The sequence below is a fragment of the Hyla sarda genome, chromosome 8 (assembly GCF_029499605.1).
Source record: "Hyla sarda isolate aHylSar1 chromosome 8, aHylSar1.hap1, whole genome shotgun sequence".
NCBI classification, from domain to species: domain Eukaryota; kingdom Metazoa; phylum Chordata; class Amphibia; order Anura; family Hylidae; genus Hyla; species Hyla sarda.
In genome coordinates this window covers 81,413,767-81,651,650 of record NC_079196.1, presented here as the reverse complement: position 1 = coordinate 81,651,650, position 237,884 = coordinate 81,413,767, and the positions used below count along the sequence as shown (strand labels likewise).

General features: G+C 45.4%; 2 protein-coding genes across 11 annotated transcripts; both read right to left on the bottom strand.

The window, feature by feature from the left end:
* Nucleotides 1–6,606: 6,606 nt before the first annotated feature.
* Nucleotides 6,607–19,502, bottom strand: PRLH (prolactin releasing hormone). The gene is made up of 4 exons (XM_056534638.1): nucleotides 19,357–19,502; nucleotides 19,002–19,157; nucleotides 14,079–14,120; nucleotides 6,607–7,627 (listed from the first exon to the last, which is right to left on the bottom strand). The coding sequence occupies exons 2-4, from the start codon at nucleotides 19,147–19,149 to the stop codon at nucleotides 7,461–7,463; spliced, it is 357 nt and encodes a 118-aa protein (XP_056390613.1). The 5' UTR covers nucleotides 19,150–19,157; nucleotides 19,357–19,502; the 3' UTR covers nucleotides 6,607–7,460.
* Nucleotides 19,503–25,097: 5,595 nt separating this feature from the next.
* Nucleotides 25,098–215,113, bottom strand: MLPH (melanophilin). 10 transcript variants are annotated; one of them, XM_056534921.1, is made up of 19 exons: nucleotides 215,065–215,113; nucleotides 210,121–210,230; nucleotides 102,399–102,550; nucleotides 76,796–77,017; nucleotides 70,187–70,323; nucleotides 69,101–69,139; nucleotides 66,084–66,172; nucleotides 61,459–61,584; nucleotides 61,059–61,260; nucleotides 59,097–59,323; nucleotides 56,517–56,600; nucleotides 56,258–56,437; nucleotides 44,571–44,747; nucleotides 43,148–43,303; nucleotides 42,982–43,074; nucleotides 41,290–41,382; nucleotides 32,755–32,812; nucleotides 27,821–27,912; nucleotides 25,098–27,490 (listed from the first exon to the last, which is right to left on the bottom strand). In XM_056534921.1, the coding sequence occupies exons 3-19, from the start codon at nucleotides 102,506–102,508 to the stop codon at nucleotides 27,467–27,469; spliced, it is 2,109 nt and encodes a 702-aa protein (XP_056390896.1). In that variant the 5' UTR covers nucleotides 102,509–102,550; nucleotides 210,121–210,230; nucleotides 215,065–215,113; the 3' UTR covers nucleotides 25,098–27,466. The 10 variants fall into 10 exon arrangements, with proteins under 10 accessions (XP_056390896.1, XP_056390895.1, XP_056390897.1 ...); XM_056534920.1 differs by lacking the exons at nucleotides 210,121–210,230; nucleotides 215,065–215,113 and adding an exon at nucleotides 122,291–122,426; XM_056534922.1 differs by lacking the exons at nucleotides 210,121–210,230; nucleotides 215,065–215,113 and adding an exon at nucleotides 122,291–122,426 and having other exon boundaries at nucleotides 43,196–43,303.
* Nucleotides 215,114–237,884: the final 22,771 nt, after the last annotated feature.

The following is a 237,884-nucleotide window of genomic DNA, read 5'->3' as shown; positions in this document are numbered from 1 at the left end:
TATACTGCACCTAATGTGGGGGAACTATACTGCACCCAATGTGGGGGAACTATACTGCACCTAATGTGGGGGAACTATACTGCACCTAAAGTGGGGGAACTATACTGCCCACCTAATGTGGAGGAACTATACTGTACCTAATGTGGGGGAACTATACTGCACCTAAAGTGGGGGAACTATACTGCCCACCTAATGTGGAGGAACTATACTGCACCTAAAGTGGGGGAACTATACTGCCCACCTAATGTGGAGGAACTATACTGCCAACCTAATGTTTGGGAACTATACTGCCAACCTAATGTGGGTGGACTTATACTGCCAGCCTAATGTGGGGGAACTATACTGCCAACCTAATGTCAAGTACCTCTTGAGAAAGGGAAACCGAAATGATCGTAGGGGTCGGGGCTCTGCTTCTTATGATGGGTAAGGTAACTCTCTTTATCTGATTGAACCTTCGGTGCACTTGCAGTCTGCATGTATCCATGGACAGTGTCTGAGTACCATTATATATATATTTAACATTGTGTAGTAATATTGTGATAATTATCACTAGTTCATACACATATGCACTTTTGGTATTTTCTGTATACTCGGGCATTTTATTTAATGTATACTGCACTACTGGCACCTTGGTAGGAGTAATTTATGGCATGGAGTGCCGCCTTCAAAAGGAACTGAGAGCACACATCTATTACTTGACCTCAATTCCACTTCCAATTGGGGACTATATTGCACCTAATGTGGGGAACTATACTGCAACTTAAGTGGGGGAACTATACTGCCAACCTAATGTGGGGGAACTATACTGCCAACCTAATGTGGGGGAACTATACTGCCAACCTAATGTGGGGGGACTTATACTGCCAGCCTAATGTGGGGGAACTATACTGCCAACCTAATGTGGGGGGACCTATACTGCCAACCTAATGTGGCGAACTACAACCTAATGTGGGGGAACTACACTGCAACTTAAGTGGGGGAACTATACTGCCAACCTAATGTGGGGAAACTATACTGCCAGCCTAATGTGGGGGAACTATACTGCCAACCTAATGTGGGGGAACTATACTGCCAGCCTAATGTGGGAGAACTATACTGCCAACCTAATGTGGGGGGACCTATGCTGCCAACCTAATGTGGCGAACTACAACCTAATGTGGGGGAACTACACTGCCAACTGAATGTGGGGGAACTACAACCTAATGTGGGTGGACTTATACTGCCAGCCTAATGTGGGGGAACTGTGCTGCCAATCTAATGTGGGGGAACTACAACCTAATGTGGGGGACTATACTGCCAGCTTAATGTGGGGGAACTACAACCTAATGTGGGGGAACTACAGCCTGGGAACAATACTGCCAACCTAATGTGGGGGGAATTATACTGCCAACCTAATGTGGGGGGAACTATACTGCCAACCTAATGTGGGGGAACTATACTGTCAACCTAATGTGGAGGGACCTATACTGCCAGCCTAATGTGGGGGAACTATACTAACAACCTAATGTAGGGGAACTATACTGCCAACCTAATGTGGGGGATGTATACTGCCAACCAAATGTGGGCGAACTACAACCTAATGTGGGGGAACTATACTGCCTACCTAATGTGGGGGAACTATACTGCCAACCTAATGTGGGGGAACTACAACCTAATGTGGGGGAACTATACTGCCTACCTAATGTGGGGGAACTATACTGCCAGCCTAATGTGGGGGAACTATACAAAAATATAAAATTGTACTATTCTGATCCCTATAACGCTTTTATTTTTCTGTATATGGGGATGTATGAGGGTCATTTTTTGCGCTGTTATTTGTAGTTTTTATCGGTACCATTTTTGTTTTGATGGGACTTTTCAATTGCTTTTTAGAATTTTTTTAATGGTATTTGAAGTGACCAAAAATGTGCAAATCTGGTTAGTGCACTATTACAATTTTCGATTTTGACGACTTTTGATTTTGCCCAGGACCACGCTAAGCCTAAACCTAAACCTGCCCTGAAAGAGGAATCATGTTTTTTTAATTGGGTGACTAAAATAATAGATGGCGGAGGGGCAGTAGACATTGCATATCTAGATTTTAGTAAGGCTTTTGATACTTTCCCACAAAGACTTATCAATAAACTGCAGTCATTGAGCTTGGACTCCCATATTGTTGAGTGGATTAGGCTGTGGCTGAGTGACAGACAACAGAGGGTTGTAGTCAATGGAGTATATTCAGAGCAAGTTCTTGTTACCAGTGGGACGTCAGGGACCAATTTTGTTTAACCCCTTAAGGACCGGAGGTTTTTCCGTTTTTGCATTTTCGTTTTTTGCTCCTTGCCTTTAAAAAATCATAACTCTTTCAAATTTACACCTAAAAATCCATATGATGGCTTATTTTTTGCGCCACAAATTCTACTTTGTAATGACGTCAGTCATTTTGCCCAAAAATCTATGGTGAAGCGGGAAAAAAAATCATTGTGCAACAAAATTGAAAAAAAAACGCTGTTTTGTAACTTTTGGGGGCTTCCGTTTCTACGTAGTAAATTTTTCGGTAAAAATGACACCTGATATGTATTCTGTAGGTCCATACGATTAAAATGATACCCTACTTATATAGGTTTGATTTTGTCGGACTTCTGGAAAAAATCACAACTACATGCAGGAAAATTAATACGTTTAAAATTGTCATCTTCTGACGCCTATAACTTTTTTATTTTTCCGTGTATGGGGCGGTATGAGGGCTCATTTTTTGCGCCGTGATCTGAAGTTTTTAACGGTACCATTTTTGCATTGATAGGACTTATTGATCACTTTTTATTCATTTTTAAATGATATAAAAAGTGACCAAAAATGCACTATTTTGGACTTTGGAATTTTTTTGCGCGCACGCCATTGACCGAGCGGTTTAATTAATGATATATTTTTATAATTCGGACATTTCCGCACGCGGTGATACCACATATGTTTATTTTTATTTTTATTTACACTGTGTTTTTTTTTTTATTGGAAAAGGGGGGTGATTCAAACTTTTAATAGGGGAGGAGTTAAATGATCTTTATTCACTTTTTTTTTTCACTTTTTTTTTGCAGTGTTATAGCTCCCATAGGGACCTATAACACTGCACACACTGATCTTCTATGCTGATCACTGGTTTCTCATAAGAAACCAGTGATCAACGATTCTGCCGGATGACTGCTCATGCCTGGATCTCAGGCACTGAGCAGTCATTCGGCGATCGGACAGCGAGGAGGCAGGTAGGGGCCCTCCCGCTGTCCTGTCAGCTGTTCGGGATGCCGCGATTAGCCGCGGCTATCCCGAACAGCTCGACTGAGCTAGCCGGGAACTTTCACTTTCACTTTTAGCCGCGCGGCTCAGCTTTGAGCGCGCGGCTATTAGAGGCGGGTCCCGGCTTCACTATGACGCCGGGCCCGCCATGATATGACGCGGGGTTACTGTGTAACCCCGCGTTATATCGGAAGAGCAGGATCAAGGACGTACCGGTACGTCCTTGGTCCTTAAGGGGTTAATATCTTCATTATTGATATTACAGAAGGTCTCAATGGTAAGGTATGTCTTTTTGCTGATAATGCAAAGATTTGCAACAGGTTTGAAGTTTCTGGAGGGATATGCCAAATGGAAAAGGATTTAGGTAAACTAGAAGAATGGCCAGAACTCTGAACACTGACATTTTATGTGGATGAGAGCAAGATAATGCACCTGGGGCGTAAAAACCCTTGGGCAGAATATAGAATATTTGACACAGTCCTGACCTCTGAGGAAAGGGATTTAGGAGTAATTATTTCAGAAGACTTAGGCTAGGTTCAGACTACGGAATCTCCGGGCAGAAAATTTCCGCCCGGAGATTCTGAGTTCCGCCTGCGTCGACTGAATAAGTCGGCGCTAGGACCGCGCGGACACTGCAGTCTCCCATAGACTGCAATGTGTTCCGCGAGGAATTCCGCCTGAAGAAAGAGCACCGCCTTTCTTCAGGCGGAAATTTCTAAGCGGATTTACTAAGCGGATTTTGCGCTTCACAAATTCCGAAGTATGAATTTGTGAACGGAAAACCATTCACTACACTAGACATTTTAGTAAGCGGAATTTCTGACGGAAATTTTACGACTGAATTTCTGTTGGAAATTCCGTAGTCTGAACCTAGCCTTAAAGGTAGGAAGACAATGTAATAGAGCAGCAGGAAAGGCTAGCAGAATGCTTGGATGTATAGGGAGAGGTATAAGCAGTAGAAAGAGAGAAGTGCTCATGCCGCTGTACAGAAGACTGGTGAGGCCTCACTTGGAGTGTCGTGCACAGTACCGGAGGCCGTATCTCCAGAAGGATATAGATACTCTAGAGAGAGTTCAGAGAAGATACTAAACTAGTACATGGATTGCAGAATAAAACTTACCAGGAAAGGTTAAAGGACCTTAACATGTATAGAAGAAAGAAGAGACAGAGGGGATATGATAGAGACTTTTAAATACATAAAGGGAATAAACACGGTAAAGGAGGAGACCATATTTAAAAGAAGAAAAACTACCACAAGAGGACATAGTTTTATATTAGAGGGGCAAAGGTTTCTGCAGTGATATGAGGAAGTATTACTTTACTGAGAGAGTAGTGGATGCATGGAATAGCCTTCCTGCAGAAGTGGTTGTTACGCCGAGCGCTCCTCCCCGGAGCGCTCGCAGCGTTCTCTCATTCGCAGCGCCCCGGTCAGACCTGCTGACCGGGTGCGCTGCGATATTACTCCCAGCCGGGATGCGATTCGCGATGCGCATCTCGGCTCCCGTACCTGACCCGTTCCCCGTCTGTGTTGTCCCGGCGCGCGCGGCCCCGCTCCTTAGGGCGCGTGTGCGCCGGGTCTCTGCCATTTGAAGGGCCGCTGCGCCACTGATTGGCGCAGCAGGCCTAATCAGTATTCTCACCTGTGCACTCCCTATTTATACCTCATTGTGCCAGTGAAAGCGTTTCCTTGTGTGTGTTCCTAGCCTGTGTTCCAGACCTCCTGCCGTTGCCCCTGACTACGATCCTTGCTGCCTGCCCTGACCTTCTGCTACGTCCGACCTTGCTCTTGTCTACTCCCTTGTACCGCGCCTATCTTCAGCAGTCAGAGAGGTTGAGCCGTTGCTGGTGGATACGACCTGGTTGCTAACGCCGCTGCAAGACCATCCCGCTTTGCGGCGGGCTCTGGTGAATACCAGTAGCAACTTAGAACCGGTCCACCAGCACGGTCCACGCCAATCCCTCTCTGGCACAGAGGATCCACCTCCAGCCAGCCGAATCGTGACAGTGGTAGCTACAAATAAAGTTGTTTAGTTCTTTTCAGTCTGACCACAGTGCTCTCTGTTGACACCTCTCTCCGTGTCAGGAACTGTCCAGAGTAGAAGCAAATCCCATAGCAAACCTCTCCTGCTCTGGACAGATCCTGACATGGACAGAGGTGTCAGCAGAGAGCACTGTGGTCAGACAGAAAAGAACAACTCAACTTCCTCTAGAGCATACAGCAGCTGATAAGTACTAGAAGGCTTAAGATTTTTTTTATAGAAATAATTTACAAATCTGATTTAAAAAATTAATATTTTTCCACCAGAGTACCCCATTAAATAGACCTATAATGTGCATCTGAAACCAAAACATGGAACTGCAAACCTATAATAAATTTGTACAATGTCAAAGGTGAAATAGCAGCAACCTGAGAGTGAAATAGTACCTTTGCTGTAGGACATAGCAGTAGTAAAGTAGAAACATATTGTTAAATAAAATACATTACTAAAATAAAGTTAAACCAAATAAAGTTGGCAGAATATAGCATCTACTGTCTGGGGAATAGTAGATTAATCTGTAATGTAGGGACTGGGGCCACACAACATTCACAAACATTAACAGAGATCCCAGATTTCCATAAAAACATGACTTTTAAAGCAATGTGCTTTTATTTAGGTTGGTATAAAATATTCCATTTTGAAAGGAGGAAAAAACAGTGCATTTATTTTTACAGTTTTTGAGGAAACTAGAAAATGAATGAAAATGCTTAAGGTGCATCCATATTGATCAATCTAAGAGATCATACCTCTTGATGACAAGTATAGCATAGTCAATTGTATCTGTCAGAATTCATGGAAATGTATTTAAAATTACATCATCATGCATTCCATGGATTCCCTAAAGGGAATTGTACATCAATGGCCTATCCTTAGCTTAAAGGGGTACTCCAGTGGATCATTTTTTTTTTTTAAATCAACTGGTTCCAGAAAGCTAAACAGATTTGTAAATTACTTCTATTTAAAAATCTTAATCCTTCCTGTACTTCAGCTGCTTTATACTCCACAGGAAGTTCTTTTCTTTTTGAATTTCTTTTCTGTCTGACCACAGTGCTCTCTGCTGACACCTCTGTCCATTTCAGGAACTGTCCAGAGCAGGAGAAAATCCCCAGGGCAAACCGCAACTGCTCGTGACAGTTCCTGAAATGGACAGAGGTGGCAGCAGAGAGCACTGTGGTCAGATAGATAGGAAATTCTAAAAGAAAATAACTTCCTCTGTAGTATACAACAGCTAATAATTACTGAAAGGATTAAAGATTTTTAAATAGAAGTAATTTACAAATTTGTTTAACTTTCTGGCTCCAGTTGATTTAAAAAAAAAAAAAATTCCACTGGAGTACCCCTTTAACCCATCAATAGGTTATAAGTGGGGGTCTGACCCCCATAACCCCCTGCTGATTGAAGAGGCCCCTGGTCCTTTGGGTTTTCTCCAGGTACTTCAGGGTATACCATTCTCATATAAAAAATTGGCCCTCAAATGGGGAGTATACTTGAGACAGATATAAGATTATGAGCTTCATAGGAGGCAGTGACCAATGTGGATGCATTCTTTGTACAGGTCTACAGTGTCAGTGATATTGAAGATAATTCATTAATAAATAAAAAATAAATACATATTGTATACATGAGTGGCTAATAAAAAGATTAAAAAAAACAGAATATGAATATAGCATATAATTTCAATTTGTAACGTAGATGTCTCTGACAGAGACTTCTCACTAGTGATTGAACAATTTAAAGGGGTATTCAGACCATAGATATCTTATCCCCTATCCAAAGTCTTCAGTCTCGGAAACCTGTGTTTCCGGGACTGGAGATGTCACACCATGCCACGCCCCCTTTATTCATGTCTATGGGAGGGGGCGTGCCCCCTCCCATAGACATGAATGGAGGGGGCATGGCGTGACATCATGTCTCCAGTCCCAGAGGCACAGAGGTTTCCAAGACTGGAGCAGCAGCCCGGCATAGGATGTGGGTGCTACACAGAGATCGCAGGGGGGCCCAGCGGCAGACCTCCAGCAATCAAACATCTTATCCCCTATCCTTTGGATAGGGGATAAGATGTCCATGGCCGGAATACCCCTTCAAAGGCCATGGTTATCTCCTAAATATATACATAGGCAAAAATGACTTAACACCAGGACACATGAGGTTTTAGATATCGTCATTCAGCTCGGCGCTGTCTTCTATTGGCACACATGTCTGCCTCAGTGGCCTGTACATCGAATTCCGAGTGTCTTCCCAGGTAGTGCCTCTCCTACCAAACCGGCCCACAGGACGGATTCCGCGGCCAGTGTACCATGATGGGTCAATATCAGGATCTGCGGCAAGAAAATAAGGAAAACATATTTATATTTCAAATAATGAATTCTGTAAGTTTTATACTAAGTGAAGTTTGGGGAATAATAGGAAATGTAGAAACAGAGGGACAAAAGAAAATTCCTTGTTCAAAGATAATAACAAACATCAGGATTTTGTAGAGAGAGTTTACATCATGCACAGTGATATAGATGGATGCTCAGACACATGCACTTGCCAGGTCTTTTTCATGGCCACATTGTGAGTGTGAGCAGGAATGATCCCACATCAGTGTCAGCCATATTACTATCTATGCTTAAAGGGGTACTACAGTGGTAAACTTTTTTTTTTTTAAATCAACTGGTGCCAGAAAGTTAAACAGATTTGTAAATCACTGTCCTGACCACAGTGCTCTCTGCTGACCTCTGCTGTCCATTTTAGGAACTGGAGAAAATCCCCATAGCAAACATATGCTTCTCTGGACAGTTCCTAAAATGGACAGCAGAGGTCAGCAGAGAGCACTGTGGACAGGACATCACAGGAAATGCATTTCTTTTTGGATTTCTCTTTAGTATACAGCCCCTAAAAAGTACTGGAAGGATTGAGATGTTTTAATAGAAGTGATTTACAAATCTGTTTAACTTTCTGGCACCAGTTGATTTAAAAAAAAAAAGTTTTCCATGGTAGTACCCCTTTAAGGAGGACACACCTTCTCTGTTAGAGAGGAAATAAGGAGGCCAATTTACAGGCTAGGGACACCTTTTGATTGTTGATTTGGTTCCTGGATGGTAAATAAATCAGCATTCTAAATAGTCTTCTTTAAAATTTCTCTTCCTTTAGCTCCTACTAGAGAAAGATAAATCTGTCAGATGGACTTCCTGCTCCCTTTGTGTTAGAGATAGCAGCAAGGTGGGGGTTACACACCTGCTCACATTGTTGGCGGGGGGAGAAACCTTGGAGGACAGCTCACATAGTCTGTTTATAGTGAGGAGGAAAGCAGATACCAGGCAGTCTCCAGGAAAAACCATAAAGGCTGTGTACATGCATAGAGACAGTGCCCCAAAAAGGGCAAGACAGCTTTATGTACTGCATACAGTGTACCCAAATAGTGCTAAACCTTTCCAGAGAAACGATTTATTATAGTGCAGACATATGTAGGTATTAATGTGTTAAATTTAGTGTCACCAACAATTTAGCCCGAAGGGCTAACAAAAGGCCTTATATTTCATGTGTTAACAAACTAAAATGTAACTTTTATTTTATAATATAAACTTATTTCTACAATGACCAATTAGAAAAGGCCAACTAGATAGATAGTTACACTACTCTACACATCACTAGTCAGACCACACATAGAATACTGAGTACAGTACTGGGCACCAGTGTTCAAGAAAGATATAGTGGAGCTGGAGAGGGTTCAAAGATGGGCAACCAGAGTAATACCGGGAACGGGAGGACTACAGTACCCAGAAAGATTATCAGAATTAGGTTTATATACTTTAGAAAAAAAAAAAAAAGGCTTAGGGGACGACCAAATAACTATGTATAAATATATCAAAGGGCAGTAGAGGCATATTACCAGGGGCGGACATACCATATGTGCAGCCTGTTCAGCTGCACAGGGGCCCAGGAGCCCAGGGGGGCCCAGCCGGAACTGAAACTGTTAGCGAGTCAGTGAGTGACAGTCACTCACTGACCACTGGGGCCAGGCCCGTCTTTAACGTGGGGCAAAATGGGCGGCTGCCCCGGGCCCTCTCATTCCTGGGGGCCCAAAAGCAGCTAGCCCCTTTTCCCCCACGCGGGGCCCTGGTCATGACATCCCAGGCTTGGAAACAGGCGGGCCAGGCGTCAAAATTTTAGACTGAGGGAGGGAGGGAGGGGGCCCACAACCGCCGCCGCCCGCTACCTTTTTTGGGAGGGGGCCTTTCTCTAATTCATTGCCACCGCCTCCGCCGTCAATCTTCCACAGGCAGCCACTATCCCAGGACCGCTGTGGCTGCCTGGGAAATAGTCACGCCCGCTGACGTGACGTGCGACGTCACGGCGGGCCGCGGACATCATAGAGATGAGAGGAGCGGAACAGAGAGGAGTCCTCCGCTCCTCTCTATCAGTGATTTACAGCCCCCACACACGGCCTCCAGGCTGCAGCATCACTCACCGCCAGATGGACCGGTATATCTTCCGGATTACAAGTGAGTTGAGGGGTAGGGGTTGTTTGGCAGGGGGGTGGGGTGAGGATTGGAGGGAGGGGGGGGGGCAGGGTTGGGATTGTGTGTGTGTGTGTGTGAGGGGGGGGGGGGGGGAGAAATTATGCATGTGATTGGAGGATAATAATGATTATTATAACCCTCCCCTCACATGTATGTATCATCTCCCCCTGTATAGTCTAATAACCCCCTCACATATAATCTTATTAGGAGATTATACTTGTGAGGGGACCATAAATGTGAGGAGGGGATTATCAGACTATACATGTAAGGGGGAGATAATACATATATGTGAGGGGAGGATTATAATAATCCCCTCCTCACCTGTATAATCCCCTCACATATAATCTGATTATGATATTATATATGTGAGGGGATTATCAATGTGAGGAGGGGATTATCAGATTATACATGTGAGGGAGATATGATAAATATATGTGAGGGGAGGATTATAATAAACCTCTAACGTGTATAATCCCCTCCTGACATGTATAATCCCCTCCTGACATGTATAATCCCCTCCTGACATGTATAATCCCCTCCTGACATGTATAATCCCCTCCTCACATGTATAATCCCCTCCTCACATGTATAATTCCCTCCTGACATGTATAATCCCCTCCTGACATGTATAATCCCACCCTCACATGTATAATCCCCTCCTGACATGTATAATCCCCTCCTCACATGTATAATCTGATTTTGCGATTATAAATGTGAGGAGGAGATTATTAGATTATACATGTGATGGAGAGATGTTACATATATGTGAGTGGAGGATTATAATAATCCCCTGCTCACATGTGTAATCCCCTTCTCACATGTGTAATCCCCTTCTCACATGTATAAGGCTTGGTTCACATTGATGAATCTCCAGAAGCGATCCCTTTGGGCGGCGCTAGGACCGTGCAGATCTTTTTGCAGATCCGCTCAGAAATGCATTGCTGTCTGAAGATTTTTCAGTGTGAACCTAGTAATTATAATAGTTATATCCTGTATTATATTCCAGAGCTGTACTCACTATTCTGCTGGTGAGGTCATTGTGTACATACATTACATTACTTATCCTGTACTGATCCTGAGTTGCATCCTGTATTATATTCCAGAGCTGTACTCACTATTCTGCTGGTGAGGTCACTGTGTACATACATTACATTACTTATCCTGTATTGATCCTAAGTTATATCCTGTATTATACTCCAGAACTGTACTCACTATTCTGCTGGTGAGGTCACTGTGTACATACTTTACATTACTTATCCTGTACTGATCCTGAGTTATATCCTGTATTATACTCCAGAGCTGTACTCACTATTCTACTGGTGAGGTCACTGTGTACATACATTACATTACTTATCCTGTACTGATCCTGAGTTATATCCTGTATTATACTCCAGAGCTGTACTCACTATTCTGCTGGTGAGGTCACTGTGTACATACATTACATTACTTATCCTGTACTGATCCTGAGTTATATCCTGTATTATACCCCAGAGCTGTACTCACTATTCTGCTGGTGAGGTCACTGTGTACATACATTACATTACTTATCCTGTACTGATCCTGAGTTATATCCTGTATTATACTCCAGAGCTGTACTCACTATTCTGCTGGTGAGGTCACTGAGTACATACATTACATTACTTTTCCTGTACTGATCCTGAGTTATATCCTGCATTATACTCCAGAGCTGTACTCACTATTCTGCTGGTGAGGTCACTGAGTACATACATTACATTACTTATCCTGTACTGATCCTGAGTTATATCCTGGATTATACTCCAGAGCTGTACTCACTATTCTGCTGGTGAGGTCACTGAGTACATACATTACATTACTTTTCCTGTACTGATCCTGAGTTATATCCTGTATTATACTCCAGAGCCGCCATTCATATAACAGAACCTGAGGAGCCTCACAACAGTCAAATCTAAAAGTTTCCTTAGGAGACGAGGTGAGTGACCTGCTGCTTCCACCATAAGTAATGTAAAGTGAGCCTTCATTTATCGCAATAGTTAGATTTTGCACAATGGGTGCCACCCGTTGTATAAGATGTCACGTTGTATAGGGTCACTTTACATTACTTATGTACTGAGTTATATCCTGTATTATACTCCAGAGCTGTACTCACTATTCACTAGACTGTCCGGGAATGCTGGGAGTTGTAGTTTTGGACCACCTGGAGAGACACTGTTTTGAAAACACCTCCTTAGTCAGTATTTTCCAACCTGGGCTCCTCCAGCTGTTGCAAAACTACAACTCCTAGCATTCCCCCAGACAGTCTTTAGCTGTCCAGGCATGCTGGGAGTTTTAGTTCTGCAACAGCTGGAGGCACTCAGGTTTGGTAGGTAGGTCCTTAGTCCATTGTTTCCCAACCTGGGTTCCTTCAGCTGTTGCAAAACTACAACTCCCAGCATGCCCAAACAGTCAAAGCCTGTTTGGAAAACACTGGACAAAGGGCCTACCTACCAAATGTTACATGGCTACCCACCTACCAACCAAACTTATACCTGCCTACCTACCTACCTAGCACCAAACATTTTACCTGCCTTCCTACCAACTGAACTTACTAACTGCCTAAATATCTTGCAAATGTACTACTTGTCTACCTACTTAGAAAATGTTCTACCTACCTATCTAGCAAATTTACTACTTGCAAACGTACTACCCGCTTACCTAGAAAACATATTACCTGGGGGGGGGGGGGGGGGTAGGCATATTCTTTGCACAGGGGCCCTCTGCTGTCTTTGTCCGCCCCTGCATATTACCTATGATCTATTTATACCCAGGACTGTATCTATAACAAGGGGGCATCCTCTACGTCTAGAGAAAAGAAGGTTTCTACACCAGCACAGATGGGGGTTCTGGATGCATTTCTGGAGAGTAATAGCATTACTGGTTATGGATACTAGATCTATAGGGACCGAACGTCGATCCAGGTATTTATTCTTATTGTCATATATGGAGTCGGGATGGGATTTCCCCCCCCTGGTATTGGGCAATTGGCATCAGCCGCATAAGGCTTTTTTGCCTTCCTCTGGATCAACACAGTAGGGACACAATAGAGATATAGGTTGAGCTTGATGGACTTGATTGTCTTTTTTCAACCTTATGAACTGTGTAGCTAAGTGGGATATTAGAACACATTGCTGGTTTATATCCTTAAACGTAATTGGTACTAGAAAGTTAGAAGAAAGGGTAATTCATTGTGTCTGTTTGATAAGGCAAAAACTACGGACTATGGAATTAAAATATGCATTTGGGTTTAAGTGAGCTGTGTATGAGAAAAAACTGATAAAGTTCTACTCAGTCTCAAGTATTCTATAAAAGGAACCACTGCAGGAGTATATGCCATATATAGTCTTTATTTTGTCCTGTAGCAATATAAGTATATGAAAACTGTTACTTAATGTGTTCAGGGAAATCTGGGTAAAACTAATCTTTGACTATACTATGAAAATTGAATCACAGATTACATTTTTCCATATTTTTACTGATTCCTAATATACATTCAAAGGGCATACCTACCATAGAGACAGACCATGCAGCTGCTATGGGGCCCTTGGAAAGAAGGGGCCCAGGAATGGTTGGTTCTATTCCTTTTGCTACTGATAGGAAAGCATGCAGTACTTCTTCCCCCACGGATTTGCATTGTCAGCAAATAAATAGATTAGTGTTTTTAATTAAAGGGGTACTCCGTTGCTCAGCATTTGGAACAAACAGTTCCGAACGCTGGAGCCGGCGCCGCAAGTTTGTGATGTCATAGCCCCACCCCCTCATGACATCACACCCTGCCCCCTCAATTCAAGTCTATGAGAGGGGGCGTGACAGATGTCACGCCCCCTATCATAGACTTGCATTGAAGGGGCGGGGTGTGACATAACGAGGTGTGGGGGATTTGACGTCACAAGTTCCCAGCGCCGGCTCCAGCATTTGGAACAGTTAGTTCCAAACGCTGAGCAACGGGGTACCCCTTTAAGGATCATGGAAAGCAAGGGTACATAAACCAGACATTTCTGTCTCGGGAGGCCCACTTTGATCTGTCTAATGGGGCCCCTTTTCTTCTATGTACGCCACTGTGTAGAAGTTCATATTAATCTGCAATATTTGGGAACCCAGTGTGTTGAGATGGTTGAGCACATGTAGTACAACTAAGAATTTACATAGATATAAAGAGCAGTTTTTTATGAACATGTGAAATGCAGACATTGTAAATATACATACACAGATGTCACAAACACATAACTATATACATGGACAGGCATACCACTTCTCCTGTGTGCAGCTGTTGTCATTTTAGGGAATAGACCTAGGTAAGGTCAAAACATATTTAGTTAGATACGATGGAATAAAAGCCTCTTGACACAAACCTTATGCTGCTGTCTCCTACTACCACAGACATCTGTGCTCCCATCTTATGGTTCTTAAAAGGGTATTCCAGGAATTTTTTTATTTGACTATGCTACAGGGGCTGTAAAGTTAGTGTAGTTCATAATATAGTGTCTGTACCTGTGTGTGACGGTTTTCTCACAATTCTTATGTGATTTTCACCCCAATATTTATTTTTAACAGCACACAAAATGACTGCTGTCTTGAATTTTTCCCAGCTTGCAATGCGGTCGAGACCTGACTCACTACACAGCTAATGACAGGGAGCCTGTCTGCTTCAATGGGTGGAGGGATCAATCTGCAAGTAATGCAACCGCTGTAGGCACCCTGATTGAAAACCACAGGTCTGCAGCTCATTTATGTTTCAATGGATGGGGTAGCTGATGTGTGGGAGGGAGGAAAATGGTATCATGGGATTTGTAGGCAAACAAGAAAACTGAAAACAGGAAATACAAGTTCACAGAAAGCTAGCCACAGTGTTATGGTAATCTCACAACATAGCCATTTAGCAAAGACAAGCGCAGATCCTTCCTAAGCATGTCCATTACTGTCTGCCAGGTACGTACTAAAATCACCTTATGCTGGATAACCCCTTTAACTGTTCATCTGTCAGCATTAAACTAGCACCATATAAATGAGACAGTTAACAGTACATTAAATATTTTGATATGTTATAAATCAGGCGAAAAGCTAGTGAAATCAAACGTAACCCTGCAGCCCTTATGGTTAGACCTATGTATATATTGGTTCATTTAACAACATGCTTTAATTACAATAAATACAGGATGAGGCTTCCATGGTCCAACAAGTTCTGCCCATGCAATAGGGAAGCCTTCTTTCTCTTTGAGGCTACAACATGTCTATGGAGCATGGAGGTATGTTTACTGGGTACTATGCCCTTTCTTTGGTGAGGAAGAAGAGGCCTACTTTTTGTGGCTTCTCTTCTGTAGTGTGGGAGAGAAGGGGGCTAATTTTTTGCTGGTAGCTGCTGATCTGGTCACTGTCAAGACTTCAAGTGGTGCTTGTGGTGAGGGCATGAATGGAGTGTACCACCAGCACTTTAATTCTCTATGGCATCTGATTAATCTATGACACTATGCACAGCAATTTTCTGTCCGTACATCCATGGCGCACTCCATTTATTCTGCGGGGGGCGGGGGTTAGTTTTTCATGACTGGTGGGGTCTCAATGTATGATCCTCACTGATCAGCTTGTTATCCCTTATCCTGTGAATAGGAGTTATCTTTTTGAGTTAGAAATACCCTTTTAAAGGGGTACTCCCGTGGAAAACTTTTTTTTAAATCAACTGGTGCCAGAAAGTTAAACAGATTTGTAAATCACTTCTATTAAAAAATCTTAATTCTTCCAATACATTTTACGGGCTGTATACTACAGAGGAAATGCCTATCTTATTGGATTTCTCTGATGTCAAGACCACAGTGCTCTCTGCTGACCTCTGCTGTCCATTTTAGGAACTGTCCAGAGCAGCATATGTTTGCTATGGGGATTTTCTCCTGCTCTGGACAGTTGCAAAAATGGACAGATATGTCAGCAGAGAGCACTGTGGTCGTGACATCAGAGAAATGTAAAAAGAAAATAATTTCTTCTGTAGTATATAGCCCCTAAAAATTACTGGAAGGATTAAGACTTTTTAATAGAAGTAATTTACAAATCCGTTTAACTTTCTGGCACCAGTTGATTTAAAAAAAAAAGTTTTCCATGGTAGTAACCCTTTAAAGGAAATCTGCAGTGTACAACACTTATAAGGTTTAAATGTCTGTAAGGGGTTCGAACGCTGGGACCCCCGCGATCTCCCGTACGGGGACCCAGCATTGCTGTGGCTGTGCACAGCTAATGCGCGTGTTGCCAACCTCACTGAGATTGACGGCAGAGCCCCCCATACAGCTCTATGGAAGAAGCAGGAATGCTGCATCTCCGCCTCTTCCATAGAGATACATGAGGGGGCATGTCGGCCGCACCATCATGCTGCGGCCGACACGCCTTCTACACGGGAGAGCCCCGGCCCCATACAGGAGATCGCGGATTTGCGGGGGGTCCCAGGGTTCAGCCTCCCCCCTGATCAGACACTTAGGGGATAAGTGTTATACACTGCAGATTTCCTTTAACCATTTGGCGCTATTTGCAATTGCATGCTAAATTTTCTATCCCAACTAAAACTACTGTCAGCTAGAATAATGTAACCAGTCTATGTAAGCTTCTGCTCATACATAGTTAATATATACTGATTTCCTCACAATAAAACATAACATACAATCTGCATACTGACACATATATCGGCAATGATCAACCTCAACATTGAACCACTTTACATGAGGTATTGGGGAGGTTTATTAAAACCGGTGAAGAGGAGGAGTGGTGCAGTTTATTTTTTAAAAAAGCCTCTGAAAAATAAAAGGAGCAATCTGATTGGTTGCTATGGGCAACTGCACCACTCTTCCACTATTCAGGTTTTGATAAATCTTCCCCATTCTTTTTTTGTAGATGTCAATGACATGCAGTAATGGAGAATGGAAGAAAATGAAAGTATTTTGTTAGTTTTTCTAAAAAGATACACCATTCATATAAACCTTATAACCAACACATTGGGGGAGATTTATAAAAACCTGTCCAGAGGAAAAGTTGCTGAGTTGCCATAATAACCAATCAGATTGCTTCTTTCATTTTTCAGAGGCCTTTTCAAAAATGAAAGAAGCGATCTGATTGGTTGCTATGGGCAACTCAGCAACTTTTCTTCTAGACAGGTTTTGATAAATCTCCCCCATTAACTCTCATAACTGTGGCTCAATCAGCATCTCCTATTCTGGTCAAGGTGAACTAGATGGCAGAATTTAAACTTGAATTATAGGGGAGATTTATCAAAACCTGTGCAGAGGAAAAGTGAAGCAGTTGCCCATATCAACCAATCAGATCGCTTCTTTTATTTTAAAAAAGTCCTCTAAAAAAGAAAGACGCTATCTGAGTAGTTGCTATGGGCAACTGTACCACTCTTATTCCGCACAGGTTTCGAGAAATCTTCCCCTTATCTGGATAATCCTGCCTTTACAATAGATATTGTGGTGTATGCATACCTATAGAATTACCTATAGAATCTTTTATTATTTATATATAAAAAGAAAGAAACCTACTGATGTATCAGAAATGTATTGTTAGCAGACACAAGTGTTATCTTGTCTAAAGTAAATGGAGCAAATTACTTTGACACTCCTGTATCTTGGGAAGAAATCTCCATGCTACTTCATTGAAGAAGAACCAAGGTGCCTCCAGCTGTTGCAGAACTACAGCTCCCAGCATGCCCGGAAAGCCGTTGACTGTCCAGGCATGCGGGGTGTTGTAGTTCTGCAACAGCTGGAGGCACCCTGGTTGGAAACACTGACTTAGAGGGAACCTGTCCCCGTGAAAATGCTATCTAATCTATTAGCATCATGTTATAGAGCAGTAGGAGCCGAGCAGATTGATATATATAGTGTTATAGAAAAAGACTCAGTATAACTTATACCTTATTGATTGAAATCCTTGATCTTAGAAGTCCAGTGGGCAGTGTCGCTCAATGATAAGACCGCCCACTGGACTCCTCAGCATGGAAGACCAGAAGTGACATGCATCCTGCATCATTTCCCACAAAGATATATCTCAATCTGTTTAGCTCGCCCTGCTCTATAACATGATAGGACTTTCATGGTGACAGCTCCATTTTAAGCAATATAAAAGAGGAAGAACACAATAAAATATATAATTGGCATGCCATTGAGAAACTTTTAGGTCATAATACAGGGCGCTTTTTTACGTGTTTCAGCACTGAAATGGGTCCTGTATTATGACCTGAGAAGAATAAACACTAACTTTATTGCAATCATCTTGGTGAGTGCTGGGATCTTCTTTATATAATTTTATTGGATTTGATTCTACCATGTGCACCATTGCCATTGCAAGTGCTGACACTTATTCACTACGATTAAAAAACTTTAAAGGGGTTTGTAATTTACTTCTATTAAAAAATCTTAATCCTTCCAGTACATATCAGCTGCCATAAAGTTAGTTTGCCACTATATAAGTTTTCTCAGAATACCTCTTGTCTAATTTCGGTTTTGGGGCTTTAAAGGGGTACTCTGGTGGAAAACAATTTTCGTCAAATCAGCTGGTACCAGAAAGTTAAACAGATTTGTAAATTACTTCTATTTAAAAATCTTAATCCTTCCAGAACTTATCAGCTGCTGTATGCTCCACTGGAAGTTCTTTTCTTTTTGAATTTATTTTCTGTCTGACCACAATGCTCTCTGGGGCCATCTATGTCCATGTCAGGAACTGTCCAGAGAAGGATAGGTTTTCTATGGGGATTTTCTCCTGCTCTTGACTGTTCCTGATTTGGACGAGGTGTCAGCAGAGAGCACTGTGGTCAGACAGAAAAGAAATTCAAAAAGAAAAGAACTTCCTGTGGAGCATACAGCAGCTGATAAATATTGCAAGGATTAAGATTTTTAAATTGAAGTCATTTACAAATCTGTTTAACTTTCTGGCACCAGCTGATTTGACAACATTTTTTTCCACCTGAGTAACCCTTTAAAGCTCCAAAACCCAAATTAGACAAGAGGCATTCTGGGAAAACATCAATTATATAGTGGCAAAGTAACTTTATGGTCCACAGAGAGTGAACTCATCAGAGTGGACGAACAGTAAAAACCCCAGCATATTCAGAAAAAGAAACTTTTCAGGAATAGAAGCCAATCAACTAGTATACAACAAGCAAGGGGTTAATACAGATCATCCTATTGGGAATACTCACTTCTGATGTCTATGGATGGCTGCAGTACTCGGCTTTTAGTCTCAGGTATGACCAAGCACAGCAGCAACAAGCAGGATAGAAAGGCGCACCCCAGTTTCATTCTACGATTCTTTAACCCACTGACAGCTGGTGAAGAGCAGCAGGGCATGTGGAAGACTGCGAGGGGAACACAATGACACATCACATACATGCCTTTCTTCTGCATTTTAGTAGATACCTTTTTAGAAGATTTATCATTGCATTTAGAAGTTTTTTTTTTTGCTGACTCCAGGTGCATAAAATGTCGCACGTGCGCCTAAGCACTTTTTATTATGGGGACTTTTGTGGGTACAAATAAAGTAGCAAACAGCCTTACCTAAGCAACTTTATGATGTGTGAATGTCGCAAAAAGGCATCAAAAAGTCATAAACCCCTCCAAAATGTTGCAAGTCAAAGCCAGGTCAAACCTGGCTTACAAAAATGTTGATGGTGGGTACTTTTAAGTCTCACAAAAAGTCACAACTGCAAGGAAAGGAAATAGAAATACAAAATGGTGTTAGAAAGGGAGTTATTGTTTTTTGCTCATGTGCACCAAATTTATCAACTCCTCCTCTCGATAGTATGATAAACGTGTCACACATAAGCAAAACTAAAGCAAAAAAAAAAGGGGTACTCCAGTGAATTTTTTTTTTTAAATCAACTGGTGCCAGAAAATTTAACAGATTTGCAAATTACTTCTATTTAAAAATCTTAATCCTTCCAGTATTTATCAGCTGTTATATGCTCCACAGGAAGTTATTTTCTTTTTGAATTTCTATTCTGTCTGACCACAGTGCTCTCTGCTGACACCTCTGTCTGTGTCAGGAACTGTCCAGAACAGGAGAAAATCCCCATAGCAAACCTATCCTGCTCTGGACAGTTCCTGAGACAGACAAAGGTGACAGCAGAGAGCACTGTGGTAAGACTGAAAAGAAATTCAAAAAGAAAAGAACTTCCTCTGTAGTATACAGCAGCTAATAAGTACAGGAAGGATTATGATTTTTAAATAGAAGTAATTTACAAATATGTTAAACTTTCTGGCACCAGTTGATTTAAACAAAAATTGTTTTCCACTGGAATACCCCTTTAAATCCAAAGGCAACAAACAATGATAAATGTCCCCCTATATATTAAAATAAGTTCTTCCTATATGTGTAGATGCCATGTCTTAATAATATTTGCAATGAAAGGAGATACAGATGCTGGCACTGGTGAAATGTTGTTAGTGGTGAATAGAGATGAGTGAATTTACAGTAAATTCGATTCGTCACGAACTTCTCAGCTCGGCGGTTGCTGACTTTTCCTGCATAAATTAGTTCAGCTTTCCGGTGCTCCGGTGGGCTGGAAAAGGTGGATACAGTCCTAGGAAAGAGTCTCCAAGGACTGTATCCACCTTTTCCAGCCCACAGGAGCACCGGAAAGCTGAACTAATTTATGCAGGAAAAGTCATCAACTGCCGAGCCGAATTTTCTGTAAGTTCGCTCATCTCTAGTGGTGAACAAAAGGTGCTTGACTGGTGCAGCAATAGGACAGCAACTCCTGCAAAGTTAGACTTCACCTGGTGCGCAACCCATATATAGAGAAAAGGCAATCTCAACGAAGCAAAAAGAAGAAAGCACGGGGGCACTCACGGTACTTCGGTCAAAGCAGGCTTCTTTATTCAGGTAGCGGCTGAACACCTGTTCTGGCGGGGCGCCAGGAGCGAGCGTGTGGGACTTAATAATATTTGCGGTTGGATATTATTCCAAATGGAGTAAACATTACTGACTACTGGTCTCAACCATATTTTCAGCCATTTATTCCCTCTGTACATTTTGCGCATACAGTTCTGGAGAGCTGAGAGCTGCATGCACCTGAATGATTGATATCACTTGCATAATAATGTACACGAGTACAACCTTTCCATCACCACAGTGCTAAAAATGTGTACTTATACCTAAACATACAACCAAAAATCCTACTGAGAGGTGAAATTAGACTGTGAGCCCCAAGGGGGCAGGCACTGATTTTAGTGATGTAAATGCCCTGCATAATATGTTGGTGCTACATAAATAAACAATTACTGTATTGTTATTATTATTATTATTATTATACATTTGGGCAGTGGTGCCTCACAAGATCTTAGCATGAGGAAGACATTTCTAAGTAACTGTGCAATAAAAAGTCTTAGCACTTTCAATGCCAAGCCCATTGGGGATCATCCATTAGAATAAACACTATGGGGGAGATTTATCAAAACCTGTGCAGAGGAAGAGTGGTGCAGTTGCCCATAGCAACCAATCAGATTGCTTCTTTCATTTTCCACAGGCCTCTAAAGAGGCCTGTGGAAAATGAAAGAAGCAATCTGATTGGTTGCTATGGGCAACTACACCACTCTTCCTCTGCACAGGTTTTGATAAATCTCCCCATAGGACTCTCTCACATCACCTTACCCAGTCTAGATCATGGACTCTTACTTATCACACACTGTAAAGAATTGGCTCAGTGGTTGAAAATATTAGTAAGAAATCTTATTTCTAGGGGTTAATACCAATGCTGGTAATTCAAATGAGTATATATATATATGTATATATATATATATATATATATATATATATATATATATATATATATATATATATATATATAGCTGTTAGTGTATTACAATGGTAAATATTGGCATAAGCAAAAATGAATACAAAATAATAGACATTGGTCAACCATCATACTCACAGTTTTTCGTGGCAGGGGAACCTCTCCCCAGCTGTCCTCTTGTGCCTGTTCCCCTCACCATCTGGTTATATTAGCTGTGTGTGGTTTGACGTCAGTAGCAGTCCCTTGCCCCTCTATCAGCACTCGAATCCTCCCCTCATCTACCTAGCCCCTGAAATCCATTATGTTAATTTCTTTTTAGCCAACTCAAGCAGTGGCTTTTAATGATTCACATGTGACTCTTATCTTTTCAAGTTCCATTTAGTTCTTAATAAAGAGAGAAAAGGGCCAGGTCTTTTCTCATCTCATGGTATTAATGAGCATTTAAGTTGTACGTTACACCTCCTTATGAGTTCATCTGCACCTAAGTGCACATATTGTCTTCCTGTATATCCTTCCAATAGCGCTGTCTTCTGCAATACACTTGAAGGTTTACGAAGTAATGGAAGAAAATTATTTAAAAAGTCTTCAAAAATAATAAAGTGAAAAATTACCCTTGAGAAGTCACTTGCAATACAAGTATAAATTTCACCAGTCATTTCAAATTGTGCAGCATTGACATTATACCAATCTGATGAAGGGGGACTAAACCCCCGAAATGTGTTACTGACTGTAAATTGTGTATCTCAATAAAGTCCATTGGCTTAACCCCCTAAGGACCCGGGCTATTTCCATTTTTTCATTTTCAATTTTTCCTCCTTAACTTAAAAAAATCATAACTCTTTAAAATTTTCACCTAAAATTCTATGTGATGGCTTATTTTTTGCGTCACTAATTCTACTTTGTAATGACATTAGTCATTTTACCCAAAAATCGACGGTGAAACGGGAAAAAAAATCAATGTGCGACAAAATTGATGAAAAAACACTATTTTGTAAGTTTTGGGGGCTTCCGTTTTTACGCAGTACATTTTTCAGTACAAATGACACCTTATCTTTATTCTGTAGGTCCATACAGTTAAAATGATACCCTACTTGTATAGGTTCGATTTTGTATCACTTCAGAAAAAAATCATGAATACATGCAGGAAAATTTAAACATTTAAAATTGTCATATTCTGACCCCTATAACTTTTTTATTTTTCTGTGTTCAGGACGGTATGAGGGCTCATTTTTTGTGCCGTCATCTGAAGTTTTTGTCGGTGCCATTTTTGTTCTGATCAGACTTTTTGATCACTTTTTATTCACTTTTTTGTGGTATAAAAAGTGGTCAAAAATGCCCTATTTTGGACTTTGGGATTTTTTTTGCGCGTACGCCATTGAACATGCGGTTTAAAAAGCGGTATATCTTTATAATTCGGACATTTCCACACGTGGCGATACCACATATGTTTATTTTTATTTACACTGTGGTTTTTTTATTCTTGGAAAAGCCGGGTGATTCAAACTTTTATTAGGGGAAGGGATAATTGAAAGGGTTAATGATTTTTTTTACACTTTTCTTATGCAATATTATAGCTCCTACAGGGCGGGCTAGAACATTGCATTAACTGATCTTTTACACTGATTGATCCATCTCCATAGGAATGGATCAATCAGTGTTTTTGGCGATTGGATGCTCAAGTCTGGATCTCAGGCTTGAAGCATTCAATTGGTGATCGGACAGCGCAGGAGAAGGTAAGAGACCTTCCTCCTGTGCTACAGCTGTTCGGGATGCCGCGATTATACCGCGGCGATCCCGAACAGCTCCCTGAGCTAACCAGCTTTAAAGGGTTAATAGCTATTAGAGGCGGGTCCCGCCTTCATTATGACGCCGGGCCCACCGCGATATGATGCGGGGTCACCGTGTGACCTCGCGTTATATCGCAGGATCGGGACCCAGGACATACCCATACGTCCTGGGTCCTTAAGAGGTTAAAAAACGACACAGTGGAGCTGGAGAGTGTTCAAAGATGGGCACCAAAAGAAATAAATTGAATGGGAGGACTACAGCAGCACAAACAGGGGTTCTTTACTGTAAGAGAAATCGAACTCTGTGCCAGAGGAAGGGATTATGGTGAACACGATAAAATGGTTCAAAAGAGGTCTGGATGCATTTTGGTGAGTAATAAGGATTCTTTCTAATTGCCATATTTGGCATCGGAAATGAATTTTCCCCCTGGTATGAGACAACTAGCATCAGCCTTATAAGGTTTTTTTTTATGGACTTTTTTCAACCCCATGAACTATGTAACTAAGTAACTATGCTTGATGTAAGCCAACGATTGCTGAACCTTCTTTGTGGAATCGCAGCAACTGTTATCAAGACGTTCTTTTTGCTTTCATTGATGCTACTGTCTGTGATTGGGCAGAGAGCTTCACCATTATTGCATTGACAAGTGGTCTTCTATGGTGGTCTTCTCAGAGAAAATGTGGTCTGAAAAAGGGGTTATCTTATCAAAGAGATGGTGTTTTTCAGACTGTGTATAACTTCTGAGTTAATTCTATCACTTTAAGGCTAAGTTTCCACTAGGTTTTTTTTATGGCAGTTTTTGAAATACTGCCACTGTAGTTTTGGAGCCAAAGCCAGAAGTGTATTCAAAAGGAATAGGATATATAAAGGAAGGACTTATACTTTCCCTCCCTTATGGATACACTTCTGACTTTGGCTCAAAAACTACAGTGGCAGTTTTCTAAAAACTGCTAGAAAAAAAACCAAGTGGAAATGTAGCCTAAAAAGGATGGCTGCTTTAGTCTGACATACACATCCTCATCAATTCTCTTGAAAATCTTCTTCTGTATCTGTGTGAAGCAAAGCAGTCATATATGCTTTGTGTCAATGTGTAGCATGGATCAGGTATAGGAACTAACACCATATTTGACATTTCATGTTTTTCTTTTTTATTTTGAAATTAAAGATACAAACATTGTTCCAGTGTTTATCTGTCTTACACATTGTTCTTAAAGGAGAACTCCAAAATATAAAAATTGTTCCCCATACTGCCAGCAGTAAAAAAAATAAAGATGTACATACCTTCCTCCGCTCCCCTGGGGCCTCCGGTAACCGTCTCCTGTCTCCGCCGTGATCCTCTTCCTGGTTGCCGGTGGTCGGAGAGTCATACTGCGCTCAGCCAATCACCAGCTGCAGCAAAGTCCCGACTCAGCCGGCGATAGGCTGAGCAGCAGTGTGATGTTTTCGGCTCCGGCAGCAGGTGCCGGTGTAGTGAAGAGTTTTGTGTCCTGAAGCGTTCTCACACTGCCGCTCAGCCTATCCCCGGCCGAGTCGGACTTCGCTGTGGCTGGTGATTGGCTGAGCGCAGTATGATTCTCCGACCACCGGCAACCAGGAAGTGGATCGCGGTGGAGACCGGAGCCACTTACCAGAGGCCCCGGGGGAGCGGAGGAAGGTATGTACATCTTTATTTTTTTACTGCCGGCAGTATGGGCAACAATTTTTATATTATGGAGTTCTCCTTTAAATGTCATACCTATTTGTAGATACACTACACATATAAACAGATACGGTACATATTAACAAATCTTGGAGGAGCTCTGCATCCAGATGTCAGTAAGTACTGAGTGAATTTGGCAGTTTTATGTAGACTCTTTAGAGCAGCATTATTTGCATACTGCATATTATTTGTGAACTATATGGTGCTATTATGTAGGCTGTATTATGGTGGTATAGTAGTGTTATGTAGGTAAAATTATGAGAAAGCTTTATTAATCTGGACCTCTTTTTATTCTTATTTTATAATACCGCCTTGTATGGATGAGTATATATTTCTCCATTGTTTTGAAAGACCTTGGTAAACACAAAATAACTTTTGGAAATAAAAACTGATATCCCTGGGGCAAGAGTATACATATAGACAGACATTTATCAACCGATTTAACGGAGTTTTTTCGCATAAAATTGTCACAAAAAATCGCAATTGCGCAACTGTCTTTTTCCGTGCGACAATCTGCCATGAGAGTGAGAAAAGCATTTTTTCCAAATCGGCGTACATAAGCGTTTTTACAATTTTGACTTGCCATAGTCAGAAATGTATTAACTGCGACATTCGCAAACAAGTCGCTAAGACTTTAAAAACCTACTAAATATACTCCAGCCGAACCTTGGCTTGACTAACAGAAACTGACTATTGTTTTCGCTTAGGTGAGAAAAAACTCTCGCTTTTGCTTACCTGCGAAAAATGTATTAACGCCGTGCAACAATATAGTAAATTTGTGGCACTTAAGCAGAATGAAAGTGAAAAACGAAAACAAACTAAAAAATAGCATACCTAAGCAAATTTTCATAAATGCCCCTCATAGAGGCTACAAAGACACAATACAAATATAAACAATAAACAAATTCCACAATAGATATAATGTAACAAAACTGTTTTTGGCTCTACTTGCTTAAGAGACCAGTTGTAAAGAACAGTCAATAGCCCTGAAATAAACGTTGTGCTAAAGGACATTTTCTAAAGGATAATATTTTTTTGTTGCTATTATTAAAAGTAAAAGAATAATGATTCAAACATACATCTTTCTGTTGACTACCAATTTTGAATGACACTGGAGACCATTTTATCTACATACATTTATGTACATTCATCTAATTTCTGTTGCCTTTCCATTAAAGGGAATCTGTCTGCTCTATGTCATGCTCAGAGCTGCAGACATGGGCAGATAGCTGATAGAGAGAAATGAAAAAATAATAATAATACCTATGTGATGTACTAATGTCTATTTGCAAAGTTATAAAATCATGTTTTACTTACAAGCTCATCTGGCACACTTTCTTCCTACCTCCCCCACTCCTCTCTGTTCTACATGATTGATGTACAGTGTTTGGCTTCCAGCACTGAACCTTGTACATCAATAATACACGAGGGAGGAGCATGGCATGGTATCTATTACACTTGAGCTTGGAAGGAAAACATGTTTTTATAACTTTGCAAACTTCTGTCAGTTAGGAGAATGGTATCATTTGCTTTATCTCCCTAACAATTGTGCGCCCATGACTGCAGCTCAAAGCATGATATATAGGGGGAATTTATCAAGCTGTTTAGACAGCTTTTTTCATTAAAATTTGTTGCAGGAAAAGGCTGGTCCTGTGCGACTTTTCTTGGAACATTTCATTTAGACTGTTTAATTTTTATTACCACAAAGTTATCTGATTTAGATTACTTTGTGCAGTGGCCACTAATTTATCATGTGTAACTTTTCTGCGAAAATTCGCGAACAGTCGCACAAACCAGATTTAGAAGAAATCACAAGGCAATTCTACCCTGCCCTATATCACTTTATGTGACAATTGTATTAAGGTCTGTGTGACTTTTAATACAATTGTCGCACGGCCCGCCACTGCTTTGCAACATTTAAACAGAGCAGTTCAGTGGGCATTCATATTTGATAAATATGGCGCACAGACGCCACTTTGCCCGCAACTCTTTTTATCTAAAGTGAACACAAACCAAGTTCACTTTTGATAAATGCCCCTCATAGAGCTGACAGATTCTCTTTGATTCTATTACCGCTTCTTAATACACAAATATATATCCTTCACTTCACAATAACATTTACAACATACTTTAGGATTTAGTGACACAAGTAAATATATGATAGTAGTAAAACTGTAGAATACTGCAATAACAGACATGATCACTTCTTCCTATAAGACCATTATAATAACAATTATAAGAAGGCCTTGAATATCCTAGCTCCAGGCACCGATAGCCTCTATGACTACATAAAGTTTGCTGCTGTAAGCTGGGACTGTATCCTCTCGTTGTTCAGTAAATCAAGCAGAAGAAGCTATTGTGTTTGAAGACGGCTTTGATCCTTGTTTCATCTTTGGCTGAGAACAGGTTTCTGCAAGATAAGTACATTGTAATGACACAAGTGCTATATAATGACTCTTATTCTCTGTATTACATAACCTATCACTCAACCTTCATGTATCTCCAGAGTTCATAAGTTCATTTCCTCACATGGGTTCAATACTCCATTCATTAACAAAGAATGATTAGTGATGGGAGCGATGCCCATTATGATGTGTCCTTCATATGGACATATACGAGTAGTATTATGCACACTACAGGGTACACTTAACTTTTTTGTTTTTCATTATTAAAGTTTTTTCTTCAGTATGCCACTTTCATACCACCCCCCCCCCCCCCATGATTAATATTTGATTCTTACAGCAAAGATGCGGTCCAGCTTTTTATTCTTCCCATTTGGATTGCGCTGAGTCAAAGAGCCACGATAAAGTGCATTACGCTCAAATGAACCATCTGTAAAACAAGGTCAGCAACAGGTAATACGTTTTTTTTTTTAATAAAGTTTTGAGTTTAGTTAGTTTAAAATTTGGTTTTGGTAATGTAAATTTTTTTTAAACAACATATATAACTATACTATTTGTACCCATTTAAGGACACAGCCCATTTTGCCCTCAGGACATACTGTTTACTATACAGAATCATTAACATGATATATTAATAGCCTTGACATTTACGTACATGGTGATACCAAATATGTTTATACATTTTTTTTAGCTTTTATCTGGTAAAATGAGAAAAAGAGGCATAGCACTGATCAGTAATATTGGCGATCTACTTGTATAGTCTACTTCTGTGGGCAGACTATACAAGAAGATCCCTGGAGTGGCGTGGATCAGGTTAGCATTTTTCACTCTTTGGACCCCCATGATCTTGCCGCCGGTGGTCTGATGAGTGAATACAAGCACTTCAACTGCTTTAGATGTCGTGATCAGTATCGACCACGGCATCTGAAGAGTTAATGGTGGGCATCGTCGTGGTCGCTGTTGTCTGCCATTAACGCTGAGGCCCCGGCTGCTGATAGCAGCTGGGATCTGCTGTGTATGAAGCTCCTACCCTTACTTCCTAGTCAGAATGCCCCTAAGAATGTAAATGTATGTCCTGGTGTATTAAGCAGCAGTGTAACAGAACGTACATTTACATCCAGTGTCGATAAGGTGATAAAAAGGGCAAAGCTCAAAAGATGTTCCTGTACATGGGGACATGTCAGAAGTTTTGATTGATTGGGGTCTGATTGTATGCATTCAGCGCTGGTGCAAGGATTTTTGCCACTCTAGGCGAAAGCTAATATTGCCTCCCCCTTGACGCCGTCCATTGTGACATGCCCCACCTTACTACTGGGGTAACACACTGTAACAAACTCCCACCCCATGTAATCACCTTACTACTAGGGTGACACACTGTAACAAACTCCCTCCCCATGTAATCACCTTACTAATAGGGTGACACACTGTAACAAACTCCCTCCCCATGTAATCACCTTACTACTAGGGTGACACACTGTAACAAACTCCCACCCCATGTAATCACCTTACTACTAGGGTGACACACTGTAACAAACTCCCTCCCCATGTAATCACCTTACTACTGGGGTAACACACTGTAACAAACTCCCACCCCATGTAATCACCTTACTACTAGGGTGACACACTGTAACAAACTCCCTCCCCATGTAATCACCTTACTACTAGGGTGACACACTGTAACAAACTCCCTCCCCATGTAATCACCTTACTACTAGGGTGACACACTGTAACAAACTCCCTCCCCATGTAATCACCTTACTACTAGGGTGACACACTGTAACAAACTCCCTCCCCATGTAATCACCTTACTACTAGGGTGACACACTGTAACAAACTCCCTCCCCATGTAATCACCTTACTACTAGGGTGACACACTGTAACAAACTCCCTCCCCATGTAATCACCTTACTACTAGGGTGACACACTGTAACAGCCCCCCTCCCCATGTAATCTCCTTACTCTTAGGGTGACACACTGGGGGTGGGGGGTGTATTGATTGAGCGCTGTTAGGATGCTGGACAAACCTGACCTGGGTGATCGCGCCTGTGTGCTTCAGACAGGAGAAGTGCAGATTCCTCTAACAAACGGAAGAATGCTAGTTATTATGGTACAGGGGGGTGGAGAGCGTCAGTGAGAGTACTGCTGGCTGGCTCAGTTTCTTGCGGCAGTAAAAGCAGCGCCCCCCTCAATAGGCTGCCTATTTTGCCTATAGGCAGAGCCGGCCCTGTATGCTTTGCAAAATGCTGCAATTTGGCATTGTGATCATTTGTAGCTTTGTTTTAACATGTGAAACACACAGTTGGAACGCTTCACCAGTTAAATGCACTGTTAGTAGCCACATTACAAAAAAACACAGTGGTTTGCTGTAAAACCTCATACGTTTTCATACGATCACATACGACTTTCAAGACCCGATAAATGCACCACCTCTCCCAGCCTTAGGCTATGTTCACATGACGGAATGTCTGCATGGAGAATCTCTGTGCAGAGGCGCAGGCATAATATGCCGGCGCTAGGACAACACATGCAATCCGTGCGGTATCCGCAGAAAGAATGAACACGATCATTCTTTGTGTAGACATGGAAAATGGAATTTCCGCACCGGAAACATCTGGCACGGAAATTCCGCCGTGTGCACATTGCAACAGAATCCCATTGACTGCAACAGGACTCTGCTGCAGCGAAGTCTCCATGCCGGATTCCAAGATGGAATCCAGCACGCAAATTGTGCCGCATGAACATGGTCTTAATGTTCCCAGCTGCTGCTATCTAACGCCTTTGCTTTGAGAAAGAAAGGTACATTATTCTATGACACTATGACAGATGGCCTCATGGAAATACAGGTGGAAGACGTAAGATATAATTGTATAGCTATATGTGAAGGTATTGTGGACCTTGTGTTATAATGTAGTTGCACCGATTCTGACTAGCATTTGTCATAAAGAAATAAAAGAGAATAATTCAGATGACCACAGTAGTCACATAGAGATAAGCTGCTATAAAAAGAGAACATTATAAGGAGGTTAATTGAAGCCTTTCAGGTCATCCTATCCAGTTAGTTTATTACTAAAATTGAACATCATAGTGAAAACCCTGGGTCAGGAAGCTTCTTTATCTGTGACTACAAAGAGATATTCAATGAATGTCAATTTATAGAATGGAACATGTAATGTTCTGCAGCCATTAACCCCTTAAGGACCGGAGGTTTTTCCGTTTTTGCATTTTCGTTTTTTGTTCCTTGCTTATTTTTTGCGCCACCAATTCTACTTTGTAATGACATCAGTCATTTTGCCCAAAAATCTACGGTGAAACAGAAAAATAAATCATTGTGCGACAAAATTGAAAAACCCCCCCACCGTTTTGTAATTTTGGGGGCTTCAGTTTCTACGTAGTACATTTTTCGGTAAAAATGACACCTTATCTTTATTCTGTAGGTCCATACGATTAAAATGATACCCTACTTATATAGGTTTGATTATGTTGTACTTCTGGAAAAAATCATAACTACATGCAGGAAAATTAATTCGTTTAAAATTGTCATCTTCTGACCCCTATAACTTTTTTATTTTTGCGTGTATGGGGCGGTATGAGGGCTAATTTTTTGCGCCGTGTTCTGAAGTTTTTAACGGTACCATTTTTGCATTGATAGGACTTATTGATCGTTATTGATTCATTTTTAAATGATATAAAAAGTGACCAAAAATGCACTATTTTGGACTTTGGAATTTTTTTGCGCGTACGCCATTGACCGAGCAGTTTAATTAACGATATATTTTTATAATTCGGACATTTCTGCACGCGGTGATATCATATATTTTTATTTACACTGTGTTTTTTTTTTTTTTATGGGAAAAGGGGGGTGATTCAAACTTTTAATAAGGAAGGGGTTAAATGATCTTCATTTTTTTTTCACTTTTTTTTGCAGTGTTATAGCTCCCATAGGGACCTATAACACTGCACACACTGATCTTCATCATTGATCACTGGTTTCTCATAAGAAACCAGTGATCGATGATTCTGCCGCTTGACTGCTCATGCCTGGATCTCAGGCACTGAGCAGTCATTCGGCGATCGGACAGCGAGGAGGCAGGTAGGGGCCCTCCCGCTGTCCTGTAAGCTGTTCGAGATGCCGCGATTTCGCCGCGGCTATCCCCAACAGCCCGACTGAGTTAACCGGCACTTTTTACTTTCGCTTTTAGCCGCGCGGCTCAGTTCTGAGCGCGCGGCTAAAGGGTTAATAGCGCGCGGCGCCGCGATCGGCGCTGCGCGCTATTAGCGGCGGGTCCCGGCTTCACTATGACGCCGGGCCCGCCGTGATATGATGCGGGGTTACTGTGTAACCCTGCGTTATATCACGGGAGCAGGACCAAGGATGTACCGGTACGTCCTTGGTCCTTAAAGGAGTAGTCCAGTGGTGATTCAGTGGTGAGCAACTTATCCCCTATCCTAAGGATAGGGGATAAGTTGCAGATCGCGGGGGGTCCGACCCCTGGGGCCCCCCGCGATCTCCTGTACGGAGCCCCGACAGCCCGCTGGAAGGGGGCGTGTCGACCTCCGCACGAGGCGGCGGCCGACACGCCCCCTCAATACAACTCTATGGCAGAGCCGAAGCGCTGCCTTCGGCAATCTCCGGCTCTGCCATAGAGATGTATTGAGGGGGCATGTCGGCCGCCGCCTCGTGCGGGGGTCGACACCCGCTATCTCGGCGGAGAGCCGAGGCCCCGTACAGAGAGATCGCAGGGGGCCCCAGCGGTCGGACCCCCCGCGATCTCAAACTTATCCCCTATCCTTAGGATAGGGGATAAGTTTTTCACCACTGGACTACCCCTTTAAGGGGTATTCCAGGGAAAAACTTTTTTTTTATATATCACCTGGCTCCAGAAAGTTAAACAGATTTGTAAATTACTTCTATTAAAAAATCTTAATCCTATAAGTTGAGTTCTTCTTTTCTGTCTGGTAACAGTTCTCTCTGCTGACATCTCTGCTTGTCTCGGGAACTGCACAGAGCAGAAGAGGTTTGCTGTGGGGATTTGCTTCTACTCTGGACAGTTCCCGAGACAGATCTCATCAGAGAGCACTTAGACAGAAAAGAACAGCTCCACTTCAGCAGCTCATAAGTTCTGAAAGGATTAAGATTTTTTAATAGAAGTAATTTACAAATCTGTTTAACTTTCTGGAGCCAGGTGATATCCAGGATGATCCAGGATATGCAAATTCTAAAGGTGAAGCCTGGTTCTGAAGTCTAGTGTCCTTTCACTGTTGATACACCTACCTGCCATGTCTGGATCAATATTAAACTTCTTTCTTAGAGCTTGCTGCATTGCCAAAATCTGAAAGAAGAGAACAGATAAACAGAAGTGCTAAAGAAAATGTAAAATATCTACAACATTGTATCCAGTGCAAAAAAAGTTATTATTTTTTTTCCACAATAAAGTCAGAGGGAGGCAAGATCAATGAATACATACTTTTATTTGTTGCGTCCTTATTTTTTATCTGTCATACAACTTTTGATATTTCTTGAAATATAACATTATATAATTGAGAATCTGCTGAATCTACAATCTATATATACAAAACTCAATTTGTGTGTATGTGTGTATGTTCCAGCATCACGTCCAAACGGCTGAAGATATTAACATGAAACTTGGCACACATGTTACCTATATGTCAACAACAAACAAAGGATAGGTGATTTAACCCTTACTCATCCCCATTTGCCAGGGTCAGGGTTTTTGTTTAAAGTCCCATACAAGTCTATGGGAAATATATGTTCCAGCATAACTTCCAAACAGCTGGAGATATTTCATAATACTTGGTCACATGTTACTTATATGTCCACTTAAAATATAGGATAGTTAATTTAACTCTTAACTACCCCCATTTGTAAGGGTCGGGGTTTTTGTTTAAAGTCCCATGCAAATCAATGGGAAATGTTTGTTCCCATATAACTTCCATACGGCTGAAGATATTTCAATAATACCTGAAATATTTGATAATTAAATTAACCTCTACCTACACCCTTACATAAAAGATGGATTTTTGTTTCAAGTCCCATGCGAGTGTAGGGGACCTCCAGTACCTTACTCCACAAGAGGATGGGATATGAGGTCTGGATATGAGGACGGGATATGAGGTCAAGATAGGAGGATGGGATAGGAGGTCAGGATATGAGGACTGGATATAAGGTCAGCATAGGAGGTCGAGATAGGAGGTCGAGATATGAGGTCAGGATATGAGGATGGGATATGAGGTTGAGATAGGAGGATGGGATAGGAGGTCGGGATATAAAGTCGGGATATGAGGTTGGGATATGAGGGCGGGATATGAGGATGAGGTATGAGGACGGGGATGGGATATGAGGATGGGATATGAGGTTGAGATATGAGGACGGGATATGAGGTTGAGATATGCGGACGTAATAGGAGGACGGGATAGGAGGATGGGATAGGAGGTCAGGATAGGAGGTCAGGATAGGAGGTCAGGCTATGAGGACGGCATATGAGAACGGGATATGAGGTTGAGATATGCAGACGTAATAGGAGGAGGTAATAGGAGGAAGGAATAGGAGGACGGGATAGGAGGTCGGGATAGGAGGTCGGGATAGGAGGTCAGGATATGAGGTTGGGATATGAGGACGGCATATGAGGACGGGATAGGAGGTCGAGATATGAGGTCGAGATAAGAGGACGGGATATTGAGGTCGAGATATGAGGTCAGGATATGAGGACAGGATATGAGGATGGGATATGAGGACGGGATAGGAGGTCGGGATATGAAGTCGGGATATTGAGGTCGGCATATGAGGTCAGGATATGAGGATGGGATATGAGGTCAAGATATGAGGATGGGATATGAGGACGGGATAGGAGGTCGAGATATGAGGACGGGATATGAGGTCGATATATGAGGACGGGATAGGAGGTCAAAATATGAGGTCGGGATATGAGGACGGGATATGAGGATGGGATATGAGGTTGGGATATGAGGACGGGATATGGGGATGGGATATGGGGACGTAATAGGAGGACGGGATAGGAGGATGGGATAGGAGGTCAGGATAGGAGGTCAGGATATGAGGACGGCATATGAGGACGGGATATGAGGTTGAGATATGCAGACGTAATAGGAGGAGGTAATAGGAGGAAGGGATAGGAGGACGGGATAGGAGGTCGGGATAGGAGGTCAGGATATGAGGTTGGGATATGAGGACGGCATATGAGGACGGGATAGGAGGTCGAGATATGAAGTCGAGATAAGAGGACGGGATATTGAGGTCGAGATATGAGGTCAGGATATGAGGACAGGATATGAGGATGGGATATGAGGACGGGATAGGAGGTCGGGATATGAAGTCGGGATATTGAGGTCGGCATATGAGGTCAGGATATGAGGATGGGATATGAGGTCAAGATATGAGGATGGGATATGAGGACGGGATAGGAGGTCGAGATATGAGGACGGGATATGAGGTCGATATATGAGGACGGGATAGGAGGTCAAAATATGAGGTCGGGATATGAGGACGGGATATGAGGATGGGATATGAGGTTGGGATATGAGGACGGGATATGGGGATGGGATATGGGGTTGGGATATGACAACAATATATGAGGACAGGATATGAAGTCAAAAGCTTCCTCCTTTGTTGATTTTACTCCCCAACAAGGATGAGGAAGGAAAAACCGGGGAACGCCGGGTACTCGGCAAGTAGAAATATAAAGATAGGTGTTGTGAGAAGGTGAAAGGTATCGTGGTTGATGGGCAATATGTGTCACCAAGGCTCTTGGCCTTGGTGAAGTAAGAGCTGGTATTTATTCAGTGTCTGTGCTGCAATGCAGACTGACACTGTGGCCGCAGTATGGCTGGAAGGCCAATCCGGGACGGCTCTTACTGGGAATGGTCAAGTGCTGGGTGGGGGCCATTCCCCACAATCCAGGCCACTTTTTGTTGACCTTAAAGGCAGCTTGCTTCACCAGCTGAGGGGGATTTGCTAGTTGCAGCTCACACTGCCAGAGCTGAATGTGGAGTTCTTCCCTGTGTTTGCTCCAAGGTTGGAAGCTGGTGAACAGTCTGCCTGGAGGCCTTGAAAAGACTTGCTTGATGCCGCATTGCATGGACTCAGGTGTGAACAAACACCTAAGGAATACAGGTGGACTTTTGTTACGTTTTCCTTTGTTTTGCATTTAAAGACTGTTTTCTGTGTGCAAAGTGTGAATAAAACACATAACTTTGATTTGAAAAGTACTGTTTCCTTGCCTCTATACTGCAACCGCACCTATCTGCAAGAGTGGGTCATCACAGTGTCTACATACAAATGGGTTATTTGTCCTTGACTCTGCTTTGGCTAGTATGAGAGAGTTTTTGTTTACCTTCTCGAGGAGGATAAATCTACATAAATAATTCCTACCCATTACATAATAATAAAAATAATAATAATCATAATTTTATTCATGAAGTGCCAAAAGATTCTGCAGTACTTTACAATTTTGGAGTACAAATATAGACAAGTATACAGAAGGAGTGAGGGTCCTGCACACTAGAGCTTACAGACTATGAGGAATGGGGCTGAGACAGAAGGTATAAAGGCTGACATTTATCATTGCCTTTAGACTGTTTTTTGTGTCTACAAAAGGCACAAAAAAGGCACAAGCAGGGTTTATCTGCACCTTTTTTGCGCCTTTTGGTTTACACATTTCTACTGATTTTGAGTTGCAATCCACTGATATATTGGCATTACACATGATATGGAAGGGTTTTAAGAACTGCGCCTTTTTGTGAAAAGGCGCAAAAAAGGAGCAAAGCCACTGAAAAGTCTCTAAAACTACACCAGCCCAGACTTAGCTTAGCTTTTTGGTGTATGTGAAGAGAGACATTTTAGAAAATGTGAATTTATCAAATGCTCTGCGACCATTTCATGAATTTGGTGCTCCTACACATTACCAGCACACACAAAAAAGGTGTACAAAAATGCTTCACTTACACCTACAATGATAAATGCTTCACTTACACCTACAATGATAAATGCTTCACTTACACCTACAATGATAAATGCCGGCCAAAGTGCTTTATTGATTCAATGGTCCAGCAATATTTTATAAATATGAAAGATTACATACAGGAGAGTGAACCAGTCACTAGCTAATTTCTGAGTGTCTAAAGTGCATAGAGAGTAGTGGGGACACTGTCAGATATGAAGCTTTTGATATCTCCAAGACCCAGAGGTTTCAAAAGGGGAAAAGTGGTAGTAATGGAAGACAATTAGGGAATGTTATAGGCCTGCTTAAAGAAATGTGTCTGAAGGACACTTTTAACCCCTTAAGGACCCAGGACGTACTAGAACGTCCTGGCACCCTGGGCTTTAAGGACCCAGGACGTACTAGTACGTCCTGGTGTTTCTCCGGTCTCTGCCGCGCCCCGGGCAGAGATCGGAAGCGGATGCCTGCTGAAATGCTTCAGCAGGCATCCAGGGCAAACGCCGAGGGGGGCCATGTAGGCCCCCCATGTCGGCGATCGCCGCAAATCGCAAGGGAAATCGCCCTTGCGATCTGCGGCGATACCGGGCTGATCGGGTCTCTGGGACCCGACCGCCCGGTAATTTCGCATGATCCCGGCTGTCACAGACAGCCAGGACCATGCTAATGTATAGGAGCGAGGTGGCAAGCCGGCCACCTCCTCCTACACCCTGCGATCTGTCGGTTAACTAACCGACCAATCGCAGGAGGGGGGGCGGTTACTTCCTCCCGTCCTGCCCGGCCCCTGAAAGTCCGGAGAGGACGGGAGGAAGACCTGAGGACGCGGCGGGGGACGGGGGAGTGCTGGGGACCAGCCCCGGTACTTACCTCGTCCCTGAAGACCCGGATCCCGGCGAGGAAGAAGGCGGCGGCGGCGACAGGTGAGTAGATCTTCAGCCGCGGTCGGGCCCTTTACAGCAATGCACGTCGCCGTAAAGGGACATGCATTGCTGTAATGGGACCCTGTATACTACAACTCCCAGCATGCCCAGACAGCCCTTGGCGTCTGGGCATGCTGGGAGTTGCAGTTTTGCAACATCTGGAGGTCCACAGTTTGGAGACCACTGTGCCCTTCCAGATGTTGCAAAACTACACATCCTCAGCATGCCCCTTACTGTCCAGGCATGCTGGGAGTTGTAGTGCTGTAACATCTGGCCCTTCAGATGTTGCAGAACTACAACTCCCAGCATGCCTGGACAGTTTGGGCATACTGGGGGTTGTAGTTTTGCAACATCTGGAGGGCTGCAGCTTGGACACCACTACACAGTGGTCCCCAAACTGTTCTTCTCCAGCTGTTACGTAACCACTACTCCCAATATGCCCTTCGGCTGCCTGGGCATGCTGGGAGTTGTGGTTTTGCAACAACTGGAGGCACACTGGTTGGGAAACATTGTCTGTTTCCTAACTCAGTGTTTCCCAACCCGTGTGCCTCCAGCTGTTGCAAAACTATAACTGCCAGCATGCACTGATAGACTGTGCATGCTGGGAGTTGTAGTTTTGCACCAGCTGGAGGTCCCCCCCCCCCCCTGTGAATGTACAGGGTACATTCACATGGGCAGGGGCTTACAGTGAGTATCAGGCTGCAAGTTTGTGATGCAGCAAATTTTTCGCGGCAGCTCAAACTCGTAGCGGGAAACTCGCTGTAACCCCCTGCCCGCGTCACTGTCCCCTAAAAACACTACACTACACTACACTAACACACAATAAAATAAAAGTAAAAAACGCTACATATACACATACCCCTACACAGCCCCCTCCCCTCCCCAATAAAAATGAAAAACGTCTGGTACGCCACTGTTTCCAAAATGGAGCCTCCAGCTGTTGCAAAACAACAACTCCCAGTATTGCCGGACAGCCGTTGACTGTCCAAGCATGCTGGGAGTTTTGCAACAGCTGGAGGCACCCTGTTTGGGAATCACTGGCGTAGAATACCCCTATGTCCACCCCTATGCAAATCCCTAATTCAGGCCTCAAATGCGCATGGCGCTCTCACTTCGGAGCCCTGTCGTATTTCAAGGAAACAGTTTAGGGTCACATATGGGGTATCGCCGTACTCGGGAGAAATTGCCTAACAAATTTTGGGGGGCTTTTTCTCCTTTCACCCCTTATGAAAAGGGGAAGTTGGGGTCTACACCAGCATGTTGGTGTAAAAAAAAAAAATTTTTTACACTAACATGCTGGTGTTGCCCTATACTTTTCATTTTGACAAGAGGTAAAGGGGAAAAAAGCCCCCCAAAATTTGTAATGCAGTTTCTCCTGACTATGGAGATACCCCATATGTGGGCGCAAAGTGCTCTGGGGGCGCACAACAAGGCTCAGAAGGGAGAGTGCGCCATGTACATTTGAGGTGATTTGCACAGGGGTGGCTGATTGTTACAGCGGTTTTGACAAACGCAAAAAAGAAAAAAAAAACACATGTGACCCCATTTCGGAAACTACACCCCTCACAGAATGTAATGAGGGGTGCAGTGAGAATTTACACCCCACTGGTGTCTGACGGATGTTTGGAACAATGGGCTGTGCAAATAAAAAATTTTGTACAGCCCACTGTTCCAAAGATCTGACAGACACCAGTGGGGGGTAAATGCTCACTGTACCCCTTGTTACATTCCTCAAGGGGTCAAAATTTGCTCTCAAAAAGCCAAATATGACTCCTTCTCTTCTGAGCATTGTAGTTCGCCCGTAATGCACTTCATGCCAACTTATCGGGTACCTTCATACTCAGAAGAGATGGGGTTACAGATTTTGGGGGGTATTTTCTGCTATTAACCCTTGCAAAAATTTGAAATTTGGGGGGAAACACACATTTTAGTGAAAATTTATTTTTATTTTTTTACATATGCAAAAGTCGTGAAACACCTGTGGGGTATTAAGGCTCACTTAATTCCTTGTTACGTTCCTCATGGGGTCTAGTTTCCAAAATGGTATGCCATGTGTTTTTTTTTTTGCTGTTCTGGCACCATAGGGGCTTCCTAAATGCAACATGCCCCCCAAAAACCATTTCTGAAAAACGTACTCTCCAAAATCCCCTTGTCGCTCCTTCGCTTCTGAGCCCTCTACTGCGCCCGCCGAACACTTTTCATGGACATTTGAGGTATGTCCTTACTCGAGAGAAATTGGGCTACAAATACAAGTATAAATTTTCTCCTTTTACCCCTTGTAAAAATTAAAAAATTGGGTCTACAAGAAAATGCAAGTGTAAAAAATGAAGATTGTGAATTTTCTCCTTCACTTTGCTGCTATTCCTGTGAAACACCTAAAGGGTTAAAACGCTGACTGAATGTCATTTTGAATACTTTGGGGGGTGCGGTTTTTATAATGGGGTCATTTGTGGGGTATTTCTAATATGAAGACCCTTCAAATCCACTTCAAACCTGAACTGGTCCCTGAAAAATAGTGAGTTTGAAAATTTTGTGAAAAATTGGAAAATTGCTGCTGAACTTTGAAGCCCTCTGGTGTCTTCCAAAAGTAAAAACACGTCAATTTTATGATGCAAACATAAAGTAGACATATTATATATGTGAATAAAATAAAATAAATATTTGGAATATCCATTTTCCTTACAAGCAGAAAGCTTCAAAGTTAGAAAAATGCTAAATTTTCAAATTTTTCATCAAATTTTGGGATTTTTCACCAAGAAAGGACGCAAGTTACCACAAAATTTTACCACTATGTTAAAGTAGAATATGTCACGAAAAAACAATCTCGGAATCAGAATGATAACTAAAAGCATTCCAGAGTTATTAATGTTTAAAGTGACAGTGGTCAGATGTTCAAAAAATGGCCGGGTCCTAAGGTGTAAAATGGCTGGGTCCTTAAGGGGTTAAAACTGTGGATGTTGCGGTTGAGTGTGAGCGTTCGAGGTATCACATGTGCATATATCTCCTATGCAGACCTAAGCACACATTCCATGGCTACAGATTCCAACCAAAACCGTGTGTAGTCTGATGTGGCAGTTACACATTACTCCCTGGTTTCTTGTTCACATACTATAGAGTTCTGAAGATGCATATAAAGTCAAAACAAATTATTGGTATTCACACACAGCAAATTGTACGACATGTGCATTAGCAGACTCCTGCGATGGTAATATAAAAAAGGCTGTAAAAAAAAAAAGGCAGAAGAAGTTGGGGTGGCACCACTGTGGCAAAAGGCAAAGAAGGGAAATAATGTATGCAAAATGTAGAGAAAGAGCAAAGGGTTTGTCACAATGGCCCAGGGGTGCTTTGGCTATGCAATAGACTTGTAAGGAGAGAGAGAGAGGGGGAGAGAGATATGCCCGGCAGGACAAGCACCAGCTCTGCTCGGGGCCCTGGGCCCGCTCGGGGCCCCAAGCAATTGCTTGGTTTGCCTGTCCTGCAGCGACGGGCCTGCTCCTAGACACGGAGTGGGGAGAGGATTATGCATCATCTGTCGAGGTCTGAACACTCTGACCTTGACTGATGAAAGCTTTTGACATGTCCCTAGGACATGTTAAAATGTTTTGTTTTTGTTTCACAGGTTCACTTTAAGGTGGACTGCTAACAACTAAAGTCCCCTACGCTGCAGTTACTAAAATAGAAATGCTGTACCAAGATGGTGTTTAGACTGTTTGAAAGATTATTTCCCTATGTAAACAATAGTCATTCCAGAGGAAGTCTATTCACTCACTATAGGTTAAATGGAGCCTTGTTTTCACCTCATAGTTCTATAAGCACAGATTATTTTTACAACCATTTAAAACAAAATAAAATAAATTTATTAGTGATGTTGGCTATAATATTTCATATAAGAGATAATAATATTTCCTATATTACCTTCGTTTCATTAGGTGTTGAAGTAAGGTTCTGTAGTTCTGGTGATGGAGGCTGAAATGGCTCTGTACTTCTGGATATAGCAGAAAAAGTTGCCTGGTAGATGATATGGAAAACTTTTTTTTAGCATAACACAGAATACAGGTTCTACAGATAACCTTGTAAGACGAAAACACCATAAAGGTTCCCATACACACACAAAAAAAATAAAAAATCCAGACCAATCCGCTGATTTTGGCTGGCTAGGTCTACCATGTGTGGTAGCAGGGTGTAATGAGGGCAGATGTTGTTAACCTAGGGGCAGATGGCATTAACCCCTTGTATTCGTGATGCCAGGGCGTGGTTTAGCCTATAACCACCCGAAGGTATTCCGCTTGATCCTGGGCTAGGCACGGGGGCAATTTAGACTACGAAGCCAAGTTATGGAAAACAGTAGCTTTACTGAGGGTAGACAGTTGGTAAAGTCTATACAGTTCAGCCAGGGCCCAAGGAGGTGACCAGTGACACAGAGACCTTAAGAGCTTGCTGGGACTTGTAGTAAGAATAGACAAAATTGAATGCAGACCACGCTGAGTTGACAGATGACAAGGACTGACTTGACATGACTCAGAAAGCTGTGACTTTAGCTTACTTGACTTGATGGTGGCTTCAGGACTTGACTTTGAGGTCTCCAACACTCTGGACACACACACTAGGCGACTGCACTGGACCTCAGCAAAGAATTGTAAGGAAAGAGAGAGAGCTAGCTCCACCCAGGGATTATATGGGGAGACTAGCAGGGAGCCCATAGGTCACTCTTATGATCACCTGATCACTGGTACCTCCTGGGTAACAATCACATGACATAACTCTTAAAGATACAACACATTTTATAATACAATACACTGCAGAACATATGTACAGGGGGGGAAACAGGTGCAAGGGGCCCTGGGGACACTGAAGGAGGCTGCCTGACAGGGCAGCAAGGGTACAGGGTAACATCTCCCATACTGGGCTACCACAAATGCAAAGAACAAAATAGGTTTGGGCATCCCACATCAAAACCCCATTCACATGTATTTTACTGTCATTTTCTAAAGATTATCAGTACATAATCTAGTATAAAAATCTGCAACAAAACTGCCTAAACCTTCCCCTTGTTTTACACAGGAATTGTTTCAGACCTTTAAAGGCTTTTGAAAAGTAATTGCACGATTACTCATTTCTTTTTTGATTTCATGTTAAAGGGCTTTATGGCCAAAATCGATGGCCTATTCTCAGAATAAGCCATCAAAAGCTGAAAGGTAGGGTGCCGACACCCAGCCTCCCAACTGTTCTGTGAATGCCACCAGAAGCATGTGGCTCCATTCACTGCATAGTGGCCATGCTTGGTTACTGCAGCTCAGCCCCCATTCACTTCAAAGAGAGCTAAGCTGCAGTAACCAGTCACAGTTGTTACTCTGTGAATGGACTGTCCCTGTTCAAAGCACAAATCTGTAATTTATAGCCTATAGTATTTATTTTCTATTTTTTATAATTCTTAATAATAGTTATGTGTTATGGGATATCTCAAACTAGGGAAGATAACACTCAAGGGTTCTTTGGAGATCTAAGTTTAGGTTCAGTAAAGCCACAAAGAGTCAGGTCTTGTTACCGCTGTAAACCCATCTTAAGTGGAGTTTTATGTAGCGTAAGACATATCCTGTGTTATCTTACCTGAGAGCTGGACTTCTTCTTGGCCTTGTCTGAAGGGGACACAGTGAGTCCTGCTGCACTCAGAGCAGCTATCCTGGTTTCAATATCTGACACCTAAACACGACAAAAATGAGATGGAGGAAAAGAGAAAGGCATCAAAAATGGAAGGAGGGGAACGCTATCTCACCTCACTTTCTGCCTGCTGCACTTGGGCCATAGCAGATGCCACGCTGACCTCTAATTCTGAAAGCTCAGAATCTGTTGTTCCGCTCTGACGTGCTCTCTCTTCCAGATCCTGGAGGTTCTTTTCGAGTCCATATGTCTTGTCTGCTACCATGTACACCTAAAATACATAAGATACAGGTTTGACCAGTTATGGAAGGTGCATATTGAAATTTCTAGTAGAGATGACATATTGATGTAACTAAATGAGTATAACTTGCTCTCTAAAGCTGCGTTCAAACTTACTCAAAACTGGAATGTCGACCTATACTATCACACACTTTAGCAGACCCCATTCACTTTAATAGCCCTAACATAGCTATTGACTATGGGCCGCTTCTCTTGTATATGTTTATTTTTCTGGACTCAATAGCATGGTCTGTAGCAATAATAAGTCCAGCAGTGGTGTCCCAGTACCAATGGCTGTCCTGCTTTGGCCAGCTTTACAGCACAAGGGGTTGGGCCCACCAAAGGACTTATTGTTCTATCAATTATGTTTGCACTTTATTGAGAAGTAATATATTTTTCTAACAAATTCTATTGTTCTTATCTGTATATATGTTACTGTACCCTTAAGAGAGGGCAGTGTACACCTCATGTGAACCTGTCTGCCAATGGGAACCACCAAATTCTCACCCTTATAATGTAGTGGGGAAGGAGTTGCCCCAGTTCATACCCAGTTACTTCTGAGCCACAGTGAGGTTCAGGTGTTTTAAGCTGTGCTGTGTGCTCTGAGGGAAGGCCCAGCTCAAATCTATTTCATCTGGTCATTCTGCAAGGATCACCCGTACGGTGGAAGTTCATGACCTGGCAGAGAAGGCGTCAATACCTTGACAGAACCCTACCTACCAGGATTCATCTACCCGTCTTACAAGTCAGTATTAATTATATTGGTGAAAGCACCAGCAAGGCAACAGGGCTCCCAAGGGGTTACATTGCATCCTCTCACCCAATACCAACTGTCTTTGTGATCCCATCTGCACCCAGCTCAGTAAAGACAGTTATCCGTAACCTTATGTCGCTGTGTTTATTTACTCTCTGTGTCTGTCACAGGAGAAGCTGTTTGCAACCTCAGACCGTGCATAGGATAATGGTGCCCTGGCGTTACGAAGTGATAAGGTATTACTTTTAACACCCTGTGGCTACCACACGTATACGAGTGACAAGTGGCCAGAATGTAGTCAACAGCTGACTACATTGAGGCCTTTACGGTGAAGGGGGCCCACTGCAGTACGTCAAAATATACATAGTTATCCCTGTATGTTATTAATGCAAAGTAAACCCAGCGTAAGCCTGAGGTCTATTATGACTGCTGACATGATACATTACACAAACTTGCATGACCAAACTACCACTGTTCATAACATCCACTACATCCTATTCCTTACATTTTCCTCTAACTCCTGGAACTCAGCCTGCGCCGTGCTGCTGCCTCCTGGTTTGGTGTAGGGAGTGATGGGCTGTTGGCTCTCACCACCAAAGGCTTCTTCTATGGCTCTCTCAGTGGCATTTATGGTCCTCAATGTTTTTGCCGTGATATCACAGAGAGCCTGAGCTGCTGTCCTCTGTAGATGGGAGAAGTTACTGTCCATTCAGAAATTTAACATGCACCCAAATAATAAAGGGTATGGGTTTGTTTAAAGGTAACCTGTCTTGTTAAAAAAGCAGTCTGACCTGTCAACAGCATGTTATAGAATCAGGAGTAGCTGAGCAGATTGATGTATAGGCCCTGATTTACTATTGTAAACCTGACATGTCTTGCCGGGCTGTGTGCCATTACTGGCGCATTGCGCTAGAAATTCTGTCTGTGCAAGAATTTGCGACAGAATTGAAAAAAAAAAAATGACCATTTTACTGAGAAAACCCGAAAATGGGGCGTGGACGGTGGGAAAATGAGGCGTGGCTACCGAAAAGGGGGCATGTCCCTGACATTTTTTCCAATAAATAACATATTTACTAAGGTTTCCACAGAAAATGTGGTGGATTTGAGCTGAGGAAAACCCTACAGGTCAGAGCATGTGTGTAAAAAAAAATTAAAATAAAAAATGTAGGGAAAAGTGCAAAATGTAGGGAAACCTTAGGAAATACCGAGGAATAAAAATTGTAGTGAATTAAAACCCACAAAGAAAACTACACAACACTCTTAGTAAATCAGGGCCATATGTTTGAGGAAGAAAAATAATTATAACTTGTACTTTGTTATCTTAATTTTTGCTTATGCTGCTTAGGAGTCTGATGGGTGGTCCTGATCATTGACACAAACCTATATATGAATCTGCTCAGCTGCTTTATGACTAGATGTTGGTAGATTGGACTTTGGTGTGCAGTAGTATTATCCTTCTCTCCAATATAAATGTAACTATTCCAGCTACCAACAAAGAAAGTTAAGAGCGGAAATTAGCTGTAATGACATATATGTTTCTAAGATGTAGCAGAAACGTAAGATGTTAGTAATAAACACGGGGCAGTAAGTATAGCAAACATTTGTTTTTGTATTTTGAGTATATATGTATGTTATGTGAATCCATTTTTTTTTTTTTTACAATGACTGAATAACCACTCCACGCACTTCATATTTCACCTTCCTTTTTAGTAACAGTTAAATAGATCCATTAGATGGAAAGAGATGTTGCTATTCCTAACACTCAAGATGCAACTTCCTACTAACGTGTTATACTAAATGGATGAAAAGGGGGTTGAATTAGGTAGGGCACAAAGGGCAGATGGTGTGCTAATTGTCCACGTTGGCACAGCTCCTTAAGAGCTCTCCGTTCCAGCCTTGGAACTCTTCTCAAGAGGCACTTTGATCTTCATGATGCATCTATTACTGTACTGAACATACTAGAAGGGACAGAGAGCTCCCATTAGCAGATCCTTATTGCAAGAGGATAGAGGCATGGGAAGCCTGGTTATTCTTTACACTTCTCTTTCTACTCAAACTCCTTCAGAAAAATAAACTGAATCTTAAGTTTAACCATTAAACATCCACTAAGACCATTTATATATGATAACCCAATGGAAACACTGTTATTACAAGGAGCTGATATACTTCAAAGGTTAAATAACTAATACCCGGTGTTGACACAGAGATTATAGTCTATATAATGACACTATGGGGGAGATTTACTATCATTATCTATTCTCTGCAGTACTTTAGATGAGAAAAGTATCTGAGCATGGGTCTATTGTCCGTGAAATTTATGAAACATCGCACTGCGTTTAGTAAATTTTGCGAATGGTCTTTGGTGTCTATTCTCCGCAGCACTTTAGACCAGAAAAGTCTCTCAAAAGTCGCACAGCCTGAGACAATTATCAAAAAAGTTGCAAGTTTCCTGCCCACAAAACTCTAATATCCATTTTATAATTAGCCTTCCAAACTAACTCACTTTGCCCTCTTTATCATCATTTTGCCTTTTCTTCCATGCCCCCCCTTAGCCTCAATATTCTACCTTTTCCTCAGCCTCCATGCCCTCACAAGCCTTAGCCCTTCTCATTTGTTCAAATTAATGTTTTGGTAAAATTTTGACTTTACAAATGCACAGACAAAAGAAGGCTGTCATGGCATGCTGGGAGTTGTAGTGTAACAACAGTTTGGAGACAGTAGTTGAGAAACATTGCTCTATGCTGTCAACTCTGTTAGTCTAAGTTCAAAAGGAGGAACATCTGTGTGGTTATTAGGCCAGAATCATAAGCTCGGATCACACAATGGAAATTCAATTCCGGATAGAAAATGGGCATGGAGATTCCGCTGCAGCAGAGTCACGTTTAATTCAACGTGACTCTGCTGCTCAGTGCACACGGTGGAATTTCCATGCCAGATCTTTCCTGAACGGAAATTCCTTTGTCCATGTCCACACAGAATGAACACGGTCATTCTTTGTGCAGAAGCCTCACGGAATGCATAACTGTCTATGAGACAGCGAATTCCTGTGCGGTCCTAGCATCGGAATATTCTGCCAGCGCACGCACTGTACGGAATGTGCGCTTCGAGATTCTCCGAGTGGAGACATTCCATTGTGAGAACGTAGCCTTAGGCACAGTCATTATTCAGCAGCATAGAGTCGTGAAATTCAAAAGGGGGAGATTGATAGAAACATAGAATGTGTCGGCAGATAAGAACCATTTGGCCCATCTAGTCTGCCCAATAATCTGAATACTATGAATAGTCCCGGGCCCTATCTTATATGAAGGATAGCCTTATGCTTATCCCATGCATGTTTAAACTCCTTCACTGTATTTGCAGCGACCACTTCTGCAGGAAGGCTATTCCATGCATCCACTACTCTCTCAGTAAAGTAATACTGCCTGATATTACTTTTAAACCTTTGCCCCTCTAATTTAAGACTATGTTCTCTTGTGGTAGTTTTTCTTCTTTTAAATATGCTCTTCTCCTTTACCGTGTTGATTCCCTTTATGTATTTAAAAGTCTCTATCATATACCCTCTGTCTCTTCTTTCTTCCAAGCTATACATGTTAAGGTCCTTTAACCTTTCCTGGTACGTTTTATCCTGCAATCCATGTACTAGTTTAGTAGCTCTTCTTTGAACTCTCTCTAGAGTATCTATATCCTTCTGGAGATACGGCCTCCAGTACTGCACACAATACTCCAATTGAGGTCTCACCAGTGTTCTGTACAGCGGCATGAGCACTTCTCTCTTTCTACTGCTTATACCTCTCCCTATACATCCAAGCATTCTGCTAGCATTTCCTGCTGCTCTATTAAATTGTCTTCCTACCTTTAAGTCTTCTGAAATAATTACTCCTAAATCCCTCTCCTCAGATACTGAGGTCAGGGCTGTGTCGAATAATCTATATTCTGCCTGAGGGTTTTTACGCCCCAGGTGCATTATCTTGCACTTATTCACATTAAATTTCAGTTGCCAGAGTTCTGACCATTCTTCTAGTTTGCCTAAATCCTTTTCCATTTGGCGGATCCCTCCAGGAACATCAACCCTGTTACATGTCTTTGTGTCATCAGCAAAAAGACATACCTTACCATCGAGACCTTCTGTAATATCGCTAATGAAGATATTAAACAATATTGGTCCCAGTACAGATCCCTGAGGTATCCCACTGGTGACAAGACCTTGCTCTGAATATTCTCCATTGACTACAACCCTCTGTTGTCTGGTACTCAGCCACTGCCTAATCCACTCAACAATATTGGAGTCCAAACTCAATGACTGTAGTTTATTGATAAGTCTTCTATGTGGGACAGTGTCAAAAGCCTTACTAAAATCTAGATATGCGATGTCTACTGCCCCTCCACCATCTATTATTTTAGTCGCCCAGTCAAAAAAATCAATAAGATGTGTTTGACATGATCTCTGTTACGCCTAGCGCTCCGGGTCCCCGCTCCTCCCCGGAGCGCTCACGGCGTCTTTCTCCCTGCAGCTCCCCGGTCAGTCCCGCTGACCGGGAGCGCTGCTCTGTCATGGCCGTTGGGGATGCGATTCGCACAGCGGGACGCGCCCGCTCGCGAATCGCATCCCAGGTCACTTACCCGTTCCCGTCTCCTGCTGTCATATGCTGGCGCGCGCGGCTCCGCTCTCTAGGGCGCGCGCGCGCCAGCTCCCTGAGACTTAAAGGGCCAGTGCACCAATGATTGGTGCCTGGCCCAATTAGCTTAATTGGCTTCCACCTGCTCCCTGGCTATATCTGGTTTCCTCCCTTGCACTCCCTTGCCGGATCTTGTTGCCCTTGTGCCTAGTGAAAGCGTTTTGTGTGTCTAAAGCCTGTGTACCAGTACTTCTGCTATCCACCCTGACTACGAACCTTGCCGCCTGCCCCCGACCTTCTGCTACGTCCGACCTTGCTTCTGTCTACTCCCTTGTACCGCGCCTATCTTCAGCAGTCAGAGAGGTTGAGCCGTTGCTAGTGGATACGACCTGGTCACTACCGCCGCAGCAAGACCATCCCGCTTTGCGGCGGGCTCTGGTGAAAACCAGTAGTGACTTAGAACCGGTCCACTAGCACGGTCCACGCCAATCCCTCTCTGGCACAGAGGATCCACCTCCTGCCAGCCGGCATCGTGACAGTAGATCCGGCCATGGATCCCGCTGAGGTTCCCCTGCCAGTTGTCTCTGACCTCCCTACGCTGGTCGCCCAGCAAGCCCGTCAGATCGCCCAACAAGATCACCAGCTGTCGTACTTGACCACCATGACACAGCAACTCCAGTCACAACTACAGCAAGTTCAGTCACAGCTACAGCAGCAACAACCATCTCCTCCGCCAGCTCCTGCACCCCTTCCGCAGCGAGTGGCCACTCCTAGCCTCCGCCTGTCCTTGCCGGACAAATTTAATGGGGACTCTAAGTTTTGCCGTGGCTTTCTTTTGCAATGTTCCCTGCACTTGGAGATGATGTCGGACCAGTTTCCTACTGAAAGGTCTAAGGTGGCTTTCGTAGTCAGCCTTCTGTCTGGAAAAGCCCTGTCATGGGCCACACCGCTCTGGGACCGCAATGACCCCGTCACTGCCTCTGTACACTCCTTCTTCTCGGAAATTCGAAGTGTCTTTGAGGAACCTGCCCGAGCCTCTTCTGCTGAGACTGCCCTGCTGAACCTGGTCCAGGGTAATTCCTCCGTTGGCGAGTACGCCATACAATTCCGTACTCTTGCCTCTGAACTATCCTGGAATAATGAGGCTCTCTGCGCGACCTTTAAAAAAGGCCTATCCAGCAACATTAAAGATGTTCTGGCCGCACGAGAGACTCCTGCTAACCTGCATGAACTCATTCATCTAGCCACTCGCATTGACATGCGTTTTTCTGAGAGGCATCAAGAGCTCCGCCAGGAAAAAGACCTAGATCTCTGGACACCTCTCCCACAGTCTCCATTGCAATCTGCGCCTAGGCCTCCCGCCGAGGAGGCCATGCAAGTGGATCGGTCTCGCCTGACCCTGGAAGAGAGGAATCGCCGTAAGGAAGAGAATCTTTGTCTGTACTGTGCCAGTACCGAACATTTTTTGGTGGATTGTCCTGTCCGTCCTCCACGTCTGGGAAACGCACGCTCACACCCAGCTCTCGTGGGTGTGGCGTCTCTTGATGCTAAGTCGGCTTCTCCACGTCTCACGGTGCCTGTACGGGTTTCTACTTCAGCCAGCTCTTCCCTCTTAGCCGTGGCCTGCCTGGACTCTGGTGCCTCTGGGAATTTTATTCGGGAGTCCTTGGTGAATAAATTCTGCATTCCGGTGACCCGTCTGTTCAAGCCACTCCACATTTCCGCGGTCAACGGAGCCAGGTTGGATTGCACCGTGCGTTACCGCACGGTGTCCCTCCTAATGTGCATCGGACCTCATCACGAGAAAGTTGAATTTTTGGTCCTCCCCAATTGCACTTCCGAAATTCTCCTTGGACTACCCTGGCTTCAACACCATTCCCCAACCCTGGATTGGTCCACTGGGGAGATCAAGAGTTGGGGTCCCTCTTGTTCCAAGGACTGCCTTCAACCGGTTCCCAGTACTCCCTGCCGTGACCCTGTGGTTTCTCCTGTATCCGGTCCCCCTAAGGTCGTTAAGGACTCTGCCTGCCACAGGAAATGCCTCTCCTCCCCTCCCAGTCCCATCAGGCAAGCCTCTGTGTCCCCTCATGGCTCCCGTCCTTGTGTCTTCCTGCCCCGTGCCAAGCTTCACCCTCTGCCCTCCCTCCCCATTCCTACTCCTGCTGTACTGCCTGCCATTGAGGAAACCATCCATTCCTTCCCGGTGTCCTCATCCCAGGGGAGGCAGTCACCGGACAAAAAAAAGGGGAGACCTAAGGGGGGGGGTACTGTTACGCCTAGCGCTCCGGGTCCCCGCTCCTCCCCGGAGCGCTCACGGCGTCTTTCTCCCTGCAGCTCCCCGGTCAGTCCCGCTGACCGGGAGCGCTGCTCTGTCATGGCCGTTGGGGATGCGATTCGCACAGCGGGACGCGCCCGCTCGCGAATCGCATCCCAGGTCACTTACCCGTTCCCGTCTCCTGCTGTCATATGCTGGCGCGCGCGGCTCCGCTCTCTAGGGCGCGCGCGCGCCAGCTCCCTGAGACTTAAAGGGCCAGTGCACCAATGATTGGTGCCTGGCCCAATTAGCTTAATTGGCTTCCACCTGCTCCCTGGCTATATCTGGTTTCCTCCCTTGCACTCCCTTGCCGGATCTTGTTGCCCTTGTGCCTAGTGAAAGCGTTTTGTGTGTCTAAAGCCTGTGTACCAGTACTTCTGCTATCCACCCTGACTACGAACCTTGCCGCCTGCCCCCGACCTTCTGCTACGTCCGACCTTGCTTCTGTCTACTCCCTTGTACCGCGCCTATCTTCAGCAGTCAGAGAGGTTGAGCCGTTGCTAGTGGATACGACCTGGTCACTACCGCCGCAGCAAGACCATCCCGCTTTGCGGCGGGCTCTGGTGAAAACCAGTAGTGACTTAGAACCGGTCCACTAGCACGGTCCACGCCAATCCCTCTCTGGCACAGAGGATCCACCTCCTGCCAGCCGGCATCGTGACAATCTCCCTGAAGTAAACCCATGTTGTTTTTCATCTTGCAATCCATGGTATTTCAGATGTTCCACAATCCTATACTTTAGTAGGGTTTCCATTAATTTCCCCACTATTGATGTCAGACTTACTGGCCTATAGTTGCTTGATTCCTCCTTACTACCTTTCTTGTGAATGGGCACAACATTTGCTAATTTCCAATCTTCCGGGACGGCTCCTGTTACCATTGATTGGTTAAATAAATCTGCTAATGGTTTTGCTAGCTCACCACTAAACTCTTTTAATAATTTTGGGTGTATCCCATCAGGCCCCTGTGATTTATTTGTCTTCACTTTAGAAAGCAAACGTAGAACCTCTTCCTCTGTAAAGACACATGCATCAAACGATTCCTTAGTTTTTCTCTCTAATGGAGGTCCTTTTCCTTCTTTTTCTTCTGTAAAAACTGAACATAAGTATTCATTAAGGCAGTCGGCTAGCCCCTTATTCTCTTCTACATATCTTCCTTCCTTTGTTTTTAATTTAGTTATTCCTTGTTTTGATTTCCTTTTGTCATTTATATGTCTGAAGAATGTCTTATCCCCTTTTTTCACAGACTGAGCTAGTTTTTCTTCTGCCTGTGATTTAGACATTCTTATAACTTGCTTGGCCTCTTTCTGCCTAGTCTTGTAGATTTCCCTATCTTCATTGCTCTGGGTTGTTTTATAATTACTAAATGCTACTTTTTTGTTTTTTATGATTTTGGCCACTTCTGCTGAGTTCCACAGTGGACTCTTCCTTTTTCTGCTTTTACTGACAAGTCTTGTGCAATTTTCTGTTGCCTTCAATGAAGCGTCTTTTAAGTAGTCCCATTTCTCCTGAACTCCATGTAATTTGTTCCAGTCTGATAGGGACTCATTTATGACTAATCTCCTTTTTGAAAAGTCTGTTTTTCTAAAATCTAAAACTTTTGTTTTTGTGTGGTGTGACTCCTTCACTGTTCTTATATTAAACCACACTGATTGGTGATCACAAGATCCCAAGCTTTCGCCAACAATAACATCATATACCAAATCCCCATTTGTGAATACCAAATCCAAAATGGCCTCCTTCCACTTTGGCTCCTCAACCACTTGTTGTAGAGATAATCCCAGTAGGGAATTTAGAATATCTGTACTCCTGGCAGAACTTGCTATTTTGGTTTTCCAGTTTATATCCGGAAGATTGAAGTCTCCCATAATGATAACTTCTCCTTTCATTGTCATTTTAGATATTTCTTCAACTAGTAGATCATCTACTTCTTTAACTTGGCCAGGTGGTCTGTATATCACACCTACACGAGTTACTGCATGATTACCAAACTGCAACGTAACCCAAACTGACTCTGTGGTTGCCTCACTAACTTGTTTTTAGTTAGATTTTATGCTATCTTTCACATATATGGCCCCTCCTCCTCCTTTCTTGCCTTCTCTGTCTCTTCTGTATAAAGAGTACCCTGGTATGGATATGTCCCAGTCATTCCTTTCATTAAACCATGTCTCAGTAGCAGCCACTAAATCTACATTCTCAGATGCCATTATTGACCCAAGTTCATTGATTTTATTACCTAGACTGCGGGCATTTGTAGACAGGACTCTGAGCTTGTCATTTCTTAACTTCTGGGCTACTGACATGTTCTGGCATTGTTTCGGGGGGGGGGGGGGGGGGCAATTGGACTCATGGATTTTCACTCTTTTGCCCCCACCCTTCCTAGTTTAAATACACCTTAGCAAATTCTTGGAATTGTTCACTGAGCACATTTGTTCCTTTGTTGATGGCAACATGTGTAGAGGAAGAGTGGTGCAGTTGACCATAGCAACCAATCAGATTGCTTTTTCATTTTTTTGCAGGTCGCAACATAATTTAAATAATAAAAGAAGGAATCTGATTGGTTGCCATGGGAAACTGCACCATGCTTCCACTACACATGTTTTGAGAAATCTCCAAAGAGACTAAATTGCACCATGTGCATGTAAATTCATATGCTTTCTTTGAATCAGCTGCAAAAGTGAAATTGGAGCACTAAAATATAGAAAACCAAAACAAAAAATTAGCATCAGACATCTACAAAAATAACAAAAATGACCCAAAATTTTTACAATTTGTGATCATTGGGATTTAATTGTATTATTTTAGAATTTTATATATTATTAGATTAGATTACCCTTCAGATTAAAGCTAAAATGTCATTTGAAATTTAAACTGCCCTGTGCCCCCTTGTACGTCCAAAAAAATTGCTAAAAGGCTTCCTAAAAACTATTTAAATTGGATAGTCACTGGGTCTGACATGGTCCAACATTTTTGAGTAGTTTCTGTTGACGCAACTTTTTTGAGACATTCTAATAAAAGTCAATTCCTGACCACTGTGGAGTAGGGCTCTAAAGCAAAAGTCACCTAAAAGTCTCAACTAAAAAGACTGAGACAATTTATGATAGACAAATATAGACTGTCGAACCTGGTCTTGACAGTTTGATAAATGCCCCCCTATGTTTTTTTTTTTTAACTGTGTAGGACAAAGGCACACCCAGGGTTGTATTTGCCATTTGGCATCTGTGGGCCTGTGCCTAGAGCAGCAGAGGGGGCAGCAATTCAGTGAGTAAAAAAATAATTTTGACGTAGCTGCTGTTGCCATGGTGTGGCCTAGAGACAAAAAACATTACTCTTTGTTTGGGTGAGAGAATTTTACCTGCAGATTTACAGCTGCAGGATACTGACTATGTTGTGGATTTGTGATTAAGTTCCCCACTTTCTGTGTATAGTAGTGAGAACCACCATAAATCTTCAAGAGAATCCATATGTATCACGTTGTTTTTGCTTAACATTTTTGACAGATCTGCATGAAAAAATTGCAACACGTGGAATCATTCTATTGGGGTGTATTCAGTCCAAGTGTCTAGGGCAGCTCAAACTCTAAAGATGGCCTTCTGTACATGTGGTGGCCCGGCACAGGAGTTGCACCCCTGTACCCTTGCTGCCCTGTCAGGCAGCCTCCATACAGTGTCCCCTGCCACCCCCCCCCCTGCACCTGTTCCATTGTCTATTCATTTATATGCCTGTTATACAGTATAATGTATTATACCTGTGTTATGCATTTAAGACCTGTTGTCATGTGATTAACCTGTTGTCATGTGATTGTAACCCAGTGAGGTATCAGTAACCATGCGACCTATGGGACCCCTCCTAGTCTTCCCCATAAAAGCCCTGGGTGGAGCTAGCTCACTCTCTTAGTCTCTTAGTTCCTGCTTAGCTGAGTTCAGCAAGGTCATGTCCCAGGTGTGTGTCTGGAGCCCAGAGGAGGCCTAAAGTCAGTCAAGCAGCCACGGATTCTAAAGTCCATTGCCCAACATGTCAAGTCAAAGGCTGGTAAGCTACAGAAGGGGTGAAGTCAGTCATAGTCTGTCATAGTCAAGTCAGTCCAAGTCATCCTGTCTCAAGTCAGCATGGCCTGCATCCAAATTGTCCAAGTCCACTATAAGTCCCAGCAAGCCCTAAGGTCTCTGAAGTCACTGGTCACCTCCGTAGGCATAGCCAAGCTGTATAGACTGTTACACTTGTCTGACTCAGTAAAGCTGCCGTTGTTCTGTAACTTGGCGTCTGAGTCATTATTTGCCCCTGCGCCTAGCCCCGGATCCAACAGTATTCCTTCGGGTGGTGTAAAGGATAAACACTGCCCTGGCATCACGAACACAAGGGGATAATGCCATCTGCCCCTAGGGTAATTCCAACTGACCTTCATCATATCCTCACCACATACACTTCCACAAAATTAATGGACACAAGGAGGACATGTAATAGCCATGTAGATAGCATGGTTGCTAAGGAGGTTTTGATCTCAGCAAAAACCAGCAGGAAATTCCATAGTCCCAAAAACCTGCTATACTGAACGATAAATGAAATTCATATGTTTGGTCCTCTGGTTCTAGAACAATTTAAAAAAAATACATGGAGGGCAAAATGTGCCCCAAAAAAATGTATAGGAAAGCAGGCATGACTTCAGAGAGATATATCATGTACAAAAATGCATTCCTTATTCGCAGGACCCCCCAGGATCTCCTGTATGAGGCCCCAGCTCTCTCAGGGAATGGGGCGTGTCAACCCCTGCACAAAGCAGCATTCAACATGCCCCCTCCATATATCTTCGGCTTCCCCATCTGTATGAGTGGGGCATGTTGGGCTCCGTTTCGTGCATGGGTCGACACGCTCTGTTCCTGGGGAGCACCGGGGCCCCATACAGGAGATCACAGTGATTTTAGTTAAGTTGAGCATGGCTTAAATGCACCAATGTGTGCCAAAAAAAGGCAACTAATTTGGAAAATGGTAAAAACTTAGAAAGTTAAACATTTTTCAAAGCGCCTGAACCACTTTTAAACATCTAACATGGTTTACACTGTCTAAGAACTAGACAATTTTTATTTAACACCCTTAATGTCTTAATTGTAAATGGAAGAACCACATTTGTGGTCACTTTTAGGATGACAAACAGAATTAGATTAACTTCCTTCCCAGAGACTCCCCAATAATAATTCTATATTAAATGCATCCAAAAACACCAGATGACAAGACAGATATTCTTGATATCTTATAATGTTTTTACCTTCTGGTTCTTATTAGTCGCATCCTCAATGGAACTTTTCAATGTTGACTTGAGTTTCGGTCCTTTTTCCTCATCAGAGGAGCCTCCTTTGTCACTCATGTTACTGGCAAGTTCTCCTAACTTTCGTTTAAGCGTTTCTTCCTCCAAGTCCGCATCGGTCTGCCCTGCATGGCTTGTGGACTAAGAGATTAGACAGTGTCAGGCTTTCAATGGATAGTTGTCTTCTGTACTGAGCACATCAGTAAAGAGTTGGGATTACCTCATCGGATTGCACAGAGATTCTCTCCTCTAGGCGGTTTAGCATGCGTTCAATAGCGGACATGCGCTTATTAAGATCAGATATCTGTGAAAGAGGGAAAAGTAGCTCATAGGACAGATCCCTTCACCAAGAGAGATAATTCCTGCCACCCATTGACCTGATTTTAAGGGTAGAATCAATATCAGAAAATTGTAGCATAAGAATAGGTTGGACATGTCCACAAAAGCAGGATGAATAATCTCCGGCACCAAGAAAAGAACAACCAGGCACCCACAATGCTGTGTCGGTCAGCAATATCACTATGGCAGAGCATTAAAATGTGTGTGTACATCTTGAGTTCTGGACACACAAGGAAATGCCTGCTAAGCCATTAAGTGGGCATGGTGGTAACCCTACTCGGCCTGTGATTGGCCTTTGCATCGAGATGAAAGTATAGAGTTCAGATAAGCATGGACCAGGCAGTATTGGAACAGAAGCCGCAGCATGGGATTAGGTAAGTGAGGACAGCTTTTTAAAACATTTTTATAACCCACTTTCAAAAAAAATAGAATAAAAGACTAAATGCCAGTAGACCACATTAATGTTAGTTCTCAAGATATTATACACTTTGAGAAAATACTCTTCATAGAGATTACAAAAATTAGAGATATGATAGTTTATATTTTCTAGCAACACTTTTTAAGATGTATGTTATTACTATCAATGTTGTGTTTTCTGTCTCTAGACCTGTTCATTACATGTATCTCTTCTTGGTAAGTACAGCGCACCCTTTCAGGTAATGGTGAGAGAACTGTCTGACACTGTGATGTTGTCTGCTGGATTACTAGAAACTTTTACTATGCACCATTTCAGCCCAGCAGACTTCGTCCCATGCAGAGTATAAAGAAGGTAAGTTTTGCGCTGATCAGGACACTGTGGCTTACTGGGGGTACTTAGCCTACGATGAGCACTATACCCCTGTAAGCACTGTTTGCTACTGGGGGGGGGGGGGTATGTCAGACAATTAAGAAAGATCTGAAGAAACTATGGCTGGCAATTGGGGGCAGATCTACAATTTACCAGAAACAAGAATCGGAGTAGAGATCCCGTCTGTAAATTGTAAAAATAATAATAATAATTATTGTTTTATTTAACTGCAAAGGTGGTCAGACAAGAAAATTCAACTTTCAAGAAATTAAAGAAGTTACCTAAACTTTATGCTTGTTGGCCCATATTCTGCTGGTTTTCAGATATGGTTAGGATCTACACTGTGAGCCCCCACCAATCTGACTTGCAGAGGTATGACTTGAAACTCCAATGCAAAACCTGTAATGGGCCCACCTATCATGTACCATCTTATAATAATCAAGTCTTATATCATGTATACAATTTATTTCTATGTGATGGTACTATATACTTCTTTGTGAAGCACATGTAAATATTATATATCACACGATACTGCTAATATTCAATGAACATACGTTAATTGGCTAGAGTCTTTGGATATGTTATAACGGAAGCAGATCCTGATATTATAGAGACAATATGGAAGATCTGTACTATCATTATGTCCTATTTCTTTCCAAGCTTGCGGGGTTTGGTGTTAAATAGTAATTTGTTCAGGTTTTAATATGTAAATATTTGTGTGTTTTTCAGGTAGGTATAAATCGCAACTCCAGTGAACCTGAGACTTGCACCATACTACTGCGTTTAATCTATGGATTTGAGAAAGTCCCATTGACTTGTTTTGGACAAAATCTGTAGATTGAACACCACTGGATTAAAGCTTTAACACAGTTTGCTGTGCTGACATTTTACAGAACTTAAATAAAACATTGAAGTTTTACCAATGGAGCTGGAAGAGCTTGGTGTTTGCTACTCATTAGGAAGGATGGCTCGATAGCTGGAGGCTCCCTTTTATGCTGCCGTCATTTTTATGTGAATGGATAAAGATTGCAAGTGTGCAGTTCTACTTGTTTATCTCTAGATCACTACTATATTAAAGCTTTCCTACACTAATGTGGGTGGTCTTACTTATTGGGAAATTCCTTGTCATCCCTTCTAAGCAACACTCTTCTAGAAAGAATAGCAGTAAATCCTACTGTAAGTACAGTGAAACCTTTCCAGAAGACCACCCCTTGAGAATATCACTTCCTTTTGTGTGACAGCATGACAGATTTTCAGTCAACCCTCTTTGAGAAGACTACCCCCACAGAAAGTTGTTAGAAAGAAGGGTTAATAAAGAGCTGTATGTCTTTTTTGCACCTCCAGTGCCCATCAAACGCCTCATCTAATGTTCAACAACCATAAAAATGATTTTTTTTTCTTTCTGAGAGGCACTCACTCTAAGAATAAGGCACCGAAAAATATAATTAACCAAACCACACAAAGAGGTGAAGAGCTTACGAGGGAAGTAAAAAATAAAGATCATTTACATCAAACGTGAATGTGATCCATAATAGAAATGAATGAGTAAGCGCTGAGTATAAGGGTCTAATGAAATCTTCTGCAAACACATCAGGCCGGGACGCCATAGTCTTTATTACATCCCATTCCATACCAGATGATTGCAAACAGGATCAACGGTTATATAGGTGTTACCTGTGGGCCTGAATGGTGGATGTTTTCCTGAGATGATGCACGGCTTCGGCGCCTGGGGGGCACTTTGGCTATGGCCCCCCTTTCTTCATCCGAGGTGTCCATGTCACCAGCGTACTGCGATTCCTTGGGTGCAAGGAAAGGGCTGCCTTTAGGGAGATAGCGGGTGCGAGTTAGTTGGGAATCAGGGAGGGAAAATTTTGTTTGGGATTCTGTTAAACAAGGAAGGTCTGAAGGATCAGATGAGGGTAAAAGAGGGGAAACAGTGTTATTAAAGGCAGTTGCAATGGAAAATATATTACGATTTGGGTTCTGATGTTTATGGGTATATAAATCCAAATAATCCAACCAGTGGCCCAGTTAGAATTACCAGCAATGAAAATCAGGTGACAGATCTTTATTCTAGACATGTTAATGTCCACAACATCTATGGCACTATGAACTTCTATGGGCTATCATGTCATACTTATAGAAAACATAAAAATTATCAAATCTATGTATAATTGTTTAAACCACATTCCACAGCTATTGACCTCAATGCCAAAAAGAAGAATAAAAAAAGCACAGGAGGTGTCTCACGAAACATTATTTCTGCAGTTGGATATACTGATGTTGTGAGAAGGTGCAGAATTGTACTGCAGTGGTGCCGAAAGACACCTTGATGTGCTCATTGTATTGCAGCTGCATGATGGTGCCCATAGTGACTCTCTAGTTAATGTGAATAACAGTAGTGATGGTGCACCACAGAAGAACAAAAAGCAATGCAAGTTGTACTCTTTTATAATGTAGATTTGACAAGTTTGGTCTCATCTGACAGTGAGGAGACACATACGATCAGTTATAGTTTGACACTATTAACATTTTTATGAATCCTCAGGATAGGTGATCAATGTTGGATTGACTTTGGGCTTATTGCCTGGAACCAACTCTCACTAATTGCTAGAACAAGGAACCCTGGTCCCATGTACCTCCTCCTTAAATTATCTATTATGAACAAGTAGTATTGTGTGATGTGAAAGCATGTGTGTGGTTTATGAGTGATACTGGTAGAGCTGAGCACACTCACTGGACAATCATATAAGGGTCAATCTATGGTTGCTATTGACCATTTTAGCAACCTGGTCCTCTGTACATATGTTGTACATGCATGAAAAAAAAAGATATTGGGTTTGACTTCAGTTAAAGGGGTACTCCTCCCCTAGACATCTTATTCATTATCCAAAGGATAGGGGATAAGATGTCTGATTGCGGGGGTCCCACTGCGATCTCCCTGCTCCGGGTGCAGCGCCGGAGGCTTGTGACATCACGGCATTGCCCTGCTTGTGACATCATAGTCACACCCTCTCAATGCAAGTCTATGGGAGGGGGCGTGATGGCCATCACGTCCCCTCCCATGGACTTGCATTGAGTGGGCGTTGCAGTGACATCACGAGCGTGGTGTGACTGTGACGTCACGAGCCTCCATCCCGAATTGCCAGTCATCCGCAGCTGAGATCGTGGGGCTCGTGATGTCACAGTCACACCACGCTCGTGATGTCACGGCCATGCCCCTCAATGCAAGTCTATGGGAGGGGGCGTGATGGCCATCACGCCCCCTCCCATAGACTTGCATTGAGGGGGTGTGGCCATGGCATCACGAGCAGGGCAATGCCGTGATGTCACAAGCCTCCGGCGCTGCACCCGATGCTCTAAAGGAATGACAGGTGCATCAGGGAGATCACGGGGGTCCCCAGCGATGGGACCCACGCAATCAAACATCTTATCCCCTATCCTTTGGGTAGCGGATAAGATGTCTAGGAACAGAGTACCCCTTTAAACCTGATTTTTTAGATTGAAGGTACATATAGACTTTCCTTATAGTCATTCCTCTAGCACTGGGGTTCTGAATGTGCACATATTAAGAGGTGGGCACCTCCATCACTCTACTGATAATATTGCTAACAGAAGCAAGGTGCTGGTACTTACTAGATCTCCTGATGTTTTCCAGACTACGGCGTCGAGAATTCAATGTCAAACGAACTTCAGTGCTGAACTCCTGCTCTGGGTTGATGACATTTTGGCCTTGTTCCTGGAGTAGCTGGTGGAACACTGAAGCCAGCTCAGCTTCAGCAATGAGTGACTCTTTTCGAGTGCCATCTTTGCCAGAGGTGGTATACTCGGAAAAAGACTGTAAAACAAAGGTGTCATAAAAAAATATTATAGTTTAGTTTTCTGATAAACTATTTCCGATACTTGTGGACAAAACACAGAGGAAGCTTTGTATGTTCACCATCCTACACCACCCAACCACCATGTGAATCAAGTTGGAAAAAAATGAAATAGCGTATTACAGAAAATAGTGAAAGCCCCTAAACCCCAAAGATACCTGAAAAACATCTTGATCTAGAGTTGGAGAAAGCTGCACTGACTGTCTGCGTGACTGAGCTGAATACTCAGAATCATTGTCAAAGTCATACGGATGAACAGACAGCAGACGCTTGGTCTTGCGCATCTTTAGGAGAGAAAATCATTCAGTAGTAAAGTAAAATGAAAAAGCAGAAAAATTAGGTTTGTACAATAGTGCATACACAAATCTATGATTTCATGATTCCAAGATTAAAGTACAGCAATAGTTGGGTTTCCATCATGATCTAAACCACCATGTGATGACAATGTTTTTTTAAAGGCTGCAGCTCAATGTATATATGATACAAAATAATATCCCTAAATCTCAAGATGCTACAATTAAACTTGCAATATAATTTTGTTTTTTAATGCACATAATATATTCTTACAATGTATCTTATAAAAGTACCGGTATATATTTTACAGTGGTTGGAGCTTAGTTTTCCTGACCAGAAGTTGTTGCCTAGATTAGTTTTTTGTTTTCTTAACTGAAATGCGTTTCTTTTTCTAAATTGTGATTTTATTTAAATTATGGGGCCAGACTAGAGCTGACCCATTGACTTCTATGGAAGAGTCTTTTAGGCATACTCTGTGATCTGTAGATAGGTAATTATGCGGGGAGGTGGTAAACTGTGACCATAACCTATTGTAAATAGCCTGATCTTGTCTTATCTTATGTACCTATGTACACAACAGGAAGTGTCAAGTTATTATAAGACTTAGTGGACAGAATGAAAACTGCTAATTTTCAGGATTGATTTGTAATGTAGATAGTAAAATCGAAAATTAGAAAAAACTAAAAACACTAAATCTTCACAGAAATAATAGCTAATTTTCTGATACACTCTGATTGTACTTGGAAAGCTTATTAGCTGTTGCTAGCGAGCCATTTGTGTCTTGTGAGCCCTCAGGGTGTTGCTAGACACAAGCTGAAGTCTAGCAGACTCTCTGTCCCATGCTGCTTACAATGGAAGGTCAAAAAAACAGGAAAGGTCTGGTGGAGCATTGGCAGGAGACATAGGACCTGGGGGGGGGGGGGGGGGGGCAGTGTGACAAGTGAGTGTTGTATTTTCCATGTTTTTACATAAGGAGGCAGTGTGGGGGACTTTGCAACTATATGGGGCAGTTTGGGGCTCATACTACTACATGGCCAGTGTGGGAGCCTTATGACTATATTGGGCCATGTGTGGGACTTTATTATTATACAGGGCAGTGTGGGAGACCATACTACTATATAAGGCAGTTTGGCAAACCTTACTATTCTATGGGGACAGTGTGGGAAATGGGGAACCTAACTACTATATGTGGCCACTGTGGGAGAACTACCTACTACATGGGGGCAGTATGGGAAACCTATCTACTATTTGAGGTAGTGGGGGGATCTTATGGGGGTAGAGGAGTAAGTAACCTTACTACAATATGGGGCACATATAAGTGATGTCAGGGGTACCTGTCACCCCATTGGCACCCCCGTAACATGATTGTGGATGCTAATTTGATTCCCTTACAAAATATTTTTGTTCCTGTTTTTTTTTTTTATCAGTTATATGGCATCTACAATATCACGTTGAATGGGGCTCATGGAGGGGCAGGCTGTGCTTAGTTAGCCTGCCCCCTGACTGATGAGCCGGGAGTGAGGGTTCCCCTTAAGTTAGGCTCCTCTCCCATGTTTTTCTCCTACCCTCCTTTTCTGTTGTTTTTTTCCTGGGAGGGGGTGGGTTATTAAGGGAACCTTTCCAATCCCCAGTGGGCTTATTTTCCCGGGCTATTAGCCCCTCCCCAGGTACCTTATAGCAGCCCTGGTGCCTTTTTCCTGCAGTCTCCCCTCATGGATCCCGGAGGTTGTCCCGCCGTCCCTCCCTGTTGTATAACATGTGTGTTGTTTTATGTGTTTTCTTTTATTTGCAGTTGTTGGTGAATTTATCTGAAGTCACAGCAGGCACTTAGAGAAGGCAAAGATGTGGTCAGTCTGGTGGGTGACCTGCACATCTGAGTTGGTGAGGCAGTACCAAACTGATTTTCCTGGAGAATTTGTGTGCCTTATGGCTGGTTTGATATGCTAATTTAATTGCAAAATTTAATGCTAAATTAATTAAAGGTTTAGATAACCTCTACACACTTAAAAGTGCAAACTGGTGTCCTGCCTCTCTATTTCGGGAGGGGGGTTAGGTACATTAGGAGCTGGCAGGGTCTCAGCAGTCTTACCATCTGTCAGTACCAGGGGTCAAGTCCTGGGAAAAAAAAGGGTGGGAACTCACCCAAGATTTCCAGTCAAGTTGTGGTCCTGCAGAACTCCTGCTAATGGGAACAGTGTTCCTGCTGTGGAAAAAGTGCAGGAACTCAGTTCCCACATGTTCCTGCAGGACTTAAGCCCTAGTCAGTACTAAAGTGGCTCTTGAGGAATAAAAATGTTGGGGACCACTGTGTTACACATTACAACTGATATAGATGACCCAGTCATATAGTAAAAGGAATGGTTTCCTTTCTCCATTAATTGTAATTTTTATTCTCACTGTATATATCATTAAATTGTACTATACATATTCCTTAGCATTCCTTTTTTTGTTGTTTATTCTTCTTTTTAAGCTGTCTACAAATTTAAGCTGTCTACAAATGTATTCTTCTTTTTAAGCTGTCTAAACTGTCAAAATATTGCCTTACCACCGGTTTAAATAAATTAAGTGCATATTGAGCTCTTATTTATTGGAATTAACCAGGCTTTAAAAGTTGCAGGCATATCCTCAGGAAATGCCATCAATATTAAATTTACAGTGGTCCGGGTCCCAATATCCCACCAATTACCTTACTGAAGAAGCTGCAACCCTTTCAGTGTTTACCAGTTTGTGCTATTCGGCAATTAAGGTGTCATAACTAAAGCTTCCGCGCACTAGTCCTGTGTGCATAGTGAAGTTTGGAGGCAGAGCCAGCGCACCAACATGACTGTAGCACGCTGGTCCGCCTCCAAACCTCACTGCGCACACAGGGCTATTGCTGGGTAGCCCTGTGTTTTGGCTTACTGAAGAATATGAAGCGTATTTCCCACTGCAAAGCCGATTATGCACAGCATGAAATACACTGCGTATATACAATGTGTGACCCTACCCAATAAAGGGGTGCTCCGGTGGAAAACTATTTCTTTAAAATCAACTGTTGCCAGAAAGTTTTACAGATTTGTAAATTACTTCTATAAAAAAAAAATCTTAATCCTTCCAGTACTTATCAGCTGCTGTATGCTCCACAGGAAGTTGAGTTGTTCATATCTGTCTAACCACAGTGCTCTCTGCTGACACCTCTGCCCATTTCAGGAACTGTCCAGAGCAGGATAGGTTTGCTATGGGAATTTGCTCCTACTCTGGACAGTTCCTGACACAGACAGAGGTGTCAGCAGAGAGCACTGTGGTCAGACAGAAAACTCAACTTCCTGTAGAGCATGCAGCAGCTGATAAGTACTGGGATTTTTTTTATAGAACTAATTTACAGATCTAATAAATTATATTAACCACACCTCAAGGACTTCACCAAACCAAATGGTACAGAATGATGATAATTGAAGACAGTGTGAGACAGATGTATAAGATTTATTAAACAATCACAAAACAATCAATAATGAATAAAATGTGCAAAGGAAAAAAATACAAATAAAAATGAAATAAAATGGTTAGAATATTGCACCACTTGACTGTATATTTGCCATTGGGCCCTAATGGTAAAAATAAAACACTGCTAATAATGGTTAAAGCGCTTTTGCAATGATAGTATTATCTATTAATCCGGCAATTCTGATTTTCAGACACTTTACTCAAGTAAATTTGAATAGTTCAGCACATGATGTTGAGCAATGAATATTGATTGGATATCAGACAGTCTCTCAGATGGCTACAATAGGCCACCTACAGTGTATTTACGTTGTAATATCTCACCGGGTCTCCGGCCGCTGGTCCTGTGCTGCGACGGACCAAAAATGTTTTATTTTTACCATTAGGTTTATTTTTACCATTAGGGCCCAATGGTAAATATACAGTCAAGTAGTGCAATACTCTAACCATTTATTCCATTTTTTTTTCTCTCCTATGCACATTTTATTCATTATTGATTGTTTTATGATTGTTTACTAAATCTTATACATCTGTCTCCAATTATCATCATTGTGTACCATTTGGTTTGGTGAAGTCCTTGAGGTGTGGTTAATATAATTTATTATATTTTTCCTATACTTGGTCGGTGGGGATCAACCCTTTTAACCACATATACCTTGGACTTTTTGGTTTTGAGCTGCACACATAACTTTCTAATTTACAGATCTATGTCTTTCTGGAACAAGTTGATTTGAAAAAAATAAAATAAAAATGTTTTCCTCCGGAGTACCCCTTTAAGCCATAAATATGAGTAGAAAAATGGCAGGTATGGGACCTTGCCTAAATATTCTTGTCTTAACCAGGCCTAAAGCATGTGATACTTCATACATCCAGTGCTGCCTAAAGGCAATGAACTTGGAGGCTTCAGTGAACTATGGTGGTAATCAATGATTGAGAAACCCATGTCAAGGTATTAGATAGAAGCAGAGTGCCCAAGTGATGAGATCGCTCACTGTATGCAGGTGCCTACCATACTATAGCGCTGAGCCTCTGCACTGTCCAGGACATCCTCATCCTCATCAGCAAACATCCCAGCCCTAGCCTGGCGCAGATATTCTCCTGGTGGCAGAATGAAGTTTTAATAGAACTATTCATTTTGCACATTAATAATGTATAATAGATGCACTTAGTAATAACATCATACTGTCTGGAAAATATGTTCCATATAATACCGTATATACTCGAGTATAAGCCGACCCGAATATAAGCCGAGGCCCCTAATTTTACCCCAAAAACCCAGGAAAAGTTATTGACTTGACTATAAGCCTAGGATGGGAAATACATCATCCCCCCATGTAATCATCCAGGCCCCCGTCATCATCCCCCCACCTTCATCATCGCCGCCTGTTATTCCCTTCATCAGTGGTCTTCAACCTGCGGACCTCCAGGTGTTGCAAAACTACAACTCCCAGCATGCCCGGACAGCCATCGGTTGAAGACCACTGCCGCCTTCGTCATCATCCCCCCCCCTTCATCATCACCGCCTGTCAATCCCTTCATCAGTGGTCTTTAACCTGCAGACCTTCAGATGTTGCAAAACTACAACTCCCAGCATGCCCAGACGTTGCGTCCCTGTGCGTCGTCGTCAAGGCAATGTCACTACTCCGGGACCGGGGCCGAAGCGCGGAGAAGAGGCCCCCCCTGTTAAAATGGACAGCCTGCAACGACTAACCATCCCCACCAGACGGTCCCCGCAGCATAGATGGCCCGGACCAGCTCACCCTAACTTCCCGCCGAGGGGAGGTGAGTACAAAACAAAAGGGGGGGGGGGGGGCTGGATGATGACGAAGGCTGCAGTGGTCTTTAACCTGCGGACCTCCAGAGGTTTCAAAACTACAACACCCAGCATGCCCGGACAGCCGATGGCTGTCCGGGCTTGCTGGGAGTTGTAGTTTTGCAACATTTGGAGGTCCGCAGGTTGAAGACCACTGATGAAGGGATTGACAGGCGGAGAGTTCACTCGAGTATAAGCCGAGGGGGGCGTTTTCAGCACGAAAAATCGTGCTGAAAAAACTCGGCTTATACTCGAGTATATACGGTACTAGTACACCCAGTCAGAGAAAAAAGCCCATAATAGTACTATATCTGATCTAAAATAAAGCTGCACTTGAGAGTTCTGCCGTTCTATTAGGAAACTGTATCTTATGCATAAGAGAATTCAGTAAAAGAGCAAAAGAGCAGCCGGCTCCATTGGACTATACTCTTTGGATAATTTTTTTTTTAAATTGTGTACAAACACACACACACACGCTGGAGTGTTTTAAACATGGATAAATTATAGGTGTTAATTTTGAAGGGGTAAAACATTTTTTTTTAATTAACTGGTGCCAGAAAGTTAAACAGATTTGTAAATGAATTCAACTTCAGAGGAAGTTCTTTTCTGTTTGAATTTCTTTTCTGTCTGACCACAGTGCTCTCTCCTGACACCTCTTTCTATGTCAGGAACTGTCCGAAGCAGGAGAGGTTTGCTATGGGGATTTGCTCCTACTCTGGACAGTTCCTGACATGAACAGAGGTGTCAGCAGAGAGCAATTGGTCAGACTGAAAAGAAATTCAAACAAAAAAGAGCTTCCTCTGTATTGTACAGCAGCTGCTAAGTACTGGAAGGATTAAAAAATTTTAATAGAAGTAATTTACAAATCTGTTTAACTTTCTGGCATCAGTTGATTTAAAAAAATAAAATAAAAATGTTTTCCACCGGAGTACCCCTTTAACTGAGGCTATCTATTGTGAAGTGCTGGACCTTCCAGGTATGGGGATCTTTCCTTTCTTGGTAATGTAAATATTGCACAAGTACAGGATCTGCTGCAGGTTAGATATCAATTATTTAGTTACAATGATATCTGCAAATTGAAACATCTGCAACATTCTGCATGTGTGAATGTATGCTAAGGGGGCATTTACAGGTGGCAGATTTGATGCATCTGTGGTGTCTGGGGTGTTGCAATGATATAACAGGGTCTGTTGGTATTAACCCTTACTTGTCGTGATGCCAGGGGGCGGTTTGCTTAGTACTGGAGGTTCTGCCGCCAACTGGCCCACAAACGGCAGGGATAATAAACGGAATGTCCACAGCAGATTTTATGAGATAGCTGGAACTTTTACTGAACTTCTTATGCAAACAGTCTCTACAATTAAACAGTTTCTCTTGAGGTAACCGGGATGCAGGTGCCTCACGGGCTTTGCTGGGACTTGTAGCTTTTAGCTTTAAGCAGGCCACTGTGCTACTAATTATAAGATTTGAGTAGAATAGTAGTCTCACACATGAGTTGCAGGTTGAGCTTTATAACTCCCGGTTTTAGTGGCTGCTGGTTCTTAGGCTTTCAAAGACGAATACAATAGGGATTTAGAGAAGTATTCCCACGATGCCAAATCTCCAGGTAAGAAAAAATCACTGTTGTCAAATTATGGTTTTTTATTGAATACACACAACGCGTTTCAAGGCTGAGTTAGCCTTTTCTTAGGCTGTGGCCTAGATGAATTGAGATTGAAGAAATGCTGATTGTGCTTGCTTGATAGTCTGGAACTAAGAGAGAGAATTTACAGACTACAGCCCTTTATATACCAGGGGGGCTGGACTAATCCCATTGGTTGCAAAGCCTGTAAGTCCTGAACCCAGAGAACTCTGGGTACATCACATACATCATCACATGACCCAGGAAGGTCCTAAACATCTATACAACCATTATCATATATCATGTGACCTGGGTAGGTCCTATACATTTGTACACTATATAAAATACATTTACATGAGGCGACCAAGGGGCAAGCCCTGCAGGAGAGCCCTGAGGAATGGAGAGACCCCAGCACCGGGACACCACACAACTTTCTGCAACTGTTTTATTCATCTGACATGTTCTTATTCAAGTAAATGGATCTGCTGGAACTGGTCATAGACATTTTTGCAACAAATCTGCCATGTGTGAATTCACCCTAAGACCGCTTTATTTGCCTACTTAGTAAAATTAAGATGAGCAATGTACTTACGATTAATATCAGGCAGGCTCTGTACTCTGTCCTGAAGCCCTGTCCAGAAATATACAAATGTACAGGTAAATTATCAGCTATACATTCCAAATAATTCTGTTTCAGATCGGACAGAAGGTTTGGTGCTGCCATCTATAGGTAGATTTCAGTATTACAGTAATAATTGAGAACTAGTGTGACAAAGCTATTTATTTATATTCCAGAGGATATAAGTGTGTCTCCAGCACCAGGTACACTGCTTGGAAAACACTGTTATAGAGAGTACAGTAAAAAGACCAGCTAAGGCTAAGTTTCTACTTGGTTTTTGGAATACTGCCATTGCAGTTTTTGAGCCAAAGCCAGAAGTGTATTCAAAAGGAATGGACAATATAAAGGAAGGACTTATACGTCTCCTCCCTTATGGATCCACTTCTGACTTTGGCTCAAAAACTGCAGTGGCAGTATTCCAAAATCTGCTAGAGAAAAAACCAAAATCTTGAAATAAACTGGTGCAAGAAAATTATACAGATTTTTTTTTTTATCACTTCTATTTGAATTCTTAATTCTTTCAGTACTTATCAGCTGCTGTATGCTCCAGAGGAAGTTGTGTAGTTCTTTCCAGTCTGATCACAGTGCTCTCTGCTGCCACCTCTGTCTGTGTCAGGAACTGTCCAGAGTAGGAGATGTTTGCTATGAGAATTCACTCATGCTCTGGACAGTTCCTGAAAGAGACAGAGGTGGCAGCAGAGAGCACTGTGTTAAGACTGAAAAGAACTATACAACTTCCTCTGGAGCATACAGTAGCTGGAAGAAGTAATTTACAAAACTGTATAGCTTTCTGGCACCAGTTGATTTGAAAACATTATTTTCCTCCAGAGTACCCCTTTAGGAAAACAAGTATATGCTTAGTAGGCTTTGTTCACATCTACGTTGCATCCATCACACAAAGAGCACCACTGCCGTGATGGACCCCACTTCCTTACAGTATCCACAGTAGTGTCCATCTGTTGTACTATTCACATCTACTAATTCTATTAAACTGGATGCGTTTAGATTGAAAACACATTTCCCCTTTGACAATCTAAAGTTAGCTTAGTCTAGATATACCTGTCATGTTATATCCTCCTCTACCATCAGACCGCTGCCTCAGGTACAGAGAGCGCATAACTTTGGCGCTACCAAACCGCTTGAATCTAGAACGTACATGGTCATGATACCATTCATGGGAGCCAATCTTCACCATTCTGTGGAAGATACAGGAATATTAAAAAGCAAACATTACAATGTAATACACCAATGGGAATCCATCAGAATGACTGAATCTGAAATCTTAACCCTTACAGTATTTATCAGCTGCTGTATGCTCTAGAGAAAGTTGTATAGTTCTTTTCTGTCTGACTACAGTGCTCTCTGCTGAAACCTCTGTCTTTGTCAGGAACTGTCCAGAGTAGGAGCAAATCCCCATAGCAAACCTCTCCTGCTCTGGACTGTTCCTGACATGGACAGAGGTGGCAGCAAATAGCCCTTGGGTCAGACAGAAAAGAACAACTTCCTGTGGAGCATACAGCAGCTAATAAGTACTGGAAGGATTAAGATTTTTTTTAATAGAAGTAAATTACAAATCTGTATAACTTCCTGGCACAAGTTGAAATTTTTTTTTCTTCCAAAGTACACCTTTAAAATACTGAAATTCACACACTGTGAAATAAAATATGCAGGACTCAGTTCACCAATAATTATCATTTGTTGTCTGCAGTATGCCATAACCTCATGGATCAAGACACTGCTTTTAAAAAGTTATTTTACTTTGCACTGTATAGCATTCACTCGTTTAAATGATTTAATAAAATGTTGTAGTTTTAAGTAGGGATCGACCGATATCGGTTTTTTAGGGCCGATACCGATAATCGGTGGAGGTCAGGGCCAATAGCCGATAACTTATACCGATATTCCGGTATAAGTTATTGGCTATTTATCCCCCCCTGCGGGCGCTTTAAATCAATGCACTGCAGTGGCTTTTGCGGTGCCATAGGCTGCCGCTGCCACCTGCTTATCTCCCCCTACCTGTCAGGGTGGTCCGGGCCATCCATCCTTCCTGTAGTGTCCGGCGGCATTCCGGGTGGAGGGGGAACCGGTCCGGGCTGTACTTCTTCTCCGGGGGTCCTCTTCTCCACTCCGGGCAGGTTCCGGCCTAGTAATGCAGCATAGACGCTGCTGCGCAGTGACGCCCGTGCGCAGCGACGCACCTGACGTCACGGCGTAGCGGCGTCTATGCAGCATACTAGGCCGGAGCCTGCCCGGAGTGGAGAAGAGGACTCTCGGAGAAGAAGTACAGCCCGGACCGGTTCACCCTCCACCCGGAATGCCGCCGGACACTACACGAAGGATGGATGGCCCGGACCACCCCCATTACGGGTAAATTATTTTTTTTTTATTGACTCGGAGGGTGGGAGAGGGGCCCGACCGATATAGCGATATGGGCAAAAATCCATACCGTGGGAGAAAAAAAAACCGGTATCCGGTTCATACCGGTATACCGCCCAGCACTACGGTGGGGGGGGGGGGGGTGCGACACGGTGGGTCGGGGGGGGGGGCGGTCGCGGTGCGGTGCAGTGGGTCGGGGGGGGGGGCGCTCGTGGTGCGGTGGGGGCGGTGCGAGAGCGGGGCATTATCGGCTTAATGGCAAGGTAATTGCCGATACCGATAATGCCCAAAATCGAGATTATCGGCCGATAATATCGGCCATACCGATAATCGGTCGATCCCTAGTTTTAAGAAAGAAAACAAAAAATGATATAAAGTATAGGGGAGGGAGGGCGTTACCCAGTGGTCCCCCATCCCCGTCTAGGGCACTTTTTGCTATTCAGTCATTTTATGCAGCACAGTACACCTTATAGTCAGTCGCAGTATGTGCCTACACAGTACTGTATAGTATTACCTTTACTGGCAAACATTTTCTCATTATATGTCCCCATTGTAAATTTTGCTTATTCAAGATCTGGAAGAACTGGAATTTTACTAAAGGAACATACAAGTCATAATGCCGGAAGTAAATTCTACACAATCACAGAACAGCCCAGATTGGATTACATTCCTAAAATGAACTGGAGCAGAGATTTCTCATGTGGAATGACTATTTTAGTATTCACAAAATGAGCTCTTATACTAGTTCCAAACCTTTTCATCTATACCAGTGCACATATCCCATTATGAAAGGTCACCAGGGCTAAAACGCCAGACACTTATTAATGAGAACATCTTAAAAAGAAAATACACTCATTGACAAAACATTATGCACCAAGAGGATGTTGATGTTTTCAAATGAAAGCTTATTCGTGTGAAAATATTGATAATATATTGAGGGGATTACAATATTTGCGCAAAAGGATAAGATTATTGGAAAAAACTGTGTGACCAAATGTAGCCCAGATACAAAATGAGATACGGTTGGGCATAGGGGCATACAGGTTCCATATGGCCTCCTGCAGTACCTTTACCCGCAGATGTTGCAGCTGGACCTGTAGATCCTGCACACTTGTAGGTTGCTGAACCTGGAGTCCTAGCTGTGTCCATAAATGCCCAACTGGTTATAAATCTGGTGACTGGGCAGGCCGAGGGAGTGCAACATTTTTGGGAAACCCTTTCTGTGTGTAGGCAAGCATTATCCGCTATAAAATGCCCACTGGAAGCCAAAATAGGCAACACATGTGGCCACATGATGTCCTGCACATATCGCTGAGCTGTAAGTGTCTCTCATATCATTATTAGGGGTGGCCATCGTATCATCACACAGCAGTTGGGTCATTGTGTCGCTCTATGGCAAAGACAGGATTCATGCGCTCACCACAAGGCCTTCATACCTAAACCTGACTGTGGTTGGATGCCAAACAGAACCTAGATGTATTGCTAAAGACGTAACAGTTCCAGTCAATGACAGGACATGTAATAGGTGCAGTGATACCAAATTTCCTTCTGCTAAGCACCTGGAAAAGGTCTGGGCAGAGAGAGGGGTGAATAATTAAGGTGCTGCCTGCATGAAAAAGAAAAGAGCGTGGGAGCTGCTCGTGCTTGATGGCGGATCAAAGGATCCTCTATACTGGTGGTCTGTCTGGGCATATGACTGCCATGTGTGGGTGCCCTCACGTAAACCACTGCTTCCAACACCTACCAACAGCTTAGTCAGAACAGCTTAAATGATAGGACATTTATCAAAATGACCATACTGTTTAAGTCCAATGATGCACCCAATGATGTCTGTTGAATGTTCCTGTAGATGCATGTTCCACTTCTGGGACCCCACCTATCTTAAGATCGACGGCTCCTTGGCCCACTCCGGCTGCCAAAAAGATGCCTTAGCATAACTACCTGTGACATTAAAAGGAAGTTGTGCAACCAGTGAAGCCCAACGAGCTTTACTGTTTATGTAAGTCTGGGAGTTTAAAGGGGGTATTCCAGGAAAAAACTTTTTTTTTATATATCAACTGGCTCCAGAAAGTTAAACAGATTTGTAAATTACTTCTATTAAAAAATCTTAATCCTTTCAGTACATATGAGCTTCTGAAGTTAAGTGTCTCGGGAAACGCCCAGTTTAGAAGAGGTTTGCTATGGGGATTTGCTTCCAAACTGGGCGTTTCCCGAGACAGGTGTCATCAGAGAGCACTTTAGAAGCTCATAAGTACTGAAAGGATTAAGATTTTTTAATAGAAGTCATTTACAAATCTGTTTAACTTTCTGGAGCCAGTTGATATATAAAAAAAAGTTTTTTTCCTGGATAACCCCTTTAAGCTTATCAACTACCTCCACAAACAGGCCAGACATGGGAACACTCCTTGTAGTCTGTTATTATGAGAGCTGCTTGTACAGAGCAGATTTAATTATTTCTCATGATGACTGGGAGACACACTTTTATAATGTATGTGTGTTCTGGTAGGACATATGGAAAAGTTTTATCTTCATTACATAGCCCCTTTAATAAATATGCATGCGACCTCCACTTGGGGAAGCTATTTTCTAAATGTTGTGCCACTCATACCAGTTCTCTGAACAGTAAGTGAGGCTTAGTGTAAGGGTGTGGACCCCCACAACATGACAAAGTTACTCCAATTTAATAGATCTTGGTTCAAGGGCACACCAACAGCCAAAGATTTTCAGAATGTATTAAGAGGCATGCCACATAGGCCATCACGTGCCCTTCCATAGACATGAATGGAGGGGGCGTGATGTCACGAGGGGGCTTAGTATGACATCATGTCGCCAGTACCAGAAACCCAGTGTTCGTGCCGGGTGCTGCATGAAGATTGCGGCGGTCCAAACGCCGTGACCACCCGCTATGAGACATCTTATCCCGTGCAGAATATCCCTTTAATGGGAGCCTGTCTCATTGAACATGCAGTCGGATCTGTCTGCAGCATGTTGTAGAGCAGGAGGAGCTGAGCAGATTGAGATGAGATTGAGAGCTCCCCTTAGTGGTAGTAGAAGATGGCCACTGTGATCATGGCAAATAGGTACAGCAATTCAATGTAAGCCTGTCTGCTACAATGAGCCACAATGTAGTGACAAGCTATACTGATCCTAATGAGCTTTTTACAAAACTCAAGAATTCAAGTTACCATTCATCAAATGATATGAAAATTGAATAGTAATCTGGATTTTCTATCATTAGGTAATTACATAAATTTCTATTGTAGCTTTACAGACCCCAAACTGTCCCAATTTGGGCCCCACGCCTGTCGTCTCGCTTCTGGCTGCCGCTGTCCTTCTGCCGGCTGCATTATTTGACAGTAATCAAGAAGCTGCTCTCTTTGACTATGCTCTGGCACAAAAGTGATGTCATGCTCCAGAGTGTGAGAAATGGAAGGAGAGAAGAGGAGCAGCCATGTCCTGGACTACGCAGGACCCAACAACCAGGTGAGTATGATTTTTTGTGTTTTCTTCTTATTAATCTTGGGGGGCTGCTATCTACAGTGGGGAATTATCTATTACTATCGGGGCCTACAACTTACAGTGAGGGAAATATCTATTACAATAGGGGCCTACAACCTACATTGGGGCAAATATCTATAAGGGGCTGCTACCTACAGTGGGGGGAATATTATAGGGGGCTGCTTCCAACAGTGGGAGTCATATCTATAGGGGGCTGCTACCTACATGGGGAAATTTATTTAAGGAGGCTACCTACCGGGGGCAACTATTTCCAGGGGGGTCTACCTACAGGGTGCAGCTATCTTGTGAGGAGTCTACATACAGGGAGCAGCTATCTAGGGTAGGGGGTGGGGGGATGTGACAACCTATTTGGGCACCTACGTAATGGTGAAAACTACCGAAAGGGACCTGTCTTCCTACTGGAGCGATCTAACTACATAATGGGAAGAAATGTACCTAATCTTTGCCAACCCACTTACCTACTCACTCTACTGTGTTTGACACCAAGGGGGGCATTATTACTGTGTGGGGCACTATCGGTCTTGGAAAAGTGCAGAGCCCGAAATGTTTTTTTTTGTCAGGTTGGACAGAGATGAGTCACAGCTGCAAAAAATCTTTATGACAATCTGAGCTGGATTGCAAAAAGGGAAAGTGACCGACTCTGATCAGAAAAGACGTCACTTGAGAGTCATCAGAAGTAACTTGTAATCAATGATATGGTCTGTAGTGGTAATGATGGTGGTTATTGTCAGTCTGTCTCCTGTGTATAGGAGGTCGTCCTAAACTCAGGTGACAGGCTGACAACATTATTGCCGTTAAAGAGAAAGTTCCCATTTCACATGTGTGGGCGTAGTTATGACGTGACCAAGGGCATGTTTGGGGTCCCAGCACCAGAAGCTGTCCCGTGGCTTTGGACTGTCTCGGGCAGCTCGGCAGCACAAGGTGTTGGGCCCACTGGAGTTCAGCTGTTGAATTAATTATGTATGTAATATAGTATCAAATAATATATTTGCTTAAATTTATTTTATTATTCTTCTATGCATATGTGTTTTATATGTTGTTGTGCCTTTAAGAGTGCAACCCATGAGACTGTGCAGTGTACCCCATGTCAATGAGAACCTTAAAAGTCTCCCCTGTATAGTAAGGTGCAGGGGAGGAGTTAGTCAGTCCACCGTTAGTTCACCCTAGTGTGGTTCCTGAGCATCAGCTAGCTCAGGTGTGCTGTGTGTTGTGTGTTCTGAGGAGAGGCCTGCTTCAAGTCTAATCCCTCAACTGGTCATCCTGCAAAGATTACTCACAATGAGGATATTCATGCCCCTGCGGACAAGTCTTCAGTGCCTTGACAGGACCCTAGAAACCATGATTTAATCTTCAGTCTCAAGTTATTATAATTCTGTCCGGTGAAAGCACCACTAGTCTCAGCAAGACAACAGGGCTCCCAAGGGGTTATGCTCCACTCTCATATCAAAGGCCAGCTGTATGTGTAATACCATCTGCACCCATCCAGTAAAGACAGTTATCCGTAACCTGACGACTGTGTGTTCATTCACTCCCCGTGTCTGGCCCAGGAGAAGCTGTCTCCAAACCTCGGACTGTGTATAGGATAATGGTGCCCTGTAATCACAAAATGATCAGGTATTCTTACTAACACCCCGTGTCACCACAAAACTTGGTCATCACGAGCAGGATAGTTGCTGTTCATTAGCCGATGCCAACCACGTGTGGTGAGAGTGTGGCTTGTCCATCTTTGCTCTCATTAGAAGTTGGGAGGTAGGTAACACTACAGTCTCCTACCTGGAGGCTCTGCATGTATCGCACACCCAGCCCTGTTCTTTCTTGTTGTAGCGGCTGCAGTTCTTGCAGACATTTAGCTGGCAGTCTTTACACTGGCGTTTGCTGTTGATCAGGAACTGGAAGGGCTGCAGGCAATGTATGCAATGACTGCTGTTCAGATGGCTCTGACTGCACAGGATCTCCCTCTTACTGCTCTCTTTTTTCAGTTTTACTTTTATCTCACTGAAAAAGAAAAAAAATATAAGATAATGAAGATGAATACATAGAGACATACGAATATACCAGCTACAACACAGTTACAGATTTTTACTAATATCATATATGTATGACATCAAAAAACACACAATGCATTCAATGGCCATAAACAGTGTTTTTTTTTTACATGATTCAATAGGCCAGAAAATAGGCAGCAAATGGGGATTAACTATAATCAGCACATAAGGGTACATCTAAATACCTGGCCCAATAGCCTGACTGCCATATAACAGGGCCTCAAAGTACTACACCTGGTACACAATAAAACTAAGCTGCTCTATTTAAAGTGTTACTTTAAAAAAAAAAAACTTCTGACATGTCACATAGACTTGTCAAACGTTTAGACTCCCCACCGATCGCTAGAATTATTCGGTATACGTGCGTGACCGAGGCCTTCACTCCTTGGTTTACTACCCTACCTGTCTTGCTGCAGGATTTGGATTCTATAGTAAGTCAATGGAGCTAGTTTCCTACAGCAAGAAAGATAAAGCGGTGAGCCGGGGAGGGAAGCCCTTAGCCACATACTTGTCCTAGCGATCGATAGGGGTCTGAATACCGAGACCCTGCAGATCAAAACTTTTGATGTGTCTGTGTGACATAATAAAAGATTTTTAAAGTTACAGTAATGTTAAAGGGGTTCTCCACCATAAGGTGATTTTAGTACGTACCTGTCAGGCAGTAATGGACATGTTTGGAAGGATCTGCGCTTGTCTTGGGGCTAAATGGCTATGTTGTGAGATTACCAAAACACTGTGGCTAGCTTTATTGTGAACTTCTATTTCCTGTTTGACTTTTCTTTTTTTGACTACAAATCCCACAATTCCATTTTCCTCCCTCCCACACATCAGCCACCCCACCCATTGAAACAAAAGACCTGTGGTTTTCAATCATGGTGCCTACATCTGCTGCATTAGTTGCAGATTGATCCCTTCCCACCAAGCGATCGCTCCCATTGAAGCAGACAGGCTCCCTGTCATCAGCTGACTAGTGAGTTAGGTCTCGGCCGCATTGCAACCTGGGAAAAATCTGAGACAACAGTAATTTTGTACGCTGTTAAAAAGAAATAGTGGGGTGAAAATCACAGAAGAATTGTGATAAAACCGTCACACACAGGTACAGACACTATATTATGAACTACACTAACTTTCCAGCCCCTGTAGCATAGTCAAATAAAAAAATTCTTGGAATACCAATTAAAACAAATATTGTGCTGTTTGGCTAATATACTAAGCATACAAGGGAAATATAAGAGGAGCACTTCTCCCTCCAAGGACTAAAGGCTGCTGCATGCAGATACATGGCAGTTCATCAATCACTGGTGAAGGGGTTATAGAAAGCATCGGTGGTGGGGGATGCATGCTTATTATAGATTTATTGTACCCATAACCATAATACAACAGCGTAACCGTGTCTATTCAATATTGCCCACCATGCTCATTTTTTTTGGTGTTTTCTCCTATCATTGCTCTTTTATTTAATATGAGTACTCTTGCTTGTTTGCTCAGTTAAAGAGGCAACTTTTTGTCTACATACATCTGTCCATATGGATTTATCTATGGATACAGTATATAGGTACGGTATATAAACCTATATGACTGTTTAGTCAGATGAAACAAAAGAACCCCTTTAATACCTGAAAGTTCTGTGTAGCTTTTTGTGCTTATAATCTTACATCCAGTGGATGTAGGTAATGAGGATCCTTGTTGCATTATATTAATACTATGAGTGCAGCAGTTTAGTGCCCACACTGTTTACTAGCGCGGGATGAATCACTGACTTCTACCTGCACATACCAGGAGCTGTTTGTTTTTGGGGTTTGATCAGGGTGGAGCAGGCATAATGTTTGGCTTGTAAGATGAGATTAATGGCAAGAGAATTCTTAGATATTTACTTTCTTCCACTAAGTTAATTGCATGTATTTCTTGTGCTTGATTATAAACCTGACAGCTAGAAAAAAGTCCTCAAATATGGTGTTTTAGTAGTTTATAGTAATATAAACTTACAATAAATGTACATACATGTTACAATTAGAGATGAGCTAATTTTTGAAAAATTCGATTTGGCCGATTCGCCGAATTTTTATTCTTTCCTTTATTTCGGTCCAAAATTATTTGTGGCGAATGGCTACTAAAAATGGCTATTTCTGGCCTATAGAGAGCCTCAAAAGGCGTGTAGAACACTTTGCCTTGCTGTAACACACATTGGGTGTGTGCTGAGTTAGTGAAATAATACTGTCATTCAGTATGACATGGAGATCAGAGGCATCGCTATTAGAATCACTGCCGCAGAGCGGCATAATGACAGAGCCTGGAGGTGGCATCAGTATGAGGACACCATATAGTGGCTGAAAGACACAGCGTGGAGGTGGCGGCAGCATGAGGAGACCATATAGTGGCTGAATGACACTGCGGGGAGGTGTTGGCAGCATGAGGAGACCATATAGTGGCTGAATGACACAGCGTGGAGGTGACAGCAGCATGAGGAGACCATATAGTAGCTCAATGACACAGCCTGGAGTTGGCAGCAACATGAGACGACCATATAGTGGCTGAATGACACAGCCTGGAGTTGGCGGCAGCATGAGGAGACCATATAGTGGCTGAATGACCAAGCATGGATGTGGTGGCAGAAGCATGAGGAGACCATATAGTGCCTGAATGACCCAGAGTGGAGGTGGCGGCAGCATGAGGAGACCATATAGTGGCTGAATAAGCCAGTAAGCCAGCATGGAGAAGGCAGCAGCATGAGGAGACCATATAGTGGCTGAATGACACAGCCTGGAGTTGGTGGCAGCATGAGGAGACATATAGTGGCTGAATGACACAGCGTGGAGGTGGCAGCAGCATGAGGAGACCATATAGTGCCTGAATGACACAACGGGGAGGTGGCGGCAGCATGAGGAGACCATATAGTGGGTGAATGTCACAGCGTGAAGTTGGCAGCAGCATATAGTGGCTTAATGACACAGCCTGGAGATGGCAGCAGCATGAGGAGACCATATAGTGGCTGAATGACACAGCCTGTAGGTGGCAGAAGCATGAGGAGACCATACAGTGGCTGAATGACAAAGTCTGGAGTTGGCGGCAGCATGAGGAGACTATATAGTGGCTGAATGACCCAGCGTGGAGGTGGCGGCAGCATTAGGAGACCATATAGTGGCTGAATGACAAAGCGTGGAGGTGGCAGCAGCATGAGTAGACCATATAGTGCCTGAATGACACAGAGTGGAGTTGGCGGCAGCATCTAGTGGCTGAATAACACAGCCTGGAGTTGGTGGCAGCATGAGGAGACCATATAGTGGATGAACGACACAGCCTGGAGCTGGCATCAGCACGAGGAGAATATATGGTGGCAGAATGAGACAGCCTGGAGGTGGACGCAGCAGCATCAGGAGTCCTGAAAGTGACTCGGGGATGTGGTGGGAGAGTGGTGTGGTGGGTGGCAATACCAGTACTGTACCCGGTGATGAAGGTGGGAGAAAAAAGGAAAACTTGGCATCAGATGTGTGACATCAGGCGGGTGGCAGGATCAGAATAGTAGCTGAGGCAGGTAGGCAGAAGAAAACGGTCTCTTTTGTAAAAGTGTTAGTGTGCTCAAGTAAGTATTGAGGATAAAACTTAACTTTTAATAATATGCTTAGGATAAAATATATGGACCAAAAATGTTAAATCAAACAAAAGGAAAGGTGTGCAAAAAACACCATGTGCTACCTACACCACCAAGTATTGATGTGATGCAAAGACCTCTAACAGGAGGAAGGGAACAACATATGGTCCATTGTAATTGGTGGTGGTGGGGTAAAAACTTCCTATGTAAGTCCCTACTCTCGCATTATTAATTCCCTCCTTGGCAAATGTTAATCGCCCTAAAAAGGGGGCGGCCCCACACAGGAACATCTCCCTATTTCCACCTACAAACACTGCCAGTTCCCTGGGTTTTAGGAGGAAATAGGGATTGGTTCCTGTGTGGGGCTGCACTTTTTAAGACAAGTAACACTTTCCTCGAAAAGGTGGAAGGGAACAACGTATTGTTCATTGTAGCAGGTGGGGGTAAAAACTTCCCCTGTAAGGCCCTACTCTTGCCCTATTAATTTGCTTCTTGGCAAGTGTTACTCACCCTAAAAAGGGCGGCCCCACAAAGGAAACTTTCTCTATTTGCACCTAAAAACCCTGGAAAGTGTCAATGTTTGTAGGGGGAAATAGGGAGAATTTCCTGTGTGGGGCCGCCCATTTTAGGGTGAGTAACACTTGCCAAGAAGGGAATTAATAAAGCGAGAGTAGGGCCTAACATGGGAAGTTTTTACCCCCACTTGTTACAATGGACCATATGTTGTTCCCTTCCACCTTTTAGAGTTCTTTGCATCACATCAATACTTGGTGGTGTAGGTGGCACATGGTGTTTTTTGCACACTTTTCCTTTTGTTTGATTTCCAAAATTTTTTGGGTACATATATTTTATCCTAAGAAAAGCTAAGTTTTAGCTAATGCATATCCTCAATACTTACTTGTGGTCTGATGCCGAGGAATGTCTGTAATTGGGGAGCAGGGCCTTAAATATGTTTAGCACTCTCCATATTAGTGAAGTGTTGGTGTGACACCATGGTCAATTTACTCTGATGCATCAGGCATTAGTGGGTGGAAATCCTGGCTGATCCATGCCTGATTCATCTTCACAAAAGTCTCTCCACATTTTTTGTGGACAGACGAGTTTTCCTTGGGGTTACTATGGCCCCTGCCGCACTAAACACACGCTCGGATGGCACATTACTGGCCAGGCAGGACAGCTTTTCCAGAACAAACTCTGCAAGTTGCGGCAGCAAATCAAGTTTGGCTGCCCAGAATTCTAGCGGATCTTCGAGGTGTGTCGGCCTGGTCAAGGTATGCCACCACCTGCTGGTTCAGGTCCTGCTCCATGTCTACCTGCTGCTGATGAGTTGCTTCACTATGCTGGTGAAGAAAGCTGCTCTTCAGCAACTGAAGACTCAGGCTGCTGCTGATGGAGCTGGTACTGCTCCTGCCACCCTACCCCTCCCCAGCAGCCATGGCAGTGGGAGGTGAGCGCAGAGGGCCCCTCGAGTCAGACCTGTGAGAGGATGGATGATGGCGCAGATAGGCATCGGCCAACTGACTACGTAGGATGTCTCTGTAGTAGGTCAGTTTGTCCTCCCTCTCAGTGGGTGTAAAAAAGGCCCCAATTTTGTGCCGGTAGAGGGGGTCCAATAAGGTGGAGAGAAGTCCTCCCGATGCCGAATGGTGACAACTGGGCGGTCACTACGCAAGCAACTGTGCATGCATCGTGCCATTTGTGCAAGTGACTCGGAGGGACTCCCTGTCTCCATCTCCACTGCATACTGCCATGGTGTGTCTGGGTCCTCTGTCTCGCCTTCCTCATAACCCTCTAGCTCCTCTAGCTGCTCCTGCTCCTCCTCTCCTGTAGGATGACTAGAAAAACCACCCATCTAGTGAAACCTAAACTGTGCTCCACTGTGCCCCTCCCCCTCCTCCAGTTCAGTCTCCACAGGGCTCATGTGGCCATGAGATGTAGGCGCCTGGTCTCCAGTGCCCTGACCGCCATTGTTTCCAACACATGTTGTTGTAGATGAAGCAGTGGAATGATGTTGTTCATCCCGTAATCCTGGCGACTGACTAATAATGGGGCCTGAGCAAACGGCAAGTGTCACATATGAGCTGCCACTGGTTGACATTGAAGTTACTCAGAGTCCCCCTATGCTCTTGGATCATCAAGAAAACGTTGATGGCTTTTCTCTGTTCGTATAGTTGGTCCAACATGGAGGGTGGAATTCCAACGTGTGGAAACATCACAAATCAGTCTATGTTGTGGGATAACATTCTGACGCTGCAGCTCAAGGAGGGTGTGCTTTGCGGTGTACGAGTGGCTGAAGTGAATGCAAAGTTTCCTTCCCATTGTTAGGATGTCTTGAAAATGGGGGAACACTTCAGGAACTGCTTGAGAACCAGATTGAACACATGTGCCATGCAGGGCACATGGCTCAGGCTTCCTTGTTTCAGCACCGACAAGACACCGTTGTCGGTCAACATGGTTCCTATTTCCAGATTTCGTGGAGTAAGCCATGATTTGATTTCTAGCCATGATTCGATTTGACTTTTAGCAGTTCCTCCCCTGTGTGACTCAGTTCGCCAAGGCAAACCATTTAAAGAACAGCGTGACACCGCCATGCCTTGCAAACATGGTATGCTGGAGGGGCACTGCAGTGGAGGCTGAGGACACGGTGGAGGATGAGGAGGCGAAGTTGCACACTGTCACAGGACCAACGGCCTGAGAGCATGGAGGCGGAAGCGGCATGACCTGTCCAAGTTGCTGTTGTGGCTGTGCAAGAACCATATTCACCCAGTGGGCCGTAAAGGTCATGTTGTCACTGACTGTAGTTACAGCTCTACACGTAGGCACTGCCCTGCACTTTGGTACATACTGACAGGTTCAAGGACTGGTCCACAAAATTATGCAGGGCTGGTACTGCCTTCTTTGCAAAGAAATGACAGCTTGGGACTCTCCACCTCAGCTCGGCACAAGCAATCAGTTCTCTAAAAGGTGCAGAGTCCACCACTTGAAAAGGGAGGGACTGCAGCACCAGCAACTTGGACAGGAGCACATTCAGCTTCTGCGCCATTGGATGAGTGGCGCATACTGTTGTCTCTTGGACATGGCTTCACCGATGGATTGCTGGCAGAATGACTCACTCGATGTAGGAGAAGCAGGAGCATCTGGAGCGACAGAAGATGGGTATGACACACAGCGTCACACAGCTCCCTTCGGCTAAGGTGGTGGAGCTTTGGCTGACTGAAACAGTGACCGGCGTGCCACTGGGTGATGCAGCAGGCTGGACCTCAACTTTGGAGCTACGGTTCTCCTTGCCGCTTTATGGTGATGCTGCATATGTTGACACAGGGCCGTGGTTCCAACATTGGGACTCTGGCAACACTTCACATTCTGCTGACACATCTTGCATGTGGCCAGGTTAACATCCTCCGGATGCTTGATGAAAAACTGCCACACCTTGAGGAGCTGATTTTCCCACCAACAGTCCGCACTGATTGACTGCTACTGCCGCCGTCTACAGGAACCCCTGTTCCACTACCTCCCAGGAAGGTAGCCTGCTGCAAAGCAGGTGGTCTACCCCAAGCAAGTTTGGCTCCAGACTTTCCACTTCCGCCACCACGCTGACTGTCAACCATGCTACCACCTTGCAGGCTCAGCTGCTGCCTCACGGGAAACCTGCAACCCTCTTCTCCTGATGATGAGGAAGCCCCTTCTGCACCCGGCTCCCAAGTGCGATTGTCTTCATCATCATTGAGTTGTGTCTGCACATCACTGATGTCCTTCTCAGGTTCCTTAAAAGTGTCTGCTTCAGGAGCCTGAACGCTCGCAACACCACCTCCCATGCCACTCTCCTCATCACTACTTGCCCGCCTAACGGAGAAAGTGACGGATGTCTCCTCCACTTCTTGGCTGGGCAGTAGCTGCTGACTGTCCTCTAGTAGATCGTCCTCACTAAATAGTGGAGCTGAACGCACAGCATAAGATACTTCTGTGGAGGAGGGAACAGCATAGGACCAAGGCAATGGGAGGACAGGGACTGCTCTCGGGCCATGCCAACTGAGGGTTGTGTCTGAGGAACCCACCGACTGTTGACTGGGGGTGTCAGATGTAACGTGTGATGAAGTGGATGACAGTGTTAACCAATCGATGACTGCAGATGGGTTGCTGGTCGAGACATAACTGCTAGCTGATACCGGGACTCAGGCCTCTCGCTGCGACTCCTGTTGCCACTCGTCCCTAGTCTGCTGCGACCTCTGCCTGATGAATTTAGGCCTCTGCCACTCCTCTGGCACTTCTCTGCCTGACATACTTAGTGCGTATATATGAGGGGAGTGCAATACGCTTCACTACGCTTAAAACAGTTTGTCTACAAACTTTGTCTACAACACCAGCAGGTGTGTACTTTTGGCTGGCCTGTGACAGTATCTGGGCCCTTAAGACTTTAACAGGAACAAAATGGTACACCATTTAGATGTAAGTTTGTGGTATGCACTTATGGGGGGAGGACAATGCGCTCCAGTAAGCTTAAAACAGTATTTGTCTACAATACCAGCCGGTGTGCACTTTTGCCTGGCCTTTCACAGTATCTAGGCCCTTAAGACTTTAACAGGAACAAAATAGTACACCACTTAGATGTTCGCACAGGTTACACTTAATAGAGGACGATATGCTTTTAGTGCTCTGCTCATCCTAACTGGCTGGCTACTATAAGTTTTTCAGTTGTTGTACACACCAGTGCTGCAGCACACAGTTGCTGTGTACTACACCCAAAATTGCACTCTCTCTCTAAATCTCACTCCCTTCCCTATCATTGCTTCAAAGCTAGATTTGGGCTCGAGGTGAGTCGTTGCTGTAAAAAAGCTTTTCTGTGCAGCACACTGCTCTCTGTCCCTCTCTGCAATAGAATGCTGATGTGACAGGGAGGTAAATCGCTGCTGTAAAAATGCTTTTCTGTGCAACACACTGGCTGTCCCTCTCTCTGTAATAGAATGCTGATGTGACTGGCCGCAATATGGCTGCCGATTATATAGGGCTGTGACATCACAGGGGTGACTGGCTGCTGATAGGCTGAATGCGGCATGTGATTCAGGGTCATCCCGCCGACCCTTGTTCCCACCTTCCCAGGATTCCTTGCCCCATGTCCTCACATGTGAATCTGCCATTATAGATTCCCTGGAGCCTGGACCGCACTAAATGTTGTTTAATGAAGCGGCGATATTCACATTCGTTGCGAATCAAATTATTCCTGAAATTCATAAGGGATTCGAATTTGTCTGATTCGATTCCCTCATCTCTAGTTACAATATCATATGCCAGTTATCAGCACCAATATTATACTAAGAGGATGAAATAGGCTGTGTTCAAACACCGAATTTTCCTTTATTATTTTTAACCAAAACCAGGAGTAGGACCAACCCAGAGAAAAACTATAATGGAAATATTTACACCTTTTCTGTGTGATGGGTCAACTCTTTTGGTTTAAAATACTGAGAAAGATACTGACCAAAATACTATGGGGGGGATTTATCAAAACCTGTCCAGAGGAAAAGTTGCTGAGTTTCCCATAGCAACTAATCAGATCACTTCTTTTATTTTTCAGAGGCCTTTTTAAAAAAATTAAAGAAGAAATCTGATTGGTTGCTATGGGCAACTGGTCAACTCTTTCTCTTATTACTGATAAATCTCCCCCTATGTGTACGGTATGTGTGAACATAGTGATGCATAGTTTATGACTGTGGGGTCTGAATTCTGGGACCCACCCCAATTGTGAGAACACCCATTTGGATTTTTCTGTACACTGAGGACAAGCAGGGCTCTGTGCAATGATGACAAGCAGGGCTCTGTGCACTGTGGACAAGCAGGGCTCTGTACACTGAGGACAAGCAGGGCTCTGTACACTGAAGACAAGCAGAGCTCTGTACACTGAGGACAATCAGGGCTCTGTGCACTGAGGACAAGCAGGGTTCTTTACACTGAGGACAAGAAGGGCTCTGTGCACTGAGGACAAGCAGGGCTCTGTACACTGAGGACAAGCAGGGCTCTGTGCACTGTGGACAAGCAGGGCTCTGTACACTGAAGACAAGCAGGGCTCTGTACACTGATGACAAGCAGGGCTCTGTACACTGAGGACAAGCAGGGCTCTGTACACTGAGGACAAGCAGGGCTCTGTACACTGAGGACAAGCAGGGCTCTGTACACTGAGGACAAGAAGGGCTCTGTGCACTGAGGACAAGCCGGGATCTTTACACTGAGGACAAGCAGGGCTCTGTACACTGAGGACAAGAAGGGCTCTGTGCACTGAGGACAAGCCGGGCTCTGTGCACTGAGGACATGCAGGGCTCTGTGCACTGAGGACAAGCAGGGCTCTATACACTGAGGACAAGCAGGGCTCTGTACACTGAGGACAAGCAGGGTTCTGTACACTAAGGACATGCAGGGTTCTGTACACTGAGGACAAGTAGGGTTTTGTGCACTGTGGACAAGCTGGGTTCTGTACACTGAGGACAAGCTGGGTTCTGTACACTGAGGACAAGCAGGGCTCTGTACACTGAGGACAAGAAGGGCTGTCACGATGCCGGCTGGCAGGTAGTGGATCCTCTGTGCCAGAGAGGGATGGCGAGGGCCGCGCTAGTGGACCGGTTCTAAGCCACTACTGGTTTTCACCAGAGCCCGCCGCAAGGCGGGATGGTCTTGCTGCGGCGGTAGTGACCAGGTCGTATCCACTAGCAACGGCTCACCTCTCTGACTGCTGAAGATAGGCGAGGTACAAGGGAGTAGGCAGAAGCAAAGTCGGACGTAGCAGAAGGTCGGGGGCAGGCGGCAAGGTTCGTAGTCAGGGGAGATAGCAGAAGTTCTGGTACACAGGCTTTAAACACACAAAACGCTTTCACTAGGCACAAGGGCAACAAGATCCGGCAAGGAAGTGCATGGGAGGAGGATAGATATAGTCAGGGACCAGGTGGAAGCCAATTAAGCTAATTGGGCCAGGCACCAATCATTGGTGCACTGGCCCTTTAAGTCTCAGGGAGCTGGCGCGCGCGCGCCCTAGAGAGCGGAGCCGCGCGCGCCAGCACATGACAGCAGGGGACGGGAACGGGTAAGTGACCTGGGATGCGATTCGCGAGCGGGCGCGTCCCGCTGTGCGAATCGCATCCCCAACGGCCATGACAGAGCAGCGCTCCCGGTCAGCGGGACTGACCGGGGAGCTGCAGGGAGAAAGACGCCGTGAGCGCTCCGGGGAGGAGCGGGGGCCCGGAGCGCTAGGCGTAACAGTACCCCCCCCCTTAGGTCTCCCCTTCTCTTTATCCGGTAACTGCCTCCCCTGGGATGAGGACACCGGGAAAGGATGGAGGGATTCCTCAACGGCAGGCAGAACAGCAGGAGTAGGAATGGGGAGAGAGGGCAGAGGGCGAGACCTGGCACTGGGCAGTGTGACACCAGGACGAGGGCCATGAGGGGACACAGGGGCTTGCCTGATGGGACTGGGAGGGGGGGAGAGGCATTTCCTGTGGCAGGCAGAGTCCTTAATGACCTTAGGGGGACCGGATACAGGAGGAACCACAGGGTCACGGCAGGGAGTACTGGGAACCGGTTGAAGGCAGTCCTTGGAACAAGAGGGACCCCAACTCTTGATCTCCCCAGTGGACCAATCCAGGGTTGGGGAATGGTGTTGAAGCCAGGGTAGTCCAAGGAGAACTTCAGAAGTGCAATTAGGAAGGACAAAAAATACAATTTCCTCGTGATGAGGTCCGATGCACATTAGGAGGGGCTCCGTGCGGAAACGCACGGTGCAATCCAACCTGGCTCCGTTGACCGCGGAAATGTGGAGTGGCTTGACAAGACGGGTCACCGGAATGCGGAATTTATTCACTAAGGACTCCCGAATAAAATTCCCAGAAGCTCCAGAGTCCAGGCAGGCCACGGCTGAGAGGGAAGAGCTGGCTGAAGTAGAAATCCGAACAGGCACCGTGAGACGTGGAGAAGCCGACTTAGCATCAAGAGACGCCACACCCACGAGAGCTGGGTGCGAGCGTGCGTTTCCCAGACGTGGAGGACGGATTGGGCAATCCACCAAAAAATGTTCAGTACTGGCACAGTACAGACAAAGATTCTCTTCCTTACGGCGATTCCTCTCTTCCAGGGTCAGGCGAGACCGATCCACTTGCATGGCCTCCTCGGCGGGAGGCCTAGGCGCAGATTGCAGTGGAGACTGTGGGAGAGGTGTCCAGAGATCTAAGTCTTTTTCCTGGCGGAGCTCTTGATGCCTCTCAGAAAAACGCATGTCAATGCGAGTGGCTAGATGAATGAGTTCATGCAGGTTAGCAGGAGTCTCTCGTGCGGCCAGAACATCTTTAATGTTGCTGGATAGGCCTTTTTTAAAGGTCGCGCAGAGAGCCTCATTATTCCAGGATAGTTCAGAAGCAAGAGTACGGAATTGTATGGCGTACTCGCCAACGGAGGAATTACCCTGGACCAGGTTCAGCAGGGCAGTCTCAGCAGAAGAGGCTCGGGCAGGTTCCTCAAAGACACTTCGAATTTCCGAGAAGAAGGAGTGTACAGAGGCAGTGACGGGGTCATTGCGGTCCCAGAGCGGTGTGGCCCATGACAGAGCTTTTCCAGACAGAAGGCTGACTACGAAAGCCACCTTAGACCTTTCAGTAGGAAACTGGTCCGACATCATCTCCAAGTGCAGGGAACATTGCGAAAGAAAGCCACGGCAAAACTTAGAGTCCCCATTAAATTTGTCCGGCAAGGACAGGCGGAGGCTAGGAGTGGCCACTCGCTGCGGAAGGGGTGCAGGAGCTGGCGGAGGAGATGGTTGTTGCTGCTGTAGCTGTGACTGTACTTGCTGTAGTTGTGACTGGAGTTGCTGTGTCATGGTGGTCAAGTACGACAGCTGGTGATCTTGTTGGGCGATCTGACGAGCTTGCTGGGCGACCAGCGTAGGGAGGTCAGCGACAACTGGCAGAGGAACTTCAGCGGGATCCATGGCCGGATCTACTGTCACGATGCCGGCTGGCAGGTAGTGGATCCTCTGTGCCAGAGAGGGATGGCGAGGGCCGCGCTAGTGGACCGGTTCTAAGCCACTACTGGTTTTCACCAGAGCCCGCCGCAAGGCGGGATGGTCTTGCTGCGGCGGTAGTGACCAGGTCGTATCCACTAGCAACGGCTCACCTCTCTGACTGCTGAAGATAGGCGAGGTACAAGGGAGTAGGCAGAAGCAAAGTCGGACGTAGCAGAAGGTTGGGGGCAGGCGGCAAGGCTCGTAGTCAGGGGAGATAGCAGAAGTTCTGGTACACAGGCTTTAAACACACAAAACGCTTTCACTGGCACAAGGGCAACAAGATCCGGCAAGGAAGTGCATGGGAGGAGGATAGATATAGTCAGGGACCAGGTGGAAGCCAATTAAGCTAATTGGGCCAGGCACCAATCATTGGTGCACTGGCCCTTTAAGTCTCAGGGAGCTGGCGCGCGCGCGCCCTAGAGAGCGGAGCCGCGCGCGCCAGCACATGACAGCAGGGGACGGGAACGGGTAAGTGACCTGGGATGCGATTCGCGAGCGGGCGCGTCCCGCTGTGCGAATCGCATCCCCAACGGCCATGACAGAGCAGCGCTCCCGGTCAGCGGGACTGACCGGGGAGCTGCAGGGAGAAAGACGCCGTGAGCGCTCCGGGGAGGAGCGGGGGCCCGGAGCGCTAGGCGTAACAAGGGCTATGTACACTGAGGACAAGCAGGGTTCTGTGCACTAAGGACATGCAGGGTTCTGTACACTGAAGACAAGCAGGGTTCTGTACACTGAGGACAAGCAGGGTTCTGTGCACTGTGAACAAGCAGGGTTCTGTGCACTGTGGACAAGCAGGGTTCTGTACACTGAGGACAAGCAGGGTTCTGTACACTGAGGACAAGCAGGGCTCTGTACACTGAGGACAAGAAGGGCTCTGTACACTGAGGACAAGCAGGGCTCTGTGCAATGAGGAAAAGCAGGGCTCTGTGCAATGAGGACAAGCAGGGTTCTGTGCACTGTGGACAAGCAGGGTTCTGTGCACTGTGGACAAGCAGGGTTCTGTACACTGAGGACAAGCAGGGTTCTGTACACTGAGGACAAGCAGGGCTCTGTACACTGAGGACAAGCAGGGCTCTGTACACTGAGGACAAGCAGGGTTCTGTACACTGAGGACAAGAAGGGCTCTGTACACTGAGGACAAGCAGGGCTCTGTACACTGAGGACAAGAAGGGCTCTGTGAACTGAGGACAAGCAGGGCTCTGTACACTGAGGACAAGCAGGGCTCTGTGCAATGAGGAAAAGCAGGGCTCTGTGCACTGAGGACAAGAAGGGCTCTGTGCACTGTGGACAAGCAGGGCTCTGTACACTGATGACAAGCAGGGCTCTGTGCACTGAGGACAAGCAGGGTTCTGTGCACTAAGGACATGCAGGGTTCTGTACACTGAGGACAAGCAGGGTTCTGTGCACTGTGGACAAGAAGGGTTCTGTACACTGAGGACAAGCAGGGCTCTGTACACTGAGGACAAGCAGGGCTCTGTACACTGAGGACAATCAGGGTTCTGTGCACTAAGGACATGCAGGGTTCTGTACACTGAGGACAAGCAGGGTTCTGTACACTGAGGACAAGCAGGGCTCTGTACACTGAGGACAAGCAGGGCTCTTTGCACTGAGGACAAGCAGGGCTCTGTACACTGAGGACAAGCAGAGCTTTGTGCACTGAGGACAAGCAGGGCTCTGAACACTGAGGACAAGAAGGGCTCTGTACACTGAGGACAAGCAGGGCTCTGTGCAATGAGGAAAAGCAGGGCTCTGTGCAATGAGGACAAGCAGGGTTCTGTGCACTGTGGACAAGCAGGGTTCTGTGCACTGTGGACAAGCAGGGTTCTGTACACTGAGGACAAGCAGGGTTCTGTACACTGAGGACAAGCAGGGCTCTGTACACTGAGGACAAGCAGGGCTCTGTACACTGAGGACAAGCAGGGTTCTGTACACTGAGGACAAGCAGGGCTCTGTACACTGAGGACAAGCAGGGCTCTGTACACTGAGGACAAGAAGGGCTCTGTGAACTGAGGACAAGTAGGGCTCTGTACACTGAGGACAAGCAGGGCTCTGTGCAATGAGGAAAAGCAGGGTTCTGTGCACTGTGGACAAGAAGGGTTCTGTACACTGAGGACAAGCAGGGCTCTGTACACTGAGGACAAGCAGGGCTCTGTACACTGAGGACAATCAGGGTTATGTGCACTAAGGACATGCAGGGTTCTGTACACTGAGGACAAGCAGGGCTCTGTACACTGAGGACAAGCAGGGCTCTGTACACTGAGGACAAGCAGGGTTCTGTACACTGAGGACAAGCAGGGCTCTGTACACTGAGGACAAGCAGGGCTCTGTACACTGAGGACAAGGAGGGCTCTGTGAACTGAGGACAAGCAGGGCTCTGTACACTGAGGACAAGCAGGGCTCTGTGCAATGAGGAAAAGCAGGGCTCTGTGCACTGAGGACAAGAAGGGCTCTGTGCACTGTGGACAAGCAGGGCTCTGTACACTGATGACAAGCAGGGATCTGTGCACTGAGGACAAGCAGGGTTCTGTGCACTAAGGACATGCAGGGTTCTGTACACTGAGGACAAGCAGTTTTCTGTGCACTGTGGACAAGAAGGGTTCTGTACATTGAGGACAAGCAGGGCTCTGTACACTGAGGACAAGCAGGGCTCTGTACACTGAGGACAATCAGGGTTCTGTGCACTGAGGACATGCAGGGTTCTGTACACTGAGGACAAGCAGGGTTCTGTACACTGAGGACAAGCAGGGCTCTGTACACTGAGGACAAGCAGGGCTCTTTGCACTGAGGACAAGCAGGGCTCTGTACACTGAGGACAAGCAGAGCTTTGTGCACTGAGGACAAGCAGGGCTCTGAACACTGATAACAAGCAGGGCTCTGTGCACTGAGGACAAGCAGGGCTCTGTGCACTGAGGACAAGCAGGGCTCTGTACACTGAGGACAAGCAGGGCTCTGTGCACTGTGGACAAGCAGGGCTCTGTACACTGAAGACAAGCAGGGCTCTGTACGCTGATGACAAGCAGGGCTCTGTACGCTGAGGACAAGCAGGGCTCTGTACACTGAGGACAAGCAGGGCTCTGTACACTGAGGACAAGCAGGGCTCTGTACACTGAGGACAAGAAGGGATCTGTGCACTGAGGACAAGCAGGGCTCTTTACACTGAGGACAAGAAGGGCTCTGTGCACTGAGGACAAGTAGGGCTATCTGCAATGAGGAAAAGCAGGGCTCTGTGCACTGAGGACAAGCAGGGCTCTGTGCACTGAGGACAAGCAGGGCTCTATACACTGAGGACAAGCAGGGCTCTGTACACTGAGGACAAGCAGGGTTCTGTACACTAAGGACATGCAGGGTTCTGTACACTGAGGACAAGCAGTGTTTTGTGCACTGTGGACAAGCTGGGTTCTGTACACTGAGGACAAGCTGGGTTCTGTACACTGAGGACAAGCAGGGCTCTGTACACTGAGGACAAGAAGGGCTATGTACACTGAGGACAAGCAGGGTTCTGTGCACTAAGGACATGCAGGGTTCTGTACACTGAGGACAAGCAGGGTTCTGTACACTGAGGACATGCAGGGTTCTGTGCACTGTGGACAAGCAGGGTTCTGTGCACTGTGGACAAGCAGGGTTCTGTACACTGAGGACAAGCAGGGTTCTGTACACTGAGGACAAGCAGGGCTCTGTACACTGAGGACAAGAAGGGCTCTGTACACTGAGGACAAGCAGGGCTCTGTGCAATGAGGAAAAGCAGGGCTCTGTGCAATGAGGACAAGCAGGGTTCTGTGCACTGTGGACAAGCAGGGTTCTGTGCACTGTGGACAAGCAGGGTTCTGTACACTGAGGACAAGCAGGGCTCTGTGCAATGAGGAAAAGCAGGGCTCTGTGCAATGAGGACAAGCAGGGTTCTGTGCACTGTGGACAAGCAGGGTTCTGTGCACTGTGGACAAGCAGGGTTCTGTACACTGAGGACAAGCAGGGTTCTGTACACTGAGGACAAGCAGGGGTCTGTACACTGAGGACAAGAAGGGCTCTGTACACTGAGGACAAGCAGGGCTCTGTACACTGAGGACAAGCAGGGCTCTGTGCAATGAGGAAAAGCGGGGCTCTGTGCACTGAGGACAAGCAGGGCTCTGTGCACTGTGGAAAAGCAGGGCTCTGTGCACTGTGGACAAGCAGGGTTCTGTACACTGAAGACAAGCAGGGCTCTGTACACTGAGGACAAGCAGGGCTCTGTACACTGAGGACAAGCAGGGTTCTGTACACTGAGGACAAGCAGGGCTCTGTACACTGAGGACAAGAAGGGCTCTGTGAACTGAGGACAAGCAGGGCTCTGTACACTGAGGACAAGCAGGGCTCTGTGCAATGAGGAAAAGCAGGGCTCTGTGCACTGAGGACAAGAAGGGCTCTGTGCACTGTGGAAAAGCAGGGCTCTGTACACTGAGGACAAGCAGGGGTCTGTACACTGAGGACAAGAAGGGCTCTGTACACTGAGGACAAGCAGGGCTCTGTGCAATGAGGAAAAGCGGGGCTCTGTGCACTGAGGACAAGCAGGGCTCTGTGCACTGTGGACAAGAAGGGCTCTGTGCACTGTGGAAAAGCAGGGCTCTGTACACTGAGGACAAGAAGGGCTCTGTGCACTGTGGAAAAGCAGGGCTCTGTACACTGAGGACAAGCAGGGGTCTGTACACTGAGGACAAGCAGGGCTCTGTACACTGAGGAACAGCAGGGCTCTGTGCACTGAGGACAAGAAGGGCTCTGTGCACTGTGGAAAAGCAGGGCTCTGTACACTGAGGACAAGCAGGGGTCTGTACACTGAGGACAAGCAGGGCTCTGTACACTGAGGACAAGCAGGGCTCTGTACACTGAGGACAAGCAGGGCTCTGTGCAATGAGGAAAAGCGGGGCTCTGTGCACTGAGGACAAGCAGGGCTCTGTGCACTGTGGAATAGCAGGGCTCTGTGCACTGTGGACAAGCAGGGTTCTGTACACTGAGGACAAGCAGGGCTCTGTACACTGAGGACAAGCAGGGCTCTGTACACTGAGGACAAGCAGGGTTCTGTACACTGAGGACAAGCAGGGCTCTGTACACTGAGGACAAGAAGGGCTCTGTGAACTGAGGACAAGCAGGGCTCTGTACACTGAGGACAAGCAGGGCTCTGTGCACTGAGGACAAGCAGGGTTCTGTGCACTGAGGACAAGAAGGGCTCTGTGCACTGTGGAAAAGCAGGGCTCTGTACACTGATGACAAGCAGGGCTCTGTGCACTGAGGACAAGCAGGGTTCTGTGCACTAAGGACATGCAGGGTTCTGTACACTGAGGACAAGCAGGGTTCTGTGCACTGTGGACAAGTAGGGTTCTGTACACTGAGGACAAGCAGGGCTCTGTACACTGAGGACAAGCAGGGCTCTGTACACTGAGGACAATCAGGGTTCTGTGCACTAAGGACATGCAGGGTTCTGTACACTGAGGACAAGCAGGGTTCTGTACACTGAGGACAAGCAGGGCTCTGTGCACTGAGTACAAGCAGGGCTCTTTGCACTGAGGACAAGCAGGGCTCTGTACACTGAGGACAAGCAGAGCTTTGTGCACTGAGGACAAGCAGGGCTCTGAACACTGATAACAAGCAGGGCTCTGTGCACTGAGGACAAGCAGGGCTCTGTGCACTGAGGACAAGCAGGGCTCTATGCACTGAGAATAAGCAGGGCTCTGTGCACTGAGGACAAGCAGGGATCTGTGCACTGAGGACAAGCGGGGCTCTTTACCAGGAGGACAAGCGGAGCTTTGTGCACTGAGGACAAGCAGGGCTCTGTACACTGAGGACAAGCAGGGCTATGTACACTGAGGACAAGCAGGGTTCTGTGCACTAAGGACATGCAGGGTTCTGTACACTGAGGACAAGCAGGGCTCTGTACACTGAGGACAAGCAGGGCTCTGTACACTGAGGACAAGCAGGGATCTGAACACTGAGGACAATCAAGGCTCTGTGTGCTGATGAGGACAAGCAGGGCTCTTTGACATGCTGTACTGTACTGAGGCTCTGTGACAAGCTCAGGGCTCACACAGCGGGCTGATTGACAAGCCAGGAGCCTGCACAGAGCCCTGCTTGTCCTGCCCTCACTTCCCGTATTGTGTCTCTGCACAGAGACACACAGGCAATAGCTTCAGGCACAGGACACCATTTTCTACCCAAAAATATAAACATTTTCTAACCAATGTATATTACAAATAATGTTATCATCTACATTATATAAAAAAGTTTTTGCAAATGACAGGTACGCTTTACATTTTTACTGTACACTGTATAAATAGAACATACATCATGGTGTGAGAACACATGCCCTGTATCTAGTGGGGGCTTATCTTAAAGGGGTATTCTGTCCCTATACATCTTATCCCCTATCCAAAGGATAGGGGATAAGATGTCTAATCGCGGGGGTCCCGCCCCTGGGCACCCCTTGAATTTTATCCAGAAAATGAAGTATTTCTCACAGTAAAGAATTGCAGTAACACATGTTTTGCAGTAACTTAATATTTGGTTGCACACGCTTTGGAAAAAATTACTGAAATCAGTCGCTTCATACAACCATCAATAACCTTCTTAAACCTCTCAGCCGGAATGTTCGACCACTCTTCCTTTGCTAACTGCTCCAGGTCTCTCTTATTGGAAGGCGCCTTTTCCCAACAGCAATTTTAAGATCTCTCCACAGGTGTTCAATGGGATTTAGATCTGGACTCATTGCTGCCACTTCAGAACTTTCCAGCACTTTGTTGCCATCCATTTCTGGATGGTTTTTGACGTATGTTTGGGGTCATTGTCCTGCTGAAAGACCCAAGATCTCGGACGCAAACCCAGCTTTCTGACACTGGGCTTTACAGTGCAACCCAAAATCCGTTGGTAATCCTCAGATTTCATGATGCCTTGCACACATTCAAGGCACCCAGTGCACTGTGGACAAGCAGGGCTCTGTACACTGATGACAAGCAGGGCTCTGTGCACTGAGGACAAGCAGGGTTCTGTGCATTAAGGACATGCAGGGTTCTGTACACTGAGGACAAGCAGGGTTCTGTGCACTGTGGACAAGAAGGGTTCTGTACACTGAGGACAAGCAGGGCTCTGTACACTGAGGACAAGCAGGGCTCTGTACACTGAGGACAATCAGGGTTCTGTGCACTAAGGACATTCAGGGTTCTGTACACTGAGGACAAGCAGGGTTCTGTACACTGAGGACAAGCAGGGCTCTTTGCACTGAGGACAAGCAGGGCTCTGTACACTGAGGACAAGCAGAGCTTTGTGCACTGAGGGCAAGCAGGGCTCTGAACACTGATAACAAGCAGGGCTCTTTGCACTGAGGACAAGCAGGGCTCTGTGCACTGAGGACAAGCAGGGCTCTGTACACTGAGGACAAGCAGGGCTCTGTGCACTGTGGACAAGCAGGGCTCTGTACACTGAAGACAAGCAGGGCTCTGTACACTGATGACAAGCAGGGCTCTGTACGCTGAGGACAAGCAGGGCTCTGTACACTGAGGACAAGCAGGGCTCTGTACACTGAGGACAAGCAGGGCTCTGTACACTGAGGACAAGAAGGGATCTGTGCACTGAGGACAAGCAGGGCTCTTTACACTGAGGACAAGAAGGGCTCTGTGCACTGAGGACAAGTAGGGCTATCTGCAATGAGGAAAAGCAGGGCTCTGTGCACTGAGGACAAGCAGGGCTCTGTGCACTGAGGACAAGCAGGGCTCTGTACACTGAGGACAAGCACGGCTCTGTACACTGAGGACAAGCAGGGTTCTGTACACTAAGGACATGCAGGGTTCTGTACACTGAGGACAAGCAGTGTTTTGTGCACTGTGGACAAGCTGGGTTCTGTACACTGAGGACAAGCTGGGTTCTGTACACTGAGGACAAGCAGGGCTCTGTACACTGAGGACAAGAAGGGCTATGTACACTGAGGACAAGCAGGGTTCTGTGCACTAAGGACATGCAGGGTTCTGTACACTTAGGACAAGCAGGGTTCTGTACACTGAGGACATGCAGGGTTCTGTGCACTGTGGACAAGCAGGGTTCTGTGCACTGTGGACAAGCAGGGTTCTGTACACTGAGGACAAGCAGGGTTCTGTACACTGAGGACAAGCAGGGCTCTGTACACTGAGGACAAGCAGGGCTCTGTACACTGAGGACAAGAAGGGCTCTGTACACTGAGGACAAGCAGGGCTCTGTGCAATGAGGAAAAGCAGGGCTCTGTGCAATGAGGACAAGCAGGGTTCTGTGCACTGTGGACAAGCAGGGTTCTGTGCACTGTGGACAAGCAGGGTTCTGTACACTGAGGACAAGCAGGGCTCTGTGCAATGAGGAAAAGCAGGGCTCTGTGCAATGAGGACAAGCAGGGTTCTGTGCACTGTGGACAAGCAGGGTTCTGTGCACTGTGGACAAGCAGGGTTCTGTACACTGAGGACAAGCAGGGTTCTGTACACTGAGGACAAGCAGGGGTCTGTACACTGAGGACAAGAAGGGCTCTGTACACTGAGGACAAGCAGGGCTCTGTACACTGAGGACAAGCAGGGCTCTGTGCAATGAGGAAAAGCGGGGCTCTGTGCACTGAGGACAAGCAGGGCTCTGTGCACTGTGGAAAAGCAGGGCTCTGTGCACTGTGGACAAGCAGGGTTCTGTACACTGAAGACAAGCAGGGCTCTGTACACTGAGGACAAGCAGGGCTCTGTACACTGAGGACAAGCAGGGTTCTGTACACTGAGGACAAGCAGGGCTCTGTACACTGAGGACAAGAAGGGCTCTGTGAACTGAGGACAAGCAGGGCTCTGTACACTGAGGACAAGCAGGGCTCTGTGCAATGAGGAAAAGCAGGGCTCTGTGCACTGAGGACAAGAAGGGCTCTGTGCACTGTGGAAAAGCAGGGCTCTGTACACTGAGGACAAGCAGGGGTCTGTACACTGAGGACAAGAAGGGCTCTGTACACTGAGGACAAGCAGGGCTCTGTGCAATGAGGAAAAGCGGGGCTCTGTGCACTGAGGACAAGCAGGGCTCTGTGCACTGTGGACAAGAAGGGCTCTGTGCACTGTGGAAAAGCAGGGCTCTGTACACTGAGGACAAGAAGGGCTCTGTGCACTGTGGAAAAGCAGGGCTCTGTACACTGAGGACAAGCAGGGGTCTGTACACTGAGGACAAGCAGGGCTCTGTACACTGAGGAAAAGCAGGGCTCTGTGCACTGAGGACAAGAAGGGCTCTGTGCACTGTGGAAAAGCAGGGCTCTGTACACTGAGGACAAGCAGGGGTCTGTACACTGAGGACAAGCAGGGCTCTGTACACTGAGGACAAGCAGGGCTCTGTGCAATGAGGAAAAGCGGGGCTCTGTGCACTGAGGACAAGCAGGGCTCTGTGCACTGTGGAATAGCAGGGCTCTGTGCACTGTGGACAAGCAGGGTTCTGTACACTGAGGACAAACAGGGCTCTGTACACTGAGGACAAGCAGGGCTCTGTACACTGAGGACAAGCAGGGTTCTGTACACTGAGGACAAGCAGGGCTCTGTACACTGAGGACAAGAAGGGCTCTGTGAACTGAGGACAAGCAGGGCTCTGTACACTGAGGACAAGCAGGGCTCTGTGCACTGAGGACAAGCAGGGTTCTGTGCATTGAGGACAAGAAGGGCTCTGTGCACTGTGGAAAAGCAGGGCTCTGTACACTGATGACAAGCAGGGCTCTGTGCACTGAGGACAAGCAGGGTTCTGTGCACTAAGGACATGCAGGGTTCTGTACACTGAGGACAAGCAGGGTTCTGTGCACTGTGGACAAGAAGGGTTCTGTACACTGAGGACATGCAGGGTTCTGTACACTGAGGACAAGCAGGGTTCTGTACACTGAGGACAAGCAGGGCTCTGTGCACTGAGTACAAGCAGGGATCTTTGCACTGAGGACAAGCAGGGCTCTGTACACTGAGGACAAGCAGAGCTTTGTGCACTGAGGACAAGCAGGGCTCTGAACACTGATAACAAGCAGGGCTCTGTGCACTGAGGACAAGCAGGGCTCTGTGCACTGAGGACAAGCAGGGCTCTATGCACTGAGAATAAGCAGGGCTCTGTGCACTGAGGACAAGCAGGGATCTGTGCACTGAGGACAAGCGGGGCTCTTTACCAGGAGGACAAGCGGAGCTTTGTGCACTGAGGACAAGCAGGGCTCTGTACACTGAGGACAAGCAGGGCTATGTACACTGAGGACAAGCAGGGTTCTGTGCACTAAGGACATGCAGGGTTCTGTACACTGAGGACAAGCAGGGCTCTGTACACTGAGGACAAGCAGGGCTCTGTACACTGAGGACAAGCAGGGATCTGAACACTGAGGACAATCAAGGCTCTGTGTGCTGATGAGGACAAGCAGGGCTCTTTGACATGCTGTACTGTACTGAGGCTCTGTGACAAGCTCAGGGCTCACACAGCGGGCTGATTGACAAGCCAGGAGCCTGCACAGAGCCCTGCTTGTCCTGCCCTCACTTCCCGTATTGTGTCTCTGCACAGAGACACACAGGCAATAGCTTCAGGCACAGGACACCATTTTCTACCCAAAAATATAAACATTTTCTAACCAATGTATATTACAAATAATGTTATCATCTACATTATATAAAAAAGTTTTTGCAAATGACAGGTACGCTTTACATTTTTACTGTACACTGTATAAATAGAACATACATCATGGTGTGAGAACACATGCCCTGTATCTAGTGGGGGCTTATCTTAAAGGGGTATTCTGTCCCTATACATCTTATCCCCTATCCAAAGGATAGGGGATAAGATGTCTAATCGCGGGGGTCCCGCCCCTGGGCACCCCTGAATTTTTTCCAGAAAATGAAGTATTTCTCACAGAAAAGAATTGCAGTAACACATGTTTTGCAGTAACTTAATATTTGGTTGCACACGCTTTGGAAAAAATTACTGAAATCAGTCGCTTCATACAACCATCAATAACCTTCTTAAACCTCTCAGCCGGAATGTTGGACCACTCTTCCTTTGCTAACTGCTCCAGGTCTCTCTTATTGGAAGGCGCCTTTTCCCAACAGCAATTTTAAGATCTCTCCACAGGTGTTCAATGGGATTTAGATCTGGGCTCATTGCTGCCACTTCAGAACTTTCCAGCACTTTGTTGCTATCCATTTCTGGATGGTTTTTGACGTATGTTTGGGGTCATTGTCCTGCTGAAAGACCCAAGATCTCGGACGCAAACCCAGCTTTCTGACACTGGGCTTTACAGTGCAACCCAAAATCCGTTGGTAATCCTCAGATTTCATGATGCCTTGCACACATTCAAGGCACCCAGTGCCAGAGGCAGCAAAACAACCCCAAAACATCATTGAACCTCCACCATATTTCACTGTAGGTACTGTGTTCTTTTCTTTGTAGACCTCATTCTGTTTTCGGTAAACAGTAGAATGATGTGCTTTACCAAAAAGCTCTATCTTGGTCTCATCTGTCCACAAGACATTTTTCCAGAAGGATTTTATCTTACTCAAGTTCATTTTGGCAAAATGTAGTCTTGCTTTTTTATGTCTCTGTGTCAGCAGTGGGGTCCTCCTGGGTCTCCTGTCATAGTGTTTCATTTCATTTAAATTTCAATGGATAGTTTGTGCTGACATTGATGCTCTTGGAGCCTGCAGGGCAGCTTTAATATCTTTGGAACTTGTTTGGGGCTGCTTATCCACGATCCGGACTATTCTGCATTGACACCTTTCATCAATTTTTCTCTTCCGTCCACGCCCAGGGAGATTAGCTACAGTGCCATGGGTTGCAAACTTCTTGATAATGTTGCGCCCTGTGGACAAAAGCAAATCTAGATCTCTGGAGATGGACTTGTAACCTTGATATTGTTGATATGCTTGAAACAATCTTATTTTCCCCCAATTTTGAAAGGGTGCCAATAATTTTGTCCAGTCTATTTTTGGAGTTTGGTGTAACATTATGTCCAATTTGCTTTTTTTCCTCCCTTTTTTTTTTTTTGTTTAGTTCCAATACACACAAAGGAATAAACATGTGTATAGCAATCCTTTTCTGTGAGAAAATTTTCAGGGGTGCCAACACTTACGGCCATGACTGTATGCAGAAGCAGGAGACCGCTGTTTACACAGTGGTCTTCTGCTTCTATGCTCAGGCTGCTGCAGGGGATACTTGCTGTACCCCCCTGACGACGGCCGTGGGATGGGGGGCTAGTGGCAGTGCAGCTCGTGCTGCCCCTAAAAAGTGGCGCCATGGACCATGGCCCCACTGGGACCCATGGTATGGCCGGCCCTGATATTACTGATCTGTGTGGTATGAACCTGTATATGATGTCCATATTACTGCAGAATTATATTTTTCACAGATTCTATATTCTGCTTTATTTCATGCTATATTAAGAGAGCTTACTGGTTTGTCGTATTAGTTCTGTAGGGTCTCTGTGCTACGTATGGTTCAAGGTCCTTGGAGTTGAGGCCTTAAACACATGGGGGGAGATTTATCAAAACCTGTCCAGAAGAAAAGTTGCTGAGTTGTCCATAGCAACCAATCAGATGGCTTCTTTCATTTTTGAAAAGGCCTCTGAAAAATGACAGAAGTGATCTGATTGGTTGCTATGGACAATTCAGCAACTTTTCCTCTGGACAGGTTTTGATAATTGTCCCCCACGATGTCCAGCATTTCTATGATGTTCTGGATTATTTATGGTGTACTTACTCCAGCCTCTGCTCTTCGGTCTTGCGGAGGTTCATGTCTCTTTCAATGACTTCCCATACATGTTTGGCTTCATCATCAGACAGCTTGGACAAGTCCAGTTTCTTCCCCATGGCGGTGGGCGCAATGTTCAGTGGGCACAACAGCTGTAAGATCTAGGAGATATGATGCAGCCTGTTATCTGGGTGTCACATGAAGCTCTCACAGATCAGCATTGTATAGCTGGCAGAAACTGACCTAGATTGTGTATATAAAACCCACATGATTCCTCTTATCTGAAGATGGCTTATGATAAAATAACTACTGGCAAAGTGAAAACAGGAAATGAATTAATAAAGTCAGTGCAGAGAATAAAGCATGCAATATTGAATAATGCGGCATCATGAAAGCATGACATTGTATACTGTAGAAGCATAGCTGGCAGCGGAGCCACATTGTGCTAAAATAAAATGAAAAAGGTTAAAGGTTAAAATGCATATATAAACTTTTTTTTCCCTAAGAACTGTGATTCTGGCGTTAACTTCCCAGCAGGAATAGTTTACTAATTTCCCATAATAAGCATGAGATGGTTCACAGAAAAGTCTGTGCCCAAGGCAGTCAGCTGACGGTCATACCACAAGGGGCTGACATCTGTAGATAGCATGTGCCTCTGACCACCCCACTGACTTCAATAGTCTTATTGTCAGCTTCAATTACATGTATTAAAAACACTCTGCTTTTCATGTACTGCCCTCTCACACACATCTTGAGGCCTAATGCATGAAAAATTGGTCGCATTGAGTTTGATTTTAACCTTTTATCTCCCTGAAGACAGTGCTATAGAAAACTACAGAATCAGGAAAGTGAAAATAGAACCAATATGCCAAACTATAGGGGTGAACTTTATGACTTCCCTGTGGGTATCAAACCAGCAGTGGGTCGAAAACATGGTTTTGGCTAAAATACAGGAATTTCTAGGAATAGAAATGAAGAACTAATTTATTCCAAAAACAGCATCACTCCTGTCCTCAGGTTGTGTGTGTGGTATTACTACTGGTCTTTATTCAGTTCAATGGAACCAGGCTGCAATACCACACACAACCTGAGGACAGGAGTGGTGCTGTTCTGTTTTTTTGATTCTGGATAACCCCTTTAAAGCAATACAGTTTTACTTTTGACATGTTACACAAATAGGTTACAGATGAGGGAGAAGCTGAAGAGATATATAGAAGAACATGCTAGACATGATAACCCCTATACGGGGGTCTGGACTTGTCCTGATTTAGGCTGCTGCACAACAGGATCTCCCCTAATGGCTTTCCAGTTGCCTCTGGCCTGTTTGTGGCCACTGGAGAAATCTGAAAACAGCCGAAACAGGCGAGTTACACAATGGAAATTTTGCAAATGGCACAGGCCTGTGAACAATGTAAACATACACATTCAGCTCTTTACTATACATACACACAGACACACACAACTCTGCACTGTACACACACACGTTTACTGTACACACAAACATAGCTATACTCTGTACACACACTCACAGTTCTGCACTGTACTGTACACACATATGGCTCTGCACTATATGCACACTCACAGCTCTAAAAACACACTCAGCTACACATACACACAGATATACACATTTTTTCCACTGTATTCATATACGCAGCTATGCAACGTATGCACACACTCACATCTCTGCACTGTACACACACACACACACACAGACTCACATCTCTGCACTGTACACACACACACACACACTCACATCGCTGCACTGTACACACACACCCAGTTTTGTACTGTACACACACAGCTCTGCACTGTACACACACTCACAGCTCGGCACTGTACAAACACACACACATTTCTTCACTGTACACATACACACAAGGTTTTGTACTGTACACACACACACTGACAGCTCTGCACTATACACACACACACAGCTCTGCACTGTATGCAGTGCATCACTCTATACACCACCCTGACTCTTTGTTTTTAACATTCGCAGATTTGGATTTTATGTACACTGCTCAAAAAAATAAAGGGAACACTTAAACAACACAATGTAACTCCAAGTCAATCACACTTCTGTGAAATCACACTGTCCACTCAGGAAGCAACACTGATTGACAATCAGTTTCACATGCTGTTGTGCAAACGGAACAGACAACAGGTGGAAATTATAGGCAATTAGCAAGACACCCCCCAATAAAGGAGTGGTTCTGCAGATGGTTACCACAGACCACTTCTCAGTTTCTATGCTTCCTGGCTGATATTTTGGTCCCTTTTGAATGCTGGCGGTGCTTTCACTCTAGCGCTACCAGGAGACGTGGAGGAGGCTGTAGGAGGGCAACAACCCAGCAGCAGGACCTCTACCTTCGCCTTTGTGCAAGGGGGAGCAGGAGGAGCACTGCCAAAGCCCTGCAAAATGACCTCCAGCGGGCCACAAATGTGCATGTGTCCACTCAGTGCATGTGTCAGAAACAGACTCCATGAGGGTGGTATGAAGGCCCAACGTCCACAGGTGGGAGTTGTGCTTACAGCCCAACACCATGCAGGACTTTTGGCATTTGCCAGAGAACACCAAGATTGGCAAATTCGCCACTGGCGCCCTGTGCTCTTCACAAATGAAAGCAGGTTCACACTGAGCACATGTGACAGAGTCTGGAGACGCCGTGGAGAACATTCTGCTGCCTGCAACATCCTCCAGCATGACCGGTTTGGGGATGGGTCAGTAATGGTGTGGGGTGGCATTTCTTTGGGGGGCCGCACAGCTCTCCATGTGATTGCCAGAGATGAGATCCTCGGACCCCTTGTGAGACCATATGCTGGTGCGGTTGCCCTGGGTTCCTCCTAATGCAAGACAATGCTAAACCTCTGGAGTGTGTCAGCAGTTCCTGGAAGAGGAAGGCATTGATGCAGCGGTGTAGCTGTAGTGGTCGCAAGGGTCGCAATCGCGACTGGGCCCGCGTGGCCCCCCTGCCACTTCACTATACTATGCTATGCTATGCTACAGCAACAGGTCCCGGGCCGCTGCCAGCAAGTCGCCCGGGCCCGCTGCTGCAAGCCGCTCTGCCTCCGGCTTTCATTCATTGTGCCGACCTGGCGTCCTCACATGAAATACCTTTCACTGCTGCGCTGAGGCTCCTCCCCCAGCTTACGAGTGGTGCGCGGCCGTACAGAGACGGTGGCTGCGTAATGACGTTCTAAGCTCTATGTCATTACGCGGCCGCCGTTTCTGTATGGCCGCGCACCGCTCGTCATCAGGTGGAGCTGCGCGGTGTCTTTTGCCTCCGACTCCTACAGCAGCAGCATCGTCGATGAAATGTGGTGCACTGCTGGATGCAGCCACCTGGTAAGTGAAGGGGACTGTCTACTGCAGTGTTTCCCAACCAGGGTGCCTCCAGCTGTTGCTAAACTACAACTCCCAGCATGCCAACGGCTGTCTGGGCATGCTGGGCGTTGTATTTTTGCAACAGCTGGAGGCACCCTGGTTGGGAAACAACGGTCTACTGGAGGGGAGGGGGGGGGCGTCCTAGCATAAAAATCTGAGGAGAATACCTGACTACTGGGGGGGGGGGGGGGGTGATATGAGATATGGGGTCCAGATGAGGGGGGGGAGGGATGATATGAGATATGGGGTCCAGAGGAGGGGGGGGAGGGATGATATGACATATGGGGTCCAGAGGAGGGGGGGGAGGGATGATATGAGATATGGGGTCCAGAGCAGGGGGGGGGGGGTGATATGAGATATGGGGTCCAGAGGAGGAGGGGGGGGGGGGTGATATGAGATATGGGGTCCAGAGGAGGGGGGGGGGTGATATGAGATATGGGGTCCAGAGGAGGGGGGGTGATGTGAGTTATGGGGTCCAGAGGAGGGGGGGGGGTGATATGAGATATGGGGTCCAGAGGAGGGGGGGGTGATATGAGATATGGGGTCCAGAGGAGGGGGGGGGGGGGAGGAATGATATGAGATATGGGGTCCAGAGGAGGGGGGGAGGGGAGGGATGATATGAGATTTGGGGTACAGAGGAGGGGGGGGATTTGGGGTCTGGAGGCAGCGTGTGTATGAATGATGTGTGTGTATATACTGTATTTATGTTGTATGAATGATAAATGTTGTGTGTAAGCTAGAAGGATATATGTATGATGTGTGGACATGTATTTTGTTGGGGGATCTGGAGGCGACAGGTGTATGTATATGTATGATGTGTATGTATTATGCATGTGTGGGGGGTCCAGAGGCGGCGTGTGTATGAATGATGTATGTGTACTGTATGTATAATGTGTGTGTATAAATGATAGATGTGTGTAAGCAAGATATATATGTATGATGTGTGGACATGTATTATGTTGGGGGGATCTGGAGGCATATGTATGTATTATGTATGTGTGGGGGGTCCAGAGACAGCGTGTGTATAAATTATGTATGTGTATGTACTGTATGTATGATGTATGAATGATGTGTGTGTATAAATGATAGATGTGTGTAAGCAAGATGTATATGTATGATGTGTGGAGATGTGTGGTAGCTAGAAGGATGTATGTATGATGTGTGGAGATGAATTATGCAGAGGGATCTGCAGGCATGTGTATGTATGATGTATGTGTATGTAAGATGTGTGTGTATGTATGTATTATGCATATGTTGGGGGGGGGGGTTCGGAGGTGGCATGTGTATGAATGATGCGTTTATGTACTGTATGTATGATGTGTGTATGAATGATGTGTGTGTATGAAAGATAGATGTGTGCAAGCAAGATATATGTATGTATGTATGATGTGTGGGAGGGTACAGTGTAAAGCATGGTTATTTTTGAGAGTTTATATTCAGGGGCACAGTGTGTGGCAGTATTATATTCAAGGGCAGAGTGTGTGGGCGTATTATATTCAGGGGCACGATGCGGGGCAGTATTATATTCAGGGGTACAGTGTGTGGCAGGATTATATTCAGGGGTACAGTGTGTGGCAGGATTATATTCAGGGGAATAGTGTGTGGCAGGATTATATTCAGGGGTACAGTGTGTGGCCGGATTATATTCATGGGCTCAGTGTGTGGCAGAATTATATTCAGGGGGGACGGTAGGGGGCAGTATTATATTTGGGGTACAGTAGGTGGCAGTATTATATTCAGGGGGTGCAGTGGGTGGCAGTATTATATTCAAGGGGTACAGTGGATGGTAATTTTATATTCAGGGGATACAGTGGGTGGCAATATTATATTCAGGGGGTACAGAAGGAGGCAGTATTATATTCAGGGGGTACAGTAGATGGCAGTATTATATTCAGGGGTACAGTAGATGGCAGTATTATATTCAAGGGTACAGTAGATGGCAGTATTATATTCAGGGGGTACATTGGATGGTAATTTTATATTCAGAGGATACAGTGGGTGGCAGTATTATATTCAGGGCAGTAGGTGGCAGTATTATATTCAGGGGATACAGTGGATGGCAGTATTATATTCAGGGGATACAGTGTGTGGCAGTATTATATTCAGGGGATACAGTGTGTGGCAGAATTAAATTCAGGGGGTACAGTATTTAGCAGAATAATAATGATTACTGTCTTCATACAGAGGATGAAGATCTACTGACAAAGTGTGAACCTATGATGTCCGGGTGTCAGACTCTGCAGAGAAGATGGAGCTGGAAGACGTCCTGACGTCTGGACCAGATGGAGAAGGAAAGAAAAGACAACAGAGAAGACGTCACTCAGGTCAGTGATATCATTGTGTTTTCTCCTGACCGTCCCATCAGAGCTGGAGTCACTTGTAAGTTCTGCAGGGATGATGGGTGATGCTGTACCCTAATCTATGGCTCTCCAGCTGTTGAAAAACTACAACTCCTATAATGCCTGAGGCTCTCTAGACATGATGGGAGTTATAGCTTTACAACAGCTGATTGGTGATTGGTGGGGGTCCCAGCAGTTGGACCCCCACCAGAAAAATGGGCGTATTATTCTTCAATGCCTGTTTTGTCTGCCTGGCCCTGCCTGTTAGTCACTTAGTCAGGAGAATACACAACTATATAAGTGACTAACAGATAGGGCCAAAGGGACAAAGATATCAGTGAATACAGCACTGATGGGACACAGTCAGGAGAATACACAACTATATGTGTCTCATCAGTGCTGTAGTCACTGATATCTTTGTGCAGCCGAGTAAGGGGTCGTTCGGGATTGGGGAAGAGGGTCGTCAGGTGGTAGGGGGGCCCAGGGCAATTTTTCGCACCGGGGCCCCGTGGTTTCTAGCTACGCCCCTGCATTGATGCTATGGAGTGGCCCGTCCGTTCCCTAGACCTGAATCCAATTGAGCACATCCGGGACATCATCTCTCGCTCCATCCACCAATGCCACGTTGCACCACAGACTGTCCAGGAGTTGTCGGATGCTTTAGTCCAGGCCTTGGAGGACATCCCTCAGGAGACCATCTGCCACCTCATCAGGAGCATGCCCAGGCGTTCTAGGGAGGTCATATGGTCACGTGGAGGCCACACACACTACTGAGCCTCATTTTGACTTGTTTTAAGGACATTACATCAAGGTTGGATCCGCCTGTAGTGTGGTTTTCCACTTTGATTTTGAGTGTGACTCCATATCCCGACCTCCATGGGTTGATAAATTTGATTTCCATTGATAATTTTTGTGTGATTTTGTTGTCAGCACATTCAACTATGTAAAGACGAAATTATTTCATATGATTAGTTCATTCAGATCTAGGATGTGTTATCTTTAGTGTTCCCTTTTTGAGCAGTGTATAAGGCAGGCTTTAGGGTGCGTTCATATGCTATTTGTTCTTGCGGGTTTTCCGCTGCGGAAAATCCGCCGCAGTTCCTACTGACTTCAATGGGGCTTGCGGCGGATTTTCCGCAGCATAAATTCCTCTGTGGAAAGTCTGCTGCGGACAGCCGAGAAGAGCCCGCCCCCTTTCAAATACGCAGCGGGAAACCCGCAAAAACAAATAGAGTGTGAACGCACCCTTAAACAGCGTTATAGCTGTATTTCTCAGGTATACGTCAGTGTCCCATCAAAAAAGGGATGCCGACATATATCGAGAGATACATAGTGACATCATGCTGTACCCCCATATGTCTCCCCCCCAATTAAATTCCTATAGAGGTCTCCTTGCTTGCCATTCCAGTATATACAGTTATAGCTGCACCAATGGGTTACACAGACCAGTGTTGTCTGGAGCAAAATGTGAGGAGGACAGGAGGGTAGGGCAATCACTGCCTCCTGCACTTCCTCTGTAAACAGAGAGGAAGAGAGGTACATAAGAGGAAAAGCCTGAGTGCTCCTTCCCCTCCTCCTTACTGTCCCTCATGTCCCCAATATAATGACTCTCATATGTTGTCCCTCATGCCGCTCATATATTGCCTCTCATGCCCCCATAATGTCCCTCATGCTTCCCATATAACGTTCCTCATGCCACCCATATATTGTCCCTCTTCCCCCACTATATTGTGCCTTATGCTTTACATATACTGTCCCTCATGCCTTTCATATATTGTACCTCATGACCCCCATATACTGCCCTTCATGTCTCTTATATATTGTCCCTTATGCTTCCTATACACTTTCCCTCATGCCTCTCATATATTGACCCTAACAGAGGCGTCCTTAGGACATGCGTACAATTAAAATATCCATGGCCAGTGGTGTATAGGAGGACCAGGCTTCCGGTACCACCACTCAGCACTCCCTCCAGTCTGCTGACACCTTTCTCTGTCACAGGAATTGTCCAGTGCAGGAGAGGTTTGCTGTGGGGATTTGCTGCTACTCTGTACAGTTCCTGAGACAGACAGCAGAGAGCACTGTTGTCAGACAGAAAAGAACAACTGAACTTCAGCAGCTGATAAGTACTGGTAGGATTAAGATTTTTTTATAGACATCATTTACAAATCTGTTTAACTTTCTGGAACCAGTTGATTTGAAAAAAAAAAAATGCTTTTTCATGGAATACCCCTTTAATAAAAAAAAGATAACTCCATCCCTTTTTTGGATTGCTGAAGTCCAAAAAAAGAATAAAAATAGCCTGCAAAAATGCCAAAGCAAAAACCCACATAGCTTTTTTCTTTGGGTTTTTTCACTCCCCATAAACTTCTATGGGAGAAAAACGGCAAGATTTTCCTGAAAAAAACGCCAAAGTCTCAACAAGAGGTTGTTTTTCAAAAACTGCCAGGGAGCACAAAATAGCTGAAAAATGCCAGAAGGATAAAAAAAAAAAAAAAAAACGCCAAACGGAAAAACGCCAGTGGATATGGCATTTTGGAGTTCCCTATTGACTTGTAGCTAACATCTGGCCGCATGTGGCAGAGTGGGCTTTTTTGGGGTAAAAACAGTAGTGGAATAGCAGCCTTATTTTGTTAATTGAAATCTCTTCTCATTGTATTATAGTAATCCAGTGGGTGGTCCTAAGCAGTAACTGACATTTACTTCTGTAGAGTAGAACCACCCACTGGACTCCCATGCCCAGAATGACAGGGATTTCAGTCAATAATCTATAAATTCTGCTGAATAATTTTACACAAATCTATATATCTATCTTCTTAGCTCCTTCAGCTCTATAACATTCTGTTGAATCTTCTTAGCTCCTTCTGCTCTACAACATTCTGTTGAATCTTCTTAGCTCCTTCTGCTCTACAACATTCTGTTGATAGACTGGGCAGCATTTATATGGAGATAGGTTCCCTTAAAATATTTGATACTTGGAGTATAGTGTCAGTGTTAAGGTTAAAATAACAGTAGCTCACATAATGTACCAGTAAAAGCCACAACTGCATAACTTCCAGTATGTTCCAGCTTTAGGGTTCTCTGTTATGCAGACTATTTACCCTTGTACCGTTCCAGTTTGTTTGTATAGCTAAGTGGTGGCTAATAGCGCAGCTAAATCTTTTTACAGCTCTCAGGTAGTTATACTGCTGTACAAACGCAGGCAGATCCTGAAAACATCCTGCTCTTGTAGGGTGATATCTTTCCTGTGAAGTAGTAGATAATACATTAAGTCCATAAGATAGGTGAAAATTGTCTGAGCATTGTGGGTCCAACTGCTGAGACCCAAACCGATGATGAGAATAGGCTTTGGATGAAGTAGCAGTATGTATAATTGGCAGCTACTGAATTCAAACAGAGGAGTAAGAATCCGCTGTTCTGGCTGTCATTGAAGGTTCCACTGATCAGACACTAAGGCTATGTTCACACTTCCCATAGAGGGCTACGAATTCCGTGGGGAGTCGGCAGAAAGAATGAACAGGTTCATTCTTTCTGTGGACATGAAAAACAGAATTTCCATGGCAGAAACATCTGGCGGTGAAATTCTGCCATGAACACAATGGGAAATTCCGGAAGTGTGAACATGGCCTTATGGGGTCAATTACTAAACAATGGCAGCTTTACACATGGTAATGGCATGGAAATGGTGATTTTTCTAAAAAAAAATGAACAAAAAAAATAAGCTACATTTGAGCATGTGCGCTGCTCGAAAGGGGCTTGGCTTCACATGTGACTTCAGGGCCAAAAGTCCCCGAAATCTACGCTAGCTCCAACCTGGCTTAGATTTCGGCACCAGGTGCAAGGGCTGCCAAAGAGTTGCTGGTTTTAGTAAGAGACGTGCACCTCTTAATAAATCCAGTGGTCAAAAAATTGGCAAAGCTTTTTACAAAATGCCACACATAGTAAATGTATACCCCTACACCATGAAGTTTTTTTTTTGTATTTTTGCTGTGCTGTTTATATACCAGAACAAGGTGTGGGTAAAATAGATATTGATAATATACTGAGAAGATGCTCTTCTTTTTAGCCATTTTTAATCCATTCCACACTAGAAAAAAATTCATAGAGGCCACATCTGTTCCAGTAGCATAGGTATGCCACTGCTTTAGGGCCCTGGGAACCTCTGTCCTGGGGAAAACAGTGATATCACTTGTCATCGCTGCCTGCACCAGCACGGGGGAGAAAGGAGGTGGCCCGGCTGTTCTATGCCGGAGATTAGGTAAGCATGATTATTTATTATTATTTTAGCAGGTAGGTGGGGGTGTTACGCCGAGCGCTCCGGGTCCCTGCTCCTCCCCGGAGCGCTCACGGCGTCTCTCTCCCTGCAGCGCCCCAGTCAGACACGCTGACCGGGAGCGCTGCACTGACTTTGCCGGCGGGGATGCGATTCGCATAGCGGGACGCGCCCGCTCGCGAATCGCATCCCAAATCACTTACCCGTCCCGGTCCCCGGCTGTCATCTGCTGGCGCGCGCGGCTCCGCTCTCTAGGGCGCGCGCGCGCCAGCTCTCTGAGACTTAAAGGGCCAGTGCACCAATGATTGGAGCCTGGCCCAATTAGCTTAATTGGCTTCCACCTGCTCCCTGGCTATATCACATCACTTCCCCTGCACTCCCTGGCCGGATCTTGTTGCCTTGTGCCAGTGAAAGCGTTTAGTGTTGTCCAAGCCTGTGTTACCTGATCTCCTGCTATCCATATTGACTACGAACCTTGCCGCCTGCCCCGACCTTCTGCTACGTCTGACCTTGCCTCTGCCTAGTCCTTCTGTCCCACGCCTTCTCAGCAGTCAGCGAGGTTGAGCCGTTGCTAGTGGATACGACCTGGTTGCTACTGCCGCAGAAAGACCATCCCGCTTTGCGGGGGCTCTGGTGAACACCAGTAGCCTCTTAGAACCGGTCCACCAGCACGGTCCACGCCAATCCCTCGCTGACACAGTGGATCCACAACCTGTAAGCCGAATCGTGACAGTAGATCCGGCCATGGATCCCGCTGAGGTGCCGCTGCCAAGTCTCGCTGACCTTCCCACGGTGGTCGCTCAGCAATCGCAGCAGATTGCCCAACAAGGACAGCAGCTGTCGCAGTTGACCGCCATGTTACAGCAACTTCTGCCTCTGCTACAGCAGCAACCATCTCCTCCGCCAGCTCCTGCACCTCCTCCGCAGCGAGTGGCCGCTCCTAGCCTCCGCTTGTCCCTGCCGGACAAATTTGATGGGGACTCTAGACTCAGCCGTGGATTTTTGTCTCAATGTTCCCTGCATATGGAGATGTTGTCGGACTTGTTTCCTACAGAACGGTCTAAGGTGGCGTTCGTAGTGAGCCTTCTTTCAGGAAAGGCCTTGTCTTGGGCCACACCTCTCTGGGACCGCAATGATCCTGCCACAGCCACAGTCCAGTCCTTCTTCGCTGAAGTCCGTAGTGTCTTCGAGGAACCAGCCCGAGCTTCCAAATTATCATGGAATAACGAGGCTCTCTGCGCGACCTTTAAAAAAGGTCTATCCTGTAGCATCAAGGATGTGCTGGCCGCACGAGAGATTCCTGCCAACCTGCAAGAACTTATCCATTTGGCCACACGCATTGACATGCGTTTTTCTGAGAGACATCAGGAGCTCCGCCAGGAAAAAGACTTAGATCTCTGGGCACCTCTCCCACAGTATCCGTTGCAATCTACGCCTGGGCCTCCCGCCGAGGAGGCCATGCAAGTGGATCGGTCTCGCCTGACCCAGGAAGAGAGGAATCGCCGTAGGGAAGAAAATCTTTGTCTGTACTGTGCCAGTACCGAGCATTTCTTGGTGGATTGCCCTATTCGTCCTCCACGTCTGGGAAACGCACGCACGCACCCAGCTCACGTGGGTGTGGCGTCTCTTGGTTCAAAGTCTGCTTCTCCACGTCTCACGTTGCCCGTGCGGATTTCTCCTTCAGCCAACTCCTCCCTCTCAGCCGTGGCCTGCTTGGACTCTGGTGCCTCTGGGAATTTTATTCTGGATTCTTTTGTGAATGAATTCTGCATCCCGGTGACCCATCTCGTCAAGCCGCTCTACATTTCCGCGGTCAACGGAGTTAGATTGGATTGCACCGTGCGTTACCGCACTAAACCCCTCTTAATGTGCATTGGACCCCATCACGAATTGATTGAATTTTTTGTCCTTCCTAACTGCACCTCTGAGGTCCTCCTCGGTCTGCCATGGCTCCGGCTTCATTCCCCCACCCTTGACTGGACCACCGGGGAGATCAAGAACTGGGACTCTGCTTGCCATAAAAAATGCCTCTCCCCCCCTCCCAGTCCCGTCAGGCAAGCCTCAGTGCCTCCTCATGGCCCCCGTCCTGGTGACACACTGCCCCGTGCCAAGCTTCACCCTCTGCCCTCCCTCCCCATTCCCACTCCTGCTGTACTGCCTGCCTTTGAGGAAACCCTCCATTCACCTCCGGTGTCCTCGTCCCAGGTAAAGCAGTTGTCGGACAAAAAAAGGGGGAGACCTAAGGGGGGGGGGGTACTGTTACGCCGAGCGCTCCGGGTCCCTGCTCCTCCCCGGAGCGCTCACGGCGTCTCTCTCCCTGCAGCGCCCCGGTCAGACCCGCTGACCGGGAGCGCTGCACTGACTTTGCCGGCGGGGATGCGATTCACATAGCGGGACGCGCCCGCTCGCGAATCACATCCCAAATCACTTACCCGTCCCGGTCTCCGGCTGTCATCTGCTGGCGCGCGCGGCTCCGCTCTCTGAGACTTAAAGGGCCAGTGCACCAATGATTGGTGCCTGGCCCAATTAGCTTAATTGGCTTCCACCTGCTCCCTGGCTATATCACATCACTTCCCCTGCACTCCCTGGCCGGATCTTGTTGCCTTGTGCCAGTGAAAGCGTTTAGTGTTGTCCAAGCCTGTGTTACCTGATCTCCTGCTATCCATATTGACTACGAACCTTGCCGCCTGCCCCGACCTTCTGCTACGTCTGACCTTGCCTCTGCCTAGTCCTTCTGTCCCACGCCTTCTCAGCAGTCAGCGAGGTTGAGCCGTTGCTAGTGGATACGACCTGGTTGCTACTGCCACAGCAAGACCATCCCGCTTTGCGGCGGGCTCTGGTGAACACCAGTAGCCTCTTAGAACCGGTCCACCAGCACGGTCCACGCCAATCCCTCGCTGACACAGTGGATCCACAACCTGTAAGCCGAATCGTGACAGGGGGCAGTAGATGTTGCAAAGATCTCTTGCATTATCCATTTATACCCAGGACTGTAACAAGGGGGTATCCTTTACACCTACAGGAAAAATGGTTTCTACACCAGCAAAGACAGGTATTCTTTACTGTTAGAGCAGTAAGATTATGGAACTCTCTTCCAGAGAAAGTGGCCATGGTGAACTCAGTTTAAAGAGTTCAAAAGGGGCCTGGACAGGTTTCTGGAAAGTAATGACATACTACATAATAATGGATACTAAATTTACAAGGACGGAAGGTTGATCCAGGGATTTATTTTGATTGCCAGATTGTAGTCGGGAAGGAATGGAGCAATTGGCATAAGTCTCATATGCAGCAAATTTTGCTTGATAAAGTTGTGAATTGAGCCAGATGAAAATGAAAAAAAAAATGACTCTAATTATAGAAGATGTCACTTGTAAGTCACTGGATGTAACTGAAGATACCAGACCTGGTGCCACAGGATGACAATAAGCAAAGATGTTCTGCCGCTGGTACTGTTTCATTGGCTAGCTAAGTCTCTCAGACACAGTGCACACCGCACGACTGATGACTCTGGATCTGCCTCCTATGCAGTCCACGTGCAATTGGGTCCCAGTTCGAAATTTTTGCTATGGGGTCCCATAAATTCTTTTTACACCCCTAGTCTATTCTTTGTATCATGAAATTCATTATGATCCACATCTGGGTTTGGCTTTAAAACTGCATCAGGAAATTTGAAAATGAAAACTGCAGCAAAACTGCAGAACACCCTCAGGCTACGTTTCTACCTGTTTTTTTGTCCTGCGTTTTTTTGTGTGAAAAAAAAACGCCTGAAAAAAAGCCAGTGCAATTTCCTGCGTCTGGCGTTTTTTCATCTGTGTGGAAATTGCATTTTTGGCTCCTTTGGGGTTTTCTCAAAATTTGTCGGGTACCAAAAAAAAAAAAAAAAAAAGGATGCACAGTAGTGATGGAAAAACATTTATTCAACGAAATTTATATTTTTTATGATGACATTTTTATACATTTTTAAACAGGGATTAATTTATGTGGGCAGGCAGGGCACAAAAAATGTAGCCGACAATAATAGAATTGTAGTGTGTGTGTATTTTTCACTTTTATTTTATTTTTCTATGTTTTTTTAGATAGCACACTGTTCTATGATTGGAGTAGTAGTTCCTGTACTAATGGACAGATCGCCCCGGGTGTCACTCCTGACAACCGATGCGATCGTCCATAATATAGCAAAGATGCAAAGCGGCTCTATACAGCACTCGCATTGCACTATACTCCGGGCCGGCCAGTCATGTGAATAGAAATTCAAATCACTCATTCATATTTTCCGCTCAGAGTGGGGATTGGTCAGATGGTGGCAGCCAATCACCGCACTCAACGGGAAATATGAATAAGTGAGTGGCCGGCCGGAGTACAGACCAGAGATGCGAGCGCAGGAGAAAGTCGCTCCGCATCTCAGGGAGGAAGGATGAAGGACGATTGCAGCGGGTGTCAGGAGTGACATCTGCTGTAATCTGTCCTTAAATGCAGGTACTACTGCTCCCAGCATGGAGCAGAGTGTGCTCCATGTTGGGAGAAGTAGTACCTGCAGTTAAGGACAGATCACAGCAGATGTCACACCTGACACCCGTTGCGATCCTCCTGTATAATGTATAGATGCGGGCGGCCTCTCTTCTATGGTCCCCTGCACTGCCATGTATATATATATACCTATTCATATTTCCCACAGAGAGTTGTGATTGGCTGGAACCATCCGGCCAACCACAGCTCTCTGCGGGAAATATGCGTAGGTGTATATATATGTCAGTGCAGGGGACCACAGAAGAGCGGCCGGCTGCATCTATACATTATACAGGAGGATCTCAACGGGTGTCAAAAGTACAGGTACTACTACTCCCATCATGGAACAGTGTGTTCCATGCTGAGAGTAATAGTCCTACCTAAAAAAAAATTTTTTTTTAAAGTGAAAAACACACACGCACTACATTTTTATTATTGTCTGCTACATTTTTAGGGCCCTGCCCACACACATAAATTGATCCCTGTTTTAAAAATGTATATAAATGTTATAAAAAAGCTGAATTTCGTTAGATACAATTTTTTCCATCACTACTGTATCTTTTTATTTTTTAATGGTACCCTATGAAATGTTATTAAAAAAGGTATCTCCATCACTTTTTTAAATCGGTAAAGTCCAAAAAAGAATAAAAACCGCCTGGAAAAATGCCACAGTTAAAACCCACATGGCGTTTTTCTGGGTGGTTTTTTTTTTTTACTCCCATAGACTTATATGGGAGAAAAATGCGACGATTTCAGGGGAAAAAAAATGCCAGAGGGATTTTGTCCCTCTCTTCTTTACAGTTACTCTCCATGTCATTAAGGTTTTGATGCTGACATTTTACAACTTGAACCTTCCGAGTTGAGTCGGTGCCAAAGAGCTAGATTTTGGTTTACATAACTGATTTGACCACATCACTTTCACACAGTTCTCCACTAAATGATTCACATGTTCATTGCAAGCTTTAGATGGGCCTGCATATATACTTTCTTGAGAAGGGGAACTATTGTCCCAGCTGCCTTGAGATAATTGAAAAGATCCTCCCATGTAGCTATGGGCTGATTCTTTACTGTTCTCATGATTATTGTAGCTCCACGAAGTGAGACCTTTGCATGGAGCTCCCGACCGATGGAGATTGGCAGTTATTTGGCGTTTCTTCCTTTTGTGAATAATCGCACCAACTGTTGTAAACTTCTCACTAAGCTGCTTGGCGATGGTCTTGTAGCCCATTATAGCCTTGTGTAGGTCTACAATCTTGTCCCTGACATTCTTGGACAGCTCTCTGGTCTTTTAGTCTTGGCCATCATGGAGAGTTTAGAATCTGATTGATTGCTTCTGTGCAAAGGTGTCTTTTATACAGGTAAAAAGATGAGATTTGGAGCACTCCCTTCAAAAGAGTTCTCCTAATCTTAGCTCATTATCTGTATAAAAGCTATCTGGGACCCAGAAATCTAGATAGGGGATTAAATACTTATTTCACTGAGTAAAAAAATTAAAATCAATTATTACTTATTTGAAATACATTTGTCTGGACCTTTTTGTTGTTATTCTGCTTCTCACTGTTCAAATAGACATAGACAGCGGAGGTCCCCCATACAATTACAATCTTTGAGTCACTAACTCTCAAGTAACTCAGCATAGAGCACCCACAATCCACCAGTAATATTCGGCCATAAAATTGTTTAGCACTGTACATTACATGCAATATAATAGACAGTAGAAATCTGCTTTTAGTGTCTATTCACATATACAGTATCCTGCTGCACATATTTGATGTGCAGGATTTGAAGCTGCAGATTTTATCCTGCAGATTTCATAGTAAACTAAGTGACTGAATACAGCTTCTAATCTGCAGTTTCAAATCCTGCGCATCACAGATGGGCAGGTCAGCATACTGTACATGTGAATTGACCCTTAAGGTGTCAGTCAGTCTCTTTCCTACTGGGCCCCTGTAAAACTGCATAGTTTGCACATTCTGTATGGTATATTGTGCTTGAAACAATGACAGAATGACCAATAACAGTTGTGAGTGACATTTCTAAAAATCCTCTTTTTTGATACCTCGTTGACTAAAGCAACCAAACTGTAACACTTGCATGTATTAGTGAACACTTTAGTTACACAATCCATTTGGTCAAAATTGCTCTGTAGCCCTAGCCTTAGAGCTCATGGCATGGACTATTGTGACTCTCTACATTTCGATACTTGCAAGGATCTGTAATATTGCACCTGTATTTGTGTATGGGCCCGTATTGTACCTATGCAGGCCTCAGATTCAGAGGCGTAACTTATAGCTTCTGGGCCCTGATGTAAAATTTGCAACAGCGTCACATGTGCCAATTATAATACTAATCTCTTATGGGGCAGATGTGCTTTGGGGCTCCCTTAGGCACCTGGGCCCTGGTGCAACTACTACATCTGCATCCCCTATAGCTACACCCCTTCTCAGATTTTATACAGGAGTCAGACAGGATTTTTTTCTGTCAAATTTTGTACAAATCTGTTCAGAACCTATATGTACAAAGATATTCTTCTAAAAAAAACATTGTTTCTGGAGACAAATTTCCACCTAATAAACATTGCATGGCATCACACTCATCCTGTGTGACTCTAACTTATGTGCACAGCCATACAAACCTTTAAAGTGTCTCTGTCACTTTAAAAAAATGTTTAACATGCCCTATAGACCTGTCAAAGGTTTTGATTGGTTGGGGTCTTCAGTCATAAGTGATAGCTGGGGGAAGCATGCAGCAGTATGCTTCATTCCCCAACTTGGCGCTCAGACTGTCTGATTGGAGGAGACAGGCACCATAGACTATAATGGAGCCCATCTTCTGTAATCAGTGAGACCGATCGATAGATAAAGCCAGGAAAAGTGCTCTGCTCAGCACTTCTCTCCTCAGCTGACTGCGCTCTCCATCTCACTCCATAGACTTACAATAAAGATTGTCTTCTGCAGCAAGATGGAAAAGGTTACTGCTTCTCCTGGCTCTGTGTATCGATCAGGTGGGGTCTCAGCATTGAGACCCTGACTGATCAAAACTTTTTACATTTCCCTAGGACATGTCAAAACTTTTTAAAAGTTACATATTTAAAAAGAGTTATACGGTGGAATTTTGTTTAATTTTAGTGCTATCTGCAGTCTGCCTACTAAAGTAAAAAGCTTCCTCAGGTCCCTTGTAGTTCCGGGATCTGGATGTTCTGTCTTATGCTGGTCTCTCCTGAAAGTCAGCAGTCGGCCGGAGCTGTAGACGTGCCGTCACAGTGCTGCTCAGCCAATTACTGCCCGTAGTGGTGTCCCGGCTCAGCCAGTGAATGAAGAGCGGCACTCTCAGTTCCCCTGGCTGTAGACGCTACCCTCTGCAGCTCGGGGTAGATCAGTGTCCAGCAGCCATGCATGGGTCACCCCGATACCTGAGACTATGAGGGAGCTAAGGAAGATGTGTTCAAGTTTTTATTATATTATTAGGCAGGCTGGGGACAGTACTTGAAGAAAAATTTCCACTGGTCAACCCCTTTAAAGTGTTCAGTACATTATTGCTTTATATCACATTGGAAGCATATGTCTGACTATATGTCTATTACCCGAATCATTCTCATAGAAAGAAGAGAGATTCTGGTAAAAGCAGGAATGGATAAAGAAGATTCAAAGCCCTGCTGCTCAGAGGCGTAACTAGTAGCTTCAGGGCCCCAATACAATATACAATCAATATGTAATAGGGCCCCGTGTCTACTATGCCCCATTCATAATACTGGTGTTTTCTTATGGGGCAGAAAGGCTTTTGGACCCCCTTGGGCACCAGGACCCCAATGCGACTGCTACCTCAGCACTTCCTATAGTTGCACCCCTACTGTGGCTACTTTTTCTGTTGCTTTAGGGTAGGGTCACCCGTGTCATATTTTGCTGCATTTATACAGCTGATTTTGCTACCTGTTGACTTCAAAGGGTAGGAAAAAACGCAGCAGTAAATACGCTATAAAATACGGCACGTGTGACCCTTCCCTTAAAGGGGTACTCCGGTGGAAAACATTTTTTTAATCATTGCACACAGGCACTTCAACCCAACGTACACTGAAATCTGAATGCAGCAGGAAAAGCGGCAGCAAGAACCTGCATACGGGGTGCATATTCAAGATAAGTTCAGATAAATCCAATAGGAAAGAAGAGAAATCGCACTCACCGCTCCGGTATGGACAAAAGCCGGCTTTTGTCCATACCAGAGCGGTGAGTGCGATTTCTTTTCTTTCCTATTGGATTTTTTTTTAATCAACTCGTGCAAAAAAGTTAAACAGATTTGTAAATTACTTCTATTAAAAAATATTTATCCTTCCAGTACTTATTAGCTGCTATATACTACAGAGAAAGTTATTTTCTTTTTGGATTTCTTCGTTTTTTTCTGTCCACAGTGCTCTCTGCGGACACCTCTGTCCATTTCAGAAACTGTCCAAAGCAGGAGCAAATCCCCATAGCAAACCTATCCTATTCTGGACAGTTCCTGATACAGACAGAGGTGTCAGCAGTGAGCACTGTGGACAGAAAAAAAAAATCCAAAAAGAAAAGAACTTTCTCTCTAGTAGAAAGCAGCTAATAAGTACTGGAAAGATAAAGATTTTTAAATAAGTAATTTTCAAATCTGTTTAACTTTTTTTGGCACCAGTTGACTAAAAATATATATGTTTTCCACCAGAGTACCCCTTTAAGCAGAATTCAGATGTTTTACACTATATTACAGCTCCTCTTTTAGTTCTATTGAACTGACTTTACAAGTAGTAAAGAATATGCACAATGTGTGGTCACAATATGTCACAGTGCTGTAATGCACAATATTGTCACTAATATTAACCTTACGGGGATATAGACTTTTACATAATTTTTATTATGCCCACTAGATTTGTAAAGTTCTATATTACTCTTATTAATTCAACAAAACAGTGTTTCCAAATTAGCATGCCTCCAGCTGTTGCAATACTACAACTCCCAGCATGCCCGGACAGCCAAAGGTTGTTCGGGCATGCTGGGAGTTGTAATTTTGCAACAGCAGGAGGCACAATGGTTGGGAAACACTGCAATAAAGTATCACTATACTGCTATATAAAGGGGACTAAGATCAAATTGCTTTTGACATATGTCAGATCCCAGATGCCAACACTATTGGAGATGCTTTTATGAAACAAACAATGGGAAAGTCTTTCCCCTTTTAGAGATAAACTTGAACCCTCTTATTCCAGTGTCACCAGCTGCTGACCTAATCCACATTACATCTTATAAATCAAAATACCATACCAGAGTCAATAGAATATCAGACAGGTTTCAGTAAAGTATCGAGACAGATGTCCTCCTATATAGTAAGTAAGAAGTAATGTGAATAAGAGACAAGAGGGGTTACAAGGGGCTGTTACCTGTTCACCGGCTGCAGCTGGAACGTCTCAGCTGGATTCCCTGTAAGACCAGATCCTGTGTATTTGTGAAGGGGGGGACGCCCCACCCTGCCTGTCACATACTGCCCTCCTTCACTGTCACCTCCCATAGCCTCAGGCTGCAGCATTGTCCTTATCACGAGTACAGGGCTGGGCACACTGTGGGTACTGAGTTTAGATCAGGTCGCAAAAGAATATAGAGAAAAAATAATTAGTTAAACCACTTTCTTTATTGCATACACTAGCTGAAGACCCGACGTTGCCCGGTTTTTCCTTCCTAATCCTTGTTGGGGAGGGAAATCAACAAAGGAGGAACTTTTGACTTCATATCCCATCCTCATATATTGTTGTCATATCCCAACCCCATATCCTGTCCTCATATCCCGTCCTTATACCCTGACCTCATATCTCGACCTCCTATCCCGTTCTCATATCCCGACCTCATATCCCGACCTCATATCCCGACCTCATATCTCGACTTCCTATCCCGTCCTCATATCCCAACCTCATATCCTGACCTCCTATCCCGACCTCCTATCCCGTCCTCATATCCCATCCTCATATCCCGACCTCATATCTCGACCTCCTATCTCGTCCTCCTATCCAGTCCTCCTATCCAGTCCTCATATCTCGACCTCATATCCCAACCTCCTATCCCGTATTCCTATCCAGTCCTCCTATCCTGTCCTCATATCTCAACCTCATATCCCGACCTCATATCCCATCCTCATATCCAGACATCATATCCCGACCTTAAATCCCGACCTCCTATCCTATCCTCCTATTTCAACCTCATATCCTATCCTCATATCCTGACCTTTTATCCCGACCTCCTATCCCGTCCTCATATCCTGACCTCCTATCCCGTCCTCCCATCTTGACCTCATATGCCGTCCTCATATCCCATCCTCACATCTCGACCTCCTATCCCAACTTCCTCTCTTTGTGAGATGGGGTGTGGCTTGCAAGCCGGACTGACACATTTACCAGGAGATGCAGAGCGGAGCATGTGGAGTAAGGTACTGGAAGTCCCATATACTCGCATGGGACTTGAAACAAAAACCCTTATTTTATGTAAGGGTGTAGGTAAGGGTTAATTTAACTATCATATCTTTTTATTTGACATATAAGTAATATGTGTACCAGGTATTATTGAAATATCTCCAGCCGTACGGAAGTTATGTGGGAACATACATTTCCCATTGATTTGCATGGGACAAAAACCCTGACCCTCACAAATGGGGGTAGTTAAGGGTTAAATTAACTATCCTATATTTTAAGTGGACATTTAAGTAACATGTGACGAAGTATTATCGAAATATCTCCGGCCGTTTGGAAGTTATGCAGTAACATATATTTCTCATAGACTTGTATGGGACTTTAAACAAAAACCCTGACCCTGGCAAATAGGGGTGAGTAAGGGTTAAATCACCTATCCTATGTTTGTTGTTGACATATAAGTAACATGTGTGCCAAGATTCATGTTCATTTCTTCGACGTGATGCTGACACACACATACACACACACATTGGGCCTCATTTACTAACATGATTCCGACTCTTTTTGTCGGGTTTTGCGCCTAAATTCTGACGCAGGGACCATGCAACAGAATGGGCCTCATTTACTAAGAGTTTCGAGTTTTTACTAGTGGGAAAAGTTGCTTCAGACTTGCAGGATTCCTCTCTATTTACATTTTCTGGCCAGCTTTTTCTAGGTCGATATTTCCAGCCATTTACCCACAGGATTTTCTGTGAATTGAATAGTAAATCGGTCGGGTTGTGAAACCACGCCCCTTTTTGGACTGACCACGCCCCCTTTGTGACAGACCCCTTTTCGGATTTTCACAGTGCAATGTCGGGTTTGTTGGATTATTCAGGCGCACACTGTCGCAAACTGGCGCAGACATGTCTCAGACACTCTGCGCCAAAATAACCAGACAAAAACCAGTCGGTTTCAGCTTAGTAAATGAGGCCCAATGTGCGACAGAAAAAACCCGACAGAATCTCAATCACTCTGAGTGAAAAAAAAACCCTACAAAATGGGCGTTTTTTTCGGGAAAAGGGGAGTGTTCCCTACATTTCATCCAAAACCACTCATCTTTTCTGAAAATCACTCCGAAAATCATGTGAATTTTCTGGGAAGAAACCCCAACACTTTAAAGCAAGTATAACGTTTCAGAAAATAGAGTAAATTCTCTGGCTGTTTGGTCCTTTTCCTGCCTTGTCTTTTTGAAGCGATTCTTACTTGTAATTTATAATTTTTTTTGCACAATTAAATTATTAAGCAACGTTTTATCTTTGGGGAGTCTTTTCAACACTTTTTTTTGGGACTTTAGCGATCCAAAAAAGTGTTGGAGATACCTTCTTGATTAAAATTTCATAGGGTACCATTAAAAAAACTAAAAAAAAAATAAAAATACAGTAGTGATGGAAAAGATTGTATTTAACGAAATTTCTCTTTTTAATAACAAATTTTTTATTAATTTTTAAACAGGAATCAATTTATGTGTTCGGGCAGAGCAATAAAAATGTAGCCGACAATAATAAAAATGTAGTGTGTGTGTGTGTGTGTGTGTTTTTCACTTTTTTTTCTAAATTTTTAGGTAGTACTACTACTCCCAGCATGAAACACACTGTTCCATGATGGAAGTAGTAGTACCAGTACTAATAGACAGATCGCCCGTTGCAATCCTCCTGTATAAGTTATAGATGCGTCCGGCTGCTCTTCTACGGTCCCCTGCACTACCGTATATATACACCTATTCATATTTCTCGCAGAGAGCTGTGATTGGCCAGATGGTTCCAGCCAATCACAACTCTGTGGGATATATGAATATGTGTATATATACGGCAGGGCAGGGGGCCATAGGAGAGCGGCCGGCCGCATCTACACGTTATACAGGACGATCACAGCGGGTGTCAAGAGTGACATCCGCTGGGATCTTTCCTTAACTGCAAGTACTACTACTCCCAACATGGAGCACACTCTGTTGTATGCTGGGAGCTATAGTACCTGCATTAATAGACAGATCGCAGTGGGTGTCAGAAGTTACACTCGCTGCAATCTGTCTATTAATGCAGGTACTACAGCTCCCAGCATGGATCAGAGTGTAATCCATGTCGGGAGTAGTAGTACTTGCAGCTAAGGAAAGATCCCAGTGGGTATCACTACTGACACCCACTGCGATCATCCTGTCTATAGCTGAGATGGAGCAGCTGTAAACAGCGCTCGCATCTCTGCACTATACTCCGACGGCCACTCACTCATTCATATTTCCCTCAGAGTGGGGATTGGCTGCAACCATCCAGCCAATCACAGCTCTGGGTGGAAAATATGAATGAGTCATGTGAATTTGTTGTATGGGGATGCTTCGGTCTTTTGCAGCGCTGAAGACCCTCTAGTTCTAGCCCACCTTGCTGCGCATGGTATCTCATTCATGTTTCAAACGGTTAGTTATGTGGATCGCAATGGTATATTATAGAGAGTCGATTATTTATATCTCCCATGCTTTTATTTATATTTTTATGCAGTGCTGGAGACCTGGAGTTCAAGCCCACTTTATGAGTTCCCCCTAGTTTTCTTTGGAGAGGGGGCCGTTGTGTAGTGGGAAAAAGGAGTTATTCGGCAGAGTTATAATATAGGTCGAGGGTAGGGTTAATTGGTGCGGGTGACATTATATCGACTGTATGATGTTGAGGTATTACGAACAGATATATTTGAGAGTGAGGTATAGTGGTGTGGTTGTTGGTTTATACATATGTGTGTATATATATATATATATATATATATATATACACACACACACACACACCAACAACCACACCATTATACCTCACTCTCAAATATATCTGTTCGTAATACCTCAACATCATACAGTCGATATAATGTCACCCGCACCAATTAACCCTACCCTCGACCTATATTATAACTCTGCCGAATAACTCCTTTTTCCCACTACACAACGGCCCCCACTCCAAAGAAAACTAGGGGGAACTCATAAAGTGAGCTTGAACTCCAGGTCTCCAGTACTACCGTATATACTCGAGTATAAGCCGACCCGAATATAAGCCGAGGCCCCTAATTTCACCTCAAAAACCAAGGAAAAGTTATTGACTCGACTGCCTAGGGTGGGAAATACATCATCCCCCCCATGTCATCATCCAGACCCCCGTCATTAACATCCTCATCATCATCACCCTGTCATCATCCCCCCTTCATCAATACCGCCTGTCATAATCCCCCCTTCATCATTACCCTGTCATCATTCCCCCCACAGCCATTGGTTGTCCGGGCATGCTGGGAGTTGTAGTTTTGAAATATCTGGAGGTCCGCAGGTTGAAGACCACTGCAGCCTTCGACATCATCCAGACCCCCCCCCCCTCCCTCACCCCCTTTAGCTTTGTACTCAGCTCCGCTTGGCGGGACGTTAGGGTGCGCAGTGCTGCAGGGACCATCCGGTGGGGAGGCATAGTCGTTCCAGGCTGTCCATCTTCACTGGGGGGGCCTCTTCTCCGCTCTTCGGGCCCGAAATAGAGATGTTGCCTTGACGACGACGCACAGGAACGTTGCTCATGAACGTCCCTGTGCGTCGTCGTCAAGGCAACGTGACTATTCCAGGGCCGGGCCCGAAGCACGGAGAAGAGGCCCCCCCCCGGTCAAGATGGACAGCCCGGAACGACTATCCCTCCCCACCGGATGGTCCCTGCAGCACAGATGGCCCGGACCAGCGCACCCTAACGTCCCGCCGAGCGGAGGTGTGTAGAAAACTAAAGGGGGGTCTGGATGATGTCGAAGGCCGCAGTGGTCTTCAACCTGCCGACCTCCACATTGTCACGATGCCGGCTGGCAGGTAGTGGACCCTCTGTGCCAGAGAGGGATTGGCGTGGACCGTGCTAGTGGACCGGTTCTAAGCCACTACTGGTTTTCACCAGAGCCCGCCGCAAAGCGGGATGGTCTTGCTGCGGCGGTAGTGACCAGGTCGTATCCACTAGCAACGGCTCACCTCTCTGGCTGCTGAAGATAGGCGCGGTACAAGGGAGTAGGCAGAAGCAAGGTCGGACGTAGCAGAAGGTCGGGGCAGGCAGCAAGGATCGTAGTCAGGGGCAACGGCAGAAGGTCTGGAAACACAGGCAAGGAACACACAAGGAACGCTTTCACTGGCACTAAGGCAACAAGATCCGGCAAGGGAGTGCAAGGGAAGTGAGGTAATATAGGGAAGTGCACAGGTGAAAACCCTAATTGGAACCACTGCGCCAATCAGCGGCGCAGTGGCCCTTTAAGTCGCAGAGACCCGGCGCGCGCGCGCCCTAGGGAGCGGGGCCGCGCGCGCCGGGACAGAACAGACGGGGAGCGAGTCAGGTAGGGGAGCCGGGGTGCGCATCGCGAGCGGGCGCTACCCGCATCGCGAATCGCATCCCGGCTGGCATCGGGATCGCAGCGCCCCGGGTCAGAGGACGTGACCGGAGCGCTGCAGCGGAGGGAGTGAAGCGAGCGCTCCGGGGAGGAGCGGGGACCCGGAGCGCTCGGCGTAACAGTACCCCCCCCCTTGGGTCTCCCCCTCTTCTTGGAGCCTGAGAACCTGAGGAGCAGACTTTTGTCAAGGATGTTGTCCTCAGGTTCCCAGGATCTCTCTTCAGGACCACAACCCTCCCAGTCTACTAAAAAAAAATTTTTCCCTCTGACCTTTTTGGCAGCCAAAATTTCCTTGACCGAGAAGACGTCCGAGGAGCCGGAAACAGGAGTGGGAGGAACAGATTTGGGAGAAAAACGGTTGAGGATGAGTGGTTTGAGAAGAGAGACGTGAAAGGCATTAGGGATACGAAGAGAAGGAGGAAGAAGAAGTTTATAAGAGACAGGATTAATTTGACACAAAATTTTGAAAGGACCAAGATAGCGTGGTCCCAACTTGTAGCTAGGGACACGGAAGCGGACATATTTAGCGGAGAGCCATACCTTGTCTCCAGGGGAAAAAACGGGGGGAGCTCTTCTTTTCTTATCCGCGAACCTCTTCATGCGTGAAGAAGCCTGTAAGAGAGAATTTTGGGTCTCTCTCCATATAATGGAAAGGTCACGAGAAATTTCATCCACAGCGGGCAGACCAGAGGGCAAGGGGGTAGGGAGGGGGGGAAGAGGGTGACGGCCGTACACCACGAAAAATGGGGATTTGGAGGAAGATTCAGAGACCCTGAAGTTATACGAGAATTCGGCCCATGGAAGGAGATCTGCCCAGTCATCCTGGCGGGAGGAAACAAAATGTCGCAAATAATCACCCAGGATCTGGTTAATTCTTTCTACTTGTCCATTGGACTGGGGATGATATGCAGAGGAAAAATTTAATTTAATCTTGAGTTGTTTACAGAGAGCCCTCCAGAATTTAGACACGAATTGGACCCCTCTATCCGAGACAATCTGCGTAGGCAACCCGTGAAGACGAAAAATGTGTACAAAAAATTGTTTAGCCAACTGAGGCGCAGAAGGAAGACCAGGAAGAGGGATGAAATGTGCCATTTTGGAGAATCGATCAACGACCACCCAAATAACGGTGTTGCCACGGGAAGGGGGTAAATCAGTAATAAAATCCATACCAATCAGAGACCAAGGCTGTTCGGGGACGGGCAGAGGATGAAGAAAACCAGCGGGCTTCTGGCGAGGAGTCTTATCCCGGGCACAGATAGTGCAGGCTCGCACAAAGTCCCCAACATCCGTCTCCAGAGTCGGCCACCAATAGAAGCGGGAGATGAGTTGCACAGATTTCTTGATGCCCGCATGACCTGCGAGATGGGAGGAGTGACCCCATTTGAGGATTCCGAGGCGTTGGCGTGGAGAAACAAAGGTCTTTCCTGGAGGAGTCTGCCTGATGGAGGCAGGAGAAGTGGAGATCAGGCAGTCAGGTGGAATGATGTGTTGCGGAGGGAGATCAACTTCTGAGGCATCCGAGGAACGAGAGAGAGCATCGGCCCTAATGTTCTTATCGGCAGGACGAAAGTGAATCTCAAAATTAAATCGGGCAAAGAACAGAGACCACCGGGCCTGGCGAGGATTCAGCCGTTGGGCAGACTGGAGGTAGGAGAGGTTCTTGTGGTCGGTGTAGATAATAACAGGAAATCTTGATCCCTCCAGCAGATGCCTCCATTCCTCAAGTGCTAATTTAATGGCTAGAAGCTCTCGATCCCCGATGGAGTAGTTCCTCTCCGCTGGAGAGAAGGTCCTAGAGAAAAAACCACAAGTGACAGCATGCCCGGAAGAATTTTTTTGTAGAAGAACAGCTCCAGCTCCCACTGAGGAGGCATCAACCTCCAATAGGAAGGGTTTGGAAGGGTCAGGTCTGGAGAGCACGGGAGCCGAAGAAAAGGCAGACTTGAGTCGTTTAAAGGAGTCTTCTGCTTGAGGAGGCCAGGACTTGGGATCAGCATTTTTTTTGGTTAAAGCCACGATAGGAGCCACAATGGTAGAAAAATGTGGAATAAATTGCCTGTAATAATTGGCGAACCCCAAAAAGCGTTGGATAGCACGGAGTCCGGAGGGGCGTGGCCACTCTAAGACGGCAGAGAGTTTGTCTGGATCCATCTGTAGTCCCTGGCCAGAGACCAAATATCCTAGAAAAGGAAGAGATTGGCATTCAAACAGACATTTCTCAATTTTGGCATAGAGTTGGTTGTCACGAAGTCTCTGAAGAACCATACGGACATGCTGGCGGTGTTCTTCTAGATTGGCAGAAAAAATTAGGATATCGTCCAGATATACAACAACACAGGAGTATAACAGATCACGAAAAATTTCATTGACAAAGTCTTGGAAGACGGCAGGGGCATTGCACAGTCCAAAGGGCATGACCAGATACTCAAAGTGTCCATCTCTGGTGTTAAATGCCGTTTTCCACTCGTCCCCCTCTCTGATGCGGATGAGGTTATAGGCGCCTCTTAAGTCTAATTTAGTGAAGATGTGGGCACCTTGGAGGCGATCAAAGAGTTCAGAGATGAGGGGTAAGGGGTAGCGGTTCTTAACCGTGATTTTATTAAGACCGCGGTAGTCAATGCAAGGACGTAGGGAGCCATCTTTTTTGGACACAAAGAAAAATCCGGCTCCGGCAGGAGAGGAGGATTTACGGATAAAGCCCTTTTTTAGATTCTCCTGGACGTATTCGGACATGGCAAGAGTCTCTGGGGCAGAGAGAGGATAAATTCTGCCCCGGGGTGGAGTAGTACCCGGGAGGAGGTCGATAGGGCAATCATAAGGCCTGTGAGGAGGTAGAGTCTCAGCTTGTTTTTTGCAGAAAACATCCGCGAAGTCCATATAGGCCTTAGGGAGACCGGTTACTGGAGGAACCACAGAGTTACGGCAAGGGTTACTGGGAACCGGTTTTAGACAGTTCTTGGAACAAGAGGACCCCCAACTCTTGATCTCCCCAGTGGACCAATCCAGGGTTGGGGAATGAAGTTGAAGCCAGGGAAGTCCAAGGAGAATCTCCGAGGTGCAATTGGGGAGGACCAAAAGTTCAATCCTCTCATGATGAGATCCGATGCTCATAAGAAGGGGCTCCGTGCGGAAACGTATGGTACAGTCCAATCTTTCATTATTTACACAATTGATGTAGAGGGGTCTGGCGAGACTGGTCACCGGGATGTTGAACCTGTTGACGAGAGAGGCCAAAATAAAATTTCCTGCAGATCCAGAGTCCAAGAAGGCCACTGTAGAGAAGGAGAAGGCAGAGGCAGACATCCGCACAGGCACAGTAAGACGTGGAGAAGCAGAGTAGACATCAAGGACTGTCTCACCTTTGTGCGGAGTCAGCGTACGTCTTTCCAGGCGGGGAGGACGGATAGGACAATCCCTCAGGAAGTGTTCGGTACTAGCACAGTACAGGCAGAGGTTCTCCATACGGCGTCGTGTCCTCTCTTGAGGTGTCAGGCGAGACCGGTCGACCTGCATAGCCTCCACGGCGGGAGGCACAGGAACAGATTGCAGGGGACCAGAGGAGAGAGGAGCCGAGGAGACGAAACGCCTCGTGCGAACAGAGTCCATATTGTTACGCCTAGCGCTCCGGGTCCCCGCTCCTCCCCGGAGCGCTCACGGCGTCCTTCTCCCTGCAGCTCCCCGGTCAGCGCTGACCGGGAGCGCTGCTCTGCCATGGCCGTTGGGGATGCGATTCGCACAGCGGGACGCGCCCGCTTGCGAGTCGCATCCCAGGTCACTTACCCGTTCCCGTCTCCTGCGGTCATGTGCTGGCGCGCGCGGCTCCGCTCTCTAGGGCGCGCGCGCGCCAGCTCCCTGAGACTTAAAGGGCCAGTGCACCAATGATTGGTGCCTGGCCCAATTAGCTTAATTGGTTCCCACCTGTTCCCTGGCTATATCTAGTCTCCTCCCTTGCACTCCCTTGCCGGATCTTGTTGCCTTAGTGCCAGTGAAAGCGTTCCTTGTGTGTTCAATAGCCTGTGTACCAGTACCTTGCTATCTCCCCTGACTACGAACCTTGCCGCCTGCCCCCGACCTTCTGCTACGTCCGACCTTGCTACTGCCTACTCCCTTGTACCTCGCCTATCTTCAGTATCTTCAGCAGCCAGAGAGGTGAGCCGTTGCTAGTGGATACGACCTGGTCACTACCGCCGCAGCAAGACCATCCCGCTTTGCGGCGGGCTCTGGTGAAAACCAGTAGTGGCTTAGAACCGGTCCACTAGCACGGTCCACGCCAATCCCTCTCTGGCACAGAGGATCCACTACCTGCCAGCCGGCATCGTGACAGTAGATCCGGCCATGGATCCCGCTGAAGTTCCTCTGCCAGCCGCCGCCGACCTCCCTACATTGGTCGCCCGACAAGAGCACCAGCTGTCGTACTTGACCACCATGACACAGCAACTCCAGTCGCAGCTACAGCAGGTCCAGTCACAGCAACAGCAGCAACAGTCGCTGCTACAGCAAGTTCAGTCTCAGCTACAGCAGCAACAACCATCTCCTCCGCCAGCTCCTGCACCCCTTCCGCAGCGAGTGGCCACTCCTAGCCTCCGCCTGTCTTTGCCGGACAAATTTAATGGGGACTCTAAGTTTTGCCGTGGCTTTCTTTCCCAATGTTCCCTGCATCTGGAGATGATGTCGGACCTGTTTCCCACTGAAAGGTCTAAGGTGGCTTTCGTAGTCAGCCTTCTGTCCGGAAAAGCCCTGTCATGGGCCACACCGCTCTGGGACCGCAATGACCCCGTCACTGCCTCTGTACACTCCTTCTTCTCGGAAATCCGAAGTGTCTTTGAGGAACCTGCCCGAGCCTCTTCTGCTGAGACTGCCCTGTTGAACCTGGTCCAGGGTAATTCTTCCGTTGGCGAGTATGCCGTACAATTCCGTACTCTTGCTTCAGAATTGTCCTGGAATAATGAGGCCCTCTGCGCGACCTTCAAAAAAGGCCTATCCAGCAACATTAAAGATGTTCTGGCCGCACGAGAGACTCCTGCTTACCTGCATGAACTCATTCATCTAGCCACTCGCATTGACATGCGTTTTTCTGAGAGGCATCAAGAGCTCCGCCAGGAAAAAGACTTAGATCTCTGGCCACCTCTCCCACAGTCTCCACTGCAATCTGCGCCTAGGCCTCCCGCCGAGGAGGCCATGCAAGTGGATCGGTCTCGCCTGACCCTGGAAGAGAGGAATCGCCGTAAGGAAGAGAATCTCTGTCTGTACTGTGCCAGTACTGAACATTTTTTGGTGGATTGCCCAATCCGTCCTCCACGTCTGGGAAACGCACGCTCGCACTCAGCTCTCGTGGGTGTGGCGTCTCTTGATGCCAAGTCGGTTTCTCCACGTCTCACGGTACCTGTTCGGATTTCCACTTCAGCCAGCTCTCCCCTCTCAGCCGTGGCCTGCCTGGACTCTGGAGCTTCTGGGAATTTTGTTCGGGAGTCCTTTGTGAATAAGTTCCGTATTCCGGTGACCCGTCTTGTCAAGCCACTCCACATTTCCGCGGTCAACGGAGCCAGGTTGGACTGTACCATACGTTTCCGCACGGAGCCCCTTCTTATGAGCATCGGATCTCATCACGAGAGGATTGAACTTTTGGTCCTCCCCAATTGCACCTCGGAAATTCTCCTTGGACTTCCCTGGCTTCAACTTCATTCCCCAATCCTGGATTGGTCCACTGGGGAGATCAAGAGTTGGGGGTCCTCTTGTGCCAAGAATTGTCTAAAACCGGTTCCCAGTAACCCTTGCCGTAACTCTGTGGTTCCTCCTGTATTCGGTCCCCCTAAGGTCTTTAAGGACTCTGCCTGCCACAGGAAATGCCCCTCCCCCCCTCCCAGTTCCATCAGGCAAGCTTCTGTGTCCCCTCATGGCCCTCGTCCTGGTGTCACACTGCCCCGTGCCAGGTCTCGCCCTCTGCCCTCTCTCCCCATTCCTACTCCTGCGGTTCTGCCTGCCGTTGAGGAATCCCTCCATCCTTTCCCGGTGTCCTCATCCCAGGGGAGGCAGTTACCCGATAAAGAGAAGGGGAGACCTAAGGGGGGGGGTACTGTTACGCCTAGCGCTCCGGGTCCCCGCTCCTCCCCGGAGCGCTCACGGCGTCCTTCTCCCTGCAGCTCCCCGGTCAGCGCTGACCGGGAGCGCTGCTCTGCCATGGCCGTTGGGGATGCGATTCGCACAGCGGGACGCGCCCGCTTGCGAGTCGCATCCCAGGTCACTTACCCGTTCCCGTCTCCTGCGGTCATGTGCTGGCGCGCGCGGCTCCGCTCTCTAGGGCGCGCGCGCGCCAGCTCCCTGAGACTTAAAGGGCCAGTGCACCAATGATTGGTGCCTGGCCCAATTAGCTTAATTGGTTCCCACCTGTTCCCTGGCTATATCTAGTCTCCTCCCTTGCACTCCCTTGCCGGATCTTGTTGCCTTAGTGCCAGTGAAAGCGTTCCTTGTGTGTTCAATAGCCTGTGTACCAGTACCTTGCTATCTCCCCTGACTACGAACCTTGCCGCCTGCCCCCGACCTTCTGCTACGTCCGACCTTGCTACTGCCTACTCCCTTGTACCTCGCCTATCTTCAGTATCTTCAGCAGCCAGAGAGGTGAGCCGTTGCTAGTGGATACGACCTGGTCACTACCGCCGCAGCAAGACCATCCCGCTTTGCGGCGGGCTCTGGTGAAAACCAGTAGTGGCTTAGAACCGGTCCACTAGCACGGTCCACGCCAATCCCTCTCTGGCACAGAGGATCCACTACCTGCCAGCCGGCATCGTGACACATATCTTGGCGGAGTTCCTGACGCCTTTCAGAAAAACGCATGTCAATGCGAGTGGCTAGGTGAATAAGTTCATGTAGATTAGCAGGAATTTCTCGTGCGGCCAGAACATCTTTAATGTTGCTGGATAGGCCTTTTTTGAAGGTCGCGCAGAGGGCCTCATTATTCCAGGACAATTCTGAAGCAAGTGTACGGAATTGTACGGCATACTCGCCAACGGAAGAATTACCCTGGACCAGGTTCAACAGGGCAGTCTCAGCAGAAGAGGCTCGGGCAGGTTCCTCAAAGACACTTCGGATTTCCGAGAAGAAGGAGTGTACAGAGGCAGTGACGGGGTCATTGCGGTCCCAGAGCGGTGTGGCCCATGACAGGGCTTTTCCGGACAGAAGACTGACTACGAAAGCCACCTTAGACCTTTCAGTGGGAAACAGGTCCGACATCATCTCCAGATGCAGGGAACATTGGGAAAGAAAGCCACGGCAAAACTTAGAGTCCCCATCAAATTTATCCGGCAAGGATAAGCGTATCCCAGGAGCGGCCACTCGCTGCGGAGGAGGTGCAGGAGCTGGCGGAGGAGATGACTGCTGAAGCTGTGGTAGCAACTGTTGTAGCATAACGGTCAGTTGAGACAGCTGTTGGCCTTGTTGCGCTATCTGTTGTGACTGCTGGGCGACCACCGTGGTGAGGTCAGCGACAACTGGCAGAGGAACTTCAGCGGGATCCATGGCCGGATCTACTGTCACGATGCCGGCTGGCAGGTAGTGGACCCTCTGTGCCAGAGAGGGATTGGCGTGGACCGTGCTAGTGGACCGGTTCTAAGCCACTACTGGTTTTCACCAGAGCCCGCCGCAAAGCGGGATGGTCTTGCTGCGGCGGTAGTGACCAGGTCGTATCCACTAGCAACGGCTCACCTCTCTGGCTGCTGAAGATAGGCGCGGTACAAGGGAGTAGGCAGAAGCAAGGTCGGACGTAGCAGAAGGTCGGGGCAGGCAGCAAGGATCGTAGTCAGGGGCAACGGCAGAAGGTCTGGAAACACAGGCAAGGAACACACAAGGAACGCTTTCACTGGCACTAAGGCAACAAGATCCGGCAAGGGAGTGCAAGGGAAGTGAGGTAATATAGGGAAGTGCACAGGTGAAAACCCTAATTGGAACCACTGCGCCAATCAGCGGCGCAGTGGCCCTTTAAATCGCAGAGACCCGGCGCGCGCGCGCCCTAGGGAGCGGGGCCGCGCGCGCCGGGACAGAACAGACGGGGAGCGAGTCAGGTAGGGGAGCCGGGGTGCGCATCGCGAGCGGGCGCTACCCGCATCGCGAATCGCATCCCGGCTGGCATCGGGATCGCAGCGCCCCGGGTCAGAGGACGTGACCGGAGCGCTGCAGCGGAGGGAGTGAAGCGAGCGCTCCGGGGAGGAGCGGGGACCCGGAGCGCTCGGCGTAACACACATGTTTCAAAACTACAACTTCCAGCATGCCTGGACAGCCGATGGCTGCCCGGGATTGCTGAGAGTTGTAGTTTTGAAACATCTGGAGGTCCGCAGGTTGAAGACCACTGAGGGCGGAGAGTTCACTCGAGTATAAGCCGAGGGGGGTGTTTTCAGCACTAAAAATCGTGCTGAAAAACTCGGCTTATACTCGAGTATATGCGGTACATAAAAATATAAATAAAAACATGGGAGATATAAATAATCGACTCTCTATAATATACCATTGCGATCCACGTAACTAACTGTGTGAATCATGAATGAGATACCATGCGCAGCAAGGTGGGCCAGAACTAGAGGGTCTCCAGCGCTACAAAATGCAAAGACTCCGGCAGACAAGAATCAACATGACACCTGCCGATTCCAAATCAGGCAAACAGCAATATTCAAGCTAACCTGTAAGGTTTCCTCATATACCTTCACCATAATCCAGGAAGACCCCATCGGAATGTTTTTGAACCGATGTTGTCTTCTCTTTGTTCAGACTTTAAGAGATCGCGATCCCCATTGTGCACAAATGTATCTGCAAACAGCTTGTTACAATGAAACAAAACTCCAGCACTTCTCTCACTAAATATAGATCAGGTACAGCAGAGTGGGCTCCAGAAGGAAGTACTCAAGCGCTGCAAAAGACCCCATACAACAAATTCACATGACTTATTCATATTTTGGGGTCCTGAGGTTTCGATGGTGTCTCGGCATTTGTTGGTTTAGAAGTCCCGAACGGGGTTGTCTCCCAGACCGTTCAGGACTTCTAAACCAACAAACGCCGAGACACCATCGAAACCTCAGGGCACCCCGGGACCCCTCATAAGGTACTCTTCCCTATAGCGTGCTTAGTACGTTCTTTCACTTTTATTTTTTCTGTTTTATTCACACTAAAACTAGGAATACAACATTAATTTCCTTTTTCTCATATATTATATACAGATCAGACCTATCTGCTTCACAGGTCTATATTATATCACCTTCGCTCCATAATCAACTTGTCCACTAGGAACATCTTTTGAATTCCCTCAGAAACATTGTCATCATAGGGTACGTGAAAACTTGTTAGCATTTAACCCGTACAGGACCTAGGGCGTATGGATACGCCTTCTGTATTCTGTACCTGGGTCTTAAAGGGTAGCTCCCACATCCTATTTTTTTTTTTGCTAGCCCGTTCCCCCCCCCCGGCTACGGCACTAGCCCATTACCTCCTCCCCCCTCCCCCCCGCCCCGCATACCCCGTTCCCTCATTACACTTGCAGTTACTGCAGAGTCCGACAGCGGGCGTGCAGGGACAGCGGCGGCAACGAGGTGGCGGCAGCGATGTGCGGGAGGAGTGGCCTCCCAGCCAGTGGCCGGGGAGCCAATGCGCTCGCTCCCACCTGTCTGATTGACAGGCAGGGAGCGAGTGCAGCCTAACTGAAAAAGGACTGATTGCCACTTCAAAATCAGTCCTTTTTCAGTGGCCGGTTTTTAAATGTAAATTAAACCTTTTTAATGAAAAAAATAAAAATAAAAGTATATTAGAGATATGTTGTAGTACATAAGTGCTACAACATATCAAAAAATAAAGTTGGTGACAGTGCCCATTTAAGGACCCAGGGCGTACCTGTACGCCCGTGGGAATTTCGGTCCCCGCCGTGCGGGGACCGGGTCGGGGTGACTGCTGATATCGATCAGCAGGCACCCCATGCAAATGCCCAGAGGGGTCATCAGACCCCCCCCCATGTTGGCGATCGGCGCAAATCGCAAATGAATTCACACTGGCGATTTGCGTCGATTCCGGGTCATACGGGTCTATGGTGACCCGGTGACCCGGAATATAAGGGGGATCGCGATTGTCTAAGACACCCACGATCCCCCTTTAGCGATAGGAGTGAGGTGGCAGAGGTGCCACCCCTCCTATCTCTGCTATTGGTGGTCTAGACGCGACCACCAATAGCAGATCAGGGGCGGGGGGGGTTTACTTTCGTTTTCTCCGTTCTGCCCACCCACAATAGGCGGGGCAGGACGGGGAAACGACGGGGACCGAACGCTGAAGTTCCACTTACCCGTCGGTGGAAGCTGCGGGACGGGATCGGCGGTGGTGATCGGCGCGGGCGGCGTGCCGTGCAGCAGAAGAGGACGGCTCCCTGGATCCGACGGAAGACGGTAAGTTGCCTAGCAACATCTTGAGGGCTGTAGCACTCCAGATGTTGCAAAACTACAACTCCAAGCATGCCCAGACAGCTACTGGGCATGGTGGTAGATGCAGTTTTGCAACAGCTGGAGGTCTACAGTTTAGAGACCACTGCACAGTGATCTCTATACTGTAGCACTCTAGATCTTGCAAAACTACAACTCCTAGCATGCCCACATAGCTGTTTGCTGTCTGTACATGCTGGAATTTGTAGTTTTGCAACATCTGGAGGTCCACAGTTTGGAGTGCAGTGGTCTCTATCTGTAGCCCTCCAGATGTTGCAAAACTGCAAATCCCAGCATGCCGAAACAGCTGTCTCGGCATGCTGGGAGTTGTAGTTGCGATCCCTCCAGCTGTTGCATAACTAGATCTCCCAGCATGCCCTTCGGCGATCAGTACATGCTGGAAGTTGTAGTTTTGCAACAGCTATAGGCACACTGGTTGGAAAATACTGAGTTAGGTAACAGAACCTAACTGAAGGTTTTCCAACCATTGTGCCTCCAGCTGTTGCAAAACTACAACTCCCAGCATGCACGGTCTGTCAGTACATGCTGGGAGTTGTAGTTTTGAAACAGCTGGAGGTATGCCCCCCCATGTGAGCACTACACTACACTACACTAACACATAATAAAGGGTAAAACACTACATATACACCCCTTACACTGTCCCCTCAATAAAAATGAAAAATGTATTGTACGGCAGTGTTTCCAAAAAGGAGCCTCCAGCTGTTGCAAAACAACAACTCCCAGCATTTCCGGACAGCCACTGACTGTCCAGGCATGCTGGGAGTTTAGCAACAGCTGTAGACACCTTGTTTGGGAATCACTGGCGTAGAATACCCCTATGTCCACCCCTATGCAATCCCTAATTTAGTTCTCAAATGCGTATGGCGCTCTCTCACTTCGGAGTCCTGTAGTATTTCAAGGAAACAGTTTAGGGCCACATATGGGGTATCTCCGTAATCGGGAGAAATTGCGTTACAAATTTTGGGGGGCTTTTTCTCCTTTTACCCCTTATGAAAAGGAAAAGTTGGGGGCTACACCAGCCTGTCAGTGTAAAAAAATAAAAAAATTTACACTAACATGCTGGTGTTGTCCTTTACTTTTTATTTTCACAAGTGTTAAAAGGAAAAAAAGCCCCCCAAAATTTGTAACGCAATATCTCCTGAGTACGGAAATACCCCATATGTGGGCGTAAAATGCTCTGCGGGCGCATAACAAGGCTCAAGAGTGAGAGCGCACTATGTACATTTGAGGCCTAAATAGGTGATTTGCACAGGGGTGGCTGATTTTACAGCGATTCTGACATAAACGCAAAAAAATAAATACCCACATGTGACCCCATTTTGGAAACTACACCCCTCACGGAAAGTAACAAGGGGTATAGTGAGCCTTAACATCCCACAGGTGTTTGACGAATTTTCTTTAAAGTTGGATGGAAAAATGAAAAAAAATTTCACAAAAATGCTGGTGTTACCCAACATTTTTCATTTTCAAAAGGAAACATAGGAAAAAAGCCCCCCAAAATTTGTAACCCCATTTTTTCTGAGTAAGAAAATACCCCATATGTGGATGTAAAGTGCTCGGCGGGCGAACTACAATGCTCAGAAGAGAAGGAGCACCATTGGGATTTTGAAGATAAAATTTGTCCGGAATTGAAGGCTACGTGTGTTTACAAAGCCCCCATAGAGCCAGAACAATGGACCCCCCCCACATATGACCCAATTTTGGAAACTACACCCATCACGTAATGGAATAAGGGGTACAGGGAGCATTTACGCCCCACAGGTGTCTGACAGATTTTTGGAACAGTGGTCCGTGAAAATGAAAATGTAATTTTTCATTTGCACAGCCCACTGTTCCAAAGATCTGTCAAACGCCAGTGGGGTGTAAATGCTCACTGCACCCCTTATTAAATTCTTTGGGTGGTGTAGTTTCCAAAATGGGGTCACGTGGGGGGGTCCACTGTTCTGGCACCACGGGGGGCTTTGTAAACGCACATGGCCCCCGACTTCTATTCCAACCAAATTCTGTCTTCAAAAGCTCAATGGTGCTCCTTCTCTTCTGAGCATTGTAGTGCGCCAGCAGATCACTTGATGTCCACCCATGGGGTATTTCCATACTCAGAAGAATTGGGGGTTACAAATTTTGGGGGTCATTTTCTCCTATTACCCCTTGTAAAAATATAAAATGTGGGGGAAAACCAGCAATTTAGTGACATTTTTTTTTTCATTTACACATCCGACTTTAGCAAAAAGTCGTCAAACACCTGTGAGGTTTTAAGGCTCACTGTACCCCTTTATGTGTTCCTTGAGGGGTGTAGTTTCTAAAATAGTATGCCATGTGTTTTTTTTTTGCTGTTCTGGCACCATAGGGGCTTCCTAAATGTGACATGCCCTCCAAAAACCATTTCAGCAAAATTCGCTTTTCAAAAGCCAAACGTGACTCCTTCTCTTCTGAGCATTGTAGTGCTCCAGTAGAGTACTTGACGTCCACACTTGGGGTATTTCCATACTCAGAAGAGATTGGGTTACAAATTTTGGGGGGGTATTTTGTCCTATTATCCCTTGTAAAAAAAAATAATTTTGGGGAAAACTAGCATTTTTGTGGAAAAAAATAAATAAATCATTTACAAATCCAACTTTAACAAAAAGTCGTCAAACACCTGTGGGGTGTTAAGGCTCACTGGACCCCTTGTTACATGCCTTGAGGGGTGTAATTTCCAAAATAGTATGCCATGTGTTTTTTTTTGCTGTTCTGGCACCATAGGGGCTTCCTAAATGCGACATGCCCCACAAAAACCATTTCAGAATAACTCACTCTCCAAAATCCCATTGTCGCTCCTTCCCTTCTGAGCCCTCTACTGCGCCCGCTGTACACTTGACATACACATATGAGGTATTTCCTTACTCAAGAAAAATTGGGCTACACATTTTAGGAAGATTTTCCTTATAAGCAGAAAGCTTCAAAGTAAAAAAAAATGCAAAATTTTCAATTTTTTCATCAAATTTTGGAATTTTTCACCAAGAAACGATGCAAATATCGACAAAATTTTACCCCTAACGTAAAGTAGAATATGTTACGAAAAAACAATCTCGGAATCAGAATGAAAGGTAAAAGCATTCCAGAGTTATTAATGCTTAAAGTGACAGTGGTCAGATGTGCATAAAATGGCCGGGTCCTACAGTGAAAATTGGCTGGGTCCTTAAAGGGTTAACCACATATACCATCAAAATTGAGAAGTCTCTCATTCATTACATTTGTATTTTCAGTTTCCACGACCATCCTTCCACTGTTTGGAATATGATCAAAATCCTCCCTCATCAACACTCTGAATGAACCTCCTTTTTAAAGAATTTTATTGATCACTTACTCCTTTATTCATTTTAATAATAATAAAAAAATAGTTTTTTCATTAATAGCCAGTTTTTATTATTTTTTTTTAGTATTACCTGCAGTTAAGGAAAGATCCCGGTGGATGTCACTTCTGACACCCGCTGTGATCCTCCTGTATAATGCATAGATGTGGCTGGCTGCTCTTCTATGGTCCCCTGCACTGACGTATATATACACATATTCATATTTCCCACAGAGTTCTGATTGGCTGGAACAATCCCCGGCAGTGCAGGGGACCATAGAAGAGCGACCGCATCTATACATTATACAGAAGGATCGCAACGGGCGATGTGTCAATTAGTACAGGTTCTACTACACACCGACACTCCACTCTTAGTAAATGAGGCCCATTGAGTTATATATATATATATATATATATATATATATATATATATATATAGACTAGCCGAGTACCCGGTGTTGCCCGGTTTTTCCTTCCTAATCCTTGTTGTGGGGGAAAATCAACAGAGGAAGCTTTTGACTTCATATCCCGTCCTCATATATTGTTGTCATATCCCAACCCCATATTTGTCTTCATATCCCGACCTCATATCCCGACCTCCTATCCCGACCTCCTATCCCGACCTCCTATCCCATCCTCCTTTCCCATCCTCCTATCTCGACCTCCAATCTCGTTCTCCTATCTCAACCTCCTATCCCGACCACCTATCCTGTCCTCATATCCCGTCTTATCCCGTCCTCCTTTCCCGTTCTTGTAGCTCGACCTTCTATCTCGACCTCCTATCCCGACCTCCTATCTCGACCTCATATCCCGTCCTCATATCCCAACCGTACTATGTATACCAGGTATTGAAACATCTCCAGCCGTACGGAAGTTATGTGGGAACATAGATTTCCCATTGATTTGCATGAGACTTTAAACAAAAACCCTGACCCAGATCCTTAAAACATAGGATAGTTAATTTAACACTTAACTACTCGGGGGTAGTTTAGGGCTAAATTAACAATCCTATGTTTTAAGTGGACATATAAGTAACATGTGACCAAGTATTATTGAAATATCTCCAGCCGTTTGGAAGTTATGCAGTAACATATATTTCCCATAGACTTGTATGGGACTTTAAACAAAAACCCCGATTCTGGCATATAGGGGTGAGTAAGGGTTAAATTACCTATCCTATGTTTGTTGTTAACACATAAGTAACATGTGTGTCAAGTTTCATGTTAATATCTTTAGCCGTTTGGACGTGATGCTGGAACATACACACACACAGTTACGAGCCCACTGAGTATGCTTGTATGCGCAATAGCGCTAAAGATCTATCCTCTATATCGCTATGGCACGGGGACAAAGTACAAGAGGGAAAATAGATCAAAGTCAGACACTTAGTGCCTCTTACCGGCTCCGGTGAAAGCAGTGGGATCCCTCTCACACAGTCTTTGCATATCCACCATTGAAAAAGGGGACGCTGCTCCCCGAAACGCGTCTGGTTCAAGACTGCCTTTGCACAAGAAGTTGGCACTATTTGGATTATTTGTCCACCACTATTGGTCTTTTACTGCCCTCTCAGCTTCTCCCCGTGCCGTCGGGGTAGAGAGGGATCCCACACCAAAGATCTCCAGCGCTGCCATATGCTCCAGCGGACTACGCAATAACCATCTGTACCGGACATCTCCTCTCCTACACCTCTCCTACACCTTCCCCGTGCTGCCGGGCTGAGAGGCATCAATCCGGATTATCGTTAAGCGCTGCTATGATCTTTAGCGCTATTGCGCATACAAGTATACTCAGTGGACTTGTAACTGCGAGCCTCCAGCGCTGCAAAAACTGTTTATTGGACATATCCTATTACACACATTGGACTATAAACTTCCACAATTGTCCCACCATTTAAGTGCAATACTATTTTAACGTCATGTTTTAAATGTTTATAACTAACTTTTACCATTCTATTTTAGTATCACAGTATTATTCAATAAATGTAATTATATTTTATATCTTATTATCAGACACTTCCTTTCTTTCTTATTTATCTCTATTTATTCTGCCTTATTCAAAATTTTCTTCTTAGCCTAGTAGGACTGCTATTTTTCCATTTTTTAACTCAGTATCTATTTGGCACATGGGTATGTGCAACGCAGTATCCTCGGTTTAGGTCTCTTATATTTTACGTAGAGCTCCCACACTTGTACATTATATACACACATACATACACACACATTGGCCCTCATTTACTATTGCAAACACAACATGTTTTGTCGGATTGTGCACCAGATTCTGTTGCATTGCGCCGTAAATTCTGTCCGCACCAGATTTTGCGCCAGAATTTGCGCCATAATTGAAAAACCCTGACTAACTCTCCATTTTGCTTAGAAAACACAAAAAGGGGCGTGGCTGGCGTGAAAAGGAGGCATGGTCTCCGAAAAGGGGCGTGTTCCCGACATTTTCACAAAAACCCAACATATTTACTAAGGTTTCCACATAAAATGTGGTGGCTTTGAGCTGAGGAAAACCCGACAGATCAGAGCATGTGTAAAAAAAGCAAAGTGTAGGGAAAGTGGAGAATGGAGGAAAATAAAGTAAATAACGTGGAAAATAAATTGAAGGGAATTAAAACCCACAAAGAAACCTGCACTCCGCTCTTAGTCAATAAGGGCCATTGAGTTTTATATATATATATATATATATAGATTACTATTGCAATCTTTTCTTGTTGACACATATGATACTATTCTGCGCTTAACATACATAGTAACTGTGAGGGGAATTCATCAATTGTTGTTAAGGGGGGATATGATAAATGTATATAAGTATATTAATGGCCCATACAAAAATATGGAGAAAAACTGTTCCAGGTTAAACCCCCCCAAAGGACGAGGGGGCACTCCCTCCGTCTGGAGAAGAAAAGGTTTAGTCTCAAGGGGCGACACGCCTTCTTTACCATAAGAACTGTGAACTTATGGAACTGTCTACCTCAGGAACTGGTCACAGCAGGAAAAATTAACAGCTTTAAAACAGGGTTAGATACATTCCTGGAACAAAATAACATTAATGCTTATGAAGAAATATAAAATCCCACATCCCTACCCTTCAATTCCCTGGTTGGACTTGATGGACGTATGTCTTTTTTCAACCGTACTAACTATGTAACTATGTTGTCTAGTATGTGTACTATTTTAGAGCAGAAAGGTTGCGTTTGATGTTACCTTCCTGCGCCAAATTCATCAACAGTCACACGCAACTTGATGAATTTACCAGATCCTACGCCCATGGTACCGTTTAGACTGCTTTACAGGGTGGAAGTAAATGAGTGTGGATTTGTGTCTACAAGACGTCCGCTGCGACTTTTTTGCGACTTTCAGGGAAAAGTCGCACAAAAGTATAGCAAAAGTTGCATGGAAAATGACTTTTTGTGTGCGACAATTTTAGACTTAGAAAAAAAAATTCTAAATAGCTTGATGGAGGTGACCAGTGATGCAGAGACCTTAAGGGCTTGGTGGGACTTGTAGTAGGACTGGACAATTGAATGCAGACCACGCTGACTTGACAGATGACAAGGACTGACTTGACTCATAAAGCTGTGACTTTAGCTTACTTGAATTGTTGTTGGCTGCAGGACTTGACTTTGAGGCCTCCAACACTCTGGACACACACACTAGGCACGACTGCACTGGACCTCAGCAGAGAATTGTAAGGAAAGAGAGAGAGAGAGCTAGCTCCACCCAAGGATTATATAGGGGAGAATAGCAGGGAGCCCATAAGTCACCCCTGGGATCACCTGGTTACTGGTACCTCCTGGGTAACAATCACATGACATAACTCTTAAAGAACAACACATTTTATAATACAATACATGGGGGAAACAGGTGCAAGGGGCCTTGGGGACACTGAAGGAGGCTGCCCTACAGGGCAGCAAGGGTACAGGGTAACATCTCCTGTACTGGGCCAGCACAAACTCCCCCTCTTAACCTCTGCATTCCGAGTCCTTAAGGATGCAGGGCGTATCCATATGCCCTTGGGAATTCCGGTCCCCACCGCTAGCAGGTTGGGGACCAGAGCCGGATGCCTGCTGAAATCGTTCAGCAGGCATCGCGGCATATCGCCCAGGGGGGTCATTATGCCCCCCCATGTCGGCGATGGCCGCAGATCGCTGGACAATTAAGCCCAGCGATCTGCGGCGATTCCGGGTCAATCGGGTCTCCAGTGACCCGGTGACCCGGAATGACTGTCTCTGACGGCCCCGAACAGCCATAGCCAGCAGGGGTGAGGTGGCACTGGTGCCACCTCACGATCGCCCTGATTCGTCGGCCGGTTTACCGGCCGACCAATCAGGGTACCTGCTGCGGGTGTCACTCCCACAACCCGCTCCGCCCCTCTTCCAGAGGACGTGAGCGGGTGCGGGAATTTGACCCCGGCAGCTGGGGACCCCAATCTCCGGCGTCCCTGTTGGGATCGGGGCCCCAGGAGCGGCGGCGGCAGCGAGGGACTGACCTGTGTGCGGCGGCGTGGAGCAGCAGTTGGAGGTGATTGACAGCCTCCTGCTGTTGCTTAGCAACAGCTCCCAGCATGCAAAAAGGGCATGCTGGGAGCTGTAGTTATGCAACAGCAGGAGGCAGATCACCACAACTCCCAGCATTCCCTTATGGGCATGCTGGGACTTATAGTTTTTTCTATGGAAAAGTATACCTTCAGCTGTTGTATAACTACAACTCCCAGCTTGCACAAACAGCTAAAGTGCATGCTGGGAGTTGTAGTGGTGCACCTGCTCGTTGCATAACTACAACTCCCAGCATGCCCGTTGGCTGTCGGTGACTGCTGAGAGTTGTAGTTTTGCAACAGCTGAAGGCACACTGGTTGTGAAGCTCAGAGTTTTTTTTGAAGCTGGTTGTGAAGCTCGGAGTTTTTTACCTAACTCAGTGTTTCACGAACGGTGTGCTTCCAGCTGTTGCAAACTACAACTCCCAGCATGCACACTCATGCTGGGAGTTGTAGTTTTACAACAGCTGGAGGCACACTCGTTGTGAAACACTGAGTTAGGTCACAAACTCAGTGATACATAACCAGTGTGCCTACAGCTGTTGCAAAACTAAAACTCTCAGCAAGTACAGTCTGTCAGCACATGCTGGGAGTTGTAGTTTTGCAACAGCTGGATGTCCCCCCCCCCCCAATGTGAACATACAGGGTACACTCACATGGGCGAAGGTTTACAGTAAGTATCCGGCTGCAAGTTTGAGCTGCGGCAAATTTTCTGCCGCAGCTCAAACTGCCAGCGAGAAACTACTGTAAGCCCCCGCCCGTGTGACTGTACCCTAAAAACACTACACTAACACAAAATAAAATAAAAAGTAAAAAACACTACATACACACATACCCCTACACAGCCCCCCTCCCCTCCCCAATAAAAATGAAAAACGTCTGGTACGCCACTGTTTCCAAAACAGAGCCTTCAGCTGTTGCAAAACAAGTACTCCCAGTATTACCAGACAGCAACTGACTGTCCAGGCATGCTGGGAGTTTTACAACAGCTGGAGGCACCCTGCTTGGGAATCACTGGCGTAGAATACTCCTATGTCCACCCCTATGCAAGTCCCTAATTTAGGCCTCAAATGGGCATGGCGCTCTCACTTTGGAGCCCTGTCGTATTTCAAGGCAACAGTTAAGGGCCACATATGGGGTATCGCCGTACTCGGGAGAAATTGTGTTACAAATTTTGGGGGGTATTTTCTGCTTTTACCCTTTTTAAAAATGTAAAATTTTTGGGAAAACAAGCATTTTAGGTAAAATTTTTTTTTTTTTTACATATGCAAAAGTCGTGAAACACCTGTGGGGTATAAAGGTTCACTTAAACCCTTGTTACGTTTCCCGAGGGGTCTAGTATCCAAAATAGTATGCCATGTGTTTTTTTTTTTTTTTGCTGTCCTGGCACCATAGGGGGTTCCTATGCGGCATGCCCCCAGAGCAAAGTTTGCTTCCAAAAAGCCAAATGTGACTACTCCTCTTCTGAGACCTGTAGTGCACCAGCAGAGCGCTTTTCACCCCCATATGGGGTGTTTTCTGAATCGGGAGAAATTGGGCTTCAAATTTTGGGGGGTATTTTCTGCTATTACCCTTTTTAAAAATGTAACATTTTTGGGAAAACAAGCATTTTAGGTAAAATTTTTTTTTTTTTTTTTTTTTTTTTTTACATTTGCAAAAGTCATGAAACACCTGTGGGGTATTAAGGCGCACTTTATCCCATGAAACATTTCCCGTGGGGTCTAGTTTCCAAAATGGTATGCCATGTGTTTTTTTTTGCTGTTTTGACACCCTAGGGGCTTCCTAAAGGTGACATGCCCCCCAAAAACCATTTCAGAAAAATGTTCTCTCCAAAATCCCCTTGTCGCTCCTTCCCTTCTGAGCCCTCTACTGCGCCAGCTGAACACTTTACATAGACATATGTGGTATGTGCTTACTCGAGAGAAATTGGGCTACAAATACAAGTAAAAATTTTCTCCTTTTACCACTTGCAAAAATTCAAAAATTGGGTCTACAAGAACGTGCGAGTGTAAAAAATGAAGATTTTGAATTTTCTCCTTCACTTTGCTGCTATTCCTGTGAAACACCTAAAGGGTTAAAACACTGACTGAATGTCATTTTGAATACTTTGGGGTGTAGTTTTTATAATGGGGTATTTCTAGCATGAAGACCTTTCAAATCCACTTCAAAACTGAACTGGTCCCTGAAAAATATCGAGTTTGAAAATTTTGTGAAAAGTTGGAAAATTGCTGCTGAACTTTGAAGCCCTCTGGTGTCTTCCAAAAGTAAAAAATCATACATTTTACGATGCAAGCATAAAGTAGACATATTGTATATGTGAACCAAAAAAAAATTTATTTTGAATATCCATTTTCCTTACAAGCAGAGAGCTTCAAAGTTAGAAAAATGCTAAATTTTCATTTTTTTCATCAAATTTGGGGATTTTTCACCAAGAAAGGATGCAAGTTACCATAAAATTTTACCACTATGTTAAAGTAGAATATGTCAATAAAAAACAATCTCGGATTCAGAATGATAACTAAAAGCACTCCAGAGTTATTAATGTTTAAAGTGACAGGGGTCAGAATTGCAAAAAACAGCCGAGTCCTTAAGGTGAAAAAGGGCTAAGTCCTTAAGGAGTTAAATACAGTTGTCCTCGATTCCAAGTCCTGGAGGGCGGAGTAATGAAGTGGCCACTGGGGCCTAGTGACAGTTCCTAGGGCATTATGCAAAATGTCCTTCTCAGGTCTGGTTATAGAACCAGGTAGAAACAAGTCCATGTAGCACTATAAATGTCCATACATGCTCTTTGGTTTGGTAAACATGTGGGATTATCTATGTAGCACTGTAAATGTCCATACATGCTCTTTGGTTTGGTAAACATGTGGGATTATCTATGTAGCACTGTAAATGTCCATACATGCTCTTTGGTTTGGTAAACATGTGGGATTAACAAGCTTTGTAACCCAATACTTTGGCTGCTGGGGCCCCTTCGGTTTTTAACACTTCCCCCCAGAACTCAGTAGTGTGATACTATTGTGATGTCCCAGTATGAAATATCATCCTACAGTCCTATCAGCTTGATTCCCTGTACGTGCTCAGGGCTCACCTGCAGTGTTCCCCCATAAAGTGTAAAGGACCTTTGATATGGTCATATGGTTATTAGTCACATGGTAATGGTTGTCATATGTTAAAGTCACATGTTTTGTTACCCAGAGAGCACCAGGTGACCAGATGACCCGCAGCTAGCCTGTGAGCTCCTTGCTCGCCCCCCCTTTATAAGAGGGGGAGGTACTGCAATCTTTCTCTTTGATCATTCATTGCTCTTAGATCCTGAGGTCAAGTCCAGTCCAGACGTCTCAGAGCCAGTGTCAATCACATCTGGAGGCTTCAAGCCTAAACTACAGCCACAAGTGAGTAAGTAAAGTCATCTCTGTCTGCTGTCACTATCATCAGTCAAGTCAAGTTTATTCTAGTCAGCATGGCTGTGTTAAAGCCTGTCAAGTCACTGCAAGTCCCAGCAAGCTGCGAGGTCCATTGTGTTACTGGTCACCTCTCTGGGATCCTGGCCTAGCTGTAAAGACTGTACCAGCTGTCTACCTCAGTAAAAGCTACCATTAACCTAACCTGGAATTGGACTATTATTTGCCCTGCCCAACCTAGGACTATCGGTGCTACCTTCGGGTGGTTACATAGGCAAACCACTCCCTGGCATCATGAACACTAAGGGGTTAATACCATCTACATCTGGGCAACACCATCTGCCCCTACATCTCACATTGCACCCCGACACCACACTATATAACAATTTTACCTCTGCATAATGTACTCTGCCTCTACTCGTGTCTTACTTTTAGTTTCAGGGGAACCCTCTGGCCAGTAGAGTACCCTGTACACGAGGACAGAAAAATGTTAGACAGATATATATATATACATTGGGCATTTGTGTACTGGGACTACAAGTAATGTTACAGTCCTAACTTAAGTGTTTACATATGAACTGACTATGTGTGGTACATAACCTTATACACTATCTTGTGAGCTAATCTTTGTACCTTGCAGGAATTTGTCCTTGTGTTGACCTTTGGGACCTGCGCAACACCACTTCTGGAGAGTTTGGAACGCCTTCGTCTTTGAGAGCTCTTGGAACCTCTGGAACGGCAGCTGGCTCTTCCTCAGCGAACTCGGGAGCTGGTATTAGTCCAGGACTAGTTGGATTCGGAGTCGCTGGCAGAAGTGGTGGAGAGACGGGGGTATAAACTGGAGCCAACGGTGACAAGACCGGGACTGGTGTGGAGATTAGTGTCGGTTGGACTGTCCCCAGGGTTGGTGAGACACAGAACATCGCAGGCTGGCTTGGAGAAAACATGGGGAAATCCATAGATGGATGGATCCCTTCGCTTGGGACATACTCTCTCGCAGGTCTGATGGCTGGAGGAGATGGTGCTGGGAGCACGGGTTGATGTTCCTGGAGGGATATGCCAAATGGAAAAGGATTTAGACAAACTAGAAGAATGGTCAGAACTCTGGCAATTGAAATGTAATGTGGATAAGTGCAAGATAATGCACCTGGGGCGTAAAAACCCTCGGGCAGAATACAGAATATTTGACACAGTCCTGAACTCAGTATCTGAGGAAAGGGATTTAGGAGTAATTATTTCAGAAGAATTAAAGGTAGGAAGACAAAGTAATAGAGCAGCAGGAAACGCTAGCAGAAGAACAGTCGCTTCCTCTGTCGCCACAGACGTTTCAGTTCGTAGTCACACTGGGCCCGGCGTAGACTGGTTAGTACCTTTTTTGCCAGAAGGTAGTCCAACAGATCCCTCATGACTCGACTTTCATCTTGAAGTGTCTTCCAGGTGTATAGGTCTTCTTTAAACTTTTCGGACCTGGGTTCACCGTCCATGAGGGTGGTCACAACATTTTGGTTCACGAACCGTTGGTAAAATGGGGGCATTTCCACATCTTCCCACACGTATTTGACAGGGAGTTCTTCACCAGAGGTCATCCTAGACAGTACGATGACATTGACATTCGACTTCTGTACTTGATGGTGAAACTGTAATTGGCTAATCTTGAAGCCCAACGCTGTTCGATGGCATCCAACTTGGCAGTGTTTAGGATTGGGCTGGACTCCCTCGGCACTGACAACATGACCCAAGTAGTGAACCAGAGATTTAATCAGATGACACTTTGACGGCTTGATCTTCAGCCCATGCTTAATCAAGACTTGGAACACGTCTGACAGATCACTGTGGTGTTCCTGGTAAGACTTGCTGTAGCAACGAAACAATATAATTTGTTGTTAATTGCTATCATAATAAAAGTTAAGTTTTACAGGGTGGGATTAAAAAGGGTATTAGTGACTTAGAGCCTGTGCCTAGGTCAATGGTCCCTAAGATAAACTCAGCAGACCCCTTATCTGTCACATTAGTCAAAATCACTACCTGCCCGCTAAGTACATGCTTTCCCAACTGAATGGTTGGCTCCCAGTATCCATGTCTGGGGACTGGTTGCCCATTACCTGCAACTACTCGGAAGTTAACATCCTCAGGCTCACACAATAAACTAGCATCCCAATGCTGATAGAAAACACTTTTGGGTAAAGCAGGCACTTGCGACCATGTATCGATCAACGCCTCCATCGGTACACCTTCTACAACCATTTTTACATAGGGGCAGGAGGCAACATAAAGTGGGAGTCATGACTTAGGTCGTTCGGGGATTGGTCCTGATGGCTGTTTTCCTGAGGGCCGGTCCTTGACCTCAGGGGAAATCCGTTTAAATCCCAGCACTGCATTTTCCAATGTCCTGATTTGTTATGGTATGTGCAAAAGGGTCTTTGAGTCCCCGAGGGTCCATTGGATGGAGGATTGCAGTAATTGAAATTGCGGGGAGCGGGAGCAGGGGCAGGTGGTATAGATCTGGCTACTGCCCCTAGTGGCTCTGGAACAGGTGCAAGGGGCACACAAGCTTCCCCTAACTCAGTCCCGGACTCAATCACTTGGATAGCCAGTCTTTTGAAAGCAGGGAAGGACAAGTTGGGGTTTTGGACTGCTAACATTCTAAGCTGGGCTTTGTCTCACTTATTATGAGCCCCATCAATAAATCTATCCATTAATACCTTATTGCCCTGCTCGGGAGTTATATAATCTAGTTTTTGAACAGTCTCTTGGGCATTCTGTAGGGCTACGACATATGCTCTCAAGGTCTCACCTGGCTTTTGTCGCCTTTCATACAGCCGGAGATGTACCTCTGATGGAGAATGTGACTCAAATACCTGATACAGTCCTTCAAAGATCTGCTCTACAGTTACCTCCTCGGAGGCTGGCCAGGTGCGGACTTCCTTTATTGCTGGTCCCTGGAGTTGTCCTGTAAGCAATTGCACCTGATGACTAGAAGGGAAAGAGTAAAAGACAAACAAACTCTGGATTCTCTCTTTCAAATCCCTCAGGGTGAAGGGGTCTCCATTGTAGGTAGGGAGGACAGGGTTCCCCATGAATATCAGTGAAGATGCTGGAACACCAGGACTGTTGATGCTGACTGTAGGTAGAGCTGGCAAGATCCTGGCTGCTGGGGCAGGTGATGACTTCACTGTTGGAGATGAAGGGGCGCTGTCGCCTGGTTGATTTGGAGAGCTGGGTTCTGACATCTTGTTGAGTTTTGAGTGCACTGTAGCTTTAAGAAGAAGAAGGTGCTTCCCCCTTTAAGATGATTGCTGAAATGCTGCAGTGGCTTGGACTTGACTGATGGGAGTACTGTAATGGATGCATTCCCTCTATTTTGCAAGCACCTGGTTGTAATCATCTTGCGACCTGACTTGCTGGTACTAATGGGTTAATGCTAGCAGGTACTAACACCAGAGACTAAATACTGACAATCGTTGATGTTTGCAGAGTCTGCGCTGCAGCGGGTGCTTGACAGATAGCGTCAGAACCGGACGCAGCAGTCGGAACCTCCAATATGGCTGCGCCCAGGGAACTTCCTGTTTTGGTCCAGTTGGCAAAATCTTCCCTTGTGCAACACAGGGCGGCTCTTTGGTTCCTCCTTGCTTGATTGAAGAGGCGTTACCGCTGGGGACTGATGGGACGGAGCTGCGACCGCTCACACGTGCGGGAAACACCAGACCAGCTTAACCCTTTCAGGTACTACCTCTGTACAGTTTGTAGTAGCAGATAATAGTCTTTTCTTCACCTCCCCCTCTATTTCACAAGTGCCACGAGTAAACAACTTTTCATTTGCAAATCCCTATACACTTTGTGGTGCAGACTTAAGTCGCATCGGCATGCGGTTTTTGCAGACAGTATTGGACACAGTTCCGACTAGGGGAGGACTTGTGGCATAAGGCGCACACCCGTATCCTGTTCGTAGCGGGGTGTGAAGAGGGAAGATGTTGTTACCCTAGGGGCAGATGGCATTAACCCCTTTTATTCGTGATGCCAGGGCGTGCTTTAGCCTAAAACCAACCGAAGGTTTACCGCTGGATCCTGGGCTAGGCACGGGGGCAATAAAAGACTCCGACACCAAGTTACGGACAATGGTAGCTTTACTGAGGGTAGACAGTTGGTAAGGTCTATACAGTTCAGCCAGGGCCCAAGGAGGTGACCAGTGATGCAGAGACCTTAAGGGCTTGCTGGGACTTGTAGTAGGACTGGACATTTGAATGCAGACCACGCTGACTTGACAGATGACAAGGACTGACTTGACTTGACTCATAAAGCTTGGACTTTAGCTTACTTGACTTGATGGTGGCTGCAGGACTTGGCTTTGAGGCTTCCAACACTCTGGACACACACACTAGGAACAACTGCACAGGACCTCAGCAAAGACTTGTAAGGAAAGAGAGAGCTAGCTCCACCCAGGGCTTATATGGGGAGACAAGCAGGGAGCCCATAGGTCACCCCTGGGATCACCTAATCACTGATACCTCCTGGATAACAATCACATGACATAGCTCTTAAAGATACAACACATTTTATAATACAATACACTGTAGAACATATGCACATGGGGGGGGGGGGGGGGCAGGTGCAAGGGGCCCTGGGGACACTGAAGGAGGCTGCCTGACAGGGCAGCAAGGGTACGGGGTCCAGAGCAGGAGAGGTTTGCTATGGGGATTTGCTTCTACTCTGGACAGTTCCTGACATGGACCGAGGTGTCAGCAGAGAGCAGTGTGGTCAGACAGAAAAGAAATTCAAAAAGTAAAGTACTTCCTCTGGAGCATATAACAGCTGATAAGTACTGGAAGGATTAAGATTTTTGAAGAGAAGTACGGTAATTTCAAATCTGTTGAACTTTCTGGTACCAGTTGATTTAAAAAAATAAAAATAAATTCCCACCGGTTTACCCTTTTGAAGAGGTTATCTGGCAGGAGGACAAGTAGTACCTTTCCTTACTCTTGGTGCTTGGGGGGCCGTGCCACGGCTGCCACTTTGTGATCATCACATGAGGGTGAAAAACCACATCCACATGCGGTGACAAATGGCAGTAAGATATTGCCAATACTATGGCAACATCATGTAGCCATTGGTCATTGCATGTGGGCGTGGTTTTGCCTGCATGTGATGATCGTGATGCGGTACCCATCCCCCCTAGTCTCTGAAGTTCTACTTCTCAGATGAGATGGAGTCAGAAATGGAGCATCGGTAGTGAGGAAGAGCTACTTTGCAATATTTGTAAATATTGCTGATTATCACTGACAATTAATACCGAAATTTGTCACCACGGCTGAGCACTCGCTGTTTTCTCCATTTTACTGCAGGAGATGAGGTCCTTAGACTACCAATGGAGCCATCTCCTGTAGCAAAATGGAAAAATAAGCGGGCCGAGAAGGCATCTGAAACTGACAGCAATACTTTAAAGGGGGTATTCCAGAGAAACAAACTTATTTTCAAATAAATTGGTGCCAGAAAGTTATAGAAACTTGTAAATAGGGGGACTAGAGGAGTTGTATGTCTTCTTGGGCAGACCTCCAAACTGGTCGGGAGGCTTAAAAGTATGGATTATTACAAGTATGGAGTCTTATAAAAAGTATACAACGCAGCTTATTTCCAGAAGGAAAATAGTATGCTCTACAGTGCCACATACTCCGTACATTAGTTTGATTCCTCTCTCATGTTAAAAGCCTCTCACTAGCCAGCCGGCACCCTTCTTTGTACTGAGGAGGGCAAACCCCCAAAAAGTTAATTACAGATGGGTAAATCCCCTTTCTGTTGGAGATTTCTGCTTTGCATTCAAAGTAATCTACCTCCAGTAGGTGGCACTGTAGACTAAATAATTTTACTTCTGAAAAGTAAATGCTAAATCATCTCTGTATGCCCCTGAAGGAGGAAGTTGTCTAGTTCTTTTCGACCTAACACAGTGCTCTCTTCTGCCACCTTTGTCCATGTCAGGAACTGTCCAGAGAAAGAACAAACCCCATAAGCAGGGAGTAAGGAGATTGGCAAAACAACATTAAAGTGAAATTCATTAATATTGCAGCCCTCATTTACTAAGGTAATCCCATCACTTTTTGTCGGGTTGTGCGACTAAAATTGTGTCGCACAGCTCGTGCGACACTTTATGCGACACATTCTACCGACATAAACCAGCATCTCTCCGAGTGGTTTTAAAACCTGACAAAAGGGGTGTGGTTTTTGAAAAAGGGGCGTGATCCGACAACACTAAAAAATCACTCCGAGTGTGTGAGAAAATACACATAAAAACGTGTGAGTTTGTTGAAACCAAAACCCTACACCTTTGAGCAGTCCGTAAAGCAATTAAAATGCAGTGTTTATGTTGAAAACCTTTTTATAGACATTTGTATATTATTTATACCAATTTTTTGGAAATGTATTCAATTATATCTGTTAATCACCTATTTTTATTACTTATTAACCTTTTAGTTTACAATTAAAATTTGTACATAATATATCACGATCAAGATTATATTTATTGTAATTTAATATTTTTTTTAAATGTTTTTTCAATTACAATTCCACAGGTTTCAGGGTATATTACAACCAAAAATAAGTTTATCAAGGCAGCCCCAAGCATAAAAATTATTATTTTTTTAAATACTCAATCATGGCCATTCCCTTTCACACAATTTAGCGTGCAACACAAATTTCAGCCCGTGCGACACAAAATGAAATCGACATGCAACAGATTAGTAAATCAGAGTGAAAAATACACAGAGTAAACCTGAAATCACTCCAAGATAAACACTCCATTCTTAGTAAATGAAGGCTATTGTGTGTGTGTGTGTGTGTGAATATGTTCTAGCATCACGTCCAAATGGCTAAAGATATTAACATGAAACTTGGCACACATGTTACTTATATGTCAACAACAAACATAGGATAAGTAATTTAAACCTTACTCACTCCCATTTGCCAGTGTCTGGGTTTTTGGTTAAAGTCCCATTAAAGTCTATGGGAAATATATGTCACTGCATAACTTCCAAACGGGTGGAGATATTTTGATAAAACTTGGTCACATTTGTTACTTATATGTCCACTTAAAATATAGAATAGTTAATTTAACCTTTAACTACCCCCTTTTGTGAGGGTCGGGGTTTTTGTTTAAAGTCCCAATCAAATCAATGAGAAATGTATGTTCCCACATAACTTCCGTACGGCTGGAGATATTTCAATAATACCTGGTACACATATTACTTATATGTCAAATAAAAATATATGATAGTTAAATTAAACTTTACCTACACCCTTATATAAAAGATGGCTTTTTGTTTTAAGTCCCATGCAAGTATATGGAACTTCTAGTACCTTATTCCACAAGCTCTGATCTGCATCTCATGGTGAATGTGTCGGTCAAGCCACACCCCATCTCACAAAGACGGGATGGGATATGGGGTCAGGATATGGGGACAGGATATAGGGTCGGGCTATGAGTACGGGATATGAGGTTGGGATATGAGGATGGGATATGAGGTCGGGATATGAGGATGGGAGGTCGGGATATGAGGATGGGATATGAGGTCGAGATAGGAGGTCGGGACATGAGGATGGGATATGAGGTCGAGATATGAGGACGGAATGAGAGGATGGGATATGAGGTCGAGATAGGAGGTCGAGATATGAGGTCTGGATATGAGGAAAGGATATGAGGTCGAGATAGGAGGATGGGATAGGTGGTCGGGATATGAGGACGGGATATGAGGTCGAGATAGGAGGTCGTGATATGAGGATGGGATATGAGGTCGAGACAGGAGGACGGGATAGGAGGACACGATATGAGGCCCGGATATGAGGACCGGATATGAGGACGGGATATGAGGACAGAGTATGAGGTTGAGATAGGAGGTCGGGATAGGAGGTCGAGATATGAGGATGGGATATGAGGAAGGGATATGAGGTAAAGATAGGAGGATGGGATAGGATGTCGGGATATGAGTACGGGATATGAGGTTGAGATGGGAGGCTGAGATATGAGGACGGGATATGAGGTCGAGATATGAGGATGGGATAGGAGGTTGGGATATGAGGTCGGGATATGAGGATGGGATATGAGGACGGGATATGAGGACGGGATATGGGGACAGGATATGACAACAATATATGAGGATGGGATATGAAGTCAAAAGCTTCCTCTGTTGATTTTCCTCCACAACAAGGATTAGGAAGGAAGAAAACCGGGCAACGCCGGGTACTCAGCTAGTCTATATATATATATATATATATATATATATATATATAACTCAATGTGTATGTATGTGTGTATGAATGTTCCACAATCATGTCCAAATGGCTAAAGATATTAACATGAAACTTAGCACACATGTTAGTTATATGTCAACAACAAGATTGAGATAGGAGATCGAGATAGGAGGTCAAGATAGGAGGACTGAATATGAGGACGGGATATGAGGTCGAGATAGGAAGATGGGATAGGAGGACGGGATAGGAGGACGGGATAGGAGGTCGAGATAGGAGGACAGGATAGGAGGTCTAGATAGGAGGTCGAGATATGAGGACGGGATAGGAGGACGGGATTGGAGGACGGAATAGGAGGTCGGGATAGGCGGTCGGACTGGAGGTCGAGATAGGAGGTCGAGAAAGGACAGGATATGAGGAAGGGATAGGAGGTTGAGATAGGAGGACGGGATAGGAGGTCAGGATAGGAGGTCAGGGTATGAGGACGGGATATGGGGTTAGGATATGACAACAATATATGAGGACGGGATATGAAGTCAAAAGCTTCCACTGTTGATTTTCCTCCACAACAAGGATTAGGAAGGAAAAACCGGGCAACGCCGGGTACTCCGCTAGTCTGTATATATAAAACTCAATTTGTGTGTGTATGTGTGTGTGTATGTGTATGTTCCAGCATCACGTCCAAACGGCTAAAGATATTAAGATGAAAATGTTAATATCATGAAACTTGGCACACGTTAGTTATATGTCAACAACAAATATAGGATAGGTAATTTAACCCTTACTCAACCCCATTTTCCAGGGGCAGGGTTTTTGTTTAAAGTCCCATACAAGTCTATGGGAAATATATGTTACTGCATGACTTATAAACGGCTGGAGATATTTTGATAATACTTGGTCACATGTTACTTATATGTCCACTTAAAATATAGGATAGTTAATTTAACCCTTAACTACCCCCATTTGTGAGGGTTGGATTTTTTGCTTATAGTCCCATGCAAATCAATGGGAAATGTATGTTCCCACATAACTTCAGTACGCCTGGAGATATTTCAATACCTGGTACACATATTACGGGTCGGGATAGGAGGCCGGGATAAGAGGTCGGGATAGGAGGTTGAGGTAGGAGGTCAAGATAGGAGGACAGGATTGGAGGTCGGGATAGGAGGTCTGTATAGGAGGTCGAGATAGGAGGACGGGAAAAGAGGATGGGATAGGAGGTCGAGATAGGAGGACGGGATAGCAGGTCAAGATAGGAGGACGAGATAGGAGGTCAAGATAGGAGGACAGGATAGGAGGTCGTGATATGAGGTCGGGATAGGAGGTCTGGATAGAAGGTCAGGATAGGAGGTCGGGATAGGAGGTCGGGATAGAGGGTCAGGATATGAGGACGGGATATGGGGTTGGGATATGACAACAATATATGAGGAAGGGATATGAATTCAAAAGCTTCCTCCTTTGTTTATTTGCCTCCCCAACAAGGATTAGGAAGGAAAAATCAGGCAACACCGGGTACTCAGCTAGTAGATATATAAAACTCAATGTGTGTATGTGTGTGTGTATGTGTGTATGTTCCAGCATCACGTTCAAACGGCTAAAGATATTAACATGAAACTTGGCACACGTTACTTATATGTCAACAACAAACATAGGATAGGTAATTTAACCCTTACTCACCCCTATTTGCCAAGGTCAGGGTTTTGTTTAAAGTCCCATACAAGTCTATGGGAAATATATGTTACTGCATAACTTTCAAACGGCTGGAGATATTTTGATAATACTTGGTCACATGTTACTTATAGGTCCACTTAAAATATAGGATAGTTCTGGAATAGAAGTTATTACAAGCAATAGAGACAAGTAATTAGCTTTAACAAGGCCCTCCCTCCCAGAATAGAGGCATATTTTTTCACTTCTTGGAAGTCAGAAGACAGAAGAATATAGAGACAAGTTACCAGTTAAACCGGGGGTTTACCTGGTCCCTGGGGTTTCCATCAGTGGGCTGCAAACGGGGGTTTATCTCTGTCCCTCGGTCAATCCGCTGCCCTTACCCTTAACAGGGTCGGAGAGGTAGAAAAGGCTTCGATGCTCCTGCAGGGGATTCGGGGAGGTAAGTGATCCCGTCCCCTTAGAGCAAGTGCGTGGCAGGTATGGGGCGCATGCGCAGATGCGCACGGATGCGCCCGACACGCGTTTGCGCATGTATAAAATTAGAATTTCCATCAGGAAACATAAAAAATGCCGGGAATGTCATCGGTGAGTCTAACGCTCTGTTAAGGCAGCAGATCCACTGAGAGGTTAAGGTATTTGCCTCTCCCTTCCCTCTCTGGTCCCCTAGCTCCCTTATGCTGTTACTACTATGCTCCTTTTCCTTTTTTAGATGTCGGGAATAGGAGGAAAGAGGAAGAGGAAATCCAAGCATACCGCTTGTATAAAATGTCGGCAGCCCCTACCGGAGGCTTGGAGTCGGGATATATGTGAATATTGTATGCAGGGTGACCAGCCAGCCCCTATGGATACTGGTGCTTTCCTGGGATGGTTTAAAGGGGAACTGACATCAGCTTTCCAGGAGGTGGTATCCTTCATAAAGGGAAAAAAGAAAAGCAAGCCTTGCGTTTCTAAAGAATCCCCAGAGATGTCAGGATCATCCAGGACCTTTACCTGCTGCACAAAGATAAGATGCCAAAGCTTATCTCAGCGGTAAAAAATTTACTAGAATCTGACAAGGATGTATACTCCAAGCCAGCAAAAGAACTGCTGTTTTATTTTCCCCCTAGTGCAGCGAGGGAATTTCCGGGTCACCAGTTGATCTCGCAGTGGCACAAGAAATACTGGGAGAAACCAGAGAAGCGCACCAATCCTGAGGAGAAGTTCAAGTCCATATATAAGCTTAACCAAGCTTCTTGTTCTGCATGGGATAACCCTCCCAAGGTGGATATTGCCGCAGCTAAACTGGCAAAGAAATCTATCTTTCCCTCAGATGACTCCTCTTGACTACCGGATCCTATGGAGAGGAAAGCAGATGAGATTTGCAAAAAATCCTATTCGGTGGCCTCCTCGGCGGCTAAGGTGGCGGAGGCTACGAGTCTGGCTTTCTCATCTCTCCCAGGATATATAGGAAGGAGTGCCAAGAGAAAAGCTGTTGAAAAATATGTCGGTAATGAAAACCACAGCCAATTTTCTGTGCGATGCCCCGCTGGATACCTTAAAGTTTTCGGCAAGATCCATGGCATTAAATAATGCTATAAGAAGAGCGCTGTGGATTAACCAATGGGATGGTGATATCCCAGCCATGTACAACTTTGTGTCCTTGCCATTCCATCCTCCTCTCTTTTTGGGCCTCAACTTAAAAGGGGTACTCCGGTGCTTACACATCTTATCCCCTATCCAAAGGATAGGGATAAGATGCCTGATCGCGGGAGTCCCGCAGCTGGAGACGCCCGTGATCATGCACGTGGCACCCCATTTGTAATCAGTCCCCGGAGCGTGTTCGCTCCGGGTCTGATTACGGGCGACCGCAGGGCCGGCGGCGTGTGACGTCACGCCTCCGCCCCCTGTGACATCACGCTCTGCCCCTCAATGCAAGCCTACGGAAGAGGGCGTGATAGCTATCACGCCCCCTCCTGTAGGCTTGCATTGAGGGGCGGAGCGTGACGTCACACGAGGGCGGAGGCGTCAGGAACACATCTTGAGTTCCTGGAAAAAACATCAAGACACCTTGGACTGTTTGGTCAGCGTCCCCAGGGGGGACTGGTTCCAGAGAAGTTTCTTCGGGGCAAATCACTGATCTATGTTCACCCGGTGGTACTAACCACGGACGCATCATCAAAGGGATGGGGAGCCCATATCTCAGATGCTTGGGTACAACGGACCTGGAAACTGGAGGAAGCGGGTCTCTCGTCCAATATGAGAGAATTGAAGGCCATCAAGTTGGCCCTGTATCACTTTAAACCCCTACTTGCTCAAAAAGCGGTTCAAGTACAGACGGACAACCTACCAGCAGCATTCTACATCAACAAGCAGGGTGGAACCAGGAGCAAGTTGATACAGAATGAGTGTGCACAGATTATGAGCTGGGCAGAATCTCATCTTCTTTCCATATCTGCAGTTCACATAAAAGGATCTTTGAATATAACAGCGGACTGGCTAAGCAGGAACACCATTCTTCCAGGAGAGTGGGAATTGAACCCCAAAATCTTCAATATCCTGACAGCCAAATTGGGTGTTCCAGAATTGGATGTCATGGCGACCTGCCAGAACAGGAAGGCCAGGCGGTTCTGCTCAATATCGAAAAAAGACAACCCGGATTTCCTAGACGGTCTGTCTATAGGTTGGAGTCAAAAGGTCATTTATGTATTTCCTCCAATCCCCCTAATCCCCAAGGTATTGTGGAAAATCCAGAACGAGAAAGCAGATGTCATAGCCATCCTCCCGTACTGGCCCTTCAGGGCCTGGTTTCAAGTCGCATCCACGCTTTCGAAGGGGGAATGCTGGGAACTCCCAGCAGACAAAGATCTCCTTCTTCAATCAAGGATGTTTCATCCGGAGCTGGCCAGGCTTCGTCTGATGGCATGGAGAATGAGAGGTCGCTATTAGTTCAGCAAGGTCTTTCGAACTAAGTAGTCTCCATCCTTTTGGAATCCAGAAAACCTGCGACCAGGAGAGTGTATTCTAGAATATGGGGTCTATATTCTGGTTAGTGTTCCAGATGTAAGGTCTCTACATCAGAAGTGTCTCTTCTTCCTACAAGAAAGTTTTTCTAAAGGACTGAAGCCTAATACCCTAAAAGTACAGGTGATACAAATCAATGTCCAGTTGAATGGGATCTTCGCAAAGAAACCTCTCATCTCCAGATTCTTTAAGGCGATCTTCAAGCTCCGACCTTCTTACCATTACCCAATTTCATCATGAGATCTACCGTTGGTCCTGAAACATCTTTGCGAGCAGCCATTTGAACCGATGGATAGCACTTCCCTAAAACATGCTTCCTTCAAGACTATATTCCTGATTACCATCACCTCAGCCAGAAGAGTCAGCGAGCTGCAAGTGTTATCTAGTAAGGAACCATACTTAAGAATTCTCGCAGATGCTGTAGTTCTTCGCACTATGCCAGGGTTCTTGCCTAAGGTACCATCACGCTTAGAGCTCCCTCTACAAGATCTACGCCAACTTCCTGGGCGGAAAGGTATCATATACCTATGGACCAGATATGCAGAGCAGCAACATGGGCATCACCTACGACCTTACCAAGCACTACAAGTTGGATGTCGCTGCCTCTCAGGGATCAACCTTTGGCTTGAGTGTTATTCAAGAAGCCGGTGGCTGATAAAGAATATTTGCCCCCCCCCCTTTTTTTTTGTTCCATTCACTGCTGGTACTGTCCCATTGTGTGCTGTCACAGATGAACAGGAAGTGGAAAATTTACCTTGTCTGAAATTTTAATTTCCTGGAATCCGTGGCAGCACAAGTATACCCACCTAATAAATATCATTACTGCTGCAAAAAATACGCCTGTTCAATGTGTTTTCTAATTACTTGTCTCTATTGCTTGTACAAACTTCTATTCCAGGTCAATGAGTAAACATTAACCCATTGTGTGCTGCCACGGATCCCAGGAAATGAAAATTTCAGACAAGGTACATTTTCCACATACTATATATATATATATATATACACACAGTATATACAGCAACAGAAGAATACAGATAAAACATGAACTGCTATACAGCTATAGTGCAAAAATGAAAAAGTGAGGTACTTAGCTCACAATTTGGCGGCCAAATAGTTTGGACCATCCCACCACGATAAGGTGACCTCATTGGGACGGACCCTACACTGTGAATATGACTCTGTGTAATCAGTTCAACAGGCATTGCAAGGTCTGAGACATCCAAGCACCTTATATACACCTACTAGAGGTGGGTGGGGTGCAGGAGCCAACATGGAGGTAGCCACTCCCCCGTATGTATAACACAAACAAGGATAAGTTAGCCAGCACTACTGGCACCAAACTACTATATGGACCTGGCGTACAGGTGCACGCTGCTAGGCTAAATATACAGCAACAGAAGAATACAGCAGCACACTGCTAGCACAATGATACAGATAAAACATGAACTGCTATACAGCTATAGTGCAAAAATGAAAAAAATGAAAAAATTTGGTACTTAGCTCACAATTTGGTGGCCAAATAGTTTGGACCATCCCACCACGATAAGGTGACCTCATTGGGACGGACCCTACACTGTGAATATGCCTCTGTGTAATCAGTTCAACAGGCATTGCAAGGTCTGAGACATCCAAGCACCTTATATACACCTACTAGAGGTGGGTGGGGTGCAGGAGCCAACATGGAGGTAGCCACTCCCCCGTATGTATAACACAAACAAGGATAAGTTAGCCAGCACTACTGGCACCAAACTACTATATGGACCTGGCGTACAGGTGCACGCTGCTAGGCTAAATATACAGCAACAGAAGAATACAGCAGCACACTGCTAGCACAATGATACAGATAAAACATGAACTGCTATACAGCTATAGTGCAAAAATGAAAAAATGAGGTACTTAACTTTTTTTCATTTTTGCACTATAGCTGTATAGCAGTTCATGTTTTATCTGTATCATTGTGCTAGCAGTGTGCTGCTGTATTCTTCTGTTGCTGTATATTTAGCCTAGCAGCGTGCACCTGTACGCCAGGTCCATATAGTAGTTTGGTGCCAGTAGTGCTGGCTAACTTATCCTTGTTTGTGTATACACAATATATATATATATATATATATATATATCCATAGGAAAGCATCGCACCACACAAAGGAGTTTCAATAAAGTGCAGTGTTTATTTCATCCTCAACAAACAAAGTGCATGTTTTAAAAAGGCGGCGTGAGGCCGCAGAAACGTCGCACTTTGTTGAGGATGGAATAAACACTGCACTTTATTGAAACTCCTGTGTTTGCTGTGATCCTTTCCTATGGATTGATGTTGGATTCCCTGACCAGGAACCATATGATGGTGTGCACCTTATTTTACTGAGATACGGGTGGATATGCTGGTCTTCTATTGTATATATATTTGTATATATAACAACTTTTATATACTCTGTGTGAAGGGGCCATGACACTCCTCCAATCATGGTAGTCTTCTTAGGATTTTCCAGTGCTCATGCCTTCATAGCTGTGCTATGTAGTAGTGTCAGGGCAAGGTACTTCAGCATTGTCCTATCCAAATTATCAGGTAAATTGTGGTATCCCAGTTTTGGAATGCGTCCTGTCAGGTAAACATTGCTTCAGGTTCCTGCCCTAGGCTCTGTTGCTCAGGTGATGCTTTGCTATTCATTGTAGCCTTTATCTGTTAATTTATAATGTTTTGCACTGTATTTTTAACAAATGTAAAGGATATTTGTTAGGAGATACGATGCAAAGTACAAATGTAACCCTGATTGCCCAATGGGAGGCCCCCTAGCTTAGCCATATATAGTATAAGGGGATGAGTTATTGATTGTTAAGTGGAGGAGAGTGTGTGTGGAGTGTGAGCTGCAGTGTGGAGAAGAGACAGCAGGAGTGTGATATGATTCAAGGCAAGCCAAAAGAAAATCTTCAAGCAAACGAGCACACCAATCTGCAAGTGTTCCCCACCCAGGAGGAGTCGGAAATTCCTAATTGAGAGCATAATATCGGGTGAGTCGACTGGCCACACAGTGCTAGTTCATACCCTGATGGTGTAGTGTTAACTGGACACTCAGAATTAAGTCTAAAGTCCCAAGCTTGCAACAAGTAAAGTCAAGTGGGTGTAAAATACTACAAGTCATAGCAAGTCTACAGGGCTCCCAAGGGTATCTCTGCATCTCCTCTACTCTAATCTGCGCTGTAAGGATTGTAACATCTAGTCCTGTCTAAGTAAAGACAGGTATCCGTAACCTGGCATCGTTGTAGTTATTATCCCATGCCTGGCCCAGAAGAAGCTGTCCTATCATCGGACAGTGTAGGTTAATGGTACCCTGGCGTCACAAATATATCCAAACAACCTGCACACAGTACTCCCTAATTGGACACCACACAATATTGCAGGGGCTTATTTCATCAAACCAGTGGGTTTTATCATCAATAACAGCTGATCTTGAGGGGTTCACAAACTTGGCTGTATAGGAGATGAATATAATATATTTTAAAATGTTTTATAGACCATTATGCAGCAGCATACACTTCAAATCCTTGAGATGCATGACTTTGATTGATGTCCACATGGGAATGCACAATGAGAGATTACAAAAGTAGTAACATTACCTTCTCCAAGCTTTCTCTGTAGTAAATAAGTAACTAGCATCCTGCATTGTATTGATCAGCTGATTTTCTATTTAACATTCCTACTCAGTAAAAATGTTCATTAAACAGAAGTAAATAAACCATCCCAACTGGTTATAGACATTTTTGCCACCTAGTGGTAGAAATAGATCATAGCTGTACATATCATCTGGTTTTGCCTGAAACAGAAGGAAAATATTTTATTATGTGGAATATTTCAGCTCATTTTTTAGTTTGGTCACTCTATGAGCAATACAAATTTTTACTATGCAAAGAGATTACTTCAAATCAGGCAACATAAACTTGTTGCCATCACTTAACTTGGCCCTATCACAGAACCTGCAGCCTGTCCCAATGGGACAATGTCATCCTGATATGTTTCCTTACAAGTTTATGGCTCTATCAGCAACACCGGAGAACCTGAAGAAGTGCAGCTATAGCGCTGGTGTATTACACAGTAACTCATTCATTTTATTATTTCATCTTCTGTTATGGGTGGTGCAGGACAAATATATGAAAAGATACAACCGTATGTATGGAATAAGCTGGGTTTTCAGAAGCTGGACTGATTCCCAGGGTATATAAAGAGAAAATAAACACAGGAGCAGCTTCTTATTGGCACCAATGGGATTCCTGTTCATATTTTTCAGTGCATGTTTTAAATTGAACGTGAATATGCCAAGAACAAAGGATATTCCTGAAGATAATAATATAGAACAAATGTGAATTCAGGTAGAAAAACAGACATGGCGCACATCTACAATCTTGTATAATGATCTGATTGCTTCTCAGCATAATATCAAAAACTAACAGGTTGTTAGTATACATTTTTGATCAAAAAGTACAAGCCCACTCGCCACGTCAAGGCCACCTATTTAGAGTGGGTTCCTAACGTCCCTAGCATAAAATGGTGCAGCACCGGGCGGCGACCACCACCACCGTGACCACCACCGCTGCGACACCAATGCCCACAGGGGGGGAACGACCCACCGGCAGAGCAGCTCCAATGCCACTCAAACCAGTCTATGGGCCGCCCCCCCCCCCTGCAGACACGTCGCCACGGCAGAAACGGACGCCGCACAGCACCACACCAGTGTGAACAAGGTGTAATCGCTCACTTACCATGCTCTCCCAGTCAGACTGGGAGGCTGCTAGGAAAGAAATGGCCCATGTGTAGCTAACTACTACTTATATAGGGTTGGGCTGAGGGGGTGGGGAAGAGTGCAGCACATGTTAAAAGCATTGGTGTCGCGGCGGTGGTGGTCGCCGCCCGGTGCTGCGCCATTTTATGCTAGGGACGTTAGGGACCCACTCTAAATAGGTGGCCTTGACGTGGCGAGTGGGCTTGTACTTTTTGATCAAAAATGTATACTAACAACCTGTTAGTTTTTGATTTTATGCTGAGAAGCAATCAGATCATCATACAAGATTGTAGATGTGCACCATGTCTGTTTTTCTACCCGAATTCACACTGTGATTTCTATCCCCTCCTTTTTTTTTTTGTTTTAACATGTGCTGCACTCTTCCCCACCCCCTCAGCCCAACCCTATATAAGTAGTAGTTAGCTACACATGGGCCATTTCTTTCCTAGCAGCCTCCCAGTCTGACTGGGAGAGCATGGTAAGTGAGCGATTACACCTTGTTCACACTGGTGTGGTGCTGTGCGGCGTCAGTTTCTGCCGTGGCACCGTGTCTGCGGGGGGGTGCGGCCCATAGACTGGTTTGAGTGGCATTGGGGCTGCTCTGCTGGTGGGTCGTTCCCCCCTGTGGGCATTGGTGTCGCGGCGGTGGTGGTCGCCGCCCGGTGCTGCGCCATTTTATGCTAGGGACGTTAGGGACCCACTCTAAATAGGTGGCCTTGACGTGGCGAGTGGGCTTGTGTTTTTTTTATCAAAAATGTATACTAACAACCTGTTAGTTTTTGATATTATGCTGAGAAGCAATCAGATCATTATACAAGATTGTAGATGTGCACCATGTCTGTTTTTCTACCCGAATTCACACTGTGATTTCTATCCCCTCCTTTTTTTTTATTTTTTTTAACATGTGCTGCACTCTTCCCCACCCCCTCAGCCCAACCCTATATAAGTAGTAGTTAGCTACACATGGGCCATTTCTTTCCTAGCAGCCTCCCAGTCTGACTGGGAGAGCATGGTAAGTGAGCGATTACATCTTGTTCACACTGGTGTGGTGCTGTGCGGCGTCCGTTTCTGCCGTGGCGCCGTGTCTGCGGGGGGTGCGGCCCATAGACTGGTTTGAGTGGCATTGGGGCTGCTCTGCCGGTGGGTCGTTCCCCCCTGTGGGCATTGGTGTCGCGGCGGTGGTGGTCGCCGCCCGGTGCTGCGCCATTTTATGCTAGGGACGTTAGGGAACCACTCTAAATAGGTGGCCTTGACGTGGCGAGTGGGCTTGTACTTTTTGATCAAAAATATATACTAACAACCTGTTAGTTTTTGATATTATGCTGAGAAGCAATCAGATCATTATACAAGATTGTAGATGTGCACCATGTCTGTTTTTCTACCCGAATTCACAATAATATAGAACTGTATCAATCTGCATTTCCCAATATACTAATGGTAGTTTAGCATGTATATTGCTGTTTACAGACTGTATATAGTATTCTAAGTCCTGTCACTTGCTAACCTCACTCCTGGTGGTATAGGTCATTGAGGAGGTTCATGACATTTTCTTTAGGAATGTTCATGACATTGGCATAAGGAAGGGGTAATGCCAACTTCCCTGGTCATGTAGGGCAGTACAAGGGATTGATACAACATAAATGTTGTAATTCCCTTTTTTGTTGCGGTGCAGTGCATAGTTGTCAAGTAACTGGGGAATTCTCTCACTAGTGTCTGCATTTGTATCTCAGTATCGGGAGTTAAATACGTATAACTTGCCACACTGCTGCCACTGGATACACTGTGGTATTAATGCTCTTCAAGGGTCAGCAAAGATTACTCTGCACTGCTACCACTGATGAGCTACATTTGTAAGGATGCATGGAGCATTGGTCACATGACCCTCATCAGATCTGTCTCCATGTAAAGTCAGAAGGTCTGAGAGTTGAGTCTGCTAAGTCCAACCCTCTTCCACCAGAGGGATGCAACTAGTTGTCTGGTCCTAGCCAGAGTAGCCTGTCTTCCTCCTGCTAGGTGATGTGAGGAGAAGGAGGTTTAAAGGGGTACTCCGGCGCTAAGACATCTTATCCCCTATCCAAAGAATAGGGGATAAGATGCCTGATCGCGGGGGTCCCGCCGCTGGGGACCCCCATGATCTTCCATGCCGCACCCCGTTAGAATCAGTCCCCAGAGCGTGTGGGTCTGGGTCTGGGTCTGATTACTAGCGATCACGGGGATGGAGCATAGTGACGTCACGGCTCCGCCCCGTGTGACGTCACGCTCCACCCCCTCAATGCAAGCCTATGGGAAGGGGCGTGACAGCTGTCACGCCCCTCCAATAGACTTGCATTGAGGGGGCAGAGCGTGACGTCACACAGGGGCGGAACCGTGATGTCACTATGCTCCGTCCTCGTGGTCGAGATGGACTCAGCCTGAGGATCTCCAGCGGTTCCGGGAGCTGCAAAAGGTGGGTGCTGCATGGTAGACCCCGGGGGTCCCCAGCGGAATCGCCTAGTCAGAAGAGGGAGCAAAGAAATGGAAGGCCCCTTCTGCTTCTAAGCTCCAAAGCAAAACTGCCAAGTTGATTGATGAAGCAAGGGCCTCGGTATCAGAATTGATAACCCTAATAGATACTGGTCTTCCTAACAGCCAGGAGAACAGCCAAACTAGTAGTGTGGGGATGGAAATGCAGGTAGGTCAAGACACCTAGTGATTGTAGGGGATTCTATAATCAGAAGAGGACGGATAGAACAATTTGTTGCCAGGACCACCTCAACAGAATGGTTTGTTTTCTCCCTGGTGCCAGGGTTCGCATGTGGTGTAACAAATGGACAAATTACTTGGTGGGACTGGGGATAACCATGCTGTTGTGGTCCATGTTGGAGCCAATGGCAGAATACATGAGAGGTGGAGGTCCCTAAAGAATAATTTTAAAGAACTAGGTGCTAAGCTGAAGGGAAGGACCTCTAAGGGGGGAACAAAGTAGCAAATCAAGCAGACATAGAGGCGGATAGGTTAAAGAGAAGTCAGGACATAAAAGTGGCTGGAGAGGAGACCTTTGGGGAGAGGTTAAGAGCAGTGGATAAGGAGGCAAATCAGTTACAAGCCAGTGGTGAAAACCCACAATACTGATATTAAATGTGTAAAACTAGATGGCAACTTAATGTGGATGTTCACAAATGCCAGAAGTCTAGCAAGCAAAACGGGAGAGTCTGGTATTGTGTCGAAGGACTGGCACAAGGCAAATGTGGTACCAATTAAGGCTGGGTGGTACAACCAAATATGTGTATCACGGTATTTTTGAAACTCATGGCGGTTCCACGGTATATAACGGTATTTCTCCCCCCCCACTTAAATCATGTGACCCGCAAGTGCTGTTCTGCTCCCCCCCCAAAGTAATCATCAGCCCAGCGCTGCGCAGTCCCCATCGGGGTACTACTCACATATGTTCCCCGCAAGCGCAGCCCTCCTCGTCCTCCTGTTTGTTGCGGGCCGCCTGCACTGGCTGGAACTTTGTACTGTAAAGCTGTATCCCCATGCGGCCATCAGCCTATCACCGGCTGCAATGATGTTCCGCCTCGGCCGGTGATAGGTTGAGTCCACTGTCATGTAAGAAGTCGGCTTCCTACATGACAGTGGACTCAACCTATCACCGGCCGAGGCGGAACATCGCTGTGGCCGGTGATAGGCTGACGGCCGCATAGGGATATAGCATAGGGATACAGCTTTACAGTACAGAGTTCCAGCCAGCGTAGGCGGCCCGCAACAAAAAGGAGGACGAGGAGGGCAGCGCTTGCGGGTGACATATGTGAGTAGTACCCCAATGGGGACAGCGCAGTGCTGGGCTGATGATTAATTTGGGGGGGGGGGAGCAGAACAGCGCTCGCGGGTCACATATGATTAGTTCCCCGATGTGAGTACAGCGCAGCACTGGAATGATAATTAATTCATTCCCGAGGGGGAGGGGCCAAACCGGTATTGCGGTATGGGGAAAAATATGAACCGGTATACCGCTCAGCCCTAGTACCAATCTTCAAAAAGGGCTTTAGGTCTTCCCCATGTCATTATAGACTTTAACAGGTACTCTGGGGAAATAAAACATATTCCTTATCCATAGGATAGGGGATAAGTTTCTGATTGCAGGGGATCTGACCACTGGAGTCCCCTTATATCTCATGCATGGGACCCAGCTACTCAGCAATCATCTGTGCTATTTGGCCCCCCACCCTCAGAGACAAGCTTCAGTGATGACCAGCTTAACCAATTACCAGACTGGTAAGTAGCCAGGCTATGTGCAAGAGATTGTGGTAGGCCCTAATGGTCAGATCCCTGTGATCAGAAACTTATTCCTTATTGTGTGGCTAGGGGAGAAGTTTTATTTCCCTGAGGTACCTCTTCAAGATCCATTGTGGGAAAATGTCTTGAAGGACTTATAAAGAATAAATAGAGGGATAGTGTAGCTCACTCAGCTGCAATCCCGAGGTTAACTGGGAAGTCTAAATATATATATATATATATATATATATATATATATATATATATATATTTTAGGACTTATAAAGAATATGTAGGGGGTAAAATTATTGTATCACTCACGTTTCTGAAGACAGGAACCCCGGTGGATGTGGATCCACTGGACCTGTGTGGCAGATGACTCGGACCGTACCAGGGAGCGGAGTCTAAGGTGCTGCTGGTTTTCACCAAAGCCCGCCGCAAAGCAGGATGGACTTGCTGCGGCAGGCGGCACCCAGGTCACTACCCCTGGCACTGCTCCACCACACAGGCGGCTGAGGAGATGCAAGGCTCAGGAGGGATAAGGCAACTCCTAGTCTCGATAGCAGAAGGTCAGGACAGGTGGCACAGTAGCATAGTCAAAGCAAAGCAGGAGTTCAGTAGGTAGGCGGCAGAGGAGCAAGGTCAAGTCACAAGAGCAAGAGATCTGATACACGGCAAGGCAATACAGAGGAATGCTTTCTCAAAGGCACAAGGCAACAAAGATCCGGCAGGGAACTGAGGAGGGTGGAGGAATTTATAAATGATCCACAGGTGGATCACACTAATGAGCGTACTGGCCCATTAAATCTTAAAGCTCTGGCGCGCATGCACCCTAGAGGACGGGGACACACAAGCCGGAGCAGAGAGGCAGAGGCAGGAGAAACACCGGAGAGTGACGGACTAGGGCTTGAATGGGGACACGTCCCGCGATGCAAGTCCCAGCCCTGTCGGCAGCAGAAGGTAAGGGGACCATGCGCTCACGGCGAGCGTGTGTGGCCGCATAACGTAACAATTATTATTATTGATGATAGTATTAGTGATAGCCAACTTTATGAGATATGTGAGCAGAAGCCTTGACAGTGGGCTGACTGTGGATATAGGGGGAAATTTATCAAAACCAGTCCAGAGGAAAAGATGACCAGTTTCCCATAGCAACCAATCAGATTGCCTCTTTCATTTTCAGAGACCTTTTCAGAAATGAAAGAAGCAATTTGATTGGTTGCTATGGGCAACTTAGCAACTTTTCCTCTGGACGGGTTTTGATAAATTTTCCCCATAGTGTTTTTGAATTTTGCCAAAGCATTTGACACTGTCCCTCAAAAGTAGCTCTTTGTGGGCTTCCGGGCAGAGATTGTGCTGTAGTGCTGTGGGGCTTACACGTCACAATCATTTTTAGTCTATGCTCTGCGAAAGGGATAAAGAGTAAAGTCTTTTGAGGTATCTTTACCACAGTCAGCCAATCTGTGTAGGCCCTCCTCAGTAGAGAATCTTCTATTTGGATACTAACAACATTAAAGTGCATAAAGCATATGCAGAGACATTCTTTCAGTATAATTGCCTACAAAGCAACTGAAAGGGTGACCAATTTCCAAGTATCCATCCTAACACTTTACAAAGTTGCAAGGGCTCCCAGGGGGACCAACAAACACAAAGTCAGCCCCAAAGCCATCCGTGACATTACAATAGACTTTGCCAGAGGGACTACTACTATCAGCTGTCCAGGACTACTCCACCCATCCTCCTTGTGGGTATCACAGTAGAGCTCCAAATCTTTCTATAGTATTTAGGCCCCTCTTTTTCCCCATATAGTATTAGACCCCCCTCTGTGCCTCAATATAGTAGTGTGGCCCTCTGTTGCTCCATATAGTATTAGGCTTTTTGTGCTCTGTATAAAATACGCCCTCAATTCACCCATATAGTATAAGATCCCTCTGTACTTCTTACAATAGTTAAGCCTCTCTGTGCCCCAATATAGTAGAAAGGCCCCTCTGTGTACCGATATATATATATATATATATATCTATATATATATATATATATATATATATATATATAGTAGATTGGCCTATTTATTATAGGCCCCAACACTGCCTCGTACAGCAGTTAGGCCCCCTATGCGCTCCCATATAGTAGATGAACCCTCCATATAGTATAGATATAGGCCCTTCTGTGCCCTCATATAGTAATTAGCCCCCTTTGTACCCCATACAGTATAGACCCCCACACTTCTACCATATAGTATAGTTTTCCTCCATATCCCATATAGCATTTAGGCTTCTTCTGTGCCCCCATGTATTATTAGGCCCTTCTGAGTCTGTCATATACAGTGCCTTCCAACCAGCAGACCTGGCTTACATCTTTAGGTTCATAGATTTTAGCCATCTTTATGCTGAAAAGCAGCTCCTGTACAGTCAAGTCTCTCAGGTGAGCAGAAGGATGGGATGCTGACAATGACAGGCAATGAAGTACAGGAGCAGCCCAGTGTGCACTCTCCTGCTCTGCTCCTCTTTGCTAAAAGAGTGTGTGTGTATGTGTGTATTCCCTGTGTGGGGCACAATATGGGTGTATGGGGACTCTCTTGAGGAGACTGTAGGAGCTAGGTGACACAGTGCAGGGCTCACAGTACTTCCCCAGCTTTATGTGTACTGCCTGTCACCCAGCTTTCCCAGACTTCTAAAGGAAATATCTGTCTGGTGAAGCAACCACATTAGAGAGAAAACATCTAGTGAAATGCCAGATGTCACACTTGTACTCTTAGTATTTCCCCACCTTTATATGATTCCTGAATGGCAGAATACTAGCGTGACATCTGTTACTTCATCTCTCCAATATGGCTGCTTCACCATACAGACATTCTGTTCAGGAAACTGGGAAAGCTGGGCGACAGGCAGTCTATAAAGCTGGGGAAGTACTGTAAGTCCTGCACTGTGTACTGCCAGTCACTCAGCTTTCACAGGCTCCTGAAACCCCAAATGTGATGGGCTACTTGTCCTCCCTCTAGTTGTCACTGTGTATTATGGCAACTGAGTTGTCACTCTACCTCCGCTCTTATCACCCCTCGCGCTAACGCTGCGACACCCAGAGCCGCCGTCAGGGGGGTACAGCCAGTACACCAGTAAGGGGGTGATGGGGGGCCCAGGCCTGAAGCTGTGTAAGGGCCCCGACATTTCTGAGCGCAGCCCTGTATTCAAGTATGGTGATTGCAGGATGAGCAGCGGTAGACATTGTGTAATGTCCCAGTAAAACTGTTTCAGCTACAATCTAAGAAATTTGTTGGAAGGCCAAGGTTTGCTTTAATGCATAAAAGTATCTCGGCTACTGGAGAGTTTTGCAAATGTATTTTCCTGCATTGCACATGTTCATTTATTGCACATGTCTCGCATAGTATATTTTTTTGCATATATTGTACATATATTCTATTGTTTCCTCTGGTCACATGCTCTCCTAGCCAATCATTTCAGGAGAAAGTCCCTGGTTCAACCTACTCCTAGGCATACCAAAACATAGGACACATGTCTTATACCAAAGTTTACAATAAAGTCATTGTTCCTGTCCATGCTATAAGGATATGGGGGAGATTTATCCAAACCCGTGCAGAGGAAAAGTTGCCCAGTTGCTCAAAGCAACCAATCAGATGGCTTCTTTCATTTTTAACAAGGCCTTTGCAGGCCTCTGAAAAATGAAAGGAGCGATCTGATTGGTTGCTATGGGCAACTGAGCAACTTTTCCTCTGGACAGGTTTTGAGAAATCTCCCATGGTTCTTCAAAATTCCTGTCACTGAGATGGAGAATTTTGTCTTTGCAAGAGAGGAGAATGCTTATCAAGGGCCTCAGTGAACTAAACTGATCTTTCGTCGGGCGGGTCAGTGCTGTCTGTCGGCTACATCAGGAAAACTTCCCTGGGTGCACCTTTCCAAATGTCTTGTGACATAAGCCACTGCAGAGTGGGTAAAGTGTATTCTATGTTTTGTTCCTTACACCACAGTGAACCGACCTGTAAAGATCCACATTTAGTAGTTTTAGTAATACTGGACTAAGAACTTGAGAACCAAGGGGGACATTTATCAAGGGGTTTAGTCAGGTTTTCTTTACTATAATTGTCGCAAAATTGTCGCAACTGCGACTATGTGTGTTCTCATGCGACAATTTGCGTGAAGAACAAGAAAAGCAAGAAAATTCAAACATGCTTACGTAGTAAATTTTTCAAAATGGATTTGCTTTAGTCAGGTATTTCTTAACTGCGACAGTCGCAGCTGTGCATTAACCCCTTAAGGACCGAGGTTTTTTCCGTTTTTGCATTTTCGTTTTTTGCTCCTTGCATTTAAAAAATCATAACTCTTTAAATTTTGCACCTAAAAATCCATATGATGGCTTATTTTTTGCGCCACCAATTCTACTTTGTAATGATGTCAGTCATTTTGCCCAAAAATCTACGGTGAAACGGGAAAAAAAATCATTGTGCGACAAAATTGAAAAAAAAAACGCAGTTTTGTAACTTTTGGGGGCTTCCGTTTCTACGTAGTACATTTGTCGGTAAAAATGACACCTTATCTTCCTTCTGTAGGTCCATACGATTAAAATGATACCCTACTTATATAGGTTTGATTTTGTCGGACTTCTGGAAAAAATCATAACTAAATGCAGGAAAATTAATACGTTTAAAATTGTCATTTCTGACCCCTATAACTTTTTTATTTTTCCGTATATGGGGCGGTATGAGGGCTCATTTTTTGCGCTGTGATCTGAAGTTTTTAACGGTACTATTTTTGCATTGATAGGACTTATTCATTTTTAAATGATATAAAAAGTGACCAAAAATGCACTATTTTGGACTTTGGAATTTTTTTGCGCGCACGCCATTGACCGAGCAGTTTAATTCAGAATATATTTTTATAATTCGGACATTTCCGCACACGGTGATACCATATATGTTTATTTTTATTTTTATTTACACTGTGTTTTTTTTATTATTGGAAAAGGGGGGTGATTCAAACTTTTAATAGGGGAGGAGTTAAATGATCTTTTTTTTTCCACTTTTTTTTTGCAGTGTTATAGCTCCCATAGGGACCTATAACACTGCACACACTGATCTTCATCATTGATCACTGGTTTCTTATAAGAAACCAGTGATCAACGATTCTGCCGCATGACTGCTCATGCCTGGATCTCAGGCACTGAGCAGTCATTCGGCGATCGGACAGCGAGGAGGCAGGTAGGGGCCCTCCCGCTGTCCTGTCAGCTGTTCGGGATGCCGCGATTAGCCGCGGCTATCCCGAACAGCCCGACTGAGCTAGCCGGCCACTTTCGGTTTCGCTTTTAGCCGCGCGGCTCAGCTCTGAGCTCTGAGCTCTGAGCCGATCGCGGCGCCGCGCGCTATTAGAGGCGGGTCCCGGCTTCACTATGACGCCGGGCCTGCCGTAATATGACGCGGGGTTACGGTGTAACCCCGCGTTATATCAGGAGAGCAGGACCAAGGACGTACCGGTACGTCCTTGGTCCTTAAGGGGTTAAAAGGTAAAAATGGTCGTAAAAAATTACTATATTTCCTCCAGCTCCAACATGGAGCAGGAAAAGCTACTGCCGCCCAGGCTCCGACATACTTTCTCCCCGCTACCCTCACTTCGCTACAGGGACACTGCAGTCATTTACATCCCACCCCTCTCACCTGCCAGCGCCACACAACTCTCATCTGTCTGCTAACTGTTGCAAGACTACAAGTCCCAGCATCCCCTTACAGTGAGGACACGCTGGGAGTTGTAGTCTTGTAGCAGCGGGAGTTGAGCGGCGCGGGCGGGAGACAAGGGGGGGAATGTATATCAGTGTCCCCATCATTATTAAGTGAAGGTAGCGGGGAGGCAGTATGAGGAGCCCGGGCGGCTGCACTTTAATGTCATCCCGGGCTCCTTACCGGCGCCGCAGACTCCAAAATACCCTGCTGTCATTTCACATTTCCCGCTGGGTCCTGTGATTGGCCATCGTGACTCTCTGTGCGTGTGTGACTGTTTGTGTGACTGTGTGTGACTCTGTCTGTGTGTGTGTGTCTGTGAGTGTGTTGTGTGTCTCTCTGACTGTGTGTGTGTGTGTGTGTGTGTCTCTCTGTGTGTCTCTCTTTGCAGGACTACAAATCCCAGCATGCCCTTACTGTAAGGACATGCTCGGAGTTGTAGTTGTGCAGTGCAGGCGAATGACAAGCTTGTCCCCTGCCTCCAGATGCAGGACTACAACTCCCAGCATGTCCTTACTGTAAGGAGATGCTGGGAGTTGTAGTCGTGCGGGGCGGGAGATGTGCGAGCAGGTGATAATAAATGTACTAACCCATTTTTTTTTTCTCTTCTCATTTCAGATCCGTGTATCCTGTGGACTCCTTCGGATTCGGTGGACTACTTCGATGACCAGCGTTTTTCTTTGTTTGATTTTAATAAAATGGTTAACGAGGGCTTGTGGGGGAGTGTTTTTTGCAATAATTTTTTTTTTTAAACCTGTTGTGTTTTTTCCTTACTTTACTTGACAGGCTTAGTAGTGGAAACGGAGTCCATTACTAAGCCGGGCTTAGCGTTAGCCACAAAAACAGCTAGCGCTAACCCCCAATTATTACCCCGGTACCCAACGCCACAGGGGTGCCGGGAAGAGCCGGTACCAACAGGCCCGGAGCGTCAAAAATGGCGCTCCTGGGCCTCGGCGGTAACAGGCATGCCTTATTTAGGCTGGGGAGGGCCAGTAACAATGGTCCTCGCCCACCCTGGTAACGTCAGGCTGTTGCTGTTTGGTTGGTATTTGGTTGGCATAGGGGACCCTATGCGTTTTTTAAAAAATAAATCATTAAATATTAATAAAAACGCATAGGGTCCCCCTATTTTTATTCTCAGCCAAATACCAACCAAACAGTAACAGCCTGACGTTACCAGGGTGGGCGAGGCCCATTGTTACTGGCCCTCCCCAGCCTAAATAATGCCAGCCTGTTACCGCCTAGGCCCAGGAGCGCCATTTTTGACGCTCCGGGCCTGTTGCTACCGGCTCTTCCCGGCACCACTGTGGCCATGGGTACCGCGGTAATAATTGGGGGCTAGCGCTAGCTGTTTTTGTGGCTAACGCTAAGCCCGGCTTAGTAATGGACTTCATCTATAAGACAGCTTCCACTACTAATCCTGTCAAGTAAAGTTAGAAAAAAACACAACAGGTTTAAAAAAAATTTTATTACAAAAAAACACTCCCCCACAAGCCCTCGTTAACCATTTTATTAATATTGAGCAAAGAAAAATGCTGGTCATCGAAGTAGTCCACCGAATCTGAAGAAGTCCACAGAATACAAGGATCTGAAATAAGAAGTAACAAAAAAAAAATTAGTAAGTACAAAAAAAGTAATAAATTCACACACATGTGTATGTACCGTATATGTATGTGTATATATATATATATATATATATATATATATATATATATATATATTGCTGCAAAGTGGTGTTCTGTAGTCATTATTTGATTTTTGCTTATGTGTTTAAAACAAATGGTATTCCATAGTGATTTATTGGTGTTTGCTCATTTAAGCCAAATTTATCAACCCCCTGTGATAGTATGATAAATATGTCATACATAAGCAAAAAAATAGCAAGAAAAAAATGACTACAGAACTTGCTTACCAAAGCAACGATGATAAATGTCCCCGCAAGTTGTTACTAAAATGACTGTGTCTGTGATGATTCTCTAGTGGGTTCTTTTATATGGCCATGGAGAAGCATGGAGTGTGGTGGATATTTCCTGCATGTAGCTGGATCTAACTCCATGTCATTGCCATTCTCACATAGATACAGCTGTGACATGTCATGATGACTCCCCAGTGTTGTGTCGTGTGTGGCATTGTAAAATATTCCTGCTTACATTGTAAACCATGACCATATGTGTTACTGTGCATGTAAGAATACATAAACCTTACATATGACTAGTACACGTTTCCTTTAACCCTACTGTAAATTGTTTATTCTTAAAAGTCAGTATTTTTCCAAAAAGGATAAAGCGCCCCATGCCTGTCTACAATGAAGAATGCTTTGATAAGATGATGTCAGAAAGGATTATAATGCTTACAGTAGCTTAGGAATAGTGAAATATCTCACTCGTCTTCCAAATATATTTGTTACCAATTCAAAACATGTGAAGCCAGCAGAGGGTGCCTGGACACACCAAAATAAGTAATAACAGCTGCAACTTTGTTTGCTGTTGTGGCAGTATCATGGATTGTCTTCTATCTTTGCATGAACATTATGTACTGTGCACATTGGGGGTTATTGTGAGGCTGCAGCATGTGCATTGTTTATATCTTGCTGCCTAATACTGATATTAATGTAGCACATAAAAGAGCCCAAGGCATCTATTGTACCTGTGTATGCCTTTAATTTTTATATATAGAGTTTCCATTCAGTTATGACAGAAAAAAAACATGGTATGGAATAAGAACCCCAGCACTCACCGCTAATGCTAAATCATGTGGATTTATTGATCCATAGTAGAAATCATTACATGAAGGACGCGTTTCCGCATATTGACTTCCTCAGCTTGCTGCCATAGCCTAAACGTCCTCCTGTCTCTTTCTCCTATCTATCTACCTATCTATCTATCTATCTATCTATCTATCTAATATCTATCTACCAATTGAGCACCATGGGGGTTGTTTTAGATGGCTACGGTGTTTATATAGTGGCAGCTTATACTCGTCACTGACTTAGGAAGTGAGTGTATGCCTGTCCCTGACTATGTTATTAGGTGTTGCAATGTTACACTTTTATTTTCTGTGTTTTGTTGTTGGGGAGGTATACATATTTTATAGGTTGCTTTGGGGTTTGCAATATTGCATTGCTTCTGTGATTTGGTTTGAGGAGGCAATATTATATGTAGGCTGCTAGGGTTTGTGTGCCAGGACTGCTTTTTAGTGCCAGTCAATCTGAACTTCGGATGGTTCGCGGCTTGCCAAACTTTCAAACATTGCCAGGTTCGGCTCAAACCAGGCAATGTTACCAACAGCCATGGGTACAGCCAGTGGCGTTGCTAGGGTTGGTGTCACCCGGTGCGGTAGAAAATGGTGTCACCCCATACCTCCCCCCTCCCCCCAGTAAGTTTTTAGCCTGTTGTGACAGACACCACTGCTGTAGCGCATTGTGAGAAATTCCAGTATAATAATCAGATATACCAGTTGCCACAGAATGGGAAAGTGTTAAAGAAGTTTTCACCATTTAAATATACAGCTCCCAGAATTACTTAACCCCTTAACGACGCAGGACGTATATTTACGTCCTGCGCCGGCTCCCGCGATATGAAGCGGGATCGCGCCGCGATCCCGCATCATATCGCGTCGGTCCCGGCGCTAATCAACGGCCGGGACCCGCGGCTAATACCACACATCGCCGATCGCGGCGATGTGCGGTATTAACCCTTTAGAAGCGGCGGTCAAAGCTGACCGCCGCTTCTAAAGTGAAACTGAAAGTATCCCGGCTGCTCAGTCGGGCTGTTCAGGACCGCCGCGGTGAAATCGCGGCGTCCCGAACAGTTGATCGGACACCGAGAGGGCTCTTACCTGCCTCCTCGGTGTCCGATCGATGAATGACTGCTCCGTGCCTGAGATCCAGGCAGGAGCAGTCAAGCGCCGATAATGCTGATCACAGGCGTGTTAATACACGCCTGTGATCAGGATGAGAGATCAGTGTGTGCAGTGTTATAGCTCCCTATGGGAGCTATAACAATGCTAAAAAAAGTTTTAAAAAAGTGTTAATAAAGGTCATTTAACCCCTTCCCTAATAAAAGTTTGAATCACCCCCCTTTTCCCATAAAAAAAATAAAACAGTGTAAAAAAATAAATAAATAAACATATGTGGTATCGCCGCGTGCGTAAATGTCCGAACTATAAAAATATATCATTAATTAAGCCGTACGGTCAATGGCGTACGCGCAAAAAAATTCCAAAGTCCAATTTGGTCACTTTTTATAACATTAAAAAATGAATAAAAAATTATCAAAAAGTCCGATCAAAACAAAAATCATACCGATAAAAACTTCAAATCACGGCGCAAAAAATGAGTCCTCATACCGCCCCGTACGTGGAAAAATAAAAAAGTTATAGGGGTCAGAAGATGACATTTTTAAACGTATAAATTTTCCTGCATGTAGTTATGATTTTTTCCAGAAGTGCGACAAAATCAAACCTATATAAGTAGGGTATCATTTTAACCGTATGGACCTACAGAATAATGATAAGGTGTAATTTTTACCGAAATATGCACTGCGTAGAAACGGAAGCCCCCAAAAGTTACAAAATGGCGTTTTTTTTTCGATTTTGTCGCACAATGATTTTTTTTTCCATTTCACCGTGCATTTTTGGGTAAAATGACTAATGTCACTGCAAAGTAGAATTGGCGACGCAAAAAATAAGCCATAATATGGATTTTTAGGTGGAAAATTGAAAGGGTTATGATTTTTAAAAGGTAAGGAGGAAAAAACGAAAGTGCAAAAACGGAAAAACCCTGAGTCCTTAAGGGGTTAAAGGGGTAGTCCACTGGAAAACATTTACTTTTATATCAACTGGTGCCAGAAAGTTAAACAGATTTTTTAATTACTTCTATTTAAAATCTTAATACTTACAGTACTTATAAGCTGCTGTATGCTCCACAGGAAGTTGTGTAGTTCTCTCCATTCTGACCAAAGTGCTATTTGCTGACACCTCTGTCCATGTCAGGAACTGTCCAGAGCAGGATAGGTTTGCTATGGGGATTTGCTCCTACTATGGACAGTTCTTGACATGGACAGAGGTGTCAGCACAGAGCACTGTGGTCAGACAGAAAAGAAATTAAAAAAGAAAATAACTTCCTGTGAATCACTTATACAGCACCTAATAAGAACTGGAAGGATTAAGATGTTTAAATAGAAGTAATTTACAAATCTTTTTAACTTTGTAGCACCAGTTGATTAAAAAAAATGTTTTCCAGTAGAGTACCCCTTTGAGCAGTGGTGAGGTTATGCTGGGAGTTGTAGTTTCACTGACCTAACTGTAGAACTGACAAGCGACTAAAGCTCTGATAGGACATAGTGAGGAGAATGTACAATGATATCAGTGACTACCGGTGACGTCTTCTCTGTAGTGAGGAGAATACACAATGATATCAGTGACTACAGGTGACATCTTCTCTATAGTGAGGAGAATGTACAATGCTATCAGTGATTACAGGTGACGTCTTCTCTATAGTGAGGAGAATACACAATGATATCAGTGACTACAGGTGACGTCTTCTCTATAGTGAGGAGAATACACAATGATATCAGTGACTACAGGTGACGTCTTCTCTATAGTGAGGAGAATACACAATGATATCAGTGACTACAGGTGACGTCTTCTCTATAGTGAGGAGAATACACAATAATATCAGTGACTACAGGTGACGTCTTCTCTATAGTGACGAGAATGTACAATAATATCAGTGACTACAGGTGACGTCTTCTCTATAGTCTTTCTTTATCTAATTCAGATGGTACATACCGCCTGGTCCAGCTAAAACTTCTGTCTGTAGAATGTGACGCCCAGACATCTCCTCACTATGTCAGCGCATTCTCATCCTCTATATGAAAACAATTATTATTATAAACCTGCCAGACACTGTATCCTCTAAATATAATACTACTATACACTACACTCTTTGATTATAAACCTTCCATACACCATACCCACTGAATATTATACTACCACACACTGTACATTCTGAATATAATACCAACCCATACTGTACCCTCTGAATATAAATATGCCACATACTGTACCCCTGAATATAATACCGCCACACACTGTACCCACTGAATATAATACTACCACATACTGTACCCTCTGAATATAATACTACCACCCACTACGCCCTTTGAATATAATACTACCACACACTGTGCCCTCTGAACATAAATCTGACACATATTGTACCCTCTGAATATAAATCTGCCACATACTGTACCCCTGAATATAATACCGCCACATACTGTACCCCTGAATATAATACCGCCACACACTGTACCCACTGAATATAATACCACCACATACTGTACCCTCTGAATATAATACTACCACCCACTGCGCCCTCTGAATATAATACTACCACAAACTGTGCCCTCTGAATATAAATCTGCCACATACTGTACCCCTGAATATAAATCTGCCACATACTTTACCCCTGAATATAATACCGCCACATACTGTACCCTCTGAATATAATACTACCACCCACTGCGCCCTCTGAATATAATACTTAGAGATGAGCGAACTACAGTAAATTCAACTCGTCACAAACTTCTCGGCTGGGCAGTTGATGACTTTTCCTGCATAAATTAGTTCAGCTTTCAGGTGCTCCGGTGGGCTGGAAAAGGTGGATACAGTCCTAGGAGACTCTTTCCTAGGACTGTATCCACCTTTTCCAGCGCACCGGAGCACCTGAAAGCTGAACTAATTTACGCAGGATAAGTCATCAACTGCCGAGCCGAGAAGTTCATGACGAATCGAATTTACTGTAAGTTCGCTCATCTCTAATAATACTACCACAAACTGCGCCCTCTGAATATAATACTACCACAAACTGCGCCCTCTGAATATAATACTACCACCTACTGCGCCCTCTGAATATAATACTACCACCCACTGCACCCTCTGAATATAATACTACCACAAACTGCGCCCTCTGAATATAATACTACCACCTACTGCGCCCTCTGAATATAATACTACCACCCACTGCACCCTCTGAATATAATACTACCACAAACTGCGCCCTCTGAATATAACGTTGCCATACAGTGCACCCTCTGAATATAATACCACAACCGCAGTAACACCCCTCCACATCCGTTAGCTGATGCTATTACCACGGGAGGGGGGTATTGGTGGTGTTGCTAGTGGATGATGGGGGTGCTACTACTGGGGGGGGTGTTGCTGGAGGATGATGAGGGTGCTACTGGCATTCCCCCTGGCAGTATCACCCCCATCATCCATTGGCAGGATCATCCTCCTGGCAGTAGCACCGCCATCATCCACCATCAGGATCTGCTGATGGAGGTGCTGCTGGGGGGGGATTGCTGGTGGATGATGAGGGTGCTACTGCCAGGGGGGGAGCATTAGGTAGGCAGCAGTTCCCCCACATTAGGTAGGTAGCAGTTTCCCCACATTAGGTAGCATCTTTTCCACACATTAGGCAGCATAGATTCCCCACATTTGGTACCAGTTCCCCCACATTAGGTAGGTACCAGTTACCCCACATTAGGTAGCAATTTCCCCACATTAGGTAGCACAGATTCCCCACATTAGTTAGCAATTTCCCCACATTAGGTAGCACAGATTCCCCACATTAGGTAGCACAGATTCCCCACATACGGTAGCATAGACTCCCCACATTTGGTAGCATAGACTTCCCCACATTAGGTAGCATAGACTCCGCACATTTGATAGTAGTTTCCCCACATTAGGCCACAGGTTCCCCACAATGGGTCAAAGTCTCCCCACATTAGATCGCTGGTTCGATCCCCCCCCCCCCCCCCCCCCCACACACACACAAAAAAAAAAAAAAACACATACAACACAGAGAGACACACACACAAACACACACACAGTCAGAGAGACACACACTCACATACACACAGTCACACACACACACACATAGATAGAGACAGACACACACACACACACTCACCCATCCAGCGCAGCGCTCCTTCTCACCGGGCGCCCTGCGAGTGACGTAACTGCTGTCCTCCTGCACGGCCATGCGGTGTGACGTCAGGTTGGCGCAGACGTGGGAGCGGAGGTCGGGCACAGTGCTGGTGAAGGTGAGGGGGGGGGGGGGTGATGACGGACGGGCGCACAGTGCAGGTGAAAGGGGGGGGTTGCTGACGGACGGGCGCACCGCACACACAGCGCAGGTGAAGGCGGGGGGGGTGCTGACGGACGGGAGGCCGGTCGGGCACAGATGGGGGGTGTCGGTGTAGCTGGGGAGGGGGGGTGTTTGCTGCGGAGCGTCTTGGTGTCACCCCGTTAGGTTGGTGTCACCTGGTGCGGGCCGCACCCCCCGCACCCGAGTCGCAACGCCACTGGGTACAGCTCATACTTTAAACTCTTGTTCGTTCCTGATCTTCTACTTTTGTACTACAGAAAAAGAAACCCGGACCCCAAGAAGGAGGTTAGTAAGTATATTCCCCTCAAAGAGTTAACCAGCACCGTTCAGCAGCTGCAGTTAACTCCTTCGCTCACTCCAGCAAGATATTACAGAAAACTAGCAAAGAGTTACTCAACCCTTTCACTGCTGGATTGTGGCGAACAAGTTTGCAGCAAACCGAACACTTTCGGAAAGCTTGCTCTTCTCAGCCAGAGCTACATTGGCGTACGCTAGATATATATTTCTGCATGATGTTACGTGACATTTCACTTAATTAAAATGACCAGTAACCATTGCCTGACTCCATTAGTTGCTGCTGCACTTGATTTTTTATTTTTTTTGGGGGGGGGGGGGGGCTAATACATGGGCGCTAGGTGCCCTTCTTCCTGGGGACCATGACATGAGGATATTCTGTATGCCCCAGTCTGAACCAAGCTCCAATAAAATATGTGCTAATGTTATAATTAAAGGGGTATCCCATTCTATGCGGTGACTGCATCTCTAGTTTAGGAAACTTCCGGGTTTACGGGACTGGGGACGTGACGTCATGCCACGCCCCCTCCATTCATGTCTATGGGAGGGGGCGTGACGTTTGCCTGGAGGTTTCCGAAACTGGAGATTCAGCATCTGTATAGAATGCGGGTGCTGCAGGGAGATCGTGGTGGTCTCAGCAGCAGGCCCCCCACGATCAGACACCTTATCCCCTATCCTTTGGAAAGGGGATAAAATATTTTTGCCCGGAATACCCCTTTAATTACAGAAGTATCTACAGAAACTGGACGGTTTTACTACCTATGTTCAGTATCAAGAACCACCATATTAAATATAGTAATTACTGTTGGGAATTATTATTAATGAAAAAGACTATAAATAAGGTTTTTTAGGCCTGATGCACATGCCGGTATAATAATTCCATACAAGATGTCATAGTTGTAGTATCTGTAATAGAGTCTAGAGTAATTGAGTAAGACTATCTTATGGAAGTTTCCATATTTTTGTGCAGCTGTATGTTTGTACAAAGGTGTGCCCCCATAAAAAAAAACATTGTGTCACACTCCATCATTTGTCATACATATGTCAATTTTTCCAATAGAAGTAAGTAAAGACAAAACAAATGCATCTATTTATGACTGGCTTTGAAACAGAAAATACATTAGAACTTATACTGTAGAGAACAGCTCATGAGACTCATACAGAAGTATATGGGATGCATATGATATCTATACAGAACACAATATGGAGACATAAGGAACAATTATGATACCAAATACAGAACTTCACTAATGTATTTATTTATTTATTTTTAATTGGTATAGTGCTGCCATATAGTTGTGTGCATAAAGTATATTACAAAAATATGAATATGAATTTTTTTCCTACTCATACTAGTAAATCAGCTCCAAGCTAGCATATGATTTACAGCAGGTCACTGGCATAAATCATAGTAAATCTGGGGGAGGTGGATACCATGGCTGTTAAGCAATCGGCCCAATTTTCACAGTAAGTGCAGTGTAAATTTGCCAACAAAAGACAACATTGTTGTGCACTTAGCAACTTTATACAACTTAATGTGTGTGTATATATACTGTATGTATATGTGTGTGTTCCTCTATACTTTCCGAATGGCTGAAGATATTTTGATTAAAAATGTACCCACACAATGTAACCAGCATAATCTGGCAGGGAGCACATGGTAGGTATTCACACTGGTGTGGTGCTGTGCGGCGGCCATTGTTGCTGTGATGTTTTGTCTGTGTGACCTTGGAGCTTGGTCGGGCATCAGTGGGGCTGCCCGGCCATTGGGCCACGGTGACCACTGCTGTGACACCAAGCTCACCAGAGGACTGTGAGCATGGTGTGACAGTAGTGGTCGCCGCCCAGCGCTACGCCAATGCTAGTTTAGGCACCCACTCTTATCAGGTGGCCTAGACAAGCACATTTTGATCAAAAGGTACGCTAACAGCCTGTTCCTTTTCAAATGATGCTGAGAAGCAAGTAGATCATAGTACAAGTTGTGGATTTGCAGCCATGTTTCTGTTTCTCGTTGTTTTATATTTTCATTAAACTTGGTACATCTTTCTTATAGGTCAAATAGTTTAGGGATGTACTGATACAGACAATATCCGCAGCCTGAGAGTAAAACACATGCAGAGCACATGCAAGTTTATGGGACATGATCAAATTGCTCTTGGGCTGTAGAGATTGCCCGGGAGTTTAAACATCCTGTTGCCACACCAACTTCATGGTAAAGTATGATTTAAACATGCAGCAGTTGTAAATAATAGTTAGTGGGGGGGGGGGCACAGGGAGAGGGGACAGGGCAGTGGGGGAGAGAAGATTTATTGCGGTGATTTATTGCAGTGATATGTGCAATGAGGACGATCAGCTTATCACTGCTGGGGCTTCAGGAGACTGGCAAAGCTGGGTGGAACACATACTGCAGTACAGTACCTAACGATATTCCCCTATGGGAATGAAGATGGGTATTAGTTTAACTTAAGGAGAACTGTGCTGAAACATTTTTCATTTCCTCTGTGCCCAGGCTGCAAAAACTAAAAGAAAAAAACTTTAACTCACCTTCCTACTTCCCCCCTGTTGCGCCGATATTGGTGTCTCAGTCCTCCGGTGCTGGTCTTCTTCATGGGCTTGGTGACTCATAGAACTCTCAGCGTATCGCCGACTGAGGCAGGACATCACTGCGGCAGGTGATACGTTGAGTGTTGTATGAGTCACCATGCCCAGGAAGCAGGTAGAAGACCAGCACCAGAGGACCAGGACGCTGATATTGGCGCAATGGGGGAACGTGGTAAGGTGAGTTAAAGGGGTATTCCAGGAAAAAAACTTTCCAATAATTATCAGCTGTTTAAGTTGAGTTGTTCTTTTCTGTCTGGTAACAGCACTGTTCTCATGTATATCCGGCTCTCCCATAAAGATGCTTGCCGATCACCATTTCATGCGGTCAACACAGCTCCCTGCATGGGTGATCTGATACTTATCCCTTATTCTTTGGATAGGGATTACATTTTTCCAAACTGCAAAAACAAAAAAAAAAACTAACAAAAAAACCCATTTTTTATATATATCAACTGGCTCCAGAAAGTTAAACAGATTTGTAAATTACTTCTATTAAAAAATCTTAATCCTTCCAATAATTATCAGCTGTTGAAGTTGAGTTGTTCTTTTCTGTCTGGTAAAAGTGCTCTCTGCTGACATCTCTGCTTGTCTCGGGAACTACACAGAGTAGAAGAGGTTTACTTTGGGGATTTGCTTCTACTCAGGACAGTTACTGAGACAGGTGTCATCAGAGAGCACCTAGACAGAAAATAAGAACTCAACTTCAGCAGCTCATAAGTACTGTTTAACTTTCTGAAGCCAGTTGATATATATAAAAAATATATTTTTTTTGTTGTTTTTTTTTATATATTTTTTTCAGTTTTTGCAGCCCAGGCACAGGGGAAATAAAAAAATGTTTCACCACAGTTCTCCTTTAAAGGGGTACTCCCACCCTAGACATCTTATCCCCTATCCAAAGGATAGGGGATAAGATGTCTGATCGTGGGGGTCCCGCTGCTGGGGACCCCCGCATTATTGCTTGCGGCACCCACCTGTGTTCTCACCGGAACCGCTGGAGGGTCTGAGTCGCGACTCCGGGAACGGAAGTCCGTGACATCAGGACTCTGCTCCCGTGTGACGTCACGCCCGTCCCCTCAATGCAAGTCTATGGGAGGGGGTGTGAGTCCTGGCGTCACAGACTTCCGTTCCCGGAGTCGTGACTCAGACCCTCCAGCGGTTCCGGTGAGAACACAGGGGGGTGCCGCAAGCAATAATGCGGGGGTCCCCAGCGGCGGGACCCCCGCGATCAGACATCTTATCCCCTATCATTTGGATAGGGGATAAGATGTCGAGGGTGGGAGTACCCCTTTAAGGCAGGTCAACCCAGCAACAGGTGAAACAACCATAAAAGGAGAAGATTTCAGTTATGGATTTCTATACAAATAGGCTAATGGTTTAAGAAACTGAACAGAACCATACATTAAACTGTAGGCAATTATTGCACCAGTTCATCATTGACATGTATACAAAAATTAAGAATGAACATTACTTATTCGTAATCCTTGTTGCCTTTTTTCTTCCGCAAGGTTTAGGTAAGAAATCTGGGCAATGGCGGGTACTCTAGAAACTAAATAATGCAAGAATCTATAGTACCTCCCAATGAAGCTTTAGATCAGTGTTGCCAAGCCAGGGCACCTCCAGCTGTTGCAGAACTACAACTCCCAGCATGCCCGGACAGCCTTCGGCTGTCCGGGCATGCTGAGAATTGTAGTTTTGCAACAGCTTGAGGCACCCTGGCTTGGAAACGCTGCTCGAGATGCTGTAGATTTAATAATAGAAAGTTGGAGACTGAGAGAACAATTCCAGAAGATGTAAAAATGTGCCATAAAAGGTGCAGATTGGGGAGTTCAAGTAACAGCCAGGATCTCAGAAAACATCTGGAATATATTTTCTGGAAACATCTGTAACCAGTTTGTCTCTAAAAGGGCCAGAGCGGGTTTGTGGAGCAGCATCAAATATTTTCGGTCTCCTAGCAGCCAAGCTGCGAGATTATAAATAGGGGTATCGAAATTTAACCCCCCCCCCCATGCTTCTGATACGACAATTATAGGTTCTACTTTATATAGATATTTTTAATTTGTCTTGTCCTATTATATTTGAAGAAATCACTTATGTTGGAAAACAAATTTGGATTTTTATATAAAGTGTCATCTTGTAAAAATAAAAGGTTTCGTTAAATGTTAGGCATACTATAGCTGTCAAATAGTTTACACGGTGTGTGATACGTCTTGTCACACAATATATTGAGACACTTCCACATTTTCAGTCATTGATGTCACTCAGTAGCAGTCCTCCGCTGATATAAATGTGACTAGTGTATGGTGTCTGGTGTCAGAATGGAAATACGGGTGTGGGAAGCATGAGCTTGGAAAAGCTTCTTAAGTGAAATAAGCTACGAAGCTTTAGCAGCTATGGTAATAGCAAGAAAAAGTTATTTTTATCATCATTTCCCGCTATAATGGGTGTGACTGCAGAGGTTTGGCAAACACATCCACCGTTACCAAGTAACAGCTGAACGCTTAGAGGGAGTTTCTACGGTTTTATGGTGGTGAGAAAAAATACAGCAGGGTCTCCCATCAGAGGCTTAGCTTAAAGAGGTATTCCCACAAGTTATCCCCTATCCATAGAATTTTAAGTTATCCCTTACCCATAAATTAGATAAACAGTAAAAGGACAAAGTAGGTCTCAGAGGCGCTGCTCAAAACTGGCAAAAACACAACCAATGGCAATGCAAAGGACGACAATGACTTTATTGGCAATGCACAGGACGACAATGACTTTATTGGGTATACAGCTGGACAACACGTTTCGGTACCTTTTATGTGCCTTCCTCAGGTCCACCAGAATAACTGATGTTGCATCCTGAACTGGAGCTGTGCAGCCGTGACCTTTCAGATGGCCGGCTAGAAGCACGCTTAAAAGGCAGATGAATCCCTTCCCCATTATGATTAGGTGATCAGTGGGGGTTCGACTACTGGGACCCCTGTCGATCACTAGAACTGAGGAGAAATGCCCTCCACAATAAACCTGGATAAAATTCCACTTGTCAATCCTTATCCATAACGGCTAGGTGATCAGTAGGGGTCGGACTATTGGGACTCCTGTCGATCACTAGAAATGGGGAGAAACGCCCCCCCAGAATAGAAAAATCTAAAATATTCTGTCACTTCGATAAAACTCCACTTATCAATCCCTTATCCATAATGATTAGGTGATCAGTAGGGGTCCGACTACTGTCTATCACTAGAACTGGGAAGAAATGTGTTCCACAATATAAAAATCCAAAAGATTACGGCACTTGGATAAGGCTTCACTTGTCAATCCATTGAAACGCCATATACATTCATGCACCGTAAAGCAACAGAGAGGAGAAACAATTGATCAACGCGTTTCCGACTACACTACCCCTTTATCATGATCTAACTACCATAATGGGTAGGTGGTATATATACAAACGTTCCCCACCCATAACACCTGTTTCTTAGTGAGAATCTAAAGTAAGTATCTAAATGCAACAGCACGTATCTAATAAGTACAAAAACTGGTACAAAATACATACCGTACATAGTATAATATTGTATGTATGTTATAAAAGTTTTTGTACATAATTAAAGCAATTAAATACTTGCTGTTGCTTTTAGATACTTACTTTATATTCTTATTTAAGGGGTTATTCAGTTTAAGAAAATGTATCCCCTATCCAAACGTTAGCGGATGAGTGTCAGATTGCCAGGAATTCTTTACAGTGCTCCGGCTTTCCTTGAGCACAAAACTGGGGTCGGCATGCCCCATTTATGCATCTCTATTGGAGAGCTAAAGCACTGTTCTCGTGTATCTCCGGCTCTCCCATAAAGATGCATGGTCAACACCGCTCCCTGCATGGGGAGAGCTGTGGGGCCAGGCAGGAGACCTCTAGGGGTCCCAGCAGTTGGACCTCCAGCGATCTGACACTTATTTCTTATTCTTTGGATAGGGATTACATTTTTCTTAACTATACTACTCCTTTGAACAGGTGTTATGTGAGGGGAAGTTTGTATGTACACCACCTACGAAGTATGTTAGTTAGATCTTGACTAAGGGCCAGTATAGCCAGAAACACGTTGAGCATTTGTTTCTACTCTGCATTGTTTTTTTTTTTTGTTTTTTTTTTTACTGTGCACAAATGTATGACGCTTTAATGTATTAACAATAAAGTGGGGTTTTATCTATTTTTATTTCTGTTGTGGAGGACTGTGATGCAGAACACTGCGGACAGGTGAGCTAACCATAACAGTGATTTAGGGAGAAATATCAACTGCAATGAAACATTGACAATGAATTTCTCCCAGTTCAGGTGATCAATGGGTGTCCCAAAGGTTGGAGCCCCAACTGATATCACCTAGATATCACCTATTCTATAGGAAGGGGCTACATTTAAGTTGGCAATATGCCATTGGGTGGAAGACCATATTTTACTCTATATGTACAAGACTTTTGAAAGTGTAGAGATTCATGGAAAGACAGAACCCACAAAGTGTTTTGCCCCTCATATGAATGGCTTCTTCAATACACAGGGACTTTGGCTATGACACTGGAAAATGGGGTTGCATTGTTCCAGATATGAAAAATAACAGCTGTCTTATCAATCTCTTTTATTAAAACAAATCAATCAGTAAATTCAGGAATGTATAAAATATCTTATTATTAGCCTTACAATTGAAATATGTACATTTACATCACTTTGTAAATTATGACCTTGAAAGAAACTTTTTACTTTTGTAAAAATTCTAAAAATGGTTCTACAAGAACATGTGAGTGAATGAAGATTTTGAATTTTCTCCTTCACTTTGCTGCTATTCCTGTGAAACACCAACAAAGGGTTAACAGGCTTAGTCCTTAAAGTGGTAATCCACTGCTCAGCATTTGGAACAAACTGTTCCGAACACTGGAGTCAGTGCCGGCAGCTCATGACATCATAGGGGGTGGGGCTATGACGTCACACGCTCCCGGCGCGGGTTCCAGCGTTCGGAACAGTCTGTTCCAAGCGCTGAGCAGCGGAGTACCCCTTTAAGGTGAAAATGTGCTGAGTCCCTAAGGGGTTAAACAAAGCCAAATCGGCCACCTCCTTATTAGCTGAATTCCGCCTTTGGCCTTGTAATATAACACTTAAAGTTCTCTTGACATGTCCCCACTGTTGGCGGGGCTGGGATTCACATTGCAGGACGCGCCCGCATGCGAATCTCAGTCCGTCACTCACCTCCCTGCTCCTTCCATTCTCGAAGCCCCAGCATGCGTGCCCCCACCTCCTAGGGTGCGTGCATGCCAGAGCTCTTTCATTTAAAGGGCCAGTACACCTTAATTAGTGAAATCACCTGTGTCCTCAGTGACAAGTTCCTGCACCTCCCACACTTCTCTGCTGGATCTTTGTTGCCTTGTGCCTTTGTGAAAGCGTTACTGTGTCTTGCCTTGCTGTGTTACTGACCTCCTGCTACGTTCCTGACTACGCACATGTGCCGTCTGCCCTGACCTCCTGCTATCCTGACTATGTCCTTTTGTGCCTCTCTTCACCTCAGCCATCTGTGTGGTCGAGTCATGCCAGAGGTAGCGACCTGGGTACCGCTTGCCGCAGCAAGACCATCCCGCTTCGCGGCGGGCTCTGGTGAAAACCAGCAGCACCTTAGACTCTGCTCCCTGGCACGGCCCGCGTCATCTGCCACACAGGTCCAGTGGATCCACTACAAAAGAGTTCCTGTCTACTGAACCGTGAGTGTTACACAGGTCTTTCTAGCTAGACACAGTGCTTTCTGCTGCCACTCCTACCTCTTCTGCTCTAGACAGTTACTGATATGGACAGATGCCACAACTTCCTCCAAGGCATACAGAGGTTGATAAGAACTATTTTTCTTGTCAGGAATACCCCTTTAATTTGGTTCTCCTTTAATGCATTGTTTTTTTGTGTGTGCTTTTTTTCCCCTTTATAATCCCTGTGTATGATCGGTTATATGTATGCATTCAACCTTAATAAATATTGGTTCTAGTTTGTTAAAGGGGTACTCCGCCCCTAGACATCTTATCTCCTATTCGAAGGATAGGGGATAAGATGTCTGATCACCGCTGGGGACCCCCCGCATTCTACCATGCGGCACCCACCTGTAACGGCTTTCGGAACCGCTGGAGGCCCTCAGGCCAATACCATCCGACCACGGGGATGTAAGATTGTGACGTCACGACTCCGCCCTTGTGTGACGTCACACCCCGACCCCTCAATGCAAGTCTATGGGAGGGGGCGTGACAGCTTCCACGCCCCCTCCCATAGTCTTGCATTGAGAGGGCGGGTGTGACGTCACACGGGGGCGGAGTCGTGATGTTACGATCTTACGTCCCCGTGGTCGGGATGGTATTGACCTGAGGGCCTCCAGCGGTTCCGGAAGCCCTTATAGGTGGGTGCCGCATGCTAGAATGTGGGGGTCCCCAGCGGCGACACCCCTGTGATCAGACATCTTACCCCCTATCCTTTAGAAAAAACATATCCCCTATCCGCAGGGTATAGGTAGCTGATCCCAGTGGGTTGACAGCTGGGATCTCCCGCAATCTCCTGTACCAGGGCCCCGGCTCGGCCCCAGCATGTAAGCTGGTCGAAACACACCACCTTTCATTCATCTCTATGGAAGAGTCGGAGACACAGTGTTCAGGTGTCTCTGCCTCTCCCATAGAAATGAATGGAGGGGGCGTATTTCGACTAGCTTACATACTGGGTGCGTAACATCATTACAGCAGCAGAGCTGAGACCGAGCCCGAGCCCCGTATGGGAGATCGCGGGACATCCCAACTGTCAGCCCCAATGCAATCAGCTACTTATAAGGGTTTTTCCACTTAATATATTCTTTTAGTGCAGGCGGTTTGAAGCATACAGGTTGCTTGCACATGCCTTTGGACACACATATAAACCATAATGTTGCTTCACTTTATATTTTAAATAAATCTCTCTAGAATGAAAGTAGAGAACCCAACAAACCCCAACTAAATAAACTGATACATGGAATCATGCAATGATCAAACAGTCTAATATATTTTTTGTTTCATCCTTTGCCAAGCCTTCCATTGATACCAGCTTCATTAACATATTCACCGTCTAGATGCAGTTCCGTCTATATGCTTAGCACTTTTTGGCTACTTTTCCCCTTGCTCTGAACTCAACCCAAACAATCCCACTTAGGTTTAGATCACAAGCATTCTATCACTCTATTTCTCTGTCAAGTAGTTATAATAAAGTGTTGATGTCTTTGATGCTTCATTGTTTTGCTAGAAATAAAAAGATGTAGGAGGAAAGTAGATGGGATGAGGTGACAGTAAAGAATTCTATGGTAACCATGCTGGTTACATGTGCATTTAGTTCTAAAATAAATCACCATCTGCAAAGCACTATTGTCAGGGCTACACTCCACTGCAACGGCTGCTTTCCTCTCAGTCTCTGCTTCTCTCCTCAGGATTTACATACTGCCCTGACCTCCCTGTGTTCTACTTGTCACCATGCTCCTCCTGCTGGGCCTCTGGTACTGTATAGTGCATACACACTGCCTTTAGTTATCTAAAAGGGACAGTGCATGCTGAAGTTCTTCCCCAACCATTGCTTACATTAGGCTATGAGGTATCATTCTTCAAGGTTTCTGTGAGTTCCTCTGTTCCGTATACCCTGTTCATAATCTGATTGCTTACCTGCCCTGACCTCCTGATTTTTTTATTGAGTATTGTAAGAAGTCCACCTGAATGACCTCAGTCCATCCACTATGGTAAAAGAACACGACCTTTCTTGTCTGAGTATGCTCTTTGTCTTCTCTTTTGGATTTGTCAGCAGATGCTATAGAAGACCAGTCTGCAGGTGCCAACCTGTGGGTTCCCTGCAGTGAAGTATAGATTGTTGTATTGGGGTTAGAGGGTGAAAACCAGGGGAAGCCCTAGACTCCACTCCTCCTCCATATCCCAGTGTTAAGCCAGGGAACTCACTTCTGACAGGTAGGCCTAGTGTCAACTCTCACACCAATAGATCTTGAGGTATGTGCCTTAAAAAGACACAGCAGTTTAAAACTAAACATAGAAAATGTGGTTTCATCAGACCAACGAACTGATTTCCACCTATATGATGTTCATTATCTTTCTTGACCCAAACAAGTCTTTTTCTCAGTACTGTTTTTACACCAATTTCACCATTAAGACCGGATGTACTCTACCTAGTCTACTTGGAACAGTTGATGATGAGATTTGTATGCTGGGTACTTGTATCTATCTGAGATATAGTCAATGGGAGATCTCAGTGACTAGTAACTTTAACTATAATAGTTTTCCTCCATAGTGCTTTGTGTTTTTTTGCAGTGTACCTTAAGCAAACATTTTAAGTTCTTGCAATAAAAGTCCTCTAATGAATATAGTTATTTACAACCCTACCCATCTTATAATACAACTAAGCTTTATTCAATAAAGCAATTTTAATAACATTTTCCTACTTCAAATTTCACCGACGCCTTATGGAAACTTTTTTTTTAATCAGTTCTTTATTTAAGGTTTTCATATTTTAACAAAAACAAACATTTGAGTACAAATGCACATACAGAAAAAGATGAGGGGGCACACAGGCCTACCAAGCATGAATAAGCAACAAAATAAGAAAGGGCATACTACTCCCTCACATAGCATAAGTAGTGTACTCAGCATAAAGTCAACTAAATGGATAACAGTGTACAGCTAAGGTAAATTGTTCACAGGAGGTAGAACCTCTAAAGAGCGAGATTTTTTTAGCCAAGAAATACACGGACAGAAAAGAAGAAGGAAAAACAAAACCAAAATCAAGGAGACAGAAGAAGAAAAATGGAGAAAAGGAGAAGAGAAGAAGAAAAAGAAAAAAAGAAAGGCAGAAAGAGCAGTGGAATGGAGCCAGAAGAGTAGTAAGTAAGATCGGTAGTCATAAGGATTAAGTAATAGTGGTGAGTATTGGGGAGGGTGTGGGGGGAATGGAGGATGGAACTACCTCAGCATTGGAACGGTTGAATCGTAGCCCTATACAGTATGTCTGCCATGACCACCATGTCTTTAAGAAAATATCATGTGAGTTGTCACTCCAGCTGGAAAGCTCCTCCATCCTATGTGAATTCGGGTAGCAGCCTCCCAGTCTGACTGGGAGAGCATGGTAAGTGAGCTATTACACCTTGTTCACACTGGTGTGGTGCTGGGCGGCGTCCGTTGATGCCGTGGCGCTGTGTTTGCAGGCGGGTGCGGCCCATAGACTGGTTTGAGTGGCATTGGGGCCGCTCTACCAGTGGGTTGTAACCCCCCCGTGGGCACTGGTGTCGCGGCGGTGGTGGTCGCCGCCCGTTGCTGCGCCATTTTATGCTAGGGACGTTAGGGACCCACTCTGAATAGGTGGCCATTACGTGGCGAGTGGGCTTGTACTTTTTGATCAAAAATGTATACTAACAACCTGTTAGTTTTTGATATTATGCTGAAAAGCAATCAGATCATTATACAAGATTGTAGATGTGCACCATGTCTGTTTTCTACCCGAATTCCTCCATCCTATGTAACTGAGATACTTTCGATATCCAGCGCTAAACCGTAGGTGGGTCAGTCTGCTGCCAGTATAAGGGAATGAGGGCCTTGGCAGCGAAGAGCACTTGAACCACCAGTGAGTGTTTGTTCAAGGGGCAGCTAGGGCTAGACAATCCCAGTAGCACCTCTGAGGGGGTCAGTACGACTTCCTTTCCAATTACTTTGTTAATCTCTTCCCCTACTTACCTCCAATAAGTAGCTAGTGCAGGGCAATGCTACCACAAATGTGAAAGAGAGCCTATATTGCTATGGCATCTCCAGCAAACATTGGAAGAGGACAAACCCCAATGGTACAGTTTTACACATCTAGAGAACCCGTGTACAATCGCTAAAATTTGTCTTTTGTCTGCAGCAGACAGAGAGATGCCCAATTCCTTGTCCCACAAAGAAAGATATAAGGGGGTGAGCTTGCTTCGTCATCTAGGAGATGAGACCTAAAAATAGAAAATTTGTGACACCCCTCAATGGGAGTCGCAGCTAGAGCAAAGGGAGGTCATCACCTATACCATACACCTTCAGAAGAGAAAAACAAGCCCATCTGATTAAATAAGACTGGAAGAAATTAAGTGGAGAAGGGGAGATCAGCATTTGGATTATATCGCGAGTCATTGCATGCCAATTTGGGAATAAGTCTTTCGGTGTCGTCGTGCAAAGTAAGGACCAAACTGCATCTATAGTGGAAGCAAGGGGGTGTAGTATGCACGGGATAAGGGATCCAGGTAAAGCTGGGGAAAGGGCTGGTTTAGAATCGGTAAGACCATACTTCGTCCGATTATAAGCTTTCTTAAACAGAAGAGTACCTTGTGGGGTTAGTAACATGGGTCAGAGAGGATCTGGAAGAAATCCAGAGGGATCACTCTTTGGATACATTTGACATAATGAGTTGCAAGCACTCCAGGTTGTGACCCTGCAAAAGGCTAGTGTTAGACAACATTTCCGCCCATCTTTAAAGATGTGTAGCCTTATACCACTACTCCACATCAGGGAGACCAAGGCCTCCAGGCCTTCAGTCGCCAACACAGTAAGAGACTATAGGCTTTTTCCCTGACCATAAGAAGTTAGAAAATAGTAATTTCCAATGGAGGAAGTGCTGAGCAGCTAAGGCAATGGGGACCATTTTCAACATGTACAATACAGACGACATAATATCTGGAGTAAATTTTTTCTGACCATCCAAGATAAATAAGGTAGCCTATATGCCTTGACTTGTGTCTTCACCTAGTTGAGCAGTGGGACATAGTTAAGCATGTACAAGTCCTTCAGCAAAGGGGGGGGGGGGAAGAGATCCTCAAATATGTAACACCGTGTGCTGGCCATTTGTATGGCGAGCATGCTTTATGTAAGATTGTGGAACGGAGACATTCAAGATTTCTGATTTTGAGTAGTTGAACTTAGAGTTGGAAAGACCACCATAAGTCTTCATAATTTCTTGCACTTTAGGTAACGCCTCCTCCGGATTAGTATTTAGAATCAACAGGTCATCTGCATAAGCTGCCATCAGGTGGGTATGACCCTGATGTCTCTATCACCACAATGTACAGGGAAGGGGACAGGGGACAACCCTGTCTTGTCCCATTTCGAATAAGAAAAGAGGGAGAGAGGATCCCATTGACTCGTATTTATGCACTGGGGCTGTTATAGAGGGACATGACCGCGTCAACAAAGGGAGCGAGGAAGCCTAGTTTGGCAAGCACATGGCATAAATAATCCCAAGATACTTTGTCAAAAGCCTTCTCGGCACCAATGCCTAGAAGGAGTAGGGGGATCATGTGTAAGGTAGCATACTGAATAGCGTGCATCATTCTATGTGCGTTGTGTCTACACTCCCTGCCTGTCAAAATTTCCCCCATTCTCATCGCCAAGATTTTGCCCAAATTTTTATATCCAGATTGAGGAGGGGTATTGGCCTGTAACTTGAACAGAGCAGAGGATCTTTACGTTCCTTGGGAAGAATAGTTATGTGTGCTTGTAGAGACTGGGGGAGGGGGTAGAAGGCTACCTGCGAGAAGTGCATTGCACCACTGGGTAAGGCGAGGCAATAGGTTATCTTGAAATGTTCTGTAGTAACCTAGACTTTTTCCCATAGGAAACAACATCATTACCCTGCGGACCTCCTCCACTGAACACTGAGCATGCAAATGGTCAGTAACATTAGGCAGGGAGGGGTCAGGGTTGTATAGTGAAGCATAGGAAGCGCTAAATGCTGAGGCAATAGACGCAGTGTCTGTAACTGTAAGGTTGGCATCCGTCACAAGGGCTGGTATAAAAGCTTTTTCCATCATTTTTTTTTTACCATAGCAGTCATCAATCGTCCCCCCTTGTCCCCATGCATAAAACTTTTTTGCCAAAAGAAACCACATTGTCAGCAAATTTCTTTTTAAGAAGGTCTTGCAGCTTGTCCCTGACTGAGGATAATTCCTTGGCGACAGTGTGAGACTGAGGGACAGGATGTCTATGTTCCAGGGAAGACAACCACCCTAACAAGGCAGATACGGTATTTCCTTAGTTCTTTCTCTTTTGACTTTGGAGCCTAGGGAGTGTCACGATGCCGGCTGGCAGGAGGTGGATCCTCTGTGCCAGAGAGGGATTGGCGTGGACCGTGCTAGTGGACCGGTTCTAAGTCACTACTGGTGTTCACCAGAGCCCGCCGCAAAGCGGGATGGTCTTGCTGCGGCGGTAGTGACCAGGTCGTATCCACTAGCAACGGCTCAACCTCTCTGACTGCTGAAGATAGGCGCGGTACAAGGGAGTAGACAGAAGCAAGGTCGGACGTAGCAGAAGGTCGGGGCAGGCAGCAAGGATCGTAGTCAGGGGCAACGGCAGGAGGTCTGGAACACAGGCTAGGAACACACAAGGAAACGCTTTCACTGGCACAATGGCAACAAGATCCGGCGAGGGAGTGCAGGGGAAGTGAGGTATACATAGGGAGTGCACAGGTGAACACACTGATTAGAACCACTGCGCCAATCAGCGGCGCAGTGGCCCTTTAAATCGCAAAGACCCGGCGCGCGCGCGCCCTAGGGAGCGGGGCCGCGCGCGCCGGGACAGGACCGACGGTGAGCGAGTCAGGTACGGGAGCCGGGGTGCGCATCGCGAGCGGGCGCCACCCGCATCGCGAATCGCATCCCGGCTGGAGGCGGTATCGCAGCGCACCGGGTCAGTGGATCTGACCGGGGCGCTGCAGTGGCGAGAGTGTAGCGAACGCTCCGGGGAGGAGCGGGGACCCGGAGCGCTCGGCGTAACAGTACCCCCCCCCTTGGGTCTCCCCCTCTTCTTGGAGCCTGAGAACCTGAGGACCAGACTTTTGTCTAGGATATTGTCCTCAGGTTCCCAGGATCTCTCTTCAGGACCACAGCCCTCCCAATCGACCAAAAAAAAGGTTTTCCCTCTGACCTTCTTGGAGGCCAGTATCTCCTTTACGGAGAAGATGTCCGAAGAGCCGGAAACAGGAGTGGGAGAAACAAGTTTGGGAGAGAAACGGTTGATGATGAGAGGTTTAAGAAGAGAAACGTGAAAGGCATTAGGAATACGAAGAGAAGGAGGAAGAAGAAGTTTGTAAGAGACAGGATTAATCTGGCACAAAATTTTGAAAGGACCAAGATAGCGTGGTCCCAATTTGTAGCTGGGAACACGGAAGCGGACATATTTAGCGGAGAGCCATACCTTGTCTCCGGGAGAAAAAATGGGGGGAGCTCTTCTTTTCTTATCAGCAAACTTCTTCATGCGAGATGAAGCCTGTAAGAGAGAATTTTGGGTCTCTTTCCATATGGTGGAAAGATCACGAGTTATTTCATCCACAGCGGGCAAACCAGAGGGCAAGGGAGTAGGGAGGGGGGGAAGAGGGTGACGGCCGTACACCACGAAAAATGGGGATTTGGAAGAAGATTCAGAGACTCTGAAGTTATACGAGAATTCGGCCCATGGTAGAAGATCTGCCCAGTCATCCTGGCGGGAGGAAACAAAATGCCGTAAATAATCACCCAGGACCTGGTTAATTCTTTCTACTTGCCCATTGGATTGAGGATGATAAGCAGAAGAAAAGTTTAATTTAATCTTGAGTTGTTTACAGAGAGCCCTCCAGAATTTTGACACGAATTGGACGCCTCTATCCGAGACGATCTGCGTGGGCAACCCGTGAAGACGAAAAATGTGTACAAAAAATTGTTTTGCCAACTGAGGCGCTGAAGGAAGACCCGGAAGAGGAATAAAATGTGCCATCTTGGAAAATCGATCAACGACCACCCAAACAACAGTGTTGCCACGGGATGGGGGTAAGTCTGTAATAAAGTCCATACCAATCAGAGACCAAGGCTGTTCGGGGACAGGCAGAGGATGAAGAAGACCAGCGGGCTTCTGGCGAGGAGTCTTATCCCGGGCACAGACAGTGCAGGCCCGCACGAAATCAACAACATCCGTCTCCAGAGTCGGCCACCAATAGAAACGAGAGATGAGTTGCATGGATTTCTTGATGCCCGCATGGCCTGCGAGATGGGAGGAGTGACCCCATTTGAGGATTCCGAGGCGTTGGCGTGGAGAGACGAAGGTCTTCCCTGGAGGAGTTTGCCTGATGGAGGCTGGAGAAGTGGAGATCAGGCAGTCAGGAGGAATGATGTGTTGCGGAGAGAGCTCTACTTCCGAGGCATCCGAGGAACGAGAGAGAGCATCGGCCCTAATGTTCTTATCGGCAGGGCGAAAGTGAATTTCAAAATTAAACCGGGCAAAGAACAGAGACCACCTGGCCTGGCGAGGATTCAGCCGTTGGGCAGACTGGAGATAGGAGAGATTCTTGTGATCGGTGTAAATGATAACTGGAAATTTTGATCCCTCCAGCAGATGCCTCCATTGCTCAAGTGCTAATTTAATGGCCAGTAGCTCTCGATCCCCGATGGAGTAGTTCCTCTCCGCCGGAGAGAAGGTCCTAGAAAAAAAACCACAGGTAACAGCATGCCCAGAAGAATTTTTTTTTAGAAGAACCGCTCCAGCTCCTACTGAGGAGGCATCAACCTCCAATAGGAAGGGTTTAGATGGGTCAGGTCTGGAGAGCACGGGAGCAGAAGAAAAGGCAGACTTGAGCCGTTTAAAGGCGTCTTCCGCTTGAGGAGGCCATGACTTAGGATTGGCATTCTTTTTGGTTAAAGCCACGATAGGAGCCACAATGGTGGAAAAATGTGGAATAAATTGTCTGTAATAATTGGCGAACCCCAAAAAACGTTGGATAGCACGGAGTCCGGAGGGGCGTGGCCAATCTAAGACGGCAGAGAGTTTGTCTGGATCCATTTGTAGTCCCTGGCCAGAGACCAAGTATCCTAGGAAAGGAAGAGATTGACATTCAAACAGACATTTCTCCATTTTGGCATATAGTTGATTGTCACGAAGTCTCTGAAGAACCATGCGGACATGCTGGCGGTGTTCTTCTAGGTTGGCAGAAAAAAATCAGAATATCGTCCAGATACACAACAACACAGGAATATAAGAGATCACGAAAAATTTCATTAACAAAGTCTTGGAAGACGGCAGGGGCGTTGCACAGGCCAAAGGGCATGACCAGATACTCAAAGTGTCCATCTCTAGTGTTAAATGCCGTTTTCCATTCATCCCCCTCCCTGATGCGGATGAGATTATAAGCACCTCTTAAGTCCAGTTTGGTAAAGATGTGGGCACCTTGGAGGCGATCAAAGAGTTCAGAGATAAGAGGTAGAGGGTAGCGGTTCTTTACCGTGATTTTATTAAGACCGCGGTAGTCAATGCAAGGACGTAGGGAGCCATCTTTTTTGGACACAAAGAAAAATCCAGCTCCGGCAGGAGAGGAGGATTTGCGGATAAAGCCCTTTTTTAAATTTTCCTGGATGTACTCAGACATAGCAAGAGTCTCTGGGGCGGACAGAGGATAAATTCTGCCCCGGGGTGGAGTAGTGCCTGGGAGGAGGTCAATAGGACAGTCATAAGGCCTGTGAGGAGGTAGAGTCTCAGCTTGTTTTTTGCAAAACACATCAGCAAAGTCCATATAGGCCTTAGGGAGACCGGTTACAGGGGGAACCACAGGGTCACGGCAGGGAGTACTGGGAACCGGTTTAAGGCAGTCCTTGAAACAAGAGGTACCCCAGCTCTTGATCTCCCCTGTGGACCAATCCAGGGTTGGGGAATGGTGTTGAAGCCAGGGTAGTCCAAGGAGAATTTCGGAAGTGAAATTGGGGAGGACCAAAAACTCAATTTTTTCGTGATGAGGTCCGATGCACATTAGGAGGGGCTCCGTGCGGAAACGTATGGTACAGTCCAATCTTTCATTGTTAACACAATTGATGTAGAGGGGTCTGGCGAGACTGGTCACTGGGATGTTGAACCTGTTGATGAGAGAGGCCAAAATAAAATTTCCTGCAGATCCGGAATCCAAGAAGGCCATGGTAGAGAAGGAGAAGGTAGAGGCAGATATCCGCACAGGCACAGTAAGACGTGGAGAAGCAGAGTTGACATCAAGGACTGTCTCACCTTTGTGCGGAGTCAGCGTACGTCTTTCCAGGCGGGGAGGACGGATAGGACAATCCTTCAGGAAGTGTTCGGTACCGGCACAGTACAGGCAGAGATTCTCCATGCGGCGTCGTGTCCTCTCTTGAGGTGTCAGGCGAGACCGGTCAACTTGCATAGCCTCCACGGCGGGAGGCACAGGAACGGATTGCAGGGGACCAGAGGAGAGAGGAGCCGGGGAGAAAAAACGCCTCGTGCGAACAAAGTCCATATCCTGGCGGAGCTCCTGACGCCTTTCGGAAAAACGCATGTCAATGCGAGTGGCTAGATGAATGAGTTCATGTAGGTTAGCAGGGATTTCTCGTGCGGCCAGAACATCTTTAATGTTGCTGGATAGGCCTTTTTTAAAGGTCGCGCAGAGGGCCTCATTATTCCAGGATAGTTCTGAAGCAAGAGTACGGAATTGTACGGCGTACTCGCCAACGGAAGAATTACCCTGGACCAGGTTCAGCAGGGCAGTCTCAGCAGAAGAGGCTCGGGCAGGTTCCTCAAAGACACTTCGAATTTCCGAGAAGAAGGAGTGTACAGAGGCAGTGACGGGGTCATTGCGGTCCCAGAGCGGTGTGGCCCATGACAGAGCTTTTCCAGACAGAAGGCTGACTACGAAAGCCACCTTAGACCTTTCAGTAGGAAACTGGTCCGACATCATCTCCAAGTGCAGGGAACATTGTGAAAGAAAGCCACGGCAAAATTTAGAGTCCCCATCAAATTTATCCGGCAAGGATAGTCGTAGGCCTGAAGCGGCCACTCGCTGCGGAGGAGGTGCAGGAGCTGGCGGAGGAGATGATTGCTGAAGCTGTGGAAGTAGCTGCTGTAGCATCACGGTCAGTTGAGACAGCTGGTGGCCTTGTTGCGCTATCTGTTGTGACTGCTGGGCGACCACCGTGGTGAGGTCGGCGACAACTGGCAGAGGAACTTCAGCGGGATCCATGGCTGGATCTACTGTCACGATGCCGGCTGGCAGGAGGTGGATCCTCTGTGCCAGAGAGGGATTGGCGTGGACCGTGCTAGTGGACCGGTTCTAAGTCACTACTGGTGTTCACCAGAGCCCGCCGCAAAGCGGGATGGTCTTGCTGCGGCGGTAGTGACCAGGTCGTATCCACTAGCAACGGCTCAACCTCTCTGACTGCTGAAGATAGGCGCGGTACAAGGGAGTAGACAGAAGCAAGGTCGGACGTAGCAGAAGGTCGGGGCAGGCAGCAAGGATCGTAGTCAGGGGCAACGGCAGGAGGTCTGGAACACAGGCTAGGAACACACAAGGAAACGCTTTCACTGGCACAATGGCAACAATATCCGGCGAGGGAGTGCAGGGGAAGTGAGGTATACATAGGGAGTACACAGGTGAACACACTGATTAGAACCACTGCGCCAATCAGCGGCGCAGTGGCCCTTTAAATCGCAAAGACCCGGCGCGCGCGCGCCCTAGGGAGCGGGGCCGCGCGCGCCGGGACAGGACCGACGGAGAGCGAGTCAGGTACGGGAGCCGGGGTGCGCATCGCGAGCGGGCGCCACCCGCATCGCGAATCGCATCCCGGCTGGAGGCGGTATCGCAGCGCACCGGGTCAGTGGATCTGACCGGGGCGCTGCAGTGGCGAGAGTGTAGCGAGCGCTCCGGGGAGGAGCGGGGACCCGGAGCGCTCGGCGTAACAGGGAGATTAACAGACCCCTCATATAGGCTTTATGCGTCTCCGACACTATCGTCTAAGAGACCTCTGGAGTTAGGTAAATGTCGATGAAGGTCTGCAAGTGGGATGTGAGTTTAGACACTGTCAGAGAGAAGGGAGTCATTTAACCCCTTAAGGACTGAGCCCTTTTTCACCTTAAGGACTCAGCCATTTTTTGCAATTCTGACCACTGTCACTTTAAACATTAATAACTCTGGAATGCTTTTAGTTATCAATCTGATTCCGAGACAGTTTTTTCGTGACATATTCTACTTTAACATAGTGGTAAAATTTGTTGGTAACTTGCATCCTTTCTTGGTGAAAAATCCCAAAATTTGATGAAAAATTAGAAAATTTTGCATTTTTCTAACTTTGAAGCTCTCTGCTTGTAAGGAAAATGGATATTCCAAATATATTTTTTTTATTCACATATACAATATGTCTACTTTATGTTTGCATCATAAAATTGACGAGTTTTTACTTTTGGAAGACACCAGAGGGCTTCAAAGTTCAGCAGCAATTTTCCAATTTTTCACAAAATTTTGAAACTCGCTTTTTTTCAGGGACCAGTTCAGGTTTGAAGTGGATTTGAAGGATCTTCATATTAGAAATACCCCATAAAAGACCCCATTATAAAAACTGCACCCCCCAAAGTATTAAAAATGACATTCAGTCAGCGTTTTAACCCTTTAGGTGTTTCACAGGAATAGCAGCAAAGTGAAGGAGAAAATTCACAATCTTCATTTTTTACACTCGCATGTTTTTGTAGACCCAATTTTTGAATTTTTGCAAGGGGTAAAAAGGAGAAAATTTTTACTTGTATTTGAAACCCAATTTCTCACGAGTAAGCACATACCTCATATGTCTATGTTAATTGTTCGGCGGGCGCAGTAGAGGGCTCAGAAGGGAAGGAGCGACAAATGGTTTTTGGGGAGCATGTCACATTTAGGAAGCCCCTATGGTGCCAGAACAGCAAAAAAACCCACATGGCATACCATTTTGGAAACTAGACCCCTTGGGGAACATAACAAGGGGTAAATTGAACCTTAATACCCCACAGGTGATTCACGACTATTGCATATGTAAAAAAAAAAAAAAAAATTTCCCTAAAATGCTTGGTTTCCCAAAAGTTTTACATTTTTAAAAAGGGTAATAGCAGAAAATACCCCCCAAAATTTGAAGCCAAATTTCTCCCGATTCAGAAAACACCCCATATGGGGGTGAAAAGTGCTCTGCTGGCGCACTACAGGTCTCAGAAGAGAAGGAGTCAGATTTGGCTTTTTTGAAGGAAATTTTGCTCTGGGGGCATGCCGCATTTAGGAAGCCCCTATGGTGCCAAGACAGCATAAAACCCCACATGGCATACCATTTTGGAAACTAGACCCCTCGGGGAACGTAACAAGGGGTAATGTGAACCTTAATACCCCACAGGGGTTTCACAACTTTTGCATATGTAAAAAAAAAAAAAATTTTACCTAAAATGCTTGGTTTCCCCAAAAATTTACATTTTTACAAAGGGTTAAAGCAGAAAATACCCCCCAAAATTTGAAGCCCAATTTCTCCCGATTCAGAAAACACCCCATATGGGGGTGAAAAGTGCTCTGCTGGCGCACTACAGGTCTCAGAATAGAAGGAGTCACATTTGGCTTTTTGAAAACAAATTTTGCTCTGGGGGCATGCCGCATTTAGGAAGCCCCTATGGTGCCAGAACAGCAAAACAAAAACACATGGCATACCATTTTGGAAACTAGACCCCTCGGGGAACGTAACAAGGGGTTAAGTGAACCTTAATACCCCACAGGTGTTTCACGACTTTTGCATATGTAAAAAAAAAAATGTTTTTTTTACCTAAAATGCCTCTTTTCCCAAAAATTTTACATTTTTTAAAAGGGTAAAAGCAGAAAGTACCCCCCAAAATTTGTAACACAATTTCTCCCGAGTACGGCGATACCCCATATGTGTCCCTAAACTGTTGCCTTGAAATACGACAGGGCTCCAAAGTGAGAGCGCCATGCGCATTTGAGGCCTAAATTAGGGATTGCATAGGGGTGGACATAGGGGTATTCTACACCAGTGATTCCCAAACAGGGTGCCTCCAGCTGTTGTAAAACTCCCAGCATGCCTAGACAGTCCGTGGCTATCTGGCAATACTGGGAGTAGTTGTTTTGCAACAGCTGGAGGCTCCGTTTTGGAAAAAGTGGCGTACCAGACGTTTTTCATTTTTATTGGGGAGGGGGGCTGTGTAGGGGTATGTGTATATGTAGTGTTTTTTACTTTTTATTTTATTGTGTGTTAGTGTAGTGTTTTTAGGGTACAGTCGCATGGGCGGGGGGTTCACAGTAGTTTCTCGCTGGCAGTTTGAGCTGCGGCAGAAAATTTGCTGCAGCTCAAACTTGCAGCCAGATACTTACTGTAATCCTCCATACATGTGAGTGTACCCTGTACATTCACATTGGGGGGGGGGGGAAACATCCAGCTGTTGCATAACTACAAGACCCAGCATGCCCTTCCGCTGTCCGTACATGCTGGGAGTTGTAGTTTGCAACAGCTGGAGGCACACTGGTTGTGAAACACCGAGTTTGGAAACAAACTCAGTGTTTTGCAACCAGTGTGCCTTCAGCTGTTGCAAAAGCTACAACCCCCAGCATGTACGGACAGCGGAAGGGCATGCTGGGTCTTGTAGTTATGCAACAGCTGGAGGCATACTACTTTGGCTGGGGATGCTGGGGACTGCAGTTATGCAACAGCTGGAGACACACTGGTTTGCTACATAACTCAGTGTGCCTTCAGCTGTTGCAAAACTACAACTCCCAGCAGTCACCGACAGCCAACGGGCATGCTGGGAGTTGTAGTTATGCAACCAGCAGATGCACTACTACAACTCCCAGCATGCACTGTAGCTGTTTGTGCAAGCTGGGAGTTGTAGTTACACAACAGCTGAAGGTACACTTTTCCATAGAAAAAATGTGCCTCCAGCTGTTGCAAAACTACAAGTCCCAGCATGCCCATAAGGGCATGCTGGGAGTTGTTGTGGTCTGCCTCCTGCTGTTGCATAACTACAGCTCCCGAAACCGGCCGACGAATCAGGGCGATCGTGAGGTGGCACCAGTGCCACCTCACCCCTGCAGGCTCTGGCTGTTTGGGGCCGTCGGAGACGGCCCCGAACAGCCTGTAATTCCTGCCGCAGATCGCTGGACTGAATTGTCCAGCGATCTGCGGCCATCGCCGACATGGGGGGGCATAATGACCCCCCTGGGCAATATGCCCCGATGCCTGCTGAACGATTTCAGCAGGCATCGGGCACCGGCTCCCCTCCAGCTAGCGGCGGGGGGCCGGGATTTGACAGGACGTACTCAAACGTCCTGAGTCCTTAAGGACTCGGAAAAGGGGCCGTTTGAGTACGTCCTGCGTCCTTAAGGGGTTAAAGGGGAACTCTGGCCCTAATACATCTTATCCCCTATCCAAAGGATAGGGGATAAGATGTATGATCGTGGGGGTCCCGCCGCTGGGGACCCCCGCAATCTTTCATTCTGCACCCACCTTTGTGAGCTCTCCACAGTGCTGGAGGCTCCAAGTGTGAAGTGTGACGACCACGAGGCTGGAGTGTCGTGACGCGCTGCGGAGAGCTCACGAAGATGGGTGCGGAATGACAGATTGAGGGGGTCCCCATTGGCAGGACCCCCGCGATCATACATCTTATCCCCTATCCTTTGGATAGGGGATAAGATGTATTTGGGCCGGAGTACCCCTTTAAGTGCCATGTCCAGTCTCTTCTTGGTAGATGGGAAAGTGTGAAAGTAGTGTGCACTGGTGAATGGTCAGACAAAGTCCTCGGGCCTATGTCTGAGGTCTGGACAGAGGCCAGTGTGCTTTCGTGACACAGGATATAATGTAGACGCTGTGCAGAATGGGGAAAGTTGGAGTAAAAGGAGAAAGTGTATTCTCCAGGATGCATGAGCCTCCAAGATTTAGTGAGACCCATTTCATGAAGCTTGTTTTTTAGAGTGCACAGGGCAAGGGGGGAATACAGCATAGAGGAGTCCCAGGTTGGATCTAGAGTAATATTGAGATCAGCTCCTAGTATTATAGGACCCTTTGCGAAAGCTCGCAACTCCTTCAGCGTCCTGAGCAGTCAAGGAACTTGTTTCTTATTTGGAGCGTACAGTGATGCAAAGGTGTAAAGTATGGATCCAACCTTACCTTTTAAGAACAAGGCTCTTCCGTCGCCAGAATCATGACATGCGGTCCAGGAAAAAGGAACCTCTCTCTTCACCCCAATGAAAGCATCTTTAGAAGAATTATTGGTTCCACTATGAAGCCAAGAGAAGAAATAGTTAGTCGGCAGTTTAGATATTCTTTCTTTTTTGAAATGTGTTTCCTGCAAGAAGGCCACTCAAACTTGCTCCTTTTTTAACAAAGAGAGTACAATGTGGCACTTACAGGGAGCATTAAACCCTTTAACATTGTAATAGAGAAATTTAAAAGAAGCCATCAGAACTGCTGCATCGGGCAATGGGATAGCGGTAATAGATTGAGGCAAAGGACAAATGAGTGATTAAGGACCAGGAAGGAGATGGATGGGAGGAGGGTAGGGAGAAGAAAAGCAAACAAAGATGGGAAAGAGGAGTAAAAGGAAAAAGAGAGTAAGAAAGAAGAGATAAAGAACAGAAAAAATCAATTAGACTAGAGAAAATTTGCTTATGAGATTTGGAATCATTGAAAAAAGTGTGTGTGGGGGCGGAGGGGGTTGAGAAAAAGGGGGAGGGGGAATGGGGGGGTGGGGGAGGCATAGGAGAAAGGAAGGGGTAGTGCACCTGAGCAGAGAATGTCCAATAAGCATAGGAGACAACATAAAATGCAGGTCTTATACAGGTAATATGAGACAGAGATGCCTGAAATATTAATAATGCAATACTCAAACACGTAGATTCTGGTGTCGCCTGGTCTGGATAGTGCACACACCCCACCGCAGCAGCTTGGGAACTGGCAAGTGTCAGCTCCTGATGGTTGCAGCATAGAACCAGTCCAGTCCCGATCAAGACCCATTAATCCACGATCTGAGATATACATCATAGGTGTAGCATTCTATCATAGCCAGACAGGGACTAGGTAAGGGAATATGGGATTATGGTATGGTTGGAGCAGAAGAGTAAAAATGGGGGGGGGGGGGGATAAAAGCAAAACGCATGCAAAGATAGGGTGCCACCTCATTATGTCCATCAGAGGTAAAAATAAAAGAAAAACAGGTACAAAGCGAACAGGTTCACCTGGAGCGATCCTCATAGTGGCAATACAGGCAGTCCTGCAGAACTAACTCTTGGGCAGACCGAAGCGGCATCTCAGGGAGGAACGCTGTTGTAGAGCTTCTGCTGTTTCATTGACTACTTCCATGCTTTCGGAGATTTCATCCCGTCAGTTCTCATCCATGGCAGGAGCTTAGGGAGCAGCGGCAGTGTGTGGCACATTTGAACTGGTAACCAAGATGGTATCTCAATCGGCTGAATGCCCAAGAAGGGCCAGACCTTTTCCAAGTCGTCAGGAGAATGAATGGCAAGGCGTTTTCCATCTTTCAGGATGGAGAAGCCAAAAGGAAAGAGCCACATATATGGGAGCCTCAATTTACGCAGAATCCTGCGTTTTGCCAGTGTGGAAGGAGCAATGTCCTGAAATATCTGAACAGGTAGGCCATCAAAAAGTAGAGATTCTCAGTCTCCCGATTAGCTTTCAAAATGGCCGCAGCTCAAGAGCCCACATACCAAATCCCTAGGTGGTTCATCGGGTGAGGGCTTAGGATGCAGGGCCCGGTGGACCCACTCAATAATGATGGCGGCAGCTCTGTCTTCCCCCAGCAACGTGGTAAAGATCCATCTTGTCACAGCTGGGAGAGCCTCCTGTGCAAAGGATTCCGGTATGCCTTTACTGCGTACATTTTTTCTCCTACTCCTATTTTCCTGGTCCTCTAGCATGAGGAAAGCTCTATTGAGCTGGTTCTCCTGGGTGGAGATTTATCAAAACCTGTGCAGAGGAAAATTGCCCAGTTGCCCATAGCAACCAATCAGATCACTTCTTTCATTTTGCAGAGGCCCTGTTAGAAATGAAAGAAGCGACCTGATTGGTTGCTATAGGCAACTGGGCAATTTTCCTCTGGACAGGTTTTGATGAATCTCCCATCTGGTGTTGGAGCTGGTGCGCAGTGCAGTCGCAGAAGGAGACTGTGGCCCAGATTTATCAAAGAATGTCTATGGTAGAGCTATTTTCCAACATTTCTTTGGGTGATGGGTCATCTTATTTATCAAGAATTTGCAGCAGGATGATGAATTTTGCGCAGCTCTGCTGTGGTGGGAAAAGCTCTGCCACATACACTTTTCTAGATGCTTGTAGACACTTTCCCGGGTCCTGAATTTGGCAGGTTAGGTATTTTCACAGAGCTTCCTCCACATTTTAACTTGCAATTTAGAACAGAAGGGGAGTGGGACGCTGTCATCCACAAGAAGTTGAAGGTTGAATTGCGGAAGATAGAAGTGATTCTCACGCCTACTGGTAGGTGGTGTAGCTTTGCGCCTAAAAAAAAGTGCCTTGGCGCACAAAATAGCGACTTTTGACAAAAGTCGCAAATGATAAATACGTGACCACTGCATGGTCAAAAAGAAAAAGTTATACTGGTAGGCAAAAAGAGTGAAACAGTCTATATCAAAAGGTGCAAAAAAGTCGCTAAATATGTTTCTTGCGCCTGAACTGCGCCAAAACATAGACCAAAAAAATGCTCTAACAGCAAAGATAAATCTCTCCATGTGTCTGTATACTGCAGCTTCCAGGTGCTCTGTGCGGCCCCAATATGGCGGACCTCAGTCTTGATTTCAGCTAGCTCTTGTAGCACGGATTAAACGCTGTTTGCATTGATTTAGCTACAGCCTATTGCACGGTTATCTTGATGAGAGATTTAGACAGAGAAATCTTAGGGTCCTCGCCCCCCAGAATCGGCCTGGCTTCCATAATAGCTTTCAGCGTCCAACTCATCTTCCCTCACAGCTTAACTGGTGGGAGCCGGTGCCATCTTGGAGAGCCGTGCCAGACTCTTATCCAGCTTTTTCTTGAGGAATTTGGCCATATCTGCTTGATTTTTTTGCCCCTTGGTTGTGCCAGGGGTATTGCCTTCATTTTCCTTGTCCACTCTACCCATTTTAGCAGCTGTACGTGGCTTTTTTAAGCAGGTTTAGGTTGCGGCTGTGGAGAGCAGCTCAGGCAAGCAGCCATCCAGCTCAGCGGACAGGCTCTGCCCAGCCATTATGAAAACTTTTTTTGATAGAATGGTGAACTCTTTAAAAGCTCTTTCCTCATTTTTAAAATAAAGCATCACATTTCCTATTAATATTTGCCCAAAAGACAAACATAAGTATAAGTTTAAGTATTATTATTTTATTTAAAAAAATATTTTATTTGTTTTTAGTCAGGTGTCTCCAAATGTTTCATTGAATATTATTGTTATTAAATATACAAGATGACAACAACATATTGGCCTAAGTGCAAGTGGATATAACAAATTGACAAAGTTTTACATATGGTTTCAATCTGTGTAAGTGGTGGAGTATTAATGCCAATCATTCTAGGACAAAATGTCCTACTTTGGGTAATGTAGAGTACATAAACCAAATGCCAATAATCAAAGGTAATCCATAGTTCATGGCAAACTCTGTTGACAAGGCTTTGCTTGCTTAAATTGAGACCAGGTGTCTAACCATATACAAATAAACAGAAAAAACAGGAGACATTTTGGCATGGTATACATTTTTAATGGAATAACTTTGTTAGTTTTCTTGTCCAGTTATGCTAGGATACAACAAAGCCAAAGATTATGGAATTATTGTGTGTGAAGCACAAATCATGTTTCTACATCTTATTGCTTGGGAACCAAAATATGAGTAATACAAGATTTTCCATGTATCAGTGTAAGTACATTAGGTTTTGCTATAAATGAGTGTGTCATAATTTAATGTCTCAAGGAATGACTAAGATTTCTAAAACCAACACTAAGAACTTCCCTTGTTATATACTTTCCATGCATGCCTAATATTTGATTCATAAAAACCATAGAAACACAGAAATATCATACTTTTATTGGTACTTTATTATACAGTAAATTTACATATCATAGATATTAGCATACAGACTTGGATTGACAAGTCTGTGTGCTAATTTTAAAGAGGATTTGTGGCCTCTCCTGACATGTCTAGTTTAGTAACTACGCTGTACTTGTATTCTCTACGAAAGAACAATTCTTGTATTCTTAGGACCTTATGCTGTGCTTTTCCTCGGTTATTTCCCCTAGACATGTATGAATAAATAAATAAATAGACAAATGGGTGTTACAACTACCTCTTGTTAAAGGGGTGTGCCTTACACAGTCAGAATTGATTGGACATTGATTTCACTGGAAAACAACCCTGACTTGAAACACTGAATTGTCAATTTAACAGATGATCAGCACAATGTAGAGATCTAACAAAAGATGCTTCGGATTTGTTGTTTTATGAAGAGTACAAATATTTACTGAAACAGATATATCAGGAGAAGCCACATGTCCTCTTTAAATTGTGCCCTTGTAATTAGAAAAAACACTTAAAATGACAAACATTTTGATTATACATTATTTGAGACCAGTTTGTGGCGGGTATTTATAAACATATTGGCCCTCATTTTCTATCGCCAAACCGACAGCATTTGTCGTGTTTATGTTGTCGCACATTGTCTGCGCCATGGCTCAGACAATGTGCGACATGTTGCAACACTAATTCCCGAACCACCCGACTCGGCTTGCTGAAAAGCCTAAAAAGGGGCGTTCCCCGACAAAAACCTTACTTTCACACATATTCACCAATTTTCCCGACCACATTACTCGGGTTTTGTGTTGTTTTTTAACCGGCAGCTACAAGATGCTGCAAAAAACGTGTTCAAGTTTGTGCAAACTATTTCCCAACCAGGGTGCCTCCAGTTGTTGCAAAACTACACTTCTCAGCATGCCCCAACCGGCAAATGCTGTCCGGGCATGCTGGGAGTAGTAGTTTCAAAACAGCTGGAGGAACCCTGCTTGAAAAACACTGAGCAAAGTGTGCAGGGAGAAAAATAAAACATTAACATTTTGCTCACCTTGTCCCAGTCCCTTCAGATTCGTCTCCGTGTGTTCTGGAGTTTCCTCTCTTCTTGGTACACTAGGACCTTTCCTTTTCAGCCAATCACTGGCCGCAGTGGTGTCACGTGTCAAGCCAGTGATTGGTTGATGGGGAGAGGTCTTGTTCTGCAGTAATACACTAGGTTTCCCAGGTCCCGTGGAAGATTTGAAATCCGCCTGGGAATTAAGCCCGGTGTATTACTGCAGTACAAGAATGTGACAGGAGTGGGGGGGGGGGGGGGGGATGTGACAGGAGGGGGGAGAGGAATGTGACAGGAGGGGGGAGAGGAATGTGACAGGAGGGGGGGGGGGGGAGAGGGGAATGTGACAAGGGGGGAATGTGACAGGAGGGGGGAAAGGAATGTGACAGGAGGGGGGGGGGATGTGACAGGAGGGGGGAGAGGAATGTGACAGGAGGGGGGGGGGAGAGGGGAATGTGACAAGGGGGGAATGTGACAGGAGGGGGGAAAGGAATGTGACAGGAGGGGGGGGATGTGACAGGAGGGGGGAGAGGAATGTGACAGGAGGGGGGGGGGGAGAGGGGAATGTGACAAGGGAGGAATGTGACAGGAGGGGGGAGAGGAATGTGACAGGAGGGGGTGGAGAGGGGAATGTGACAAGGGGGGAATGTGACAGGGGAGGGGAGAGGAATGTGACAGGAGGATGGGGAGAGGGGAATGTGACAGGGGGGAATGTGACAGGAGGGGGGAGAGGAATGTGACAGGAGGGGGGGAGAGGGGAATGTGACAAGGGGGGAATGTGACAGGAGGGGGGAGAGGAATGTGACAGGAGGGGGGGGAGAGGGGAATGTGACAAGGGGGGAATGTGACAGGAGGGGGGAGAGGAATGTGACAGGAGGGGGGGGGAGAGGGGAATGTGACAAGGGGGGAATGTGACAGGAGGGGGGAGAGGAATGTGACAGGAGGGGGTGGAGAGGGGAATGTGACAAGGGGGGAATGTGACAGGAGGGGGGAGAGGAATGTGACAGGAGGTGGGGGAAGAGGGGAATGTGACAAGGGGGGAATGTGACAGGAGGGGGGAGAGGAATGTGACAGGAGGGTGTGGAGAGGGGAATGTGACAAGGGGGGAATGTGACAGGAGGGGGGAGAGGAATGTGACAGGAGGGGGGGGAGAGGGGAATGTGACAAGGGGGGAATGTGACAGGAGGGGGGGGAGAGGGGAATGTGACAAGGGGGGAATGTGACAGGAGGGGGGAGAGGAATGTGACAGGAGGGGGGGGGAGAGGGGAATGTGACAAGGGGGGAATGTGACAGGAGGGGGAGAGGAATGTGACAGGAGGGGGTGGAGAGGGGAATGTGACAAGGGGGGAATGTGACAGGAGGGGGGAGAGGAATGTGACAGGAGGGGGGGAGAGGGGAATGTGACAGGGGGGAATGTAACAGGAGGGGGGAGAGGAATGTGACAGGAGGGGGGGAGAGGGGAATGTGACAAGGGGGGGAATGTGACAGGAGGGGGGGGAGGAATGTGACAGGAGGGGGGGGGGGGAGGAATGTGACAAGGGGGGAATGTGACTGGAGGGGGTTTGGGAATGTGCTTTCTGTTTGCTGGAGCCATAATCTCCAGCAAGCAGAAAGCAGTTCTTTTCTCACACTCCCGCACTTCTGAGTGGAATTAATTCTGACAGGAATCTTGTCAGAATCCGAGAGGGATTCTGCTGCGACACTATAACTCATATGCGACATTGTGCGGCACTCACATGCGACACATTAGTAAATATGTGTGAAAATCCCTAGCTATCAGTGGAAAAAAAGAAAAAATACAACCTGGAAAACTTAGTAAATGAGGGCCAATGGCCAATTAACTCATAGACCAACTAAAAAGGTGGTCCAAAGAACCCTAATTTCCCATACCACTTATAAAAATGGGTAATCTTTATTAAATTCACACAAACACATGATTTAAAATCACTTTAATCAGTTCAGAAATATCGATATGTAAAGAACTTAACGAATTGAAACCCAGGAGAGGCAAATTTAATCTAACAGTAGGGGAAGCCCATGCATTAAAACAGTTACAACAGAATGATTCAATTACAATAAAGCCCTTTGATAAAGGGGGCAACATTGTTGTAATGAACAAAGAAGATTACAAAGGCATGGTAATGCATTTACTAAGCAATCAGGATACTTATGTAAGGCTAGATGCCAACCCTACAAATAAATACCTTGAAAAATTGAAAACCATGTTGGTTCAAGCAAAACATGATGATTTAATTACAGAAAATGAGTTTTCAACCCACTCTGGCGACACACTCTGTACACACTACCAAAAATACATAAAAAACTAGATCCAATTCCAGGTATACCAATTATTTCGGGGAATGACAATCTAACCCAGGGGATCAGTAATTATGTGGACTGTATCTTAGCTCATTTTGTTCCAACTCTTCCATCTTTTATCGCTATTCTTGATATAGAGGCCTTGTGTACTAATATTAGGTATGATTTAGGCCTAAAGGCAGTGACTTATTTTTTGAACACGAGGTGAACACCATTCACGAGACACAACCACTTTGTATTGTCACTTTTAAGATTTCTTTTGACGCACAATTATTTCTTGTTTGATCGGCACTTTCATTTACAAAAGAAAGGCACAACTATGGGCATGGCATGTGTGCCAAATTTTGCAAACCTTTTTCTCGGGTGGTGGGAAGACACTATTGTTTTCTATGACACTTATTCAGAGTGCACTAATCACATTTTGTTTTGGGGTTGATATATAGACGATGTTTTGCTTTTTTGGGATGGCACAATCACTTAATTTTATGATTTTGTAAAGGCCCTTAATATAAACGATTTAGGAATGCACTTCACCTTTGAAATACACAAGCACACTCTTATTTTTTTTAATCTCAAGATTTCTTTGGAGTCTGATGGTGGAATTCTTACAGAAATATACAGATAACCCACATCTATAAATAGTTTTCTGGAATGGAGGAGTTTTCATCCAGGCCCATTAAAGAAAGGAATACCAACCGGGCAATACCTCCGGGCAAAACTGAACTTTTCAAATACAGAATAATTTCTTAAAGAAAGTAATCTTCTATATCACAGATATAGGTCAAGAGGCTACCCAAAGAAGGTTCTGCATAGAGCCTTGATACCCCTAGAGAGGTATTGCTAAATGATAAACCAACAATGGAGAGTAAAAATAAAGTACAGTGGTCCCTCAACATATGATATTAATTGGTTCCAGGAGAACCATCATATGTTGAAACCATCATATGTCGAGTACGTATGTCTATGTAAAAATGGTAATTGGTTCTGGGGCCTTGGAACCATTGTATGTTGAATACATATCTCTATGGGAAACTGTTAATTGGTTCTGGGATGACCATTGTATGTGGAGTGTATGGGGAGTGTTTAACAAACCAGGGTGCCTCCAGCTGTTGCACAACTACAACTCCCAGCATGCATGTACAGCCAATGACTGTCTGGGCATGCTGAGAGTTATAGTTTTGCAACAGCTGGAGGCACATTGATAGGAAAACATTGATGTATGGGGTGTATAGTGTGTATATGTATTGTATGTGATGTGTGACATCGCATACAGTACTGTACAGTTCTTTAAATACCTTCAGGGGGGGGGGGGCAGAATGTCCTCCATTACGATCCTGCCGACTACAGCTCTATAGGAAAGGAAGGGGAGGGCAGCCAGCAGCTCATTGGATGGCTTCAGCAAGATGCTGCAGGCTATTGGCTATGGCTGCACTGGGGGGGGGGGGGGGGGGGGCTTACATGGAGCTCACAGTGGAAGCCTGTATGAGTTAGCAGGACAGCATGTGAGTAACAGGAGGCAGAACGGGGCACACGGGGCACATTAAACAACTATCTGTCACTTGCTGAAGTTGTCAGCGCTGTCAGATAGCTGTTTGTACGATGGCCCCGACACACAGCAGCATCATATGTCGATGCTGCCTTCAACATACGATGGGCTCTGAGAGGCCATCATATGTTGAAATGATCATATGTCGAGGCCATCATAAGTTGAGGGGTCACTGTACCGTATTTATCGGTGTATACCACGCACCGTCCTATAACACGCACCCTCATTTTACCAAGGATATTTGGGTAAAAAAAGTTTTTTTGCGCCACCAATTCTACTTTGTAATGATATCAGTCATTTTACCCAAAAATCTATGGCGAAACGGGAAAAAGAATCATTGTGCGACAAAATTGAAAAAATACAGCCATTTTGTAACTTTTGGGGGCTTCCGTTTCTACGTAGTAAAATTTTTGGGTAAAAATGACAACTTATCTTTATTCTTTAGGTCCATACGGTTAAAATGATACCCTACTTGTATAGGTTTGATTTTGTATTACTTCAGAAAAAAAATCATAACTACATGCAGGAAAATGTATACGTTTAAAATTGTCATCTTCTGACCTCTATAACTTTTTAATTTTTCCGTGTTCAGGGCGCTATGAGGGTAAATTTTTTGCGCTGTGATCTGAAGTTTTTGTTGGTACCATTTTTGCATTGATCTGACTTTTTGATCTCTTTTTATTCATCTTTTCATGATATCAAAAGTGACCAAAAATACGCTATTATGGACTTTGGAATTTTTTTGTGCGTACGCCATTGACCGTGCGGTTTACTTAGCAGTATATTTTTTTAATGCGGACATTTCCGCACGCGGCGATACCACATATTTTTATTTTGGTTTTTATGTACACTCTTTTTTTTTTTTTTATTATTGGAAATGCCGGGTGATTCAAACTTTTATTAGGGGAAGGGATAATTCAAAGGGTTAATGATTTTTTTACACTTTTCTTTTGCAATATTATAGCCCCCATAGGGGGCTATAACATTGCATTTACTGATCTTTAACACTGTTCAATGCATCTCCATAGAGATGCAATAATCAGTGTTTTCGGCGATTGGTTGCTCAAGCATGGATCTCAGGCTTGAAGCATTCATTCGGCGATCGGACTGCAGGACGGAAGGTAAAAGACCTTCCTCCTGTAGTACAGCTGTTCGGGATGCCGCGATTTAGCTGTGGCGATCCCGAACAGCTCCCTGAGCTAGCCAGGCACTTTTACTTTCACTTTTAGCCGCGTGGCTCAGCTTTGAGCGCACGGCTAAAGGGTTAATAGCGCGCTATTAGCGGCGGGTCCCGGCTTCACTATGATGCCAGGCCCGCCGTGATATGATGTGGGGTCACTGTGGGACCCCGCGTTATATCACGGGAGCGGGACCAAGGACGTACTCATACGTCCTTGGTCCTTAAGGGGTTAAAGAACATCTGGTAAAAAGTCATTTTGTCGAAAGTACAACAGCAACCTGGTTAAAATCATCTACCACAGGGTTTTTTTTTCCATGGGGAAATTGCAGTTTTTACTGAATTATGCCCAAAATGAAATAACTTGGCATGTGTGCCAAATTTTGCAAACCTTTTTCTCGGGTGGTGGGAGGACACTATTGTTTTCTATGACACTTATTCAGAGTGCACTAATCACATTTTGTTTTGGGGTTGATATATAGACGATGTTTTGCTTTTTTGGGATGACACAATCACTTAATTTTATGATTTTGTAAAGGCCCTTAATATAAACGATTTAGGAATGCACTTCACCTTTGAAATACACAAGCACACTCTTATTTTTTTTAATCTCAAGATTTCTTTGGAGTCTGATGGTGGAATTCTTACAGAAATATACAGATAACCCACATCTATAAATAGTTTTCTGGAATGGAGGAGTTTTCATCCAGGCCCATTAAAGAAAGGAATACCAACCGGGCAATACCTCCGGGCAAAACTGAACTTTTCAAATACAGAATAATTTCTTAAAGAAAGTAATCTTCTATATCACAGATATAGGTCAAGAGGCTACCCAAAGAAGGTTCTGCATAGAGCCTTGATACCCCTAGAGAGGTATTGCTAAATGATAAACCAACAATGGAGAGTAAAAATAAAGTACAGTGGTCCCTCAACATATGATATTAATTGGTTCCAGGAGAACCATCATATGTTGAAACCATCATATGTCGAGTACGTATGTCTATGTAAAAATGGTAATTGGTTCTGGGGCCTTGGAACCATTGTATGTTGAATACATATCTCTATGGGAAACTGTTAATTGGTTCTGGGATGACCATTGTATGTGGAGTGTATGGGGAGTGTTTAACAAACCAGGGTGCCTCCAGCTGTTGCACAACTACAACTCCCAGCATGCATGTACAGCCAATGACTGTCTGGGCATGCTGAGAGTTATAGTTTTGCAACAGCTGGAGGCACATTGATAGGAAAACATTGATGTATGGGGTGTATAGTGTGTATATGTATTGTATGTGATGTGTGACATCGCATACAGTACTGTACAGTTCTTTAAATACCTTCAGGGGGGGGGCAGAATGTCCTCCATTACGATCCTGCCGACTACAGCTCTATAGGAAAGGAAGGGGAGGGCAGCCAGCAACTCATTGGATGGCTTCAGCAAGATGCTGCAGGCTATTGGCTATGGCTGCACTGGGGGGGGGGGGGGGGGGGCGGGGCTTACATGGAGCTCACAGTGGAAGCCTGTATGAGTTAGCAGGACAGCATGTGAGTAACAGGAGGCAGAACGGGGCACACGGGGCACATTAAACAACTATCTGTCACTTGCTGAAGTTGTCAGCGCTGTCAGATAGCTGTTTGTACGATGGCCCCGACACACAGCAGCATCATATGTCGATGCTGCCTTCAACATACGATGGGCTCTGAGAGGCCATCATATGTTGAAATTATCATATGTCGAGGCCATCATAAGTTGAGGGGTCACTGTACCGTATTTATCGGTGTATACCACGCACCGTCCTATAACACGCACCCTCATTTTACCAAGGATATTTGGGTAAAAAAAGTTTTTTTGCGCCACCAATTCTACTTTGTAATGATATCAGTCATTTTACCCAAAAATCTATGGCGAAACGGGAAAAAGAATCATTGTGCGACAAAATTGAAAAAATACAGCCATTTTGTAACTTTTGGGGGCTTCCGTTTCTACGTAGTAAAATATTTTGGTAAAAATGACAACTTATCTTTATTCTTTAGGTCCATACGGTTAAAATGATACCCTACTTGTATAGGTTTGATTTTGTATTACTTCAGAAAAAAAATCATAACTACATGCAGGAAAATGTATACGTTTAAAATTGTCATCTTCTGACCTCTATAACTTTTTAATTTTTCCGTGTTCAGGGCGCTATGAGGGTAAATTTTTTGCGCTGTGATCTGAAGTTTTTGTTGGTACCATTTTTGCATTGATCTGACTTTTTGATCTCTTTTTATTAATCTTTTCATGATATCAAAAGTGACCAAAAATACGCTATTATGGACTTTGGAATTTTTTTGTGCGTACGCCATTGACCGTGCGGTTTACTTAGCAGTATATTTTTTTAATGCGGACATTTCCGCACGCGGCGATACCACATATTTTTATTTTGGTTTTTATGTAAAAATTTTTTTTTTTTTTATTATTGGAAATGCCGGGTGATTCAAACTTTTATTAGGGGAAGGGATAATTCAAAGGGTTAATGATTTTTTTACACTTTTCTTTTGCAATATTATAGCCCCCATAGGGGGCTATAACATTGCATTTACTGATCTTTAACACTGTTCAATGCATCTCCATAGAGATGCAATAATCAGTGTTTTCGGCGATTGGTTGCTCAAGCATGGATCTCAGGCTTGAAGCATTCATTCGGCGATCGGACTGCAGGACGGAAGGTAAAAGACCTTCCTCCTGTAGTACAGCTGTTCGGGATGCCGCGATTTAGCTGTGGCGATCCCGAACAGCTCCCTGAGCTAGCCAGGCACTTTTACTTTCACTTTTAGCCGCGTGGCTCAGCTTTGAGCGCACGGCTAAAGGGTTAATAGCGCGCTATTAGCGGCGGGTCCCGGCTTCACTATGATGCCAGGCCCGCCGTGATATGATGTGGGGTCACTGTGGGACCCCGCGTTATATCACGGGAGCGGGACCAAGGACGTACTCATACGTCCTTGGTCCTTAAGGGGTTAAAGAACATCTGGTAAAAAGTCATTTTGTCGAAAGTACAACAGCAACCTGGTTAAAATCATCTACCACAGGGTTTTTTTTTCCATGGGGAAATTGCAGTTTTTACTGAATTATGCCCAAAATGAAATAACTTAAAAATCCAGTAGATGGGAGAAAATACGAGATTAGGGACTTCATAAATTGCCAACCAACAGGAGTAATCAATATTGCTCAATGTGGTTGTCGAAAAATCTACGCAGGTAAAACAACTCAACAATTACCGTACATACTCGTATATACTTGAATGTGCGTCGTCATCAAGGCAACGTCACTAGTCCGGGGCAGGCACGGAGAAGAGGGCCCCTCCGGTGAAAATGGACAGCCCGGAACAATTAACCCTCCCCACCGGACGGTCCCTGCAGCATAGATGGCCTGGACCAGCTCACCCTTCCTTCCCAACGAGGGGAGGTGAGTAGAAAACAAAAGGGGAGGTCTGAACGATGACGAAGGCCGCAGTGGTCTTCAACCTGCGGACCTCCAGAGGTTTCAAAACTACAAATCCCAGCCAATGGCTGCCTGGGCATGCTGGGAGTTGTAGTTTTGCAACATCTGTAGGTCCGCAGGTTGAAGACCACTGATGAAGGGATTGACAGGCGGTGATGATGAAGGGGGGATGATGACTGGGGTATGGATGATGAGGGGGGTCTGGATGATGACATGGGGGAATCATGTATTTCCCATCCTAGGCTTATAGTCGAGTCAATAACTTTTCCTGGGTTTGGGGTGCAATTAGGGGCCTCGGCTTATATTCGGGTTGGCTTATATTCTAGTATATTCGGTACATACAAAAGTTTAGCATTTTTCTGAATTTCATGGCGGTGACATATCTTCCCTTAGATTTTGGGGTCTGGCTAGACTCAGATTGGGACCAAGAGGTAGAACTCTAGATAAGATGTTACTTTTTGAGAAATCTAAATGGATTCACAGACTTCATAGTCCAAAAGGACTAAATGAAGGATTTCATTTTGTGTAATTTATTTAATTAACTGACAGATTATATATTGATTTATGGAAAAAATGCAAGAGTAATTTTTGTCACACAGCTGTACATTTGGGAGTTTTTAACTATTCAGTGAGCAGTAAAAAATAGAAGTATGACCCTAGAATAAGTACGTAGAGTCACCCTTGGAACATAAGGAGTGGAGAAAAATAGAAGAAAATAGTTTTTAATTTTCTATCTTATTTAGTACTAGCTGAATACCCGCGTGACCTGGTTTTTCCTTCCTAATCCTTGTTGGGGAGGAAAATAAACAAAGGAGGAAGCTTTTGACTTCATATCCCGTCCCCATATATTGTTGTCATATCCCAACCCCATATCCCGACCTCCTATCCCGACCTCCGATCCCGTCATCATATCTCAACCTCATATCCCGTCCTCACATCTCGTCCTCATATCCGGACCTCCTATCCCGTCCTCCTATCCTGACCTCCTATCTCGACCTCCAATCTCGACCTCCTATCCCGACCTCCTATCCCGACCTTAGATCCCGACCTCCTATCCAGTCCATCTAATCCAACCTCCTATCCCATCCTCCTATCACGACCTCCTATCCCGGTCTTCCTATCCCGGTCCTCCTATCCCATCCTACTATCCCGTCCTCCTATCCCGTCCTCCTATCCCGTCCTCCTATCCCGACCTCCTATCCCGACCCGTAATATGTGTACCAGGTATTGAAATATCTCCAGACATACAGAAGTTATGTGGGAACATACATTTCCCATTGATTTGCATGGGACTTTAAACAAAAACCCTGACCCTCAAAAATGGGGGTAGTTAAGATTTAAATTAACTATTGTATATTTTAAGTGGACATATAAGTAACATGTGACCAAGTATTATCGAAATATCTCCAGCCGTTTGGAAGTTATGCAGTAACATATATTAAACATAACCCCCCCCCTGGCAAATGGGGTGAGTAAGGGTTAAATCACCTGTCCTATGTTTGTTGTAGACATATAAGTAACATGTGTGCTAAGTTTCATTTTAATATCTTTAGCCGTTTGGACGTGATTGTGGAACATACATACATACACACACACACACACACATGTTGAGTTTTATATATATAGATATGAAGAAAGTATAAGATAGGTGATATTGAATATAAGTAATGACAAATGTCACGATTCGGCTTACGGGTTGTGGATCCGCTGTGTCAGCGAGGGATTGGCGTGGACCGTGCTAGTGGACCGGTTCTAAGAGGCTACTGGTTTTCACCAGAGCCCGCCGCAAAGCGGGATGGTCTTGCTGCGGCAGTAGCAACCAGGTCGTATCCACTAGCAACGGCTCTACCTCGCTGACTGCTGAGAAGGCGTGGGACAGAAGGACAAGGCAGAGGCAAGGTCAGACGTAGCAGAAGGTCGGGGGCAGGCGGCAAGGTTCGTAGTCAGGATGGATAGCAGAAGTTCAGGTACACAGGCTTTGGACACACTAAACGCTTTCACTGGCACAAGGCAACAAGATCCGGCAAGGGAGTGCAAGGGAGGAGATCAGATATAGCCAGGGAGCAGGTGGAAGCCAATTAAGCTAATTGGGCCAGGCACCAATCATTGGTGCACTGGCCCTTTAAGTCTCAGAGAGCTGGCGCGCGCGCGCCCTAGAGAGCGGAGCCGCGCGCGCCAGCACATGACAGCAGGGGACCGGGACGGGTAAGTGACCTGGGATGCGATTCGCGAGCGGGCGCGTCCCGCTGTGCGAATCGCATCCCCGACGGCCATGACAGTGCAGCGCTGTCCGCTCCCCTGGGATGAGGACACCGGGAAAGAATGGAGGGTTTCCTCAACGGGAGGCAGCACAGCAGGAGTGGGAATGGGGAGGGAGGGCAGAGGGCGAAGCCTGGCACGGGGCAGTGTGACACCAGGACGGGGGCCATGAGGAGGCACAGAGGCTTGCCTGACGGGACTGGGAGGGGGGGAGAGGCACTTCCCATGGCAGGCAGAGTCCCAGTTCTTGATCTCCCCGGTGGTCCAATCAAGGGTGGGGGAATGAAGCCGGAGCCATGGCAGACCGAGGAGGACCTCAGAGGTACAGCCGGGGAGAACGAAGAGCTCAATCCTCTCGAGGTGGGGTCCAATAGACATCAGGAGGGGTTCTGTGCGGTAACGCACGGTGCAGTCCAATCTGGCTCCGTTGACCGCGGAAATGTAGAGCGGCTTGACGAGACGGGTCACCGGGATGCTGAATTTATTCACAAAGGACTCCAATATAAAATTTCCAGAGGCACCAGAGTCCAAGCAGGCCACGGCTGAGAGGGAGGAGTTGGCTGAAGGAGAAATCCGCACGGGCACCGTGAGACGTGGAGAAGCAGACTTAGAACCAAGAGACGCCACACCCACGTGAGCTGGGTGCGTGCGTGCGTTTCCCAGGCATGGAGGACGGATAGGGCAATCCACCAAGAAATGCTCGGTACTGGCACAGTACAGACAGAGATTTTCTTCTCTACGGCGATTCCTCTCTTCCTGGGTCAGGCGAGACCGATCCACTTGCATGGCCTCCTCGGCGGGAGGCCCAGGCGTAGACTGCAAAGGATGCTGTGGGAGAGGTGCCCAGAGATCTAAGTCTTTTTCCTGGCGGAGCTCTTGGTGTCGCTCAGAAAAACGCATGTCAATGCGGGTAGCCAAATGGATGAGTTCTTGGAGGTTGGCAGGAATCTCTCGTGCGGCCAGCACATCCTTGATGCGACTGGATAGGCCTTTTTTAAAGGTCGCGCAGAGAGCCTCGTTATTCCAGGATAGTTCAGAAGCAAGAGTACGGAATTGTATGGCGTACTCGCCAACGGAAGAATTACCCTGGACCAGGTTCAGCAAGGCAGTCTCAGCAGAAGAGGCTCGGGCAGGTTCCTCAAAGACACTTCGGACTTCAGCGAAGAAGGACTGGACTGTGGCTGTGGCAGGATCATTGCGGTCCCAGAGCGGTGTGGCCCAAGACAAGGCCTTTCCTGAAAGAAGGCTTACTACGAACGCCACCTTAGACCGTTCTGTAGGAAACAAGTCCGACAACATCTCCATATGCAGGGAACACTGAGACAAAAATCCACGGCAGAGTCTGGAGTCCCCATCAAATTTGTCCGGCAGGGACAAGCGGAGGCTAGGAGCGGCCACTCGCTGCGGAGGAGGTGCAGGAGCTGGCGGAGGAGATGGTTGTTGCTGTAGCAGAGGCAGAAGTTGCTGTAACGTGGCGGTCAACTGCGACAGCTGCTGTCCTTGTTGGGCAATTTGCTGCGATTGCTGAGCGACCACCGTGGTAAGGTCAGCGAGACTTGGCAGCGGCACCTCAGCGGGATCCATGGCCGGATCTACTGTCACGATTCGGCTTACGGGTTGTGGATCCGCTGTGTCAGCGAGGGATTGGCGTGGACCGTGCTAGTGGACCGGTTCTAAGAGGCTACTGGTTTTCACCAGAGCCCGCCGCAAAGCGGGATGGTCTTGCTGCGGCAGTAGCAACCAGGTCATATCCACTAGCAACGGCTCAACCTCGCTGACTGCTGAGAAGGCGTGGGACAGAAGGACAAGGCAGAGGCAAGGTCAGACGTAGCAGAAGGTCGGGGGCAGGCGGCAAGGTTCGTAGTCAGGATGGATAGCAGAAGATCAGGTACACAGACTTTGGACACACTAAACGCTTTCACTGGCACAAGGCAACAAGATCCGGCAAGGGAGTGCAAGGGAGGAGATCAGATATAGCCAGGGAGCAGGTGGAAGCCAATTAAGCTAATTGGGCCAGGCACCAATCATTGGTGCACTGGCCCTTTAAGTCTCAGAGAGCTGGCGCGCGCGCGCCCTAGAGAGCGGAGCCGCGCGCGTCAGCACATGACAGCAGGGGACCGGGACGGGTAAGTGACCTGGGATGCGATTCGCGAGCGGGCGCGTCCCGCTGTGCGAATCGCATCCCCGACGGCCATGACAGTGCAGCGCTCCCGGTCAGCGGGACTGACCGGGGCGCTGCGGGGAGAAAGACGCCGTGAGCGCTCCGCGGAGGAGCGGGGACCCGGAGCGCTAGGCGTAACAACAAAGACGTCTTAATTGTAAAATATAATTTTTTATGTCAATCAAAATTCATACATATATTGAGAACATACAGACAATAATAATATTAATATAATGCAATTGTACATGATTTTTGGATAATAATCTAACATGATTATGATAAATAGAATAATTTAAACTAAATAATTAATATTAGTAACCTCAGATATGAGGAAGTTTATATAAAAAAAGAAAAAACAAATATATGAAAGATGTACAAAAACAAAAAGCATGTAATTAATGATCCGATATAATTTTGATAAAAATTAAATTAATTCCATCGTTGTCTCCTTGTATGAGAAATACAGTATATGGAGAGTGATGAAAAAAAGGATATAGGTGATGTTTTCATAGGTACCGTTGTACAGGGTAGTGTCCTCTGTGAGGATGGGGGTTATCTGTGGTAACGTCCTAGTAATTGGTGTACAGGCCAGCAGTATAATAGACCAGAACCTTGGCAGAGGTCCGTATTCAAATAGGAAATAAACGTGTAGAAAATTACTACAGCGGCGCTTCCAATCAGATAATATTAGGATGCAAGGAGTATATAAGTTTCAATAGCTCCTTTATTGAAAACTTGATAAAAACAATAAAACAAATTATTAAAGTACACTGAAAAATATAATTGCTCCCGGCAAGCTGAAAACTTAAAAAACACTTCTGGATACTCCACAAATTATTGGAAGCTTCAAATGCAATAAACCTGGCTGCAAGTGCTGCACAAACATATCCAATAAATACAAAACCTTCACCTGCAACATTACTGGCATCACCTACTCGATCAAGAGTTTCATCAACTGCTGCACTTCATACACCATCTATTTTCTCCAGTGCCCATGCGGGCTACAATACATTGGGCGAACATTTTAACCACTCAATTGCCTGATTAACAAACACAGACCTAATGTTTCCAGAGGCTACCAATTGCATAGTGTCTCGCGACACGGAGCCAAGAAACATGATTGCAATTTTCAATGTTTTTTTTAATCACCCCTATCGAACACATCCCAAGCGATGCCAGCCGACACTACGTAGCTCTACGCAGGAGAGAGAATTTTTGTCTCTTCACCCTAAAAACCACGGTGCCCCAGGGACTTAAAGGGGTACTCCCGTGGAAACCTTTTTTTTGTTTTTTAAATCAACTGGTGCCAGAAAGTTAAACAGATTTGTAAATCACTTCTATTAAAAAAAATCTTAATCCTTCCAGTACTTTTTAGGGGCTGTATACTAAAGAGAAATCCAAAACAGAAATGCATTTCCTCTGATGTCATGACCACAGTGCTCTCTGCTGACCTCTGCTGTCCATTTTAGGAACTGTCCAGAGCTGGAGAAAATCCCCATAGCAAACATATGCTGCTCTGGACAGTTCCTAAAATGGACAGCAGGAGTACCCCTTTAACCCCTTAACCCTTAAGGACGCAGGACGTAAATGTACGTCCTGGTGCGGTGGTACTTAACGCACCAGGACGTACATTTACGTCCTAAGCATAACCGCGGGCATCGGAGCGATGCCCGTGTCATGCGTGGCTGATCTCGGCTGCTGATCGCGGGCGTCCGCCATTAACCCCTCAGGTGCCGGGATCAATACAGATCCCGGCATCTGCGGCAGTGCGCGATTTGAATGAATGATCGGATCGCCCGCAGCGCTGCTGCGGGGATCCGATCATTCATAACGCCGCACGGAGGTCCCCTCTCCTTCCTCCGTGCGGCTCCCGGCGTCTCCTGCTCTGGTCTGTGATCGAGCAGACCAGAGCAGAAGATGACCGATAATACTGATCTGTTCTATGTCCTATACATAGAACAGATCAGTATTAGCAATCATGGTATTGCTATGAATAGTCTCCTATGAGGACTATTCAAGTGTAAAAAAAAATGTAAAAAAATGTAAAAGTAAAAAAAAGTGAAAAATCCCCTCCCCCAATAAAAAAGTAAAACGTCCGTTTTTTCCTATTTTACCCCCAAAAAGCGTAAAAATTTTTTTATAGACATATTTGGTATCGCTGCGTGCGTAATTGTCCGAACTATTAAAATAAAATGTTAATGATCCCGTACGGTTAACGGCGTGAACGAAAAAAAAAAAAAAAAAGTCCAAAATTCCTACTTTTTTAATACATTTTATTTAAAAAAAAATTATAAAAAATGTATTAAAAGTTTTTTATATGCAAATGTAGTATCAAAAAAAAGTACAGATCATGGCGCAAAAAATGAGCCCCCATACCACCGCTTATACGGAAAAATAAAAAAGTTAGGGGTCATCAAAATAAAGGGATTATAAACGTACTAATTTGGTTAAAAAGTTTGTGATTTTTTTTAAGCGCAACAATAATATAAAAGTATGTAATAATGGGTATCATTTTAATCGTATTGACCCTCAGAATAAAGAACATACATCATTTTTACCATAAATTGTACGGCGTGAAATCGAAACCTTCCAAAATTAGCAAAATTGCGTTTTTTGTTTTAATTTCCCCACAAAAATAGTGTTTTTTGGTTGTGCCATACATTTTATGATATAATGAGTTATGTCATTACAAAGGACAACTGGTCGCGCAAAAAACAAGCCCTCATACTAGTCTGTAGATGAAAATATAAAAGAGTTATGATTTTTAGAAGGCGAGGAGGAAAAAATAAAAACGTAAAAATTAAATTGTCTTTAAGGCCAAAATGGGCTGAGTCCTTAAGGGGTTAAGGACCAAGGGCGTAAAGGTACGCCTTTGCTCCCTGGTACTTAAGGACCAAGGGCGTACCTGTACGCCTGTGGGAATTTCGGTCCCCGCCGCGCGCTGGGCGGTGATCGCGCTGTGGTGACTGCTGATATCTATCAGCAGGCACCCCGCGCAAATGCCCAGGGGGGTCATTAGACCCCCCCATGTCGGCGATCGGCGCAAATCACAAGTGAATTCACACTTGCAATTTGCGCCGATTCCGGGTCATACGGGTCTATGGTGACCCGGTGACCCGGAATAGAAGGGGGATCGCGGGTGTCCTAGACACCCACGATCCCCCTGTAGCGATAGGAGTGAGGTGGCAGGGTTGCCACCCCTCCTATCTCTGCTATTGGTGGTCTAGACGCGACCACCAATAGCAGATCGGGGGCGGAGGGGTTTACTTTCGGTTTCCCCGTCCTGCCCACCCACAATAGGCGGGGCAGGACGGGGAAACCGACAGGGACCGGCGCCGAAGATCCACTTACCCATCGGTGATGGCAGCGGGCGACGATCAGCGGCGGGGCAGGACGGGGAAACCGACAGGGACCGGCGCCGAAGATCCACTTACCCATCGGTGATGGCAGCGGGCGACGATCAGCAGTCGGAAGAAGAGGACCACGACGCAGCCGGTGGATCCGACGGAAGCCGGTGAGTTACTATAGTGGTCTCTAAACTGTAACCCTCCAGATGTTGCAAAACTACAACTCCCAGCATGCCCAGAGAGCTGTTTAGGCTTGCTGGGAGTTGCAGTTTTGCAACAGCTGGAGGTCTACAGTTTGAGACCACTGCAAAGTGATCTCTATACTGTGCACCTCCAGATCTTGCAAAACTACAACTCCCAGCATGCCCAGACAGCAGTTTGCTGTCTGGGCATGCTGGGAGTTGTAGTTTTGCAACATCTGGAGGTCCACAGTTTGGAGACCACTGTGCAGTGGTCTCTAAACTATAGCTCTCCAGATGTTGCAAAACTGCAACTCCCAGCAAGCCTAAACAGCAAACAGCTGTCTCTGCATGCTGGGAGTTGTAGTTGCGATCCCTCCAGCTGTTGCATAACTACATCTCCCAGCATGCCTTTCGGCGATCAGTGCATGCTGGGAGTTGAAGTTTTGCAACAGCTGAAGGCACACTGGTTGGAAAATACTGAGTTAGGTAACAGAACCTAACAGAAGGTTTTCCAACCAGTGTGTCTCCAGCTGTTGCAAAAGTACAACTCCCAGCATGCACGGTCTGTCAGTACATGCTGGGAGTTTTAGTTTTGAAACAGCTGGAGGTTTGGCCCCCCCCCCCCCCCCCCCATGTGAACGTACAGGGTAGATTCACACGGGTGGGTTTACAGTAAGTTTTCTGCTTCAAGTTTGGTCTGTGGCAAATTTTTCACCGCAGCGCAAACTCCTAGCGGTAAATTCACTGTAAACCCGCCAGTGTGACTGTACCCTAAAAACACTACACTTACACATAATAAAGAGTAAAACACTACATATACATCCCCTTACACTGTCCCCCTAATAAAAATAAAAAACGTATTGTACGGCAGTGTTTCCAAAACAGAGCCTCCAGCTGTTGCAAAACAACAACTCCCAGCATTTCCGGACAGCCACTAACTGTCCAGGCATGCTAGGAGTTTAGCAACAGCTGGAGGCACCCTGTTTGGGAATCACTGGTGTAGAATACCCCTATGTCCACCCCTGTGCAATCCCTAATTTAGTCCTCAAATGCGCATGGCGCTCTCTCACTTCAGAGCCCTGTCGTATTTCAAGGAAACAGTTTAGTGCCACATATGGGGTATCTCCGTACTCAGGAGAAATTGCACTACTAATTTTGGGGGCTTTTTTTCCTTTTACCCCTTATGAAAAAGAAAAGTTGGGGTCTACACCAGCCTGTTAGTGTAAAAAAAAATTTTTTTTACACTAACATGCTGGTGTTGTCCTTTACTTTTTATTTTCACGGGAGGTAAAAGGAAAAAAAAGACCCCCAAAATTTGTAACGCAATTTCTCCTGAGTACGGAGATACCCCAGATGTGGACGTAAAATGCTCTGCGGACGCACAACAAGGCTCAGGAGTGAGAGCGCACCATGTACATTTGAGGCCTAAATTGGTGATTTGCACAGGGGTGGCTGATTTTACAGCGGTTCTGACATAAACACAAAACAATAAATACCCACATGTGACCCCATTTTGGAAACGACACCCCTCACGGAACGTAACAAGGGGTATAGTGAGCCTGAACACCCAACAGGTGTTTGACAAATTTTCATTAAAGTTGGATGGGAAAATGAAAAAAAAAAATATATTTTTTCACTAAAATGCTGGTGTCACCCTAAATTTTTCATTTTCACAAGGTAAAATAAAAAAAAGCCCCCCAAAATTTGTAACCCAATTTCTTCTGAGTAAGAGCATACCCCATATGTGGATGTAAAGTGCTCTATGGGTGCACTACAATGCTCAGAAGAGAAGGAGCGCCATTGGGATTTTGAAGAGAAAATTTGTCCGGAATTGAAGGCCACTTGTGTTTACAAGCCCCCATGGTACCAGAACAATGGACCCCCCCATATGTGACCCCATTTTGGAAACTACACCCCTCATGTAATGTAATAAGGGGTACAGTGAGCATTTATGCCCCACAGGTGTCTGACAGATTTTTGGAACAGTGATCCGTGAAAATGAAAAATAAAATTTTCCATTTGCACAGCCCACTGTTCCAAAGATCTGTCAAACGCCAGTGGGGTATAAATGCTCACTGCACCACTTATTAAATTCTGTAAGGGGTGTAGTTTCCAAAATGGTGTCACATGTGGGGGGGGGGGGGGTCCACTGTTCTGGCACCACGGGGGGCTTTGTAAATGCACATGGCCCCTGACTACCATTCCAAACGAATTCTCTTTCCAAAAGCTCAATGGTGCTCCTCCTCTTCTGAGCATTGTAGTTCGCCCGTAGTGCACTTCAGGTCCACTTATGGGGTACCTCCATACTCAGAAGAGATGGGGTTACAAATTTTGGGGGGTATTTTCTGCTATTAACCCTTGCAAAAATGTGAAATTTGGGGGGAAACACACATTTTAGTGAAAAAAATATATATATTTTTTTACATATGCAAAAGTCGTGAAACCCGTGTGGGGTATTAAGGCTCACTTTATTCCTTGTTACATTCCTCAAGGGGTCTCGTTTCCAAAATGGTATGCCATGTGTTTTTTGTTGCTGTTCTGGCACCATAGGGGCTTCCTAAATGCGACATGCCCCCCGAGCAAAATTTGCTCTCAAAAAGTCAAATATCACTCCTTCTCTTCGGAGCATTGTAGTTCGCCCGTAATGCAGTTCATGCCAACTTATGGGGTGCCTCCATACTCAGAAGAGATGGGGTTACAAATTTTGCGGGGTATTTTCTGCTATTAACCCTTGCAAAAATTTGAAATTTGGGGGGAAACACACATTTTAGTGAAAAAAACTATTATTTTTTTTACATATGCAAAAGTCGTGAAACACCTGTAGGGTATTAAGGCTCACTTTATTACTTGTTACGTTCCTGGAGGGGTCTAGTTTCCAAAATGGTATGCCATGTGGGATATTTTTGCTGTTCTGGCACCATAGGGGCTTCCTAAATGCAACATGCCCCCCAAAAACCATTTCTGAAAAACGTACTCTCCAAAATCCCCTTGTCGCTCCTTCGCTTCTGAGCCCTCTACTGCGCCCGCCGAACTTTTTACATAGACATATGAGGTATGTGCTTGCTCGAGAGAAATTGGGCTACAAATATAAGTATACATTTTCTCCTTTTACCCCTTGTAAAAATTCAAAAATTGGGTTTACAAGAACATGCGAGTGTAAAAAATTAAGATTTTGAATTTTCCCCTTCACTTTGCTGCTATTCCTGTGAAACGCCTAAAGGGTTAAAACACTTACTGATTGTCATTTTGAATACTTTGGGGGGTGTAGTTTTTATAATGGGGTCATTTATGGGGTTTTTCTAATGGGAAGACCCTTCAAATCCACTTCAAACCTGGTCTCTGAAAAAAAGCAAGGTTCAAAATTTTGTGAAAAATTGGAAAAATGCTGCTGAACTTTGAAGCCCTCTGATGTCTTCCAAAAGTAAAAACACGTCAATTTTATGATGCAAACATAAAGTAGACATATTGGAAATGTGAATTAAAAAAAAACATATTTTGAATATCCATTTTCCTTACAAGCAGAAAGCTTCAAAGTTAGAAAAATGCAAAATTTTCAAATATTTCATAAAATTTTGGGATTTTTCACCAAGAAAGGATGCAAGTTACCACAAAATTTTTACCACTATGTTAAAGTAGAATATGTCACAAAAAAACAATCTCGGAATCAGATTGATAACTAAAAGCATTCCAGAGTTATTAATGTTTAAAGTGACAGTGGTCAGATGTGCAAAAAACGCTCTGGTCCTAACGTGTAAAATGGCCTGGTCCTTAAGGGGTTAATGAATATATCGAAAATGTCACCTAATCCCATAGATTATCCCGTTCAAGATGTGTGCCCTGATCCATGCTGCTGTCCGGACATCCGACACGCACAGGTTCACAGATCCTTCTTTGTATATTTAACCCCTTAAGGACCATGGACGTACGCGTACGTCTAAGCATCCTGGTAGTTAAGGACCAAGGACGTACGCATACGTCCGTGGGAATTGCGGTCCCTGACGCGTGTCGGGCGGGGACCGGACCGGGGTGACTGCTGATATCTATCAGCGCAAAACCCCCCCATATCGGCAATCTGCGCAAATCGCAAGTAAATTCACACTTGCGATTTGCGCGGTTCCGAGTCTATGGTGACCCGGTGACCCGGTGACCCGGAATATAAGGGGGATCGTGGGTGTCTAAGACACCCACAATCCCCCTGAAGAGATAGGAGTGAGGTGGCAGGGGTGCCACCCCTCCTATCTCTGCTATTGGTGGTCTAGACGCGACCACCAATAGCAGATCGGGGGCAGGGGGGTTAACTTTCGTTTTCCCTGTCCTGCCCACCCACAATAGGCGGGGCAGAATGGGGAAAGACAGAGGACCGGCGCCGGAATCCACTTACCGATCTGCGGAGGCTGCGGGCGGCGATCGGTGTCTGAGATCGGCGGGCGGCGATGTCGTGCAGCAGGCTCCCTGGATCCAATGGAAGCCGGTAAGTTGCCTAGCAACATCTGGAGGGCTGCAGTCCAAGTCTCTATAATGTAGCACTCCAGATGTTGCAAAACTACAACTCCCAGCATGCCCAGACAGCTGTTTGGGCATGCTGGGAGTTGTAGTTTTGCAACAGCTGGAGGGCTACAGTTTGAGACCACTATATGGTAGTCTCTGAACTATAGCCCTCCAGATCTTGCAAAACTACAACTCCTAGCATGCCCACACAACTGTTTGCTGTCTGGGCAAGCTGGGATTTGTAGTTTTGCAGCATCTGGAGGGCCACAGTTTGCAGTGGTCTCTATACTGTAGCTCTCCAGATGTTGCAAAACTGCAAATCACAGCATGCTGGGAGTTGTAGTTGTGATCCCTCCAGCTGTTGCATAACTACATCTCCCAGTATGCCCTTCGGTGATCAGTACATGCTGGGAGTTGTAGTTTTGCAACAGCTAGAGGCACACTGGTTGGAAAATATTGAGTTAGATAACAGAACCTAACTAAAGGTTTTCCAACCAGTGTGCCTCCAGCTGTTGCAAAAGTACAACTCCTAGCCTGCATGGTCTGTCAGTACATGCTGGGAGTTGTGTTTTGAAACAGCTGGAGGTTTGCCCCCCCATGTGAACGTACAGGGTACATTCACACAGGCAGGCTAACAGTAAGTTTTCTGCTTCAAGTATGAGCTGCGGCAAATTTTTCGCTGCAGCGCAAACTCCTTGCAGGGAACTAACTGTAAACCTCCGCCAGTGCGAATGTACCCTAAAAACACTACACTACACTAACACATAATAAAGGGTAAAACACTACATATACACCCCCTTACACTGTCCCCCCCCCAATAAACATTAAAAACGTATTGTACGGCAGTGTTTCCAAAACGGAGCCTCGAGCTGTTGCAAAACAACAACTCCCAGCATTTCCGGACAGCCACTGACTGTCCAGGCAGGCTGGGAGTTTAGCAACAGCTGGAGGCACCCTGTTTGGGAATCACTGGCGTAGAATACCCCTATGTCCACCCCTATGCAATCCCTAATTTAGTCCTCAAATGCGCATGGCGCTCTCTTACTTTGGAGCCTTGTCGTATTTCAAGGAAACAGTTTAGGGCCACATATGGGGTATCTCCGTACTTTGGAAAAATTACACTACAAATTTTGGGGGGATTTTTCTCCTTTTACCCCTTATGAAAAGGAAAATTTGGGGTCTACACCAGCCTGATTTTTTGTAACATTTTTTTACACTAACATGCTGGTGTTGCCCTTTACTTTTTATTTTCACAAGAGGTAAAAGGAAAAAAAGACCCACAAAATTTGTAACGCAATTTCTCCTGAGTACGGAAATACCCCAGATGTGGGCGTAAAATGATCTGCGAGCGCATAACAAGGCTCAAGAGTGAGAGTGCACATGTACATTTGACGCCAAAATTGGTGATTTGCACAGGGGTGGCTAATTTTACAGCGGTTCTGACATAAACGCTAAAAAATTTATACCGACATGTGACCCCATTTTGGAAACTACACCCCTCACGGAATGTAACAAGGGGTATAGTGAGCCTTGATACCACACAATTTTTCGTTAAAGTTGGATGGGAAAATTAAAAAAAAAAAAAAATTTCACTAAAATGCTGGTGTTACCCTAAATTTTTCATTTTCACAAGGGAAAATAGGAAAAAAAAGCCCCCCAAAATTTGTAACCCCATTTCTTTTGAGTGAGAAAATACCCCAAATGTGGATGCAAAGTGCTCGGCGGGGGAACTACAATGCTCAGAACAGAGGGAGCGCCATTGGGATTTTAAAGAGAAAATGTGTCCGGAATTGAAGGCCATGTGTGTTTACAAAGCCCCCATGGCCCCTGACTACCATTCCAAACAAATTCACTCTTCAA

What these genes read in the sequence shown, in the direction of transcription:
- PRLH (XM_056534638.1), bottom strand. Translation starts at nt 19,149, where the DNA reads ATGCCCTGCTGCTCTTCACCAGCTGTCAGTGGGTTAAAGAATCGTAGA. An exon ending in GCCATCCATAGACATCAGAA is followed by an intron (nt 14,121 to 19,001) that starts GTGAGTATTCCC and finishes GACCTTACCTAG; the next exon opens with GTCTATTCCCTAAAATGACA. An exon ending in AGCTGCACACAGGAGAAGTG is followed by an intron (nt 7,628 to 14,078) that starts GTATGCCTGTCC and finishes TTCTTGCCGCAG; the next exon opens with ATCCTGATATTGACCCATCA.
- MLPH (XM_056534921.1), bottom strand. Translation starts at nt 102,508, where the DNA reads ATGGGGAAGAAACTGGACTTGTCCAAGCTGTCTGATGATGAAGCCAAA. An exon ending in TAGATCAAGATGTTTTTCAG is followed by an intron (nt 61,261 to 61,458) that starts GTATCTTTGGGG and finishes TTTGTTTTACAG; the next exon opens with TCTTTTTCCGAGTATACCAC. An exon ending in CAACACCTAATGAAACGAAG is followed by an intron (nt 32,813 to 41,289) that starts GTAATATAGGAA and finishes CTCTTCTTTCAG; the next exon opens with ATTTTGGCAATGCAGCAAGC.